General features: G+C 43.1%; 13 protein-coding genes across 21 annotated transcripts in view; 4 read left to right on the forward strand and 9 right to left on the reverse strand.

Annotated features, from left to right (window-relative positions):
* Positions 1-17056: 17056 nt before the first annotated feature.
* prr35 (proline rich 35) lies at positions 17057-19788 on the forward strand. The gene is made up of 2 exons (XM_069691240.1): positions 17057-18498; positions 18650-19788. Exons 1-2 carry the CDS (start codon positions 17096-17098, stop codon positions 19461-19463), a joined length of 2217 nt encoding a protein of 738 aa, XP_069547341.1. The 5' UTR covers positions 17057-17095; the 3' UTR covers positions 19464-19788.
* Positions 19789-26305: 6517 nt separating this feature from the next.
* LOC138616914 (protein outspread) lies at positions 26306-76113 on the reverse strand. Of its 7 annotated transcripts, XR_011310629.1 has the most exons (26): positions 75227-76113; positions 72856-72933; positions 70748-70813; positions 54341-54492; positions 52560-52644; positions 48069-48294; positions 47198-47750; positions 45876-46017; positions 45627-45743; positions 44019-44075; positions 43831-43899; positions 43639-43728; positions 41247-41356; positions 41066-41116; positions 37805-38582; positions 36682-36798; positions 32101-35826; positions 30502-30649; positions 30302-30407; positions 29946-30105; positions 29751-29858; positions 29529-29615; positions 29233-29395; positions 28571-28656; positions 28205-28321; positions 26306-27722 (listed from the first exon to the last, which is right to left on the reverse strand). XR_011310629.1 is itself a non-coding variant. In XM_069691509.1 (25 exons), the coding sequence occupies exons 1-25, from the start codon at positions 75344-75346 to the stop codon at positions 27651-27653; spliced, it is 7467 nt and encodes a 2488-aa protein (XP_069547610.1). In that variant the 5' UTR covers positions 75347-76113; the 3' UTR covers positions 26306-27650. The 7 variants fall into 7 exon arrangements, 6 of the variants coding, with proteins under 6 accessions (XP_069547610.1, XP_069547615.1, XP_069547611.1 ...); XM_069691509.1 differs by lacking the exon at positions 28205-28321; XM_069691514.1 differs by lacking the exon at positions 28205-28321 and having other exon boundaries at positions 47579-47750; positions 75227-76112.
* A 2746-nt stretch (positions 76114-78859) lies between these two features.
* On the reverse strand, positions 78860-96047 carry LOC138616916 (actin-binding LIM protein 1-like). The gene is made up of 20 exons (XM_069691515.1): positions 95973-96047; positions 91564-91707; positions 88594-88777; positions 88390-88499; positions 87402-87528; positions 87111-87204; positions 86676-86763; positions 86504-86562; positions 85231-85308; positions 84256-84429; positions 83429-83458; positions 83182-83311; positions 82941-83030; positions 81842-81889; positions 81190-81254; positions 80878-80923; positions 80759-80766; positions 80372-80446; positions 79782-79862; positions 78860-79369 (listed from the first exon to the last, which is right to left on the reverse strand). Exons 1-20 carry the CDS (start codon positions 95983-95985, stop codon positions 79256-79258), a joined length of 1758 nt encoding a protein of 585 aa, XP_069547616.1. The 5' UTR covers positions 95986-96047; the 3' UTR covers positions 78860-79255.
* A 2463-nt stretch (positions 96048-98510) lies between these two features.
* Positions 98511-103591, reverse strand: mfsd1l (major facilitator superfamily domain containing 1-like). The gene is made up of 13 exons (XM_069691516.1): positions 103443-103591; positions 102337-102437; positions 102075-102184; positions 101927-101982; positions 101687-101830; positions 101436-101594; positions 101236-101351; positions 100987-101087; positions 100706-100817; positions 100464-100601; positions 100045-100184; positions 99838-99949; positions 98511-99731 (listed from the first exon to the last, which is right to left on the reverse strand). Exons 1-13 carry the CDS (start codon positions 103462-103464, stop codon positions 99594-99596), a joined length of 1449 nt encoding a protein of 482 aa, XP_069547617.1. The 5' UTR covers positions 103465-103591; the 3' UTR covers positions 98511-99593.
* Positions 103592-104205: 614 nt separating this feature from the next.
* Positions 104206-107446, forward strand: eme2 (essential meiotic structure-specific endonuclease subunit 2). 2 transcript variants are annotated; one of them, XM_069691530.1, is made up of 8 exons: positions 104206-104728; positions 105435-105556; positions 105671-105763; positions 105884-106008; positions 106151-106229; positions 106432-106547; positions 106657-106846; positions 106915-107446. In XM_069691530.1, exons 1-8 carry the CDS (start codon positions 104281-104283, stop codon positions 107068-107070), a joined length of 1329 nt encoding a protein of 442 aa, XP_069547631.1. In that variant the 5' UTR covers positions 104206-104280; the 3' UTR covers positions 107071-107446. The 2 variants fall into 2 exon arrangements, with proteins under 2 accessions (XP_069547631.1, XP_069547632.1); XM_069691531.1 differs by having other exon boundaries at positions 106657-106783.
* A 344-nt stretch (positions 107447-107790) lies between these two features.
* Positions 107791-114779, reverse strand: spsb3b (splA/ryanodine receptor domain and SOCS box containing 3b). The gene is made up of 7 exons (XM_069691532.1): positions 113650-114779; positions 111679-111814; positions 110794-110977; positions 108964-109151; positions 108734-108836; positions 108516-108641; positions 107791-108422 (listed from the first exon to the last, which is right to left on the reverse strand). The coding sequence occupies exons 2-7, from the start codon at positions 111805-111807 to the stop codon at positions 107884-107886; spliced, it is 1269 nt and encodes a 422-aa protein (XP_069547633.1). The 5' UTR covers positions 111808-111814; positions 113650-114779; the 3' UTR covers positions 107791-107883.
* Positions 114211-119091, forward strand: nubp2 (nucleotide binding protein 2 (MinD homolog, E. coli)). Its single transcript, XM_069691535.1, has 7 exons — positions 114211-114300; positions 114771-114886; positions 115021-115219; positions 115845-115999; positions 116852-116962; positions 117140-117209; positions 117674-119091. Exons 1-7 carry the CDS (start codon positions 114285-114287, stop codon positions 117811-117813), a joined length of 807 nt encoding a protein of 268 aa, XP_069547636.1. The 5' UTR covers positions 114211-114284; the 3' UTR covers positions 117814-119091.
* atp6v0cb (ATPase H+ transporting V0 subunit cb) lies at positions 118462-126431 on the reverse strand. The gene is made up of 3 exons (XM_069691537.1): positions 126129-126431; positions 120857-121040; positions 118462-119859 (listed from the first exon to the last, which is right to left on the reverse strand). The coding sequence occupies exons 1-3, from the start codon at positions 126199-126201 to the stop codon at positions 119655-119657; spliced, it is 462 nt and encodes a 153-aa protein (XP_069547638.1). The 5' UTR covers positions 126202-126431; the 3' UTR covers positions 118462-119654.
* A 2838-nt stretch (positions 126432-129269) lies between these two features.
* Positions 129270-138249, reverse strand: tbc1d24 (TBC1 domain family, member 24). The gene is made up of 7 exons (XM_069691528.1): positions 138170-138249; positions 134879-135992; positions 133893-134051; positions 133474-133537; positions 132552-132647; positions 130714-130963; positions 129270-130492 (listed from the first exon to the last, which is right to left on the reverse strand). The coding sequence occupies exons 2-7, from the start codon at positions 135865-135867 to the stop codon at positions 130338-130340; spliced, it is 1713 nt and encodes a 570-aa protein (XP_069547629.1). The 5' UTR covers positions 135868-135992; positions 138170-138249; the 3' UTR covers positions 129270-130337.
* Positions 138250-143969: 5720 nt separating this feature from the next.
* Positions 143970-157708, forward strand: LOC138616926 (alpha-1,6-mannosylglycoprotein 6-beta-N-acetylglucosaminyltransferase B-like). Its single transcript, XM_069691527.1, has 17 exons — positions 143970-144019; positions 145522-145637; positions 148825-148954; positions 149050-149198; positions 151111-151175; positions 151433-151606; positions 151696-151863; positions 151997-152166; positions 152407-152538; positions 152856-152989; positions 154573-154715; positions 154882-155037; positions 155211-155357; positions 155473-155589; positions 155707-155781; positions 156677-156837; positions 157183-157708. The coding sequence occupies exons 1-17, from the start codon at positions 143994-143996 to the stop codon at positions 157379-157381; spliced, it is 2262 nt and encodes a 753-aa protein (XP_069547628.1). The 5' UTR covers positions 143970-143993; the 3' UTR covers positions 157382-157708.
* A 36864-nt stretch (positions 157709-194572) lies between these two features.
* ntn2 (netrin 2) lies at positions 194573-226271 on the reverse strand. Its single transcript, XM_069691529.1, has 6 exons — positions 225049-226271; positions 212705-212893; positions 205906-206055; positions 202942-202995; positions 198709-198783; positions 194573-198615 (listed from the first exon to the last, which is right to left on the reverse strand). The coding sequence occupies exons 1-6, from the start codon at positions 226097-226099 to the stop codon at positions 198242-198244; spliced, it is 1893 nt and encodes a 630-aa protein (XP_069547630.1). The 5' UTR covers positions 226100-226271; the 3' UTR covers positions 194573-198241.
* A 28473-nt stretch (positions 226272-254744) lies between these two features.
* On the reverse strand, positions 254745-257425 carry nog2 (noggin 2). Its single transcript, XM_069691517.1, has one exon. The coding sequence runs from the start codon at positions 256116-256118 to the stop codon at positions 255483-255485; it is 636 nt and encodes a 211-aa protein (XP_069547618.1). The 5' UTR covers positions 256119-257425; the 3' UTR covers positions 254745-255482.
* A 19006-nt stretch (positions 257426-276431) lies between these two features.
* Positions 276432-288358, reverse strand: part of ankfn1b (ankyrin repeat and fibronectin type III domain containing 1b) — a 116014-nt gene continuing 104087 nt past the window's right edge. For both annotated transcript variants that reach the window (XM_069691521.1, XM_069691522.1), the window contains 12 exons: positions 287823-287930; positions 285276-285375; positions 284932-285064; positions 284164-284283; positions 283804-284019; positions 282572-282738; positions 282332-282482; positions 281028-281196; positions 280726-280892; positions 280326-280533; positions 279470-280197; positions 276432-279376 (listed from right to left, as the gene is read on the reverse strand). In XM_069691521.1, coding sequence (XP_069547622.1) covers positions 279071-279376; positions 279470-280197; positions 280326-280533; positions 280726-280892; positions 281028-281196; positions 282332-282482; positions 282572-282738; positions 283804-284019; positions 284164-284283; positions 284932-285064; positions 285276-285375; positions 287823-287930 — 2573 coding nt within the window. In that variant the 3' untranslated portion in view covers positions 276432-279070. The remainder of the gene's footprint in view (positions 279377-279469; positions 280198-280325; positions 280534-280725; positions 280893-281027; positions 281197-282331; positions 282483-282571; positions 282739-283803; positions 284020-284163; positions 284284-284931; positions 285065-285275; positions 285376-287822; positions 287931-288358) is intronic.

Consider the following 288358-nt stretch of genomic DNA (forward strand, 5'->3'; position numbering starts at 1 on the left):
GATCTATTTAACCAACCACTCCATCTTTTTTTTTCTTTTACCTTTACTGAGCATGCTGTTAGGAGGCCTGTCTGATAAACATATGTTTTTTCGCCGTCTTCCTCTGTGGATCAGATGTATCACTGCGAGGACTTAATTCTCTGTTAATTTTCCTTCTCATAATGGACAAACACATTCATCAAACACACACCACATATGTGTGTACAGCATCCGCCGACAATAACTCCTCAACATAAACACACTACATGTGCACACACAAACAGAAACACCGTGTCACACACACACACACACACACACACACACACACACACACACACACACACACAAGCACTCTGCGCCACTGGGCAGGGACTAGCCTGAAAGATTGAAAGCAATTAAAACTATCATCTGCAGTGGCTCTGGGCAGGCCTGTGGCTGCGAGGGGGGAGCTGCCACTGTGCATCAGCCTCTCAGTCTCGGCAACGCACAGCGACATGAGAGGGAAGAGTCGCAGCCCTCTCTCCCAAACACACCGCCACATGTATGCTCGCGCAGGGCTTTGTCATACGACCGCCTGATCTTTCACCTGCTCCCGTGTCTCCGTGTCCTCGACCGAACACATGACGAAGCTCAGCGCTGAAGCATCAGCAGCTCTCGGTGAACTTCAGCGCATGCCGGGTGGCCGAGCTGAGCTGTTTTGTGACAGATTTACGCGCAGGTGCGCTGTGTGAGGCTTCATAACGGCCTGACCCGAAGCACGAGGTGTCTCCAGAGGTGAAGTAGCACCAACGGCAACGATACTAAAAGTTTAAGTTGTGATTCGGTGATGTGGAAAGATTTCTCAGGATGCCTTCAGTGCCCAGATTAATGCTTGTTTGCGTTTTTCATGTGCATACCGACGCAGGAAGTCAGCAGAGCCTTGGGTAGGTGCGCCGGCCAACTGAGGAAATTGTTATTGTTCCAGTAAATTCTTTTGTGTTTTGGGATGATTCATTGGTGCATATACACATACCTGCACACAGGGATCATAAGTCTGATCTCATTAAAGGGAAGTGCTGAAACTCCGAGCTGTTTGGGCCAAACTTGGAGCAGTTTACCTGCGTTCAGATCCCTGGGAATGGTGGCTGTCTGCTTCTGTCTGGCCTGGCCCTTAACAAGTCTCCTCAGGACAACCACACCACCATTATCAACCCCGGTTACTGTTTCCCTCTCTCTCCCTTTCTCTCTCACCCGTCCTTCCCCTCCGATCAGCTCGCAACCTGTCACTCTCACTTAGCGTCGACATTAGCACCGGTGGTTTCCTCATCCTGGTTCTCTTCACCCCACCCCGCCACCATCTCCCCTCGGTGCGTTTGAATACATATCTCCGATATTCAGCCCCTACTTAATTTGACAGGCCCCTGTTTTGTCAGTCTGACAGGCCCATAGCAAGACACTAATAGGCCACAGAGACCACCAGCAAAGGCACCAGCCAGGGAGGCCCCTGCGGTGCCAGTCCCCATCACCCTCTACGTCTCTCGGGGCGATGCAGGCAGGAGGGAGGGGGTCAGGGCTGCAGTGGTCAGGCAGCAGTGCTGTCACACCAGGCCACAGCAGACTGGACCAGGCCTCAGCGCTGACACCCGTCACTGCACCTCTGTAACCCCCACCACTATCACTCAACACACACACACACACACACACACACACACACACACACACACACACACACACACACACACACACACACACACACACACACACACACACACACACACACACACACACACACAGACAAGAGGGTAAAAAAGAGCAGCCAGTGGGGGTATCCAGGGATCCAATGATTGCGCCTGCCAGTCACAGCCATGGCTGCAGTCATCACAGAGATGGCTGCTAAGGGAGGGAATTAGCTCTGTTTGTTTGGTGATGGACCCACGGTGGAGCAGCTGGGGCAGAGATGTTTGTGTAGGAATATCTGTGTGTGTGTGTGTGTGTGTGTGTGTGTGTGTGTGTGTGTGTGTGTGTGTGTGTGTGTGTGTGTGTGTGTGTGTGTGTGTGTGTGTGTGTGTGTGTGTGTGTGTGTGTGTGTGTGTGTGTGTGTGTGTGTGTGTGTGTGTGTCCCTTTAGGCCACCTGTCTGACTGATTGTGACCTGCTAAACTCTGATCACAGTTAATTGGTGGTTGGTGGAGCTGAGAGGAGGGACCCTAAATCTGAGACAGTCGTTCCTCTTTTGTTTACTTCCCAGGCAGGTGAGGGAGAAGTCCAAAACACAAAGCTACGACTTGATCATGACCTCTATATTCTATATTTACTGATATGAAAGAGGCTTCCTGCTCCCTTCAGACTCATACGACTACGTTTTTAGTCACACTAGCAGCTCTGCAGTTGGGACATGCATGTCAATATGCTGGCCTGTTGGTGCATCAGTCTGTGACTCCACCACTAAAATATCATAACTATTGCATGAGCTGCCAGGAGGTTTTGAACAGACATTCATGTTTCTTCATCAATGAAGCCTTTGGTGATCCCCTGACTTTTCCTTTTGTGCCACTATCAGATCGACATTTATATCTTTTGTGAAATATTGGAACTGTTAGATGGATTGAAAGAAATTTGGATGAATAATAACAACTTTTACGACACCATCAAGCCATAGTTTCACACTGTCCAACACTTTGGTTTCCTGCATTAATATCTCTAAAACTGAATATGCCCCATCGGGTACAGCTGTAATTTGGGTGACGTCACCCGTTGGTTTGTTAACGGCCGTTATGAAACCTCGAGTTTGTATTTTGTCCGTCACCATCTTGCTAATTCGAAGCGATTTGGTGCCAGAAGCGACCATATTTGGACGAGTTGGGGAGGAGCGAGAGCTGGATCTGATCCTGTCTGATTGGACATGCGAGGACACTATGTCCCACGAGTCGTAGACTGACTGCACCACAAGCCTGTCAATCAAACAGACATGCCCCCAGAAACACAGATTTTTTTTTTAGGCTTATTTTCTAATTGAGACATGATTATTTTCAGTTGGACCGCCACAAAACTAATAAGGAGTGACTTTAGTGAACGGCATCAAAATATATTGTAAAAAAAAATAATTGATTGACTTTGTATTTCACAAGAGAAGTTGAATGTGAGTCTATGGAGGCAGAGGCTTTTTGGAGCCAACCTCTAGCGGCAGACGGTGGTGGCTTTAAGGCACTTTCACATTGGCCTCATTATTCAGACCCAGAAGCTAAGTCCATTTTTTTATATACGGTCCATGGTTCAACCCTAATAAGCAAATGTTAGCATGCGAACATAGTGAACACGGAAAAAATTATACCTGCTTAACATTTATTTTGTTTTGCACATCACAATATTCAGACAGAAACATTATTAAATTATTATTAAATTGTCTAGACAATTCTGTAGAAGAGCAGAAAAAAAGAGAAAATGTTAAACGTTTAGAAATCCATACATATCCAAAGCAAACTCCATCTGCTGATGACCATCATGTGATCACAAACTCCTGACAGCTTCTCAATGCACGAGGACAGGCCGTCTTCCCAACTGTTGTTCATTGGCTCATTCAAAGGAAAAATAAAATACATACCAATATGATTAATGAAATTTTGAGGAGTATTTAATAGACTTCGTGAATTTTTTTTTTTTTTTAATCAACTGCAGGTTCGAAAGATTGAAGAAAAAATATACTGGATGATATTGTTAATAAGTTACGATTACTCTTGATTCTCCTTGTCGTTGATTTCATGTATAAACAGGCTCTGAGATACTAGAGAGAAAAAGACATGGTGAGGACGCCAGGACAGGGACGAGAGCCAGAGACGGGGTCGGTCGGGGGGACTCCCGGGGTCTTCCGTTTAGTGAATTATTAAGGTTTACTAATACTTCATAAATCCCCTCATTGTCCTGTCCATTACGACCTGTCACATCCTCTCGCCACAGCGAGACTGACTCGCTTGCTTCATCTAAATGACAGAAGTTAAACTGTGTTCCAGAGGAGATGGGGGTGAGGGTGGGGGTGGAGGGGTGGGGATGGTGGGGTGGAGCCGGGGAAGCACGGAGGGGGCAACAGCACTCTGCAAGGAGGCCCCAGGGCTGGATGGCTTGGTGAGGGTGCGCGTCAGTTCAGATTGTGTGCTTGTGTGTGTCGCTGCTTGTGTATTTGGTGATGCTTTGTGCCTCTCTGTTCAGACTTGAGGTACAAATGTATCAAAGTTCACTGAAAGACAGTGACTGGATCAATAGAGGAAGTCAGTGCATCATTTCTCTGATCTATGCTTCATCATTAACTCTCCACGGATCTACACTACCAGCTCCCTCTCTTTCTTCCCCCTCATCCTCCTCCTCCTCTTCCTCCTCCTCCTCCTCCTCCCAAAACAGCAAACCTTGCCTCAGTGCGTGCCTGGCGGACTCTCTCCGCGGTCTCGACAGCCGAGCTGGTCGTTGCCCCGAGCGCTGAGGAGCTGTCGCCTCTCGTTAGTGTCGCTGTAGCGACCCAGAGTCCTGCCTGCTCCTTGATTAGAGAGTGAGGTGGATGGAGTGTGAGTGTGAGTGTGTGTGTGTGTGTGTGTGTGTGTGTGTGTGTGTGTGTGTGTGTGTGTGTGTGTGTGTGTGTTTAGTGCTACTCAACCCCCTCCTGCCCGCAGAGCTGCTTTTAAAGATCAGTGATTTGGTCAATTGGCCTGGCAACTTCAATCCCATGGAAGGTCAATGATGACTCAATGGACCAGTCAGTGAGGCAGGCTGTCATGTCACTATGAGTGTGTCCATGCTTGTGTGTGTGCGTGAGTGTGTGTGTGTGTGTGTGTGTGTGTGTGTGTGTGTGTGTGTGTGTGTGTGTGTGTGTGTGTGTGTGTGTGTGTGTGTGTGTGTGTGTGTGCGTGAGTGTGTGTGTGCGTGCGTGTGTGTGTATGTGTGCGTGTGCGTGTGTTTATGTGGATTGCCAGGCCACCTGACAAAATCAATGACAACAAAATGTGATCACAATGTCAAAAATTCCACAGGATCGCTCAGGCTTGTTTTAAGTCAAAATCACACTTGAATTACTGTAGCATTAGATCGGATTTATGTGTAACTTCACATGGAGATGGGTCAAAGTAGTGCATGTCTAGAAGAAAAGCTTGTGTGACCAACATTACAGCATAGTCCATATTTGTTTTTGATTCTTTTGGTCTTTCTGCTGGTTTTAGTGACGGTACTTTTCTTTCTTTTCCTTCTTTCCTTCTGCTGAGCGCACGGTTTATTCGGTATTAATGTCTTTTTCCCTGTGAAGCACCTTGAACCATATTTGAACAAAATGGTGCTGTACACCGGTCATCCTAATAGACATTTGCCATATAACTGCAACATTCGATTTGTACTGCAGGCACTTTTTACATAACATCCCCCGTCTCTCTTTCAATGCGGTTTGTTTATATTTCCACTGTGATCAACGCAAGAAATTTCCCCAAAAGACAAATAGTGGTATAATAAACTTGTCCTTTTTGCAGGTAGTGCATTCCATTACTGAACGTTGAGTGTCAGAAGTGAGAAACGAAAACAAAACAAAACAGAAGTACCTCGTCTTGTGATCTAAAACTATGATGCATGGTGGCTGACCTTGTGAAAAACTTTGGACAGCCAACTGTCTGCCTGTCTGCTGCTGCTGGATGGCCAGGTCAGTGAGTCCCCAGACCCTGAGGGAGCCATAAATATACTGTCTGATTTCACTTCCTATATGCCCTGCCCTGGGCACAGCTGTCCATCTCTGGACAATTTCTGTGCCCAAAAGGAGGACCGACTGGCTCGGCGGACCTTGTACACACGCTGCCCATCTGTTTAGTGCTGCCTTTCATTCATCCCCTGGAAAACAGAACCAGACAACTTGGTTTGGTTTGAATTATAAATGCAGACGGAGTCGTTGAGGTTTTATTTACTGAAGAGAGAGCAATGGTTCTCTTCTTAAATGAGCATTGTTTATCCTGCAAAAAGTTAAAAAAAAAAAAAAAGGCCCAATGTATGATGTCAGGCTACAACTGAGAGCTGGTGTGGTTAAAAATGTTGAGGCGATGCTGGTCTGTCAGTTCACCACTTTGGCCCATAGTGAAATATCTCAACAACGATTGAACGTATTGCTATTAATTTTGTTACGTTTGATAGATATCCCAGGTGCCCAGAGGATGAATGATGACTTCGACGATCCTTTTTCAGAAAAATATCTCAACACCAACTCAATGAATCAGCACAAATGTTTGAGCTGTCATGTATAGTTCCCAGACGATGTGCTCTCCTGCCATCAGTTCAGTGATACTCCTTAATGCCACCATTAGGTATACAGTTACAACTTGTAATCAAATTTTAACTCGCTAATTTAAAATCGTGCTAATGGCTGACACTATTATGGTGCTGCGAGCATGATATTAGGTAGGTAGGTAGTTAGTTACTTTATTAATCCCCAAGGGGAACGTTTTTCGCTACAGCAGCATTTATAGATAGATACAGGAAAGCAATAAAATAACAGTAAAAAATATTACATATAAAAATGCACAGTATATACAATAAAATAGAATAAAATAAAATAGAATAATTAAATTAAATTAAAACTAACTAAACAATAGTGCAGTTTTAAAAAAATATATATATTTAAACAAACAAGAAAAACAGATAATGGTGTTATTGTTGTGTGAATATTAGTAATATATTAGCATGCTAACATCAATATTTCAAAGCATTTTTGCGCAGCTTCACAGAGCTGCTAGCACTGCTTTAGACTCTAGTCTAGTTTAGTATAAAGACACTAGGATTGAAAAGAAACTTTTAAGACGTTTTTGTACTAATATTTACACAATTCACAGAAACAAACCAATATTGGGCTGTTTTATAGCCCAGATGCTTTGGCAGCAGTTTGGTATCAAGAGTCAAGTCCTTTTGCAAAAAAATAAATAAAAATTGTTTGGCGGATTCTGCAAAACCAAAGATTACATTCATGACCATGTTTATTTTGTGTCCAGTTCATGTAAAATCATTACTTTCTAAAATATGTTTGCATTCAGCTACGAAAATTTGGGTGGGTGTTTATCTTGAGGGGCAGAAATTTCCAAATGAAAATGATTCCTAGGACGACTTCATTGACGCATTGATTTTCAAACCCAACTGTACGTGTCACTTGGCATGATTTTCCAGTCCTTATCTCTTGGTCAAACATGCAAAAATCAACTACAAAGGAGGCACTCTACACAAAAGACATTTGTTATGAACAAAAAAAAATATCCCATACTGTCAATCAGCCTGTACTGTGCATCACAGCTCAAGACCATTGGGATGTGAGAGCAGAGAGTCGGCAAGCAGCAGTGAGAATACGTAAGAACGAAAGCCAGTGAGAGGGAAACAAGACTTCCCTCTAGCTATGGCTTCCTGACTTGTTTATTTGCTAACTGGGTGGGTGGGTGGGTGGGGGGGTTGGGAGAGAGGGTGAACATATGGTTTGCTAAAACATGGACTTGTAGTTGGGAGGCCAAGGCACCCTAAGGGATGGAGCTGACGGGCTTTGGTCCCTGTCTCCCTCAATTCCTCCCGCTTGGACAGCCAGAGCCGAGCAGCCGTCCTCCAGGAGTCAGCGGCGCAGTGCAGCCTCGCACTCTCTCTCCCTGCTGCTGCCCATCCTCAGTGAAACCCAGAGATGGTGAAGAAGGGGAGGTGAGGGGCCCCTGGCTTTGGGGCGTACATGGGAGGAGGGGGGAGGGGGGGTTTGGGCTGCAGCTGGGAAACTGACTGACACCATCCTCTTGTCCCTGGTCCCCAGAGTGTGGTGCTGCTCTGAGCCCTGTTGCTGAGGGACTAAAAGCACCGGTCCTGGCAAGAGGACATGCTGGTACTGCGGTCCCGACACATATGGACATTTGCTGTGCATTAGCGTTCACATTTTGGACACGTTCCCCGGGTAACGGATACTCTACGCTCTGGGAATTTGTCAGAACTCAAAGTGAGGATGATGAGTAAGGTCAGGAGCTTTGGTTTCGGGAGTCGAGGGGTTGTCAATGACATACCAGCTACTGCAGCTATCTTATACAGATCACTGCACTGAGATAGACAGTCTCTCTCTCCCTCTCTCTCTCTCTCTCTCTCACACACACACACACCCTCAAGGTCTATGTGTTTACAGACACAGTCCCTCACTGGGATCAAGGCGCTAATATACACACATGGTCTCACACACCCTGCATTGATGAACAAGCATATGCACACACTCACATAGACTCCCCGTGGGTCAGTGACTTAATATGCACATACTTGCACACACTCAAACACAGCGGGCGTTGTTGTTGATAGACTTCCACATGCACACGCACACACACACACACACACACACACACACACACACACACACACACACACACCCTGAAGGTCAGCGGCGTGATGGACAGCAGTACTGATGTGCTCTGACAGAATCGGCTGCTTGCTTTCATTTCCACTTGCTTTTCCCCCATCAGGTGACACCCACAGGTGCCTTGGCGAGAGAGACCCAGCCTCCCGCGGGTGTGTTCGGGGGCAGCTGGTGAAAGCCGGATGATAGAGACGAAGAGCGGGGAAAAAAAAAAAAAAAAAAAAAAAAAAAAAAAAAAAAAGCGGGCGGCTGAGGCACCAGCTGCTTCCTGTTAGTGACCCCGCCGCACGGGCATCGGTGTGAACTCCACCTCTCATCACACTCACGGATACGTGAATGATAAACAGTGGATATTAGGCATCCGCTGCATCTCATTCCAAGTGAATGCCTCCGACAGACTGACAGGAACAAGCCTCTCTCACCTACTGATTCTGCCGCAAAGCTGCATCCATCTGATGCCAAGGCCCGGAGAAGGGCAGGGATATCTGCAGAGAAAAGCCCCAAAAAGCCACGACTGAACCTTGACATCTGCACTTTTCAGATATTAACCCAGCTCACATCGACGGCTGCGTTTTCACCTTGGAAAAGGGCCAGTGCTCGTCTAGCTCTTGTCTGTATAATTGTGTGTGTTCACTTAAGTGTGAAGCTGAAAATGTCTCATTGTGCGCTCCCAGCACTGTTCCCTGACATACTGCGGGGGCACTTCACCTCTGAAAAGGACACTTGTCTGTCATCATGTCAAGAGGTTCGGGTCCGAGATCTAGTGCTGCTTGGTTAAAACACAACAATAAAATAACCGTGTAAATGAGCAATTCAACACCGCACGATTCTGGATAAAATGAGAATAAAAAAACGTTTTGGTTTAAAATTGAAATCATTAATTTTTTTCAATATAAACATTTATTGCTTTCATTACCTGATACAGAAGACAACTAAAACAATACGACCTGTGGAAGCACTTTTTTTTTGATCCAGCTGATGTCCCGAAAGAAAATGCGACAGTCAACTGTCATTTAAAAAAACGAGATTTCATAGAGGCCTGAATCGAGATTGCAATTTTTTTAAGCTAAATTGTGCAGACATATTTTCAATATGGCTGAGACTTGTAATTTTGACACTTTTTACCAAACCTCAGACTATTCTTTTGAACACAATGAAATTATGACCAGGAGAAAGAAATTAAAATTACTGTACACAAGGCCGAACTGATCGTTTATCTATTTTAAAAAGTCCAAGAATTCAAATTGGAGTTTGAGACAGTGGGATTAGCTGTTGTTCGTGAGTTCAAGTCTTTGTTGCTGAGCACCTGCTGAGGTGTCCTAAAGCAAAAACACTAAGGCTCCACTTACTTCAGGCCTGCTGGAGTGCCTGGAAGGAGAAGCAGAAATTTTACATATTGTGATAGAGCTACAGCACTCGAATGCTCCTCGGTACTCAGCTCTGCCACTTTGTCTCCGGCTGTAGTTTCCCCTCACCAAATGGCATGTGGTTCATCATCAGTACAATAATAATCTGTTTCCTGAATGTGGAAACATTCTGTGTACATTTGTACAGGTAAAAGGCGTATTTTAGAGTATGTAGCTTGTGTTTTTTTTTATAGATAGGTCTGTATTACTTTACATTTTTAAAACTTTTATTCTATTAGTATTGTATTTTCATTTTTGGACTCATCTTTTCTACCCGTGTCCTTTAAGCTGCTGTGATGACTGCATTTCCCCCCTGTGGGTTTAATAAAGTCTTATTTTATCAGCATTTGTTTTGGCCAATCCATTTGTTACACTGAAATTGATAATCTGTCTTTACGTTTACGCTTACCCAATATCTCTGAATTGTCAGCTTGGTTTCACATTTTACGCTTCAACAGTATTCAAAAAACTTTGAAACTCTGTTATACACGGAGCCGCTTCAGTGTATATAAAGTATATTATTGCAACAATGACGTTATTAGCAGATTAAAGAAAACTATTAAGATTATAATGACGATCTGAAGTCAAAATATACGGGCTGCTAAAGAAAACCAAAGGAAGTCACCAAAGGCATGAGGTTGTTTTGTCACTGTTGCTGTGTTAGTGAAGCAGGGAATGGCTGTTGGAGTTTTTCTCCTTTGAAAACGAGGGGACGAGGGGGAGGGGGGTTGGTGAATAATTGATAGTGGCTGAGAGCGATATGAGTTTAGTTAATGTGCCCAGCAGCGCAGGCTAAGAGAGGAGCTGTTAGCTATTCCACCTCAGGCCGAAAACTCAGGCAGTGGAAAAAGCTGGAGTCTCATCCTGGGTTAGCGGTCGCGTTCCATCTCCATATATTTCTTTTCAGAGCATGTAGTCCATCTCGTCGACTGGTGTGCTCTGAAGATTTCTCTTCATTTGCATGGGTTTGGCTGTGTATGCGTGTGTGTGTGTGTGTGTGTGTGTGTGTGTGTGTGTGTGTGTGTGTGTGTGTGTGTGTGTGTGTGTGTGTGTGTGTGTGTGTGTGTGTGTGTGTGTGTGTGTGTGTGTGTGTGTGTGTGTATGTATGTATGTATGTATGTGTGTATTTATGTCTGTATGTATGTAAGTGTGTGCGTGTGTGTGTGTATGTTTGGAGGGATCTGCACAGCTGGATCTCGCTGGTAGCGGTGTTGTTGCAGCCCTCAGGTTCCTTTCTCTGAGTGGTAATAGAGTGCTCCTGTCAGCCTCCCCAGATGCCGCTCCATAAGGACCCTCAACTCGCCAGGAGAGTTTTGTGTTCACACTGCGAGTCCCAGCGTCTTCACATCTCTACTCTGCTGTCTGAAGGTAAACACTGCAGTTTACAGCCAGACTTAAAGGAGCACACAAACTTTTGGGGCGAACTCCATATCAACTTATAATTGTGGGAAAAAATTGACTCAAAGAAAAAAAACAAGAAAACAAAAAAGCCGGTGAAAAGCAAAGAAAACAAGCTTGGCCAAAATATGAATTTTATCTATGTGACATTAAAAAAAACTCTGAAGTGTAACTAGGAAGTAAAAGTACTGCAGATAGATTATATAACTACAACAGACTCTAATCACATTATGGATTGATAAATTCAAAATATAACTGCACTAACAACAGCCATATGTTCCAGTCGATCATTTGCTGTAAAAGTACGATCGTTGATGAAACCACGGAGGGAGATACCTACTGTTGTTTTGTTTTTCTAATGTGAGAACATTTATTATTGTAGGATTTCTTTAGCTGAGTGATGCACTATATCACACTACATGTGGCCTCATTGACAGTGTTTGTGTACCCAAAAACACTTTATTAAACTATCAGGGGCTTCCATTCCTGTTTCCACAGACGATGAGTGTGATCTGCAGTGGAGGATAACGTGCAGGTGATGAATGTCTGAATTTAAAATGTAAAATAAAATCAACCTCGCAGATGATATTTGAATAAACCTGCCAACTAAGTGATCGAACTGGTGACGAAAGGACAATAATTCAGTACAAACACTTTGGTCTTCTTATTGTGGATAATGCTGCTAGTGACACTAAAGGTAGTGCAGTAAGACAGTAATCTATCTGGGACATCTTTGATTTTTGCATTTCTGTGACGTAGAATTTAATTTGGTTGGACAAGCTGTGAGTACTATAGAACAGTAATGGAGGTGTTTATGCCCCTACTGAGCTATTCACTATGCACTTGATGGCTCTGTGGATATTACAAGCAGTGCAATACTGCAATTATTCCTTTGAGTCAGGAGGAAAACATCAAATATTACTCATTTATTCTTGCGTAACTGTAATAACCCTGATGGCTACTCCAGAAAAATATTGTCCCCTCTGTACAGGAATGTCACATATTATGTATTCACCTTTTTTTTAGTGCTTTAATAAAGCTGAAAACAAAGTATATCACGCCTATACTCAGTAAAACCTTTAAAACCTAAACACAATTTTTATAGCTTGCCCCACTTATTGCACAAAAAAAAAAAAAAAAAAAAAAAAAATCTTTTTTTTCTTCTAAATTTATGTATTTTCTTAGTAATTTCTGGCAAATCTATAATCGATGGAACCATTCTGTACTAGACTATAAAAGAAATCTAAGAAATCATTGCGAGGGAAAGTGTTGCATCCGGTCTTTGACTATAAAGGCTGTGGCGTTGATACAGTCTCTCTGCTCCAACCACAGCAGAAGTGAGGTTCTGACAACAAAGAGGCTGAAGGACGTGGCAGCACTGAAGGAGTCGGTCCTCACTTAACACACTTATACTTAACAAGAGAAACTGACACTTCCTCCCATGTGTCTCTGTAGTTGGAGAGAAACACGCTGGAAAAAAAAACAAAAAACCTGACATCCTCTCCCATGTGCCTGCGCTTTAAGACGTGGAAGATCTTTCTCCGTTTCTCCAGCTTCCCGTCCTTCTCTACTTCCTCCTCGTGTCACAGTGCACTCCCGTCATTCCTCCTGATTTACCAGACATCCTCTTTCCCCTGCTGTCACATTTGGTACAGATGGTTAGGCTCTATGGAGTGGCCTGTCAGTCTCCATTTGGCCGCCTCTGTGTGACAGCGGGCCCGATGGCTCGTGAAGGGCCCCCGACTTCCCCAGCACACGGACACTGACATTTCTCAAAAGGGGCTGGCGTGTTGCGCGCTTCCCACCCAGCCAGAGGAGAGAAATGAAGAACCAGGAGTTGACCCAAAGCCCGCCACAGGCTAAGAGAGTCGGGGACGAAGGGAGGGGGGGGGGAACGGAAGGAGAGATTTGAGAGGTGGGAGTCAGATATAGAAGAAAAAGTGAGACACGGATAAATAAAGAGGACAGGTGAAGCGGGAGAGAACAAAGAAACGGTAAAAGCTGAAGAGAGGCGAGTCTAAACTGCGCACGTCAGTCACCGCTTGTGGATGGGATCATACAAGTCACGTCAGTAGATCATCCAGTTCCCTGTTCCCGCTGCACCAATATCCTCCCCCCTCCCCCACCCCTGCTCCAACACCTCCACACCCAATTGCCTGCATGCTGCTGGTGATGCAGGAGGAGTGAGGTGAAGTGGAAAGAACCTCCAGCTACCCCGAAAAACACACTTTTACCTCCGACTTGAACACTCTCATTTACTGTTACGCAGTCATAAAAACGCAGAGCTGAAGGTGATGGCGAAGCAAGGGGGACGATATGTATTCAAGTGTTTGAATATTTCATAGCAGCAGAAAACAGAGTTGAAAGCTCGTTCCTATAAAAAAAAAAAAAAAAGTACATGAAGTGAAAGTGGCGAGGAATATTTACGGATACGAATGCAATGATGAAGAGGTAAACTTAGAAAAAAGATTATTAAGTAAAGAGTTTATCTATCTATCTATCTATCTATCTATCTATCTATCTATCTATCTATCTATCTATCTATCTATCTATCTATCTATCTATCTATCTATCTATCTATCTATCTATCTATCTATCTATCTATCTATCTATCTATCTATCTGATCTGTGCTTGGAGAACAAGTTCAATCGATGTCAGTGATATGCTTTAATTCTAGTTAGCAGTTGAATTGAAGTTCGGTCAGACAACAGAATAAGTGACATATTCAGCTGGAAGCCTTTAAAGTCTTTTGCGTTAATAAAACAAAACGGGAGCTGCAGCTTGAGAATTCCCTCATAACGGAGGACCGAACCCGGACAAACATCTTCTCCATCCTCCACAACACGAAGCCATCTTCTCCAACCTAACCTTTGCCAATACTGGTGTAAGTTGTTATATTGCATCCTGGCTGCGAGGTAGAGACCACATTTGACAATCCAGAGAGGGGGGGGGGCGCGAGTGGGAGCAGCGGAGGGGTTGGGGGGTGAGAGGGTGGGGGTGGGGAGGGCTGGCTGCTGTATTGTAGTGCCTCAGGGCAATGCTCCCAGTCAATATATATCTCCACGCTCGCTCCTGCGCTCCCATTTGAGCGGGACGCGCTGCCCTGCCGCTGCAGAGGAGTGACAGACAGCCACACCGGGACGCTCTCGAGGTACGGATGAATACATTTCCTCTCCACTTTCAAGTAGCTCATGGCATGCGAAGCGGATTAGTTGGTGAAGATTAAGTGATATTTTAACAGGAAGTTAAGAGGAGGCCCGTTACATGGTGCTCATGCATTTATTTTGGTGCAATTTGATTTAAGGCTGAATGTTTTTTTTTTATTTTTTATTATTATTTATTTAAGCTTTAATTTCAGTTTTCATGCAATTGATTTAATTAAGTTGCTGAATATGGTTTGAAATAATCAGATTTAAATTTTTTAATATGTACATTTAAATTTAAAATTGCAAATAAACGGTCACAAACCTTATACATTTGTATTGTTATAAAATGTGGTTTTAATGCATATTGCATTTACTTTAAGACTAATCACAGCTTGTAATTATTCATCAGCATCTGCAGTGATGCTGACAAATTTTAATGGCAGTAAATAACTTTTTAAATTTATGGCTTTGGTTCAAATATTGTTGGGGTACAATATGAAATTTACAGTGGAGGGCATTTATTTCTGCATTATTACACTGAAAAGGCATCATGAAGTAACAATAACCAAGAAACTAGGATGATTTAAAGTAATTATTCTTTAATCTTCTTTTGCAGACTTTTGTCATCTCAGAGGAAGACGAACAACAAATCGCCCTGACGATCATCTTAGGTAAAGTGTTTAACTTAAAGCATGAATTTAGAAAACAATTCTACCTCGTAGCGCTGGTGTGCATTCGCCTACTGTACAAAAATCCCATCCCATAGGCTGTCCGCGGTGTGGTTGCTGTAGCATGTAACTGGTCAAAGCTTTTAGTGTGGTGAACCTACTTAATTGCAACAATAGATGTTCAAGCGGTGAGGCTTGTTTGATCATCATGCCTAAAAGCTTAAAACAAGACCGCAGGGTTTGGATATGGGGCGGCGGGGGGCCAAATTGCGCAGTTAGTGGAGAGCGGAGTGGATAGCAGTGGCCAGAAGAGGGGGGGGAAAAAAAATCTACTGTAAAAATGATTTTTATTGATTGGCTCGTAGCAGCAGCTGTTAAACTCCATTATGAGCTCAGAGCTCAGGTCAGAGCCCCGGGGCGGACAAGAGAGCCAATCAAATGGTCGGCCACTAACGGGCCCGTTCTGAGGGTCCAGTTGAGAGAGCAGTTGGCAACAGCCTGCCATCGTGTGTTAGACTCACTGTCTTTCATCATCACCACTCCTGCTGTGGCTTTATAGATGAGGTTGTCCGCTGTCTCTCAGTATCACCGGCCATCCATCACCTGTGTTTGCTTCACTGGCCTTTATTTAAAAAATAAATAAATTTAAAAAAAAACTTTGTCACACGCAGTCTGTGCAGGGCAGAAAAAAAAGTTTTTTTTTTTTTTTTACCTCAGCTTGGACCCTGAACTTCACGCAGACTTTCATCTTTGAAAGACCCGAGGAAAAAAACGGCAAAATAAAAGCCTGAAAGCAGAGTGTTTTAAATTGAGCCTCCTTACATCCGCTTTTCACTGCAGGCTTCACCCAACGGCTTGGCTCACAGTGGAAAAAGATCACAAGTTTCTGTAATTTAACAGATGAAAAAAAACAAAAAACATTTGAATGTGTTTTAGGGGAATAGAACGCAGGAATATTAATTATTCTAATGTCATGCTATTACTAAAAAGATGAAAAAGAAGTAGGAACAAAAAGAAAACATTTTCTGGGGTGAATAATTATTACAAAAACCAAAAGACAAACTGTAGATTACAGGTAAAATTGCATGAATGCAAGCTGGCAGCCACATATTTGATATGGAAGAAAAACAACATTCATTTGGATTTTAAAATAAAAAATGACGGTAGGGTTTAATGATTTTTGGTCTCATTTGCCTGTATTATACAATTTGGTAATGTATCCTTTATAATTCCTTTTATATACAAAACACTTTATTGAAACCTTAAAAACTAATAGAATAAAAACAATCCATACTATTATTGCTTATCAAGTCTGACCTAACTCTAAATGCAGAGGTAGTAAGATGAGTCAGTACAGGAGTTGAACTTGTGCAGCGTGTCCTGAACCAGATCCCGGTCCTGGCACTAATGACGCCCTATAGGCACGACGCCAGCCTCTCATTAGGAATCAGGCCTCAAACCCCCAACTTCTCTCCTGTCCTTGCCCACCTTATGCAATCCTCAGCATGGCCGGCCCGCGCCCGCAGCCCGCCTCCGAGGGTCTGGCCCTTAAACTCAAGTAGGCCTGAGAGTGACGTGAGCCGCCCCCCCTCACCCCCGCACAGGTGCAGCGTCCCCAGTGATGGCCCTGTTTGCCCCCCAGCCCTGAGCCCTGCTAGCGCCTGGTACTGCACTGGAACTAATGAGTAGTGGCAGGTACAGTGAGAACAGCGCAGCGGTGGGCCTCCCTGCAGTTAGGTTAGTGGCAACTCTCAGCTTAGGCACAAAACAAATGGGCTCTCGTAATACACATATGTGCATAATGATACAGACCACCCTTCAGTGCACACTCAACTTGATCTCTCATATTTTAGATTTCTTACAGAAATGCAAGCTGCCTCAAAATAAATGAGGAAATATAAGGAAAAGATAAAATACCCAGTCCTTCAATCTGTTGATTTGCAGCTTTATTCATGAACTATTGTTTTCTTTCACAGGTTCGGCTCCATGAAGATGCTACTGTCCATCGCACTCTACCTACAATACTGAGGAAAAGCCTGCCTCAAATGAAATGTACCCTGGCAAAAAAGGCTAAATATCCAAACGTCTAGCTTGAATTATCAGAATTTGAGTCCCAAAAGCTTTTTTAAATATAAAGACTCAATCATGTCCAAGGATGACGCTTGTAAAGTGACATCCGCCAGCAAACACAAGGAGCGCAAGCCGAAGAAGCCCCACTATATTCCACGACCATGGGGCAAACCTTACAACTACAAATGCTTCCAGTGCCCCTTCACCTGCATGGAGAAGTCCCACCTGTACAACCACATGAAGTACAGCCTGTGTAAAAACTCCTTGTCTCTGCTCATAGAGTCCGACTGGCCGTACAAAAAGGGCAACATCCTGCACCCAGAGCAGCTCCGACCCTTTCAGCAGGCACACGGCCTGCACACCGCCGGGAAAGATGAGCTAGAGCAGGTGATGCGCACTGAGGAGAGGCAGGGGCAGCGAAGGTCTGAGGAGGAGGAGGGTGAGGGCAGGGAGAGCCAGGGACCAGACGATGAAGAGGAGGGAGGACGGGGAGAGGGAGTAGAGGTCACCGGGCTGACCAAAGACAGCGCCGGAAATAAAAGCAGAGGAGATGCCGCAGAGTGCGCGACCAAGAGAACCAAACAGCCAGAGTCAGAGCTTCTGATGGCAGACATGCTCTCTCTCGAAGATCAGCTTTTACGAGCGCGGTCCGTAGAGGTCGAGGCCCAGCTGAGACACTACAAGCTATCAAAGACATGTCTAACAGCTCCTGGGCTTCTGTCAGAGCAGTGGCGGCTGCTGGCGTCCAGCCATACGAAGGCCAAAGCAGAAGGTGCTCAGCCTCGAGTGAGTAGTTCAATCCCGTGCTACCCTCCTCCGCCAAACCTGCTGGATTACCAGGATCCCACTGGACTCAACCTGTCCATGCTTGGGGTAGGTTATCCCATCAGCCCCAGCCTCTTCTCCTACATGAACTCAGCCATTCCCACCGCAGCCTCCGGCGTGGCCGCGCAAACCCACGCGCAGCTCGCACAGCTTCCCTTCCTGGCGTCGGCCGCTCAGCTGATGCACCCGGCCTCCAGCGCACACACAGACAGACCGCTCATCCCCCCTCGTCTCTACTACCCCTTCCTGTGTGAGCACACGTTCGCACCGGCCTCCAGTCAGAGCGATGCCGGCAAATCTCTCAAGACCTCCACAAGAAGTCTGGAAGCCAGTTCCTTGTCGGGCTTCCAGCCTAAAGTCAACCTGTGGAAAGTGCCTGCTCTGCGGCCAGGAAGCGACGTCTCCCCTGCTGGCTGGGCGTCCCCTCAGAGAGACTCCCCCGACCAGGGTTACAGGTCGGGGGATAAACTGCAGGCAGCAGCCAAGGAAGGCAAAACAAGCTGGGGTCTCAAGAGGAACGGACCGGCGCTGAGAAATCACGACGCACCCGCGGAGAAGAAGCCAGCCATGAGCTTTACGTTGGACCTCCTGAAGAATATTCAAACTGCATCAACTCTGAACATGGCAGCAGACAAACTTCTCTTACAGAACAGGTAAAGATTTAAATAAAACATTTTATTTCATAATAATAATTGGGGAGTAGTCGGAGAAGTAGCAGTAGGACTAACCTCAGCACTTTTGTCTGTACATTTTTTTATGAAGTAGATTACAGCTGTAGAGACACTAACCCCTTCCTGTTCTTAGTTTACAGGATGCTCAGCTTCAGACCCGGCCTGCTGATTTCTGGTTCAACGATCCTCTCACCAGTCCCAACAGTGAAACGTCCTCTCTTTTGACCGGTGGGGGGCCCGACAGCCGTGACTCAACTGCTGCCAGGGCGATCGGAGAGGGAGCTTCAGAGTCGGTAGCTGCTCTCCTCAGTGACCTTTCCAAGGCTCTGCAGGAGTACCAGGAGGCTGAACACAAAATCTCCCACCTCGAAAAGGAGGACCTTCCCGCCCAGCGACACCTCTGGGAGCACCTGAGCAAAATCCGCAGCGAGCTCTCCCACATTCACCTGGCACTGGAGCGCACGGCTCGCCAGAGCGACGGTCCCCTCGACCTGTCAGTCAAGAGGGACTCGACAGACTCAGTCGGTGACCAGAGAGAGGACGGCGGCCTTAAAGACAACACGACAGAAACGGAGGACGAGGACGAGGAGCTGGAGGAGAAAAAGGAGGAAGAGGAGGACGAGAGTGAGAGGAAGGTGATGAAGGCGTCACTGGAGAGTCGTAAGCAGTCGTTGGACATGCTGATCAAGATGAGTCAGGCAGCGGTGGTGAACACAGAGGTGCTCTCTCCCGGCGGCCTCGGCCTGAGGCCTAGTCCAGCTGAGTCCTTGTGGCCGAGCAGAACCACCAAGTGCGAGGCCGACTCCAGCGTCCTGCTCTGCCCCGATGGACGATCAGTGGTGTTCACCGACATCCCCTCCTCCGCCAAGCGCCCAAAGAGACCTCCATCCATACAGCGATTGGAAGCCCAGTGTCCTCCAAGCCCTTTGACAGCTGCTGACAACTGAACCTCAGCTCTTCTGACTGTAATATAACTGACTACAGCTACTCAGATGCAGTTGAACTTATCGTTACTGGCATGCCTTTGATTTTCACTGGCTAGAAGACGGAGACGGTCACTCTTATTCTCAGTTTACCTTCACACAAACCTCAAACATTTTGCACCTTATGAGACAAACGGAGAATGAATGAAAACGTGGAAGAGAAAGACTTTTTTTCTAATGCACTACGGACATTGATTGTTACAATAAAGTCCTCCTTAAAATAATTGAAAAATGTAACATCAGCCATTTCTTTTAGGGTAATTTGAACAATTCAGTCCATTAAAATCATGCTGAAACGATCCTCTGAATGGATTTGTAAATATTGTAATGACAATAAATGTAAGTAATGTAAAATGTTTTAAAGGGTAATGTTTTTATATGGATGATGTCATGTTGGGCTGCATCCTTTTACTTGATAAAAAAAATTTAATGTACACGATGTATTTCTTTGAGTAAAAACAGTTTCATTCTTTTTGCGAGTGGGATGATGAAAGAGAAAACTGGGGCAGAATAATGTCCAAGAAAACACAAGATTCGTCAGTTTGCTGCACGGTGATAGATCACGAGGCTAAACGCAATCGCCGCAATTTTTTTTTTTTTTTTACATTTCCAAAAACAAACAGATCCAAAGTGGCAGCAGCACCTGATCTTCTTCTGTTTTCCCCGCACGGCCGTGTGGCTGTGCTAAAGGTGAAGCAGCTCCCTAAGCTAAATCCCCGTCACTGGGGCTACCTGTGCCTCTGCTCCCCGCATCAGGGGAAACCTTCCCTCTGCAAAAGGTCAGGGCCGCGGGGCCGAGCTCCACGTACACCAAACTTAGGTCTACCTGTCTGCCCCGAGGACAGGGGCCCGGGCGAGGGGCTGCCCCACGACCCCCTAACCCCTCCGCCACCATCACGCTCAAGACAGCAGCAAAGGTCAGCTGACAGGACCTGAAGAGCCACCAGAGGCTGTTCAGCCTGAAGAGGTCAAATTGACTGTCTGATCAGTTTAACTGTAATTTATATTCATTATCGCTGGTCGAATATCTAAACCGAGCCATCACAAACAAAAAATCGGAGAGAAATTGTACAATATTCAAAACAAAACAAAACAAAAATCACACCCACGTTCAAACACGCACATTTCAATTTTAGGTGTTAAGGTTTACTTTTAAGAATCACTTAGAGAAATGCGTGTGTGAACCACAGCAAATGTTCCGTTTAATAATGAAAATAATAATAAAGCAAAGGGCAAATAGAAATCTTTGGTTTCTAGATTTTCTTACCGAAGTAAAGCTTTCATTCACGCAGATCCTGCAGTTCTTCTAAGTGAACAGATCTAAAGTTTTGCGTGTCTAATTCAGCATCATTCATGGCTTTTGGATACGAGTCTCCTGAAAATATGACATCTTAATAATGATCTTGCAGTGGAAGAATTTAGATGTTTTAATAGCAAAACGTCTCTGCCTGGATTTGGGTTCTCTGCTGCACCAGTACACATCTCTGTTCTACAGCTTCAGTGAAAACTCAGGACCCAAGCCGATAGCTCCCTCGTGTGGACAAAGACAGGCGAGTTTTGCTGATGCGGCGTGCTGATAAGATGCTCAAAAATAATAAGAGAAAGAAAGAAAGAAAAAAAAACTGAAGCCGGATGGGACGGTCGTTGCACACACTGTTAGCCACATTTTCTCAGTCATTAGAAATTAAGACAAACATCACTGTGACTTTTAAAATCTTTACCACAGATAATTGTCTGGTAAAAGATGTATTTTAAGCAGTGTGGAAACAGCTATAGACTACAGTGAGTAAACACACAGCTGTCAGCAACATCCTTCCTCACAAAGAGAATATTATAGAGGTTATCTAGACAAACATGCAAATATAGAGAACTGGTAAAAACAGGTAATACAAAAAAAAGGTAAATACTCATGTTTTATCATTTTGTAGGGTTGTACGATGCTTTATGATGCAGTCAAACGTACAAAATAGACATAAAGTGTGAGTTAAATGTTCACATTCAGATTTTATATATGATGTTATTGTACTCGGTGTTAAAGCAGGCATCTTGCACTACATTTCAGGAAAATCCCTCTCGCTAGTTCGGAGTGGTTTGGAGCCAAAAGTGACCATATTTGGACAAGCTGGTGTGTGTGTGTGTGTGTGTGTGTGTGTGTGTGTGTGTGTGTGTGTGTGTGTGTGTGGGGATCTGACTCAGTCCGATTGGAAACTCGACGATTGTACATCCCGCCCAACGATAGCCGCAACCTGACCGCACCAAGTGAGGGGCCTGTTGCATTAGATGCCTAAATGGGCCTAAATGGGCCTAAATGGGCTCCGCATCAAGAGGCTCACACCATCTGATCTGCCTCAGCTCAGAAATCACAGCACTTTTTTTTTTCTGGACACCATTCACCTCTATTTTACATACACCGCACGTCTTTCTGTTTATCTGTCCATCTTTCACGTCCTTTGTTTTGAGTATCGGGAAATGAATTAACAGGGTCTCACAGGTCAAGTCACCGGTAACAATAAGCTGCATTTCTTCCCAGGTCAACATCGACCAACCTCTGCTGTCATCGGCATCATGATGAACGTACATACCTTTGTTCCTCAGGCTTGTCTGACATTCCTGTACAACCCCTTCCACGCTGTGGACAAAACAATCCCGACTGCTCTGCCAGGATAAAAGAGAAGATAGTGAATTAGCATATTTCTGTGGATAAATTTACTGATTTTAAACCTGTTGTTTTACTTCTTTTTTTTCTTTTTTTTTTTTTTAAGTCAGACTGCTTTAGTTTACAGCAGACACAATCTTCTCCCATGAAAATCTGACAGGAGTTGTGGTAGAATTTTTTAAGACCACTGCTGAATGAATCAATCAATAGAGTGTAATAACCTGACTACCTATTATTAAAAAAAAAAAAGATTTGAATTGCAAGTAGGACGTTTCAACAGCAGTTCAGCGTCTCTCAAAAGAGAAACATTACAAACACGCAGGTTCATACACAAAACATACACATAATGTGTCAGGCTTCGGTTTTTATGATCAGCACGCAGCAGCACTACATTAGTGATGTTTCTAATGCTGGTGACAAGATTCTAAGAGGAATTAATTACTAAGTTTCATACATGTCCAAATTGTCAGCACAGAGATGTTTTAGTTGTTGTCACGCAATGCAGATTCATGTTTACTTGTTGAAATGTTCAGCTTTCACACAACAGAAGGTTACAGTTGTAGTATCGTGATGGGGTGAGGCATAATGACGATGCTGTCTAGGCACCGCAATCAAACATTTACCAATGCTCATTTATTTTAGCACTGACGTGTGAAACTTCCTCTGATTTTGTGGGGCCGCAGCGCAGCTGCAGCGCAGCTGTGAATTTGGGAATGTTCCAAAGATAACAACACGTTCTTTAGTCCTTTGATGTTGTGATGTCATAATGTTCCAGAATTCCGCAGGTGAGGCTGTGTGACGGACAGCCACGGGTCTCTCCAGACATTTCTCCCAGTAAACCGAGTATAAGACGCACGTTCTTTTTTGTTTGTTTGTTTGTTGCGACCACATGTTTAAGACCGTGGAGAAACGGAGAGCCGCACATCTGCACGCCGACCTCTGTAACATCTACGAGGGGGAGGTTAGTGTCCTCAGCAAAGACATCAAGACCATTCAGCAGGAGATCCTGGAGCTGAAACTGAACTGCGAAAGTCAGTTAACGGATGAGAGGAGAGAACAAAAGGCGATGCTCCTGGAAATGGAGGAGCTGAAGAAGGAGCTAGAGCGAGCCGAAGCCTTACAGAACCGAGGGGTGGGTGCAGAGGGAGTGGCCTGCGCACCAACCGCACTGGAGGAACTTCTTCGAGAACTTGGGGAGGTGAAAAAGAAGCACCTGGCAGAAAAGGAGGTGCTCACCGCCGAGCTCAGCGTCGCAAAACGCAACCTGGAGGATCTGAACAAAGCACGAGAGAGGGAGAAGTCACTGAGGAGCCAGGCTGAGGCTGAAAAGCAGGAGGCTGTGGAGATCGCGGCGGCTCTTTTCAAGAAACTGGAAGACCCGCCTGTCTCAGATGAGACTTCAGCTGAGAAAAAAGCAAAAGAGGATGAGCTTCGTTTTGAGATCCAGGAGCTACAGCGAATGCTGCAGGAAGAACACGATTGGAGGGACAAGGCAGAGGCTGAAGGCCTTAAGCACTTCAAAATAATAGAGGACTTCTGTGACGAGTTCAACGAAAAGATCCAGAATGAGGAGGAACTGAGAGCCAAGGCAGAGAGAAAGAAACTGGAGGCCGATAACATCAGCGAGGCCTTTTTGAAAAATCTGGAGGAGGCTCGAACCATCACAAAGAAGCTCTCGGCCAAAACCCGGAAGCTCGCTGACCAACTGGAGGCGGAGAAAAGGAAGCAGGATGGTCTGATCGGAGACATCGAGGAGCTCGCCAAGAGGCTCGATAAAGAAAAAGAGTTGAGGATCCAGGCAGAGGACTATGAAATAGAGGCCGTGGAGATGGTGGAGAATCTTGAAAGGAAAATAGAAAAAATAAAAACCAGATTTTCTGCCAGGATGAGAAGCCTAATTAGAAGCAGATTTTCTCTTCGAACCAGAAGTGAGAAGACAAGAGCCGCCCTCTGAGAACAAACCAGTCCTCTTCTTTATGGTATGTTCTGAATGTTGTATTAAAAAAGCTTTGTTAAAATGATATGTTAAAAAAAAAAAGTGTGCACAGTAGTCAAATGATTTATAGGAATGAACTAGAATTGTTGAGTCACCGCAAGTAAAGTGTTTTTAAAGAACACTGAAGTAAGAATGAAGCTTTTGCTTTTTGGACATAAAAACGGCATCACTTCACCATTTTACCCCGTTAAGATTTTGAGGGAAACGTGATCATAACTAGCAGATGAACAGCAGACGCCTCCAGCTATGCCTATTGCCAGCAACAGGTAACAACCGAGTGGCATCCAACAGCGACGTCACCCACTGACGTGTGAACACCGGTTATGAAGCCTGGAGTTACACTCGTTCAGAGCGCTTTGGAGCCAGGGGTGACCGTATTTGGACGAGCTGGGGAGGAACGAGTGGTTGATCTGACTTGATCCGGCTGGAAAGCCAACAACCTTAAATCCCGCCCAACGATGGCAGAAACCTGACTGCACCACAGACCTGTCAATCAAACAGAGGAACGCTCAAAAACACGGCTTTTTGGTGCTTATTTTCAAATTGTGGGGGTTTATTTTAAACACACACACACAGTGGAAACATGTTATCTTATTTCTGCAGTAAAACAGAAATGGATTAATGCTAATAGTACAAATTCTACTGCTCCAGCGTCCACTTCACCTGCACTGGTATATGGATATTTGGTATGAATTTAAATATCAGTAAAACCTTCCTTCTCTTAGTAGGTCTGTGGGGTTTCCAGGCTGTGAGTTTGGTTGCAGAGACCTCATAAAGCTGCACCTGCGGTAACACCTGGTTCACGAGCTGAGCCATAAATAACGTGCATGCACAAGTAACAGCAGCTCTGACAAATAATAATGTCGGTTAAATCAACCACTGGTGCGTGGCTGTAACTTCGACACGAACACGATACGTGTATCTTGTTCAATTTAAATGAGTACCTCCGCCGCAGAGACTTCCGGTCCGGCGCTGTTCAGGCGAACACCGGTTTATACACTCGGTTATATTGATGGAGGAAAGTGCGACCCAATTGACCGGTGAACTAATGATCCCTAAACTTAAATCCTAACCTTAACCTATGTGTAAAATAACAAAAACTCACGGGGATATGCGGTTCCGGCCTCGCTGCAAAAGTCTTCCCGCCACCTGCAGAGCGTTTGTGTGGGCGTGTCCGGGTCTACGGGAGAGTCCATGTTCACGCCCCACGGGAGGGTCTACTCACCTGACCAATGTAAGACACATCTAAAACACTTTAATATGTATACATTGTTTTATTAAGAGGTTGTTGTTTTTTTTGGTCTTGATTTACATGTGATTTATTCCATTAGAAGAAGGCAACGCTGCTACCCGAGGGGCCCTCCGTCTCTCCCTGTTGGTACAAATGGTTCTGACCTGGTTTGTAGTCGCCCTCTTGATTGTTCTGATTTTGATAGTTTTACATTAGTGTTTCTTCCAGTGTTTGCAGAGTTTATTGTAATTCACTTGTTGTGTTGTCGGCTGATGAGGTGACCACGTGTGTCCACCACGGTTTGATTTCTGTGGATGCTTTTTTTTATTGGGTGTTTAGTGTAGTTTTGATGAAGTTGTTATTTTTCAACAGTGGCTATTATTCATAACCCATACATCTGTCTGGGTGTTGCCTCTGACACCAGACCAGGTTAACAAAAGGTTGTGGCAGCCTGATGCTAGTTTAAAATAACTAAACTATATTACAATAAGGACACAAGAAATACAGCAGCTCATCTTGCTTTGGCTTGTGGATTTAGCATCTTCAGACGAATGAACTTTGCATTTATTACAGTTTATAACTTCCTCTTCAGTCACTGTAGATGAAACGCAACTCTTTTTAAATAAGGATGAAAGATTAAAATTGAGAAACTGATTTTAACTGACCTCAGAAAACCTTTTTCCTTTAAATCTGTAAAGAGAATAAAAGAAACTTAACACTCATGCAGAACTTCAAACTGATTTAATTTTGTGGCAAGACTTTCTCTGTGTTTTTTTTTGTTTAACTCCTTTTATTTCACTGCACTCTTGGAAAAGCACTTTAAATAAATCTCTATTTATAGATTTAGAGTCTATGGTCAACTGACTGTCACTGACTGATGGACACCACAGGTCATGTTTAGGAAAAAAATACAACTCCAAAGATTTCCAAACACTTCATTTATTTGACGTTATACATTCAAATGAAAATAAAAAATATTCATATATATATTTCATATAGAGCTAGTGAGCAAGGTACAAGTTTAAAACAAAACACAGGAGTTTTCTGTGTGGCATACATATATGTACAAGGCGTGGTTTGAATACTATACAGTGTGTATCCATAGCTGCACAGGTTTCATGGATGTTTATAATTCTTCACTCAGTTGAGGCACGACTAGATTTCAGTGAGAGGTCAGGGACTGGGCCAAGTGCTTCAAGACTGCTGCTTACAGTAAAACGTTTCAATGTCAACATCTAAACAGTAGGACTTGCAAAGCAAAGCTTATTAGTGTTAAAGAGATTCACACGAAAGCATAAAGTAGGAAAATGAGGCAACATGATCATTCGGCAATTCAAATTATACTGTACAGTCATGCAAAGTCCGGGATAGTTTTTATGAGATGATATTCTCACACCAAAGTCAAAACTGAGCAAACACAAAGTCAGGCTTTAAGAAATTATTTAAAAAAAATCCAGTATCACTAACAAGTCACTGTTGTTCACTAAATATGACACGAGTCAGGATGTTTGGTTGCACTGCAATAAACGACTTGAAGTCACTATACCAATTTGAGACAAATAAAAACAAGCTTCCTCAAGTAGTCAAGTGATAAGTGCAATCTCACCCCCTCCCCCCCCCCCCCGTTTCAACCCTTCACACACAGACACTCCATTTTTTTTTTTTAATATATATAAAACTCTCATCACATCACACAAGCATCACATTGTTTTCCACTATCAATCAAACCATAGTTATAGTACAGCAGATGCCCCAACAATCAATAGCAAACCATATTCTACACATATCCAGTAGTTATGTACAACACAACTGGTGCAACATTAAAAAGTATTAGATATAGACACTGTAACAATAATAAAATACAGCAGATACTTAATTCATATTGGGAAATATATATTATTCATACTGTGTGTATTGCTGTGTTTTGGCATTCTGGAGCATCAATATAAATGCTGTCACGTAACCCCTCTCGCAGCTTATTTGACACATCTCCAGATTATACATCTATGTCTTCTTTAAAGGGGCCTTACACTGGATTGATACTGTAAATCTTGTTTAATTAATTACAAAATAATGAAACAACAACAAACAAAAAAAACTTATCAGAGGGATGGGAGCAGTCGGTCCAGCTCTAGAAATCGCCTCGATAGACCTTTTTCCTTTTTCCATTTCCTATAAAAGTGTTTGAGCTGAAGCTGGCACAGCTGTGGCAAACTGACCAAAGGCCCGAGGCCAGGCGAGAGAACAGAAACTTAAGATTTGTGATATTCAAATCTTCCTGGAATCTTTTGCTTCAAAAAGCTTCATGCGGTCCTGCACGGTGAGTCCCTCTTTCAGGCTCTGACGAAGACGAGAAAAACAAAGTAATTTATCGTTTGTGGATGATGACACGCGTGTTGGTAGAGAGAACAGCCAACTCCAAACAGATACGTTTAACAGGAGGATGACACTGGAAACAAAGAGTCATGCCACACGAGTTCCTGCTGGTGTGCTCAACACACAAATACATTCAAACACAAAGGATCCAAAGATGTAAACAGAAATGTGGGAACATGTAAAAAAAAAATTTAAAAAAAAAAATCCTCTGATGAGAAACAACAATTATTTTTGTTGTTTAACTAGCGCTGTGGTTGCAGCAGGAGAGGAACCAGAAGTCCTTTTTCTGCTCATCCTCACACCTGTGATATTCAGCTGAGAAGTGGGCACTACAATTTAGCTTCTGGGTGTGCGTGATGGGGCAAAAAGGGAAGGGGTTCGTTGGAGAGGGGAGGTCATGCGAGGATACGTAGGGCATGCTTCGGTCTACGTCATGCTATACCTACAGCATATCTCGGGGCGGGGGCTGTTGGGAGGGGAAGGGGCGGGGCGTGTGTGTGTGGGGGGGGGTTCACCCCACGATGGGAGTGTCAGCTATCCCGTGAGACCTGTTCAGTGACAGACTGACGGACAAAACAAGACAGATGACAAACCGTAAAAACCTGACCGAGCAGAGCGAGCGACTCTGGAGCACATTTATTCTGTATGTGGCGGCGACAGTCAGCAGTGGAAACGTCTGCGCGACGGAAAAGCTTTAAACATCCCAGAGTAGACGGATGGTAGTTTTGGGAGTGGATGGATACTTCTCAGTCTGTATGTCAGAACATAAAAGCCAGTAATACAGGAAAGAAAAAAGTGAATTTGACACTCACCTTTGATCTCACTCCTCTTGATTGCTTGGAGGTTGTTTGTTTTTCCTTTTTCAAGAAATCTGGATTACTTTTTGATTTCATGATATCTAAAAACACAATGAAGACATGTCATCATTATCATGAAACTGGACAGCAACAGAGAGGTTGTTGCTCTGTGTTCACGGAAAATCAACAAAAACAAACAAACAAACAACAACAACAACAATCATAAATGAAGAAGCCTTTGGGATGAGAGGTGAAGCATCTTATAGAATCTAAAAGTCCAGTCGCCTTTGGATGAAACCTAGAACAACAAAACGGGTGCAAATTGTAGTTTTTGGATCCAATACACAAAATAAATACCGTGTACCATTTCCTGAATATAAACAATGTCAAAACAGGTCGTCACTATATGCCTCATGAATGGTCGTGCTACGAGCAAAAAGCAAAAATCTTTGGCAGTACAAATAACATGTTTTAATTTAATTCAACCAGGGATTATTATGATTAATGATAACAAATTCACATTATGAGTTCACTACGACCTCCTGTCACAGGCTTGCTTTCGGCAATCCACACAAAGGAGGTCATAGTGACCTCATATGGATCTCTGTTCCTCACAGAGCAAGAGAGACGTAATGATGAACAAAACTTATTCAGGAAATTCAGCATTTTCTACTCACCATATCCAGAAGTAACTGTTCCATCGACTGTCCTCTCTCCTAAAGCTTCAGTGGCAATGAGCAGCTTCTCCTTCAGTTTGCTGATGTCGCAGTCAGTCTTTGCTTTCACAATGCTGAGTTCAGTATAGATGTCCTTATATTTGTCTGTGGCATATTTCTTGTCCTAGTAAAATGATTGGTGAGGAATGTGAAGCAGCTGAGCTTTTTCAAACGTCATTAAAACACACGAAGGAAAGATACACAGTGCAGGAACATACCTTTATTAAACTAAATTCCTAAAGGCTGACTCTGCTTACCCTTAGAGCTGACTGCAGTTCATCTTTCAAAGAGTGGATTTCCTGTTTAAGATACTGGATCTCTGACTCCTTTATTCGGAGCAACACCTAAAAAAACATAGAGAGAAACACTTAGATTGAGGAGACATTTGTGTGTGTGTGTGTGTGTGTGTGTGTGTGTGTGTGTGTGTGTGTGTGTGTGTGTGTGTGTGTGTGTGTGTGTGTGCGAGCGCTCAAACATACCTCCAGTTCATAAACATCTTTCCCCTGTGTAAGCGGTGACAGAGCAGTTTCCCCGCTGAAACAGGAGCGCATCCGAGTGATCTCTGCAGTCAATCGGTTATTTAACTCCTGTTAAAAAGACGAAGTAGTATTTAAAAAGTGCGGACGGAAATGCTTTCGTATGTACGCCACATGTGCTGGTATGTGGGCTCTGACCTGGTTGTGAGCGTTTAGCTCCTGGTTCTCTCTCTGACACTGCCGGAGGGCCTGCCTCTCGGCCTCCAGCGCCTGAGCCAGGTGAGCATTCTCCAGACATTTCTGGGAGTACTGCTCGGACAACACCTCCAGTTCTCTGTGGATGGACTGCAGCTCCTCCCTGGACAGTCACATCATCACAATATCAGCTTGAAATCTCATTGGATAGTTTTAACATGCATTTCCATGCGTTTTTCTCAGCATAAAATCAATGATGATCACAAGATCTGCTCAGATCTTGTGAGCATCATTGATTTTTACAGAGGCTGTTTGTAAATCAAAAGGAAAAGTTTTTGTGTTCTTGTCATAGAGCGTACTCGTATTGCAAGCGAAGTTCATCGATGTCAGAGTTGAGTCCGCTCAGCTGGGAGCGCTGGGTCTTCTCCAGTTCCTCCTTGTGTGCATTTTTCATAGCTTCGATAGCTATAATAAAGATAGATCACACATTGAGTTACTGCATGTTGGTCTTCTTTAAAAAAATATATATCAATTATGGGTGGTAAGACATTTCTTTTACCAGCAATTGTGGCGGCAGTCTCCTCAGCCAATAGTCTCTCACGCTCTTCCATAAGTTTGGAAATCTCCCTCTGGTGCTGCCTCTGGAGGTCCTCTATCAACTTCTGGTGTGTTTCCTCCATGGCGGCAAAGCCACGTTCACATGTGGCCTAGAGGGAAGAAAGGGTCGTGAAAATACTTCAATATTTACCACCTATATTCTAATTTGAGACTATAAATTCAGTGCAATTTCTATTAATAGTTCACAAGGCTACAAGCAAAATAACTGACAGAAGACATGCAAGTTTTTTAAGATCTAAAGCCCAGCTATGTTAGTAAAAGAGCAAGTTAAAGCAGTGAAATTCTAGTGCAGCAAAGTTGCATTTTTTTTACTGATAGACATTTATTCTCATAAGACTTCTCGTTCTGTAACTCAATGTGGGAAATGGTGTGTTGATTCATGCCCAACTAAGAGGCAACGTTACAGACGAACTGACATATGTCAGGACTTATGGAAGGCATTACTTAAGCGGTGACGCCCTGCGACAGATTAATTCACTGTGTAAAACTGCAGAGGATGTCCCAGACTGATGCACAAGGTCAGAGTCTTTCCAGGAATTAGTAGCTAGAAATCCCAACAAGGTATTTTTATCCACTGAAACGTCTTTAGTGTTGTGAGGGAACCAAATGAACACCAGCCCGCAGTTTCAATGAATGATTATCAGTGAGTATCAGCAGAGTAATGCAATGAGAGCAGAATTTAATAGAAAAAAAACCATCAGTTTTAGAACATTTCCCAGTTGCTTTGTGCCTCTTGCATGCTGCTGTTCGTTGAAAAATGCATCTTCACAGTCTTTTGTTCGTGCGTACAAACATGACGTAAGCATACCTTCACGCTCAGACTGACATTGCTAACCTGCAGGTGTTCAGCAGGTATAACATTTACTATGAAAACCATCTAACATTTGCTATTTAGCACCATGACATACTCAACACATTTTCAGCAGTGGAGGCTGATAACAATACATTAAATTGATATTTTGACTGCAGTGGCAGCAGATTACAAGTCACCGAATGCATTACGGTGCACTTTGTGTTGAACATCATTGGCTTTAAATTCTCCGATAGTTGTTAAGACACTTCAATGAAAACCACAAAGCCTCATGTGGTGCTGGGATGGAGAAAGTCAGGGAGGAGGTGACCACAATTATTAGAATTAATCCTGGAAGTGAGGAATTTCTGATCATGTGGCATCAAATATCTAGAACCATCTTTCAGACTGGACTTAAGTTTGGCCTGGCTGACCAGCAATAGCAGCCCTACACCGACACAACTAGTGTGACTAAAAATAAATGTCAGACTGTATATTAGCACATCAAAATATTAAAAAGGACTTGGGACAGTTACAATCATGCTGCAGTTTGCATGGAGACTGATCTCTTTCCTTCAGTTTGAAAAGTTATGTCAAATCACACCATTTCCCAACTCCAAATCATCAGTGAATATTAGTAGAATGAAGAACCACAGTGAAAAAGTTATTTAACTATGTCACTATTCATCTATTGCTCTCTCCTTTTAAGAAAAGTGTAATTCACTAAGGTAAAATGAAAGAGTAAGAAACCTTAAGACTTTCAAAGTCTCTCTGGTATTTCTCTCTCAGGCTGGCCACATCTCCTTCAAGGTGCTTGTTCTCCAGTTCGTCCCTCATGCTAGTCATCCGAGTCTCCAGCTCCTGGATTCGGTCCTTCAGAACCACCATGGAGTCCACCTCGGACATGTTTTGTGCATCCTCCCCCTTCCCCTGCTCCTCTTCTTCCATCGGTGTCGCAGCCTCATCGCAGGGCGGCGAGTGTGAAACCTCTGGGCTTCTTTTGTCCGGTTGGTAACCTTTGACACGCTTAATGTTTTCCACATACTGAGCCTGTAACTTTTCAATCTCCTCTTTGTGGATGTGCTCGAGCTTGCAGATCCGCTGCTCAAACTGCTCCTCCAGTTTCCTCACGTGACTCTCGTGCCGCTCCTCCATGGTGTCCATGTCCACCAGGAGGACCTCCAGCTTCTGTTGACTGTCGGCTGCGGTCTCCATGAGGACCAGCTCTGTTGAGTCGCGGCCCAGCTCCGTTTGGCTTAGCTCTTTCTTATGCCTCTGCTTCAGCTCGTTGGTCTCCTTCTGGTAATGTTTCTCCAGGAGGGCCACCTGCTCCTGCTGCTGGGAGAGCTGGTTCACCCGCTTGCTGATCTCACTCTTCAGCGTTTGATTCTCCTGCCGCAGGTTCGCCACCGTTTGTGTGAAGCTCAGGCGCTCCTCCTGTAACGACGCTTCGTATTTCTCTTGGATCGCCGTGACGCTGCGGGCGTGCTGCTGCACAAGAGCGCCCATGGTCTGACCGGTCTGTTGACACCAGCCCAGGTCTTGTTCATGCGTCGCCCGTAACCTGCATGCAACGTACGCCACTTGAGCCTGGATGAGGGCCTCGCGCATACAAAGAGAGGTACTTGTGAAACTATGTGAAGTTTGGTGCCCTAAAACGGTGTGGATCATTTTTGAGAGTGCCGGATGGTTCTCGCCACTTTCTATCTCTTGAGCGTACTTGCGGAGGGTTGCTGCTTGTCTTTGCAGCTCATTAGCCAGGTTCTCGTGTGCATTTTGCAGCGATTCAACACCACAAGAGGGCATCTCACCAGCCAAGTGTCTGTCTACGATTTCCTCAGCCAAGTCTCGAGCTTCTTCTACTTCGATCTGCTCCATGTAGGGAGCAAGTTCAGGGGGGTGGATGTCCGCCAACCTTTGTTTGCTAAACCCAAAGTTATTTTTGACTTCTTTTATTACACTTTTCAAATCAGGTCTTTTGGAAGCTTCAATAATTGCTTTCAGAGCCATTTCCCTTTGATGTAGGTTTTTATGGGCTTCAGTCAACTCCCTTTTCAGTATGTTGAATTTCTCCTCATAGCAAAGCTTAAGGTTTTGAATAGAATAAGCCAGTTCTGCTTTAATGAAAGTGTTGAAGACAACTGTGGCATCTACATCTACATCAGCTCCCGCACTGCTCTCTTTGGATTTAGCCACATCTGTCTCGGCTTTCTCCAGCTCTTTCCAGAATGCACTCTCTAACATCAGCTTCCTGGTTAAGACGTCAGCGTAAACTACAGCCAAACAATCTTTGTCACTCCTTTTAATGTGCTCTATGTCGTCCCAGATCTCGGCAAGAGCTTGTAGGAAGCCAGACTTTGAAGTTTGTATTAACAAAGCCATCTTGTTCAAAACTACGGCCTCAAAGGACAAGGTCTTAGCAAAGAGGTGCATTGCTTCTTTGTCTGTAGTCTCGGGGGGTTGATTTTGATGGATAACTGGTGATTGCTCTTCCAACGTCTTTTGCCCTTGTTGGATGTACAGGGATGCATTGAACAAATCATTATCTATCTCAGACAATGAGTGCAGCTGTGAATCAGTGGTATCATGAGAGCCGCTGAGAATAGCCCTCACTTTCTCTTGACTATTCTCCACATACACTAAGGCCTTGGTGTAATGCTTCATGGCAGCACTACTCCCGCTTCCACCGCTAATCTCTTTCTCTGGCTTCATTTCTGACATCTTCAGGTCAATCTTGGACATTTCTTCTGGTTGTGTAGATTGTTGCACTTCTAGATTCTGTGTGAGGTTTCTTAGCTTATCTTCAGTGGCTAGCAGTTTAGTTTCTAAGACATGTATGATGGAAATAAACTTCTCTGGGTCACTAGTATGTGTGAATGCAACATCAGACGTGACGTTTCCTTCAGTTAGTTGGCTCTCTTCATTTACATCCCGTTTAACTTTTTGTCCTGTGTCTACAAAGGTACTGCTCACATGCCTGGTGTCCAGGCCCTCGAAGCTCATGTATTTTTGGCACTGAATGCTGGAAAAACGTATCCTTGGTCTCTTAGCTTGAGACTCCTTATCATCTGGGTAGTTCTTTGTCTTGGACGTATTGTCAAAAGAAAGCTGTGAGTTTGATGACAAGGAGGAGGACGTTTTAACCCTTGTCTTCTTGCCGTGTTCTGGGAGTTGCTGCCTCTCCATGCGTAGATCAGCGTAGCCCAGCTGCAGGGCGTTGAGGTGCTGCTCTAACTCTGCAATGCGATCCTCCGCCACCACAAGCTTGGCTTGCAGATCCATTTCAGCGCTACAGGGCTCAACCTTATCCATGAGGCTTTGATTCATTTGACAAAGAAGCTCCTCCTTAGCTTGCAACTTCTGCTCAGTTTCCTCCAAGCTGTTGCCAAGTGCAGTCATTTTAACAAGGGCCTCTTTTAGGTCCTCTTCCTTGCGTTCCATCAGCCTCTCATACATCTCCTTAGTCTGCCGGATCTCCTCTTCTTTTTCTCTGAGGAACTGGCTCATTTTCTGAAACTCTTGAGTAGCCCTCTCATACGAGTGCTCCAGGGTGTAGTAATCAGCTTCTTCCGTCTCCAGACGATTGCGGAGCTTGTTGACCTCACGGTCTGCTTCTGCAATCTGGTTGAGAAGTTCCTGACAGCGGCAAGTGAGATGGCCTTTCTCTTCCTCTAGCCTTCGCACACTTTCCCTCAGGGACTCCACCATGTCAGTCTTTTGGCCCAGCTGCTCTTGTAACTTCAGCATTTCCTCCTTGCTTTCTTTACTTCCCGAGGACCGCCGCCCTCTTAACAAGGCCTCCACCTGCTGCATAGCCTCCAACAGTCTGTCTTCTATTTCTTTTCGAGCAGTTTCAGCCTCAGCTAATCTCCTGCACAGATTCTGCCTTTCCCTCTCATGACTCTCTTGCATGCTGTGCTGCTCGTTCCTCAGGCGCTCCTCCTTCAGCGCCTGACCCTCTTCGGTAGCGTTTAGTCGAGCGGACACCTCTTGCAGCCTGTCCTGCAACCTCTGTATCTCTCTCAGGTGGTCTCGCTGCAGGGCTTGCTGGCGCTCCAAGTGCCTCAGGGCTTGATTTCTCTCCAAGAGGTTGGCTTCGACGTTACGTAGTCTATCTTCACTGTCCTTCAACTGGACTCGTAGGGTGGCCTCGCTGCGGCCATGTTCCACTTCTTGATCTTTTGAACGCTCCTGCTCGAGCTTGAGCTCATTCCGCATTCGGGCCACAGCCTGTTCACTCGCTAAGATTTCAGCCATTGCAGATGCAAGTTTAGTCTGCAGGGCCTGAATATCAGTCTCATGGCGGTCTACAGAGTCCTGAGCTTCAGTGTAACTTCTCTTTAATGTCCGGATCTGCTGCTGGGCAATGTCCTGCTTCCGCTTTTGGGACTCCAGTTCACCCTGTAAATCTTGATTAAGCTTGTGCAAGCGCTGCAAGGGCACTCTTTGCGGCGAGGAGGGAGGGGGTGTTGCACTCTTGAAAAAGATTGGTGAGACAGTTTCATTAATGACATGACTTAATTTCCCTACCATATACGGAGAACCACATCTCGGGGGTTACCAGGACAATAAGTTTTTGTCTTTTCTTGTTATCAATCTTTCTTTAGATAAGCTTTTTTCCCCAAACTTCCACTGTGCTTTTTCAGAGGTCACTTGGAAACTCAAAGGATTAGATGAGCCCCCCCCCCCCAAAAAAAAACAACAAACAAACAAAAAACCTGAAATGGGTTCCTAATACGGTGATTTTAAAATAAAAACAAAACGAACCTAAATGTATGATGCAAAAGTAAACCGTAAAAATTAAATAAAAGCACGAGTTAAAGCATGCTATTCTGAAACACAATGCATGATGTGCATGCAGAAATCAAGCTGGGGAAAGGACACACGCACACACACACATGAAGAGGAAGGAAAAAGCACAGCGCAAGATGATCAAGTTTCTTACCTTCAGTATATCAGATCAAATCAGTTATTTTCCCAGGAGATGTGAAACTCCGTCAAAACAAGTTAGTGAAAACTCATGCTAAGAACACCACAACCATGCGTATCAGCTTCAGAGAATAAGCACCCACACCTGTTAGTAGAATGTTTTTTAAAGTTACAGTAGCCACACATTAAGTTGATCTATCGTGTACCAAAAGACTGAATACCAAAAACACAGTACTGTTTAGATACACCACGTTTCTCCAGTACATCTATAATATCTTGCAATGCTTAATATCATTCTTGCTCAAATTTATTTGTCAAAAATTCATGTTGTAAAGCTATGTGTACATGGTGCCTATTTAAAAACAGATACTGAAGCTGCATGATAGACGGTGAGTGTGGTACCTGCAGTACGTAGCCCTCTCTGGCATTTTGTTCTCTCCCAAGCGCATCTTCCAGTTTCTCTTTTAAAAGGTTGTTCTGCTTCTGCAGTCGGTCCAGCTCCTTCTGCTTCTGTCCCAACTGAACAAAGACGGGAAGAGAAGAAATAATAAATGAATGGCACAAGATGTTCTGATACCACAAAATTGAGCCATTTCCATTTTATTTCTATTGTATGCCATGAAATGTGACAACCGCATCTCCACCATAATGCATTTCAGGAATAAAGCATAAAATTCAGCTTTTACTAAAAGGAAATTTGAAATTTTTCCTTATCCAAATAGAGGGTCTAAGGACACAAGTTGTTGTATTCTGTACAGGAGTCCTGTACATGATGCAAATTTGATGCAAATTTACGATTTGTGATATTGGACAGCATCAATATAACTGACTTGATTTAAAATGAGTTTGTCAACAAAATATCTCACATGGCTCAAAATCAAGAGTTGAAAGTTGCCCTATAGATTGAGGTGGAGTCATCTGTGAATACGAGGAGTATACTGCAAGTGAAAAAAATAGTAACGAGGCATAAAAATGCTAAAATAACCTGGGAGACTGAGGAGGAGAAGTCTTCAGCATGAGCAGAAATACCTTTGTATTATAAAGACTTCCCTTCTACAATTGCACGGCCAGAATGTTCTCCTGGATGTTTCTATGTCACTGATTGAGAGAAGAAGTATGAGTAAGTATTCACTGTAAGACCCGCTAAGAAACCCTGTTCAGTCTCTGAAGTCATTACTGGCAGATCACCAGGGAAAATACTAATTATTATCTGATGTCAAATGGCCAAAGACTTCAGGCGAATCCTTGACTGTAAAAGGATTCCAAAAATGTTAAATATGCAAAATGTTAAATATGAAAAAAATTTCTGACTTCATGTGGATCTGTTTAATAACCTTTGAACCCCTCAACTTTGGGCACAATGTGTTAAAAGATATTGCTCCAACAAAGTTATTTTTATACTGATGTAAACCTCCGTTGAGTAATTTCAAACGGACTCTGCTGAACCTGAGAAACAAAAAGAAAATCTGTAACCGTTTAAATAATTCCAGACCGAACAGCATAAGACCACACTGAGATAACGCACCTCTTTGTCCAGCAGCGCAGCAAGTTCATGTGGAGGCAACCTGTCGGAGTTACTAGAGTTTCCTAAAGTCGTGGCGATGGGCACTTGCTTCTCTTCCCTTAAAGGTATTGTCTCCACCTGATGCCATCGCTGTTCAATCTCTTCTTGGACCTCTGGGGGCCTGTTGTCCTTATCTTCATTTGCTGGACAGATGGCAATAGGGTGGTCTACCTCCATCTTTCCCTGCTCTTGGCTCTCAAGTGATGATGGCTGTACCGGTGGGGTAGTGTTTAGCGTAGAAATAATACTAACTGTAACAGTATTTGGCATGTGAGTTGCACTGGTTGCGCTGTGAGGAGGGATACCCCCCCTAACATTCTCCTTTTCTGCTTCTTCTGTTGTAGAACTTGGGTGAGTAGCTGATGCAGATGAAGTCTGGAGGGAGGAGCTGGAGACGGGAGAGGACGCTAAGGAGGAGGGGGAAGAGGAGGGAGAGCAGTAGGAGGAGGTGGTAGAGAAAGAGGAGCTGAAGTCGACTGTGTCTGCTCGTTCGTTTACAGGCTTTTCCGTCTGTTCCATTTTGAACTCCGACCAGTCATAAGTCTTTGAGCGGCCCTCTCGTCTGCGCTCACGAACTCTGCTTTTGCGTGGCTCGGAGGGAGGGGCAGAGGCATTGTGGCCAGCTGGCTGTCTGTGGACATCAGACTTGGGGACATCAGGACTGAGGCCTGGCTCAGGGGTGACCTGTGGACATGGCTCCAACATCACATGGCCTTTGATCTTCTCATCAGGGAGAGACCTGAATAAACCAAAACACAATAAATAAAAAGAAGGTATCCAGGGCGACTGAAACAAAACCTGATGAAGAACTTTTATATTTACATCAGCTCAAGCTATAATTATTTTACATAAAGCTCTGCTGGACAAAACAACGACACAACAACATCTCTGGCAGTGCAGCTTCAATCAACTGTGCATTTACAGGGTTTCTGCAGGGTCCACCAAGTTGAATCAAAGACTTTTTAAGACCTGTATAATACACGACGTAGATGCAATTCAAGCATCTGATTTACATTCATACCGGCAAAAGTTTGAAAAGTATGACGTAAAATTAGACGAAACAGTATGGCCTAGAATTATTTATTATTATTTGAAATATTTTCAGTACTCCCCAGCGGTATACTAAAATAATCTGGATTGATAGAATGAATTCATTAGGAATGACCTAGACTTGGATAAGCGGCATACAAATCCTGGATGGATTAACAAATGGAAAATGCTCAGTTCATTTAAATCCTTGCTACAACTGTCAGTGTTGTCCAGGAGTGACAGTGTTATCTTCTGTTGCATCTATCTCACTTTGAAGTCAAGGCAGTTGAATTTTTATAGCCCATTATTATAACATCTCTTTTAACAGGGGGAAAACATGGGGACAAATCCTCAGGAGGAGCAACAGAGGAGGAATCCTATTGATGCATTCAGTTTATTAGAGTGCAACATCTCCCAAGAGCCCATGATAAGGTACGGAAACAATTCATTTTTAATACTACGGCAGGCAAGAAAAAAGTTAAAAGGTTTTTCCAAGTTAAAATTAAGACTTAAAAAAAACCTATCTTTTTGAGAAAACTTCACATTTACTTTTCAACACCAGCAGATACCCTGATTTAAAGACATCATAAACATGAATGGAATGGATCCAAGTCAAAGCATTAACATGAACACATTTATAAGGCACACTGTGACAGAAAGCAGCTATGGTGTTCACATTCATGATCTTAGGTACTAAGATGCTGGCCTTTAAGCAGCTATGTTAATGCATTTTATGTAGTAGCTTAACGTGGAGAATGTGTTTGCAGTAAACTGCTCGCTGATGTGCACCGGCACTCGTAATGTTAATGGGCACAGTGACCTGACGGAATAACCTATTTTCACCATGTTGTGTGGAGGTGTCAGGATGTGAGGAAAAAAGAAACAGGAAAATGAGAAGGGACAGAGCTCAAGACTGAAAGAGAGAGAGAGATGTCTGTGAGATGTCAGAAATACCAAAAATACCACATATTCTCCCCTTACAGAGAGCTACCTAAGAGACAAACAGGAAGCGTAAAGTGTGCGACTCAGAGTGTGCATACAGTATCAAATATGATGAGCTGTCTGAATGGTAGTACTCGGCTTTGCTTTTAAAAACACAAAAATAAATGTTTAGGCAGTTAAACCTGCCGCACCAGTTTGTTACACAGAACCATCTGAGGCATCATCCTTGGACTCTGTTTGGAAAAGGGCAGGCACTTCAAGTAAATACATGGCAGGTGATTGGATGAACCACCTGTGGATCACCATCTCCCATGGGCAAACTTCAACCAATCAGAAGCCATATAAACCTTTTCCACGGCACATTCACAGTAGGGACAGCACATGTGTGTTATTGGTGGCACAGTTCCATTAAGTGTCCCAGTAAGCCACGACAGGAAACCAGCACGCACTAAAGCAGGACATCAGCTAAACAGCATGCAGCCGTCATTAATGCACTCGTGCTTTCCCTACAGTGACAAGTCAAAACATCTGCTGTGAAAAAGATCTATAACGTAGTAGAAAAGCACTGAAGAGGAAACACAACAACAAGCCACAGTCTGAAGATAGTTTGTTAGCATGGTGGTAGATGATTCTTGCCGTCTCTGCGCATAAGAGACACTCTTACGAATAAATCCCCCTGATATTTGATTAAAAAATGGAGCAAACAGTCACTTGTACCTGTTGTTACACCTGAACCACAACTGTAGCTGTTAGCTGTTTCCAATCTGACGCCGATTAGTCCGAATCACTGGGCTTCAGCAACAGACGCAAAACATGAAGCCTGATAAAATGGAGTATTGTGTGATCTCGCAAATCCAGCTGCCTCACAATGCAAATTTAAACTATCCTCAGGTGAACGGTTGTTTGGAGGCACATTTATAACCCAGTTCTTCAATCTATTCACGCAATGCTCCATAATGAATTCTCCCTTTGTGCCTCAGTTATAATCTTGTTGTTGATCTGTGACCATTTCCAATAGTTACCAAGTGGAAAGTCACATTACAATCATGTTTATCATCAGTCTGTGGTGTTGGGCAGATTATTCTAGTATGCTGATGTGGTTGCAGTGCGTGTCTCTACAGTGGCACAACCGACAGGGAGACATTACTCAGTAATCACATGACGTGGTAGGACGACAAACACATTGGGGCTGACATTGCTGAGCAATTACATCACTGTTAGAGGAGGAAGGGGGAGAGATATTTAACACACAAGCAGTCCAACCTGGGCTTCAGAACGGATAGTTTCAGAGAGATGTTTTTCCTGGAAGCAGGTTGAAAATACCAGTTGAAGGGGAAGAGAGGGAAGGAAAGAAAGGGTGAGGAGAAGACAGGAATTATAAATAAAGTGAGAAAAGCAGTTGTTGTAAGTGTTAATCCTCGTTGGGGATTACCGGGTGACGTCGGGGGCAATAGTGGGTCGCACATTCTTCATAATGGCTTGAATCCAATTGCGACGGATTCCAGATGTCATGGCTGACAGGGTGCATGCTCCCTCTTTACACTGAAAACAGACATGCATTTCATTTAGGGGGAGACAACATGTCGATGTAAATAACTTTTTGACAATGTAAAAACAATTTGCCTGTTTTTTCTACACAACCCAAGGAAGGAAGTTGACATATATAGCAGTTGAACTACTAGAAATGTTTCAGTGGAGAAAGTAATTTGTTGCTTATTGTTGTTACTATTAGAGATGACATCTATTCAAAAATTAACATTGATAAAGAATACTTGTTTCTCTGAGCCACACTGTTGTTACCACTTTCTGACCTTCACATTTTATGTATTCATTGCATGTTCCCTTCATTTCTAGTTCAAAAAGTACAAAGAGCTTGTCTTTCTTTACAGAAAAACACTCTCAGCCTCTTTCTCTACTGTAAAAGCACTTAAAACAAAACATGGAGCAGAGTTTGAATGGTTGCAGCATCACAATGACACATTGCTGAGGAAAAGTGACATTTTTTGTTGTCATTCCACCCACAATTTTAACACCATCTAGACTAATAAAACATGTGACGTGGGAGGTTTCTGTTTTATGTGCAACACATTCAAATTACAGTACACTCAAATCTGTACACCACTGACTCTCAATTTGTTCCTCTATGCAGCACCCTTTACCACAAAGTAACAGGGAAAACAAGTCCAACAGAGGTAAGAATGTTCAATATCCCATCAATGTTTATGTTAAACTATTTGTTTGATGTGTGTTGTTGAGGTTCGACACACCCAGAGCCCTTCAGGGATGCTGCTGCGTCACAAATGTGACCAGCTTGACTGTAGTTTATAAAAAAGGTGTGAAAGTGGTGCTTTCAGGGCTTAAACAAACAGCTACTTTAAATTCAGTGTGTATGTCTATCACACACTGATGAACGCCAAAGTTCGGTTAAACTGCAGGTTAACTTGAATATACAGACTAATATTAATATCTGCCAGTGGACATTCAGACTGCCACACACACCGAGTTAACATTATTCATTTTAATCAACCTAAAACTAAAATATTCTTAGTTTAACTATTTAGCTGTTATTATTGATGTTACACCTAGTAAGATTTTTTTTTTTTTTAAATAACCAACGTGCAACTTTCAATTTAGATTTTTATAAATATCATGTAATGGTTAAAGGCTTTGGTTTTAAACTTGTGGGGCAGCAGATGTAACACTTCACTGAAGATAATACCCAAATATTACATTTCTATGAGACCTGCCTTCTTAGTTCCCACTGAGCTATAGAAATCTTATAAACAGCTATATTCAACACAATGGCCCTATAACTAATTTTTACAATGTGAGCAAAAGTTTTTACATAAACTTCATATCCTGGGACGTTTAGTGGCAGTTAAGTGACCTCTACAAGACCACCGTTTTGCTTTAAAGTCTCTGATGACATACTATTGGAGTTTAAGAAACCAGGTGCTTCATGTTGGGCATCAGGATTTAAAACTGAGCAAAGTTAATGACCAAAGCCTCTTCCAGTCGACCATGATGCACAGAGAGTAGATATAAATACTGGAGTTATTAATTTCTCGACACCAAACCCATGTTGTTCTCAGCCAAAGAGACAACGATCCTCTTGACTACTCTATTTCTGACTTCCTCCAGAAAATAGCTGTGGAAGCTGCTTCAAGCAAATGTAAACAAAAGAAATGACCTTGTAGCTACCATTCTCCTCAGGATCTAGGATTAGCATAGCAAGGTTAAATTTATATGTAGCTGGAACAAATTCCCTCTGACGTAGAATAAATAATGGTTGCAATGCAAGAAACTATATACGTCTAGTAAGTATTTTGCCAACAACAAGCGCTAAAAATGTTTAATGGTCAAAGGATTATTCAAATAAAGCGGTGTTCGTTCACAGCAGCACTTGAGATAAATAAGGTCACGGATTTCTATGTATACTTTAGTAAACATGTGGGTTTTTTTATGTGTTATTTAGAAATTGTGGACAAGGACATGGCTTTTGAATGTAACATATTGTTCAGGATGAAGGCCACACGAGGTCAGAGAGACGAGCAGGCTGGTGACGGCTGCTGCAGATTTAGACCACTATGATGTCAGCCTTTGACGGAGAGATGACAAATCAGGTGACATCCTTCATGACAAACAAAGAATTGTTTCAGTGAGAAATGGCAAAACCTGATACCTAAACTTGAACCACATGGTGTCTGTTGGCTGTTTATAGACTGGCAGGAGACACCAGAGCTAAACGATGGAAACAATGAGTTTTATCTTTAGTGGAGATGAACGATGCAGGACGATCGATGACATGAAGAATCAACACTCACGAGGATTTGGAAGCCGTAATTCCTCTGGACTGCGAACTCTTTAACGTCATAACATGTGGAGAGGTCAATCTCACCATCCAGCTCTGAAGCCTAAGAAAAAGACAAGTTTAAAAAAAAAAAAAATAATTAGTGATACTTGCTTCTTAATTGCCTTTTCATTCCAAAAGATCCACTCTGCATAACAAGTCTTACCTCCTCTGCTATCGAGTCCTTATAGTACCTCAAAGTCTGGTCTGTCAGAACAAACCAGTGTTTCTTCCACTAAATAAAAAGAAAAACATCATTAATTGGATTTCAGCAGTTGTCTATAAAACTTTTTTATTGAATTGGAGAGAGAAGCAGATTGATTGACTGATTTTCTGCTATTCAAAACAAATTACCATTCCATCGTCATATAGCTTTGTCATCCATCCTTTTTTGAAGTTCAGCAGATCTGGCTGTAATTAAGAGAGATCAGAGTGATGTAATATTATGTAATGTAACTCGTATAACTCATACATAAAAAAAAAAAACCCGTTAGGCATATTCATAGAAAAAAAGGCAAAAAATAAATCATATTTTGTGGAAATATTTTGTACCAATTGACCAAATGCTGAATTAGAAAGTCATCATTAAGTGAGCATTTATCACTGATGTAATCAGACTATAACTGACATCTCACTGAACAATATTGCATTTACGTGCATTTGTTTACATTTAGGTCACCACCTCAGGCCAACAAGTATAAGCACCAATCTGCGGCTCCAGCTACAGAGACTGGCTGGCGGGAGCCGGACTTTCCCTGTGAAACACAAACTGCTGCACATCGAAACCAAGCTCCAGTCTGTTTATAGACTCTAAAGTAAACTATTCGCCCCAAAACCTGGCTTCTGCTCACTCAACAATACCTTGTTTTTGTTGAGCTTCATCAGGTGTGGTGTCACCGTCTGGCAGAGTGTCATTCTGATGGCTAACTGCCTTCACTTCATATGTTGGCAATCTGTTTCTTTCCTTCTGTCCCTCGGACACACGCCGACTGCGGGTGCTTCTGTGCTGGCTATTTATAAACGCCAGTAGCAGTGGCGGCAGTGATGTGTACATGTGTATGTGTTTGTTTGAGTGGGTGGGGGTTTTGGCAGCTGCAGCTAGGCCAGAGGGACCAGCCGCACGCTGACTTGATCGCCCCTGCAGCACTCCCCGAACAGACCACAGATCAGACTGGTAGGAGTCAGACGTCAGGGAGACACCAGCGCAACATTTAGTAACTTAAAAGCTGCATTCTTCTTATTAAAATAAACTCCAGCAAACAAATATGACTTGTTTTCAACTGTATATGTGGTCATGTGTGCAACTGAGGTGAATTATGTGTGCAAGACCACTGCATACTGTCAATCTCCTGAACACGGCACACTATAAAAATATTACATCAATGCCCATACAAATAACCGGGCTGATCATTACGTTCTCATTTAGAAGTGTAAATGTCCCTTAAAATTAGAGTACATAATTATGTTTAACTAGTCTTTTACGTTGTATATAGTTCATATTCATTCTTATACTTGTTATTGTTTCAGTTATGTTTCCATAAACATGCTTTTTTTAAATTGTAAATAACATTAACATTATCTTGTATAGTAAAAAGCAGTTACTACTCATTCAACTTATCTTTTGTTCTCTGCCAAAAATGCATTTTTAAATTGTCCATTTAAAGAAAAAGACACAAAAAAAACTTTGTAGTTTTTAGGTTGTATACAAAAAGAGAGAGAGAGAGAGAGAGAAAAAAAAAACACAACAACAAACAAACAAAACCTCTCCAGTGCAGAAAAATGAGTTTAATCTCCCCGGCAGAGCTTCTGGTTTAGCCTGATGCTCTAGTGAATACAAGTGTCACTTTTCTCAGGTGGGAAGGCATATTATTTCCTCTGCACTATCTTTATGGAACCACTAAATGATTTTGTAATCCACGGGTGACGGTCCCGTTACACTTCAGAAGTACTGTCAGCACTCACCGTCATTGAGGACTCTGTGGCTCTGCGGTCCAACGACTTGGCTCTTCTTAAATTGGAAAAACTGGAGCTGGACACATCCGGGACTGAACGGTCCTTTCCTGCATCCAGCGACATCTCCTATAAATATGAACCCAATATTAGAAATCAGAAGTAAATTCATTTGAAATCAGTTCAGTAAATTCTTAGATGGAGTATACAATGCTTTATATGGTTTAATTTGTTTTATGATTAATAAAGAGAACAGCGTACATGTTTGTTAGTCAGATAGCGTCTCTCGCTGCGGCCTTGTCTCTGGATTTGCACGGTGTTAGCGGAGGGCTCATTGGAGCTGCTGGTGTCCATACGCTCTACATGCTGGCCATCCTCGAACCGGCCAATAATTTGAGATCGCCTGAGAGACACAAAAAGAGCATTCTTCTCAATATACACAAGTCTTGCCTGACAAGGAGCATAATATCTTGATCTTTTTTTTTTTTTTTTTGAAAAAGACAAAACAACAACAAACAAAAACATAGTAAATGAAATTGGCTATTCTTAAAAAAAAAAACATTATAATGCAGCACATCATCCTCAGATGGTGGCAGAATCTGAGAGCATAAAAACAAGACCGAAGCATGATATGAAAGCATATTTGAGTCCAAATCAACATAAGAAGTTTCAGGGTGCAGAATGAAAGTTTGGACATCATTCTAGACTCAAAGTCCTTTTCATAGAGAACAATATGCAACATACAATAAAGTCACAAAGTAATATCCCCAAAGATACACCAAAGGATAAAGAGTAGTGTTATTTGATGAGATAAACTTCAGAGGAAAAGGAAAATGACTAGGATGGTAGATTAAACACATTGCAGAAGTAGCAGCAATGGCAACACACTCGGCGTTTACCTTACGGCACTGTGCTTGTTAATGTGTATGTGTTTGAGACATGAGGAGTGAATCAACTGCATCGATGACCAACCATCAGTTCGTCCGAGTATGCATAGTATTTTGTATTAAACAGTGCATGTGTGTGCTCCCAGGCAGTGCAGAGATGAAAATGATAGAAAGCGGGAATCAGCGGTGACCAGCAGGGAACAGCATTGGGACAGGGGTGGAAGGGTTGGTTGAGCATTAGCTCTGAGAAGCTCTGTTCAGAAGCCCCTGGAAAAGATTGAAACAAGAAACTAGCAAGGTAGCAAGAGCAAAAGGTAGAGTCCAGTAGAAAATAAAGTAACACATGCATTTAAATCGCCAGAATCATTAATGGGAAACCACTGGTAAGCTAGAATTAGGCAGCTGTAGCAAAAAAGATGCTCAAGAGGTAGAAGTGCCTCAAAGACAGCAGCCACAAGGTGGTGCTACAAATGCTGAATGTTTCAAGCAATGCATGAGCTTCACATATTCACTATGCATGCTATCTATAGGTTTTAATGCCAAGGGCTAACAACCAGTGGATCATTAATGATCATTGATCACGTTGCCATCATTATCAAAAGTAAATCTGCATATATCAGAAAACAGGAGCAGGAAACTTAAAATATCACTGTTCAGTCTTTTTTGCAGTGTGCTGAGCATGACACGTCTGCTCACCTGCGCTCCTCCCCAAACAGCCGAGCCACCTCCTCTCTCCCAGGACTCCGAGTCCGTGCCCTCAGCTCTTGGCGCTTTTTCTCTGAGCGGAAGGCTTCTCGGTAGCTCAGCCTGCGAGCCCGTGGCACGTCTGACAGTGCTGTGTACTCCCTGCCAGACCGGCCAACTCTGCCTCCTCCACCACTGACACAACTAGTGCCCCCTCCACCATCTCGACTGCGCCCCTCCCAGGTGGGTGTCGCCCCACTGGGTTCAGAGTCCAGCGAGCTCTGGGAGGAGCTGATGGTGGAGTAGCTTGGGGAAACAAGTGAACCTGGAGAGGGGAGAGTGTCTTGGGAGGGTTGGTGAGGGGAAGTTAGGGGTTCGGATTCAGAGTTGTACCTGGAACTGGGAGCTCCTAAAGAGGAGGATGATGCTGAAGAGGATAGGGGCAGATGCTGGGGTGGCTGGGAATGATGCGCAGATTGAGGAGAAGGGTCCGACTTGGTCTTCTCCAGGGAAAAGTAACCACTCTCCACTCGTACCTTTCGTCCAGCACTCATAGTGCCGCCATCTGAAATAAAGACACAGCACTACTGTTGTAAAACATCCTGTCTGAAGACAGAAATAATGTTGACATACATGTTAACGTACATTACATATCTGTAATAGACGACTACTACTTGTCAAATTAGTTCGAAACGTCACCACTTCTCCAGACAGTTAATAATAATGGTAAAGTGTCTGAGGTGATTCCAGATTTTATTTCAGGATGACAATGTTCACTAAAAGTGAGGCATGTCACGTGAATATATCCTCTACATTAGCTTTAACAAGCTCAAATGGTGCCTCAAGTTTCTTAGATTTCCTTATCCAACAGTAAAGTCCTCACCGTCTTGAGTAGTGATACTGGAGTCTGGTTGGCTCTGGCTCAGCTGGCTGAGACAGGAGGCACTGCGGCTGCAGGGGATGGTGGCCCTGCTCCAGCGGCTCTCCTCCTGCCACAGAGTGGCGCGGCTCATCGGGACGCGCTCAGCACTGGCAATACTGCTGGGCAGGCATGGGATGCTGCCTCCACTGCAGCTGCTGGTCACTGTTACCTTAGCAGGGCCAGGCTCCTGGGTGATGGTTCGGGTAGAGAGGCGTGGATGGGAAGAAGAAAGGACATAATGGGAGGTAAGGTCACAGAGAGACTACAAAAAGGAAAGTCAAAAGGAAAGAGATTAAAGAATAATTAAATACTACAATGTAAACGTGAGAACTCAAATATTGGATATACATCTGCTCCATTGTATGCCTACTCTCAGCTGTGGCATCAAATTATGGGGCCAATCACTATTCATAAAGATGAGATTCTTGGTTTTCAGTGGTACATGATTTCACATGTTTGTATATTTTGTTTTTGCTATTTATGTTTATGTGACAAAACAAAATAAAATTGCTTTTATCGTTGGTAAAAATGACAAATTATCGGCAGAAAATATGGGAAAAGAGAAAAGGGAAGTGTGGAAAGGAGCATGAGACCGACAGGTTCTCAAAGAACAAAGAGTTCATTCATGGCAAACACACCTGTGAAAATTTAGGGAATACAGAGAAGAAAAAAAAACACAAGGACATTGTGCAGGTGAAATATATTAGAATATTCCAGGTTAAAAATCCTATAGATCATCTTCATCTGATTAATGATTGCAAAGTACAAACAAAATTAAAGTTGTTCAATGTTGTGATGTCACCAGTGCAAATCAGAAATCCCTTCAGTGATCAGTAGCTACACAAATCATTGAGATAACAGGAGAGAGCAAGATTTCCAAAGCAAAGGAACACTCAAACAATGGCTTTTTATCCAGCCTCCTCCAATCACCACAAACATGCTGTCTGCTAAGAATCACTTTCAGTATCAGAGAGGGAAGCGAAAAGCATGCCCTTTTATTCACCCTTCACCCGGACTGATTAGGATTATAATAAACACAATTTAGAAAGGATGGAATTTCAAAGTCAGGGATTTTTTTAAAGGTGAAGCAGGAAGGAAAGGTCTCCCGAGCTGAACTCACTGGGTGTCCATTCATGTCTTCAGTGGAAAAACACTCGCTGGGAGTTACTCCACCCTGGCAATCACAAAAAGCCTTTGATGTTAATGCTTGTCATGAACTGCTGATTATAATCAATACAGAAAAAGAAAATGTGTCTCGTAATAATTATAAGAGACATCTCTGTTTTACTTAAATTTTTGTTTCTGTCTGATGTAGCCAAAAATTTATGAAGACCTAAAAAACAAAGCACAATTTCAAGATGTTAAATGTTTTATTGCTAAAGTGCTAAAACAAGAATTTAAAAATATCCAGACTACTTTCATTTATAATATGAGACACATAGATGTCACCATTTCCCCTTATGTAAACATTTTTTGCATTCAAGGTCATGTGCTTAGATTAAAGGGCACTACCTACAAGGCAAACACTAAGACCAGGTATTTACAGCCGTTTACAATACACGTCTCCAGTAAAGTATGTAAAAGTGGGAGGCGAGGCTTTCATGTGGAAATGTGGCGCTGACACAGTGAGGTGTGGAAAATGTAAGCATCAACACAAAGGTGGATATTAAACATTGACAATCAAAATCACTCTCTCTATCTCTTTCTCTCTCTCTTTCTCTCTCTGTCTCACACATGCACAATTCCTGTTCTACAGCTTCAATCACGTACTGTGAAGTAGCAGATATCACTGACCTACAGAGACAAAATACAATCATAGTTTTATGCCTTCTAAAAGTGTTAGCAGGGCTTTACGGTTACATTAATTTTGAATGGGAACAAATTAGGGGCACAATGAAGGGCCAAACAGTAATAACATTAACGCATTTTTAAACATCAACCATTAAACCTACAGTAAAGTATGTATTAGACACATGGGAAACAGACTTAACTGGAGGATTACAAGACATTTTGAAACAGAGAGATGGCCTTGGAACATAAAGAAAGAGAGCAAAGCATTGAGCTTGATTAATGCAAGCTCTTTCAAAAAACATGGGCTGACCTGCTGTTTGTCATTATAAGTGGCAAAAACGATCATCAGCACCAGCTAAAGGTGGTTAGCTGCAAACTGAATGTTTTGGAGACCGAGCTCTGCTAACTAGACTCAGTTGCACTCGTGCGCCCAAAAATGTGTCACATTTGCACTATATAGATTTCACTCGCGTATGCAAGCAAAATATTCACACTGTAGAGCCCCGGTTAGACATTAGGACCAGCACATTTAAAGAGCTGTGGTTGAGCTCGCCCACTATGGCTCCCTATACTGTCTTAAATTTATGGGAAGTAGCTCACCACTAAATTACTGTAATTACATGGGGACTTTGTCAATGAGAGGAAACTGGACACAGAAACAATCCAACAATAACCTTAATAAAGATAAATCAAATGCCAATAAAGTGAAACGGTAAAAAAAAAAGAACACAGACATAAATGACGGGGGTCACATGAGACACAGTCAAGGTCATCACTGTGTCACCGCTGCTGCTCTGTAAATGAGCCTGTTTGTGTAAGCCCAGCAAGGTCAGTCTAATTCAGGGTGCCGTTATTAAAGGAACCAGACAATGAACTACAGACAGAATTTTGAGTGTACTTACCACAAATGTGGCCTGGCCTCAAAAAGGAGGTAGTGAAGGGGAAAAACTGTATCCCATGGTGTGTGGTCTGCACAATATTATGATTATATGATATGCCTATATTTCATCTTGCCATTGAAACCATTATTATGATAATAGTCCTATACAGTCCTGTTGTTTTATGTCTACCTACCAAGGAGAAATCTTACTGCTGCAGTTGTAAGCTTGCTCTGGCATGAATACTGCATTTTATTCGCTATGGGCGTTGCGTGTCTGAAGGATGTTACATGAATGACTTAAAAGGCTCACTTTGCTCTCGGACTGCTGAAAGCAACTTTGTCTTGCTTTCTACTTGCTCAACTTTGAGTAGATATCCATAAGACCATCTGATCCACTGCCCTTATGTTTCTATATTTATTCTAGACACGTTATTTCTCTCTAAAGGGAAATTCTCTTCCTGGTTGCCTCAACAAAGCAGTAAATGTGCAATGTCAGCTAATAAGCAGTACAACCAAGATACAGCAGCCAAGTCCCAAATTTTCCCTTACGGGCTCACAGACCTAAATGTGAGTCTTTTTAAGACTGTGAGGTCGCTAATAGGTGTGAAATCAGTCAATGTTTATGGGATCCCTCCTGGACATTTGGAGGTTCTGAGTCCTCATCCCGAATTCCTGAATGTGACCGGTTTGACTGAGAGTGTCCCAGAAAAAAAAAAAAAAAAAAAAAAAAGACTTCCCTGCTTTGATCAGGCCTACAAGGTTAATAACGGAACAGGCAGGAGAAACCTGGCGGGTGAGACAGCAGCTGCTGTACATGATAATGAAACACCAGAGTGCACCAGGAAATGTATGTCAGAGGATCACGGCCACATTGCTGAGAGCTGCTGATGAATGTTGTCATAGTAGGCAGCTGCTATCATCTCCCTTGATTGTTTGCTCAGGAATATTTTGACAGCTCAGTAATGTTTGCTGCCGATTAACCACGTGATACTGTTTTTGTATCTACAAAACCAGATGGACATCTTTGGAAGCGTAATTCAAACATTAGTAACTTGTAGTAGTTCCTTCAAAACACCCATGACACTAACAAAGACCACTGCAATTATGTTGGACAACTTTGAGGCATGCAGTCTATCAGGACTGGCACATCATGAGAGTCAAAAATGCAAAACTAGACCGTATGAACTGTTGAGCTTGTTGCTGGCAGAAAAAACAACACATCTGTCTCTCTCTGAGGGGGGGAAAAAAAAAACTGCTGTAGTTTGAAAGGAATGAGAAGCCTCCATACTGCATATTTTAATGGTAGAGGTCATTCTTAAATATATCCTTTCTTTGTTTTTGAGGAGTGCAGTTGGCACATGTGGATAATTTATAATGTTCACCATATCTGAAACAGTGCTGATCTGAAATCACAGTTAGTTTTAAACTAGAAGCCCAAAATGGTTCAGAATCTTTCCTTTGGAAATACTTCAGCTATAATACAGATAATGTCAAACAAGCACAGACATTAAGAATGATATTCAGAGTTGATGCTGCAGGACTGTACTGATGTATATCATCATTGCTCATGTGTTTCCGGATTTTTTTTTTAGTTCTCATGGGTGATGTTGCATTTAAGAGCCAATCCATGCACAACAACAGAAAAAACAAATCGTAGCAAAAACATCATACTTAAAACAAACATTTACCTTCATCTAAATTTGTCCACTTACTATTTTTACCTTGTTCAGTGTGAGAGGATAGAAGCCCTTTACCATGGAAATTGTGAATGAGTGCGTTACCTGGTGAGTGGGTGGATCAACCTTGCGCTTTTTCTTCTGGTTCTGTTTGTTGGTCCTGGGGTACACAGTCAGAGCCTCCTGCCACCTGTGAATAGCAAAACAGTGTTATCTGAACACCAAATGTGGATTATAACAAACTGCACCCACGGTGGATCAATATATGACGGGGAGAAAGGTCTCTGTGGCAAAGAATAAACAGGTGTTCATAAACAGTTACAAAATGATACTTTGATAATACAGGAAATTGAACATTTTCAGCTCTCTGAAGAGCTGAAAGAAGAAAGATGAAGCTTTTAATGCAGCAAAAGGGAACCATTTCATGGTCTAATCCCTTTAGTGGCAACACAAACCATCTTAGAGCCTTTTATTTTCCTGTGGTAATTTATGTTTGCTTTATTTATCTTGTCAAGATTAATGCTTAATAACATTTAACTAAAAAGGTAATTCCATGTGGATCATTAGCAGCTCTATTTTAGTGGGTTTATTGAACCATTGCGCTTACATGTAAAAAGCAAAAATATTTGATTTACTTCAGCAGCAGATATACAGTAATACTACACCATTCCAAGGGTATATATATAAATCATTTGGATGAATTCTAAACCCGAAGCAATCTGCAGAAGTTTGAGTAAATTGCTCATTCTTGGGTCTTGACTAAAGCTAGACTAAATGCTCTTGTGGTTTTTGTTAACAAATGGCTTCAACAAATGTTTATTTGTTCAGTGTTCTGGATTTAGACTAAGACAAAACTAACATCTCCAGAGTTTTGCCATTTTCAGAAAACAACATAAGTTGGATCCCATTCATAATGAGAGAGCTGTCACTTCTCACAGCTCCACACACATAGATTACATTGAATACTTAAAAACTTCAAATTAAACCCCGTTACATAATCAATCAAGTCGGTGACTAGAGTGCAGAACATTCATGCAGTATCGTGATATTTTTCTCATCCACCCACTTTCTAAAGAGTGAAAGCCTTTGACTGTCACACTGAAGGCTGTCATAGATGCAAACCTGTGACGCGGTTGTAACTGAGTGCCCACGTACGACCATTTTCGTACTGTAATAATGAGTCAAAAGACATTTAAAAAGGAGCTTGACATAACCAGGAAAAAAAAACATACACACACACATTCTTTCTCTTACTAATGATAACCTTGCGAGGGCTAATGTGGTGTACTGGCCTAGAACCAACACATGGAAGCCAGATGATAGGAGAGTGGGAGGTGTACAGTGATAGAGCAGGTAGCATAACGAGGAGTGGGTGTTGTGAGTCACACTTCCCCAAGAATAGCCATAATATGTGTGCTACAGTCAGGGAGGGAGAGTGCAGTGCAGAAGCACGCTTTAAATGTGCAGCAGCGGAGGAGAGGCACAAGAGACGATTATATCATGAAGATTAAAGTTTGCAAATTGTGATCTGTGTCCTGGTGTATAGGTGTTTGTGAATACAAGGAGAGGGCTAGAGAAGCAGGGAGAGAAACCAGTTCAAGAATGTGCACTGTCACTGCAGTCTGAATTGCAATCACAGCCCAAAGGAGACAGTAGGGGGCAGAACAGTTTTGGCTGCCACAGCAGTTGCGAACAACTATTCCCCGTCATCTCTGTCATCCTCATCCACTCAGCCCCAAAAAACGGAGACACAAAAAACATACTGCACAACTGAAGGGTTATTATTACAATTATTATTTGTACAGACTAAATGAGAGGATATCTATTTGAAAGTCCTATGATAACAGACCATTACGGTTGCTATGGTAGCAGGTCCCCCGTCTTACCCGTTGATGATTTCTTTACACTCCGCCCGTATGAAGTGCTCTTTCTCCGGTGTCAGGATGCACAAGGAGTTCTTCTGACCCGTCCTGGACTCGCCATCGACGACATCAGAGCACTGGTTCATATTGATCGTACCCTGGGGTAGTGTGCTGGGCTGCAGGATCACAACAGAGGCACAAAGAGAAAGTGTTAAGTGGGAAAGAGAACAGACGTGTCCACAAGACCCTCCACATGGCCTGCCTTTTCACACAATCCACCCCAGCATCCTTTTTCATGCCAAGCTTAGCACAACACAAACGATATAACACCGTGCAAAACTAAATGTTCCTGTTAGGGCTCGCTTTGATATTTTTGTGACTTGAGATCTGTGTTGCAGTAATTAAATAACTATATTGCATATGCAGCTTTTTGATTCAATAGCAGTAGTGTCTCTCTTGCAATAATAACTTTAGATGGGAAATTAGGAAATATGATATTCTATTTGGTGAATTGTTGACACTCAATCCAGACCAAGTTCCAAATCAACACAATAATAACAATGCACTTTTAGTAGCAGTGAAAGAAAAGGATTTTCTTTCACTTTTTAAAGCGAAGTTAACAAAGGGTGGAATCTAGGACAAGAATATTTGAAGAAAAATCTAACACTGCAGAGCGAATTTCGAATAGGAGTTTTGCTTGAAATTCCCTTCCCTAATTTCTACAACTAGAAAGAGAATGAAAGTCTGTTCCATTTATAAACCGTGCAAGTTCATGGGTTCACGGCGCGGTTTTCAGTTTAATCTGTCTGATGCCGAGCTGTGAAGTGCAAACTCAGCCACGCATGCTCACATGGATGCCATCTGTCAACCATAAATAAAGTCACCACAGCACTTCTAGAATAATACAGCTTTGTGTACAATGACTTCAGGTTTTACATGCAGGTTTATGTAAGTACACAATGGCTTTGTGTGCAGGTACGGCTCATTTACAATGAATGGAGACATTGGAACTCTACTTGGAACAGATAAGATAATCTAGTTATAGTCCACTGCACAGCTCTGAGTATACCTGCTGTACTTGTCAAACAGTTGTGGCAAACATATGCATACTAAGTGCATTAGTTAAGAAAACACTCGCAGATTTAGAAAGAACCTAGAGAAGGCAAATAATTGCACATAAATTATGAGAAATATTACAAGTTCAAAAAACGGACTTTGATTTAGTCTGACCCCCAAATGACTTGCACAAGCCTTGAGAGAAGCCTTGATAATCTTATGTTGACTGAGGGATTTATATTTGTTCAATGAAGTAAATGAGCACTGCGTAACTAAGCACACTGCGAATGGCCAGCTGTTTGAACAGCTTTCGGGTCCTATCTTCATTGCACTAAGCATACAGACGGAATGATAGACACCAAAATACCACAGCAGTTCTAAGCTTTAAGCACCAGGCCACAGACGATAAATTACAGCCCTGAGTAACTCGGCATATATTAGGAGATGGCGCTGGAAACGAAATTAAAAGGTTAGCTAGTGACCAAATAAATCTGACTCGAGGACCCAATTTGTGCGGCATAACTATAGCCTGTCAGCAACAGAGCAATTTAGGCCTATGGAGGGCCTCTAATGTGGACAGAGAAGTCAATAGTTAACAGTTTGTGGGAATCCCACCCTGAGGGCAGAGCAGAGCCCCCGTTTACTTCGTCACTGTTAAGTGTCACTTTCAGTCTTATCCCCTTTGTCTACATCGTAACAGATAGCTGAGTCCAAATTTGGCACAGCAGATTGGAACAAGAAGGATCGTAGGTTAGTCCAACTAGACTATGAGAAAGAGAAAAATGGGAGACCTCAACATCTAGGCAGCATGGTATGACAGGTAGTATGACCTTTACAACTTCTCTTGCATTGTGGTAAAATAAGTGTGCCACGGAGGTAATCACTCTGTTACCATTGTTTTGGTTCAACTTCTTATGCCCGTGACTTTAAAACGGCCCGTCACCGAAGGGCTCTTGACACTAAGGTGAGAGGCCAGGGCAACAGCCGGGCTTGACACACAGACGGACAAATAGACCTGGGGACAGCTGGGCAAGGACCTGGGCCTGCTTCAGACTGGCGTCAGCTTGACCTGAGAGCCCTGTCACTCTCAGACACAGAGACAGCAAGAAGGTTTGAAGACAGAGAAGGGAGATTAAGTCTTGAGCTGGTGGTCAAGGAGAACAGCAGTGCAGCAGGCAAAAAAAAAAGTGGGTTTAGTGCACTGTGACTGTGAACTGCTCTGCCATCTGTCTGTGTAAACAAATCAGAAGTACACCACACACATGGGCTTGTCCTTGAGTTGGAGTCAGAAGAGGATAAACAGCAAAATATTTCAAATTCTGAGAACCGTTGTACAAGCAGCTTAAGGCCCCGGATATATAATCACTGCATGGATTCTCTCAGCCTCAGTAAATAGATTAGAGACTGACAACAGCTTTTATTAAAAAAAACTATTTTCATAAAGCTGCTCACCTCTGACAGGGATTTGACTGCTTCTATGTAGTAGGTGGTGGCAGGGTGGGAGTACAGTAAATGTGTTGCACTAGAGCTGTGTGGCAAACACACTCCTCTCACATGTGTGAACCCTTCCAGCTCCAGCAGTCAGCTGAGCACCAATACACGCCCCTACTTTGGGCCAGCCACCGCAGCTCTAGCCCCCAGACCCAGGCCCCCCGAACCCACACCTCTCTGTCACCTAGCCTAGACCCAGTCCACTCTCCCCGGGCCACGGCGCTCCACAATGGGCCCTTTGTGTTTCAGCACCAGTTCACACAATGTGGGATTGTCAGCCGCCACAATCCACAGAGCCACTCCTCCTGTTAACCCTAGGCAAGGAAATAAGCGCGAGACAAGAGGCCCAAACAAGTGTCCTTTTGTGATCAGAGCAGGGAAATTATGAAGCCAGCATAAACTTATTCTTGTTTCTGAAGTTGCTCAGACAATAGCATGAATATTATCTCGATGGGAGTCATTGTGTGGAGTCTCAAGGGGAGACAGGGACAAATTAGAGAAAGATTTGGTTTCTCTAGTCCAGTCTGTGATATTTGAATGAGCAGCCACATGTGCCGTCATTAGAGCTTTCAGAATAATCTTGACAGGAACGCTGTCCTACTGTGACAAATAGCATATTGTTAAATCCAGTACATAATGGACTACTGATTAATTGTGAGCATTCAGTATTTAACCGAACATCGATGTCCCAATTTTACCATTTTGTTTTACCAACCGGTGGTACAATTCCTGTCCAATTGTAAAACCTTCGAAAATTTTGAAAACAGTTATAATAGCTGTAATAAATTGCTTGCCATGCAAACGGACTCACTTTAGGTAATATTTCCAGTTCACAGGACAAACATGAGGTGCAACCGATTAAGACCAGTAAACAAGATCACAACTAGGATGCTTTTTAATCCGAGATTCTATGAAAGTTTTCCACTGCATTTGTTTAGGACCATCTCTCCTCTCCTTAGTATACACCATGCATATGTCAGTCCAGATGTGTAGCATTACAACAATGTTCATTAGGAACCAAGTCTCTGTTTAGAAAATGATAATTAGTGAGCTCCATACATGCATGAATGTCTTTGTGCCCTTGGCTTCCTTCACTCTTGGCCATACCCCAGCTTAGCAAAACATCCCAGTCTCCCTTATGACACAGTGGAAGAAATATTTGCTTCTTTTGGCAGCTGGCTGATGGTCTACTTTCATTTTTGGTTGCAAAGCAAATTCCCTTCCTCTGCCATCAACATTTTTGGGTTTGACAGACTCATTTCTGGTCATGGAAAGCAAAAGTTCAGTTAAAGTGACTCACTTCAGAGTGTGAGGGAATGAAGCTGCATTTTACTATCTGAATGAGTCACAAATTGCAATAGAGTTTTCAATACATTCACTTAATTTTGCAATAATTTCCTATCAGTGTGACTACACCTAAAACCAAGTTAGTTATGAACACCTGGATGTTGATTGGAAACATCTGGTATCTGGTATCGGGTGCCAGTTTGTCTACCAACCTGTGTGGGGACAAATTCAACTGCTATGACTTCACTCGTTAAGTTAGATTACTCTTCTTTAGACATGTACCAGCAGGATTCTCAAGTACTGTTTCCAAGTTCTTCTTTCTGCATCCAAAGCCATTTGACTTTGATCATTAAAGACTCTGGAGCCAAAAGGAAAGCTGATGAACTGGCACTGCTTCATCCTGACTCACGAACATAGGCTGGAATCAGGTCTCTTCAGGGTCCATCCTCTGTTCATTACCAACAGCGGCAATTATGCGATAAATCTTTCCATAGCAACTGAGGATAACAGAGGTAAACACACATTTTTGATACCAGTAAGCATGCCAACAACCAGCTGCAGGGAAATATCCTCAGGTGCCAGATGGATGGAGTCACCTTTAGTCTTGCTCCAGAGGTCTATCAAACCACTGTCTCTCTCCTTCCCAAGTCCATGATAATCACACAAACACAGTTATACATAGCAATCAGGGCAGGAACTAGAGCTGACAGATTGGTCGTGGACAAGATTACAATCATCACTGTCCCACAGTCCTCACGGTCCTGTAATTTTACCCCAGTATCAAGAACACTTTAAGTCAGTACAATAACACAGCCTCAGCTGTAATGCCATCCCCGACCCGTCTTTACTTTAGATAAACATATAGCTCTATAATAATCAGGCCTAGCCATATGGTGGATATTTGACATCTTCCTGAGCAGGGCCAAGTACAGTCCTCCAGGCATTCTCAGATACACCTCACTCCGCTGGTATGTGTTCAGGAGTTTCAGATGGTTACAAAGCAACGGTGCTGCAGGAACACTGTACAACTAAACAGAACTAGAACAAAAATTCAAACACGACACATTTCACTTATTTGTACCAGGTATATCAGAGGGTTTGTGGGTGGTAGCAGCACTTGTCTTCTTACAGAGAATGGTGAGAGGATGTGGGTGGTTTAATGCTGCGTTAGGCGGCCTGCAGCCGGCAAATGAAGAGGAGGAGGAGGGCGAGTTGGATGATGAAGACAATTTTTCTCTGCCTGTACAGTAGGGTTCTTTTCAAATGAAGGCTAGGATTGTGCTTGGTCAATCAGATGCAACTGTACTAGAGATATGTGAACCAGATCTTTGTGGCACTACACGGTAGAATAATTACTACTGTGTGGCTACTAAAACAATTTATCTATGGTGCAGCATTGTTATTCAGCAGTGGTGCTGATGACTATAGCGGTAATGTAATGTCTGTAATAATAATGACTGCGTTATAAAATACAAGAAAGGGCAGACAGAGTGTGAGAAATCTGTCAGTCTGTGTCTAGGTGGTGACAGAGTAGATGGGCTGGCTGCAGAAACAGGTGCTGGAGTCGAGTTGTGTCATGTTGCCTTGGCTGTTCAGACTCAGACTGTCTGAGAGGACTTCTTGTGAGTGCATGTGTGGTTTTCCCAGACAGGTAACTTTGTCCTTTCTTTGCTATTCAACTCCCTCTGATATTTGTCAGAGCTGCTTCTTCCCACTCTGCACCGTGCCAAAAAGCATGGACATCTTCAGTTCAATCAATGTGTTCATATTCATAATCTTTCTTCTGCTTGTTGTTTTCCTGTTCTTTTCTGTGATTAATTAGACCTCTGTTAGGTCTACTTGTCTGTTTTTCACTTGAGTTTATACCCTCCACTCCATTGTACAGGCAGTGCTATCTAATTACTGCATGCGCTCAGTCAGTGTATTTGTTGCTTTCTGCTATGTAACCAACAAAAAGCAAATAAAAAACAATGCGAAGACAGTAGGATAAAAACGAGCTGATAAAAGTGATGGGACAAACTAAATATGCAGGCATTTTAGTTTTGTCACATGCCCTTATTAGCTACCCAAAACCTTTGCTGGCTTAGCCTTAAATGCAGAAACGATATCACACCGATGCCACAGTTGGATCTTAAAATCAAACAAACTCATTTACACCAAGCGCCAATACAAGCTCACTGCAACTGGTATTCTTCCAAGTCCAATAATGACTGCTGGAAGCTCTGTGCAGCGGACTGGTTGAAATTTGCAACACTACTATCAACCGTTGTTGGTTGATGTGCTCACTCACTGACTTCTAGTGCAATAAACTCTAAAGCTGCAGCTCTTTGATCAGCTCTCGGCTCTATTGCAAGAAGAAAAAAACTCTCTCTCTCTCACGCACTCTCTCACACACCCCCACACACACACAAAGTTGCTATTTGATAACAAGGTGCCCTAAAACAGCAGTGTCTGAATTGCTGCAGCATCCCATAAGGTGCTCTGACACAGCACTTTGAAGTAGGCCAAGGAGAACAGGCACCCATTCTATGTTTCGTCTAAAAATATTCTAATCAGACAAGAGGTACATAAATATCATTCAATCCAGCAACACAATTAACAAGAAACCAGCTTCCGCATCTCAGTCTAGGTGAAGAAATTACATAAGACATGCAGGGAGGCTTCAAATAACTCTCTGATAATGACTGCAAATCTGCCAAAGCCTCACTAAGTCAACGCAAATTAGCCCATCAGACTGAAGGGAAGGGATAGGAAAATGTTCATTTGGGAATTCAGCTAATACCTCAATTTTGGAGCAAGCTGTTTTTCCACAGGGCTGAAGAGCAGCTGAAGAGCAGACCCAGGCCTGCTGGTTAGCAGTTAACCTGTCAGTCAAAACAGTGCTGACAGCACGTAACTTCAGAGGCAAAGAAAAGACTCATCAGTGCCAAAACAATTCTCAAGCCACTCAGCTGATACCTAAAAAAAAAACACTTTTTTATACAAAGGCCTTCTCAGAATAGATTGAACTTCTTAAATGCACAATGCAAATAATCAAGAAAGCCTTTACCTAAATAGAACACAGTATTTGATTAACTAAATTAAGGTCAAACCAAACTGTCCAATACCAAGTTCATTAGTGTAGAAATGTAGAATGGAGACCATCAGAAGCAAATGAAAGGTTTTACAGTGTTTTCTATTTAAGGTAACACTAAGGTGAAGCCTACACTTCTTTTTTTCACAGCAACTAAGCCATTGTAGCTTAGATTATAAGGTTTGTTTTACAAATATTTGTTTGATTTTTAATTTGATCACATACAGTGCATTTTTAAATACATATTGTAATGATGATATTTTGAAATTAAATGAAAATGCATAGTTTTTGATGCACTGCCCACCACCCGCACCCTACCACAGCACCAAACCCCTGCAGAAACCTAAGAAAACCCCTGGTTAAGATCAAATATTAGGATATTTCAGATAATCTCCTCGTCCAACATGTGTTTAGCTGAGAATAATATGTTGCTCTGTAAAGAAGAAAACGCTCAAAGTTTACAGAGACAACTGGGTTGTACTTCACGTACTTCTGACTCTTCAGTTGATACACAGATAAGGTGACGTATCTTTAGGTTTCATGATTTTTGTATTTATTTGTTTATTTCACTGGAGAACATTGCTTTTTATCCAATTTAATTTGATGTCAGTTTTTTTTTTTTTTTTTTTCATTTAGTGGTTAAAATGTCAAAAGATTGCAGTTTATTTAGGTAAATGGAGATTCTTTTTTCTTTGCTTTCTCTTTAAAGCTGAGAGAAAGCACAGAGAGCACTAAGCTGATTAGGCTGCTGTGGCTGGAGGTAGGCCAGTCCATGGCTGCTGGAAAAGGGAATTTTGGGCCAGGTCCTGAGCAAGATAGAGTGGGTTATTAAGGAGAGAGTGGCTCACCCAACAACAATTAGCCACAGGCCAAAATACTTAAGTTGTGGTAATGTAGATTTTACAAGAACGGCCCACTCATGAAACGAGGCCCAAAATATTAGTAAAGATTCCACTGGGAGATATTTCCACTTAAATATCAAACATTTCTAGCTGCAAACGTCTAACATCACATATATTCAATGTCCTAAACTTGCTCTTATACTTATGGAGTTGTCACCAGACCCAGGTCCAAGGCTGCACTTTCTTTCTAAAAATATCTTGGCTGCAGAGCCCCGACCTGAACAGGTGGTTGGATTGGCAGTTCACCAAGCTGAGGTCAAAGGTCAAAGGTCATCCAATACAACTGCACCTGTTGCAACGCCGGAAGACATTGGACAGCAGCTGTGGCGTCACTAGGAGGCAGATTGTTAGACAGCCAGTCTCAGGGCAGGTTACTATCTATCGGACTTCATCCAACCGAGATGTCACACTGCGGTGATGTAACTAATCAATTCTGCCATCCATCTCCATGCAGGATTGCTTAAAAGCCGGATTTAGTATAGTCCAGTTGAACTGTGTTTTAGGAAAGAATTGTGTATCTATATCTAAAAACAAATTATATACAGTAAATATACAGGCAGACAGTGGTAGTCCGTCACAATAGCTGTACACATGCAGACACCTTCCCACCTACCCCACTGTTTTATTAGTGCCTGTCTCAGAGCTGGCCAACCCCTCACCCTGATACTTTAAATGAAACCTTTTGTCAATGCCCTGGTCTAGTGTTTAGAACAAACTGAGCGAGCAGTCCGTCAGGCCCTGTTTGGCTTTATAGACAAGGGAGGGTTTGAGGGGGGGAAAGAAGTTACACAATACTGGTGGTTGCTCCCTCCAACATAAATGATTTATTTGCCAGACAGCGCTGGAATGGAGGACCGAGATACAAGAGAGTGGCAGTATACGTGAGAGGGAAAAGGATGGGAAAGTGAACGGGACTGAGTAATGGAAAAGTAAAAGTAAGGACCTTGCAAGTGAGAGTGGACACTAGTTTAGCCAAAGCCTCCTGGAGCAAACCTTTCTCTGGCTAATGAATGGCTGGAAATGATTAAAAAGAACACAAGAACGAAGTAGGGTACAAAGAGAAGGATGGCAACAAAAAAAAAAAAAAAAAAAAAAAAGTTCTGAAAAACAGCCTTTTAAGTACTTCTCACCATGGCACAACAGTGGACCACCATCAAGAATTTAGCTCAACCCCACATTGCAATCATATTCACCAAGAGAAATTAGAAAGAGATTTCTAGCTCAACATCAACTGGAATCCCACATCAATAGAAAGCCGATGCTTTACCCTTTTGCTAGGAGCAAAATGGTATTGTTTTACTCAAGGTGCTGAGAGACCAAGTGCCCTGCGTTAAATGATCCTGTCCACACGCTCATGCAGCAGTGACCACGAATATAATTATAGACCTTAAGGTTGAATAGAGGAACCGTTTCTCCTTGCTTACCGTCTACATTAGTTCAAGCACACTGTGAAATAAAACCTTTTAACTAATGGCTGTAAAGAGTGGGGAAGTTGTTAAATGAAGACAATGACTTGCTTATTAGTTTGAGATTGTTTCCAAAGTGCCTTGGGTTTTGGTCCAACCTACAATATTTTGCCAATTCATATGTAGAGTTAACCCAGTGACAACTCTTCTGCTGATCCAATTAAAGAGGGCGATCAAAGCTCATTCGTCTGTGTTTGAGTGTGCATGGTGGAGAACAATGCTGTTTTACTGACTCTAATTTGTCTCCAATAAAAGTAATTTGAAATCTATTATCTTTAGACTCAATAAGCCCTTTGGCTATGGACCACACATTCACAATAAATGCGGAATTTGGGATGAGGGAGGGGAAAGTCTGTGAAAATCTAACCTTGTCGATCACATTTTACCTCAGAGTTTGAAACAAGAAAACCACAAATATATTTTGTTTTAAATCGGCTGAAGACATTGTTTCTTCATCATTTTCCATGAGTTTCTGTATATTAATCAAATCAGGTTTAAGATAAAGAAAATAAGAGTGCCCAATACGGGTGGCATGTAGAAAGTGACTCACTCGGGCTAACCTCAGGAGTTTAATGTTCAGAGGACAGACTTGATCCTGAGCCAACCATTTACTGGACTTCTGACTAAAGAAATGGAAATGTCCAAACAGTGAACAAGTGGGGGAGATAAGATTTTTTTTCTTATCTTGGTCACGTCCGGGACTAAGATTAAAAAAAATTACGAAAGCAGAGGCAAAAACTGAAGCGCAGAGCTAAGAAGACACTTGAGAGTCAGTCAGAGACAGATTGGTAATTTATGAAGTACAAACACAACACAGCTTATCTTCTACGAGATCCTGCTCTGTGTTCAGTTTAGTCAACACTCTTTGTAGTAGTAAGCTTACGTCAATGTCAGTAAAGTTTAGTACACTAAAAAGTAGACGCGTGTAAAGAGTCACCTGGCAGACGGTGACGCAGTCACTTCACAGCTGCCGGAGACTTAAATCCAGTTTATTGTGTTGTGTGCTGTCAGCTCAATCGTCTTTCATGGACTCAAACTGAAACTCCTTTGCTTTGATCTCACAGGGAGAGGCTGCAATGCATGCTTGGTTAGGGAAGATAAGGCCATTGACATTTAAAAAGAACAACTAAATATAGTCCTGTCTTACGTTGCAAGGAAAGAAATGATAAATCACATGGTTTGCTGATAACACTTCTAAATACACTTTTACATCACAGTGAGTGTTTTCCTGACAAAACTTTTACCACGAAAGCAGTGGGTGTGGTAGTTTAATTTTAATACATGTTACCATGACGTGAGCTGTTCACATGTGTGCATGAGGGGGGCCTGCATATCACCGGACAGGGGCTCAACCCGCTCCACCAATCGGAAACTTTGGAGTATTTTTTCCTCCCAGTTTAGAATACCTAGTTCTGTGTGCACCGCAGTCCCTTGACAGCCTGGTGAGGTTGGACAGTGGCACCCTGGCCGACTGCAGCAGGGCACCACATCTGGTATGCTGTCATTGTTTGTCACTGCACTTTTGACTCCTACACCTACACAGTGGTTTCATCCACTCACTGACGATCATTGTGAGGAGCCTCAGTCGGACAAAATTAAACATGGCACTGACATTGTCTTCAGTGCAAAGGGAATTGAGAAAACTGAAAAACAGTGATAAAAATGCACATAAAAGCAAAAACCAGAGGATGTGTTTTTATGACTGTATTGTACTGGGTAACAGCTTTGGGACGTGGGGTTGCTATTAAGTTGAATGGCAGTTACGGCATTGTAGACCCTGATTATTACAAGCTGTATGAATAGCTGTTCCCATGGTTTTGTGGCTCTGTGTGATGGGTACAGTGACCCCGCTGTAATCCATTACTGTTTACATTCCAGCAGATCAGTTCCTACTGGAACCATGGGGAAGGAAGGGCAGGGGTTAAAGAAGACTCTCACACACCGTATCTCTGCAAAACCAACAAACACCTCACCCAGGACCCGCACTTAGTAAACGATCCACAATGATGCCGTAGGGAAGGCTGGTTGTATCCACAAGAGCTGTAACCAAGTCCTCATTCCATCGTGCACTGTAACGCAAACTCGTAAGTGTGAGTGGAAGGCTGGAGCACCCATGCAAGTTTTCCTGATTTGATGGGTTGGGGTGGTCAGCATCCACTTACTCCCCGTACAGAGTGCCTGGAGGCAACAACACAGCTCAGAGGTCCTGCCCACTCATCCATCCCCTGGAAAGCTCCCCTCATTCCCAAACCAACACGAGACAAAAGCTCTCCAAAATTGGTTAAAAATAGCCCTCAATTTCATGTTTCGCGGGGCTGGAGAAGGTAGAGCTTTTATGCATGTTTCAGCGTGTCAAAAGGTCTTGCTAGATTGAGGGAAAACACAGGCTGAAGTTGTATATGCTCATGTCTGAGAGATTCAGGAGAAAGGCAGCAGGATTGTGTGTCTCAAGTTTAAAGAATGCACAAATGTGTGGGAAATGGAAGGAAGTTTGTCAAAACGTTCAGAGTTCTTGGACAGTGCTTTGAGGCAGAGGGCCACTATTTGAATTCCAGTAAACACAGGAAATTAATTGATCTAAGATGAAATGAGAATGACTTCAACAGCTGAAATGTCGTGAGAACATCATGTTCTTGTTGGAACAACAAGGGATATGGCTGAGATGCAGGCAGTCACCGGCACTCAACACAGTCTAAAGGCAAATGCAATCCAAATGTCCCTGAATGGGCCTTTTGTGTACTGCAACTCAATAGGTAGCCGCATTTCCTTTGCAGGTATACTGTGCTTGTTCAGTCGGGGATTCGGATGCATGAACTGACCAGCATGAAAACGCAGAAGGCCTCCAAATAAACAATAGACATTGCACCTTTAACAGTAATAAAAGCTCATCAATGCGGAAGCCTTGTGATTCAGAGTGAGCTCATAAACTACAACAGATACAGAGACATTGCAGAGAAGAAAATTCAGATCACATGATGAGGTGTGGGTGTCAGTAAGAGGGAATTACTATCAGGTCAGAGCACGGTCAGTGGAAGCAGGGTGTTATGTGGTATATTTAAGACTGCATTGTGAAGCAGTTATTAGAGTGTGGATGTTGCTCTTTTTTAACTAACGCTAAATGTCAAAGTGGCTTTTCAGAGAGTTTTTCCTCACCTACATACCTGCCCTCACCACAGGGTGATAATGGATTATTTTTGGGTCTATGAGTCTCTCTCACACCAGCTAATTACAGTTATGGGATTTTGTCTTTTTCTTGGCCTCAAAATCATTATTATTGAGATTTTCTGCTGCATTTAACAGCAGAAATATGATCAAATATGAGTGCCACTGCTGATTTTTTTAAATTTATATTATATTATTTAGCACTTGAGATGCTTCATATCCTGGTCAATTCACACAACTGTGAGAAAAGCATATGAATGAGAAACTTTGCACCGAGTGTCACACAGTAACGTAACCGCGAACGCACTGTTGATGGGAAGATGCAAGGAAACACAACTGCAGTGAAGTTGGAAAGATATTGGCAGATTTGAACTTTGAAACATCTTTTCAAACTAAGAATATTAGTATAACCAACAGGAGACCATTGCTGCGTGAAGTGATTCAAGTTAATTCAAGAAACCAGGCCGGTTAGGAATGAATTACAGCTCGCTAGCCAATAGCCAACACCAAGTGGGTGTAAACAGTCTCCCGGTGGTTGATACGGGTCAAACAAGAAACGGCTCATTTGTTAGTCAAATATGAGTGACATTGATGGTTGTTAATGTATATTTTTTGTTCAGTAGATTTCAGTCATTTTTAGAAAGATTATACTTTTATAATCTCCTCATATGCTCGTTACTGTGCACAAATGTACTATATAGTATGTGCTTAGGCCTCTAGGAGCTCATCTGATGCTGGCAGATGTGCACAAAACGTGGTTTTTTTTTGTGGGCATGACCTTTTTAAAATGTAAAAAAAATTTTTTTTTTAAAAAAAAAATTGCACATGACATTAGTAGTATTATTATTATTATGACCACATTCTCGCAACAGTGTTAAGGTAACCGAGTTCTGCGCACAATGATCAGTTTAAAACTTCTCAAAACTTGCAACACCTGTTCCTGACCAGGCCTGTGCAGTCAAGCACCCTCTTTTACACACACACACACACACACACACACACACACACACACACACACACACACACACACACACACACACACACACACACACACACACACACACACACACACACACAGCTCAGCATAAGCTGTGACTTTGTCCAGTCGTGCCTTGCTGCATTTGTTTTGATGCTGTGTGTGACGTTTCTGTCTCCAGCTGCTGTAGAGAGGCTTGTTCACCATGTGACTGAGCCCAGAGACGAACCTCGGCCCACACAGTCGTGCTCTGCTTCCAGAAGGTTCTGTCCTGCATCGCTACAGTCGGGACAGAGACAGCGAGAGCTCTCCACAAAACGGAGAATCTGCCCCATGCTACACGTACCATGGTCAACTGTTGCTGGACAAAGGGACGAAACATGTTGCCGTGGCAACACTGCCCTGCCAAAACTGTGTTCCGTTGCTCTGTGAAAACTGAGCTTGTACATTCACCAAATGTTACAGACTGAACTGAAAGTGGACTTAGTGAGTAATTCTTATCTTATCTCCATATTTACAAATGACAAATGAGGCCGTCCTAACAGTAAATTTCAGCGAACTAACTTAGCCACAATGCATTTTCCCTTTTTGGAGGCCTATGCCAAGAACAATCCACTAAAGCTGCACTAACACATTAGCCTTGCATGGCAGCACATGTTCTATGCAGGCCCACATTTTCAGCTATTCAGCCTCTCAATCCTTCCAATCAGTAGCAGAACACGTTTCTCTTCATCTTGCTCTTACTGCTAACAGTTTCTTCTTTTTATCACTTGTCTCCTGCACATAACAGCTCTTCAAAGCTACCGCTGCTCTTAGCATAAAGCCATCGCAGTGGTGTCTCATGTTGGGTGTTCACTGTAGGTGGGCAACCCCAAATCAGGGACCCCAAGTGCCGTGATCTCTCCTAGGTTTTTTGCGAACCCATTCCTTTCCCCCCCAAAGCCATGCCACATCCTGCAGGTTGGAACCACAGACCATCTGGGTTTGGTTAGGCCAAGACAGAACAGCCATAAAACCAGGCTGAGAGGAAAACAGAGGGGCAACCTCCTCATCTACAACCCCAACTCGTGCTCTCAGATGGGGGTTCTGATGTGGTCTGGAGGAACATTATACTGGCGAACGTTGGCAACCTTTAGATTTGACCCCATGTCACTCACAGTACAGCTTGAAGCTGATCATAATGCTGTTTGTGGTTACTTTAGTGTCCTGCACCGAACATTTCAATTGTTTGTAACGTGCATAATCATGAATGTGAAGCAGCCCAACGTCAATGCCAGATAGGTATGCCAATTAGCCAAGTTTGTGCAGCTCTTTATTCGACAGAAAACAATTATTCTAATGCGCCTGGTGTGACAAGTGAGACTCTATATTTAGTGTCACTTGATATTTCCAGCTCCAGACCCTCGCTACCCCGTCTTCTTTTGATCCTTCACTCAGAACGGAGATGAAAAGATGAAGGGTGACATCCAGAGAGAACGCTGAATGGAAAGAGCACATCCGCCTCTTGCCTTTGTCTCTTCCTGTAAACACATCATCCGTCTTTCTTCCGGTGTCGTCGTCATCATCATCATGTCTCATCAATGCAGTTTATTGGCTCCATTTATGAAACATTAACACCAGTCGAGTATTTCTTGCCTTGTTTAGCACAATTACACCGCTGATGAATTGCTTCTGTGGCACATTATGCAAAAAGTAGTCGTTTAATATAGCAGACTTCTATCGCGAGAATGCGATGACTGTGAAAAGCACAGAAAAGGAAAAAAGATCCACACTGCATCCCAGCTCCTGCTGCTTCTATTACATAAAACCTCTCAGTATGTCTGTAGCCTGCTGGAGAATTCCTCGTACAACGCAAAAGGGTCAAAACCAATAAAGCAAGTGCTGTTTCAACTACTTCTGCTTTCACCTCATTTCAAAGCACATCCCACGTTCCGGGAAAATAAGCTGTTGAGCACTTTTTTGGATCAATCAATATTCACCGGCCCACATGCTCCGCTGCCTATAAAACTAACAAACTGTACAGCACTGAAACAAGTGGCCTCCAAAAGCATGAACGCAACAAAGACACAAAGTCAGTCTACATATTCTTTTTATGACTATTATACAGATACTATTATAGAGATATTCAAAAACGGACACCAATCCCTCGGAAGCTTCCTAACGTCCTAGTATTAAGTGGCTTTTCCAGTTTTTCTTCAGCGCAGGAAGTTGCCACGGGGCTCTTGCACAATTCATGTGCAGTGTATTAGCCACTAAAAACAAACACACACAGCTCGGCACATGACTTTTAGTATCAACACCATGTGGTGTCACTTCATTCCTTTTGACACTACCGTCCTAGTTAGCTTAGTGTTTAGCACGTTCACTAAATACTCTGTTGTATGCAAGAACGCAGTGGTGTTAACAGTGTGGTGACGGCCTGGTCAGTTGGTAGGGAGCCTGTTATACTCTCCATGAAGGCCTCAGACAGAAATAACACAATAACTGCATCTATAATGATGGCTACTGTAAATGATCAAACAGTAATCAGGGCCTTTTTTTTTTTTTTTTTTTTGAGACAGGTGATAAAAGATATCGATAATCTTTTGAAATTCTATATCTTTCTGAGACACTTGCCTGTTTTGTGATCAGTTCCTTGTGGTTGGTGCTGTTTGCTGGTAATGCAAACTCGACACTTCCAGAAGATTAAGAGAATAAATTCACTTCCCTTTCATTGATATATATTATCAGTTTGATTAACAGGACAACACAGAGAAATCGCAGCATAAAATAACACATCTTAAATTCAGAGAAACGCATGTAATGCTTATGTGTCAATAGACAGTGCATGATGCTGAATTTGCAATGCAAGCCATTATAATACATATATGGTATGTTGTTTTGTTTGTTTGAATGGACCACGCCTTCAGAAAATAATGGATAAAGGCCATATTTCAAATGTAGCCTTTATTATATTTAGGTATTTTTACTCGGAGCCGACAAGAATCAGCAGCTGACGGGAAAAAAGCTTCAACTCACCATTTCGTCCAAAGCGTAGCGAAGTAAGCCATGCTCGTAGAGGATAAAGAAGCGTCTTTGCCATTTCTGTAAAAGAAAAAACAAAATTCTTGGATCACTGACATCGTAACATAGCAGATATCAACCTCAAATACGCAACCCAGAAAACCACATCATCATTATATAAATGATGAAGCAACATGAGAAAATGTGTAAATATTTATCATGTTTGATAGCAGTCATCACACAGCCAGCTGTAGCCATGCCATTTTAACAAGACTGTTTGATGTGTGGAAAGATTTTTTTCATTTATAAAGCCAGAGATTTTTTTTTTTTTTATTGGATCTGTAAATAAATCTATTGTTGTTCCTTAAATTTGGTATACACCTCGGGGTGTAAAGACTTGGCCAATACACTAAACACTTACAAGAAAAACACACACCAGGAAACGAGTCTTTGGGAAACAGCCAGCGTGCAGTGGCAACCACGTTCTTTGGCACACTTTGTGCACAAACCACATCACAGAGCTTTCAAGCTCGCACAAGCTGGACAACATTTGATCAACATGCATCAGCTGCTTCGGATCACCCCGTTTTCAGATTGCCGTGTGAGGCAAGAGGGCCGTAAACAGAACACCGATCAGAAAACCCGGGTTTTCATGTCCCAGCTGAATGCAGGTTGAATCAACCGGGTCAACACTTTCACAGGAGCTCACAAGATCCCACTCCAGATAACATTAACCGTGACCAGATCTCTCCAACAGGATATGCATGATAAAGGCACGCATCTGTGGGCCAACTGTATCAGGTCCTTCTGCACGAAGTAAATGGAAGCCAGCCTATTGACAACACTGAGGCCTATCGTATTTCTGAAACTACAAGTTCAAAATGGACACACAGCAGGTCACTTTATCTTTCGGCTAGAATGGTAATTCTGTAGATTTTTGCGCAAACAATATGGTGACCGTTTCCGTTGATCTGCATCCTTATTGGTTCGATCAGCTCTCCAACCGGCCACCCCGTTTATCTTAATGCGCCGTTTTGTCTCAGTGTTAAATTTCCTGGGCTCCTATTCCAGCAAAGCCCAATCCATGAAATATTGAGAGCTGCTCTGTTCTAGGGGACACTGGAAGGTCTCAGTAAAAGTGCTGAGAGGCTTCACTGGTGAAAAGGACACTGCAGATACATCCACAAATTTGAAAGAAATGAGACATAAGTGTTATAAAAACCGCTATAACAAATCAATTATAGCATCCCAACCTCAGTATCACAAAATAGAGCCACGGACGCACAACTCTTTAAATTAAAGTGGTCCTAGAACATGACTCATCATACACATCAGCACTTTTTCTTTGTTATTTGTTAGTCAGTCTTCACCTGACCAATCTGCTCACCTCAGCACTACGTACAAGCCATCAATTATACCCCCAGAGTGAGAAGCTGACTGTAAGAATAGGCAGGACGTATCAGTGATGATGTCGAAGCAGCAGCAGACTGCTGATGGTAGATCCAGAGGTGCTTTTCCCAAAACCCATATGGAAGCCATCAGCGTGGCTGTGAGAACTGGGACCTTCCTTCTCCTCCCCCACAGTTTCCCAAGTGCTTTTTTGGGATGCGCCACCACAATATAATCTGAGAGCTGATAAAGGAAGGCTCCCATTACATGATGCTCGGGCAGTGTGATTCATGAACTAAAGTCAATATTGGGCTCATTAATGCCTGACAATGACGCTTCTTCTGATAGCAGGCCAAGCCTCCCACAGGAATCTGCTGATTCCAAGAAGCAGCTACTGGAGCCACAACAATAAAACCTCTTGTTTGTCAAATGGGTGCCAGAATGGATAACACAATTAAAAGGAAGGGCTAGTGCATTGCCTTTTTCTTTTTTTTTTCCCACATATCTAAATGTGCCCATCTTGTATTCAAAACACAAAACCCCTCAGAGCTGCTCTTCAAATCAGCAGAAGTTAAAGACAATGGGTCACATGCAGCTGTTCCCTTTAAAGAATACCACTTCAGTTTCAGGGATGTTGTGAAGCGCTGCCAAGAGCTCATTTATTAAACAACATGCTGTTCTAAACACATTTAATTTCAAGTCCAACAAAGGTAAACACTTATGAAACCACTTACCCGAGATCTGTGTAGGGGATTGTCAAAATTGGTTCCCTCGGGTGCCAGTAGCAGCCATCCTCCATATATAGGTTTTGCCTGGTGAGGAGAAAACACAATTACAGTGTTGAAAGCAAACATTAAAACAGAAACATTCCCACATTGATCAACTGCTCACTGATGTGCATTTTAATTCACTGCAGATGTCATTGCAGGCTACTAGTTTAGGCTACAAATTGTGACGCCAATTTCAGGCAGTTTTACAAAGACGCGCGCGCGCGCACACACACATTTTAGTTAAACTCAAGGAAGGTGTGTAATAGTGACTAGTTGCCTTGTGTTGATTGTAGGCTACATTCTCTAGCTGGCTTTATTCCAGAGCACCATGCTGCTCTGGGGAAAAAAAAAAAAAGAAAAAGGAAAGGCTAACACACATGATTTTCTCTCTGATCCTCTAAGTCGGTGGACTGGTGGGTGGAGGGGGAAGCAAGGGGCAGAAGTTAGCAAGAACAACAGTGGATGAGAAGCCGAAGAGAGGCGGCTCAGATCTTGGAAGCTTTTTGCGGCTGCAGATTTGCAATTCAAACTTGCACCGAGAAATGCAAGTTGGCCTGGCAGCCTTTCTTAAATTGTTCTGGTACCTACTTGAGCCGTAGCCACACTAGAAGTCAGCACGTGTTTGCTGAGCCAAAAAAACAAAAACAAAAAAAAACCTGCATAAACACTGCAGGGTTGGGCGTACAAGGAGAACAATTTTTCCTTGATGTTTACACTCAAATCTTACCTACACCTAAAGAGCTTAGCAAATTTAAGCACCTTACGTAATGCAATTGCACTCCCCGGTGTATGGAACAGTAGCTCACTCATAAAGTCGAAAATCTCTGACATTTGTAGCCGCCTGGCACCTTCATGTCTCTCTATCGGGTTTTGATTACAGTCATAACTTTATCCTATGTAAAGCCAAGCAAATCCACCATAAAATCCTCTTTCGCTTTGATTGCATGAGGCACCGCACATTTCTCAGCTGAGTGATTTTGTAAACAAAATGACATAACAGGAAATTTCAATCATAAGTCCCAACTATAACCTTGGGACAGTCAAGAGTTGGAACAGACTTGCAAAAGAGAAAAACCCAGACAGTTAAGGAAATAATAAAAAAAAAAAAAAAGAAGCCTGACAGAAGAAGGCAAATTGATAATGCGAGCGAAGGGAAGGGTTGAGAAAGAATGAGATACTGAGCCGCTCGCTCTGTCTGTGCCTGTGGAACAAAAGAGTCTGAAAGAAACCCCGAGACTCAACGCAGTTAAGAGAAATGTCCCCTCTCTCCCCTCACATGACCTGACAGCAGCCCGAGTGGCGAGTCCCCCCCCTCCGAGACAGAGAAATAAGCGAGCTGAATCTGGGTCATTTTTTTACCCTTCGATGGTTCGGTGGTTAAACGGAGTGATTTGATTCTGCTCGTGTGCGTTCCTTTGGCGATGGCCTCCAAACCTCTTATTACCTCCCATCATAAAAGACTACGTACCACTGACTTGGAAGAGGCAAAAAGAAATGACAGAATGAGTTTTCTTCTGGCTGGAAACATGCACTGAATGAGACTTTGTCGTTGGAGGTCTTCACCAACGACATGAGGTGTCTCGGGTGTTACGTCTCGGACGACCAAATTACTTCTTTCACGAATGCGGTTATTAAAAAAAAAAAAGGTCGGTAGCCGGTGGGTCAGCTGGTTAATTGAGGACGACGTCCATCCCATTAGTGCAACGTCAGCTAAATGAAAGCATCGGTGTCATGTAAACTGTCAACCCGGATGCAGGTTGACTCTTAACCCGTCCCATTAACCAGCTTACCAAAAAGAAACGATCACTGTGTGGGTCAACGGAGCTCGGGGGTGCCACCATTCACAACCTGCATCCACGAGCTGGACGCAGTCCACTAAAATCAAGCTGTTCATTTCACACAATAATATGATCCTCTGTCTTAACAACCTCGGCACCATAAGCAGTGAACTTTACTGTTTGTTGATTTGGGCACAAGAGCCGGTGTGGTGAACAATAAAGGTGAAATGGATAAAAGGAAAGTTTATAGCAACTGTTTTTTTTGTTTTTTTAACAGCTCAACAATATGATTCAACAACAGCAGCTGATAGTAGGCTGCAAGGCATAGAGCCGGTAGAGAGAGGCCTGTATCGGCATGAATTAAGGTCAATATACGCCCTCGGGCTGGAAACTAATTATGCCCAATTAACGTGACCTTTGCACTTCACGGTCTATTGGCACGTGACAAACCGTTTGAAATGAGCACGTCACAGGGAGAGACAACAACAACAACAGGCTGTAATATATAGACAACATCAAAAAAAAAAAAAAGCATCATAAACATTTTTTTTGTTCACCTGATTCAAGTCTTCGTCGTTCAGCAAATGTGACTCTCTGGGCTTAAAGCAGTTCTGGCATTTACTTTTGTTGAAAATGTTGGCTTGAAATTTCCGACAGGGATTGTCTTTGAATGACATGGTTCACGGGAAAAGGCGAGACTTGACACACAACAACAAAAAAATACAAAAAAAATACAAAAAAACACTTCTCTTAGCCTGACGGGTCCGAGTCAACTCGGGTGGTGTATATTTTTCTAGGACAACCCCATCCGAAGTCCATTCAAGAGGTTACGAGCGTATCGTTCACCTGTCCCAAGTTTACCTGAGGCGGTGAGTAAAAACCTCTCGTTAAGTGATATCTATGACGGTCATCGTGCGCGCCGGGGGGGGGGGGGGGGGGGAAGGTCGCCTCCTGCAGCCAAACGTGGACCCGCTCAACTTTTAGTTCACGCGCTGAACTCAGAAGTTGTCAAATAAGTCGTCGAAAGCGCGCACGCACACACACACACACACACACGGAGATGTACGCGGGTTTTCGTCTTTTAGCTCCGTCCTCCGGCGAGGTGTCGACGTCTCACAGGTGACATTCTGCGGGCCTCGAGCTCACGTCAAGGGTCCCGTCCAGCCTCCATCGGGGCGGAGCGGACGGCTGCACCGGGGGACGGAGTCCACTTTGGCCCCCTTCTCCCTGACTCTCTATCTAACAAGTGACACCGCGGTCATTACCGTTAAATCTATCTCACCGCCTTCTAACGTCTTCCCTTTCAAAGGCCGGACAGCGTTATCCAACTTTGAGAAACGCCATGTACGTGGCTTGTCACGCCGTCGGGTCCACAGCGTCGGGTCCCGGTTGGCACTGATACGCAGTCTGCGGTTGGTGTTTTCGTGAAAATCCTCGTTTGGGCCGGACATCCAGTCGGTGGAGAGACGGGGCGGTGCTTAGGGAGAGAGTGGCGTGTGACTGACAGCGACCTCGGCCAATCGCGTATATCGACACGCCCACAATCCAGGCAGCGTCTCTAACTGTCCAATAGAAACCTGCCAAAAGCTCTACCGTTTTCTCTCAAGCTAGGTGGCCTTTAAAGAGCCCATGATAACAAAAACTAACTCTCATGCAAAACTCAGATGTTATTATATTTGGCCTGAGTTAATATGTTTAATTTCAAGCTGTAAAAATAGAATACGGGCTTTATTAATATAATTATTATTATTATTATTATTAGTAGTAGTAGTAGTAGTAGTAATAGCAGTAGTAGTTGTGCATATTTTGAATTACTTTTTACCAGCATGGTGGTAAAAACATGAAAACTGTCAAGTACTGCCTCAGATTAATGAGTAAATAAAACAGATTTATTACAAATATAAGGCTCACATTGATTAATTTACAAACTAGTTGACACTTTGATTTGACTTTTCATTGTGTGTGTATCCAAAAAGTCTGAAACTGTACTACACAGAAACGTTCCCTTATGAAATAAAGTGACAAACAGGTGAGGGCAGTCTGATGAAAGGACATTTAATCTTTTACCAGAAATGTTAAGGATGTGTTACACCTAATATGACACTTTAACATCCTAATCCTGGGAACAGCACTTTAATAGGATTAATAAAGTCAATGTATTTGATGTATGTTGATTTGATATGTCTACATCATCCATTTGCATTGTTATTTGGGCTGATTTATTTGGCTTCAAAGAAAGGGAGCATAATGGAGGATATTTTCACAATACTCCATGGTATTTTGAAAGATGCAAGTGAAGAAAAAATATGTCACAGATGTACTGCTCAAATAGAACTTCAACAAAGTGTGGCAGATGTTAATTTTAAACCTAGACAGTAACCCTGAAGAGGTGTTCAGGTTCCAGAGCACCATCTGTTGGTCTTAAATTTCAACACATACAAATACTGTAAGTCGGAGCGATATTAAATAATAAGGTATGAGGGATAGGTAGCAAGTGAAGTAAGGCAATTTTACTCCTTTTCAAAATTGCAGCCGGATTTATGAAGGCATTATGATGTAATGTTGAACAGTGATAAAGATATTGTCAAATTTTGTTTTCAAAACAAAAGTCACTCATTAGAAAATTAATAATTATTACATCAATTTTGTAACAATAGACTTATTCTAGGATGCTATTATGACCATAGACATTATTAAGATGTTATCTAAGGTCATGTAGTGAGTGGAAGGGGAAACAATGATGGACTTCGCTTGTCTCTTGTTTTCCTCCTTATTTTAAACTGGGCCAGGTTTTTCCTGATTACAACAAGCAGACAGGAAAGTCAGGTAGTCATCAACATTTGCATATTAAAGGAAATGCACAGTGTACAAACAGAGTAGTAACCGTGAAGGTATCACTGCAGAGCAGATGAAACCAGAGCAAGAATGTCTGTCATCATCAGCAAGTTCTTTGAAGTGCACTTGAAAGCGAAATATTTCATGTTTTTCAGATTACAAGTTGATGCTCCAGATGGGGAGAAAACCTGAAATTAATGCAGAAAAATGTGTGCTTCATTTATCCCATTTATAAAAATCCATGGGTTTACTCGAATTGTAAGAAGTGCAAGATTTTATTCAGGGAGCTTGATGTTAAAGCACATACAGTGATCTGGGTGAACCATAACACAAAAATATGTGTTAAATTATATTAATTATTCTTTCAGCAATGCAATAAAGCACATTTCAATGAAGGAAAAGATATACACTTCATAACTATTTCTTTAGTTTTATGCTTTAACATGTTGTTTAACCTGGAGACAACAAAGTAAGTATCAATAGAGTGACAAAAATATATCATGATATTATAGTAACATTGACAGTCCAGTACAATGATGAATGATTTAATATTCTATCTCAGAATTACACGTTGATGAAAAGGTTTTGCATCAAGTATGATGTAATGATCTACAAAGGCTGACATGAACATTGTTGACTTCACCATCAATACTCAAACAGAATTTCAAACTGTGTCAGTAAATTCGGTATTCATCAGAAGATTAAGCAGCTAAACACACTGATGACATCATTGATTTAGTTATGTTTGTGTAGGTATTTTAGGTGCCCATCCTTAACCCCAAAATGTAGCTTTCATTGAACATAAACCAAAGTTTTATACAGTCATTCCTAACTGAAGCACAGTATGAGCATTTCTGTATTGTGGCGCCCTCATCAGTCGAGTAAGCACATAGCAGCAGTATATTATTTTTAGGTGTGCAGTTAAGATCACCAAGCTAAAGTTAAATTAATCTAGGTTAGGTTCGAGAAAGATTGTCTTCATTGCTTCAAAAGTCAACATGTTTATTGTTCGTTGTCTGTCTATGCTGTTCTTTTCTCTCTCCGTTCTCCTCTCACCTCTGGCAGATGGCCGCCCACCTATGAGTCTGGTTCTTTTGGAAGTTTCTTCCTGTTAAAAGGAAGTTTTTCCTTCCAGCTGTCATTCTTTTGGGAAATCATTTGGATTCTCTCTTTAATGTTGTGAGGTTCTTTTGTAAGGACTTCTTTTGTACAATGTAAAGTGCCCTGAGAGGACTTGTGTTGTGAATTGGCGCTATATAAATAAAACTGAATTGAATTGACTTAAAAATGAACAGTTAACTATCTTGAAACTGGATGCAAAGCCTTGAAGAACACATTGCTTCTTTCCCCCCCCCCCCTTTTTCCATACCTTCCATGAAGCTACACAAACGCCACACTACCTGATGCATTTACAATCACTGGGCATAATTTGTATTCAGCTGAATTGTCCAATATGAACATAACTCCTGGGGATACAGGGCTGGCTTAGGAAATACAAATAATATCTATCTATAACCAAAGCAAAGATTAGTTATCATGTTCTCAGGTATTACAATGTCACCAATATTCATCACAATAACGGCCTACAGAGACTAACCCAGTACGTGTCCGTGACAAGTGAGGATCTGTCCTGTTTGGAGTCAAAAGAGTTCTAATTTTGTGCCAAATGCAAAGAAATAAACATAAAGGTTCATTAGAACTTGACATATACTGCATAATAAGAAAGAGCTGAATCATACACCAGGCAGGATTTAGAAGAGATTTGCCACCCTTTTCATGTCGTTACGTTTCCAGAGGGGAAGTCTGTCAAAGTCTTTAATCTGCATGCCAAAGATCTCGAAGAATGAATCTGGGGATAGGTGACGCTGCAAAAGGAAAGCAAGAATAGAAGAATAACGTTATGGTGAAAAAGCTGCAGAGTTAGTCTTACTATTTGTTACTCAAAAATTAAATTCACACTGTAGATATAACTGAAACAAAATATGTTCTCATTGTGTTTTTAGGGAAACCTCCCAGCAGCGACACATTTGCTAATGCCAAGGAATTAAATATTATGCTGCTCAAAGTACGTTTTTCTTATGCATCTCATATTTGACACAACTTGTTGCCCCTTTTCACTTTTAGCAAAATTTATTGCAAGCACAACAAATTATCATTTTTCTCTACGTCATTGGTCTGTATACAACAAGACATAAATATTCCAAAACAGTAAGTTTCCATCTAAAAAAAGAAAACCGTGTAATATTGTACAAATGCGCTTCTCACTCTTTACTGTACCTCAAGTCTTGTTCTGTCAATGTCCTTGGGAAGCTTCACCTGTACTGTGTTGGAAACTGTGAGCACTTCATATGGGTAGACCTTGACAAAACAAAGACCAGTTGAGAATGATTTTATAAGTTGACTATCACATGTGCTACAGCTAAAACACAATCTCTGCTGTGAGATCATTGAGATTACAGTTGGAGAGCTAGCACCATGCAGCATGCAAGTACACTGTGTATCGATTGTAAAACCACTGAACACTCATCATGGATAGTTGGAGTGTATATTGCTTCTGTTTGCCTTTGTTCAAAAGACTCTCATATACTGTGAAAGATTATGATGAAAATGTCCTTAAATCTTCAGCACTCAGCACTATCCTACAGCTATTAGACATGTATTTGCAGTCTATCCTGAGCTGCACTGGACTGACCCCTGAAGAATTATTATACGTGTCCCTCTTGTTCTTACATGCTATATTTTACATGATAGCTTACATGTGCAGGCCATAATAAGTCTTTGCAGTGAAGATGCTTCTCTTGAGAACAGTTTTGCAGAAAATTAAAGGGATGTAAAAGCATTAATATAAAAGCACTAATAATACTTGCTTTTGCTTCCAACAAATTAGGCATAGATGCTCCTCTGTCCAGTCGTGTTAGTGGATGTAGGTCATCATGGAAGAACTACAGAACAAGGCAAACACATGCAGAAGGGGAAGACATCATGGCAGGATTAATCGCTTGCAGATTACAGCAAGTAAAGTGTATTTATAACATGTACATTTATGTAATGTACACAGTATTTTAACCAAAAGAGATGTATCAGAATAAAGCTGTGAATTGAAACCGAGTCGATTGTATACTTCTCTAAATATTAAGATGCAAACAGAGACGTTGGGTTAGTCTTTTGGAAATGCAAAAAAAAACAAAAGGGAAAAGGAAGCATGACGAGGAACTCAAGTCTCAGTAAAACTGCAGACAGTTGCCATCACGTACCTTGCAATCTGAAAGGCAAGGGAGAGAAAAAGCACAGAATTAACATCTAAAAGTACCATCCAATGAGTTAAAATAGTAATAATAATTTTAAAAAAAAATAGAGGTGTCTGCATACTCACCTCTGAAGCTGCTGCCGTTGCAGTAGGAGAAATCAGCTGATCTGGGCTTAATGAGAAGAAAACACAAAATCGTTTTGACATCCATACTTGAAGCTGCTCATTAAGCATACTGGACAAACCACAGTTTCTTTACTGTATTTATAACTACCCAATAAAACTCGTAAAGAAATAAAAAGTACATGACCTTTTTTTTTTAGTTAAACTTAAAAACAATTGCGTCAAAACGTGCAAAAAATTCATTAATTCATCAATGGAACATCACTTACTAGTCTTACATAAGAGAGAATGAGGTAATAGTAACGTTGCTCTTACCAGATTAAGGCCACCACGACCGTATCCAGGCAGAGAGGACATTTGGGAGCTGGAGGTATTTGGATCTACGTGAAAGTGAAACGGCAGATAGGTAAGATTATCATGAGACGACTTACAGTCAGATTCAGTCTAAAATAGATTAGACTTAGTGAGAAGAATTTACCTCGCCGACGTCTTCTCTTAGACTTTTACTAATTGTTCTGACTTCTCAGTACTCCTCTATTTCTATTTGGACATTCTATCCATCCATAAAAAAAACTTTTTTTTTAATATTTACATTTATAAATAACAGTCAGTATTTAGATTAGACTATTGATTACCTTCAGAAATGTTAACCATATTGTTTACCATGAATTAAAATGCAATATCATTCAATTAATTATCAATCAATTAACACTTCATCTGTATAGATAAAGGAATATTTTCTTCAGTTTAAACTAATTGCATTACATTTAGGATTATATTTTAATGTGGTGACAAGAACCCACTAAAACTGCACAAGTAAATAAAGTCCAAACACAGACAATGAATCATTTGTGTTTACTTTAAATTGTAAGACCATAGAAATACATTTATTACAACAACTAAAATTCCTTTTCAGTGCATCAAGCATGATTTATATTAAGCTTGGACAGTTGACTGAGTACTGTACCTTGCTGTTTATAAATTGGAGGCCTCCTGTACAAGTTGAAGCCTTCATCTGCTGATAGAAGAGAATACACGATTACAAGAAAAAAATAGAAATACAATTAAAGTAATACTGTCGAGTCTCTTTGGCAGCTAGTTGTCACATCATTCCTATTTCTTTTGTAGTGTTTTCTCAAGGGGCAAAGTAACACTACGGTTTTTACTTGAACCCTGCGCTTAACAAAAAAAAAAAAATGCAAAACTTGAGGGGTGGAGTACAAGACAACATCACTGACTTTTCACTTTTGTTTTTGTTTGGTTTTAAAGGCTTTGAATTCCTTGATTTGTTCTGAAAAAAGGCAAACTGTTGTAGCATTTCAGACACAACACATTTCTAGTTACAAAAAATAGCAAGAGCAATAAGCATTTTTGAAATGCAGTTTGATTTAATGTTAAGGTTTAATGTTTCAAACTGACAAACTATTAAAGACTTTGACTAAAATAAAGTTGCACTCCGCTCCTACTTCTGTATACATAAATAAAGGCTGTGTGGGTGCTTATTGTTTTTTCAGTGATCTTCAGTTTCCAACGAAAACACATGCCAGTGATTACTGTTCAAAGCTCGTCATAGCTTAGCCACAAAAACAGTCACAGCGCTGCTATAAATAGGCATGGCTGTAGAGGAATGTGTGAGCGAAGTTGGGAGGAGGCACTGGAATATTTATTTATCTAATCAATCAAAACCAGTTTCATGAAGAATAAAATCAAATGTGGAAACTGTGCTGTGTCTTACGGTGAACCAGTCTGTGTGGGTAACTGTGGCTCTCTGTGAAATTTGACCACTAGATGGCTCAGTGTTTCCAAGAAAACAGTGAAACATCTCTGCGCCATCTCTTCTCTATTTGTATTAAAAATTCCAAATCTAACTGACCTTAAACCAATTTGATGTTAGCAATTTTGTTATAGACATAATCCATTCATCACAGTCCCTTTAGAGCAAAAAAGAAGGTTAGGTTTATTATCAACATACTATCATACAGTTTAACCTAATAGGAGATACTAAGTGCAGTGTAGGAGGGGAGAAGGGTTGCAGAAAAGAGTGACAGGGAAGCAGGAGGTCTTACCTTTGGTTTGAGAGAGAAAGTAGGGACATAAAGGAGAAGTGGGGCAGGTGTCATTTTTCCCAGAGGATATAGCGGGAGAAAGCATCAATCCTGGTTATTGTGGAAGGAGGAGGAAGAGGAGGAGAAGCGGTTGTGGAGGTGCAGGGGAGATCAGGGAAGGTGGTAAAACAAAGAAAAGTGAGCAGAGGATATCTCTAATATGTGCTTTGAGGATTTGGACCGTTGTGCGTGCTCTTGTCACCTGGTCGGTGGAAGTGTTGCGGTGACCTGGGCAGTGTTGGAATGTAACTATGACGATGGTACGGTGAATGAACTCCAAAAGTTCCGTGGTTTGTAGATTTTGGTACGGATGTTCTCATTTCAAAACTCTCCTGGAAAGAAGAAAGACACAAAAGCAGAGTATAAAGTATAACAAGTCTTAACGGTGGTTTAATAGTATGAGAAGATGTCACTGTATTTCTATGGGTCTATGGGTAAAAACTATTTACCTCTGTGGTTTCAGACACGTTTCCTGGTGACTGAATCAGACAGACAGAACAAGAGAAATCAATGAACTGAATCATACACCCAATAGAAGGTAACACAATATATTGTGACTTCAGGTGAAAACCTCGTTTCGCTATCATCTCTTTTCGTAAGTACACGTTCTCTATAGTCTCTTCACTCAAAGAACCATGATTTCAATGTAACCACACAATCTCGAAAGTCTTCAACTTCAACTCATCCTAACAACTGGGCATCTTTTCGTTTTTCATAGGACAAAGAAGTGAATCATAAATGATTGAGCCATATCTGAAAAATTACAAAACCGGGAGTTGTGAGGTTTTCACATGAAGACACATAAGAGAGTTGGGAAACAAAAAGATTTGACTCTGAAGCTACTTTTAACAAGTTGTTTTAAGTTAGTTTCAGGTGGAGAGGGACTCATCATGGCTCAATGATACAGCAAATAGAAACTGTTCATTTGACTCCATATTAAACATAATAAAACCTTCTCTGATTTCATTGTAAGATGCTCTCTGAAGCATCAGACAAAATTCTTAATAATGTAAAATTAATTTACAGTGTTAGGTATCCTGTATACTTTATGTTATTTAGAGTAATTCAAGTATTTTGTTAATGTAGAAAGTCAAGCTAGACACACTATTGCTCCAAAACACACTTCAAAACATATTTTCTCTATTTTCATTCTGGGCCAAACACAATTAGATATGAGGACAACAAAACAAGACTTTACTTGGTTTAATTCCTAAATCAAACCAAGAAAAACATAAACATGTCACTGGATATAACCTGAAATGTTGTATGAAGTTACCTCTGCGGGGCTCTGCCTGTCCTGCCTGTGGCCTTTTTTGTCCAGAGAAGAGGAGTTGTTGCCATTCACAGACTTATAGGATATCATATCCGGGTGCTCTATATCATATATAGCCTTGACTCTGGGAATTGCTGCTAAGTCTCGGTAATCAATGATCTCATTATCTACTTTTGCCTGGGACCAAGACAGGGAGGAGAGGGGGAAGGATGGAAGAGGGTACAAAGGAGGGGAGGCAGAAGGAGTAGACAGTTTGGGTTACGTCAGGTGAAAGGTCAAAGGTCTCTCATTACATCACATCAGTCGAGAATACAACTTTAATCCCACAATACCATGGAGGTCTGACTTCGGCACATGAGGTGAATAGATTCTTTTAGACCAATATTAACTAAGAAAAAATATTTCTCACACTTTCAAGTATGAAAATTGTTTTTGGCTCATATTCTGAGGTGTTTTGATGGGAGTAAAGTTTATTCCATTTCATAAACCAACATGGTAATAATGGATAATAAGAGGCTGAGTGGAGGAAACACTGAAAGCACCATTTTTTTGTAATCAAACTCAATCTGAATGCATTCAGACTAATTGAGCAAATAAAGTCCTGTTCAATATGTGGTTGATATTATCTGTATATTATGAAATGAATTGAGAAATTTCAATAGGCTCTTCCTCTTTCAACCACAATTGAAATCTATTTTTTTTTCACAAACAACATGAAGCTAGTTCCGATCAGTCAAGGTAAAATTTTAAAAAAAAATTAAAAAAAAAGGTTTCCAGTATTATGAAACTGATTTTAACCTTCTGCTATTTTCCTAATTGTTTGTCCTCATTCACTGGCAATAAGAAATATCTTGGAAGAGAGACACCTTGTCCATGCGACTCCCCTGTATAAATAAAGGGATAAATGAAGCATAAATCAACCCACGGTGAATTGTGCACCAGGGAAGATGCCGAGCAGATGCAGGCACCAGAACTTACACAGATAGTTCGACCGGGGCTCCCTGGTGTGCACGAGCCTGGCCTCGAACAGGAGCTTTCAGATGACGATGTCGCGGGCTGGGATAAAAAAATTTAAAAAAAGACGAATAAAGATTAGTATGGCAAACGCATAAACTTAGAAACAGCACTTTTTGCTGCATATACAGTCGGCCTATTCTCTCACATCCCTTTGCATGCACACGCAACTAGTTGCTCAGATCTAGACCACTTAGCAAAGTATTGGTCAGTACAGATCTGCTACAAGTATGTGTGTATTGTTCTGTAGTGTAATCAGGTCTATATCAGTCGAGCAGATAACTACACTGATCAGCCGTACGATTACACCTGCGGACAGGTGAAGCATAAAGAACAAGACGACAGCCCATAAAAAAATAAATCCTCCCTGCATGAGGATTATATAACATTCAGTTGTTTTTCAATCTGATTGAGAGACTGCATAATATTTTGTCCTTTATTTAGGGTTGACAAAATATTAGGAACACCTCTCAGTATAACGCAGTACAATTCAACAGCACCACAAATTACAGCCTCCAGACTGACCGTTAAAATAGATCAGCACCTCTCTCAGTAACATAGAAGAACAATTGAAGATTATGAAAGGGAGGATACTTTATGCTTCACCTGCCAGTGGTTGACTGATTGGTGTATAACAGTTACTGATAGTGAAAAGGCACACTGGTGTAAACTGTGGAGGCACTAGTAGTCAGCAAGGCCTGAAATCAACACAGTCAAGCATGCAGCAGCATCATAGTTCATCTGCTTGCACTAAACTATGAAAATAAGAACCTCTTAATCATTTTTGAATGCAAAAACTTCTAAGAGGGAATATCATTCCATCATTTGAAAGGAATTGCTGCTACTTTGAATTAGCAAATCTGATTGGGCAGCCAGGTGAGCAAAGTGTTTCTTATACCGCATGTAAACAAGCAAGTGTGGTTAAGTCTCAACTTTAACATCACAGCCTGCTCACTCCATTGGTGCAAAAAGCAGAGCTGCTCACATTATTAACCTTAAGTTCACGTCGGGGGAAAAAGAATTCAAGACAGGGAGTTTTTGGTCTGTTGACCTGGTGAAGAAGGACAAGGTGTAAAAGAAATGACATTGTACAGCTAAAAGTTGTCATCGTGTCTGGAAACAACTTCAGATTATATTTGTAACAGAAGTCACATCAGCTACAAATAAGCAGTGTATTTTTTTTAAGTTGTTAAACTGCACGTCATACATAGAAATAGAGCTGAATGGGAACCCCTACCCTGTAACCATCCTCAGTTCTGCTGTTGTCTCTGCAGTCTGGGTGCCAAACTGTTGATCCTGTGAAAGCAGAGACAATTATCTCCTGCAACTGTTATGGGAAAAAAATATTACATCTTAAATGCACCGTTTAATAGGTGAATGGGAAATAGTGGTTGTAATCCAAAACTGACCGTGCAGATACATTTCTTGTCCTTCTGTGAACATTTTGTCGCATCGGCTGCATCTTGCACACCGCGGGTGATAATGCTTGTCCCCGGCCTAGAACAGAGAAGGAGAAAGGAGGCAAGACTGGCACACAGACTGCTCACATACAAGAATCACATAAAAAGTGCAGGTGCAGAAATCCCATTACAGTTTGTGGGATTAGGCTTTTTTAGCAACAGCTTAGTTGATTTGATTTGTTTTGCTTGAAAATGTCCAAAACAGCCCCAAAAAGAAATAAAGCAATTTAAAATCTAAGTGACAAAAAAAAAAAAAAAAAAAAAAAAAGCTTGTAGTTTTACTGACATAGACTTAACAACATGTTTCCTCCATAAACAGAAAGATTGTGCTGCATTCAGGTAAAAAAGAAAAAAAAGACTGTGTTTAGAGCAAGGCTGTCTTACCTCGAGAACTTTTCCTGTTATGAACTTCTGACATACTTCACATTGCACCCCAAACCGAATCTGGTAGTCTCTCTCACAGTAAGGATCACCATCTCTGAAAGATACACTTCATATGAAACATCCCTTGTTCTAATCTATGTATTAGTGATGCCGCACTTTCTAGTTATTCTTTTTTTTTTTTTTAATTACACCAAAAATTCTACTAATTTTTTTTTTTTTTTTTCCATTTACTGGTTTAAAGGAAGCAGAAGAGAGAGGATCATGAAACATGAATGAGAGATTTGCATTTACTTGCTGATATACTCTCCACTCAGCACCTTCCCACAGCCTTTACACTTGAAGCAGCCGAGGTGCCACTGGCCACCGAGGGCTAACAGAGCCTGGCCATTCTTGATGTCTCTCCCACAGCCAGTGCAATCTGCAAACACACACACATACAGTACATGTTCATTTCTGCACGTATACACTCGACAAAATCCAACTGACATCCCAGAGTTATGCAAGTGGCTGTGCCTTTCTTCAACAAGCGACTTTCTCAACAGTCCTGCAGAAAAAGCTTCTTAATCCAGAGGATTTGTGAGTCAGAATCCTCTATTGAACCCCGCTCGATCTTTAATCATTAGGTGGATAAGGTCAAGTTGACGTAAAGAGAGACGAGTTCTACTGTTTCTCTCGGTCCACACGAAGTCAAACAGGACTGGCAGGGTCCCAAGAGGATGACTGGATTTATAAGGTGAAGCCAACTCTCAGTGTTGTGAAAAAAAAAATCCAGTCCACCACAGGGAGGTTAGACTGGAATTAAATAGGTTCAGGCTGCATTCCTGACCAGAGTGACAATATCCAGACACGAACAAGACTTTACACGAAATCTCCTATTTAAAAGTTGAAGAGATGCTGCGGGGTCATGATGTGTTCATGTTTTTTCCCCGAGTTGCATGCAGATTGCTCGTGGATGATCTCAAAAGGTTTGTTATCCAATAAGGGAGGGAGGAAACAGAAATATATTGGGGTGGGTCCCTTGCAGAAAAGATTTGATCTCCCTGGATGCTGACAGATGTGACTTTGAGTGACTCCTGAGCAAAGAAAAAACAAATAAACAGGCAGATGGCACAGCAGCCACAGCTGGCGAGTGTTCAGTGTATAATCTACTGTCTGATTAGGCCTGCAGGGCACCAAAGTCTTTGATCCGTTTCATTTATAAAAAAAAAAAAAAAAGGAAAAAAAAGAAGAAAAAACAACCTTTGGATCAAATGCTTAGAGAAGCAAATGAAACACTCACTGCTGGAACGGCTGAAGTCGTTCGGAGTAGGAGACACGGGTTCGATGCAGCGCTGACAGAGGCAGTCTTTCCCGGTGAAGGTGACACAATCCCCAGCAGGAAAGGGCCGTCTGAGAGACAAAGACAGAAGTATACACCTCGCAATTCTTTTCATTTAAAGTGTGTTTGCATGACAACAACTCCTACAACGTTTTTCACAATTACTTGCAGATGGTGCACGCGAAGCAGGCGGGGTGGTAGGTCTTCCCCAACACTGTGATCACCTCCCCCTCCACAAACTCTGCACAGTTGTTGCAGCGTGTGCCGTGAAGTCGCTGGAAGTCCAGCGGGCACAGGTAGTCCCTGTTCTTCATGAAGAAGCCACTCTGAGCCAAGTCACAGCCACACGCTGCACGAAGACGCACAGTCAGGGAGGCGGGGAGGACGAGAGGACAAAGTTAGATAATAAATGAGGGCATTAAAAGCAGGGTTAATCAAGAGTGTGTCATCTTAAATCAACTTTGTAGTAATGGACTGTGATAAGGATATGTGGAAGGACATGAACCCACTCTGCAGTTCTATGTAGCTCTGCAAAGGCTTTCAACTTCTTCACCACACCGTTTGATTTTTCTGCACACAACTCCACCCATCAGCTTTAGCTTCCAGTCAGCAGCAGGCAGCTTTTATCCAAACACCTCCGACAGATCCACTGCACACTATACGCATCCAGCACCAAATGGCAGACCGACAAAGTTCACAACTTGCTGGTGAAGAGCTGCAGATTTTTTTGTTTAATGAGCAGATGGTGGTATATGTTTTCCGTAACTTTACGAGGTGATAATACGCATGTTGCGTTTGCAGTTCGTTTCTTGCCAGGTAGCCAAAACAAACATGTGGCAAGAAACACTTCCATATTGAATTCTTTGTGCAAAAGAAGAGAACGCAGTGCTGATTTTCGGCCTTGTTAAACTGCACTGATCTCATCTCCATTTTACACAAAATGCAGAAGTTAGTTACTGACTAAAACCTTTGAATCTAAAACGGCAAATCACTGCAAAATGACATCTTTGTAACTTTCCTGTTTTCCTTTCATGTGTATTGGTTTGCTTGGTTGCATTTTGTCTGACTTTTCATTTAGTGTCTGTCGGTCTGTTTTTCTTCTTTTTTTTTTAATGTTGTAAAGGTGTTTTTAAGTTCTGATAATGATACACCTGCTTTTTTAAACCGAGATTTTTTTTTTTTTTTTTGGGGGGGTTTTTTGGGACCATAGTAAGTTTGAAGTGTCACCTTTTGTCAGGCTGTTGTGACAGTAGTTGACAGCAACCATGCAATCCATCAAAGAGATGAGATAAATGTTATTCAGGCTGTCTGACCCTCTGATTGTGCCAGGTTTTCTGAAGTGTTTATGTGTGGTTGAATTTGAGTGTACTTGTGCATCTCTCTGCTTTGTGTGTGTTTGTGTGCTGATCAGTTACAGTGACGGGATGTAGTATTTTCTCTCGGCTTGTTTGGAGTCATTTGATATGACCAAACCCACGCTGTCACCTCCGAGTCTGTCACAACCGAATGCCAAGGACAGATTTACTGTATCCTGCTCTATATCTGTCCCACTGTGACTCACTAACAATGTTAATACTATTTTTTTTAAGTTTGAGTAAAGCATGCATAAACATGTTTCTGTCATCTCAAAGTGCTGGGATTCTTTAATATAACTTACAAACACGTCCAAAAAAACCCCGTAAAGACTGATGATCATAAACGCAAGATAGATGCTCTCGCAGCATTAAGAGCATTTCTGATTATCAAATTCATTCCCAAGCCTCTCTACCCTGAAAGTCTCTTTGTGTTCTCTCTGCTGTAAACATCACCACAATGAGATGAAAGGGCGACAACAGGAGAAGCTTGTCAGGGCCGATTAGTGGGGACAAAAGCTTGCTGAGGATCTGTTTTCCACGAAGCAGAGGGAATCCAGTGAATGACCGTCTGACAGCCTGCAGGAGGCTCTCACAACAGCCCATTGTAGGTGGAGAATGTTTCGTAATGAACCGAATATGATGGCATCCACGAAATTGTCAACATATTCTGATCAATTTAAAGGGAGCCTGCTGATGTTAAGGTATTTTAATGGAACCTAAAAGGTCAAATGTTACTCGAGTTACTGCTTGCTTGTAAAATTCATGTCCATGCATGTTATAATTTCTACTTTAGTTGATTTATTGCAGTTTGATTATGTTCCAGATTCAGTCCGGTGTTGTTACTAAAAAAAAAAAAAAAAAAAAACTCCAGCGAGCCCAGAAGTCTTCAGTTTCTTAAAAAAATATTTATTCTCACATTAAGACAAAGTGAGACAAAAATACAGAGATTAGCAGAGTTCAAAGTAATGTGAGATTTACTGCATATCAAGCGACAACACAGAAAATCTGTGAGCTGGTTTCCATGGGAAACACTTCTGACAAAATCACTTGCATACCATATTTAACCTCGGCTCCTGTACTGTGAGGCTTCAGATCCACTCTATTTTTATTGAATTATTTTCTGAGGATTTCCACCATTGTTTCACTCTGTGTTCCAGACACAACATTGCACCTCAGCACATTCTTCTCGACACCAGTATTTTTGGGACTTTCCACAGAGCAGAGATTGAAAGACACTTTTAATTCCTCCTAATTCAAATACAAGCACTTTACTCTTTCTATATTCCCAGTGTGAACAGGTAAAATCAAAGTGAGTATTTTTAATCTACCATTATTTCCAGAACTCAGAGAAGTGAGATTTTTTTTTTAAATGGTTTATTGTCCATTATAAATTTATTCAAACCTTGATTAAACTATTCAAATAAATACTGTTATAGGATTATATACCACACGTGTACTTCTTAAGAAACAATATTAATCAGTGAAAGATGATATTTTCTCGGTTCACTGATGGATTCGCTTAAGTTTTGATCTTCCCCTGATTTAAACACTGAATCACCGGCGTGTAATCCTCAGGAAACATGTGAACCTGCTGAGTGACTCTTTGCCAGGTGAAACAAAGCCAACCTGAAGACAGGCATGGACTGAAATGGCTGCAGGGAACATTGTGTTACAAGGTGATGTCTTTGCTGTATTATTAGGCCTCTGATGGTACTCATGTTACACAGCAGCCTGTTTTTAAGAAGTGTTCTGCTCCCATCAATACACTGGTGGCTCTCACCTTTGCACGTGAAGCACTTTATGTGGAAGTAGCTGCTCTGGACTCGCAGCACCTCTCCTTTGCATGACTGTTGACATCTGAAGCAGTGGATGACCTGCTTACTCACTGCAGGACCCGGGTGGCAGCTGTCCTGGGTGTGTAGCACTACAGGGGCAGAAGACAGGAAGTAATCGGTAAAATCTTGTTTTATCGTTATCATCCGTTTGTTATCAGCGTGTAGTACAAAAACATCAATGCGATAGAGGCAGTTTAGGCTGCTTATTATTCAAATTACTATTCCTTTTTGTCTCCAGCAGGCAAATCTCAGGACTATGGTAAAGAAGGAACTTTCTGTCATGGTTTAGAAGTAACTTCTCCTCCATCACATTTGTTTCCCATATAAAAATGTCTGCTAATTTTCAGCCTTTGTCCTGCAAGAAAACTTCCATATATTTTATATAGCAAGACAGTCAGTAAATGCTAAATTCAGCATGCTAAGATACTCACAGTGGCAATGCTGGCATGCCCATGTTAGTCAAAAGTTTACAGTGTTTAACAAGTGTTTAAGCAGCATTTGTTAAATAGCATTTATCTCAAAGTTTACACTGTTGTTGTTGTCCAAATGTTAGTTTGGCAGGTATTGGACAAACTGAAATTTGGACCGAATCATGTCTCTAGACTCAGTCTAGAGTCTAGAGGGAAATTGTTACAGGTTGACCAGAGTCATTAGGATTCATCCTCTGAGGATGATGAATGTCTGCACAAAGGTTTATGGCAGTCTGACCAATAGTAGTCGGGATAGTTCCGTCTTTAGACCAAAATCCAAAGAGCCATGCAGCTAGTGTGGCTAAAAACAAAACAACTTTTTATCAGATCATATCACTGCATGACATACTCAACTAGTAATTGTACATTCAGCATCACTGTTAATCCAGGATAAGTTGTATTTCTACATTTTATGATCAATAAAGATGGAATAGCGCAGTCTTTTGAGAGTAATCTTTCTCCACCCATATAAAAGTTTTATCCTTTGTTTTCCTCAACAGTTCATAACAACATTAGTCCTTCAGAACTGTCTTTTCACCTTTTACATAACTGAGCAAAATGAACAGACATGCTTTGTTTAGACAGAAACACACACATACAGCACAGTGCATGCACTTGGAGCGGAGGCTGTAGTGAATAGCACCTCACAAAAGAGCAGACAGGACCTCACCAACAACCTAATATTTCATATTAGAAAGTATTTTATACATGAGCCCTTGTGTGCCAAACCAAGTATCATATTATAGCCTGTGGTTTAAAAAATCTCCACCCCATTCTTTCTCTTTCGTGTTTAAAAGACAGCAGCAGTGGATGCCTTCACAATCTAATCGCAGCTCACTTGAAAGGTCCTCCAAGTGATTAGCAGAGGAGAGAGAGAGAGAGAGGAAGGAATGTGGCACATTGAGAGGGCTCTGTCCTCCAGAGTGTGGACATCCAGCACACAAGCAGATAAAAGGACACATGAACAGTCAGCCACAGAAACGTCTACAAATCCTCCATCAAAACACACACAAATCCTTCAAGATCCAGAATTCACAAACATGGATCATGTGTTTCTGAAACTTATTCAAACACAAAGATTTCAGGCTCACAGCTTGAAGGAGAAATTTTTTTTGGACCACTAAACTCAGCCGTGTAAATACTACAAAAATTTAGTCGAGCACCATTGGTATGTGGCCCCATGCTTGCCCCACAACAGGAGAGATTTGTTACCATGGCAACAAGCATGTCGTGCAAACTAGATTACGCGACCATGTCTCCCAAAAAGTTACTGTAAAGGTTACTGTACAGTTTAAAAAGACAGTTACGTGTTCATTACGCTCTTCTATAGGCCAGTTGCTGCAGTGCGAACCGTGTTTGTTTTTTAACTGTTGTTTCACTTCATGTAACGAACACTAATCTACCGTCTAACAACGTATAATTACCAATGAGTCCAATAAACATTGGGAAAAAAACAAAACTTCAGCTGACCTGATTTTTGCAAAAGATTTACACCAAAATCCAAAACAGCCTTGAAAACGTGCACATGAGGAATATAAAGGGAAAGAAAGGTATCGTTTTAGCGCAGGCACATTTTGTATTCGGACTTTCTGCAACACAATATCATAAATTCATGTGAATTTTTGTGTTAGCGCTGCCAAACGTAGCACAATCCAAGTGGGAATGTGGCCCATCAATTGGGCCATGGCAATGCAACAATCACTCAAACTCCAGCCAAACTGGCCTTTGTCCTGCAAGGCTTCAGATGTTTGTTAATGACAGAGATGTGCTGCCAACATAAACTCAATCCATTACTCATGAGGAAATGTATGAAATTACTGCTTAGGAAAGTTTGAAAGCTTTGTTTGTTGTAAATTAAGTGATGAAGGAGGACAGATCATACTCTTCTTCACTGTGCGAATGGTAAAACTGACGCGTCCAAACGGCTGCCAGTCTTTCTTGATCTCTCCCAGAATGTGAAGCTGATACGGTGTTGAGTATTAGCAAATGGTACATTTAGAAAGACAGCAAATGGAGGGAAACCTGAGACGGACGGCTCATCGCACAGCCCGCTATCTTCAGCTATGAAAACCCGTATCAGTGTGTGCGTGTGTTTGTGTGTGATGTGTCTGCACAAGTCGTGAGGTAGTGTCTATTTTAGGTTGGGTTTTTTTCGGTCGATGTTTAAATGTCCTTTCTTTTCTTTTATGTTTGTAAAAAATAATACAGTACAAGATATGCTAATTATTCTGGATTTTTAACAAAACAATGAGACAAAACTGAACCTACTTTCAAGGCGGATGGGGAATGGAAAAAAGTCAGAAACAGGTTAAAACTTCAGTAGCATTTGTAAGATTAACTTCATTGTCAGACCAGTGCATTTCGGCTTGTGGTTTTTATCAGGCTGATCCTGATGTCTTGTATTAAAGTTATTGTTATAACACAAATGTTGCTGGAGTTTTGACCTCTACGTGGATGTGGTCCTGCTGATATATATGTGCTAATGATCCATGTTAGCGGTAACTTGTGTTTCCATTACATGTCGACTAGTTCTGTGGATGGTAAGTAATGCAAGTTGCTTTAAATCCATAAATACAATGATAAGAAATAAACCTTTTTAGATTTAGAGGTGTTGGCAGAATCAAATATTTTCTATGAGCACATATTTTTTGTGAAAAATCACATTTTTCTATACAGGGAGGTTAACATGTACCTGCATATCAGGAATATAAATAACTGTAATAAAATACGGGTGAGGTTATTTTCACGAACTAAAAATGATCGTGGCTTCACAATTTACTTTTGAAAGCTCTGGATTTTTAATTTGTGGAACATCTGCGGAACAACTCCCAGGCTGACGAAGGCACGTCTCCAGGTTGTGATTCAGAATTAAATTAATGAATTTTTTTTTTTTTTTTTAAAAAGCTCAGCAAATAACATGAGAGTAAAAGCTCAAATGAATTACTTCAAGTGAACTTTAGCAGCGTAATATCAGGAGTACATCAGAGTACAGAATCAGAACAAGAAGTGGTTAGAGATTTTTTTTTATCTCGACAGTCACTTGTTTAGTAAAATGACTGAAAAACATTTATCCTCCGTGTGATGTTACTTATCACTGCTGTGTAAGAGAAAATGGCTTCAGTCTCACAGACTAAAGAGTCAAAACTGCATTTTAGTCACAAAAGAACATCTGTCTGTTCTCTGCTGCTGCAAAACAGGATAATGAAGAGAAAACGTGCTTAATTCAGAAGTATTTCTAAAATCACATGCTGGTCCTCCCCGAGCAGAATGCAGTTCTCTACGATTAGCTCAGACAGCTGTGCTTGCACTTTTCTCCACTTGGCAGCCATTTTTTTTTTTAATCTCCAAACTTAGTTTGTAGAGCTGAAAAAGAACTGAAGATCTTAAGTAGACAAAATCATAAAAGTATAGGTTTAAATAATGTGATTTTGTTTTCAGAATTCACAAACCTGAGCTGTTACATTGCACATCCCAGACAAGTAATACAATGTACAGTTTAGATAACATACTGTACATGATAACTACTGAGACCACTAAAACTTCATTTACAAGAGGATAGATCAAAGTCATAAGTGATACTTCTTATGAATTTTAAACCAATCAGACGGCACCTCTGCTGTGTCATCACATAGAAAGCAAAATCAAAAACAGGCACAAAACTTAAAAGTAATTAACGTGTTAAATTATAAATCCAGCATGAAAAATGTCTTTAACAAATTATAACTGCTGTGGCTAAAAGAGGAACAGTGACTGAAGCTTTTTTTGACAGGTGCCAAAAAAAAAAAAAAAATCACATGCATAAACAGAAACACGCGCACGGGGAGGCGTGCTTCCTTTCTTTCTCGTCCGCACACACTTCACATACGCTCTGAAAACATGTCTACCTTTCTCTTTCATGACAGCTGATCTCTGCTCCTCTGTGGTCGAGCTCACCGGGGCCGATCAGAGTGAGGAGAGGAGCTAACCGGACTGCTGGTCCAAGAGAAAAGGGGGTGGTCCGAAAACACAGAGGGCAGGAGTGTGTGTGTGTGTGTGTGTGTGTGTGTGTGTGTGTGTGTGTGTGTGTGTGTGTGTGTGTGTGTGTGTGTGTGTGTGTGTGTGTGTGTTCTGACAAAGGACAGCAGGAGTGCTATTAAATACTCTTGTGCTTCTAATCCATGACCTCATCCACACAGAGAGGGAGAGTTTTTTTCACTGATTGTATTTCTTTGTCTAAAATGTAACTCCTAACTAACCACAAACCTAACTAAAGGAGAAGGGAAGTGGTCTCTCATATCTGTCACATACCTTCTGAACTTTAATTTGAACAAACACAAACCATGTTTTGAAGAGAAGTAGATTTATAAAGTACAGACATCAGTCTATAGGGGTATCTTATCGTCATGGTGACAGATGAGTTGTGGATTACTCACAAGCGGAGGCACAAATATAGCCCATATTACATTCTGATTGATCATAAATCGTATTATTATTGACTTTAAAATAAATTAATGTCCAGAGTTCACTCGAACTTAGCTGGGATATGCTCCAGCAACCTTGTGACCCCGATCAGGATGAAGCCGGTATAGACGATGGTTGGATGGATTAACGAATGTTGTGTCTAACAGCACAGTCACATGACTTGCTTACATTTTTTTTCATGTTCTTTGTCTAAAAAGCTTGATTACTTGCACCTGCAGGACATTGTTTTGAACAAAAATAAAACATTTAGCACCCTCAACTTTCCCAAATCTTTTACTCAAAGATATTGAAATACAAAATACAATATTTTGTAGGTTGACTCCTGAAATAATAAGATAGAAGACATTTTTTTTGTGATATCTTTAGAAATATAAGTTATAAGTTATATTGTAGTGACAAGTCATTAATAGAACAACTTATTTACCCCCAGAAGCAGCCCCATAATGAAGTAAACGGTTCATTACCTGACATCTCTGCAGGGATACTGGCCAACTTTTCACACAGGATGTAGTCATTGGGGTTGAGGAACGGCAGCTGATCCATCATGGACTGTTTTGGAATAAGGTAGAGGACCTCTGCCAGTTCCCCGTCCTCGATTATCGACATGCGCCGGACCGAATTCTTCCTCTTCACCCGGTCCAAAACCACCATTTCATTGCTGGAGCCGCAGATCTTGCCCAGGCTGCTCAGGTTGAGGATGCTTGACATGCTCATGCCGTCGAGACTTTCAGCCAAACAGTTGAGGCTGCAGACCGACCCCAAGTTAGAAACCATAAAGTAAACCTGGAGATGTCTAAGCCCCTCTGAATGTCAGGAATGAAGTTGCTCTCTGTGACTGACTCTGTATGCGTATGTCTGTCAGGCAGTGAAAGACTAACTCCTACCACACGCCCCTTAAGAAGATTAAGCGAGGTATATTTGTAGGGTTTAACTTCATGGTAAACAGAGGACCTGAGCTCCAGGAAGTCTCTATCATGTAACCTTCTTCCCTCCTTTGCAGTGACTTTGACAAGCGTTTCATCAGCGGCGATACACCCACGTCAAGAGAGCCAGTGAGCACGTACCGTGCAGGTGTCCTGTATCATCCAGCTTCATATGGAGTTAAAATCTCTAAAGATTCAACATGTCTGCCATGTTTGTAAAAGGTCAGGCATTGTTTGTTAGATTATAATTGACCATAAGAACAGCTGCAACATAAAATAATGAATCCTCAAAAACCTTATAACCGTTGGCCTGCAAAAGACAAACAAACACATAAATACTGGGTGTTCACCAGCATGCAGTCTTTTCAATACTTTAGCGCCCCACATTTAACCTGGCTCAGCGTCAGGGACAAAAGGTTGCCACTCTGAACCTGGATTTCATTATTATCTTGAGTACGAGTGAAGTATTTCAGGACTGCTGCATTACTCAAGAGAAGACAAGTTTGTCCAGACCAATTTAGAAACTCCCTATTTACGTTTTACTGAATATCAATGCTACAAACTGTTGGAAGTGTTTACATTTCCCATTAAAATACACCCGTCTTTTCTAATAGATCACAAAGTTAGCTACCTGCAAAATGCTACCTGTTCTTACCAGGAGGACGCAAGAGATTTGCAGTGAAGGTAAACTCACCGAGCGCACATGTTTTTCCCTGTATTGCCGTTTGATATAACGCAGTTCAAATCACTAAAGAGCGGAGTTTTTTTGAAAGCAGTATGCAGCATGTGCTTTTTCCTCATTTTATTTGGTAGCAGTCGATATCTGTTCATGTCAAATAAAACCCTGTAGAAATCAAATAAACTGTACTGATAACATGACACAAATAGCAACAAAAGGTTAACAAGTGGCAGAAAACACACCGACTACTCTTTAGTGGCTGACGAGTCACCCGTGTTAAACCATCCACATCATTAAGTAGGAACAGTGCTCGGAGGCTGGAGGAACATCAGTGTTTGTCTGAAAGAAGTGCGCTGCTGTTTATCTGTAGCTATTTTAATGCAGGCTGCATTGTTGCATTCATTGACAGTGTGATGGACGTGATATGAAATACTGTTATCGTGACTGCTTCCCACAAATATCCACACTGGCTTACAAAAGAAGAGTCCAGTGTGTAAGTGTTTAGTTATTAGGAATTGAATATATTAAAGGCCGACTGTGGAAAAAGAATCTGAGGAGCTTCAGTGAAAACCCTTCTTTAGTCTTTCTACTCTCATGATTAAATTGTAGTCTGTCCATTGTTAAGAAATGAGAAAAGAGCTCCACCTACTGGCTGTTGTGTTCTTTACATGTGCTGAGTGGAAGAAAATTAGAGTTATTAGGTGGTCTGACTCTATGTTTACAGTTCAAGTACGGTAATTTAACATAAAAAAAAAAACCTTTTTCTAAGTAATTTCCCCGTTTCTTGTGACAAATGTGATTTCTAAAGTATTTCTACATCTGCTCTTTTGTGGCTGAAAAATTACGCTGCATTAGAGGAAGAGAATCAAAACATTAAAGTTGTAAAAGGACTTTCAGTAAAGGTCCAGAAGATTTACAAACTGTGTCATTAAGAACATCATTAAAAGAAACAGACTTTGCAATTTTCGACATCATTAAAATGATTTCATAACCTCAGTAACATGAACAGTCATGAATGGCAGTAGAGTTAATAGCTAAGGGTCAAACTAAAAAAAAAACATGTTTAAGGTCAAGTAAAAAACAATAATGCATAAAAACGGTTGCAGGAATAGTTAAAAAATTTTTGCTCACATTTAACTTTTTCCCTTGTTACCCCGCATTATAACAAAACACCTGCAATAATTATGCACATTGTATAGTGAATATTTAGGATAACATATACTGAATGTACAATTTGAGTGTAAATACTATTTAACTGGAAGTTACTGTCATTACAGCTGCAGGGGCTATTGGCACAGTAGCTTAATAAATCACAGTAAAAGGAAATATTGTAGTTTCAATACGGTGTGCAAAAAAAAAAAAAATATGAAATTATCCATATGAAATTACAACACAATAAAATGTGCACCTGCGTATAAAATATACTAAAGAGAGTGAAAACCTCATGAGTTGATAGAACCAGACCGGACAGCGCCGTCATCACCCTCATTTTCATCTTCCTCTCCGTGGGTGAGCGGCTGTCGGTCTGAGTCTGGCTCTGCCTGCCTTGACCTCTTGGTTGTCTTGTTCAGGGTCCCGCCCTGCACAAAAACATATCTAAACTGAGCACACCGTTTGCTTTGTACAAAGAGCTGGAAAAAGTGACAAACAGAGGATACGCGTGTTCAGTGAGAATTCACATCTGACCTGTCTGTGATCAACGATGTTGAGCATCACTGAAGTCACAATGCAGCCGATGGTGTTGGCCAGCATGAAAATCATCATCTGCTGCCAACGCCACAGCGGAATCTTAGTTTCACTGGACAAGAAATGGAGAAACTGTAGTCGCAAGTACAAACAGAGCAAGGACCCTTAATGCACTGGAGTGAGATGCTAATCTGACGTGTTTCATACCTCGACTTGGTGCCCAAAATCTGTCCGACAACAAGATTGGACACCCCAATACCAACCATCTGTACGGAGGTGGCGAGGCCCATAGCCGTTCCCAGAGTGGCCTGAGGTACTACGAGGGGAATAGACGGCCACATGCTGGCCTGGAAAACAACACGCACAGCAAACAGTTTGACACGGGACACACACTGGCAAATGAAATCAAAAATCACACTAAAGTTCACATTTTCTGTTCTTGTTAAGTTTATTTACATCATTCAGATGCTTATGTAGAAGAATTTTAAATAATAATAGAAACAATACAGTATAATTAATAATAAAAATGTACCAAGATCAACACTGAAGGAGCTTTTATGGTAAAAAGAAAACCAAATGTTTTTTTTTTTTTTACATAAAAATCAATCGGTTTGAGCCAAACTTACGGCAGCAAAGGAGTAGGTGACTCCCAGCCATATGGTGGAGACCAGAGGAGGGACAAAGGTGAAGGCCAGCAGTCCAAACACGGGCAGCGTGAGGACGGCGCAGGCCAATGCAAAAATTCCCCGCAGGCCTACATAATCCTGAAACACACAGGTGAGAGTGTCACGTGTCAAACCATCTTAATTGTAAATTGTTTGTCCAAATGAAACAGACCTTTGAGCAGATTAGAAACGGGGGCACTTACTATGAGAATGCCCACACTGGCCGAGAGGACCAGCGAGCTGTCGTAAACCGCCCCGGCGATGTATGCCGCCTCCTTCTGGCTGTAGCCGCTGTACTTATCCTGAATGAACTTGCTGGAGAGGAAAACACAGCGTATGAATGTACGTTAAAATAGAGCTGGTTGAGTATCAATAAGAGTCTAAATTAATTAAAAGGAACACAGGTTTCCATTTTATTTTCTAGATGTACACCACCTTTATTATCCTATTTCAAATGCATGCACGTGCCATGTGTTGACTCTACCTGGCGTCGGCGATGAAGGGGAAGATGCCGTTGTAGAAGAACATGATGGTGAAAACCAACAGCCAGTATCTTAGCGACAGCAGCTTCACATCCTGAATCCTCTACACACCCACACAGAAACAAACAACACAGTCCACACCGTCACCACACAGCATACCGTGTGCACACTACTTCAAAATGAAATGGAGAAACGATCAGATAGTTGATAATGATGACGGGATTGGATTATTAGTAAAACACTGTTCATACCACTTTGCGGGACTCTTCTTGGATGGTTCCATCGAGACCCAGCTGCCTCATCCCAATCTTGTCCAAAGCACTTACTATGATGGCAGAAATGAAGCCCAGCACACACAACAGTGCTCCTAGAAAACAAAGAATAACATGCAGAGTAACACGAGAACACTCTTGCTGTAACACTGTCACACCGCGAACACCTCTTGACCTACCACCCCACAGAGTCCACTGCATGCCGTATTTTTCTTCAAACTTCTGGGTGAGGAAGAAGTTGAGGACCGATCCCAGGCGAGAGAAGGCCAGCGTCAGACCGAAGGCCAACGCCAGCTCCTTCCCTTTGAACCAGAAGGCCGTGATGCGGTTCTGAACAACTAATAAGGAAAAGGATGAGAGAGTGATTCGGTAACATTCCTTAAGAGTTGACATCGTAAAGAGTTTATACCGATAGAAAAGGTGGTCTTACTGGTCAGAGATCCGTTGCCTGATCCAAACAGCAGCCGGCCTGTCAGCATTAGTGGCAGCAGATAGGGAGTTCCTTTGAAGTGGGAGCCCAGTGCGAACAGGGACGAGCCCAAAACACACAGAAAAGAGAACAGGAACACCCCGACTGCGAAACAGAAGTCGATGTACCATCAGCTGTTTTGTCTGTTGTTTCCCCAAGACAGATTTGAAGATGCTGCAGATTCACTGCGTGTAGACTTACAGCGGTTTCCTAATTTGTCAATGAGGAATCCAGCCATGATCACCACGACTGCATTTCTGTTGATGGAGAGAGAGAAGCACAAACTGCAGCTCTATTCTGATACGCCATTAATGAGCATACGGTACAGTCAATGTGGGAATGTGCTTACGTCCAAGCATAGATGGCATAGAGCAGATTGTACTGCTGGGGGCTCATCCCCAGTCCCTCCACACAGTCCACCGTCCCATTGATCACGGTTGCATTGGGACATGTCAGGTTCTGTCACATGAGGACAAACCAATGTTTAAAGCGCTTATCTATCTGGTCACAAACGTAGGACAGACTTTGACACCAAACTACACGGGTCATGTCGGTTGATGTGGATACTGATAGCATCTCTAAGCTGGTCTGCTCTGCCACCTCTTACTCACCCCTTGGAACTGATCCTGTAAAACACTGGGGATGTCAAAGCAGAAGTAGGAGCCGAACGTCAGCAGACAGTTAAAGAACAGCACCACGAAGCGGTAATATGCTGTAACAACGACAAAACAATGGTCTCAGTGACAGAGAACTAAAATACCACAATAAAGCAATTAAAGCACAATGGTAGGAATAGGAATAACCAGAGTAGGAATAACCAGAGGCCCTATGAGTTATTTATTGAGATTTCATTTTCTGATATATTGAGTATTGTCAGAGACTGTGATTTATTTCCATTTTGTAAACTGCACAGTATGTTCCCACTGAACTTTTTGTTGTTGTTGTTAACATCCATTTAAATCGAATAAAATAAAGTCTTCATCTCACTTCCATCATAATTATTGCAGTGAAATATGACCGTCAAACAAACAGACTGACAAACACGGTTATAAAATGTTGTCCTAAATGTTGCATGCACCCGACAAATAAAACAAAATGTTGATATTTGGCGTCTGTGTTTCTGTACAATATTGCCATGAAACGATCACCCTTGGTTGGTTTATTTTCTCACTGAAGACTCAACTGAATACAACATACACGTCTCTCTGGTTAATGCTTCTTTTGTACTTTTGAGAGATAAATTCTGTAAAAAAAACAACAACAAAAAAACTGGAAAGATTCACTGAAAACATGATAATATTCGGAGTAATAATTCAGATTCACATTTTCTCATAACATTAAAAAAAAAAAAAAAGGAAAAAGAAATCAACAATTTTGGAGTGGAAGGATGTTTTAAGAAAAAAAAAATAAACCTTCAATGGGAAAACATACACATACTCAGTTTGTACTAGTTTAGTGGTCGTGAATGTAGTGAAATCAAATACACAAGAGGCTGTTTCTTCGTAATAAATCCGACAAAGAAACCATGAGACAGCTTTTCCACTTGAATCACATGAGCTCTGTTAACAACACCTCAAGCTTAAAACGCTGAGTAGGTCTTTCAGTGCTCCACTTTTTCAGGGAAGTGTTTGTCTGAAGTGTGCTGCGAGGCAGAGGTCCGCTAATCGCTGAGCAGACCGGAGTCATTTTTGAGAAACAACGCTGGAGTCAAACGTACCTTTCTCCGCCGGCTGCTCCATAGCGAGGAAAAGTGTGTTAGCTTTTAAATAAAACGTCCAATTCACATGTTTGTGTTGTTGTTTACATGAACGGGCCGGTGTAGCGAGACTGGCGGCGGTAAGTTGAGGAGGTCCGCCGCTGCTCCTGTGCTGTGAGGTCCACAAACCGCAGCTCTTAAAGGCACATGGATGGGGCTGTTGTCATAGATACAAGCACGTAATGACGTTGCGGGTTGTTTAGAGATCGACGTAGACCGGAACCGCAATATTTTTTTTTTCCTTCCTCGAAACTTTATCAACAAACAGCACTGTTTCGTTACATTAATACATTAAAAAAAATTGTTATACAATATTAGATCAATAAACATAAAACGAAAACTAAAATCATTTCGATAATGCACGTTTTATTTATATTATTATGTTTTTCAAGTAGCTTACCTAACTTTTTTGTTTTTACATCATTTTAGAAATCGGGATTTAAAAAAAAAAAATCTGAAATAAATGGACCTTTCAATGACTCAACATATTTAAAAACGTCATTAAATTATTAAATGTTTAATGTTTGAGGTCGTTTTGATCGAAATACACATTAAACAGCAACATTAAAAAAAAAATGGTGGGCAGTGCGCTATTCAAACATGAAATACAAAATACAAAAAGTAAAAAAAACAAAAAAAAATGGGTTTACTTTGTGAAAGGTTCCTGCAAAGTAATATGGGGATGCATGTAGCGCGTTTTGGACAGTTTGTCCCTCAGCGGCCACCATGGCGGCGATTAAAAACAAATCCGCAGGCATGTCGGTGTATTCAGAGTTGGATTGTGTCTTAAACATGTGAAATGTCCGTCTTGCGTAGAGCAAAAACGTGGGAAATATCTGAATCTGAGGACAGCGATGCTGAAAGTAAACCCGAATTAAACAGTCAAACTGTAACGACCAGCCCCGAACTGAAAGGGGAGCAGAGCTCAGAGGACCAGAGCAAAACTGTCCCGGCGTCGGAAACACAAAGGGGGTCCGGTCCAACGTGGGACCTGGCTCCTCCGACACGAGATGCAACAACCTGCACGCCGGGTCCTGCAAGAAAACGTCGCACCAAGGAGGAGATGGAGGCGGACAGACGGAAAGCACAGGAGAGGAAGGAGGCGAGGGAGAGACAGAGAGCGCTCAGAGCCCAGGAGAAGGAGGAGAGGAGGCGGGAGCAGCAGAGGAGGAGAGAAGCGTCTGAGAACCTGAAAAGGTTCAGGCCAGACAACTGCCTGAAGTCTCTGACCGTCTGCGTGGATCCAGGTAGGAGGTTCACGGTGCTGCCTTCAGGGGTGTCGGACATTCGGACTCCATCAACTGTGGAGACGATAGAAGGGATTTTTTTTTTTTTTTTTTTTTTTTAAATGTAAATTTTGAGGCAACAAAATACACTTTGCAATACTACAATAAAATAACAAATGAGCTATTGAATAAGTTTTAAATAATAAACTGCATATTTTAATTTTAATTCGAGGAAAACTAACACACTTGGTGTATTTCCGTTTGTTTGATCTGTTAACATTTTGTGGTGCCATAAGTTGTTGATAAATTTTAAAAAAAAATTAAAAAAAACTCCCAATCCCTGAAAGTGCTGAAAATTTACTTTTAGCTCTCAGATCTCAGCACTGTTGAAAGGAAATATATCTATAGATATATATATATTAAAAATTAAAAATATCTATATATATATTGGGCACAAAGATGAAGTGTCTCTGTTACAGCAGCTGAACTACTTTGGAAACTTTTGCTCCTCTTATCAAAAGCACGAGTGCATGAGAAACGTCAAAGTAAAGGCGTCATCTGACCCAGTTATGAGTCCCACAACGAGCATAATACCCTGAAACACTGCATCAGTGTGCACAATTTTGTTTATCTTAGTGCCTGTGTGTGTGTGTGTGTGTGTGTGTGTGTGTGTGTGTGTGTGTGTGTGTGTGTGTGTGTGTGTGTGTGTGTGTGTGTTTTTCTTCAGCTCTGCTGCAGCAGGATGACTCCGACATCCTGCTGGACACCCTGGCCTCCTTTAAGTGGAGGTTCAGCATCGAGAGTCAGCAGCTCGCTCAGAGCATCACCTGGACCAGAGAGTTGCCTCAGGTAACTTCTCAAATACACACCAGGCTGCTCTAAATGCATGTAATCTTCACATTACAATTTATCTGCTTCATTTTCTCATTTTCCAGTGAATTGTTACTGTTTTGTCTTAAACAGGAAGAAAACGGCGAAGTGTCTGTGGCGGAGGAGCAGGTGCTTCTGGTCCTGGGTCTGACCGACCTCATGGACATGATCATCTCTGTGAAAAAAGTACGCAACTTTTTAATCTGTAATACCAACATGATAGACTGTTTGGAGACTGTTGTGATTCTGGCTTCAGGAAGGCCGCCTGGTAACATGTCTTTTAATAACACCGACGTTGCACTGCAGATGCTGGACAGCGAAGGGGAGGAGACGGGGACAGGGCCTTTCCTGAGTCCTCTTTTGGAGTGTCTTAACAGTGATGCCAAGATGGTGGTCACTATGTTAGTGACCGACTGTGAGCCAGATTACAGGTCAGTAAATCTGTCTGTCTGTGTTTTATGATGGCCACTGAGATACTTACTCTTTTATTTACTAACTTTATTAACCTAAATTCATTCAACTCTGTAGAGATAAAACACTCAGACCTGACTTTTTAATTTGCTTTATCAACAGGACAAATACTTGTGGTGTTAATTTACTAGATGAGATGCTACAATCCAAATTGGGGATGAAGAATGTTGATATTGAGGAGGTCAGTTTCATTTGAATCTTTCTCCTCCATCAATGTTGTACGATAACTTTCTAGACAATTTACCACCGAGTTGTATGTTTCAGAGGGTTGATAGTTAACAGATACATTTTTCTTAAACACCGTACGTACTTGACATGTCACTGTTCCTGTACACTTTATATGAGCCAACCTTCATGTTTGAATCACTCAACTGTCTTTCCAGGTTCTTGTGTACCTCCAGCTCTGTAAAAATATCTCTGTGGTCTTCCTGGATGGCTGGCAGGACGTCACTGACCATGTGTGTGCCGTCACCAAGGCTTTGTCAAAACGCCCCTTCAAGTATGCACCACACCAGTCCAACTAGTCTATGAATCCAGTATTCTGTACTATCTTTCTAACTTGAAACCAAAGTGCTAGTACCTAACTGTCCCCTCCTTCGTCCTCGCAGACTCCTGACAGAGCGGACAGAGCTGCCCTTCTGCGTGGACGGATCGTGGGCCAGCGGGTTTCGGGTCGAGAAGGATGGCTCAGGGCTGATTGAGGTCTGGAGCAAGCAGATCCAACAGCTGAACAGAGTGAGCCCTGCTGTTGCCTCCGCTGTGACCGCAACCTACCCATCTCCTCAGCTGCTGCTGCAGGTACATCTGAGCTCGCCTCGGTATGAGGGCTTCACATAAATAACTTAAAATCCCTTGTTGTTTTTCAGGCTTACCACAGCTTGGGGTCGGAGGAGGAGAGGAAGGGGCTGCTGGCTGGCCTCGTGGTGAAGAGCGGAGGCAAAGAGAGACGCATCGGACCAGAGATATCAGCCAGAGTCTACTGCTGCTTCACGGCCCAAAACCCCCAGCTGGTCCTCGACTAATTTGATGGACGGATGCCAACGAGGATGAATCTGGTTTCTAATGACAGGCAATTACCACCTGGCTGCTGATATGTTGATGTTGATGTTTACAAGCTAAATATATTCCTTAAATATCATGTTCTCTTTCCAGTAAAGCACTACTTATTTACATTTATCTGAACTTCAACAGGTTTTAGGAATAAAATATGTTAATAGAATATAAGATCATTATTTAAATTTAATTTTTTTGTACAAAAATGAGATTTATTGTTGCATTATTGTTTGTTTATGTATGAACTGATGTATGAAAATGAGCTGCAACAGAACGTCTCATGTTTTGTTTTATTTTATTAAATTGCCAGAGTAAGAAAGGTCATAAACAAAAGTATAAAAAATACTGCTGAGTAGCGAATCCTCTTGTGAGCAACAACACAATCACTGTTGATATTCAAGCCAAATGCTGATTTGCAAAAACACATTTACAAAAAGTCTGTTTCACAGTATCAAAAATCTCCTCCCCTCCTACAGTCTATCCCTGAGAATAACAAGTGTGACACTTTCACAAGTTTTCCTTTTTCTTTCGTCAGAGTCTACTGGAAAGACAGTGACTGGCGTATTTAAAAAAAATATGTGACTGTGATTAGCCAATTCATAAAAATTGCATTCAAAGTCACACTACACGCTCCTTTCTCCCCATTCATTGACAAAGTTGTTTGGACAACAAACAAACTGCTAGATTAAAAAAAAAAAATTGTTTTGCTAGGAGATGAGATTGCACGGCAATGGTAGGACAGCTGTGTGCCAAACACTTCAAACATTTGAACTACCGAGTCATCATGTCCAGCGGCATCTTTTGCACTGATAATCCTCTGGCTCGGAGCAGCAACTGTCGTAGTTGCTGCTGGGAGGAGTCGGAGGGCGATGGCAGGCGCCGGGATGAGTCTGAGACGACGTCTGGCAGGCGCAGAGGTACGGGACCGTGTCAGGGAAGGGGCTGGTGCAGGGGCTCGGCAAGGAGCAGGCACTCAGGGTAGAGATGGGGCTCGGGACTGGGCTGGGGCTCGAAGGCAGGCTCATGTCCTCGTGGAGATCCTCAGGCGTGTAGCTCTGCTGCTCTGAGGCTTCGGGGCTGCTGCTGAGGGTGAAGAGCCAACCCAGCTGTGAGCGGAGGAGGAGGTGCAGGCCGGGGGGCAGCTCCAGGGTATCAAGTACATCTGGGCAGGAGGGCAACATTTGGCGCAGCCGGGCACAGCAGAGGTATTGCAGGGATGTGGGTGTGTAGCAGGCACGGATCATCTTCATACTGCTCTTGGCTGCTGTGGAGCACACCATGGGGTAGAACTTCTTGTTCTGCAGCCTGGTGGCAGCAACGCCTGTTAGCAGGAGGAAAACATTACGAGGATAAGCAGGCAGCCATAGCTGAAATGTCGAATTGTATGCAGCTTCGACGGCGTGAAAACACACACCTATGCAGTGCCGGTTCTTGTAGTAGGTCAGGGTACCATGCCACGTATCCAGGTGCACTCCTATGATGGAGCCCTGACCAAACCGAGAAGAGAATTTCTCTTTGTCCCCTTTGTGCTGGAGCAGACCTTTAAAACACACAGATACAGATTTAGATTTTTTTTTTTTTTCTTGAATTCCGATTGTCAAGGTCAAAAAGTGTCCAGGTACACCGACTAACCTGTGTACGAGAGCCCCCAACTGTCTTCATCGTGGCCCAGCAGGCTGCCAAAGCTGTATTTGAACTTCTCCAGGTTCACCTCTGACGTTCCAATTCCCACCATCTACACCAAAAAAAAAAAAAAACAACCAAACAGGTGAACAAAACCACAGGAAAAGAGATCAATAATGGTTATAGTTCTTCACTCAAAAATACACATTTGTCATTCTGAACAGAGAAGTGTTACGCACCATGTCGGTTCCGTACACAGGAGAAGTCATCTTCAGTTCCCAGTAGTGTTGGCCGTCTGCGAGCTCTTTGGTGCCGCGGATGGCAGCGGTGCCGCAGCTGTAGTCTGAGTGGAAACTCACCTTCCTGTTGTCACAGCTGAGGAAGGCTCCAGAGGACTTAAAGTGGTCGTCCCACACCCAGTCAAAACCTGACAACACACCATACAGCAACAGCGTTACAACCTTCATAGTTGTAGTCTTAAAATATGTAATTACCTCATTTAAAAAAATTTAAAAAAAATCTCCCCCCTCGATCGGTCCATCACTGTGGTCCTAACTGAATTAACTTAACAACTACTAAAGGGATTGCCATGGAATTTACTAGATTCATCGTGTCATCATGTCACGCAGAAGATGAATCCTACCGACTTTGGTGATTCCCAGGACGTCTCATTCATTGCAACCATAAGGTTGATGCTTGTAATTTTGAGTGAAATGTCACAACAACTGTGGTACCTCATCGGGTGAATTGGAGTGACGTCGGTGATCTCCTGACTTTTCGTGCATTTCCATCATCAGGTCCTAGTATGTTGTACAATTTGGGTTTCTGACCAAGTACCATTTAAACTAAAGCCATCAACCTCATCTGTGTTTTTTTGTTCGGTATTAATTAACACGTGTTCAATGTTGTATATGGTAAAAAAAATGTACTTTGAGCAGTATGTTAGCATTTAGCTCGATTCACCTCAGCGTGCAGCCTCACTGATAATGCAGCATGGCCGCAGACGCTCTTCGTCACTTGGTTCTTGTTATCCAGTTCCTGTGGTCTGTTACCAAGATACTTCATTTGACTTTATTAAACGTGGACAGAAACAGTGGAACTTGTCCTGGACTCGAGGAAACTATAAAGGGTCGGTATCAACAACGCCACACACAATCTGACTGGACAAGTCTTTGGGGCAAACTAAAATTAACGCCTAGCGGTTGTATGCCTTCGCTAACCACTCAAATGGTAGTTTACATATGTATCTGTCCGAACCCATACAGATATTGAACTCACAGAGACGACCTTTGAGTCTGAACAGTTCATTCCTGAGCCAAAGTGAACATTTGTGACAAATTGGGGGACATTTCCTCAAGGCATTCCTAAAAAAAAAAAAAATAGCATTTACAGGCATGGGTTAACGTGAGATGACAGTGACCATGAACTTTGACCTTTGACCACCAAACTCAAATTAGTTCATCCTTGCGGGCAAGTTAACGATTGTGCAGCATTTGAAGAAATTCCATCCAGGCGTGACTGAGGTATCATGTCGAATTGGGGTCACAGTGACCTTAACCTTTGACTTTTGCCCCCCAAAATCGAATATGTACCATCCTGGGTATCAATTGAAAGTTTTTGCCAAGTTTGAACCCGGAGGATGGACAGACACACGTTAAACATAACTCCTCCGTCTATGGCTATCGCCAGCATGGAGGCATAAGAAAGATGTTTAAATTTCCAATCAGTTTTTGAGCCATAAAAATAAAACTAATGGGGGAACAAGGCTTGATAACTGATGTCTGCTGCAGAATTTAGCTCAGCTTGATGTGACAGAAATCACGTCTTTACATGTACAAGTTAGAAAATCTGTGTATATTTCCGTCACCTGGTGGACTAACATATTGCCGATATTGCTCAAAATGCAGCTCTGGGCTCACAAAGCCAACTATACAACAGTCTGTGCAACGTAGTTTTATAATACTGTCAATTCTTAGTCTTTGCAGCTTCAACACTAAACTTGTACCTAATTATAGAGGGCCGTGCTGTATTCATATGGTGTACTACTTTATTCATTAGCTGCGGCTCACCCTGATCCTCTTCTCCACAGAGGCAGTCGCTGAGGGCATTGAAACCCGGGGTGATGTCTTCCTGTCGGTCGCACAGGCAGAAGGACTCCCCTATCACTGGCACCGTGCTGGGCAAGGCCACCACCTCGGCGACGGTCTGGGAACTGTCCAGGTAATCCACCTCGGACTCCTTGTCCAGGCTGATCTGGTTCACACGAACAATACAAACGGCATCGTGTAAGTGCACAGACGCGGCCACGGTCCAGGGGTGTTGCCGTGGTCGCAGGGAGACAAATTAGCTCCGGTGGAGGAGCGTGAGGATGCCTTTGTTTGTCTTTGATGGCGGCAACAAATTGCAACCAAAAAGAGAGCAAACAGGTTGCCAAGTCTGGCCAGAAAGATGACGGTTTTGAAATGTTGTGCTCGATAATCTAAAGAGCCAAATGAGAACCCAAATGTCATGTTTCGGAGACTCAACAAGAGAGCCTTTTCACTACAAGGTTCGTGTTTCTTATTGGTGAGAGAAGTCATGTACGCTAGGAAGTAAAATTAGAAGCCTTCCAAAAATACTGGACCTCTTGTACTCGCCTTGGGAGATCTGACCATGTCTTACACACGGCCATTTCAGACAGGGGACAGTCCCAGTGGAAAACTACTAGTACTCAGGTAGAAATATTATCTCTCATGTGGCCATGGGTTCTCCTTCACTTGTCTAACCTGTTCTGATGACAAAGACATTGCATATAATCATTTCTTATCGTCCAACATCACAAACAATGCTTGTAGCTGTATCTTTCTAAAGTTGTACGAAATATTAGCTTTTAAATCCTCATGTTTCTTCACCTGGCTGTGAATATTTAACCTATTTTCACCTTTTGTTCCACCTTTCAAATACTAACATCTCACCTGAGTCACTGTCTGGTCTTCACACTCCCCTCTGTCCGGCTTCTGGATCACTGCCACAGCATCTGTCTCTTGCCGTGTGTCACTCCAGGCCAAATGTCGAGCGCGGCCATTTCTGCCTCTTCTCAGCATGGCAGCTCTGTGAACAGCCGAGCCAACACTTGATCACCAGCTGGTATATGTATAAGAGGCCATGGGCTTTTATTTTCTTTTTTTTTTTTTTTTTTTTAATTCATGTCAAGTAAGGTGAGTATTGAACTCCTGGTTCACATCTTATTTTTCCTTTGTGCTATTTATTAAAGTCTGATAAAAAAAAAAAAATGTTGACATAATCTGCTGACAGATTTTCCAAACCTGGCAGGTTATATTCAAAGAAGACAGACAAAATCACTTTAAAGTGCAGACTGAAAAGGGTTCCCTGGGAACTAACAGCATGCTGATTCAGCTGAATATGAGTTTAACCGAGTTTAAAATCCTAAAACGGAGATAAAAGTTAGTTGTACACATTATTTCATGTTTGAGTAATGCACATTTACACTCTGACAGATAAATGTTATAGCTGCAGTGTGCTTTGAAAACATGTGAAGTACCTCACACTACCATCGTGTTTCTCAAATGTCTCACAAACCTGTTGGACAGCTGGAATTAGGTAAGCAAACATTGCCTGCAGGCATTTTTATCATGTCGACAGCCTCACTGACGTTTACTTCCCTTACTAGCTTCTACGCACGGTGTCAGGCAGTAAAATATCCTTGAGAGGAAACATTTCTAGTCGCCTACGGATGGATCTTGGTTCGCTGGCTTGCCTATTTCTATCTGCCCCATATGCCAAAGTTGGCGGCAGGAAGTGTTTCCATGCCCTTGCTTAACCTTTAAACCCAAACCCTCTGCTCTGCCACTGTGACAGCATGTGTGTTAGCGTGCTTCATCAGCAGATAGACACAGATAATGTCCCCTGACATCATGACGACAATGTGCACCAGGACTCACAGATCTAAACAGGTTATATGCTATTCTAATATCATATGACATGAAATGTGTGACTTAGTTCTGGTAATTTCAAATTAAAAGTATTGAAGTGAAACAGAAGAACAAACAACAACATAGTACATGTTTAGACAAAAGATGGTATTATTGGAAACTCTACGACCTCTTCTAGGCTTTATTACCTGGAAACCAGTTCGCTATAGATTTATTGACCAAAACTAAAGCTTAATAATATGTTTGCTTTTTTAAAAATCTGATCTTTGTTGACCTGTTTACCAGTTTCACAGTCAGTAATTGTTCAAATCAATTGCTCAGTGGGCCTGTTTTGCCGTCCTTGTTTTACTGTATATTATTAAGTATCGCTGTTTTATTATGTGCTGTAATAATACAAAGTTAAAACCGGAGGCAGAGTCTGTGTTTCTTTAACTCACTGTAACTCGACCTTATAGCATGTGTTGTTTAATGCAGGTACTGAACACAGCAGCTGGTTAGTGCTTTGCAAGCAGGTGTACGAGATGACTGCCATTTAATTTAGATTAGTTAGTCTCATTTTAATTGGGCCTTACCCTACATGCTGTAACTGCATCATCTGGAGAACAGACGACAGCTCCTTTGTCAGTCAGAGTGCTGACGGGTATGATGTGAATGACATGAATGCAGCTCCTACTGGACTGTGAGACGTCAATGTGACTTCTCTAATATGAGTTAATTTTCATGGAGTAAAATCAAATCATTGTTTGTGCCCTGTGTAATTATTTTTAAAGTCATGCCAGAATCTCATCCTCTATTCACTCTGTCACTGAAGTAACTCTATTTATTGATCCCACTGTAAATTATTCTGGATAATATAATGAACTGAATGCTTAAATCTCTCAACAAGTATTGTTTGTATACTGAGCAAATGTCCCACTACAGCTTAGCTGCTTTATCCAAGACACTATCACACACAGTGCAACAAAACAATATTAACAGCAGTTCTGCTCTTACCTTACTGTAGTCTTCTATACACTGTCTTGCAGTGGCTTATTTGAATGCCTGTGTGCCTCTATTTCCGACCGTCCGACAGGTGCAGCTTGCATTCTGTCCCACTTCTCAGCAAGATTGAGGTAAACATCACTTCTCCACGCCTTTTCTTTCTGCTTATTGGATAGGACCAATGTGTGGGTGGGGTTTATGTTGATGCACTCCGTTACCTTTACAATGCTTTGGGATAATACCTGTGGCCTATTTATGTCCAAATGGTGCACACGCATCAAGTGAGGTTTGCTGATTTGATAGCTCAGTTGCTTTCAGATTAATAGTTACTTTTCCTACAGTTTTAAAATATTAAGTTTTTGAGACAATTGGGCAAATAATATAATCCAAGGAACTGTTTTCCTTTCGCTCGGACTCTAGTCATCATTATCAGGCTATCAAACCCAAAGAAACATTTCCCCCTGCATATATTTGACAGTTTGTGGTGCACCTGAATGCACCATAACGCGTCCCGGCAGCCGATTGGTCGTGTCGTAAAAGAGGCGGGACTTAGACGCGACGTTTGTTTTCTGATTGAACAGGAGGTGCGTGACGACAGCGGTAGTTGTTCCGAAGCTGTGCGCACGTTTGAGCCCTAAATTACAGATATGGAACAAAATAACGGTAGGGTGAAGTTACCGGGGAACACGTGTTGTACGGACGCTTTCATGGCTTCGTCGTTACTCGTTTATTCGTACATTAAGCTGTCTTATCTTCATGCTGAGAGTCGTCAGCTAACTGGCTAGCAGAAGCTAACCGGTGTATTCAATTGAGTCACCGGCGAAAACTTCTAATATCGAACCAAAACGTTTTCATATTCACAGAGAAATGACTTGTTTGTAAGAAAAGGGTTTTTCACATAGTCCCTCTTTGTTCACCATGCTGCACCCTAACCCGCCGTTGAACTCGTGATCTGAGCTGATGTGACGTCACCAACTGCGTCATTTCTCCACGAAGTTTTATTTGTTTACTTTTTCTAAATTACAATCTCCAAACCCTCTGCTCTCGTTACAAACCGTGTCTCATTTACTTGCATTTAAATTTCATACGTGGTGACGTGACCCCCCTTTGTTTCGTTTCTTCCTCATATTGAGGTGGCAGCTTGGCCCAGGTCCGGCACGTCGTGCTGGTTCTGTCAGGGAAGGGAGGAGTGGGAAAGAGCACCGTCACCACGGAGTTGGCCCTGGCTCTCAGACATGCCGGAAAGAAGGTGAGCAACTGCAGGTTCACTGGTACTCGCTGCATTTACCAGTTTTGTCTCTCCAGTCTGCACGCAAGACCTGACCGCGTTCACGCAAATGTCGAGAAAATGACCGATTCCATGAAATTCATGTGTTCATTAAGGTCGGCATCCTGGACGTCGACCTTTGCGGGCCCAGTATTCCCCGCATGCTGAGCGTGGGCCGGCCCGACGTGCACCAGTGTGACTCGGGTTGGGTGCCGGTCTACACCGATGCCCAGAAGACCCTGGCCCTCATGTCCATTGGCTTCCTGCTGGAGGACCCAGATGAAGCGGTGGTGTGGAGGGGGCCCAAGAAAGCAGGTATGCTGTCCTCCCGGCTGTCTGCTACCTGGTCTGTCACGGGGGGGTTTAATTGGCTTAACGTGTGGACACGGCGGTTCTCTGGAGGTTCTGTGCCAGCATTACCAATGAGCTAAAAAAAAAATTAAAAAAAATATTACGAGCACTACTGCCCGATAAGCTGTCGATTCTTCGTGTGCTGCCAAAAACAGCCATGAATACGTGGACTCTGCAGTAGCTCTGGCGGTGCCCCGGGGTATCCGGCACCGAGGCCTCAGCGGCAAAGCCTTTAAATCCTACGAGTTATGAGATGGAGCTGTAGCAGATCAGACCCTGTTTTGGGTTCAAGATTTGTCCTGGTTTGAACTACTGTGCTCGCAACTGCAGATCAGAAGCGCTCCCCCAAGCCCGGCTGTTTCAGAGACGCCGTTTGTTTGGTGTCTTAATATATCCCGGACCTGAACGTGAGCCACTGTTGCGAGATGATCAACATGGCTGACTTCGTCCCGAGAGTGGTCATAATTATAAAATATCCAAAACAAACATTGCGATGCATGTCTCGTCTCAACACAAACCCTCGCAAACCAGTACTCACGTTTTTCTCCTGCCCGACGTCCTCTCCCCGTTTGAACGTCCGGTCGGGCAGCTTTGATCGCCCAGTTTGTGTCAGATGTGGCGTGGGGGGAGCTGGATGTGCTGCTGGTGGACACGCCACCGGGGACGTCTGATGAGCATTTGGCCGTGCTGGAAAACCTCAAAAAACACAGAGTGGATGGAGCTGTTCTGGTCACCACACCTCAGGTACACTTTCATACTCACAGATCCAACCTTAGGTGGAGCAGGAAGTGAAGCAAACGGTGCTAGAATTCCCTTTTCACCCGCCTCAGCATGTCGTCCCCGAACGGTCCACGGTAGTTGTTAACCACGTCCCGCTAAAGCACTTCATCGCATCCACCTTGTCTTCTTTACAGCGGCTTCCCATTGAGTTGAGGATTCAGTTTAAGATGTCTCGTCTTAACTTATAGAGCGCTTCGCCTGTGTGACCTGCTCCGTCCTTATATCAACTACAGGTCACGTCGGGTCTTCTGACCAGGGTTTACTGCTTGTCCCTCGCTCTCGACTAAAAACAAAAGGTGATCGTGCCTTTAAAGTTGTGGCGCTGAAACTTCCCACAGATGTTTAATCTGCAACGTGCTGACCCTTTTAAAACAAGATCTTTTATTGCTTCGGTGTCATCGTTTGGGGGGAGGAGGGGGGTTGGACAGTTTTCTTCTGTTCTTATAACATTTTTGTAATTGTATTTATTTTTTTTACTGTTTTTATTAAAAAAAATTAAAAAAAAAAAAATTGTAATTATTATTAGTTTTCCTGTTATAAAAAAAAAACGAGTACTGATTTTTATACTGTTTTCACAATTTTGTTTTACTGTTTTTATTTAAAAGTTTTTATTACCATTTTGTATTGTTTTACGTTTCTTTCTTTTTTTTTTAATTCTTTGAAAACTTCTTTACTTAGTAAACTTAACGGACGGACTTCCACTGACAGGATCATATGTTTAGCGTTCGCTTGTTCCCTTTTAAACCAATATGTTGTAAAGTGAAAGAGGACACATTTCCATCGACTTAGATCTTGGGGTCTTTGTTTTGGCTGCAGGCGGTATCTACAGGAGACGTGAGACGAGAGATCACCTTCTGTAAGAAGACCGGTGTGCGGATCCTGGGCATTATCGAGAACATGAGCGGCTTTGTTTGTCCACACTGCTCCGTGAGTAAACCGTCTTTCACTTGTGTCAAACATCTTAATAAAATTCTGGTTGCAGTAATGTGTGACGGACAAAATCAGCCGTCAGTCAAAATCAACCGCCGAAGTGTTGGTTTTAAATTTAAATTATATATACATATACATATATGAATGTTTTAATAAATACTCCACTTTTTCCAGGAATGCAGCAACATTTTCTCAAAGGGAGGCGGAGAAGAGCTGGCCAAACTAACTGGATCAGCGTTCCTCGGTGAGATCAACGACAGTGAATTATTTGTCACGTTCGCTTGCAGCCACACGGTGTCAACAACACGCTGCGATGAGGCACGTCGCTCGCGAGCCACCATTCATGAATTTGGAGGCGATTTAATCTCCGCCACGCTGCCAAAATGGTCGATCCTGTTCTCGGTGCGGCATCGAGGTTTTTTTTTTTTTTAATTTATCTTTTTAAAACGACTGTTTGAAAAGATTTGATTTCTAGAAATCACTGATCGTAGGTGAAACGAGTAGCTCATTTAACGGATCCCCTCGGCGGCTAACCGCTTCGCGGGCAGATCAATCTCTTGTCTGCCGGGTCAGTTGGCCTTCTACGCCCGCTTCATTGACGCCGCCGACCGGGAGTGCTGCGTTCAGGTACGCGTTCGGGGCGATGCGCATTACGCGCGCCGCTGTTCGTCGGTTCAGATCGGATCAGTTCTCGTCTTTTCGTTTCAGGTTCGGTGCCCTTGGATCCTCTTCTCGGCACCAGCATAGAGGAGGGCAAAGACTTCATCCAGTCATTTCCCGACAGCGCCACCTTCAGCGCCATCAGCAGTATTTCTCAGACGCTGCTCAACAGCCTCCAAACAGCTTGAGCCATCGGTCGGTTTTGCCGGGAAAAGCACGTCCTCACGACGCGGAGTTATTCGTCATTTTATACACATGGGAATTTCTGTGTTGTATTTTTTTTTTTTTGGTCCTGTATAGTTAAAACATAAAATTATTTACTGATAAAGTTGTCCCGGCTTTTATTTAAAAGCGGTATCCGCCCCGGAGTTACAACACGGGCTTCGGTTGCTGCGTGGACCTGTCGACTCGCCGCGGACTGAAACGGGAAGAGATCGTTTCTGTAAAACGGAGACTCGGCTGAACTTTTCTTATTTCTTCGTGGTTTTGTAATCAATTCAGTCGTGGGACTTGGATGTCAGTCAAATATGAAGACACATTTTGCGTGTTTGGAAGCCAGTCGAATCGAAGTTGGTATCTTCTTTAATTCAGTTGTGAAAACATTCACGTCGACACATCAGGATAACTTCAATACAGGATTGTAGATTGGGCGCTTCAGTTCAAATGCATCATCAGCAGTTCCATTTTCAGAAAACAAACTCCAGATCAAATAGGACCCGTCCTCGCAAGACACTTGGCCAAACTTGCCTACTAATCAACCCCTCACGCTACAAACGACACCTTCCGATAGTTCTTCTTGCGTCATTTAAACCTGAATCATTTTTTTTTTGGCGGCGGGGGGGGGGGGGGGGAAGAACACGTGACATAAAACTCGTTTTTGATCTGGATTTAATCTTCTGAAACTAGCCTGCTCCCCCGGTTCATTTTCCAACAGCAACAAAACATTGAAACCCATGCAGGATTTTTTTTTTTTTTTTTTTTTTAATGGCTGGAATGTGGAAGAGATGACGTACGGCCACAGATGGAGGGAGAGGGGTGCGCGCTGTAGGAGGAGGGAGGAGGAGGAGGAGGAGGGGGGGGGGCGATGAAGAAGACGGAGGAGGAGCAGATGAAATGTGGAAATTACACTTGTGAGACCCGACACGGGGCACACACACCTTTAATGCAAACAGCAGTACTACAGGAAAAACACTGAAGTTTGAGAATGTTTGCGTAATGATTAGAATACAGCTACACACAGAACTCCCACTCCACCAGCAACATACTAAAGGCAATCTGAATTATTAAACCAAGAATTACATCCAGAGGAATTCCAACCACTTATCACGATTAACCCACAGTGCATTAAATCTATCTATATATATTTATATATATATATAACCTCAGGAATTAAGAGACTTTTGCTGCATTAAACAGTTCAATGAACAATTTCTTATAAATAAAAATCAGTGGGGAAAAAAAAGAAATCTTTAGTCCATACACATTTCTCTTTACAAATAGATCCTCAAGATTAATGCAGAAATTGTGTCAACTCCCAGGTCGACGTGGGAGGAGGAAAAGCTGTGCGGCCCTTTGGTCAGTTCTCTTAAGACCAGAGGACGAGCTGCTTCAGCTGGCCTCAAAGCCTGAAATAAGTGGAGGTGGAAAAAAAAAAAAAAAAAGGAATCTTCATCATACAATTGTTTTTTTGTTGTTTTTTTAAACACGCACACGCGCACACACAAGACAGACAAATCACTACATTGCGCATTTACAAGTTGACTATCAAATTTTGACGACTGTACACATTGTTTGAGATAAGACCATATTTATGGAGACATTTTTAAATTCGGTTCCCCCCCCTCCTCCTCCTCCTACCTTCACATCTTTCATCTCGCGTGGCAGAATTTTTTTTATTATTTTTTTTATTTTTTTCCTCTCCCCGTTTTACACTTTTTCTCCAGCAGCAACATAAAAGGACCGATCTTGTAGTGGAGATGTTTGAGCCGGGGGGGGGGGGGGAGAAGAGAGGGCGGCGGCGGGGCGAGGTTTATTTCGTGGAGAGAATGAGGGCGACGATGAGCCCGTAGAGACCTAAGACCTCGGCGAAAATCAAGATGAGGATCATGCCCACGAAAAGCCTCGGCTGCTGAGCTGTTCCCCTCACGCCCGCGTCGCCGACGATGCCGATCGCGAAGCCTGCCGCCAGCCCGCTGAGGCCCACGCTCAACCCAGCTCCCAGGTGGAGGAAACTCCTACAACGGACACACACCGGTGTTAGTCAGCGCAAAGATGTTGACCACCGAGTCATTTGGAGAGGGGGTGGGAGGGGGTAGGACGGGGTGGGAGGGGGTAGACGGGGCAACTTCAGTGGTTTACAACATTTGAAAGTCTGAACAGCCGTGATATTTGTGCAACTGTGATCAGGCCTCAAGATACATTAACACATTATGTGCCGATAACGAGCTGGGATGGTCCCTCTCCTCTTTAGCCCGGAGGACCCGGCGGTGTCCGTGATTTCCAAAAAGAATTTCACATTTTGCGTTTGTCAGACCACAGAGGACAGTTCTCCCCACTTCGACCTCAGAGTCCATCTTAAATGAGCTCGAGCTCGGAGAAGGCGCCAGCGCTTTTTTTTTTTTTAAATTATTTTTAAGATCAAGTTTAGAAAAAAAAAGTTTCCTCCTCTTCACAACTTTTCCAGACTTTTGTCGACCCCGTTCCAACTTTTTTTTTTTTTCTTCTTCTTTTTTCTAAGATGTGTTGCCGGCATCAAATTTAAAATGAGCTTGAATTTTTCCACAAAAAAACCAAAACATTTCTCGTCGTCTTTGGTCTTATTTCAATTAAATACGAGTTTATATGATTTGTAAATCATCGCATTCTGTTTTTATTTACATTTTATACAGCGTCCCAACTTTTTTTGGGGGGTGGGGGGGGGGGAGAGACAGGGTTGTACAGAGTGAGCTTCCACACGACGCGGCTGTACGGAGAACCTGCTGATGAGCGGCGGACCATTCGATTTTTCCAAAACAGAATCCGCCTGCAGCCGTTTTGATTTAACCAAAACGATGCTCGTCTTACCGTTCTCGACCTGCAGCACATCGATCCAACGAACCCTCTCAAAACGGACTCGACAACAGAGTCTCATCGGAGATACGCTCGTCGTGTTTACGTGCCGCGAAAAAAGGAAAAAGGAAAGGATACGCAAATATGTGGAAATCTTGACGGACGGCGGTCGGTTGGACTCACTTGTACAGGGTGATCCTCTCGGAGATGTTGTTGGCAATCAGCACCGCTACTACCAGGCCGTAGATGGCTATGATACCCGCCATGACCACGGGGATGATTGACTTCATGATGAGCTCCGGCCTCATCACGGACATGGCAGCGATACCTGTACCGCTCTTAGCTGTGCCGTAGGCTGCTCCCAAGGCTGGAAGGAAAGAGGAGACCCGTTACCAGTTAAATAAACAAGATGGCTAACTGGAGGACGCGTTTTACAACGGGCTCGCGGACTGATGGCAGAAACCAGAAGGGACAGCTGAATAACGAAGCAGAAGTGAAATAAGAGCTGGAGCAGCAGCACAATAACTCTTACGGTTTCGGTTCCCTTTGAAAATCCCAACATGGCTTCACTTGGGGACTTCTCAGCGTTATAAAGGAAATGACGGGTCACGCCGTTTATGTTTCTCGCGGATGCTGAGCGACCAAATTTTTTTTCACAGATTTCATTTCCATCCCGAACTGATTTAGACGTTGTACTTTCAGAATCACACAGCCGCAGGGCTGCAGATCAGCCTCCGAATGGGAAGAAGAAAAACAAAACAAAAAAATCATCATTAGGCTTCAGCGCACAGGGAACTGAATACCAGAGACGGTCTCCAGAGACGGAACCAGTGCAGAACAGGTGCCGGGAGCAGATAAGCAGGTCTCGCTCCTGCCACATCTGCTGTGTGCTATCACCCCCCCCCCCCCCCGCCTCCATACTGCTCTCTGGCTAGCATCACTCTAATGTAACGGGGGACGGAGGAGAGCAAAAAGCTTCATCAGCAAGTTGAGCTCCGTCGGCCCGTGACGGAGGAGAAAGCAGAGCGCCCTCGTACGTCACGCACGTCCACGTCGGGAGCAGAGTGAGACGGGAAATCAATACTCGCTCCCCTCCGAGATTGGAAACCACAATATGAACCAGATATAGAACAGCAACCATCCATTAAGAGGTGGTTATTGTTCTGCTCGACAGCCAAGACGTGGACACTTTGCAGGTGTGACGAGCAAGTCCTTTACAATATCTAAGGCCAGCTAGAAGCCGGCGGTGTGTCATGAATCTGAGGCAGGCTGGTTTGACAACATTTTCCCACTTCAGAGGTAGGTAGGTGTGTGTGTGTGTGTGTGTGTGTGTGTGTGTGTGTGTGTGCGCGCGCGTATTCCCTCACCCACAGCAGGTCGACACGGCGCTGACTACAGGGTAACATCTAATATATTTTATGTTATGCTTGCCATCTACAGCCAATCATTTTGGCAATACTAAGCAGCATTAAACACATGTTTACATGTGATTTATTCTCAGGCAGTTGAGAGATATTTCCCATTTTCACAGATTTATAGACTGATGCTAAATTTGTCTTCATATCTGCATAAATGGATTTCTAAATGGCCACTTAAACAAGTAAATCTTAAGTAACTGAATAGGACATATCAACAAACCAATTATATCCATACTAATGATATTATGATGCCCGTGCCATATTATCGGCGTATAAACAAGGGCCTGGCAATGTAATTTTTTGGCTCTTCGTGGCCAACATACTGATGACGATTAGAACTGAAAACCCTCTTAAGAAATTGTGTCGGGAGGCAGCCTTGTGCATACAGCCCGAGGTGGCCTGCACCATGTTGTCTCGTTTTAAGCGAGCCTGGAAACAGTTCTGGTTAACCCAGAGACTGGCTGTGAGGCTTTCTGGCGAATGGATCTAGGAGGCAGACAGGAGGAAGAGGCAGGCCAATCTTGAGAAAGCGCACATGGCAGCCAGCCATGTTCCCAACTGCTTATATTGATTCATCACCAGACTGCTATCAATACAGGTTAAATCACCCGGGGCCTATCTGCAGAGACGTGTCTGAGGACGACTGGGAACCGTTTTCGCAAGCAGAGTCAAAAGCAGAAGAAACATCGTCTCAATTTTCATTTTGACTCTCCAGAATTGCCAAACATTTCGCTGCTCGACGACATTCGTTAAATCCAACACAAACCGGACCGACTGCAGCGGTTCCACAAGAACTAACCAAGACCAAAGAGCCAATTCATTGGCCTCACTGAGGTGTGACAGGTGACGATGGAGAGAAACACAGGAATCCTTAAAACACCGCCATTCTGTCCTGATGATGACAGGTTTGATGTGTGCCAGGGTGGTTTCCACAGTGGTGTGGAAGCACAACCTCTGGGTTTTTAATCCTAATCCCCTCAGCTTAGGTAAAGAGCTTTTACCCCTCTTCTTTTTTTTTTTTTTCCTTTGCTGCAGAATATTTAATATATGGGATGCCCTTGTGACGTCTTGTGATGTCAGAGCAGGAGGTGCCTCCGGCGAGGGTTGATCTTGCATGCAAAATGCCCACGCAACAGAGAGCAGATTGGTCTGCTGTGAGCAGCGGGCAACCGGGAACGCACTGGTTCTAAAAAGGAGCAAATGGAAATATCAGGATCATATTAAACAGATTACAATATCAGGGGAAAAAAACAACCCGATTACCAGTCCTACAAAACTGCATGCTGGTGGTACAATGTGTAACAGTATGAAGCTGCTTGCATAAATTATGAAACTCGCTGACTGACGTATTGCATCAGAGGCTGAGGGATGTCTAGAGTGCATAGTATGCTGCCGTCAACTCTACACCCAAAAATGAGAGAAAGACAATGTGAATTAAAGGTCAAGTAACTAAAAGCACCAAATAATAGTGACTAAGCAGAAATAAAAATATTACATTTATGACAAATTGTTTAAAGACTTTTTAATTAAGAAAACGGATGTCTGCAATTGCACGGGAAATTGGAAAAGACACTCATTCGCCGGCAAAAGATGCCGTTTCAAGCAGCACCACTATGAGTAAATTCATCCGTCATTCAGGACATTAATCTACATTAGAGTAGAACCGCTCCGCTAGGGAGAAAAGTGTAAAACGTATACGTTAACGTAATAAGGCGTGGAAGGGAAAACGGAGCAGGAGAGCTATCATGGGAGAAGTGGCACTGGTCCCATGGGTAATGACACCTTGCGAGCGTCCCCTGTTCTGAGCCAGGCATCAAACGGCCGTCCTCTCAACAATCTGCAGACTACTACTACAATGCAACATCACCTGACACCAGAGACGTCACAGCAACTCCCGCACGATTCCAGAAAACTCCCAATTACTGTAAATTAAAGATGCCCCCCCCCACCTCTCTGGATCAGAGCTATTTTGAGCCATCCACTTCTTTTAATGAACCTTGTGATGTGACGTTTCATATTCTGCTGCCTGGAAGTTTGATCAAGCCTCAAAAATATGACAATGACAACAACCTGTGTTCTAGCTTGAGCCGACTACCGTGACTGACGTTGGAGAAGCTCAAGCTACAATTCCCTGTCGATGACTCCACAACACTGCAAGATCCTTCAAGCCGAGGCCCGGATCATCAAGTGTCCCTGTTCATCCCACCACTACCAACATCCCTACTTTGTGCCAGCATGATCCCCTCCCTACTAGCTAATTCCCCAGCTGTCACTCCTTCACCACCACAGACTAGTACTACAGCTCGCCTCATGGGCCGCCAACGCCACCCTTTCCTATCACTACACATTACACTTGATGTACCGCAAGAGGAGGGCTGTCTTCAGCGTCCAGACGCTTCTCATCTCCAGCTGGGACTAAACAACGTTAACAACACTTGTCAAAATGTAGCTATATCATGGGATGTTTATACAACATGAATTGCACTGCCTTACCGTGGTGCCTAGGTTATTACTTAATACAGCAGTTACTAGTTCCTATTTCGCGCAGAAATTCCCGGATTACTTAAAACTCTCGATGTGAAAATTACTCTAAAGAGTTGAAAAGGTCTGAAAAAGCCAATTCTACAAAACTGAAGATCTTTATACTACAGCAACGGACCTGCGATGCCTCCTTAAAAAAAAAACCCTAGGTGTCACCCATCATAGTAAATAAACCAGTTCTGCCAAAGGCCTCCAGCTGCAGTGGGTCAAGCCCTCTGTAACATGGTCAATTAGTTGCTTGTTGATTTCCAATTTCCCACAGGTCATCCGGGTCAAATGCAGGCATTTTCAGTGATAGGACGAACCACTGGCATATGATGTAGCCCCTGCCTTGGATTAAAGGAAGTCAAACAGCAAACTCAGAAAGAATCCATAAAACAAGTATGACCTTTTCAAAAGTTCCCTCTCTGTGCTACTTTCCATTTTCTAGCCATAAATCCTGACAACAGCAGAGTTAAACCAGATGTGTTTTTGCAAAAAAAATTGGATGTATTCTTTTAACAGATTCAGAGCCAACTTGTCAACTTCATAAATGAACATTTCACAGGATCAGCAGTAGCAAGACGGCATTTCCAAGTCAGAAGCCTCATCATGTGATAATCATGTGACCTCGTGTCATTACTCTGAGCAATAAGGAAGTTAACCAGCTGATCATGGTTCCAATTAATAATTTACAGTAAAAGAAAGAGCAATTTTCGACCAGAAATAACTTGCATTAAATTAACGTCACCGCCAATTTGGCAGATGCCAAAGCTTATTTAAAACAAATGTCCAATTTAAATATTTAACTTAACGTCCTCGGTTAAAGCTCTCCGCTCACAAGCGTTTCACAATTCAATTCATCGTCTATTATTGAACACTCACCACCAGACCTTTCAGGTATTAATTACTCTTGTATTTTGTAATAAAGTTGTCAATTAATCTAACCTGACTCCTGCTGAAATGCAGCAAGCTAACGAGTAGCTGGTGTACGGGATAAATCTAAATATAATCTGCTAGATTTAAAACCTACTGCACACAATTACGGATCGTTTGCAATAAAATATGACATTACTCTGCTCCCGTCTTGTCCTTTCGCTTATGATTTAAAAAAAAAAAAAAAAAAAAAAACATTTCAACGAGGCTAACGTGAAAGCTAACTTATGTAGTCGTCATCAGCTAGTCGGCTAGTCTTCGCCCGTCTTGACTTTGAAGCAGAAAAAAGGGGCTCGAACCGATAATTGTATTAACCAACAAAACAGCAACTAAACTAAGAATAATCCAAATCTGTCTGCTCCAGACGAGTTTAAAATAAAATGACAGCTCCGAGATTAGCATTGCGGACGTTAACGCTAGCGAGGCTAAAGCGGCACGGTTGACAAACTACAAAAGCAGATTTAACGTTTTGTGCGGGAAAAAAAACCAAACAAAAAAAACCACACAAACAACAACAACAAAAAAAAAAACCACATTTAGAAACAAATACACGGTTAAAACGTGACGGGTGTAATAATTACCGCTGAACACCATCGCCGCAGATGCTCCCATCACTGCGAAGAACGGGGAGTACTCGGGGCTTTCGGCCGACATGCTTTCTCACACAATAACGTAAAAAAAAAAAAATATATAAGAGATATATATATATATACTAAATATACAAAATTAATTATCACCGGTGAGTCCCTCCTCCCCCCCAAAAAAAACCCAACAAATCGCACGAAACCCGACGAAGGCCAACCGAGTATCACCAGGAACCGTCTGACCGCCGAACAGCAGAGTAACCGGAGCAGTCACGACTCTTCTGATAAATACCCGGCGCAGCGGCACAAAATGGCGAAGCGGAAAATATCACCTGACTGGTCGTACGGGTAAAACCTATCACCGGCTTGGGTGTGTGGAGAGGAGAGAGGGGGCGGGGGGGGGGGCAATAAAACAAATTCGTTTATTATGTACCGTCGGCCACAGATCATTTACGAAACAAGACGTGTGTATTTCAAATAATAAACGAATCCATTCTGTTTAAATTGAGAGCTTGAATTTTTTTTTTTAAATTAAAAAAAAAAAAAATTCATCCTTTCTTTTGAAGGTCACCCCTATCAGGCATCGCATTTGGTGTGCTCCGCTGCAGGCTTTCCCTTTGATTCATCCTTCAGAAGCAGCAGGATGAAATGATGGGGATGAGCAAGAAGGTGTGGAGATAGTGCTAATTTAGAAAAAAAAAGGTTTTTTTTTTAATTATTATTTATTTTGTTATCAAGGAAGAGAGTCAAGAGAATAGACATTTTCTCTGTAATGTCTAAAAACATCATTATATAAAAATGTATTTGTTGTGAAGCCCGCCCACAGTTGATTTAAGTCACCTCTCCAAATTCTGTCATTTCTATTGGTGCGTATGTTAAAAACTCATTCTTGCACCTTGCACCGTGCAGCAGAAGGAGGTTTACAGTCAGCTGTGATATGCAGCAATGTGGCACGTGAGAGAGAGAATTTGAGGCTGAGTGTGTTCGTGTGGGGGGAGGGAACTGAGAATCCCCACATCACTGTTATAGCTCCCAGCAAGTGTGGGCCCACAGATCCAGAGATCCACCAGAGATCCACCAAGAGGAGGGGGTGGTGAGGAGAGTCGAGACCCTATGGGAGAGCTGCAGGATGTCTGTGTGACTCAGAGAGAGCTTGTGCAGTCCCCCCACCAGACTCCTCCCATTCCTCCATCCATCCCTCCATCCTGCTCCCTCTGCATTGCCTGGACCCCCCCCCCCCCAGTGTCACAGCGAAGCCCCATCACTAGTGATGCAATTTCTCCACGAGCATCACAGGCCTCCTTCCCTTTCAAACACTTCACTTGGCCAACGTCTCAATCCGGCTGCCGAGGCTGCATTATGAAACAAGAGCAGATCATTTTGAGACAGGGATTATACTGATAACAAAAAGGTCACAATGAATGAGATGTTTTTCTCTTTTTCTGGTGACTGATTGAACACTTAACTGATTCAGGACAGACTGATGGGATTATAGTGTTGCTATCAGTGATAAATACTCACCGACAATCAGACCACGTGACAGCACGCAGGAATGTGATAGTTTATGTACCTACACATGGTTGTTTCCTGTTGGGAGAATTCACGTGTCCTTGAGTTGCATTAATCAATGTGTTGTAAGGAGAGAAGAAGAATACTCCATTTTCATGGATGTTTAAGGAAAAGAAAGAAGGAAACTGTGAGCAATTCTACATGAAGCATTTACTACCAACTGGTCCTTCATCTCTCAGCGGTTTAGTACTCTATATATCCGACCAGAGTACACTCCCACACTGATCCTATCTGTGTAAGATTTGTCCAGTATCTAAATACAGGAAGTCACTCAGCTAAGCTACACTCAGACTTGGCAGTTTTCCCATGTGTGACCAAAAACATAACAGATTGTCTTTCATTCTCACAAGGAACAAATTTCCTGAATAACGTAAGTGGGGTTTTTTTTAGTTTTTTTTTTTTAGTATTAGCAGAGTCTTAGCAGAGTCCCCTCTCCCTCACAATAACCACATTTCAAATACCCAGTCCGTGAATCAAAACACTTGTCGGGACCTCCTCAGTCTGCCCGTTAATCCTCTGTCCACAGCCCCCCTGTTAACTGAGGGGCGGTCAAGGAAAGACCCATCTGAGTGTAGTGTTAAACACTTAAGCATCTTACTCCTCGAAGCTGGGAAGGATGGTTTTCAGGAGATGTGCCAGACCAACACCCAAAGGAGAAGCTAAATATAGAAGTGCATGTGCGATTAGCAGAGTGTGAATCCTGAATGAACAGCACAGCCTTGGTAAGACAAGAGTCAATGCTACTTACTGTAAAGAAGGAATTACTCGACCACTTTGCCATTTAAGATGCTACATTTTCCCCAGATGCATTAGATGGAGGCACATCCACTGCAAATTAATTGGCAATACATTTGTATGGAGCTGCAATGTACCGACATCAATTGCTTTCATATTGACATACCGTATCAAATAAAGTGTCTGAAAATCCAAGCATCAGTGTGTAGTTGTTAGTCACTGACTCTGTATAGTGTTATGAATACAGTGACTGTGAGGTTGGTCCAGTTTCTCCATTGGGTTTCATTGAATTCTGCAACACAACCGATTGTAAAGGCTTTTATGGATATACTGTATCTCTAAGTATATCTGACTCATCTGTGCTTAATGTTTTCCAGTCATGCAGTTCATTGTCAGCTTCCACAAAGAGACAGCCACACAAAAATAGACAGTGTGCATGAAGAAGCGTCTGTGAGTAATTGAATAGTCGGTCTTAACCCAGGCCCATAGTATAGATATGCAATATGCAAAAATGTCATGTATCTAAACAAGTGTTAAACTGTAATCAGGATTTTATTCCTTCCATTTGTGGTTTCAATGGTGTTCTATGGGAGCTTTTCTTTTAAGAACAGAAACATACAATTTGAGTCATAAACGACATGGCTTTTTCTGTAGCAAAACCTGAGATGGGGAACAGGGAGGTAAATTCAGGGTCAGCTGACTTTGAAAGGCATCTGGCACGTGTCTGTGACGCTCAAGAAATGCAAGCTTCTCTTTACAGGAAGAAACATGTGATCGAATTGGAAGAAAAGGAAGCAACAAGACAACAAAAGGACGGAGACAGAGTCACTGAACTGGAAGCTTAATGCTGTATTTTCACATGTATTTGCAGGTACTCGACTTACACTTCACAGGAGCACATATTTGAACATAGTTACAATTAGTATGCGTAACCCCAACACTTTGCCAACACGACACCATTATGGACTTGTTTTGTTAGTATCTTCATACTGCAAAGGACGGAGGTAGCGGGTCAAATGCCAGAGAGGAGGACAGGGATGAACAAACTGCATTTATCTCAATTACTTGTAAACCAAAAACAGCTTCACCTTTTAAAAAGATTTGTACTGTTATTCACATGAATATTCACACACGCACACACACACACACGATACAAAAGAGAAACAGTCACAGATTCATAAAGAAAGCTTTGAAATATGGTGCAAAATGGCAACACTCAAAAGTCACTACAGACATTCACAAACATTTACCCCATTAATTCATGTATCAGATCAGCAACCTACAGTATGTACAGTAAATCAAACAGTGCAGGAAATGGAGATAGGACGTGACCAAAAAGTTCAAACATTTGCCAGGAAATGAAGACTTGACTTCACACATGTTGTTGTAAACCTCAGTTTAACAACACGACCTGGTAAATCATATTTTTTTAAGGACTGCAGATCGAGCTGTACATTGAATTTGGCAGATCGATTCGAACCACAGAAGAAAAAATACTGAATTCACACTCAGAAATTCTAATGTTTTCGCTCAGCAGGAAAATAAACACAATTGATCCTGAACTTTTCCACTTCAACATAATTAGTACACCATAATACAAATATATCAATACAAAAATAAACAGAAAAAAAAATTATAAAATTTTTATTCATATGTTGAAAACTGGATAAACTGCATAAATAAATAAAAAGTAGTAAATCATAATGGAATTTGTAGGACGGATAAAGATCTGTTTGCATATGCGTTTTCCACTTAAAACACTTCGCGGGACATCTTAAGACTCAACTTCACACGACTTTCAGTTTTAAGTGTTAAGCTCTGCGCGGGTAATGCGCGTGTATGTCTGTATGATGTATGGATGTGCATGGAAATATGTGTAGTGTAGTGTGTGTGTGTACTGCATTATGAGGCCATGGTGTCCTGGAAGCCCCATGATTCCAACAGCGAGACCTGGAAGGTCTCCGCACACAGGGGCGGGTTGTCAAAGGTGGCGCACGGATTAGTGCGCCCATGGTTCAGCTCGGAGTCGATGTAGAGAGCGTTGCCGTCACCTCCGCCTGATCACACACAAGATGACAGAGTTTGGAGGAGTTGCTAAAGAGAAGCTAACACTAAAATCCCATGTTTGAGGTTTTAAATGGACATTCAATACTTTTCCCCATCAACTACACTGTACGTGTCCCTTAAAAATCATCTATATTTCACCAGTTACCGATGGCAACCTGTGGACCAGAAATGCATCACGCGCAACAACAGCGTCCGGTGATAATCCACTCACCCACTATGATGGAGTCAAAGTTTCCAGCCATGAACATGGAAGTATTCTTGGAGTTGAGTTTGAAGTGGCGGGTGGAGAGGAACGGCGACAGATCTCCAGCAGGTTTCTCCGGCTGCTGTAAGCTGTTGTTTTCGTCTGCATTTTGGCCCTCGGAGGACGCCGTGTCCTCCAGACCCTCGGTCTTGATGGCGGAAGCTAACTCGGGGTGGCGGATCACCACCCACTCATAGCGCTCCATCTCTGGCTTCAGCTGACGAGGAATACAAAAGGAGGGACCGCTACTACGAAGGCATTCCTCATCATTTATACACCAGGGCACCACGCATTCAATTAAGCAGAATGTAGTCCCATAGAACAATTATCCTCTAAACCTTTTCACATGTATACAATGTCCTGATTCGTAACGTGAATAGTCAGCGATACATCAAGTGATCCTTCTGCTTGAGACCCGAAACTTTTGTTTCACACACACATATTTTGTTCTTCAGGCTCTGTCTGTGCTGCTGCGCACTCTATTCAAATTGATGGTTTTGTTTGGATGTTTTTGCAAACTGCAGCCTGGTCTTCTTGCTTTAGAGGCTTTTTCAGAGCTTTGTATCTTGTGGTGAATCCTCTGAGGTTCTGCTCATTATATCTCTCTACAAGCTGACAAGGAAAAATGTGTACCCACATCCGCAAGAGCAGTCTTGCCAAAAAGGGGATTTCCTTCACTATGCATATCATTTTTGGATCCTCTACGATACTTCCTCTTTCTTGTTACTGCATTTTAAGAATTGATTTCTATTGATTTTGGCAGACTGACTACTACCCGTCTCTCTTACAGATTTGAGCTGTTTTTTCAAGTCACGTTATGATCCTCTGCCCTCGCAGGTTCACTATTTTCCTCCTCACGTCAAATCTAAACAGCCACTCTCAACTCTGAGCCAAGTGTGAGCTCTTTTGTGCATGAACTAACACTTAAGTGTAAGAAGTAAGTGAGAAGTGTCTGATTACTTTCAAACATGTCCAATTTGAGCACTATGCATTAAAAGGGATCTATTTCCTATGTATATCAAAAATGTGATTTTGATTTAAACCTACACAAATGTTGCATCCATTAGTTTATTTCAAATTATTAGTGTGACGCACAAAGCCTAAACCGAAACCAAAACACTGTGTAACTGCCCAAATACTTTCGGTCTGTACTGTATGCCCGTTAATTCCTTCGTCTCCCTCGACAAACGCTCGACAGCACATCTGACAGACATCGGTCCCTGCTGACTGTCTCTTATGTGTGTCAGGTGTGGTGTCGGGTGAGGGCCTGGTCAGATACTACTGGGTCGGGTTACGGGAGTTTCCGATCTGTGTGTGCTTAAGTATTATTGCGGGAGATGATTGTGTTTTCTGGTGTCTCGGCTAAGACAGCCCACAGCTGTGCGTCAAAGCAGATAGCTAGGTAAATAATTTATCCAGAAGGCATTAGAGACTCGCTCTTCTTTTCCATTTCTGGCTCAGGTGTTATTGAAATAAAAAAGCTAATGCTGCACTATCGCCGCCAGAATATCATGATGTGTGGTTGTATTTGCAGAGGAAGACATGGCAATGTCTAGTTAATTGTGACCTAATAGACACGCTTTCCAGGTGGGAGCCTGACAGGCCAATAGGAACCAGTGACACTGAAATCACGAACCAGTGAAACCAGAGTGGATGGTACCCTCTGGTGGCGATAAAGCAGTACTGCTCAAAACAAAAATATTTCTTCAAATGAGCTAAAGAATTACTCAAATCCACCTAAATGAACAACAAAGAACAGACTTCTTGCTGAAAAGAAAACAGTTAAGTCAAGAACATGAACTCACCCTGAAGACAAAACACTCCCCTGTACCAAAGAAGCTCAGTTTGTTGCCTCCTCTCTTCCGTTCCTCCCAGTCTGTGGACAGGAACGCTCCACACACCTGGAGGAAAACAAAACAGGAACTGGCATGACTTGGATTTATCGGTTTGATTGACTCAACTGCATTTACTTTCTTCTCAGTGGATGACCACCATCTGTAAGCTGCCAGTGCTTATGTTAGGACCGCTTTATAACACCATAATCCAATCATACAATAACTGTGACACGAATTCACAAAGCACGGGACAAAAATAAAACCAGAGTCTGTTTTTGAAATGCAGAAAGCTACAGGGAGCCTTAAAAAAAAAAAAAAAAGACACTGACTGGAGGCCATGTGTACGACAGTAAAGCAGTGCAAGTAGTAACTGGCAATTGTGTTTTTGGACTTCATTCGTCAGAAATCCAAAACGGTGTCGTCCGTCAGTCAGTTGGCTGTTGAAGAGTGAGACTGTTGTGTTTGCTCTGCCTACCCTCTCTGGAGCAACGACCACTGCTGCGTGATGGTAAAGGCGTCATTAACCGCACGCTGCTTGTGAATTTTCCAGGGAATATTGAAACGGACACCCAGCAAGGGCTTTCATCGAGTGTTACCTTAAGACAGTTATGTAAATGTCTGTTATGTGAATATACTAATATAACAATAGTATATTACTGATTGGAATATCAAAGTAATTCTGTCCTAACCAGGCTGAGGACAAACAAAACTTACAACTCATAATATATAACATTATATTAACATATATAACATCTGAAAATCCCATAACTATCAGGAGGAACAACCGTTCGAAGCTGTATTGATCTTCACAAAAACGTCTGATACTATATTCATCTGATATTGTCTTGAACAAAATCCTCTTCAAAGGGGTGTCACAGGAGAGTTTGCTTACGTCGCCATCTGTGGTCCGGATGAGGAGCAGAGTGGGTTCGTAGCCTTCACACTGTGAGTAGAATCTGGAGGGAAATGTAAATGTTTATATTATACGATCATATGATTATATGTATTTAAGCAAAGTGAAGCACTGGTGAAATATAAAACTAAACCTTCAGCTTCTTAATTACTTTCTTAACAGCGCATCACTTTGATTCCACAAATAAAATAGAACCAACAAAAGTTATTTACATATTACTTTACATTATTAATATTCGTTTCATAATTTGCTTCTGGCATTTTTTGGGCTTACAGTTTTGCTTTTAAGTTTACATATGTATATTTCCTGTCCGACTTTTGGCCATAAATCCCATTCCAAGATTAAACTAACTAAAAAGGAGGATTTTAGTGGATTTCGGTGAGCACCGCAAAGTGTACCTGTTCAGGCTGTACCCGTGGGTGGAGGTGGTGAAGAGGAGCTGCGGTTGGCACAGGGCGAAGCGCTCGGGGATCCACGACCAGATGTCTCGCATCTCCTTGGCACTGACGATCTCGGAGGAGAACATGTCAGGGTTAAGAGCCAGCTGCACGTTTTGCCTGCAGAGGCGCCCAGAAAGTTGGACACCGGAAGAGGTGGAGAGAAGAGGAGATGACACAGCTGGTGATGCACAAACCTTTGAAAATCTTTAGAAGTAATTAAAAGTAGATGTATTTGAGGAAATTTGAGGTGTATTGATTGGAGAGTCTGGTGGCACTGATCCAATCTTTTGATCTATTATCCTACGCTATGAACATCTGCAGCTGTAACATGCCATCTATTCTGAGAGTAAAAGAGCAGCATTTGAATAAAATAAAACACAACGTGGAAGTGAAATGTAGCACAGAGAAGAGAACCCACCTATAACTGTAAAAGAACCAATGAAGTGAACACAGGAGTGGAGTGCAGATGAGACAGAGGATGGTGAATGGAAAAGGGCGGCACAGACCAAACAAAAAGGAAAGAAGAACAGACAGTGAGAAAAGGATGCAAACATAACGGAAACCTTTCCCCGGAGCGTGCAAGGTCACAAAGTGTAAGAAAACAGGATGTTGTTGCCAGAGAAACAAAATATCTGGGCTACACTTGAGCTAAATTGTATTTGTATTGTAATTGTATTTTATTAAGTCTAAACTGGTTCTGTACTTTTTTTCTTTTTAACAATGCCTGACCCTCATTCCCTGCATACCACTGTGATTTAATCTGAAGTCCTGGAACTGCTGCTTTAGTTTATTTGCATTAAAGAATGTCCATTCTAACTGGGGCAGTAGATTTTCTCATTATAAATCCTTAGGGGTATCGTTATGATGCCCCTGTAACACCAAGTTATACGATTATTGTGAATTAAAAATATTGTGATTATTAAAAATGATACTATTGACTTTACCGCTTCTGTTTGACAGTGATTCCTTTCTGCTGAAGGGACTTTTCATTGGTGAGCTGCAGCAGGGTGATGTCCTTACGGCTAAACAGACGGAGGGAGAAGGCCTTTTCTAGCAACTTGTCAGGTGTGACGGTGGAAGCTATGTCCTTGACAAATGCCTGAATATCTGCCCTGATTTTGCTCGAATCCTCCTGCTGCTGGCCCCCCTTCCCCTTCTGAACTCCTGCTTTATGCTTGCGGTAGAACCTGAGCAAGGCTATCGCCACACGGTAGAGAATCTTGTAGCCCTCTACTAGGTAGACATCTAGGACCCTGACCATATGGCTAAAGGGCAGGTCGCCGAGCACCCAGCGTTGCCAGTCTGCGTAGACTTCCAGCACATCCTGGGCTGTGGCCACGATCAGTTGGTGAGCTGCTGTACAGTACTTGTTTGCCAGGTCACCGAAAGTCATGCAGCTGGACTCGTAGGCCAGGAAAGTCTGGTCCAGCAATCGTTTCCCCGGCTCGTTGCAGGCCAGTATGCGGCTGACATGCTCAAAACATTGAGCTTCGTCTACGCTGAAGTGCAGGAGCAGCGATGTAACGGCTGGAAGCGCTGGGCAGTGAGAGATGTCTGGAAACTGTCCTGCCAGGCAGCTGATAATCCGATGGGCTGAGGCGACTGCCTCTGTCTTCAGGCAGTACCGTGGCACAGGATTCCCGTCCACAAACTCTGGCAGCGGGTAGTGGGAGGAGGGCTTCTTCGTGGCTGCAGTTCCCATAATATCACGATACACTTCCGCATCCGGGGTAACGGTACGACAGGGAATGGCTTTGATGAGCTGCTGGTAGACCTGCGCACGTAGTTTGTGATTCTTGGCCCAGTAACCCTGTCGGGCCATCTGTTTGAACTCTTTCAGGTCTTTACAGTCCACCTTGGTCGGCCCGCTGCTCTTTGCCAGATCGCCCATCTGGTTGCAGTCCACGAAGCTGCCATAGTCATCCTCAGCCATGGTGCTGGAAAGTTGCTGGTCGGCCCGAGTAGGAAGAGAGGCGGTTCGCTCCGAGGTATCGCTAACCTTCTGTCCTCCACGCAGCAGATAACAAGTGTGTTTTTATTAACTGCCCATGATGGTCACTGGAAAACACAAGGCAGAAAAAGAAGAGATGAATGTGTATCCTCAGAAAAACAGATAAATAACTGCATCATCAGGCACTTTGTCAGCAGCACCACCACAGAACAATCAACCTCCATGCTGAGCAGTATCAAAATAAGAAAAGCTAAACGTGCTCCAAAACCTCCTCGACAGATCCAGTCTGTGGCGAACAGTTCAAACATAACTACTTACCACCAAGACTAAGCCTATCAATACGTTCAGGACAATACGTGGACTCTGGTCTGTTTCCATAAAATGTGATTTGATGCATTACAAAATGGACACACTAAACGGCAATGTAAAAAAAAAACAAAAAAAAAACATTAGTTAATTTCATGAATCTGATTTCTTGTTCTGATTAAGATCTTCAGATGGAAAAAAGCATGTCCATCATGCATTTCAAAAATCTGTGGTGAATTGAAAACAAAATTGAATTGAAATGAATGCAGTGAAAGGCCATCTTAGTGATATAATAGCTACCAAACAGCCTCATATGACCTTTGATACACACATTTATGTTCGGCAGATTTAATTGGCGACCAGCATCTCTGCTGGTGAGGGTAATAAAAACATTTTTTAAATTCTACGTTCAGTAGCAGTGTACCGACAGATTGTTTATCTTGCCGTCATTCGGTCATGACTCACCAGAGACATAAAAACCATCTGCAAAATATATTATACGGAGAAGAACTGAAGCACAATCATCAGATCATGTTCCACTGCTTCTCCACAAGGCACGGAGACATGCGTGTCCAAAGATCACTTGCAATATACTTAAATAGGCAGTCATGAGATCATTTCACATGGCTTTCAAACCGGTCACATGGAGGTGCATACCAATACGTTACTACATGTACAACTGGACGCATTACCACTTGTGCCCCGACATCCAAATAACTTGGCATTTTTGCTAAATTAACTTTTTGCTCAGCTGCCATTTGGTTCAACTGGCCAGTCCTCAAACCTCGGTGCTGATCAAATTAAATGGGTGGGTTATCCTCGGCTGCAGATAAACATTATTTTCATTATTGTATTAATCTGTTGATTATTTCCTTGACTGATTGATTAGCTGTTTGGTTAAGAGAAGAAAATATAAATCATTGTTTTCCAAAACCAAAGGTGTCTTTTTTTTTTGGTGTGTGGGGGGGGGGGATTTTAACATTGTTTTTTAAAAACCAAAACAATGAACCCATTATCAAAATAGTTGTCTGTATGATAGAATTTTCTGTTGATCAACTAAGGCAGACAACAAATTTTCTCCAAAACAACTAAGATTAAACAATATCCAAAACCAATATGCAGATGATAAACGACAGTGCGGTAGAAGCTGCATTACGTTGTGTGTATTTTTTTTTAATTTTATTTTTTTGCACCGATTGAGCTCCAACGAGGTCCAATCTGTCCATGTTAATGCGTGCATCTGAAAAATGAACATTCATTATTTACATACCTCCGACGCTGCGCATTTCTTTACTGTAAAATGACTATTGCAAAACCAAGCGTTAACATTTAAAAAAAAAAAAAAAAAAGAAAAAAGGACTGAACGGAACAGGAAGTCAACTCCTGGCCTTTCACACTTAAAACTGTGCCTCAACAAAACGAGACAGCGCCGGCTGAGGCAGCACAGGTGAAGGTAACCGACGCGTTTTGAGGTCACCGGGTATTTAACATCACCGACGCTACAAATCTCATGCACACTTTTTTTTTTTTTTTTTTTTCCATTCACACCGGCCAAAAGTTAGCATCGCCTAGCGTCCAGCTAGCCGCCAGCTGCTCCCCCCCGACCCCACGTCGGTGCATTTCAGACGCTAACGAAACCTTCAGCGGACACACGGAGCTCCTTCACCCGACAACATAGCACGGAGGAACAGACGCCCCCACCCCAAAAAACAAAACAAAACAAAACAAGCCGGTAAAAATGTGGGCTAACGCCGCTGGCGTGGATGTTACGGACCACAAATTGAATTGGTCTCGTCTTGGGAGTTTGTTGATGTGGAAAGCTTTCAGCGCGAGTATTTCTTGTTTTGTTTTGTTGTTGTTGGAAAAAAACAACAACGATTCTTTACCACAAAGCCGACGAAAGGAGTAAAAGGGTTACCTCAAACTGCACGAGATTAAAAGCTGACAAACAAACAAATAATCAGACGGTTGTCCCCACCTGGATGTTGAGATGTCTTGAGACGGGAGGCAGCGAGCGTATTAAGTTCCCTCGCGCATGCGTAGTGCCTCCCATCTCGGTCACGGTGAGCGTACCGCTGCTGGAGGAGGAGGGGGTGGTGAGGGGGGGGGTGGGGGGGGGGGGGTTTCAGGTGGGTTGGTTAAATATAGACTTTTTACAACCACTTTTCTGTTTGCTCTGGTTGCTTCACAAGGGTGGAGACGATTTTGTTTCGTTAATTTCAGGATTTTTAAGACGATAAATGGAAGAAAACCAACTACAGAATAGGCAAATATCAGTTGTTTGGAGATTTACATACCAATATTAACAACCTAGGCTTTGTCACATACAACTAGCTGTAATTCCAATAAAATATTGACTGAGGTATTTTATGAATATCAAAAGATATTACGATCGAGTGTGATGTCTTGTTGCGCAAAAGCAGAGGAATTCATAGCACATATTAGCCTGTCACCTTCTGTGGCCTACTTCTGGAAGCCAAGTAACACTGTCGTGACCATGGAGAAGTCGCCTGGCAGATCCCGCAGTCTGATTTGTCCAGTTTACTTACAGACTCGCTCTGTGGAATGAGTGAAGGCACTGGGACTTGACAGGAAGTACCCTTGCAAGGGCAACAAACCCTGTCTTTGTCCAGCACTCAAAGCAACCACCAAAACACAGCCGCCCACCACATGACAGTTGTTACTGATAATGAAATTGTGGAACCATCTTTGCCTTCCACAACAGCTTGGGGTAAAATGTTGTTTGGCTCTGTCTTGTCCCTCTTACATACGGCAGATGTTTTTTTTCATTTCCTGACCTTCTTTGTAGTGAAGAAAGAATGCATCTGAAAGTCTGAAGTCTAGCTCTTGCTTCTTTTTTTTAAATTTTTTTTATTCCTTTCAGCCATTAACCCTAAGTAGAATAAATGATGATTGTAGGTGATATTTCAGCCTCAGCTGAGCTTTAGCAGCATGGTGCTTGTTTCCCACCCAGAATACTACAAGAGAAATCCATCCCAGGACCCATTACATTGCACAGTATTAGACCCCTCCATGACATTGATTGTATTTTGTGTCTTTTGAAGGTGCACAGGTTCCTCTAAGCCAAAGCGATGTCCATAATAGCTGGGCCCTGCTCTGTTTGACGTGGAAGCGCACTGAAAAGAAGAGAGCAGCTATGTCACATGAAGTATGGCAGAGCGATAATCTGCAGGAGCCCTGTGCGTTTATGACGATTTCATGTTTCATTTGGATGCACAATCTGAAACATTTGTCTTAAACCGCTTGTAGGCCGTGTGTTCATGTGCATGTGTTAGTTATAGGTTTTATTTGTGTGTGCGTGTGTGTGTTTGAGCGCGATTGCAAAAGAAATGAGAAAAGAGGGGACCGAGTATCAAGGATTATCAGTGTGCGTTTGCGTGTGTGTGGGTGGGTGTGGGTGTGAGTGAGTGAGTGAGAGAAAGCGAGAGAGAGAGAGAGACAGAGACAGAGAGAGAGACAGATGGGTATAAGCCAGTAAGCCTTTAGGTCCTAGCTTATGGAGGTTTATGCTCATCAAATCCTTCCGTTCACACACACTTCGTGACATCACAACAACACCACCACCTTTTCCAGTTCACACCCACTCCACCTCACTTGTGCACACATATGGGCACACTAGTGCACACAGGTACAGAGGCAAACGTGGGCAGGTTAAGTGACTTTTGCCTACCAGCAGCTGTCCTTGAGCAAGGCAATCAAACGGTTTCAGCTGCACAAAAACTGAATGGATGCTGAATTTGTTCATCCATCAGTCATTGAAGCCAGCGACAGCTCTTCAAATGTAAGGACTTGCTTCTTTTTGTTAGATTTTTTTTTATTAGGAAATTTAAATCCAAATAAGCCAAAAATATAAAGCAAAACAATGATTGGAATGGCATATGTCAGAATAATTATAAAGAATAATAAATAATTATCTTATCTTTTCTAATATGGTTCATTTATTTACTTTTCATTTAAGATATTTAAAAGATAAACAACAATTAAAATTTAAACTGCAAGCAGTGATATACGGGCCCTCGGATGCTGCACATCGGGGATCCAGCTGGTCGGGACCGCCGGCTCCCTGACGTGCAACATGCGAGGGTCCGCATATTCCCCCTTGCAGTTTACATTTTTTTCTCGATCTCGTTCCTTATTTTTCTTTAAAAAAAATAGGCTTTTTTTGACAGCTTTAACATCTTCAAAAACTCATGAAAGTTGGTGCCTGACGCAAGTTTCGTGAGGTTTGGAGCATCGTTTGACCTTAAACATCAGCTTTCTGTGTCACGGCGAAACATCAAACTTAGCCGCATGGCCCTGGACATACTATATACAAAAATGACTTTCGGGTTATTTTTTATCACTTTTTGGACAACATGCTATAGCATGACTTTTTTTTTTTTTTAATTTTTTGGACAACATGCAGAATGACTTTTTCTGAACTGACATGCATGCCTCAAGTGGGAATCAAACCCAGTTACTTCTCACTGTGAGGCAACTGCTCTAACCACTGCACCACTGTGTCATACTTACAGCATGTCTTCCGAAATATGAAAAAAAAAAGTCATATTATAGCATGTCGTCCAAAATATGATACAAAAGTCATACTATAGCATTAAAATATATTAATGGGATTTTGGGGGATAAAGTCTGTGGTAGTTCGGACAGAAATCCAAGAAGGCACACTTTTAGAGACTTTTATTTTTGTTAGAGTTTTTGTTTTGTATTAGGATTTGGTTTTGTATTATTGTTGACCTTTGGTTTGGTATTAGTATGACTGCATTTACAACAAAAATCGGAAACCGGCAAACCCGCAATCGTGTGGCTTACCCTTAGAGGGATTCGCCTTCTGAGAAACATGTGGCTTACCCTTAGGGGGTAACACCCTCTGTGAACCATGTGGCTTACTCGAACTGTGTGGATTACCTTGAGCGGGGCTCCGACCCATGTCCTCATGAGGTCCTTCCCAGCTCTGAAGCTCCGTCGTAGACCATTGGACTATCTTTAGCGCTGAAGAAAGAGTCACGGCGGAGAAAGTGTTTCACGGAGTTCACTCAGCGCTTTCCAGTGACTCAACCGACAGTCTGGTTAACTCAACAGGTAAAAGATTCTATTTCACCAAGGTTGCTATTAATGGTTCAGATTCCACCTTGGCCTGTTGGTGGTGATTGAACTTTTAGTGAAGTTGAAACGTTTGGAAAAAGTTTTGCATACACTACACATTACAGGAAGATATTTAATATTCACTAAAATGCAGCAATTTTGGCCGCATTTGAATGAATATTTGTGGATGGTGGAGTTACAGGTTGTAGTGAGCCAAAGATTTGTCACAATGCTGTCTAACTCCTGGGAAGTGGTTAGCACTGTTGCCTCTCAGCAGGAAGATTAGGTGTTTTGGGTCACTCTTTGGCCGCAACGCCACGGGCACACCGATTGACGAAAGCAAATTCTTATGATAACTTTTAATTTCAAACATGTTAAGAGTGCACAGAATAAATTTGAAGTCGATCTGACAAAATTTGTAGGGGGAGTTCATTAAAGTACAACATGTGTGAATTGCCAAAAATGGCAACTAAATTCAAAATGGCAGACTTTCTGTTGAGTTGACGTAATGGTGCAATGGAATTTTTTATATGTCTAGGTGTGATACACATGTCCACCAAATTTCGTGCATGTAGGTAAATGTAGCCCCAGGGGCATCTGTTTAGGGGGCGCTAGTGAGCCATTTGGCCACGCCCCCGCGCCACTCACGAACTTTTTCGCCGGGAGAGTGTACCAACTTTCATGAGTTTTTGAGTATGACAAAGCCGGCAAAAATGCAGTTGAATAGTTGAATAATAATAATAATCGCTTGAATAACAATAGGGCTTTCGCACCATCGGTGCTCGGGCCCTAATAATCGTTAGTTGGAGCTCCATTCATAGGTCTCTCTCCACAAATGACAGATGTGTCTTATTGCAGTGAGGTGAGCTGACTTCCTATTGTGTGCCTCTGACTTGGCATCCTCACTGGAAAATCTCCACCTGTTTATCTCAGCTGACATGAAGTACAGTTTACTGCAACTGTGTGTAATTACTATCACTCCAAGTCAGCTGATTGAGAAAGAAAATCCTTTTCCAAGTGACATATGTGCTCCATCTGCCTCTGTCCCAGTGTGACATTGTTGATTAGTTGAGTGATGTGGAAACGTTTAGCACGATGTACGGTTCTACAATCTGCAGTCGTCCTAATTTGCTGCTGCATCTTTGTTCTCATGATCACAGTTTTTCAAAGGGAACTTTTAAACAGATCACAATACCACTGTGGAGCTCATGCGCTTCAAATTACCAACTAATGTCTGTCTTGACAGCAGCTACATTTACTTACATGTGACACACATTAGAGCGTGTCGAGCCAAGAGAAACACGATATATGGACTATTGGGGAAGCTCTCTTACATTCCAGTACAGGATGTGGACTACAAGACACTCGACAAAAAAATACTTAGGCTTGATGAGACATACTTGTCCTTCAAAAATGGGGACCTTCAAATAACTTGGTGTAGTTTATTTTTTGATACATTTCCATTCTAGCATTTACAATCAAAGTGACACCTTTTAAAGAGATATACAAGAAATACATGAATATCTGTTCAATTAAATTGTTTGACAATTGTAGTTGATTCCCAACCCAGTAAGTCACATTTAAAACTTTTTCTCAAATAGGTATTTACACACTTTCCTCTGTGTATTGTCTTTATTTAGTTTATTGTTATCAATAATATATTTTACTGTCATTATGTGTCCTCCATCTTGTGTCAGTACTATTCCATTCAATGCCAAACGTTTGCTCCATTTGAGCCATTTAAATGAGCTCTGTGCTTCAGTATCAATTCATGAGCAAGGCTTGAGTCTAGCCTATGAGACTGAAAGAAACTGTCACCCAATAGCGTCGGCTCCATTGTATATGTGAAAGGCCTAAGTAGCACTCTGGGTATTGTTTTTTCTCTAAAGGGGAGTCAGGTTACCTTGGCAACCGCAGGATGCCTACCCATAGGCCCAGAGAAAGAGAAAAGGCAGGGCCAGAAAAGGAGGGAAAGAGAGCGAAAAGAGATAAAAAAAAAAAAAAAAAAAAAAAAAAAAAAAAGGAGGCAAGATCCTTCCTAGCCTCATCTTTATTTCCCTTTTTTTTTTTCAAGTTTGTGTGTTTTGCAAATAGGCCCGATGGTTGCCAGTGGGTTGGGATGAAGACCCAAGGAGGTGAGGATGTGTGTGTGTGTGTGTGTGTGTGTGTGCTTGTTTTGTGTGCCGACATCTCTGTATCTGTCTCACACTGACACACAACGCGTCGGTGATGGCAGTTTTGTTATCTTTGTGTTTAGCATTTCTATCAGTCTAATGAACTTGTTCACACACACACACACACACACACACACACACACACACACACACACACACACACACACACACACACACACACACACACACACACACACACACACACACACACACACACACACACAGAAAGACCACGGGCTGAAAAGGCTTTCATGGCCAGTCATGCCGGCAACAGCATTACTTTGACATCTATTAATGCCTGTAAACTTTATTGATGCAATTCATTTAGAAAGTGTGACCATTCATTTCCAATTTGAAAAGAAATCCCAATGGTCCTTTGGCGCTTAAACCCAAATAAGGGAATGGGAAATGTAATGGTAAGAATAGTAAAAGATAGTTTTTCTCTAATATATACCTGTAGCATGTTGCATTTACTGGTACTTATTGTCTTGACAGTGAGATCCTACACCCTGTAAACAGAGGGCCATGCGTGTTGCACTCCGGCATCGCAGGTAAGCCTTTAGATCAGTGAATAATCAGCAGTCAGGAAGTAGTAAAAATGTAAATATAACCTCACTTCATCCAAACATGTCACTGCAGTGTTCACTTATTTTAGCTTTACTTACTTGAGCTGCATGAAACTCTGACTCTTCTGACAGTTTACTCTTGACAAAGCTCAGCATAGTTAACTTAAAGAGTCTCCCTTTCACATGCGCTGGATCTCCCCAACATATGACATCACTAGGAGGAGAAGTCAGGCCAAATGTAACATAGCAATCTGTTTTAACATGATTTCCTCTGTGCAGCTACTTTTTCATACCATATATTCTCTCAACCTGCGATGAGTGCTCGGACAACTTTGATGGAATGCAGACTAATACAGCTGAATGGAAAATAATTTTATCTGCAGCTTTATTGCCATGAGGAGACCCTCCAAGGTGTTTGTGCACGTACTTGGTGGCTGGGCTGTGTTTCTTTGGTTCAGGGTTGGTGGGTTCTCCGGCCTGATGAAAGTGAGAGAAGTGACGGCTCTCTCTGCCCCAGTTAAACTGAAGCTGGGAGCTCATGTGAGCAGCGAGCAGACGCATGCTATGATGGCACATCACGCTTCGAATACTTGTTTTGACACACCGGGGTCTCCTCATGGAACAATTTAGCTCTCCACATTCTCTACATGTATTTAGTGAAAGGCAAAGTCAGACTGTCAGTTTTTATTGCATCAAGGCTACTATTAAAATCACGACTATGAAGCTAAAAGGAGATTTAACCGGTTGGGAACGGTACAAATTATTGAAGTGACCTTTTATGTCGTGTCCAGTGAATATACGAAGAAAATATAACTCGCATATGTGGAGCTGTTTACTGTGTTGAAAAACTGCTGTATCACAGCATGAAACTGGGCTGGATCATTCATGTTCAGACACTTTCTTTGTGTACCACACTGATCTCCAACCAGGGAAGTTTCCGCTAGCTCCTTTTCCAGATGTAGTGGAAAGACTGTAGCTCAACTCATTGTGGAAAATAGATATTATGATTTGGAAGAAAATATACTCATATGTTCCCATGGCCTGTAGTCCCTGTGAGTCCAAACAGTTGCTTAGGGATACATTTTTAAACAGTTGGCTAAAAGTAATAATCAGTACAGTTTAAATAGCTAAAAACTGATAAGTAATGCATGAACACAGTTGAAATAGTTTACTAAAAATGGTTAAATAACTGATAAACTGTTTTAAAAAAAAAAAAGCTTTAAGTGTTGGAAAAGTGGTTGAAACTGTTAGCTCAGAATAACTCCTCTGCAAAGTATGCTGTAGGCCTCTCAAAGATAAGACACAAGGATAATGCTAAATAACATCCAGTTTGAAATAAACACATTTGACAGGTGATGTCACTTGGTACTCGAGTTCATCTGGCAGGGCTGTGAGGGAGCAAAAAGTTTGGCAGCCACTGATGTAGTATACTGTTCTGTTTCCTGTACCATATGAAGAGTTTTTTTTCTGTGTTGTGTGCCCTCTAGTGGTTGCCTGGTGCTCTGTCTGTGCCTGTCTGTGGTCACCCTGCTACTGCAGGGCCTCTGGGCGCCCATTGAGATGACCAGGGACGAGCCTGCTGGGAGATCACCTGAGGAGAAGGGTAAGACACACAAGCAGTCACACAGTTCAGAAGTGAAGCTTTATTCTCACACAATTACCAGTAGATTTTGCAACACAAAAAGAAACAGAAATGTCCCCTGTGTCCGGGGATTAAGACCTATTCTGACTGTCTTCCCAGTCTTAGATGAAGATTTATACACAGTTCGCGGTGGGTCTTCCCATGTATCTGACTGTTGTGGGTTTGTTGCCAGGATATACTCGAGCTTATTTGTCTAGCTAAACTGTTTCTCTAAAGGAGGGTATTTAAGAGGGATTGGAAAAGGTTGTTTGGGCAAAAGCTTTCTTTCTGGTTTATACGGAAGAGACAAATGTTAACAACAATCTCCTTTGGAGTGTGTTTTTTCTGTAAAATGAGCAGTGTTTTTTTTTTTTTTTTTTTTATGCACCAGATGAATAAATTTGCATATTTTGGCTTTGTGCCTGTCCCATTTGGAAATAAACTCCGCAGGTTTCAGTCAGTGTTCAGGAAGTCTCTGATTAACATTCATTAGTCTATTTGTTGCTTTTGTTAAGAGGTGTGATTCAAAAATTTATTTTTCAATTGGCGCCCTAATGATAAAATACTAATATGTTGTTTGTTGATGCTTTGATGTTTCTTAATTAAATTCATCCAGAAATGATTTGGAATTGGCTGATGCCATATATAGAAACCCATTTACTCGTGATAGAGTAAACTCATAGTGTTTGTCAAAGATGTGACCAAAAGTTTGTGAAAGAACAATGAATCACTTTGACAATGTAATCACAGAAGATGATGTTTTATCTAAACATCCCGGTCGTTTTCTTCTCATATTCTTGGAAAATTGTTTTTAGCAGACAGTCTAACCCACTGGTGCATGTCAGTCTCAGTCAAACTCAGCCACATTTGCTTTGTGCTTTGAGGGACCCACCGCAACTTGTGTACAAATAGCCACCCAGCTATGGTTGTGTTGGGAAACACTGTTATACCACACGGGGGAAGCTATTGGTAAGCAGTTAATCCAGCACAAATTCATCACAAAATGCTGGGTTTTGTAAAAAGTAATTTGTAATCTTAGAATCAGCTTTTTTACCCGAAGCAGGCAGTGACACGAGATGATTTAAACTGTTTCTGGTGGGGAAAAAAGAAGATTAGATACAAAGGTACTGTAAAGTTTTACCCACATGACTGGAGTTCTTATTTTTGAGAAACTGCTTAAACACACTAAAACCCATCTCCTTTAATTGCCAGATGTATCTACAAGTATAAAAGTGAGGAGGCTAAGCTTGCCCTTCCAGTAAAAAGACGTTTTCCACATGGAACACGTGATTACATGTATGATACATGTTTACCACATGTCGCAATGTATGATAACAAGGAGAAAATATATGGAAAACCTTTCGGATTGGAATCTGCATGGACTTTATACATTACACCACGAAAATGTTCCATAACCACATATTTCACATGTGCACAATCACTTGTGTATTTGGTCATATGTGATCACAAGAGTTTTTGCACAGTGGTTTTCTGTAAGGTTGCTGTAACATTGTGGAAATTTATAATATTATTATTTCATTAAACTGTTATAAGGAACTATATACTGCATATGTTTTGTGAACTTCTAATCTCCATGTGACTGTTTTGATCCTAAAAGCTGCAGAAGCAGCTCATATTTAGTATAAGTAAATGGTGTACACGCGTACACACATTCATGATTTTTAGAAGCTGCACATACACAACTTTACAAGCTCTGGGATGATATACAGTATTTATAAAGTTATCTCACCTAACTTGTTCCAGGATCCCACCTCTTCCCTGCCATTCATCTTTCACTACCTCTGAGCCCAAAGGGCTCCTGGTCATGTACTGTAGTTAGTGATATGCTGACAGTCAGCTGAGCAAATACAGATGAAATTACATCACTTTCTTGAGATATTTTACTGTGTATTACAGGTGAAAGCTCCATCTTCAGGGAGATATTTCTTCTGATGGTGTCCAATATAATGCTCAATATTCCTCATTCACCGCCTGCACAACTCTGTCAACAGACAACCGTGTTTCAAACACATGTTTCAGTCAAGAAATCCTCAATCTGCCCTCTCAAATAAACGCTTTGAGCCTCACCAGCAGACTTCAAAAACAGGCATTCACTGCTTCTACAGTTAGATAGCTGACTAACTGAGGTTCTTACCATGACCTCTTGTGCTTCAGGTCAGTCAGACACTCCATACTCGATTTATCAGAGCAAACACAAGAGGTACAGGTTATATGGTTTAACATTATTTGTTGTAGCAAACAATAATAATATATAGTCAGTGTCAGGGTAGGTTTTGAACAGAGAGTATTGTGACTGTCACATTCCTCATAATCTTTAATATTGGTTGAAGCAATTGTTTCAAACATTGTAATAAATTGTTTTTTTTTAATATAAATAAAAGGATCCAATTTCTGTTACAAAAGATTTTATTTTATTTATTATCTTTTTTGTTTGTTTTGTTTTTACCATTTCAAGCTGGAAAAGCTGCCGTTTGCTCACAGTTCATATTACATGGACCCATTTTGTATCATTCTACATCATTTTTAACACGACAAAGTGAAAGGGAGCCACCGGGTTACTGGATGCACCACGACAGACTAAAGTCAATGTAAATGTGCTGTCTGTGAACAGCTTCACCTCTTTTTGGAGTTGAAATGTGAACTTAAAGTGACTTTTCTTCAGCATACGAGGTGAGCATTTTAAACTTAGAGAAACCTCTAAACATGAAGGTGGAAACATTCAAAAACACATACAGTGTGTGTGTGTGTGTGTGTGTGTGTGTGTGTGTGTGTGCGGGCGGGCCCCCCTCATTTATCAATACGCAGCACAGTAACACTACTGATATTTCAGAGCCATGGTCGGGGGCATAGATGCTAACTTCCACAAATCTCAGTCAGATAAAGGATCATCTGTCCCAGTAGCAGGTTAACAAGGAGGAAGGCATCCCTCTTCATCCCCAGTCGCCTACTGCCTGTATGGAGTGTGAAAAATACATATGACCATACTTGTAGCACATCCCGTTAGCGCTACATGTCCCTGCTACTTGATGATCAGAACAAGATTTCTTACTTCTGGGCCCGCTTTGCTACAAGAACACAGTATGGACACTATTATGATTTTTAACATACTGTACACGACACACCATACTGCATATTCTTTATTTCACAGGTCAGCGTGATCTTGGCTTTCGTAGGCTGGCTCTTCGCTTGGAGGCTTTGAGTACTCAAGTGCAGAGACTGAGTAAAGAGAGAGATGTCACCCAGCTGACCAGAAATGATCTCAGTCTGCTGCTACAGAGGTACTCAGTAATATTATCGTAGACGGACCTCAGTATATTTAGATACAGATATGACTTGTGTTAGCATTCCTGTGTGTTTCTGTGTGTTTTTCCAGCTTTAGACAGGACCAGCAAGGCTTGGCCCGCTTGGTAGAGAGGGAGCTGAAGAGAGTGTCCGAGAGACTCGATCAGCTCGGCCGTCATCACCACCAGCACCAGCAGGCTCAGACACCGACACAACATGATGATCACGGACCACACACAGGTGAGGTCCACACTTTTATCAGCTGTAATTTACAGATAAGGCATGTGTTTTAGGGTACGAGATACAAGTCTTGCAGAGTTTTGCCTCTGTGCCAGGCAACTGTAGCCGGATGTCTTATGTTCACTTCGTCCCAAGAATGTTTGAAGGTCAACTTCACTGTGACATCACAATGTTCTACAAAACACTTTTCCGGCCATTATTCAACACCGTACCTCAGGAACAGAAGGGGAGATTGGGACGATATTTCACATTTATGTTGGTCACTGAATTGGTGATACTAATATATGGTGTTCACCTTAAAACTTTGGTGACTGTATAGATCGTCTCTGCTGTTGGGTTGAAGATGTGAGGGAAGCAGCCATGTTTTATAATGTGTAGCTTCTTTGAAGCATCATTCATACAGTATTTCAGACATTGTCTACTGTCAATCAGCTTTATTAGCAAGCATTTGAACACATATAAGGATTCCTTAAAAGTCTCCACAACATATATCATAGGAGTCTGGACACATATGGATGTAAACTGCAGCTTGACCTGTTGGCGGAGGCGTACCACCGTGAGCAGGTCATTGTTGTTTAGCTTTAATTTTACAATGTCTTGGACTAAAATAAACTAATTGTTCAAGTTAAACAGATATTCTCAGGTTTGTTGCAGTTATAATGTGCTTCTATATTCTGGCTAAACCAAATAAATACACTCTCTCCTCCCTGCAAGTTGCCAGCTTCAATAATTGGCCGGTTGCAAACTTCTCTGCGGTTGCCTACAGTGGTAGTGAGCCAAATGCATGGTTCATAGCCTTAGTAAAGGTTAACCACACAGTGAAATTAACAAGCTGTGATAATAGAGGGTGTGAAGGAGGGGGGTTAAAGTGCAGTGGGTGCAGGTGGTTATGGGGGATGGAGTCCTTGAATAGAAGTTTAACAAGTCCCACGGAGCCAGCGCCAATCAACTTGCCGTGGGGAGGAAAGAAGTTTACGTCTACGCTACGACCCTCCTGTGAGGTGTCAGGTGAGAGTCGGGTTACGCACACTGGCTGGCATGTGAACGGTTGTTCGTGTGTATGTGTGTGTGGTGGGGATGAGTAGGTGTACACTCACTCCACTATTAGAAAAAGGGAATTCATAAAGTTTGGGCCACACAGACACGATCGCATCCATATGTGAGCGTGGCCTCACTTCTGGACATGCATACACATACACTATGTACACACATGCCACCCGCATGCACACAAACACAGACTTCCCCATCACCAGCCTGTTGGCCCCTCACCCTCTTCCTCTCACATTACCTCACACCCATAAAATACGACTGAATTACCCAGGAGTCCTTTCACCAACTTGTCTACTCATACTCTTGTTTTTGTAGAAGGGGAAACTTTTTTTCTTTTGGCCATGCCCCTATAGCGTATCCCTGTTTTTAGGCTTTCACACCTCTCCTCAGCCTACAGCTTTTCTTATCTTTTTTTTCTCTCCCTTTCCCTTTTTACTAGGTTGTTTTACACAGTTAAGGACTGTGTATTTTGGCAAGGTCTCGCATTGTAAATGGGAATGTTTGGTAGGAGGCAGGTGGGTCAGGTGTGTGTGCGCGTGTGTGCGTTCATTCCAGTTGATTGACATTGGCTGGAGATGGTGGGGGGGCTTACGGGAAAGGGCCTCTGAGAACACACTGCCTCTACTCTCATGCCTCATGCAGGCATGGCAGCGCTATACATCGTGCTGATGGCTGCTGTTCATTGTGCACATTTCAGTTGAGAGGTTGTATATCAAAATTATTGTCCACTGTTCTTCATTAGCAACATTGAGGCACCTCTACAATGTAGTTTTTGTTTCTGAAGCCGGGGTTGTAGAATAATGATGCATTAAAAATGGGCACACACAAAAAAAAACTGTGACGGCTAATGTCTCACGCACAGGGCCCAAAGAGAAGTGTGAGGTGCCAATGGATCCTGCATATCCTGTGTGTGCTGAGAAAGTGGAGGTGAGAAAGTGAAAATGTATATGGTAGCATAAAATCATGGCTCTGTATGTGTTTAATTGAAGTGCTTACCATGACTTCAAGTTTAATATTCAGTTTCAAAACATAGAGGTTTGAACTATAAGAGAAAAATACCATTGGGGATCATTGGGAGTATAGTATAGCATGTTCTTTATATTGGATAATCTGCATGATGAATCAGTTTGCATAACCAAAGTGTGCTTATCATTGCTTTAATATAACATCTGTCTCTGTGTTAGTTCCTGCTGGCCCATTGGCAGTCAGACCCTTGTTATGCTTTTTATGGAGTGGATGGTACCACTTGCTCCATATTGACGTACCTCAGTGAAATAGAAGACTTTTGTCCTCCTCGTCTTGGAAGAAACCACTCTGCACTGCCATGGCATCAGAAGGCTCGTTCTTATACGGAGAAGGTATAATCTTAGTCTACAGCACTGTGTGTCGCTGCAGAATGAGTCAGCACAATTTATGATTTTTTACTTTGCATTGTGATTACGCACAGGCTGGGATACGTGCAACTCTCAGCCCGTTGTATGAGGTCATCAGCAACGTCAGCAGCCCGGCAATGAAGTTCATCTGGTCCAGAGTGGAGAGAATGTCTGAGCGGTGGATCCAGGCTGGTCTGAGGATGAAGCAGAGCGGCAACACGACTGTCTCTTCCCAGATGAGGGTAGTTATGACATCATATTTTTGTCACCTTGTGTTATAATCTACAGAATCTTAAATCTACTATACCTACTGTGTTTGCCTGGCTGCATATTAAGGAAGATGGATTTTGGACGTTTAAACTTCCCATCCATTAGGTGCTGCTTTACCCTGGTGCCCTGGCAGGGAATGTCGGCCAGCGTTTTGAAGCCATGGTGGAGCGAGGCGGTCCTCTAGGAGAGCTGGTCCAGTGGGCTGACTTGGGTGCTTGTCTGACAATCCTGGGCCACAACCTGATCTTCAGCACCTCACAGCAACGACTCCACAGGTTACTACTGTCCTAAACCACAAGTTACTTTCACCTGAATTAAACATCATGTTCATTTGAACAGTATTTTAGTAGTTAGGTGGAATGAGTATGACGTATGTTGAATCCAACGTCAACATGTTGGCATCTTGTAATTATCAACCCAGTTGGTCTGGGATCACTTAATACTGTAGGGATGAGAGAGGCAAACGACATCAATTATTTCTCGAACCTGATGTGTGTTTGTTGTGACCCTTCCAGTCTGATAGGTGCTGCACCAGGCCGAGGCAGCTGTCCAATCCAAAGGCCCCTCACCTTTGACCTCATCTACACCGACTACCACGGCCTCGCTCACCTCCAAGGAGCCATGGGACTGGCTTTCCTGCATTACCGGTATGACCACAATTTTCTAAATCCATAATCATGCCCAGTTGGATGTATATTTCATGTACTTTGTGATTAAAGTCCTGATGCAATAAAAAGTAAATGGACTTAGTAACTTTGATGTCCTTGATTATCAGAAATATAACAGCAACTAATATTAGCAATAATCACTTATATTAACAGAATTGTATCACACAGGTGTGTCTCTTTTACAGAGCTCGCATTAGATACTAATGTTGTTATTTAATGTGAAGTATTACATTATATTATATGTGTCAGTGTCAAATGAGTTTTGTGTCAAATTATTTAAAAATAAATCCCTCTAGGTGCCACTTCAGAATCCTGGACTCATTCGGCACCGAACCAGCCTTTAACCTGGCGAGTTATGCACGTAGCCACGGATATAAAACACTGTGGGGGAGCTGGGGTCTCCAACCTCTGCAGTACATGACAATGTTCCGTAAGTCTGTGCGTATGTATTTGTTATTGTGTTTCTGTGCATGTGTCTATAAGGTTGGACACAGTACACTGATTAAAAAATGAACTCTCTCTCTCTCTCTATATATATATATCTTTCACATACACCCCTCTCAGTGTTCTCACAGTGAGAGGATTAATAGCTGAGGTTAAATAAACTTGATGCCCAGACAGAGCTTTCTTTCCAACACCTCTCCATGTCATCTTTCCCACCCTGCCGGGAGATGGAGACGAGCTGGAAGCTCTGGGCCGGGAGCCACTCTTCATCCCTCAGCTGGGAACACTGTTTATTTGTCCTGCTGAGGGAGAGGAGGGAGAGAGATGGTTGTTAGTTGAGGATGTGAGAAGGACAAAAAAAAAAGAAGAAAGAAAACAAAACAGAGGAAGGACACAGGAAGAGGAAAGAAATAAAAGAAGCTTGAGAAAAGAGTTGAGTGTTAATGCTTCTGTTTTGCAGAAGGCACAGAGAAAGAGAAGCGACTGAAGGCTTGCACCAAACAGACAAACAGTCAAAGTTTCTCTCCAAACCCTGACATGCTGCATGATCATATCGCTGCTAATCTGATAGGTGTGTGTGTGTGTGTGTGTGTGTGTGTGTGTGTGTGTGTGTGTGTGTGTGTGTGTGTGTGTGTGTGTGTGTGTGTGTGTGTGTGTGTGTGTGTGTGTGTGTGTGTGTGTGTGTGTGTGTGTGTGTGTGTGTGTGTGTGTGTGTGTGTGTGTGTGTGTGTGTGTGTGAGAAGCGGTGAATCTAGACAGGCGCCGGAGAGAAGCAGAGCCCAAAAGGAGCCAGCAGGAAATTCTGTGTAGGGGGTGAATGAGGGGAGACTTGGCAACCACACACACACACACAAACACACACACACACACACACACACACACACACACACACACACACACACACACACACACACACACACACACACACACACACACACACACACACACACACACACACACACACACACACATAGAAATGTTACAAATCGATGCTTAGACACACACCTTTGCCGGCACATTCCTTGCAAAGTAAATACTCATCTCTCACACCTTCCACAGAGTGTCAGAGGGCAGCAGGGTGGCAGCTGCCTATCCAAACACCCAACCCTCATATGTGAAGAGTTCTCATTTCCTTCAGCCCATGATTTATGCTGCGCAGTATGTTTTTCCTCTCTCGCAGAATTTTAATATAAACTGTGATTCACCTGCAGCCTTACTATCAGTGAGTAGTAGTGGCCAAAAGTAATTTGTTTTTCACACTTAATGTAGTATTTGTATCATCTTCAATGAAGACGTGTTCACTGACTTTGATCACATTTTAGTCAAAGAAGCACAGAACGAGGCACCCAATTTTATCATCCACAAAAGAAGTTTAATATCACTCAAAAACATGAGTAGAGACGTGACAAATGTGCCAGATTAGTTTCATGACTCTGAGTGACGCTGAAGCTCCCAGCCCTTGTCCGGATTCCTTTTTTTTTTTTTTTTTTTTTTGTAAGTTTGCTTGTTAAAAATGTCATGGAATATTTTTACAGGTCATTTAACTTCTCTATGTTCTGTTGTCTCTAGCTCACACTCCTGATAACTCCTTTCTGGGCTTCGTGAGTGAAGAGACAGCGAGGAGGGAGGTGAGGGAGGATAAGCTCGAGCCGGAAAACTACAGGAAAGACAGAATAGCCGTTGTCTATGGCAAACAGGACTACATGTGGCAGGTATAATGAGTAAAAGAGTATATTATGTAGAAAGACTGTGAGCATATCATAAAGCAGCTACGGCAAGACTTTACATTACAGTGAAGTTTTTGAACATGCAGGTCTTCTCTGAAGTCTTTACTCAGATTCCTGTTTGTGTGTGTCTTTGTGTGTATCTCTATATCAGGGTAAATCTCAATATGTGGAGGTGATCAGTGAGGAACTGGAAACTCATGCCACAGTCTACCAACCTCCAGGACACTCCTCAAATTTGCCCAGGTCCATCAGAAACCACGGACTGCTGACTCAGGAAAACTTCTTACGACTTCTCCGCAGGGCAAAGGTCAGATAAGAGCCTATCACAAAGTAACACAAGAAAGCCTACTGTATCTAAATCAAGTTATGATTAAGATTGTGAGTTCTGAATAATGATAACTGTCTTTCTGGTTCATAGTTTATGAAGTACCCTCTTTAAGGAAATAGTCTTCCCTCTGCTGCTTCCGTTTTCCCCGGCAGGTGTTCGTAGGTCTTGGGTTCCCCTATGAGGGTCCCGCTCCTATTGAAGCAATAGCTCTGGGCTGTGTCTTCCTTCAGCCACGTTTTGACCCTCCACACTCATCAGACAACAATAAATTCTACAAGGGCAAGCCCACCACAAGACAGGTAGGTAACTCCCATATCAATTATATACTGTGAGATATTGTTGAATTTGTGTTCTAAATTACTGCTATGTTTTTGTGAAGATCTAAAAACGTCTCCTATAACTTTTGGATCTTAGATCTCTTCCCAGCACCCTTATGCTGAAGAATTCATTGGTAAACCCTATGTGTGGACTGTGGATGTGACCAACAGGACTGATATACGGCAGGCAGTCAAAGCTATTTTGAGCACTGAGGTAGTTTCCACTGAACAAACAGAATTACAGTTCAACTGTATGCAGACACACACCTTATTTTCCCCAAATTCCAGTTACAGTAGCACTGAATAAAAGTGTTTGTGTATGTTTTTGCAGGTGAAGTCTTTCACTCCTCAAGAGTTCACTTGTGTGGGAATGCTGGAGCGGGTTCATGGTTACATCACTCACCAGGTACATGTAGGGGGAGCTGTTATAATATATTTGGGTGCTACCCCACCAAATTAGAGATAGACCTATTTAATACCGTCTGTTATGATGTGAGAGAAAATACATCTTAAAATAGGGTGGGTGCCCTTCAAACCTTTTGATTTTAAGTCAAACACATTTAAAGGATTATAAATACATTATTCTGATATTGGCATTTTATAAACATGTTATCCACCTCTTGAACTACATCTAGTCTTTAATCACGAATCCTCCTTCTATGATTCAAGAGTGGTTTGTGTCTTTATGTCCTACCTTTCCGCCGATCCTGGGCCATGGGTTCTACAGCACCCCCTGGTGGATGATAGTGGACCTGCATGTCCACAACTAGAAATTAAAACGGATAATAACGAATTAAAAAAAGTTGTATTTATTTCTGTTGGCTATGTTCATAGCCATCACAGTGATGTAATTATTCAGATGTTATGAATTCAGCATGCGGTAAAAAGTAAATCTTAGCTTTTCAAAAAAAAATAATAATTCGGGTGGAAATGACGTTTATGGTCAGACAGAGCGGTTCAAGGCCACGTGACGTGACCCCACACACGCATAACAGTGGCACTGACACGGAGAGAGGCAGAGACACACACACACACACACACACACACACACACACACACACACACACACACACACACACACACACACACACACACACACACACACACACACACACACACACACACACACACACACACACACACGGCAATCAAGACAGACTACCAACTACTATTTCTGCTGATCAAATTGTTTCAAAGGCTTTCTACACATTGTGTTTCAGACAGAAGAGGAAACCACTCAGTTCTTGCTCGGTTAAAAATCAAATCACTTTCCACTTTCTTTTTCTTTGTTAACGCTCAAGAACTTCTGCAGTCGCTCTGTCCCTACTTGGCCGCCTGAAAGCGCTCTCAGGATGCACCTTGGTCCGCTGGGTCAGTCCTGTGTAAGTGTGTGCCGACGCTCCTCCCTGTTGTGCGAGCCTGCTCTCTTCCACCACCTCAACACGCCTGCCGCATTTACCAGGTGAGAAATTGGAACCATTAAACCATGCCAACTCTAAATGCACTTTTTTTTTTCAATATACACATTCACATCTGGAATCAGAGCAAGCATACAGCATGATGAACGTACAGCCGTGTACTGTCTGAGACCTTGTGCTTCTAGTTAAATGCAAATGGTTCATGATATGTAGCTTTTCAGAAGCTGGAAACCAGTAACCACTGGTGTTTTAGGTGCACAGTATTAATACACATTCAGAATTTCCATTAAAAACAGAGCAACATCAGAACAATATTGTGGTAGAGATGTCCAGTGTATTGATTGATGCTCTGTATACAAATAAACTAATCGCTATCTTCCATTTCGCAGGCTCAGACTGAGTTGCTCCAGCATGGTGCAGGAAGTCAACCACATGTTTCCTTCCTACAGCCCTTGGGGTCGTCACTGCGGCCTCCAGCAGGAGCCTCTGCTGTTCAGTTGTGCCGGCTCTGACCCTTCATACCGCAGACTGTGTCCCTGCAGGGCTCACCTACCCAGACAGGTAGCTCTGTGCCCCGACTGCGTCTAAGAAACACTCTGAAAGAACTCGGGGAAATAGCAGTGAGAGAGGAGGAAGAGACTGCACCAAAGAGAGCTCGGCAAGGCAAACTGTACAGGTAAAGATTCTCAGCACAAGGGAGCCACCTGTCATACCAAAGCTATTAAAAGCTTTGTAGTCTTTGTTTGTGGATTTCATAAAGGCGGGACTATTTTATTTATATTCAAACATTAAAAAGTAGTTTAAAAGCATTTCAGTCTGCACCCCCAATGTTTAGTTAGTTAGTTAGTTATCAGACTTTGCCCAGGACAGTTGTCTGGATGATTTAATTTTTTTTTTTTTTTAAATTTATGTCAGTTTTTACTCAGGAAGCAACCATGAATGATTGTGATTGCATTAGTACTTGAAATTTTGAAGGTTGATGAATTCAACGGCTGTTGTGTCATGGAACCAAATAAAATCTCTCTTGTTTCTTTAGCTTTACCTTAATAGCTTTAACCAGTGATTCAGAAACTGCGGTACACAAGAGCCTTCCTGGAAGCAGTGGTGTCGTCCACGTGATCCGCAGGTATACGTCGTGTACCAACTAAGAAAAACAAAGATACGTAATGTAGTTTTGTGACACTCAAGTAATTTTGTTTTGCGAATACCAGCCGGGTTGCCAACTTGCACGCTTTTGGCGTGGCGCCCCTGTATCAGTCTGTGGCCGCGTTCACATAGTCAGTTTTTCTGAGGCAGGTTCGGGACAGAGTGAAACGAGCCGGAAGTATTACGTGGCCGGCGTGATAAGAGCTGTTCGAAAGCTTTTCATGATTGATGGTAGAGTAGTAGTAGACATGTGGATCTCTCCAACATCACAAAACATCTGTCCAGTATGTTGAGTTTTACCTCATTCACTTTGCTCTACAATTTCACACCTATTAAAAACTAAAATGTGCATAAAAAGTTTGACAAAACGCTAAGAGCAGCTGAAGAAAGTTTGTTGCTTCCAGCTGTTTCTAGGAGTCTTTCCTTTTGAGTTTATTAAACACCTGCAGCTTCATACAGCAGCAGAATATGAGCGACTGTAAAGTTAGAGCATTGCGTCTGTATATGTATGCAACAGCAGAAACTTCATTAGTTATTAATAAATAAAATGACTATTAAAGATTTCAATTTGAATTAAAAACCTACTATCTAACCATCCGGTGTTATAAATTGATCTTTTAAAACAGCAGCTTTATGTTATTTAGCCTTTCTGGGGCTATTGCACGGTAAAATCAGGGAATTTTATTTTGTGGAAGAAAAACTGTTTGGTGTCTGCAGTGGAAAGTTGTATTTGGGAAATTTGTTTCAATATGTCGTGGCACATGGTCTGAAAAAGTTGGGAACTTCTGCCATCAGCAAATAGTCCTCAAATATAGGCAAGATGCACTTCAGGGAAATATTTATTTAAATTAAGTGTCACCAGTGAGTCGAACGCAGTTTTGTTTACAGCGTTAAGCTTCATTTCTCAACACACGCAGTTCAGCACACTGCAGTATTTATGCTAAATAAGTATCTAATTATTCATTTGGTGACAGAAATGTATCATACTGGTCAGTGTTGCATGGGATTGCTTCTCATGTTGCACCTCTGCTTTGCTGGCTGCAAATATGAGCCCGGGTCTCAAAGGAGAGAGGGTGACAGCTTTAGTGATGAGGCTCATTATCCGAGTGAATCACGGATGACCTCTCAATGCGTTCAGGAGGTCACAGCCATATGACCACGATTATACTGTCACATAAACCATTGGTTCCCCGACCGTCTCCAACCCCCTCAGCTCTATTTAAATCCATGCCCCCCCACCAGTGGCGGCAGGACCTCATTGTTTGTCTTTCAAACGCACATTTGGCGTCATTTTAGATTCTGGAAAAAAGTCACCGAAGACAGGATTTATTGTGTTTTCTTGAGCTATTTTACACCTTAAGATGATTTTGATCATAACAGATGACTCAATTTGTCCGGAGTTTCTGTGTTTGCTGCAGTACTATTCCCTGATCGCCTCAGGATCTACAATTCGTAGAGCCTCCAGAGGGTATGTCGCAACCTAGGTTGATACGAGCAACAGTGGGAACTTTACATACCGTGTATACAGTGATTTGACGGGGTTTTGCATTTGAGCATTTCCATTTTGGAAACCTCCAAGAGTCACACAGGCTTATCTCATCATCGCCTCCTGCATGACAACATGCGAACGAAACGAATGATGGCAACTAAAGGCCAAACTCCAGCACACGATCAGTGGCGTCAGTGACGGGGTGCTGCACTCACACGGCACAGCTGTTCGCAAAGATGGCTCCAACAATGAACCTGACCGACGTGAGGTTTTTCTTGGAATCGGCGCACCGACGAATGTTAACTAGCAGAAAAAAAAAAAAAAGAGAGACCTTTTCTGCCTCGCTAGGCTCCACGTGAGCAGAACACGTTGTCACTCCGGGATCAGACCGCTCAGGGCTGTGACAACAAGACCGGCTGACTCTGTGATTGACTAGTAAAATGGATGCGAAATGGTCCATGAAAACGACACCTTGGTGGATTTTGGTGAATTCGTTTGGCTCTGTCAAAAGGGACTTTTCTTAATTAGCTGGATGTTGATGGTGGAAATTAACTTGTGTTTATGTCGAGAGGCTGTTTGGAATAAAGACTCAGAGGGACGTCTCTGAAACCAATTTTGGGGAAATTATGTGTCATTTCTGGATGAGTCACCTTAATTCCTATCAGTTACATGTGTTGTGGCATATTAAAAACGGTCACACTTCCCAGGGGGCTGATAGCAGAGGGTTCAAACTAAGGGTTCAAAAACAGGTCTGAATATATGTGGAGCAAAAGTGGACAAAGGTTTTAGTGTTCCACGCGACTGCCTGCTGACCTCATGCTGAATGGGGCTGCAAATGAGTGCAGGAATGACAAGGTCCATATGTTGGTCAGAAAGCCATTTGATGGTGATAGCCATGTGATATGCTTCAATACGACTGTGATTTGGATGATCATGCTAATTTTAGTCATTAAGGTCTGTGGTTATTGCTGCAAATTGGTTTTATGCCTCAAGTTCAGCTTCGAAGCTAAAAATAAGTATGTTCGTTATTTGCTTTAATTCAACTCGCCACAAATCATGTTTAGTGTTGTTTGGACTTGACTGTGTTTGTTACAGTGAGTTTCTCTGCAGATCAGAATCTGTGAAAGTCTTGTAATCTCAGTTAAATGAAAGCCATGACGGACACATACAAGGCTCTGTGATTCTGTGATGTGGCAGTGTTTGCTTTGAGCTAAATGCTAACATTAGTGTTAGCACAGTTCAGCAAAAGTCAGTGAATGTGTCTGTGCTGCAGGAATTTAGTCATAAACCATAATTTGACTGTACGATGATATTTGCACTTAAGAAAATTGAGTGGGTCTCCAAAACGAGTGCAACATTATTGTAGCTATGTGTTGGATTAACATATTTAAAAACAATTTTAAAGCATGTATTTTTTTTAGAGAAGATGTAGCTTGTATATTTTGTATTACAGTCACAGACTCCGTTTATAAAACTAGGTCACTTTTATGACTCAGGAATTTTTTTCCAACTTTGAGCCCAGGATTTATTAAGTTTTGGAAATTTAAAAGATGAGAATTTCAATATTTCTAGCTATTTCTGTAAAGTGCAGCATGCTTATTATCATATGACTCTTTCTTTATTAGGTAGTAATTTCAAAGCAAAATCAACAGTTTGTTTGAAAATTTTGCCAATTACCACAACAGTACTGCGACAAAAACAAAACAAAAGTAAATAGCGTCGGCGTTTTTTTGAAAAAAGCGGCTGCAAAATCAAGCATTTGTGATCAATATAATCACGAAAAAAAGAAAAAAAATCTTGAGGGATTGACAGATATCAACCTCGTGGTATTACCACAGGAAAAGTAAGAGGATCAGGTCAAGTCAAGTATGCGCCTCCAAAGGGTTGTACCAACTGTACAGCATATGAAACATTAAGATAGATTCACGATATAGATAATGACGGGTGTAAGGATCACAAAGCAGGCATTGACATTAATTGTCTTGGAACCACATTTCACTTGTTTCCCCATCCAATAGTTGTTGAGATATTTCAGTCCGGTGTAATGAAGCAACGAACAGACTGACGCCGCTATACGTAACGCCATGCCACAAGCACAGATAAAAGCCCCATCAAACGGGGTCCTTGGTTTGTTGGAGCGGTCTCACAAGTGCTTCACCTCCCATTGGAGTCTGTACTTGCACGTGCCCGCTGCATGCCACCGCCACACACTGAAATAAGGATTAGACGGTTAGAAAATAAGAGATGATTGATGGGGGAGAAAAAAAATTAAACCCCAGAGAGGAAACATGAACCTGTGTCAGGGTCAGCCAGACATCATGGAATGTTCATGCACCAGTAGAGCTTCAATAATGTTTATCTGAGTGCTTTTTAATTTTACATGAGACAGAAACTCTTTTGGTCACATAGGGACTCTTTCTGCTGTACCTTTTAACTGTGGAATGTGGTGGCAAGTCAAACTTCACTGCCAAGAAAAACGAGAGATCTTATAGAAGAAAGCAAAACAGGAGAATTTTACTGCAATTTCAACTTTCAACCTTTGTCATGTCCGTTTTACATGAAAGACATGTTTATCTAGAGAAACCTGTCAAGAATTGAGATAAGTTACCTTTTCCAGATTTTATTGGTACATATACTTATTTACTCATAACTTAGGAATGGAAAAGCATAAAAATTAGGACTAAGTTCACACAGTCCAAAATGAATGCACTGTATCGCGGGTCGGTATCAATTCAAGCTGCATAATCAGGAAGTTATAACAGCCATAACTCCTACATGTTTCTTTCTTCCTGAGAGTTACTGGAAAATGTTGTAACTTCTAAGATTTATCGCTGTATTATATTTGCATGATTGTGTACTATCAATCACACTGTTTACACTCGGTCCTCAAGTGTTTTACAATGTTCTCATGAAGTCCAGTGAAACACAGATTCTGAGTCAATGTCCCTCTTTTTTTTTTTTTCCCATTTTAGTCCACTGGCCACTTTTCTTCACATCTCTTACTTTCATCTCTTCTTCCTTACTGCATCTTCGTCTGTATAATATTTAGGTGTATTTAGGACCGCGCACTAAACTTCAATACTTTTAAAGCACCAATTGAATTGCTTCGATACTGTCTAGTGCTAAAATGCCTTGTCATTCGATACCAACATTTTTATACCTAGGCTACATCCACGCTAACATGTTTTTGTTTTATAATGCGTATCTCTTTGCTGTGTTTAGGCAGGAGTAAATCTCATCAGCATCATTTAGCCAATACAGCATTTCTCATACATAATTGCTGGTTGGGCACCATGCACAGGTAGATAAAATATCTTTGTTTCAACTTAAGTAAATATTACAATGTCTTATGTCACCCTTTTGAAATAAACTTTTGCCACACACCTGTCGTGAATTCAGTGCACAGCAGTAATTTGGGACTGGAGGCCTGTCTACATGCAGCTACCCTGGTTAGCATCTACCCACAGCAAGTGAGGTGTTTAGGGAACATGGGTAAATTGTTACACTCTCCCCCTCTAAACTGCATAAGAAATGAAAGATTTGTGCAGTAATGTATAATTCTCTTTCTTAAAATGGATTTTATAAAATTTATATATTTAAAAAAAAAAAAAAAAAAAAAAATAAAGTGTATAGTTCAGGAACTTGTATTAGATTTTTTTTTGATTTTTTTTTTTTTTAACCTTTTTTTTTTTTTTTAAACCTTTTTTTTTTTTTTTTTACCGCTACCAAAATGCTTGAACAACACCCACCCCTAATTATTGTCCCATGTGATAATGGATTTTGACATGATCCCGGCTTCTCAATTGAAATAAGTCTAATAAGGTAAAATATGTGTTTCCATAGCAATAACAAAGCATTGGCAAGTTGTACCTCTTTCGTATTCCTAAAGTGTTGATGATAAAGAGAAGAGATATTTTTGGAATCAACAGTTCCTTATGCCAGTGTCGATTGTGAGAACATTGGCTGCAAACAGAATAGTTCAGTTCGCTGCTATGTAAACTATATTTAGATCACTCTTAGTTTGATCATACAGATTTCTTGACCTTTTGTACGTACTTCTAAAATGACCATATGCAACCGAAATCTCTTTCAGTAAATCATTCAATGACTCGCCTACCTACCAGTCTTTAGGAACCTCTGCATTTCCAGCTTGGTTTATTTGCAGTAGCGGAATCTGTCCTAAAGGGGGCAGTGTGGTCAAGCACGTCACAACATTGTGTTACATCACAGCATACGGTCACAAACCTCAGCAACCTGCTTACAGAATGAGTGACAGAGATGACAACATGGATAAATAAACAGCAAGAGAAAAGTTTTGTGTTTTTTTTTTTGCATGGCAAACACCAGAGAGCCACAGAAAGATACGGATACCGTAGATGTGCGAGGACAAATGGAGACAGTTACAGTCTTCTCTACAGGAAGCTCTCCATTTATTCCACCCAACACACTTGCAAAAGGAGGGGGGATGGAAGACAGAGCGGCTTAACTACCATAAGAAAGCAGCTGCTTTTATTGAAACCTGTTATTGGCGTGCCAAGATTACACTGAACAACAACAACCCTCCTCCCTGGAAGCCAATAAAATGCCGACAACAAACACTTGGCTTGCCTACAGCGCTGTTAGAAGCCACAAAGGTTGGCCTTAATGATACTTGGTAACTATTACAGACTATTAAACAAAACGAATAAAAGAGGAAAAGAGCCAGAGAGGGAGAGAGAAAGAGGGGGGGAGAGGAGCGGAGAGGGATTCGTGGAGAAGTTGTTTCCAGACATAATGTAGGTAGCTGACTCATTGTTGGGCAACCTCAAAGAGATGTACCCCTCTCTCTCTCTCTCTCTGTGTGTGTGTGTGTGTGTGTGTGTATGTGTGTGTGTGTGTGTGTGTGTGTGTTGGCTTAGCTGCTGAATGAAAAGACACTCGTGTATGTGCATATATAGATAGCAGAAAGTATTTCGCCTGATGTGCTTTTACATCCATCAGTAAACACCCGTTACAGGCCAGAGAGCTCTTGTATATGCTTGAATAGTTGGCACAGGCCTTGCGCAGATTTATTTTTTTCCTTCTCCCCTCAAACATCTCACGTCAGTATTAAAGCGATCTCATCACACCTGCCTGAGTAAGTCTGAGGCCGATATGATCCGGTCCACCTCTCCAGCTTCCTTGTGTGTGCGCGCGCGCGCGTGTGTGTGTGTGTGTGTCTCTCTCTCTCTCTCTCTCTCTCTCTCTCTCTCTCTCTCTCCCCCCCAAAAAAAGCTGCTTATCTCATTGTCTTTATGTATGTATTCATTTGAAAGCACTTCATGACCTCTACGGGAGAGGAGAGGTCATCCGCATGGACAGAAATCTGCAGCCACAAGACAAAATATGAGATCTGATGTTATTTCTCGAGGTGCAAGAAAAACTGCTGCAAATTATACAATAAAAAACAAAAGCTCACATAATCTTGCAGTTTACCTTCGACGATCCTTATTTTTATTTATTTTTTTACATTTTGCAGGGAAAGCTCAAAGAAGAACGGAAATCTTCTCATTTTGTGCTTCGCCAGTGTTCCTTAAACTCTCCAGACCTCGAACTCCCAATCTCTTCAGTCCACCTTTTGAGAAAGTTGTGAAGAAACGCAGAGCTTCAAGCTAACGACTGCAGCCCTAAGAAAAGCCCGTGTCATCTTTCATCCTACACCTCTGAATTGCCTTCATTTTCTGCAGGGCCTATAAATTGGCTCTTATTGTCCCATAAATGGCTCCTTTTGGGGTGGGATTTATAGTGAGGGGTGGCAATCGGGTTGAGCATAGAGGAGGGGGTGGGAGGGTAAAAAAAAATCCACCTTTTGATGTCCCCCCCCCTCTATCCTAAAAGGCATAGCAGACGTGCCTGCCCATATGCTGCACGGGGGCTTTGCCGCACACTGCTAGCGTGCGACTCTCTCACACACGGGCCCATTAAAAGATATTAAAGTGCATTTCTGCTTTCATTCAGAGTCATGAGATGCAACAGCCGAGCAGGGTGGTTCACGTTAAGCTCTGCCACTTCCTCAGCTGTAATTAAAGCTGCCCACGCAGGGGGTCTCTAAAAGTCTTGTTTTGCTCCACCCCTGATCCTGACCTTTTTAAAAGGAGAGGGTGAGGCTTTTTTTTTTTTTCCTTGAACCAAGTTGGAATAATAAAGCCTGCTTATCTTTTGGTCGTGATTTGATTTTTAAGTTGTTTTAATAGGGAACGTCAACCAAGCATTTGACAGGTTGTGACCACCAAACAAACCCTGTTGGAGGAAATCTGTGAGAACGCATGCAGCTACTAAAATACGTCATCCAGTATAGGGAATATATAAATATATATTTATATATATACACGGATACATTAGCACTCCATTACAGACCTTGAAAACCTTCGTCGCGTCTTGTTAAAATGTCGATCCACCTCAAGCTGTTAGAACCAATATTCTTGTTTTGATTTCTTGGTTGGTTTGCACTTATGATCGGTTAGGGTGGTGGCCATCAGTGTTAGGGCTGCATGATTCCAGATTCTGGCATCATGATTTTGTTAGAAATGAGATCGCCATTCTTTCTCACAGTTTTCTTTTTTAGAAAAGTTGCACTCATTTACCTGATACAGAAGGAAACCTAACTAAAAACGATGCTGCCTGATTCAGTAGCAGCACATTGACTTTGGACAACAGAAAGGGAACGCTCTTGTTTTTACCTTAAATGCAGCAGCTCCACCAATCTGACACTGAACATAAAAACAATCCACTTTAGTCTCCTGGCTTCTTTTACCAACACAATCTTTGAACAATCATTTCTCTGTCCTTGTTACTGGATTTATTTTTCTAACTGCTGGTTTCTGCTGCTCTGTCACTTGGTTTAACGCCACGCAAGTACGAGCGCTTGTTTTGATTCAGCTGATCCGAATCCTTGTCGTATAGAAATGAGATCGCAAAGAGGCATGACTCAAGATTGTATTTTTAATACGGTTAATTATACAGCCCTAATCCGTATTACATGATATAATACTGCAATATAATGCTGCTGCACACTTACCTGATACGTTTGGCAGGAGGCGCAGCCGACAAGACTACTGCAGCCAACCACAAACCTGCTGCAGGTTTGACTTTGTAATCTCAATAACAAATTGAAGCTTTCCATCGCTGCACATTGTGCCTTTGCATAGATCCTTTAAGTCTCTACTGGCGCTCTGCTGGAGGGATTGGACACCTCATTGTCATCATTACAAGCAGGGAGTATCTGATAGTTATTCTCTGTGTACACTGAGATCGATGGTAAAGAAGAGCAGCTGGGAGTGCAACTGACTTCATCAGGTCTTGAGCTGAGAAGGGGAACTCAACAGTGATGTCTGGTGGGCAGGTGTGGAATGACATGGGAGGCTTGTCTTCAGGGAAGACACCGCTGCGATCAGATGAAGTTGCCGTTGCTATGACGAGCACTAGATTGCCCTGACATTGGTCAATGCCGAAATAAGGGCTGGCTTACTGCTCCTGTTTGTTATTGTTTGCATCCCTCTGAATACTGGACACAGTAGGCTTTCATTGGTCGTCTCATTCACAGCCACATCTCGTCTTTTTAAAAAAAAATTTAAAATTTTTATCCACCTCGCCGTTCCTTTTGTGCCTCTTGTGCACTTCTTTCCCTCCTTCAGAGGCAGATGAGCCAGGTGATAGTGACACAGCCTGCTGTATGCCAGTTACCACGGCGATGACAGCTGCCAGCCCAGGTGCACAGGCAGCTGGGAAGGCTTGGAATGTGTGTGTGTGTGTGTGTGTGTGTGTGTGTGTGTGTGTGTGTGTGTGTGTGTGTGTGTGTGTGTGTGTGTGTGTGTGTGTGTGTGTCTGTGTGTGTGAGTGAGAGACACTGGTATCTGTGTGTATTCATGCTTTTTTATGTCAGACAGAGGAGAAAAGGGACCTGAGCGCCAGTCAGAGCCCAGGTGTGTCAGCGATGGAGGGAGCGTGGGAGACGGCTGAAAAAGAAGAGCGGCGGTGACGGTGGTGGAGGAGCAAACTGACCTTTGACCCCTCGCATCGTCTCGGCTGTTCCCAAGACCCAGCGACTGGGATTTGTTTCGACGGTCGCTCATTGTCTAGACGTTTGTCCGTCACTCAGCGCTCATGAACGCGTCTGAGCGAGCATAAGTGAGTCAAGACATGAAATCATAGCAGGAAACATGCAGCGAGTTAGTTAGAGCTCGGATGACATCAGCCTGTTAAATTGTAGCCTGTCAAATAAAACAAGGTTACGAGATGAACTAGAAAGATAATGAGTGAAATCCCGACAATTCCCACACTGTTGGAAGATTTTTTTTTTTTTCTCTGCCATTTCCTTGATGGTTGGAGCCCTATTGAGTCATCACAGCGAAGCACATTCCTCCTGCGCTGCACCTGTGAGACAAGTACAGATGCTACAACTCCACCTTCAAACAGCCTCTTTCTTTTTCCTCTCTTTTGCGCCCTCTGTCTCTTCTGGGAACATTCCAGCCTCACTCCGCTCCCGCACCTTCTCCTCCTCACCACCCCCCGCCCCCTCCTCCTCCCGCCCCCCCGCCCTCCTCTCCTAACCCTCTTCTCTGAGAGCGGGAGGCCACGGTGCCATCACTCACCACTTGGTGATTACCGGCACAAAGGGGGCCTTGGTGGCCACGGCTGCAGCCGCTCGACGCGCACCGCCACTGGGGGGAGAGAGCGGCGGAAAGTCCCCCACCTTGACCGATTCCCTCCAGTCCTCCGTCGTCCCCACCTCCCCGGATGATGAAAACTCTGTCAGTGTGGATTAGGAAAGAACGGTGTGTGTCAATGGAGGCAGTAACAGTGATAAAAGCCGTGCCGCCGCACCTCTGTATGTCCATCCCTCTTTCAACTTACTATTCGTCACTTAATACCAATTTTAGGATTCCGAACCTTTTCATCCCGTTGTCACTTTGCCAAACTGTTAAGAGTTTTAATGGACTCCCATTTAGCCTTGCTAGTGCATTTTGATGATCAAAGGCAAGCTTTTTATGATATACCCGAGTAGGTCTTTGAATTTCTCAGACAGTAATGTTAATTTTCAAAGGTATTGCACACATTCAGCTGGTAGTAAAACAGCGTTCCCAGGGTGAAAATAAAACATAATCGTACTGATGCACAGTGTGTGGTCTGAACTGTGAGTCACATAGTCATTCAAAAATATCCATCCCTGTTACATTTACTGATCAAATTTTGGGACGTAGAACATAAAGTTACAGAGCCACTTTGAGCAGCGGTTGATGCCGTCGAAGGAAGAGAGCCTGGCGTTACGAGGTCAGAGCACTGAAGGATTCTGGGATAGGACGGGGGCATGAAGGTGGCGGTGGGGTTTATTCTCAGGCTGGCACAGCAACGGTCTCGCTTCATGGTGAGAGAAAATGGGCGCCGAGGCAGGGGTGGGAGGGTGCAGGCTCTGAAATTGATTTCATGCCGGAGTCAGACACAGCCCCAAGGAAGGAATAATATGTGTGGGTGTGTGTGTGTGTTTGTCTGTGAGTGTGTGTGTGAGGACGAGAGGGAGAGCAAGAGAGTCCAGGGTGAATTCTGAGGGACACACAATGGCAGAAGGAGAGACGGAGAAAGAGAGGGGCGACCTACATCAAAGAGACTGGATCTGCATGAGAAAAAGCATGTTGCTATTTTGTTGTGGACATCAGCAGTGAGCAACACCACAAAAAGTGGGTGTTTGTTGTTTACCGATTTCTTTCAGTTCTATAAATTACCAAACGGCGTCCACTGAGCAACGTTTTCAGCCTTTGTGTTCATTCATCGCGTAGCATCAAACAGATCTAAAGTGGGCCTGCTTCACAAAAGCAGTTTGTGAGTAGCACTTAGACACATCAGAACGGTGCATGTTTTACAAATGATTGTCAATCACAAATGGCCGATACATTTGGGAGTCCTATAGTCCCCTTCCACGCTCACAAGCATAGCGCTTCTGTCAAAATGAATACGAGAGGAAACTAGTTGCAGCTCAAGTTGCCGAATAGTACACCAGAAATCATATTTATATTTCCAATCAACACCGCCAACTGTTGCCAAATTTGACCTATAATAAGACCGATCTAAAAAAAAAATTTAAAAAAAAAAAAATCTTCATTACCCTACCCCCCCCCCCAAAAAAAATCATTTATTGCAACCAGTGGACAAACCCAGACGGGTCAGCGACAACCTCGCACAAGTACAGCCAGAGCACATTACCATTAAATTGATGGCAGACTAGCAGTGATCTCCGCACACTGTGATGTAGTGAGACCTTGAGAAATGCATTAGAAAATTGGGAATATGTGCCATTTAACAGTCAGTTTAAATTCAGGCTGCTTCCCCTTCCTTCTGCCTTTCCCACACAAACATTCATGTGCACGATTACTCAGTCGGACTCCGTCTCTTTTAAGTATCCTCACACATGCATAAGTATGCATGCCGGTGCACAGACACGCTCACAAAGTGCATACCTTTGAATTGGTCTGCTCAACAGACCACAGACCTGCACTGATGCCTTTATTCGTACTCATTACATCTATCACGCCCTCAACTGCTCTTTTTTTTTTTTCTCCTCCACTCACTTTCCTCTGCCCTTTTTACTTTTAGTCCATCTTTCCCTTGAATCTCTCGTTCCTTCCCTCCTCTCAGTCTCTCTCCATTCTCTCTCTCTCCTCCATCCTTTTCCCCCCTTCTTGGCATCAGCGGCAGCATCTCTTTTAAGGCACATGTCAAGGGAACTGTCTGCTGCTTTCAAAGGCCTTTGTGTCCAGCCTTTCTTCCCCTTAATTTGGTTTCCCCAAAACACTTTCCCATAGCATGGCTGTCTCGCCCCCTTTTCTCCCAGCTACCCCTCTCCTCTCACCTCACCCTCCCTCTCACTCTTTCAGCTGTCCTAAATACATTTTACTGAAGATGATGTGTATAAATCAGACAATCTGAGACTTTTCTCTTATCTGACAAACTATTAATGTACATGTTAACATATATAAAATTATCAGGATATAAATTAAGGTAAATGTATTCAATTGCATAATTGAATTCAAAACCAGTCAGTTCTTTGGAAGAACTATTTGACCAGTAAACTTTAAAGGGGAAAATAGTAAGATACAGAACATATGATCAGATTTATATAAAAAAAAAATGTACGCATGAAAATCCAAAGCATGGTCGATGCACTTCATAGTACCAGGCCCTCCAGTGTGTCCTGGGCATCCGGTTTCCCTGCTGCCCTCTTCCCATGACTTCTCCTGACCGCATAGGTTTCTCCTGGGAGCTTCTCGCCATGGCAACGCTTACCAAAGTATTGTTCCGTTAGCGGACCGAGTAAGAGGAAAGATGGCCTTGAAACAAAAGAGTGAACTTATTTATTTAGTTTTGTGAGACAGATGCAGGCGGAGATGATACGTTAAAAGTTTTGTGAGCAGCTCAAAGTTGTCAGGAGAAATAAATTCTGGAAAGAAGCGTGCGGTGCCCCCGTTGGGTGCAAGTGACGGCATTCGTTCCTTGCATGTGTGCGCAACATTGCCGCGTCCTCACCTCAGGCAGACACATGTGGTTTTAATCCATCGTATACGGACCGACTCCTACACTCGATCTGCATCTCTTCCTCCCCCTAAAACTGTCTCTTCATCCATCCCAATCCGTCTCGTCTTTGCTCCCATTCCTGCTTCTTTGACAGCAGTCTTCCTTTCAATACATACTGTATTTCCTTTTCATATTTCTCACATCCCTTGCCAACATCTTTTCTACATTGTTCACCTCTTTGCCGTCCTTCCGTTTTGTCTTCTGAACATATCAGCCATCTCTGTACTTGTCATCCAGTCTCCTCTGAAATCTTTGAAATATTTTCCTACAGGAACGTTACAACTGTGTCACTGCAGGATGTACGACTTACCTCTCAGATCCCACCGCTTTGAGAGACTCATGCCAAAAACATCTCTTTCCTCTCCAGAGATGTGTGATTGTGTGTGTCAGTGTTTATAGATGTTTCCTAAACCAGGAATCTTTACTTTGAGGAGTGCGTGCCTGTGTGTCTGTGTGTGTGTGTGGGCGAGTGGGTGAGAAACTTCCTTTCCAAGAGCCAGTTTTATAAGCATAATTGTGTCCCCAAGTGTGGAGGACACATGGCCTCTTGGTGCCGAGAGTTTTGAAAAGATAAAAGGCTGAAAAGGAGACATCTTTATTGACCGATCCACCTCATGGTTTGTCCCCCACTTGAGTGCTAAACTGGATGTTTCAATGGCTCTCCAGGAAAACAAAAAACAATCCTAAAGTTTGTCTTTTTTTTTTTAGAGCAGCTTCAGTTTTGACAGCGAAAGAAGGGCCATTGCAAGTCTGGACACTGTCTTGTCCGCCTGGATGTCTCTCTCAAAGCTACGGTGTGGGGGGCCACGGTTGAGCTGGACTCCCCTGTATCGCAGAATCAACAATGGGATTGCATTACAGACTATAGTAACTTTGTGAAAGCAACGTGACATGAGAAGCTTTTCTAAAAAGGTTTGGCCAATTTTTGTGGCCTTTTTAGATGGATGATGGTTATTGAGAGTGATACGACCAGGGTCAGATCAAGTCCTCCTCCGCACAACAAAACATGTAGGAGGCGTGCTACAATGGAGCGATCATGATGGAGGACATTTGCTTCTAATTGACCTCCACCCTCTGGACAGGGCCCCCCAGTCAGGCGTGGCCCGTTGCCCCGAGTAACCCCACGCAGCATCTCCTCATCCCAGAGTGGCGAATAGGAGCCCTCTCGCTCTCCCACCTTCCACTGACACACACAGCCTTGTACCTTTGGCCTGACAAGCAAGGGGAGTGGTTGTATTTGCCGTCTGAACTCAACCAACCATCAAACCGCTCACAGCTGGGACCCAGAATCATGACCTTGGACTAGAACTAGGAGGAGACTTCCTCAGATTTGCTTCCTCTAGAGTACCATCAGAGACGTCCGCAGTGGTGGCGATAAATGTGATGTGGAACTTTACAGTAGATGTGCTGAAAGTCTTCCCTTTTTCATTATAATATGCAAGTAACACCGAGCCCCTTCAAATGGGATTCTAAAAGAGACATAAATACTTAAAGCGATTGTCCTATTTTCCACAATCAGTTAACCTGATGTCAAACAACTCAATGAAAGTGGCCATTTATTTGGTTTCCAAATGAGACAGACCACCACGTCAGAGAGATTGATTACCGCTGCCATGCATGCATGCATGAAATCATCAGACATATTTGCAGTTGCACCTAAATTATTCCAAGAACTGCATTTGGGAGGGTAGCCCTTCCCTGATGGCTCAAAAACAAGTCTGCACACATAACAACAAAGGCAGCCGCGCGCACACACACACACACACACACACACACACACACACACACACACACACACACACACACACACACACACACACACACACACACACACACACACACACACACACACACACACACACACCCCTTTCTTCCTCCCGACTGTTTGTGTTAGTGCAGCCTCCAAGAGAAATGTGTGTGTGTGATAGGGGGGTAGGAAACAGAATAAAAAAGGAGAGGAGTTGCTGATCTGACAGCGTTTTGATGGCCACAGGCTGGAAACAATTTTGAGGAGGGGGAGCTATGAATTTAATACAAATTCCTTCCAGCGCAGCCATGTGTCCCGGTCGACCTGAGCTGCCCCTGCGCACCTCCCTAGAAACTCACACCCTCCGACCCCTCCGCCCCTCCTCACCCACCTCTCCAGCATGGTTAGCTGTCACTCACATCCGCCTGTCACATTCCCCTCACGCTTGATGTGTCCGTGTTTGTGTGCATAAGAAATGTGATGTTTGAAGAGAGAAAGTATTCAGGGAGTCAATCATCTCACCGCTAAGAATGACAGTCGATGGCCCCGGTGGAGGAATCGGGTTTCACAGTACCTGACGCTGTTTTGTCTCAGCAGACTTCACCGTGTAGGTCCAAGACTGAGATCCTGTGGCGGCTCACCTCCTGTCATTGGGTGCTGGGTCTGATCAAATAATATACCGACTTTAAACAGCGGTCTGCAGGTCTGAGTTGCTACGTGGAGCAATAATAAGGCATTGTTCAGAGGGAATTATGTTAGGTGTAGTTGGTATTACGAAAGATGGCCTCATGTTGTTTCAACCTGTCTGCCATTAGTGCATCATTTGTTCTCCTTTTGATCAAATAAGTCATTTGTGGAGGGGATTAGACAAAGATTAGACTTGGCAATCATTGTTCTGGAGCAGAGCAGTCCGCTCTGACTTCATCATCCACTCTTCTTGTAAAGGGATACCCTACACTTTTCTGCACCATTGGCAAGCATGATTGACCACAATTAGGCCAATTACAGCCAATTTTAATGACTGGGACAAATTGATGACAGGGTTTATAGGAGCAGCTGTCCTCATTTTCACCGTATAACTCTCATCGGCCTGAACATCACTGACTGAACCGGAGAGGCACCTTGAAAGGTGGGGGAAGTCCGGCGGTGGAATGTACCGTACGTATGTGGAAGCGTGGCGATGGCTGGAGCACTTCTTCTGTGTTAACGCAAGGGTTAGTGTGTGTGTGTGTGTGTGTGTGTGTGTGTGTGTGTGTGTGTGTGTGTGTGTGTGTGTGTGTGTGTGTGTGTGTCTCGGGTTTGAGTCTTGTCCAGGACTGATCTGTAGTCACTGCTGCGCTAGAGCTGCAGGTGTCCCTGTGCCCCGTCGATTGCGAGACGCCTCTTTTTCCCAGGAAAATGCTTTCAACCAGAGTTGGGTTACCACAAAGCAGCACAGACATCTGAGAGACGCCAGGAATGTCCCTCGCCATCAAAGGGCAGCATTTGGCCATTTTTATATCTGCAATTAAAAATGGAACAACGAGACGGGAGAGCGAAGGCGAGTGTGAGAGACCGAGAGAGTGAGAGCGGGCTGGAGTAGAGGGAAGATGGTAGAAAGGGAATTTCAGCACCTGCTCTGGCTACATGTGCTACCAAAGAAAAAGGCTAATGGAGTATTCTACCCCTCCCCCTGTATTATTTTAAATAAACCCTTTAGTAAAAAAGGGAATGACCGCTCCCGACCTCATGTTTGCATCTGATTGTAATTTTTAGGTGAAGCACGTTTCCAGGTTCAGAGACAGAAAAGGTACCAGAGACATATGACGGTAAACCAACCTTCTGTATATAATCCATCTTGGTGGCTTTATGTATAAAAGTGGGTCAAAAATTGCGAGATTGATCCTGTTGCGCGCCAAGTTATGTCGCTTGGTCAACATCACAACCTCAGTTACATGCCTTTTGGTATGTACACATTTGCGATGTCACCATGGATCTAAAACTTGAGCAGAGGCCCCACGTCGAAGTTTGTGATAAATGTTTGCTCAGCAACTCTGAAGGGTGGACCAATTTGCGACCAGTGGCGGTGGCTAAGTGCACCAACGTTGAAGTAATTGCTACAATGCTGGTGGTAGTAGAGTTTCGGTGCATAACATATGGTATTTGGTGGTCAATGCCGACTACTTGAAGACTTTCTCCGTTAGTTCCAAAATCTGTCAATTAGGATGCAGCAACTGGGAATAATCTTCAGTGGAGTGCGACTTGACCCATATATTCACAAAAGGAATTTGGGTCTCACCTTTAGTGCCAACAACTCTGTTACTGTTCATGTTTCTACATGTAGACGATAATCCTTCCTGAGGATAACTGGTGTTCATTGGATATTAAAGACTTTTGTAACTCTTGTAACTGAAGCTCAACTATAATGGTTTTCTGTGTTTCACATGTTTGTCTTGAAATATATATTTTTTTTTCATTTTTATGGGCCAGGAAAACAGTCCAAGCAGCACAACCCAGAATGAGGTACACAGCACCCACCTTAGGGTTTTTAAGGCTTGTAAAAAAAGGGCGTTCATTGCATTTTTTTTTTTTCTCGAAGCCACCTGTGCGCTCTGGCTTCGTTTTGATCCTTTAATTTTGGAAATGAGCGGCTGTACACATTGACCAAAACAGAACACAGATTTAACAAAATATTCTCTTGGATTTCTCCCAATTATCCACTTTAATGAAGATTTCAAATTTGGATCCATGAAAAATATTTTTTCGCAGTTGGCAGCAGGCTAGTGGTGGAATTTAGTTGTTCCTCTCAGTTGGGCATGACTTTGTTTGGCAAAGCTACAATTCACTTAATGGACTTTCCTTTTTGCATACCCTATGTCTAAATCCTTTTGCATGCTTCCTTCATTCCTCCCTCCCACTTTGGCTTCCCCTCTCTGTGACTTGGGGAGCTTTTAGTCGGCACATTGCGTGCGACAGTGTTGCTACAGGCTGTGGAGCCACAGTCCAGGAGCAATAACATAGCTGGTGCATTGTGGAGGTGAGTAGCTGTGTACGTACTGTGTTAACGCGACAGTGGATGCACCTGTATGCCGGAGTGTTGTTAAATCTGTCAGTCTGTATATATTTGTGAGCTTAAAAGACTTGCGCATCTGGTAAATGCCACTATAGGTCCAGCAACCTGCACCTTTGCCTGTGACGTAGACTTCCATCGCCAGCTCTAACAGGCAGCTGTGCTCTGGCGCCCCATAAACAGAATTCCTGTTTGATTTTACAGTTCTTTCCTTTTCCTTGTTCGCTTGGATTAGGAGGGGTAGCTTAGCTTAAAGGGTTTGAGCTAGTAAGCGTCCAGAGAAATCCCCGAGAATTGATGACTGCCACTTTGCCAATAGAAGGGGATTGAACAATTGCCAAAGGGTTCCAGTAACATGTGAGATACACAATCCAAAAAAAACTAGCAGCAGTTTGGAGCTGTCAGAAAAATTGTTGAGAAAACATTCATATCACAATAGCAGGTGGTTGTAATATGTTAACTTTAGAATCCCCTTAGTACTTGAGGTAAATACTAATACTTGCTGTTATATTTTTCACTTATAAATGACTCCACATGAACTTAAAAGTCCACTTGGTGAACATTGAATTCTGGGGAAAGACACTGATTGGCTGGTGCCCTGCTGCGATGCTACAGAGGTGGCTTTTTATTGGAGGGTTTTTTTGGGGGGAAGCAGGAGGTCCCTTCGGATGCAATAAAGCTTGCTCATATAAAGGGGTAATCCCCAGATAATTACAGGTGGGGTGCTCTGTACATAGACTCAGAAGGGGAGGCACCTCTACCCAAGGTCAACCCCACCACCCCTCAACCCACACAACCAAACTTCCCTACCTCCAAGCTCAGATGATAAAACACTAATAGTCTCAGGCTTAATACACACTGTTGCCAGCAGTTTATTTCCTTACCATGGCGTTAGAAACTGAGCCTAAACGGGTCGATTTAAGGTGTTTTCACTATCTGTTCCTGATTAAATATCATTTAACAAACAAACTATTGGATAAAACTCATCTTTTTTTAATTTATTTCGCAGAGCTTGGGTTTATGAAACGGCTTCAGTGTATTGAACATTGACTCAGAGCTTGTGGTTTGACCAAGAAATTGTTGATAAAGTTTCCACAACCAGTGGTTTAACCTCTTCAACTAATGGTAGTGTTTCTCCTGCGTTCTCCGTCCTCACATGTTGACGTGGTTATGGCTGGAACTAAAATACATCTTCCATAAAAATACATTCATCTGATAACTAGAGGAAAACATTTCACATTACTTAATATATTAACACAGAATATGGCTTGTTTCACCAAGAGGATAAAAAAAAAAAATACAAAAAGGCCTATTTAATTGTGTCTTAAGTTTCTTGAGCAGATCGCTAGAGGAAAAAAAATAACGAGATTATAGAGAGATGAAAAACAGACTGACTTTTCTGTTTGAGTCTGCAGATCTCCGTGTTTGTGTCTGGAGAGACTAGTGCGTCTCCAACATTGGCTGCATTATATTGGGACAAATATTGAGTACTCTCTGCCAGTGACTGTGCTCCATGCTTTGTCTGGCTTTTTCCGTGTCTCTATTTCTACATTCCCCAAAGTGAAACTTAATGATTGGTTAGTGGGTTCAAATAAAAACTGCAGTCTACCCCCCCATAATTTCCCTTTCTTGGTAAATTATAAAACAATTAATGCTGCATCATTGTTCACGTTAGCATTCATTGGATGGGCAGAGGATATTTGTTAAAGGCCTCCTGGAGAACAACGATCATTGATCTAGAGCAGATTCAACATTTTAAATATTATGATTTTGCTACACTGGTAATTTGTGTGTGTGCGTGTGTGTTTGTGTGTTTGTACCTCCTTCAGAACTTGTTTATTAATGAGTCATTACACATCCCAAATGAGACCTTAAATGAGGTTGCTTACATTTTATTTATTTTTCTGTATAGGTGTTAGTCTTTACTCTGTATACGGGCTATCACTGGGACGGGGTGTTCAACTTAAATACTTTATTGGCACAGACTGAATTGATTCAATACTATTAAAAATGCCTCGTCATTTGCTAATTTCGATATCAAGGTTACAATCATACTAACGTTTGTGCTTTAAAATGCATTATTTTTTCTCTGTTACTGGGTAGTCAATCTCATCAGCATCAGTGAGGACAGCATTTCCCATATATACATAGGCTCCACTTGGGTGGCCCATCCATGTGAATAACAGCATTTGGTTTCAAATTAAGTAAATCTTGAATTTAGGACACCTTAATTCACTCTTTTCAAACTATTTTTTGGACCCCTTACCTGTCTTAGTTGTGTGTGCTGCAATAACTTGAGGTTTCTCTGTGCGCAGTCTGCTAGCTAGCATTTACTGACAGCATGTTTGGCATTTAGGGAACATCAGTAAAGTTTAGCATCTGGCAATAGCTTCCATGCGAGGCATTAATCTGACATCTGGTTGTTTTAGCCAAAGAAAACTACCAGTGTTACACAAAATTTGTACTGCAATGTGTAAATAAGTATCTTTTTCCTGAAACGGATTTTGTAAAATTGGTGTAAAAAAAAAAAAGGAACCAATATCAATATAGCCAATATAGGGTATAGATACTGGTATGAACGGTACCCAGCCTAGATGTCACTAGACCAGCTGCCTGCTGAGTTTACGGGATCTTCCCAACCGCATACTGTATAGCAGGGCGTAAAGCAACCTCAGCTTTGGCCTACCCTCACAAAATGCAATCTCAAACTTGTTAGAAAAAACAAAGTTAACATGTTTTACAGTTCATATTCATTAGGAGCGCACGAGTTTGTATGATAAGGTGATTGAATTATACCTTCTTTTTCAGTGTATGGATGTGTGGCATATTGAGAACATGTAAAACAGTGGCAGCGTGATGGATGACAAAAACAGGCTTTTCTTTCTGCGTCTAGAAGCTGATTTACAGACAACAGCAGTGTGGGTTTGTGACAACAACTGCGACCATTCCTCAGAGGACCTCCACTCCAGTACACAAACACATAATACTAGACAAATATGTGGCTGCACTGCTCCCCGAAGTATGCAAGCTATGCTGAATACTACATTTCATGTGGCAGTTGCTGTTCCTGCTGCCAGGTGGAATGTCTCACGGAGCTATCAGACAACACCCGATACATATTTCCAAACAGGTTTTGCTTATAATCTGATAAAGAAGTCTTGGACATGTATCTTTTGGCAAGTTCAGATGGATATCAGGGTGTTGAGTGTAAACAGAGCGACTGAGTGTTCAATTGACTGCACATTAACTGCTGCGCTGAAGCACTTTCAGAAAGCCAAACAAAACTAAATTACTCTTGTCAGTTTTGAAACAACAGTAAACAATATCATGTGAGATGTGATATTTAGCAAACAGCATGCTTCATATGCACAAAAAAAAGAAAGACATTGGTAGGTGGAGGAGGGTGGTTATAGGAGCACGGTGTTCCCTAAAAACACTGGAGGCCAAGTGAAATTGAGCCTAATTCCCTGGAATGCCGCTTCCGTCTGGACATGTCGATAAAAAATAAAGCTTATTGTGATAGTGGGGGTTCAGCCCCCAGGTAGAGTAATGAAAAGAAAACTGGCAGGGCTCCCAATGAGAAAAGCTCACCTTCCACCCTGATATCCAGATCCCACAGAGAGAGAGAGAGAGAGAGAGAGAGAGAGAGAGACAGAGTTTCAAAATGATTGTCGTAACAAATTGTGTTTTTCTGCACGTTTATGTGAGTGCAGGTTGTTCAGAATGTTAAGCCGTTCACAAACATGCACTTTACCCAGTGTCACTGGCCACAGAGGGAAAGTAAATGAGGGGGTCTGGAGCCACAACAGGTATTTAAGTGAGTGCGCAGGTGTGTGCGGTGGTAAAAGGTGACAAGAGCTACTGAAGTGGACGTACAACTGAAAGTGACCAATCATGTCCCTCAGGAGCAGCACACACTGTATCAAAACGAGGCAGAAAGGAGAAAACTAACCGTGAAGTAGAAGTTGAGTGGCGACGGCCGGCAGGTGTTCAGTTAGCTGTAAAAGTGAGGGATGCGTAACAGGCAGCTAACAGCCACAAAGCCGGCGAGGCGAGGCGAGCGGACAGCTGCACGGGTCGCTCAGGCTGGAGGCTTTACGAGCCGGCTCAGGTGTGCATCTCTGAAGGCTATTTACAAGCTTGAGGATGCATTTAATGAGTCTGGGTCTAACATATGCACGCGCACGCCAACACATATGCACACAAACATGTGAAGCAATGAGATTATTGAAGTCCCAGCTAATCGCATAAATCATTTATTCGTCTGTCATCACGGCCACATTTACTCACTTGCTGAATAAAAACTTGCAGCGTTACACTTGAACTCATTTCCCCCCCCTCACAATCACAAGAAATCCTGAACCCTCCAATGCACTTGTGACTCAACATTAGAATTAAACAGTCGGCCAAAATCAGTTTTCTATTGCAGCTTTTTTCTGATTCTTCACAAAAAGGTTACTTGAAGTACAGTGAAACAATGATATGAAGTTAAATAGTTGGTTTGCTATTAAGCTGTTTCCACTTTCCGGCTGCAGCTTCACAGACATGATTTTGTATCAATCATCTAACACTCGAAACAATGCTGCTTCACGATACGCTTCCACAAACACGTGGTGTTAAGCTCAGACTTTGATACATCCCTGTACTTTAAATTGAAACACGGCACCTTGAAATAATCCGACAGGTTCTCATACTTTTGCCACTCGGATGTGCAACGTTGGATCCTTTTCCTCAATAATTAAATGACCTACAAATATAATATTTTTTTGTTTAATTTGTTCAATTGGTTTCTCTTCATCTAATTTTAGGACTTGTGAAAATCTGCCGAAATATCGAAAATTCGGGACAAATTCGTAAGAACCACTGTACCCCTTAAATTATTGATCTATCCCATTGAATTATATCCACAATTTGTACAGTTTGAAGCACCGCAGGTGCCAACATGTTCTACCCGAGTGTGACTGATCCAATTAACAGCATGCGTCGGTCACCGACACACAGGAGATATGAAGAGATGAAGAGAGGGACAGACCGTCGGGAAAATTCTGCCTTTCACCTGGTCAATTATACTCATGATATAATTAGAGCCTACATTGGGTTTGTGCTATAATTAACTAGTGAACATGTGATCACAGATCTTTTTCCCCGTCTATCTTTACTTTGAACCGTTTCAGGCACGCCTGAAAAATAGGCTTCCAGTCTATTCTCCAGATGACTGCGTGTCTCACGCAGACAGTGTGGTTGTTCTAATCTGTTAACATGGAAACCAAAATGAAAACATTCCACACATCCAGTGTGTCCCTGGCCTAATGCGTTGGGTTTTTACTGCATGCTGGCTGAAGGACTGACTGACTCTCTGCATGCTGCATGCCCATGCCTTCTGCTTGGGCTGCAGCAACATCATCTAACATTACGGTGACATTGCCACAACATTAAAGTAGCATTTCAACAGTCAGTGTATGATGCTGAGCAGACAGGCAGGATTTATAGGAATGCAGGGTTTCTGTATGTTTGTACTGCTGCAGCTGGGCTGGGCCACAGGTATGCATGGGACTGCGAGATGGAGTACTCAGAATGGGCGGAGGTCCGTGCCATCTGCAGCCCGCTTGTGCGCTCCACTGTGGGAGAAAAGCTGAGGGATAGAGTCAGCAGCTAGCACCGAGGTAAAAGATGTAAAGACAAATAGACAGAAGGAGACGGTGAGTGGAATCTATGTGGTAGACCGAGGCTGAGGTGAGGAGGCTGCTGTCAGAGACGTAGGTCAGCTTTAAACCCTCACCCTGGCATCTTTACTATTGGGGAATGAGACAAATTCAGAGATATATCAATCCAGTCTCACACGAAAATGTGCCATAACTACGTTGGTCCAGTAGTTTTACAAAAAGGGCTCACAAAATGAGAGACGGCTTCGTTTTTCTTGGCCTATTCTTTTTCTTTTGGTCTGTGTCACCCGACTGTCCAAAAACGTTTGCTGGTGTCTCACAAAGTGCTTCAGGTTTAGGCAGCAAAACTATGTGGTCAGGTTTAGGAAGAGATCATGATTTAGGTTAAAATAATGCACATTTACATTTGTAACTTTAAATATATTCATGCTGATTTTAGATTTTTGTGAATCTGAACACCAGTCTCCTGGAAAGTCCTGTGTGAGACACATCAAACCACCTCTCTACACAGACACTTACTTTTGTTTACTCCATCACATGACTTATGATTATGAAACTAATCTGTTTTGTGCTGTGAAACTTAGCTATTACACATTTTGATGTATGACTGGGATGGATTTTTACAATCAAATTTTTAGGTGAAGAAGTGAAATTTATTTCTAAACTTAATATAAACATTCTTAGACCAGACTAATAATGGATGGCTTGATTGGTACCAAAAGGGGACTTTTGTGTCCACAGCTATGATGAAGTACTGCCAACCAGTATGAACAATACCAATAGTTAAACCTCACTGGTCACATCGTCTCACGAGGGATAAAAACTTGACTTTGAATTGCATTAAATGGTAGTCTGCATATCACTTTCTAAGAAAACAGTCTTTTTAATTCATGTTGATTCATGTATTAACTAAATCTTCACTTTGTCACTTCACCTAAAGCAGCTCTCTTCTCACTGCAGACTGTCACAGCGTTCATCAGCCACCATCTTTCACCTCTCAGGTATAAAAGTGAGTGCACATGTGTAACTTTCCATCTTTTGTGGGGGCGGGGCGGATGAGGTGGGGGTATCCATATGGCCCCTTAATTAAAACCAGATGTTGGCAGTTAAAAAAAGAACAAGTAAAATGAAAGCATGCACTGCACTGAGAAATATATAGACAGTCACCTGGATAACGACATGCGATTAGACAAATAATCTTTTGTTTTTAGTGAAGCACAAGTTCACACCAGTAAAGACACTACAGTGCTGAACAGATTCAAGCTTGACGACCTTGACTGGTCCACAACGGCACAAACAGTTACAAGAGGAAAGTTAATGCCACTTAAACTTTTGTTAAATTCTCAGCCACAAATTGTTCTGCTACTAAATTCTTTTTTCAACCGAACCTTATGAAAATGCCGAGAAGCCTGTATCAGAAATAATTTTTCAGATGACACGTCAGTCACGAACCTGCTTTATATTTACTAACGACAAATAACTATTCAGGCCCATATATATCTGAAGTAAAATATTAATGGCCACAAGTCAGCATTAATTTACTCCAAAGCACTTGAGTTGATCAAACTCCACAGTAGGCTGCGCTAACCACCGCTGAAAAGTCATAACCACAGTGGTTATTGTAGGGCTGGTGTTAGCCATATTGTAGCTCAACACCTTCTAATGACTGGTTGCCCATTGCAGCCCACTTTAGATGTGTAATGTGATACCGCTGTTCGCACCACAAACCAACAGGTCTTCAGGGACTTTTCAAAAGGTGTTTTGTAATTGATTCCCACTGAATGTTGGCCTTAACTGACAGACTAAGTAGCTAGATTTGTTGAAAGATAAATAAGGAAGGGAAGAGGAGTTCTGGTTGAAGAGTAGAACAGGCGAGAGGTGCCAGAAACCTGTGGTGTTTCTGCCATAAAACAAGCAGTTTTTGTCTAATGAAAGCAATTTTGGCTGATGCCGTCTGCCCTTAACTGCTATGATTACATGTTTATGTGAAGGTCAAGAAGAAAATACACAAAATCCTTCCCTATTTCTTTTTTCTTCATTTCTATTATCTCTACTTTTAAATCCTTTTTCATTTTATAATAAGACAAAGACTCAGCAGTCTTTTGCATTCCAGTGAGCTTACGAAGCCCTTTCACCTGGTTGTTATTATGCATGCTTTTTGTGTGGCACGGCTGCCCCCTTACCAGGGGGCCCGATAGCTTGGACCCTGAAGATAACTGTCATTTGTAGTGTTTTTTTTTGCACTGCAGCAGAGGGGATATAGTTGGATTCAGGACTTAAGTGTTTCTTCATGATGCTATGTTCAGGTCGGCCGTGGTTTTGATTATGTGCAAAGCTGCTTCATCTCTCTGCGAAATGGTCCGCTTTTGTCAGAGGGCTATATAAACACCCAAGCCTTCGGATATGAACATGAGTGTTGACTTTTCAAAGCACGGGCATTAGAGGAAATATAGATGGCACCCAAAGGTCAGGTGAGAGTGCATGTCGGTTCAGCGTAATTTATCAAGCAACAAAAGAAGCTTCTTTGTTTTGGGAAATATGCAGAAGACTTCCGTGCTACAACCAAGCTGCAGCCAACAATGGCATCACCCATTGGTTTGTGAACGGCCATTATGAGGCCTCGAGTTTGGATTTGGTATGTCGCTATCTTACTAGTTCGGAGCAGTTTAGAGCCAGAAGTGACCAGATTTGGGCGAGCTGGGGAGGAGCAGGTGGAGGATCTGACTCAATCTGATTGGAAACCCATGGAAATTATGCCCAGCGAAAACCTGACTGCACCACAGGCCTTCAATCAAACATACATACCCTCAAAAACATGTTTTGTTCTGCAGAATTTCTAATTATCGACAGAAGTAATTTCAGATGAGCCCCCTAAAACCTCATTGGAGTTCAGCGAATGACACCAAAATGACTCTTGTAAAAAATGTATTGACTTTGTACTTCATGAGTGAGGTTGAATGGGAGTCTATGGAGCAAAAGCCTTTTTGGAGCCAAACCCTGGCAGCCCTCTGTGGTATTGCAGTTAAAGGCACTTCCGCATTGGCCTAATTTTACAAACCCAAAAGCCACGTCCACTTTCATATACAGTCTGTGGCTATAACCTCTAACATTGTCTCCTTCAGCACCCTTGAAATTCCTGAACAACACTAAGTAGCACGCCTGGCTCTATCACAGTGGGGTTTCCCCTGCCCCCGCCCCTATCTCTGGTTTCTGGGATACCTAGGACAGGTGCACATTCAGCTGGAGCATTGCTCAAGGATCCTCTCTATTGCTCCTTACTGACAGTCCCATATCTCAGTATATCATTGACCTTGTATTGTGTGGGAAGGTTTGCACACCTGCATTTCATCTGTTTCAAGTAGCAAGTGTTGGTCCGGCTCATTCTTTGTCCAGGAACTTCAAAGCAAACATGTGCATTTTATCTTTGATTTTGTGAGGCCAAATATGATAGATTTCACATTCCAAGCAAAACATCCCAAGACAAATTCATCAGCAGCATCATTACAAAACGATCAAATCCTTTACACGGTGAAAACCATGAAGTGAACATAATGAACCATGCCAAACTCAGTGTTAAAAGTTATTTTAACAAGTTCACTGAACATTATGATGGAAATAATTTGTGTAATGCTTTGCAGTCAAGCTTCCCCGAATGCAAGGCTTGAAGTTTCCCGTATTTAAAAGAGGAAACGTTGTAGGTCTGGTTATGCAGCCAGCAGTTCTGAGTCTCCGGTGCTTTTACGGACTGTTTTTCCAGTCTCTCGTCTTTGCAAGATTAAGTACCTTTTCTTAACGATTTACCAACATGCCGCACCACTCGAAAGCCCATCAACATTTTGCCAAGCATGACTCTTTAATTATGCCCTGACACGATGAAAAGGAAACAGGAATGGGTTATGCCAAGACAGTTCTTGACTGTGTCTGGATACTCGTCTACCATGTCGTGTGCTTTTGAGCATTTGGCAGTGTCAGTGAGCATTGGTAATGCTGGCATGATGCTGCGACGGCTTTCTTATTTTGTGGCCTGGTCCTACCACACGGCTTGTGTTGCCCTGGCCGTAGATTAGCTTCAGCCACTACCGCTCAAGAAACAGGAGTAGAGGACAGGAAGTGTGGTTTCCGTTGGTTTTGCAGCACCATGTCAGGCCTCGGGTTGTGTATGGCCGCGCTAGCCACTGAACTGTTACATACACACACAGGAATTTGCTTTTATTAAAAGTGAATGCAGCGTAAAGTGTTCGTTGTATGACTGTTCCTGTGTTTTGCAACAGTTTATGTCACTGTTTGCTTTTTTTGCGGTCCAGAACACTACATATAGTTTAACAGTCAACTCATTTTGTATTTTAAATTGTTACAACCAGACAGTATTGCTCAAATGAAGCCTCCATGCCATGAAAACCAGTTCTACCATCACACTAGCGAGGTGTTTTATTGGCCTGTGGGTGCGGCTGCCGAGTGGCATCTTTCATCAGTGTGTGCCCACACTACGCCAATGGGAGTTTATTTGGTTTGATACGTGGTGTGCTGCCCATATTTTCACAGGTGCCTGTGTTGTTGAACCAAGAGCCCGATTCCTGCTTTCCCTGGCAAACACAAGGCCCTGGCTGTCCAGAACGTCCTCTGGTAAATGGAGGGGGGGATGTTGACCTTCTTTTCCTTTAGGACTCAATCCCTTTAAAAATGTCCTCTCTCAAAATTTCACCAGCGTATCTCCTTTAATTGATTATTTAAAGGTGAGTTCATATATCTGTAAATGATTTGTGTTAAGAGAAAGATTTTTTGGAACAGATTGATGACAACTATGATTCTGCCCTGGGAAGAGTACTCGGTTTGTAAAACATAGCAGCACATTTTGACACTGGTTTTTAATAGTTACCAAGTCTGTAAATGACATTACTTTATTGGGCCAGTGAGGGAATTAATGTCAAGGTTGTTGAAAAGCAACAGAAAAAGCCCCACGGATCAAGTCCTTTGCTCTCTTGACTATTTTTCATCTTACATCAACATATTTAAGTTCAAATATCCATGGCAGATTTGCACCGGGTAGGTGAGTAATGGTCCAAGAGTTGTCATTAGCTTTGATGGGTCTGAGGGTAGAAAGTCGTCCGGGCAGAACCACGTCCTGGTGAGCAGCAGAGGCCAAGTCACACCAGGTGCTCTACCGAGGGCTTCGGCATTGTGGGGGGAGCTGAGAGCAGGTTGCTGCCTGCGGTGAGCTTCCTTTCGTTGAGTCTGGTGATAGTGGGGGTGAGTCGGACACATGCCTGTTGAAGTAAATGCTTTTTACTCTCAAGATTTTTTTTAAAATTTTATTGGAATGACGGCCCGTCAGTCAGTTTGCCACTTTGGTCTGAAATATTTCAACAACCACTGGATTGATTGCCATGAAATTTCCTACAGATGTCCAGAATGAATCATCATGACTTTTCATATAGTAACCAGCAGGGCAAAGTTGTTCAGTTATCCAGTTAAAAATCTCAACACGTAATGGATTAATAGGCTAAAAAAATTATTTACGTTCATAGTTCTCACATGATATACCCTAATGACTCTTGGTGATCCTCTGACTTTTCCTCTGGCACAGTGTGATATTCATTTGTAGTTTTGAGAGAAACGTCGCAGCAGTCATTGGTTGAATCACCATAAGATTTGGTAGACACGCTCATGTTGCTCTCAGGATAAATTGTAAATAACTTTGATCGTCAGGTCAAATTTGACACACTTCGTTTTATGACCAACTACTTGCCAAACAAATTCCCATTAGCTTCAGTTGTTTTTTGCATAACATTAACATGATAATATTGTCAAAACTGTCAGCACCACCTCACTTAAGTGAAAATCTTGCCAGCAGCAGGGCACTACACTTAGAGAGTTAAACCGTGTTTACAAAAAAAAAAGAAAAATCCATATGAGGGTAATTTGTTACTATACAGGTCTGGGAATTCAGAAACACGAGTCAGTTAATTAGGCTTTTGTCTGTTCAAGGAGTGGTCAACAGTTCACCCTCAAAGGTCACATGCAGTGATCAAATGTCATAGTTCAACAAATTTGAACATCCAGCACCACATAGCCTGCACAATAGTGAGTCACAACAAAAGCTGTTGTTTCTGTTATAATGTGAAAATGCCTTCAGCCCTATTCATTCTTCACACAGCTACTTCCTTTAGGGTAAGAAAATGACTGCCTTTGAGTAGAGACTGTCCAAAAGTATCAATTGTTACACGTATTAGTGGAATTTGTCCTTCTCCATTCCAGCACTGCACCCACAAATCATATTGTGGGTGGGCAGCGAATTTTCTCAGGTGGGTCTACCTTGAACCCACCCATTATTTTTACGAACATTGGCAGCTGTTACCGTAATGTTACTGGTTTATATCACTGGTACAGGAACGGGCAAGAAACTGAGAGTAAAATCCCAACACCTGGTGGAAGGCATGTCAACAGCCTGGCACCACACACAGATGGCAGACCAACCACAGCAGCATTAAAAGTTAAACCATATGCACAGATACACAGGCCTAGCATACAGTATGTTGTCCTTGAAGATTATTGGTAACCTGAGTGGGAGGGATGGGCATTGATTATAAATTTTTTTTTAAATAACTCAAATTTATTCAGACCGGCCACAAAAAACAAACAAACCAAAACAAATACACAAAACCAGCCCCCCCTATCCTGAAGAGTCACAAAAATCCCCGTTAGCTGTCTTCCCAAACGTTTTACATTCTGTCACCTGCTCCCTGCAACCAATCAGGGAGCGTCTGGAGTTAATGCCACTTTGCCCCAGGAGAAATCAAGCTGTACTTGTTTAGAGTTACGTTGTACACAATTGGACTTCTACAGAAACAATAATTAAATTCCGTCTCGGGAGGAATCAAAACACACATTGTCAGTAAAATTGATGAATAAACATTCCCTCTTTTGACATTACATCAGTAATTAAAGACATCTTAAAGGGGAAATATGAAAGGAAACTCTTCTCGCGCCGGTTCTTCATGTGTCCCGCTGTCACAAACATGCATTCCCACGATTCCCACTGGCATTGAATGGCCTCCAGGTTTGGGAATAGGAAGAGGATTTGAAAACTTCTAAGAACAAAAAGACGACGTCTATCTCACTTGGTGGTGGCGTTGGACTGTAGACACTGGAGCATGACAGGAAGGGTCCTGGTGGACTGTGAAGCCAGATGCCATCTGTCTAGACCATCACTGTCTTAGCTATCTCTAGAGAGAAAGTCCCCTGTCAACATGAAACCACACAAGTCAGTTTCTTACACATTTTATGAGCAATCCTAACAGCTGCCCATTTTCCCATCTCATTCCCATCTTGTCATGTGGTGTTCTTCATGCCATTCCCTGATCACTTTCCTCTCCTTTCCTTTACCAACCTTTTTTTTTTTTTTCTGTAACCCTGCATGCACTCTCTTGTTTTGACCCCTCCCCCCACGCTGTCTCTCTGTCTGTCCTCACAGATAAGTAGGCATCCCTCACCTTTCACATACCATCACATGGTAGCAATCAGTGTGGGCTTTGGCAGACAAATTAGGGCAGTTAATGTAGACCGGAGATCAGAGCAGAGGTGGGGAAGCTGGTGCTAAATGCCAACAGATGGGGCTTGAAGTGGACCGGCCCAGCCTAACGCAGTGTGTTACAGTATAGCCTGAGGTGTAGAGCTGAAACAGGGCCCGAGCCTAGAGGAAAGAGCATGCATACAAATCTAGCTCTTTATGAGGGACAAATGAAGACTTGGGAGCATAAAAAGCTGTAAAGAGGAACATTTTACAATCTTTAAGCAAAATTTGCTCAGGAAATGAGACAAATCAGATTTTTTAGTGGAAAAACTATAAAACCTGGGACTTATTTGAAATTCAATTCTGTCCTGAAACTACTTTTATTTTTGTAAAATGCTCAAAGACATATTGTCAAGACTATTCTTTCAGAGGACTCGGCAGTAATGTTTATCCTTTCCCATTTATAAAGGATTTGTTTATATGTATTCCAAAAACTGAGTCATATTTATTTTAAATGCAGCTTGCCCCCTAGTTCACCACAGAATTATGCATTTTTCATCAAATGTCTGGCTGAGGGGACTTATGCAACTCAAAGCCAATTCAGCATGGATACTCCTCAAATGGCACATTTTCACCAAACGGTCTGTCATCACTTCTAAAATGTGAATGAATAATGCTCTATGCATTAGTTTAGAGTAGTTTTCTTATAAAATGTGGGACTCATCATACACTGCTCTGTGAGTAATTTTCTGTTTTGCAGTTAATTTAGTTTAAGTATATGTCCTTCACTGACCTGGATCTAACCAGCGAGCTCAGACAAATCTGTTATTTGTCTTCTCCTGTTATCTTGTCCAACTAAACTGTATTTTAAGAAGCGTGTGAGGAGAATAAGCTTTTTGATGTTGCTATCTCCTCAGACGTTGTTTAAAACAAGCCCAAGATGCTCTCTGATTTCTGTATCCAGTCTTTATCCCAAACAAAACTGCCTGCTCCAGAGCCTGATCCTGAAGAATCCCCCCACAGTCAGTTGGAGCATCGCTAGCCAAGCACAACACTGAAGCACAGAGTTTTTTTGTTGTTGTTTTTTTTAAACTGTGATTAAATCTGCTTGTGCTCAAGTTGAAGTGAGTTTAATAAATACTGAGACCTGAAGCTAAGATTGTAATTCTTAAGGAAACATGATTAAAATATGCTGCAGTAAGTAGGACTAGGTGTCACACTTTGATACTTTTACTTATTTACTTCTATCGAAAAATGCCTATTTCGATACCTAGGCTTCCTGAACTACATTTTAATTTTAAAACGAAGAACTGAAGCTACATTATTACAGCTGTAAAACTCATCAGTGTCAGTGAGCCACAGCGTTTACCGTCTGTAGCCTTTTTCTGGGCGGCCCGTCCATGTAGATAAAATCACTCTGTTTCAGCTTAGGTAAGTAAATCTTACATTAGGACCAAGTGGCAACCACCCTTTGGTTTCTGAACTGCCGTTATAAAGCCTCGAGGTCAGATTTTGGCCATCACCATCTTGCTAGTTCGAAGCGGTTTGGAGCCAGAAGTGACCATATTCATATATATAGGGTTTCAGGGAACACTGGTAAACTGTAGCATCTAGCTATAACTTGCATGTCACGTGAGCCGTTAAGGGGAGATCTGTTATTTGTAGCTACAGAAAACAACTTGGATTACCCTCTCCCCCTCTAAACTGCATGATAACTAAAGATTTGAACCGTAATATGTAATTTCTCTTAAAATGGATTTTATGAGATTGCTATCGAAAAAAGTATCATTCAGGAACGGGTATCGAAGTCATGGTATCAGTACTGGTATCAAAAATGTTTGAATGTTTCCCAAGCCAAGTAATAAGTGAGACAACTCACAGTGGGCTAATGCAAAATTTAGCTGTGTAATTTTTATTCGTCCATCTGCACACAATCTGCTTTTTGTGATCACCTTAATACATGAGCAACACACACACACACACACACACACACACACACACACACACACACACACACACACACACACACACACACACACACACACACACACACACATTCTTCTTATGTTACAGGCTTTGAAGAGGCAGACTCATCCCCATTTTCAACAGTACCCAATCAAACACAAAGCTGAGGGGCGGATTAGGAGCTGGCTTGTGCTGCACAATGCTCCTATCAGGGACCACACTGGTTTTAAATTACCCCCTATTCCTCACTCATTTTCAATCACTCAGTAGCCCAATAAAGTTTGTTTCTCCAATAAAAAAGACAAAAAAGAGAACTTTGGATTCCAGTTTTATGCAACAGCAGTCCCTTATATTCCTTGACACTGTCTGTTAGTGTGTGTATAATTGTCAGCGGGTATTATAGATGTGAGTAGCCTATGTGTGGGCTAGATTGGACAGGTAGAAAGTGAGAAGAAGACATTTCCTTTGGAAGGATGAAACATGCATTTCAAAGTAAATGGAAAAATGGAAAAGATGGAGAGATGAAGAGACTGACGGATGACAGATGTGCGAGTGGAGGTGTGGTCATTGTCATGCATGTTGTCAGTTCCAGAGGGAGTGGTGTCTCTTCAGATGACAGCTGGTTTCACTCAGGAAAAAAAGACATGCTGCAGAGAGAGGGAGAAAGAGATCAGACCTTCACCACTGAATATTTATGATCTTGGTCCACACAGATTTCTCGCCACATTTTTGGCGGTTTTGAGGGGGGTTAGTACTTGGTGACCCACACACACTTACAGACTCACAGACAAGCAGGCTCGAGTGTTCACAGATACACATACACTTTCTGTGTCTGAAGGGAAAGAGATGGAGGGGGGGAGAAATTAAAAAAAAAAAAAAAAAAAAAAAAAGGGAAATAAGTCACAGAGATCATTAGAATGGAAAGTCGTATACTGTATGTGGTGAGAAGTAAAAGAAGTACATTAGGGGGGAGAGAAGATTTAGGAAACAGACCTACACACACATAGAGGGACCCCATGCTGGAAAATGCCGTTGTTGAGCTTTGAAGCGCAGTGGTAATGAGGCTCCATTTAAAGCCAATGAAGCCGCTTTGGCAGCTTATGAAAGCACGATTAGTAAGCCCCCCTCGTCTGCCGCTGGGTGTGTGTGTGTGTGTGTGTGTGTGTGTGTGTGTGTGTGTGTGTGTGTGTGTGTGTGTGTGTGTGTGTGTGTGTGTGTGTGTGTGTGTGTGTGTGTGTGTGTGTGTGTGTGTGTGTGTGGCACTCGGATAGGGAGAGGGAAGAATGGACAGTATTTGGCCTGATCTGTGCTGCTCTTTTTCTCTAAGCGGCACCTCTCTCCCAAACCCAGGAGCTCAGTTTACTCTGCGAACATTTAGGTGGTTTCCTAAATTAGTTTGAACTTTACACTGTTTTGGGGAAGAGACCATTTTAAACGTAACTTACTCTTTATTTTTTTCATTATAGTAATTACTGACAATAAACCTGAGAGCCCTTTAACTTTTTATACAACGGGTCCCCATTATAAATTGCGATCAAAAAGTTCCAGCACATATAACAACAAAAACCATACCGTAGTCCCCTTGTGGAGTGATACAAACCTCCCAGCACTCCTGCCACGCTTGGAACACTCCCTGAATGTTCCGTTCTGTAAGCGCGTCAAGCACCACCTGCGATTCACGCTGGATCTCCTGGATCAGTGTCAAAACGGCGACCCTTCAGCTTGAACTTCATTTTGGGGAACAGAAAGAAGTCGCAGGGAGCCAAATCCGGCGAGTAGGGGAGGTGGGGAGTGAGGACTGTGTTGTTGCGGCGAGAAACTTGCATGTTTCTCGGAGAAAAAAAAAAAAATGACACGGCTAAATTTTGCATTAGCCCTCTCCGTGTTGAGTGTGCGCCATGTCATGTCGGAAAACCCAAGTGCCATCATGGCACAGTTCAGGTCGTTTACACCGAATGTTTTCCCTCACAGCTTCAAAACATCACAGCAGAACTCTGTGTTGAAAGTCTGACAAATTCACTGTGCACAACCCTGGAAAGAAAGAAAGAAAGAAAGAAAGAAAGAAAGAAAGAAAGAAAGAAAGAAAACTGCTAACATGCTCTTGGTTGTGACCTCTGTTGCTGATTTTTTTTTAGTTTGACAGCAAATTTGATGAGCGCCTTCTGCTCAAGTTTCAGGTCCATTGTGAAATCACAAATGCACACGGGCCAGTGGTCACAAAAACATTCGTAACTCAGGTGCTGATGTTGATCAAGTGATGTAACTTAAAATACTCACAAAAGTTATTGCTTCCTCCCACTCCATGCACATTTCTATCCTGTGCTACAGTCGTGCGCTTTATGAACTGTTTCCTAAATGTTTGATCGCACCCTGTATGAACACATTTATCAACGTGGACAAGGAAGAAAACAATGTTTGTTGCATTGATGCAGGTAAATCCATCGGTTAAAGACCATTTAAAAAATGTATTGTTGGTTTTGGTAAAACCTACTTTACGTGGAGACAATCAAAACAGTAGGTAAGCTGCCATACATAGTGTGGAAGAGGCCTGTTACGGGATAAAAAAAAAAAAAAGTGAACTCTTGGCTTGAGAGACTTAAAGGATTCACTCTTTGTATTTCTATCAGGGTTCAAAGTCAGAGGCTCGGCTACTGTATGCTGAGGCAGTGACTGTCACAGAGAAAGAGAGAGAAAACTTAAAGTGTTTGCTTCAGATTTCATCAGTCAGCAGCGCCAAACAAATCATTTGCCACTTGACCTCAAGGGTAGCAAGGGTAAGAGAGAGGTGCAGGTAATTCAAATAGAAGATTCCAATCAATTTTTTTTCTAGTGAAGTAACATAACTGTCCTGAGGTTAACTCTGTTTCTATAGCTGAATCTCTCAGGACCATAAATCTGGATTTTCAGGGGCCGTTTGGATCGAGGCAGTTTAAACTGTTTCAGTGTAATGGGAACTAGGACAAAAAAGGTACGCTGATAGGAGGCCAGGATGTCCAGCATGGATGTGCTTGATGCAGAGATGAGTGTGTGTGTGTGTGTGTGTGTGTGTGTGTGTGTGTGTGTGTGTGTGTGTGTGTGTGTAGAGAGTCTCAGCAGCCGCTATGCTCCGAGCCTTGATGGCCATGCCTGGGGAGAGTGATGATAAATGGTTGCTTTCCTGTAATTTTCCTTCAGGAGAATGGATGGAGCTGGCCTGTTTGGTTAGAGGGTGGGGAGATGAGGAAAGAGGAGATTGTAGGTGAGAGGGGGGTGAGGAGGAAAAAAGAGAACGAGAGGAAGGAGTTTCCTGCTTTGGGCCTGACTTGGGAGTTGGGTTTCCTCCAAGGTGAGCTGCACATTAAAGTGTGTGTGTGCTGTGCGAGTATGTGCGTGTGCCTCATTGTTTATTTACAGAGCTTTAACTCTTGCTGTGTTCTTAGAGGAGGGGAGCCGCTCTACCTAATACGCTCCCCTTCAAACCCCGATCTAGCCCCTGTGAGTGGAAACATACCAAAGCAGTGCCCACTCTATGTGAGCATACTTTCCAATGGGAAACATATCAATTTTATATCATTTCTGCAGTTCGAGCTAATGGCTGCTATTAAAGAGACAGATGATCAATACAAGACACAGTTCATTAACTAATAATTTATTTTTTTACCATTTAGATGAAAAAGTCAGTGGTTCGTTGCCTCAGGGGAAAATGTACAAGGAAGACTTTGATATAATAGAAGTGAAAAGCAGGGTTGGACTGAGGGACAAATCCCTTTGTTTCCAAAGAAAGGTAGGTGGACCGATTTTGAGTGAGTGAGACATTATTCCCCGGACATTAATGTAACAGAACATGGTGGGCTGTTGTGTCAGTTTCCTTCTTTACCTCTATGGGAAAAGCAGAGTGTCCAATCAGTCACATTTTAACTCGATTCACCTCAAAGTCATTTACAATTGGCCGGTTGTTGTCTGGAAACAACATAAAACCAAAAAAAAAAAAAGGAAATACATTCTGTGTAATATCTGAACCACATCTTCTGGTCGTGATCACAAAAGCATATGTTCCTGGTTTCTACATCCATATAACATCCATAATCATCTGGTTTGTACATCCATACAAGTGAGTCATCCCAGGCCGCTTTACAAAAGACAACATAAATGGCAGAGGCAGTTCAGTACATATTTACAACATTTAAAATGCATCAAGACTTATTAAACAAGCCAAACATGTGGATGAAAATGAAAAAAGTAGGAAATCCACCAGGAAAATGTGTCTGATAATTTTTCCTCATAGAATAAAACTGAGAAACTTTGTCCTTCCTAAAAAGTCTACCCTTCACATAAGAGCTCTCTCACTTCTCTGCCTGTTCAGTTCATGTGCATATCACTTGTGTGCTCGGGGAGGATAATTAAACACACAAACTCATACACCTGTGAATGCTATAAATTCGGAGAATGGAGGGGGGAAACAAGTAAAGTAAAAAGGTTATGCAGCCTCAGTTCCACTGCCAAGCTGCTGGGCTTGTTAATGTAAAACAACAGGACGGCTCTCCCTATGATGCTCACTAAATAGCTTTCACAAGAGCTACACTTCCACCTCCCTCCCCTAAACAAAATCTGGCTGGTTCTACCCTCTTTTTTTCCAACATTCAGGGTGGGCACTTAAAAAGAAAAGCCAATAGGAAGTTTTTTTTTTTTTTTTTTTTTTTGCAATTCTACTTGAGGACACTGAAGTTCTTCTGTGAGTGTGTTGGGCGCCAGATAGGTCTCACGTAATTTGACCGTTCATCATCATGTGTCAGGCCATACTCGCATACCAGGGTGAGGAGACTGGTGCTACTGTAACACCACCTGTCTGACGGGCCACTGCAGACTGCCAACACACAAATTTGTTCAGTTTGGTTCTGCATTTTTGTGAAATTCCCTCGGTGGGAATCTTGCTATCATAACCTTCATTGCTTGTTTTGTTCTTCTTTGCTTTCTTTTTTCTTTTTACGTCACACACCAGAAATCCTGGCGGGTGATAACTCCTTTTGGTTACGAGTTGTTTTTGGACTGGATTATAAAAAAAAAAAAAAAATGTCGCGATGAGAACAGACAAGATTAGAGTGAATAACATCTAATGGCGTTCAGAGTCTATAATGGCATCAACTATCGTGCCGTCCACATTCTTAATTCTGATAACATTATGTCATAAACACTTACGATCAGGCCATACGCGTGTGTGACTATGTCCTGTTCCACTTACATTCTCAGAAGACGTGAAAATAAGAACTACAGTGCAGTACTATACACCACAGAGGAGTCTGGCAGCCCTCCCTGTCTGTGCCGTCACTTATCTAAGACACCAAATACACGACATGCAAAATGGGTTAAAAAGCCAGTTTGGGGAGGGCGGTGGCTGACACGGAGACGAGAGCAGGGGAGAGACACTTTTGGAGGAATGACAAACCAAACATACCGCCGCAGCCAAACGAGCGTAACCACGAGCTAGCATGAGATGCCTGTAGACCCACTCACTGCCATGCTAGCTTGATGTGCCCTTCAAAACGGCGTGTTTATCTTGTACTCTATTTAAATAAATTGTAACGTCCTTTACAAAATGAAATAACAGCAAAAGGCAGATAAAAAGCTTCAGAGAAACCAGACGGGTCTCTGTGTGGTTTTCGTTGGTCCTGCTTTTCATAGTCTCTTAATTGAATTTAAAAACTGACTATGCTTATTTGGCAAAGGATGACAGGGTTATGCATTAGGGTGGGCAAGTGGTGGAAGATGACTTAGGAAGTTTTCCTTTGGATCTTGATGCTCATATTGGTTTCGTTCTCTCTGCTCACTGTAAGGTTTTGATGGACCAGCAAAAAACCACAAACATGCAAACATAACAAAGGACATGAGGAATGAAATATGATCCTCTCATGTCATAATACAATCAGCGAGCGCTAAAAACTTTCCAGCCTCATTCATTTTGTCAAAATATACTAGAGAAAAACACAGTTGTGTTGTTTATCCGACTTTTTCTTTTTACTGCATGACAAGGAACTCTCGTTTCAATCTCTTAATTTGGCAAACAAAAAGCCTGCCAGTCTTCAGACACATCAGAAAATGTTCAGACATTTAAAGACGAGGAAATTGCATTGACCACACAGCAACATCTGAAAGACCAGTACCCGGCGGAAGAGATTATCTGTAAAGCAAAAAGTCTCCTTGGAAATATTGGTATTGTTCTGAAATTCCAGCCATTTGTCCACACCGCTTCAGCTTTCCTCTATAAAAAGTGACAAGTAATGAGTTATGTTGGTGATGCATGACTTTCAGAGGGACTAATGGTGGAGAGGCACAGCCCCGGAGGCCTCGAACGTGACTCACACATGCCAATAGGGTTTGTTCTGCTTTCAATGAAACATAAGGATATATCTCAAATAAGGATGTGGATGGATGAGACAACAAGTCGCCACACGAGGAATACAAACTCTATTATGAGCAGTGGCATCACATACGTGTAGATATAAGAGCCTTACATGGGTAGTTTGTTCTGTGAGGGCTGTCTGGTGGCAGCAGCAGTGGTGGTGAGACTGAGGTTTGCTGTGGAAAATGTCCCTTCAAAAGGGAGCCCTTGGTTCCTCACAGGACAGGAGGTTTTTATTTAGTCATAGTCCAAAGAAGTTACTGCAAAGGCCTGGAACAAGTAGGCCCATTTTATACGAACATTTTTAACAGCAAATGTTGAAAGGTTGTTCGGTGGTCCAGCTTGTGCTGATCAAAGTTGAGTTTTGTTTCAAGAATGAAACTTGAGGTGGCCAAGCTGAAGGTATACAGCTTGTCTTGTTGCTGAAATCAGTCAGTTTCTGAAGTGAGAAACACTGGAATACAATTCTCAGAGAAGTGTGAGGTGTGAGCACTGGTAGTCTTGTATGGGAGTACTGAAACAAAGTGGCAGGAGACAGTCAGTCTTGACAGAAGGAGGCTGGAGGTCATGGGGTTGTAGTTGGGGGGACGAGTTGACATTTCCGCTGTCGTCGTCGAGTGAGGGAAGGGCGCCTGCTTTTGTCTACACTTCAAACCCTTTTTAATGGTCCCTTTTTAAGGCAAACCAATTGGACTAAAAAAGACAAGTGGCATCACAAAGACAAAACTTGAAAAATAAAAAGGAAAATAATTATACAATATACACAAAACGTGGTCCTTACAACAGGTAGGGTACATGCAGTCTTTGTAATGTGCAGTGTTCCCATGATGGAGGAGGAGAAAGGGGGTGGGGAAGTCAACAGTCAGGGTTCATGGAGGTGCGCGATGGAGGAAGAGGTAGGGATGGATGCTGCTTCCCTATCATGCTTTGCTGCACTTCCCCTTCTTCTCTTTGCGTTGGAACTTCCTCAGACGTCTTGTCCAAACGTCCCTCCACTGGATCACCAGGCTGTTCTTATCAGCCACCAAGCCCAAGCGCTCCGCCCCTGGACTGGTGGCTCCACCTCCGGGCCCGACCCCCGGACCCGTTCCGCCTTCGCTGCCGCCCATCACCAAGAACCGTTTACTCATCTGGATCTTGGGACATTTGCAGGCGAGGTCCTTCATGTGTACCCACAGGATGTTGTCGCCTCGCTTTAAGGGTTCGCCGCGGCTCTTGTACACAGACATCACGCTAATCGAGAACTTGGCCCAGTCCCCTACCGTCTCCATGTCCAGCACGTTCACTTGGACCGCTGAGAACACATTCACAAGAAATACACTCAGGTTGACACGCCAATACCGTACATTTATTAATTATGGTGGGATAATAAATTCCAGTCTTTTACCATAATCTTTCTTGCAATATTTCTTCATGTTGATCTTCAAGTTGCCCTTCACTGGTTTACAATAGGATTCACAATCTGAAAAAACGAGGACAACCAAAATTTACTCCAAAAATGCCGGTTGTGACTTAATACTTCCTGAAACTTACAAGCTGTAAAGCATGATTGGCGTGACAAAACAGCATAAACTGTTATGTACTGTGAAACCACCAATAAATACACTCAACAGCATCAGGATAAATCACTATGTGCTTGTTTCTGTGCGCGTAGGCAGGCCAGGATTTTTAAATATGAACACATGAATATGTATTCACAATTTATCTACTTATTAAATGTGTGTGTAAATCTTGTATTGTTTTATAAAGCTGTGGTGAGTGTGCTCACACTTGCCGCCACAGCTATATATATATATTCACTGACAGGGCTAAAGGCTTCAAGGAAAACTGGAGCAGGTTGGATGATGTTGAGCTTGGTTTTGTTTTTTGTGCGCCAAAATATAACTTCTGACTAATCACACATCAAACCCTTCCAACAGCCAGTGCTGGGAGGCGAGTGAAACATACCAGAGGAGTAAAAGTCTTCGGTTTGACATATTTTCTGGGGTCTTGAGAAAAGACAGAGCGCGGTGGAAGCAGGTCATGGTTGGATGAATGCGAACAGGCCTTGGCTGCCAGCGTGATGACTTAGACCACACATCGGACAGATGACCTCGATTGACCATTCGTAGGTGATGAGGTGTTACATTTAAGATTGTGACAATGAAAATGGATTTCTTGGCTGATTGACCGTTCTCAGATCTCGGACATGCCGGGGTTTGGTTTAGTCGTCATGTATCCACAAGCATCTTTTTCAGTCCAACTTTTTCTCATTCAGATTTGGGCCAAGGAGTGGGTCTGCGGTGTTGGAAAAAATTCTGGCCTGAATTCCACCATTTTCATTTGAAGCAACCACCTCCTCTCTTTTTTCTATGACCCAAGCTTACTCGCACAGCAAAAAAAAAAGACAATTAAGATTATTGAATTCATTTTTAATTAGATGTTGAAAAATTACTGTGTACAACACTTTCCATGGACCAAGAAGGTTGGAGATAAGTTAATTCAGATATAAGGCCCTTCAAAGGCTTGGGAGCACATGCATGTAATTATTTCCTCTGGTTTGTTTTCTTGCGATCCTGAAATATTTATTTTGTCATCTCAACATTAAAAGCTTTGCGATCGTGCGATACGTTTTCCATGAGCTGCGAGTACGGGGAACAAAGAAGATAAGCCAAATTAAATGTACTTTCAAAAGCAGATGAAAGCACTCATGTTCAAAAACAATGACAAGAATCCTTGTATATTGCTTTTAATCGTGCTCATGGTAACTACTGCTACTGGAGCTGCGACAAGAATGAAATAGACTGTTGATCATTAGCAAGGCTCTACTGTACTTGACTGGATGCCACTGGATTCTGTGAACCGTAGAATTTTTGGATCCATTTATTTCAATTACAAAACTATGAGAAGGACACAAAGCTGAGAAAAAAAAAAAAAGGAAAATAATGGACTGAAATTGCAAGGAATGCCATGAAGGTCGTTTTCCGACATGGTTTTAGTGAGGGAACGTGAAAAGCTGACCACTTGGAATGTCAGGGCATGAAATTGAAAAACCACATGCTGGTAACTGGACTGATATCTGCGGTCAGGCCTCTCTGTACCTTCAAAAGGAAAACCATTCAGTCACGTTGCTTTCCAAAGCAAACCAAATAAAATTGCTGGATATGAAATGGCCTAATTAGAAAAGAAAAAAAAAGTAGTGTGAGAGAGAAATTACACTTTCGGGGATGTTTGAGTGCAAGGGTGTTGCGTTGTTCGTTTTTTGGGGAAGGACCGTGGAGGAGGAAGAAACAGGGAACCAAGGAGCCCATAAAAATGTCCTGGAGGCTTGGCTGTATATCAGAGCGCTGGATATTTTATTAGCTAGAGAGAGGACAGAAAAGGAAAGAAAGGGAGAAAGAAAGAGCAGACGGCAGCTTCCAATAACTCCGAGACGGGTGATGTTTAAAAAAAAAAAACGATGAGGGGAGGTGTAGGTGTAGACGGGTGCAGAGGTGTGCGTGTCGATGGATTTGTGTTTAATGTGTATGCGAGTGTACTGTACATTATTCACAGACTTTGAATAAATGATGTTAAATATCATAGCTTGCTAAAAGTCTTTTTCATAATAAGAGAGCGTATGGTTTTCATGGGCAGATCATTATCATGGAAGTGTGCACGCAACTGTGACAGGCATGCATTTGTACGAGATGTGCATGGATTTCATTAGATCGCTACCATTGTGTGTGTGTGTGTGTGTGTGTGTGTGTGTGTGTGTGTGTGTGTGTGTGTGTGTGTGTGTGTGTGTGTGTGTGTGTGTGTGTGTGTGTACGGTATACAGTACACAGAAATGCTGGCTGCAGGGACAGTGAGTGTTTTCCCATGAAGAGTCGCTTACTGCTGGCTGTTCACCTGGAAAAACTCTCGGTGAATCGTCCAATGACCCGGAAGACCAGACCAATGAAAACATGCACAATTGGCTCCAGGGCTCTCGATGCCCTCTTTCCCTTGAGCCCTTTTCACTGTGCCATGACAAGGACAAATTGCATTCACCGCCCCTTACACAAAAAGATTTTGGGGCTTTGGGTTTCTGATGGCAAAGCTTGTTCTATGGTAGTTTAGGAAGGAGAAAGATGGGGGAAATGCTCTGGTGTGTTTGGTAGAAGCTGAGGTGAATTGGCCATCAATGACTCTTGTGTTCTTAGACCCCGTAACATTTTCCCAGGGAAGTAGTAAACAAGGAAGGGCTGGACTGTGCTTTTTTTTTAAATTATGTCAAAAAGACTTGGTCCAATGGAAGTTGTAAAGAAAAATATTTTCAATATCTATTTATGTTTAAAGAGTTTACATTTTGAGGAATATGCTGTTTTACTTTGTTGCTGGTAGCTGGTAGGAAAGGGGCATTTCAAGCAAAAATACCATTCAATATTTACTAGAAACTATGCGACTATTATTCGTAGACCCACCCCACCGCTACACACACACACACACACACACACACACACACACACACACACACACACACACACACACACACACACACACACACACACACACACACACACACACACACAGAGTCAGAGAAAATCTCAATCAAAACGTAAACCCGGTCTCAACAAATGCCATCAAACTTCAAAAACGCTTGCCTTTGACAAAGCTGATAGGAAGCGTGTCTTTGAGATGAAGGCCATTGTATTGGGTATTTGGATGATAAGATCAATGCTACTGTCAGGTCTGTGAGTGATATCAATCTTCTTGTTAAACTCTATTTCTATCTCTTTAATATAATGCATGTTTTCATTTTAAACCATTAGATTCAATTGGAGATTCCTCTGTAGTTGCAGCATGCAGTGTTCATTGACTGTGACCAAGTTTGACCTTAAACTTGAGCCAAGGTATTAGCCATTACAAATATCTTGAGCTCTATAAGTTAAACCTTCAAACTGTACAGTATTTAATCATTGTAATATAAGAAGTCATAAGTCAAAAAAGCGAGGTTTCTGAAAATATAACTTTTTTTTAGAAGAGAAAAGCTCATAAAAACGCATAAAAAATGATTATACTTTAGAAAAAGCACAGGAAAGTATTGTTGGCAAAGTGGGGGGCACAGTCTGCAGCTTGAGTGATGATGTATGTTATAAACTTACTAATGAATCAACATTTCCAATTCAACACCACCCTTCAAAATTAAATAGTCGCAGAATGAAAAATAAGGACTGGGTAAATGACCGCAGCCTAAATTGAAAAGTTAGAGGGAGTGACTGAAATTTCCCCCTCGTCACTTGCCAATACTCTTTTCACGCCTCAGAACTCTCCCTTCCACTATATCTCCCAGCTAAGCTGTAACTAATCACCTCTGCTCCCTATCTGCTGGCGTTGGCTTTAAGCTGCAGCTACACTTTAAGCACAGCGAGGCTCCACTAACTTGAGGCTAGCGGTCGGGGAAACGGTGCCAAGGACACAGGTTTTTAAGACAATGGAAAAATTCTGTCGTCCCCAGTGCGCTCGTTCTTTTCGCAGAACTTCAAAAGAGCAGACCCACCCACCATTAATATTTATTCCACACCTTAAAACTCATGTCCAGAAATATTAATAAATATGTTTTTGTTCCTCTCGTAAAGCAGTGGTGCTTATGGGCGAGGTGTGGAGAGTGTATACTAACCTGCTGGTTCCTCTGTGCTGCTCACCACAGCTGTGGGGCTGACCACAGGGATTTCTGAAACACAGACAAGAAATACAAAGTTATTTCACTGGTTAAATGTAAATCAACTCCTCTCAAGCGTATCCGTAGTGATTTGGCCGTCGGCCTGCTAAGAGAACGTGTGGTCAAAGAAAGAATGTCCGAATTTATTAAAAGTGATTTCAAAGAGTGACTGTATGAGGTGCGATCAAAATGTTCTGAAACTGTTCCTGTTGTGCAACAAATGGAGCGCAACACTGTAATGTGCATGGAGCAGGGGGGAGTGATAACTTTTGTGGGTAAATATTCCAGGTTACGTTGCTTGATCAACATCAGCCCCTCAGTCACATGGGTTTTTGTGACCACTGATACGTTTGCATTTGCAATTTTAACATGGACCAGCGCACATACATTTTTGTATCACGGGACTTCAGCAAAGGGGATGCTTGAAATGCTTCTAAAAGTCTTCGGCAATGAAGTAGTGAGCTGGTTGACATGACGATGCGCCTGCTCAGAGTACATTGGAAACGCGTTGGAAGCGGCAAATTCTTCGTATTCCTCGAAATGAAGTTCAAGCCGAAGGGTTGCTGTTATCCAGGGCAAACTCCAGATGGTGTTAACGCGATTACAGAATGGGAATTCAAGGGAGCGTTCAAAGTACGGCAGGAGTATCGCTGGGTAAGGGGATTACTTTGAAAGGGATGACAGCCAGATTTGAATCGGGTACGGTTTTTGGTTGTTGTAGGAGTCTTTTACCTTTTGGTCGCATCTCATATTAATATACCCACAGTGAACTAAATGTTCATTTTGAAAAGAAGTAGAAAGTGTCCTCGCTCGTCAAGTTCAATAAGAGAAAACACCAGGGTTGTCTTACACTGGGTTTGGATTGTGACTTACCGAACGGCAACTATGAGCATGAAAACACATGGGGTTTTGCAGACATGCTAGATAAACACTGACAGACTGACAGGGACACTTATTGGTGGTGAAAGCGAAGACAGGCTCAAATAAACCATGCATGCCTTGGACTAAGGCGGTGGTTTCTCTGTTATTTTAAAGAGATACACTTAACAACCCTGATTGTATATATGGAAGAAATAAAGGTCTTTCAGAGGACCAGAATTAAGTTTGGAGTTAACCTCAGTAGATACATCACAAATTTGCCCAGTAATCCAGTTTGGAGAAGTCCGTGCATTCAAAGTCGGCATACTTGACACATCTGACAAAAGACGTTGATTCTTTACGGCACACTGATTAAAAAAAGAAAGGTGGCTGCACTAGATTAGTCTCGTCCTCCCCGAACAGATGCTGGGTTAACACTGCTGTGTAATCTCCATGTATAGACAGATGGACAGATGGCAAAGGGGCAATTTTGGTTGGATCATCTTGAGACAGATGTAGGCCTCCTTGGCTGTGCCCGCTGGCGACACTAAAAAGTGCCTCGTGGAATTCCTCCAGGACTTCTCCTTTAATCATATGCAACTTTCCAATACAAATGCTAATGCTAACAACAGGCCCTCTGCTTTTACCGTAAACAGAATTACTGGAACACCGGCTTAGCATCCACCCAGAGGATCTGCTTTTGATTGGATTTGGAGGTTGAGGGTTTGAACCAAGTTAGTGGGAGTGTGTTGGCGGGAGGTTTGGGGGGGGGGGGGGGGGGAGGGATCTTGGAAAGCTGTTTTGAGGCAAAAGCAGCAGTTGTCTCTCTGAAATTATGGACACCCCGCCAACAAAAACAAACAAGGGCACGGAGCTTTGTGAAGGCAGGCGCAGCTGCTAGAAGCCACTGTGAGTCCGTGTGCCCTCACGGCCACATCTAGTGAAGATAGACAGATGATGAAAGGATCATTCAGATGTGGGTTGCTGCCATCATACTAATTGGCTGCTTAATGGGCTTGTCTTCTGTCTTGGGGTACAGGAGCCTCAAGAGGAGGGATTGAAGCCCACCATGAGGCAATACTGGCACACGCAGTTGTCATTAACACAATTTGTAATGGATCCAAATGTGTGCACTGCTTAAACATGCGCACACCCACAACTCTTCTTGTTCTCACTGGATGGTTCAGTGGAGCTCAAAGGAGTGTGGTCTGCCGTCCATGACCACAGTTGTCGTCTCCTTCTCGCCCATCCGCCATCTGCTCCGGAGCTGCATGTGAGAGAAACAACATGGCACCATGTGGCACAGCGTGGCAGAGCTCGGTGCGGCGCTGGGTGGCAAGGCACACTTTACTTTGGTGGAGCCTATCTTGTTACTGTGTGCAATGTGGCACACAGTGTGGTGGAGAGTTGCCCTCCATTACACGTGCCTGCATGTGCCGGGGCCACTGGCAAATTTCATGACCCTCACAGAAGCACACACATGCTCGTCACAGGAAATTAAAAGCCTGATGTAGTCGACGCGCAAACCACAGCAACTGCAGTACACACACACATATAGTACATCATTGAAAGAAAGGGGAATAACCAAGCACTCCACTAACGGGCACCAAAAATCAACTCTATACTTCAGCTTCTTTATTCCTTGCACATACTGCAGATCATTTTTCAGTTCAGCCTGACTTCACAACTGAGCTCTTGTTTGGCACGTTTTGGGCTGTTCGCTATGAAATTGTCACTGCCTTTTCAGTGGCCATGCTAACCCACAGAACACATGTAGCGTATATATGCGCTGCAGATATTGGGTTGGGTGTATCTTTCGGAGCCAGAATGACTTTAGGCTACAGGGAAGTGTGCTTTCAATTATGATCTGTAATCTCCATGGTTTGGGTCTTTGCGGCTTTTTTTGTGATGTATTTTCGTCACATTATGTTCTTCACGATGGAGCTCGTCAGTTTTTAGCAGTTTTATCCAGTGAGTCACTGGAGAGCTGATTGAATTACCGAGGCGAAGACAGTAAGTTATCAGTGTCGTATGTAGTAACTGGTAGCTGTGCGAGTCACTCACTGATGCAGGGGGCCACGGGGGAGCGGCTCTGCTGGTAGCCCTTGGCGCAGCGGTTGCAGGTGATGCCGGTGACGCCGTCCTTGCAGGGACACTGGCCCGTGGTCTGGTTGCACGTCTTGCCTGCTGCGCCCACAGGGTGGCAGTCACATGCTGGGACAGGTGTAAAAGGGAGAGCGAGGGTGGTGACGTGGGAGAGATGGGACAGAGATGAAATATTAGATGCCAATTCTTCAAACTTCTAGCCAAAATGTCGCACAACACATAGCCTACTCCTTGGATATGGCGGTGTCTCTGCAGGCCACTGGGTTAAATCTTGTAATCTCTTTCTGCCAGCAGGCAGCAGATATGAATTAGGACTGAATGTTTGGCTCGGCACATCAAGGTGCTTTCGTGCTTGAGAGAACAGGTAAAACAACAATGTATTGCATCACTGTTACAGAGAATCCAGCGACGTGCCCTCCTCTTCTCCCCTCTGTACTCGTTTCCTCTCCTGTAAATGCTGTTAGCAGTCTGGTGACACACGCTCTGCCGTTTCATCACTTCCCGACAGTTCAGTCGATGCCCGGCAAATGCCAACAGCAACAAGCAGTGCTCCGGTCACCTCACTTTGGTAAGACTTTATTGAGTTTTGCTGGTTCAAGGTGATTTATTCAACCCACTCTAACCAACACGAGGATTTGTTTTAGGTACACTGTTAAATACACGATAATTGGTCCAAAGCCCTTAGACAAAAGGTGTACAAGAACGTAGAAAAGGATGAGAGGCAGAGGGGGGAAGCAGCATATCAGATAAGTAAAGGAGAGGATGTGAGGTAAACAGCGAATGAGCGCTTCAGTATACCTCGAATGTGCTCAACAGCACAAACAACAGTGAATCGAACCAAACTGTGTTCACTCTGACACTTCTAAAAAAACAGACATTTGTTCTTTAGGTCATAAACGCATACTTATCATTTCACTGCAATCCAGAGACACAAACACATCAGTGACATAGAAAAACAAATTAAGACTTTTACATCCTCTTGAGTGGCCGACTGGTGTGTGACTGACTGGTTTACACTTATCTGCCCAGAATGAAACTGTTCTATATACTTGACATGCTACATGACATGCAAGGAGAATTTTCTGCCTTTTCCTTCTTATTTTCAATGTATTTCCTTGGAAACTAACACTCGGGCTCATGCCCTGTTACCAACGCAAACTTGCAAGTGACTCCACTGTAATTCAATAGTTGTAATTGTCCCAAGTTTATCAGGAAAAGACGAGAACGGCCAAAATAGCAGTTTGGGGAAAAACCCTGTAACCCAACAGTGTTCTCCACGGCTTGCCAGAGAAAGGCAGCTGCTAACATGCCACGGTTTCTCCCCGCCACCTGATGGAACTGTGAATGTGTTTATTTGCGCCTGACATTTTTGAGCTGCTTACAACAAAGGAGAGGACCCTACCACCTGTTAACGGGTCAGAGGGAGGGTTTTAAATGGCTGAAACTGACCCAAGAGCGATTTGTGTACGTCTGGCAGCGGGGTGGGGGGAGAGATTAACTGCGGCTCAGATCTTGAGAAACGTGTTTGCCTTTTCCGGCGAGGCCGACCAGTCTACAGGTGTCCAAGTGGCTGCGTTTTGTTTGAAGCCGCGCACGGAGACGTAAATCTGATGCTCCGGCATCTGTGCAAAACCCCAAACGTTTGAGTCACGCATACTCTGCCGGGAAACTTGGTCAAATTTAGTGACTTACATAAAGGGAATCTGCATATGGCAGGGTGGGACGCGGAGCTGAATTGGGTGCCAGAGGTCAAGTCAGCAAGGGTATCCGGCTTGTCTGTTGCTCTGTGGCAACCAAACCCCCACTGTTATTCATCAGTCACAGTCCAAACTACCGTTTCTACAGTGCCTGTGAAACATTTGGGAATCTCTGGCATTCTTGAATTTTGTGTCCTTATATGAAACCCAGCTGATGATTTGTACTAACACTGATCTTTAGAAGGTGGCCTAGTTTACAAAGATCAGCTATTTTAAGCTAATGAAACTGAAATGAACTGAAAAGTAATCATAAGCTGATTTGATTCGAGGTTTATTCTGCCTGTGAGACGATGTGCCTAAAGCACACGTGGGACAAACCCCTGTTATCTGATCTGTCGGATACGAGTCTATTATGCCTGTCGAAACATGTGGCAGAGCCAAGAAGACTGACAAGCCATTGTTTCCCCCGCCGATCACTTAACAGCACAGGCTATCAACCTGGTCAGTCTAAACAAGAGGTGAGTAACGTTAGACATTCTCACTTCCCTTCTAAACAGCCACGAGCTGTTAAGACTTCAGAGTTTACTGTCTGTGTCCACATTGTTCAGTAAACAGATCTGAACGGGCTGTGAAAGGCAGAATGGGGATGTAGGGATGGGGGTGGGTCGCTGGTGTCAATCTACACCCCCAGCTCTCCTCCTCAATCTGTTTTTTTTTCTGAAGTTTTATGTGCAGGGGCTAGGGCCAGTTAAGAGGCCATAAAAACGTCTTCAGATGTTGATGACTTTTCAAGCCTGTGGTACTGCAGACGTGACAGGCACTGCGCTGGGATTTGTAGTCCTTTGACAGGCGTTTGCTCAGTTTAACTGATTAGCGTGTGTGTGTGTGTGTGCGCATATATGGACTTAAGAGTGCTGCTGAGTGCTGCTCTTTGTCTGCCATTAATGGCAGCCCCACATTTGGAGAAAATGGTTTTATTTGCACTCCATTTTTTATTTTTAACAATCATGGCTTCTTCTGATTAATTCATTGGGAAAATAAATAATGGTGTTAAATTGTTGAATTTAAAGAAATATTAGCATTATATTAGCATTTAAGGTAATTGCACTTTATTGAAGAGCTGATGAGTCAGGAGTGAACATTTCAGTTTAAAAGCTTGATTCTGAGGCTTTACCCAGCGATCTTGGCGGTCGCAATAATAAACGCAAATTCAAGCAATCTCTGCAATATTTGCAGAAACTTGAAATTTTGCATAATTCCCACGACTATTCGACAAAAAATGTCCCCAACAGAGGCTCTGCTGAAAGTATTGGGACATAAAGTAGTCTTTCCAAACAAAACTCGCTTTTATTTCACAATAATAGCTCCTCATTTACAATCAGGAAGGCTCTGCTCCCCCTCCTCTCTCCATCAAAACGTTGTGCTAGCTTACCAGAAAAATTGGAAAAACAACTGAAAAGATTGGAAGTAACGGGGTCTATGAGAAATGCGGTCTTGTCATTGGAATGAGGAATAGTGTATGTTAAATTTGTTTTATACACACTTCAAGTTGTAAGAGACTGCGCTTGGTTTTTGTGCAGTCGTCCCATGTGTTAAATTACTATTGATTAAACAGCATTTAAAGCTCTTATTTTGACAGCAGATATAGCACTTGTATTATATATTACAGACGGTCTGTTTTGGAAAGCCACTTCACTTTTATGAATTTTTTTTATAACTTTAGTTAAAAAAAAAATAGATAAAAAAGATAACTCAAATATTTTCTGTAATGAGCAAACTTGCTTGTTATCAAAAGAAGTGATTGCATAGTACTCCTTATCAGGTAGTAGTAAATCAAATAAAAATTCCCCTCGATTTGCAATTTTTGCTAATTCTCCCAATTTTACCACAAAAAAACTCACTTAAAAATCCACAAATTACATTGACATTTTTAAGAAAAGCAGCCGCAAAACCAAACATTTTTGATCGCAACAATCACAAAACAACTCTGCAAAATCCTTGAGGGATTGTTTACCCTGCTCGTGTTTACAGGCTCGGACAAAATTTACCTTAAATTATTTTGCTACTGCTTCAAGATTTAATAATTATTTGCGACATGCAGTGGTTTACTGGTCAACATTGCTTGATGAGGATTATGTCCTCATTTTGTAGGGTTTTTTGTCTTCCTTCTGTACAGCTCGGATTCACAAAAAGTCCCCATATACTGAAGACCTCATATACTGCAGCGAGACCATGTGGCGATTGTAAGGTGTCTTTAATTGTGCTGACTGTTTTAACGCTTGTGACACCGTAAAGAGCTCGCGGAGATGCTGCTGCCAGGGTATCTCGAGCTGGAGAGCCCTTCAAATTCACTTTGAATAGAGATATCAGTATCACACAAGGACGCCCGTGTGTGTGTGTTTATAGTTCTCCATGCACGCCTCAGACTGTGTACAGACACATTGGACATGATTGGAAACAGACACGGCCCATTCATCCTCTCAGGGTCTGCACGGCCCCCTTCCCCCCCGCTCCCCTTAGAAAACACCTGTATTTTATTGTAGTAACTCCATTTCAGACCTGACACTCACCCCTTCAGCCATACCACAGCTCCGACCTCTATCATGACCCGCACACATGTAGATAGCTACAACATGGAGGAGAGCAAAGGAGGAAAAATAAAAAATAAAATCTGGGATGCCACGGTGTGAGAATGAGAGAAACTCAAAGCTTTTAAAAGTTTGTAGTGAGTTATGGTGAGAGAAGTCAGAAGTTGAAAGCTATTGGAGATTGGTGCTTATAAACCATCTGGTGAGATAGAGATGAAAAAAAAAAGAGAGCAACGGCTGAAGTAAAGGAAAATGACAGCTCCTAGAAGGCTGTGGAATTGCTCTGATCAACCATGGAGCTCAGCAGAGACTTTTTGGACGTTAACTTCAACTTTCTGTCACATCTGGAGCCGTTGTGAAGGAGGGGGGGAGGAGGTGTAAACTGTTTATCACCTGATCGCTGGGCTTTGATAGGGACAAATTGCATGTGTGTGAGAGCGTCACACTTGCAGGTACAGCAGGAAATGGAAGATGAGGGAACTATTTGCAGAGAAGGACGCACATCCCCGAACTGATCTCCTGTCAGGATTGCAGCAGATCTCTTTCTGTTATTGTTTCGGTGCAGCAACAGGTCAAATGACTTAAGTTTGGAGGTATGTGACCAAGTCACTGTGAAGTTTATGCCATTACATGATGAATGGCTCAACATCTCGGCGCAGCTAACATGGGCAACTGTGGCCTGATATCGTGCCATTTCTAACCTCCTGGTGTTGGGTTACGGCCGCAGAAGGAAAACTGAGCAGAAGCCAGTGGGAGATTTGCGCCGTGAAATTTCAACCAAAAGATCTTCACGGCTATGAGCACTGGCAGCTCACACTAATACCGTTTTTTATGTTCTGGAAGTTATTCTTTACCTTCATCAGGATCCACAGGGTAAAAAAAAAAAACACCTCCTCTCTGCTATTTATTTGAATATATTCCTGAGCAACAGGAACAGGGAACTAGTGTTATTTTTGTAGCACCTCCAGCATAATATCAGACTGAAAAATACTCACTGCAAATGTGAAAAAATAAAATAAATTTTTCCATGAGAAATGCCTCAGTCAAATGATAATATTATGTGGTGTGTGGGGTACGGAGGAACATTTGTGGGACGGCCAGAAAAGCTTCGGGCATGGTATCAATTCATTTCTCTCTGCTATAGTATATGGCAAATAAGACATGCTGATATTTTTTTTATTGAAAGTTACTATGACTGCATGTGTTTCCAATCATAACTCCCTTTACACTTTCTCAGAAATGACATGATTACATAAGAATTAGCAGGGTTAGAAAATCTCAATCAGCTTTTGTTTGAACATTTTGTAAACATTCAGTGCTGTATGTCGCCATAAAAACAGTCAAACTCAGGTTAAAGTAATTATATCTGAGTTTTTTTTGTGATATTGTTGCAATAAAAAATTATTCATTTTGCAGCGCCTTTTCCCAAAATTTGCGATGCAATGTGTAAAGTTACGTGAATTTCTTTGCTAAATTTCAGGAATTGGCAAAGATTGCAAGTCAAGGACCAAAAAAGTGGGATTTTCTTTAACTACTACGTCATATGTATTCACTTCCTATGATAATAAGCAGACTGCACGTCACTAATTTTGCTCGAGATATTTTAGTTCTCATGTTAAAAACCAGGAGGTCAAAGTTACAAAAACATTCCTGAGTCCTAAAAGTTTCACAAATTTACAAACCAAACAGCCCATGATTGTAATATACAATACATAGGCAACATCGTATGTAAAAGTTGCTTTTAAATCAAATTAATTCAACACATTCTGTATGCCCAAAATCAAAGTGCAAAATACTGCTGGAAGGGTATATAAAACTCCTTTAATATAAATCTATACGAGTAGAGAAGTGTGACTATTGGTAGCCTAATTCTCATGATAAGACCACAGTACCTATAAGCCCCGTCACTTCCCCATCATGTCCAGCTGCTCTTTCTAGTCATCAAGCATGTGGTTTGTTTTGATAAGAGGAGAGGTTGAAGATCTGGGGACTTATTTATGTTTACTGAAGCAAGTTTTGTTTGGAAAGGTTTACTTTGTGCCATAATGCCTTTAGCAGAGCTTCTATTGAGTTCATCTAACTCGGAGAAATTGCGAGAATTTTGCACGATTTCAAAACCCTGCAAATATTACGGACAATGGTTGAATTTGAATTAATTACTGCGAATGCAAGATCGTGATTTCCTGAAGGGACCGTCTTATGAATGACAGAAAACAAAGTGATCTTTGTTCATGAATACTTGTGGTTGGTGATGCTTTTCCCATAAAAACACTTTGTCTGCTGTCAGAAATATGAAACGTAAACAAAGAACGGGGGCGTTCCGACTGTATGAGCAGCAATCACCCTCATAGTCTTACAGCAGAAGCAGCACAGCAATGTGAATGTATAACACACTGGGGGAAAAGCATCATAAATCCCACTTAGAAAAAAACTACTATTGATCAAACCCTCCACTTGTTGGTGGGCTCTTACCTTTGCAGGCCCGTCTGTGAGTGATTGGTCTGGCCATGTCTCTGTAAAAGCCCTCCTTGCAGTAGTGGCAGTGGCGTCCTGCAGTATTGTGACGGCAGTTCATGCAGACCCCTCCGCTTTTCCTGCCTGACAGCTTGTACAACTCCATGTTGAATCGACAGCGGCGGGCGTGGAGGTTGCAGTTACACGCTGTGGGGGGAAGAGGAAAGTTAGTTGTGTTATTGCATCAGTGAAGGGGAGTAGGATAAATGTCACAGTTTACAATATCTCCCCAGTATTTATCCAAGAGTCCAAATGTAAGTTAGCCAGGATGAAATGCTCACATGGAGTAGGTATTGCAGTAAAACATATGCTTACAACGATGTACATCACGAGAGCTGGGAGAGATTTTTTCCAGTGAAGCAGTATAACAGCGAGTGGTTTATAATCTGCACTGCGGCTGTGAGCTTGGCTGCTATTCCAGAACTCATCAATCAAAAGTGATATTTGCAGAGCTCATTTTCTCCATTTCATAATTAATGAATTCAGCTTCTCTCAGACCATTAGTTATTAATCACTGGAAAGAGAGACATTAATTTCATGAATCACTGATGAGTAAAGGCTTCTGAGATCTATTAAAAGCAAGACCGATCAGATAAAGGAGTGGGCTCGAGCGAGCTGTCGTCTAAATGAGGCGAGCAGAATATATGGGACACGTGAAGCGAGCTTATAGCCCAGTTCCACTTGAAATCCAACTGGTTCCTTGATGTCTTCTCGGCCCACAAGTCTTTTCCATTGATTCCCCCGCATCGGATCACATTCACCAGCTCTGACATTATTGATAAACTATGTTCACTCTCTACATGTGGGGTTTTGCATTTGAGAAGCCGAATGAGAAACCTGCCCCTCTTGTTTGTGTAGGAGAGTCTTGATCCAGAGCCTGTACTGGTTAAATCAGAGTCAGACCTGGGACCTGAAGACTTGGCCGGGGCTTCAAAGTCAACTGTTCCAGAGCTTAGTTCCAGTTCAGAGTTATCCGCAAATAAATTAGAACGAAGTAAACAACGGCAGAGCTACTTTGACCGAAAATGTCAACAGTTGTGGCAAAGGAGGATTATTAAGAAGATGATATTGATTAACTGCAGTCAGATGGGAGAAAATAGATTTCACCAACAGTGAATGTTTACAAAAGAATGAGACACAACAATGGGGAATAAGTAAAGACAGACAGGCAGAGGGACTGGGACGCTTTTATGCGTGTGGCTTTCTGTGAAGTGCGAATTACTTATAGAAACATATCTGAAACTGACTGCATTGATTTAAATATTTTAATAATTGAGCAAATGTTTTGTATTTTCTGCTTAATTTCCCTTCATTCAGTGTCCGTCAGATAAAAAGTGTGTAACATGCAACCATAGTCAAACTTATTTTGTGTTTTGCTCCATGACTTTATAACATGAATAGTCTGACATTTTGGGAAATAGGTCTATTAGTTTTATTGGTGAGAGTCAGATGAGAAGATTTATACCACCCTCATGCCTGAAAGCTAAAAATGAAGCTGCAGCCAGCAGCCTATTATGCAGGAAACTGGGAAACACTTAGCCTGGCTCTGTCCAACGGTAACAAAATCCACCCACCAGCACTCACTAATTAACATGTTATATCTTGTTTGTCTGCTGGACAACTCCTTGTCCAGGTGCTGTCAGTTCTTGTAGACTTGTCATCACAGTAAAGTTACATGGCACATGAATCAGGTACCCAACTCTTCTGTAACAGCAGCAACAACATTTACACTTTTTGCTTTTGTACGGATTAAACAAGCTGTTTTCAGTGTTCACGCTACCTTCACTTTATAGACACAAACATAATATATATGATATGAAAATTGAATAAAAAAAGTCAATATTACTACTCCTTCAACAGCAATACTGCTCCTTTAACCTTGGGAATATTGATTTTTTTTTTTAATAATTTTTTAAAAAAATGTATTTATTATATATTTAGAACATTCACATATTTTTAATCCAGTAACTTCACTTTAATGAGCTACATTTACTTCAGGCTAATTGAGAAATCCGTTGCTGTAGAGCAAGGTAACAAAAGTTTTAAGACGTGCTCTGCTGTAGCAGTGGTCAGTTTAATAATCGGATACATGTGCTTTTTGCAGTCTCTACTCTGATGGCTTTGTCACTGAGTCACACAAATGTTAAGTATTATGCAAGCAGTGAGCAGAATGCATCTCCGTCCACACTCAAAGGGAAGCCTGGCACCTGGTTGGGAAAGAGGCCCAGTTTTCCCGAGCTGCAGACCCTGGAAGAAAAAAAAAAAAAGGGGGGGGGGGAAGCACATTCCCAGACTATTTCCCAATTCCATCTGGTTATTATGTGGCCCGATTTGTATGGAATTCTGCAGTTAATGAAATAGTATTTTAGGTATAAATTCATATCAATGCAGCACTGGTTGTGTAGAGACACTGATGGATTTCTTTGCTGCATGTTTGTGGACTGGAGAGGCCAAGAGGAGAATTGACCATTGACCCTTGAGCAGTGCTAAAATGCCATGGAAATGTGGGATCCTGAGTGAAGCGAGTTTAAAGTCTCTTATTTTCAGTGTGGTCTTAGCGGTAGAGGGATGGTTAACACCAACTTTATCTGGGAGAAACAATATACAACAAATCGGTGACACTTTCACGATGTGACTGGTTCTTTTTCGGTGTGTGTGTCCGTGCACATGTGAACAACTAAACAGCCTGTCCAACTCCTTCTAAGAGAAACCTGACAAAGAACACGCCAGCTTCAGTGAGTGGCTGGGCTTGCAGTAGTGTGTGTGTGTGTGTGTGTGTGTGTGTGTGTGTGTGTGTGTGTGTGTGTGTGTGTGTGTGTGTGTGTGTGTGTGTGTGTGTGTGTGTGTGTGTGTGTGTGTGTGTGTGTGTGTGTGTGTGTGGGGGGGTGAGCTGTGATTGTGATCAAGCATCTCAAACACACACACAGCTGTGAGCACTTGTGTCCATTAACACCTTGTAGCAGAACATGAAAGCGGTGCATCGCGTTTTCTCCCCCCAGCTGAAGTACCGACGGCCCGCTCATGGCATCCTCTCGATTTACTGCCGTGCAACAAGATCGGCCAACAAAGTCCCGAGTCAAGGAGGATATGTTCAAGTGTGGAGAATGTAAAGAAAGCTCCAGAATCGAACCTTTAAATGATTTAGCATGTGTAGCTGTGATGGCTGGAAATGGCTTTAACAACAGCCAGACGTTTCGTGACAAAGAATTAGAGAATTAGCGTCTGGCAGAAATAGTAGCATCTGACAGGGATAGAGAAAATGTGAGAGCTGAGGTGAAAGCTTAGCAAAAATAAATCAGCAAATAGGTGTTTGTAAGTTACCTGTGTGTGTGTGTGTGTGTGTGTGTGTGTGTGTGTGTGTGTGTGTGTGTGTGTGTGTGTGTGTGTGTGTGTGTGTGTGTGTGTGTGTGTGTGTCCGTGTCGATGTGCACACCCCGCGAGCAGTGAACTCCAGCTCAGAGCTACAGCAGCACAAGGATCCTGGAATGTTTATAGGTTTGTTTTGAAGTGCTTGCGCGCACATACACATGCTGCCACCCCACCAACCTGCCACCCCCCCCCCCACTGCACCCCACCACCCAAATTAGGCTCAGCGGGGATAACTGAACACTGTTGAAGGCCATTTTTCAATTCATTAACACATCAAAGCCTCACTAGTACTCTGCAAAAACACTCATTAGTTCTTATCTGTTGGAGGGGAAGAGAAACAGACATTTGGAGAGGAGTTCTGTGGGTGGTGGAAAGTGAGCAAAGGATCTGTGATCCTCGAGTGAACGCGGTTCCTTAATGGGTCAGTGTCCAATTCGAGGATGCGCAAAGCTGGTTCCTCATGTTGCCGTGGAAATCGGACAACAAACACAAGCTACAGGCTTGGCAAACGGAGGGATGCCGAGACAAAAATAAAAGAGGGGATGGGGGGAGAGGAGGAAGAACCCCCTCGGAAAATATTAGAGTAGTGGATTGTTTCACCCCGTCGTCATGAAACTGAACGGTGCCAAATTCAAATTTTGGTGGTAAGACGGTTAGAGTAAATGTCTTTGCAGTTTGCACACGTCTAATCAGTGTGGGATCTTGGTGGAGCTTACTTTTCGAAGTACAGGAAGTATTTTAAGCAAGGCAAATTGTGAGAAGAACTCCACACTGTTTTATTTCAGCTATCATAACAGGTGCCTCAAAAAGTAAATGTGCCCTGAACAAGCTCACGGGCTGATCTGTCAAGTGTGCCTTGACAAATTGGTCCTTAAAGACTGTGCTCAACAAATAAAATGCGAGCATGTTTATGGACGGCACCGCCTCTCTTTTCCTCTCCATATGTCAGGGATAAATCTAACCTCATTTTTCCTTCAGCTCGAACAAAGCCAAGCCGGTGAGCACAGCCAATTGATTTTGGATGCCTGTGCAAAAAACCCAAATCCCATGGCTAAAATTGGTCCTTGAAAATTGGAGGGCTCACACCACCACCTTTCCCCTCTTGGCCCAGACTGCAGTCCAGATCTGCTGCGCTAACTCCCACCCCTCCCCCACATCCCCCACCTCCTTTTTGGGTGCTCTCTCCGCCTGGCCAAACAGGCTCTGCTATATGGGCTCCTGCCATCGTGTGTGTGTGTGTGTGTGTGTGTGTGTGTGTGTGTGTGTGTGTGTGTGTGTGTGTGTGTGTGTGTGTGTGTGTGTGTGTGTGTGTGTGTGTGTGTGTCCACACTGTACACTGCCTTGGCTATAATGAGGAGCTAATTAACCGGGTGCTCCCCTCGGTGCCCTGAGCAGGTGGCTGGAGCAGCCAGGTGGAACCCAGCCCAAACACACACACACACACATATTTGTGCACCCACACCCACCAGAGACAGTTTCAAGAGGTCGCAACCGCTCACAAAAACGATATGAACCAAGTGACTAAAGGTAGAAAAAGGGTGAAACAGAAGTGAGTCTTAAACAGACGTAAACTCCGCTGGCTCTGTAGACTCTAATGAGCTGTGGACAACAAGCTGAGACAAAGATTTAAGAACGAGCTAACAGGAAACTACAATTCTGTAGCCCTGCTGTGTGCATTACATGGACTGTGGAGTACGCAAGAGCTGCTGCTGTTGCTTCTTTGTATCGAAGCCACTTTAGCTCCACTTGCTCCTTCCTCTTCTGCCACAGACGTATCTTTCACTTGGAGCTTTGACACCACGTCCCAGCCCTCCCCTCCCTCTGATGGTTTCTGCGGTTAGCCTCACGCCGTGGGCTTAAGAGCAGGCTCTTGGGAGCCCTTTTGAACTCAGAGTCCCCTTAATTCCTCTCCCACCCCTCCCATAAGCCTCCTCTCCCTCCCTCTCTCCTCTTACTTTCATAAGACCCCATCCCAAATCCTGGTCGCCTCTCCCTCTTTTTCCTTGTTTCCTTCCTCAGTTCTCCTTCTCGTCCATACTTTACTCCAGCTCCCCTTTCTCTTCCTGGATGGCATCAGGCAGGGAAAGATTTTAACAAGATTAGGCTGGAGGATTGCCAGGTTGGGGGGCCTGGTGTCAGTGGAGAGTTGAGTCCTTAGCTCTGTTCTCTCTCACTGGTCCACTTCACTTACCCACATCTAAACATTGTTATCTCGGTCTTGCCTTTGCATTCACTTTCTGTCTGTCTCACTTGCTATTTTTTTCCCCCCCACAGGCAATATCCTGCCATCAGGGGGAAAAAGCAGCAGACGGTGTGCAACCAAATTATCATGGAGAATCAATAAAAATCGAGGTAAGCTGAAACAATTTTACCTTCGCCTGGACTCTTGGCACTCGCAGCCATGAGGACCACTCAGAGCAATGTAGGAGATGCATCGGCTGGTTTAGAAATAGAAAGTGACAGATGGAACCTACTGTGTAAATTCACCGCTTTGGCCAGAGAGGACAGTAGAAAGGACCACGGCTCCAACCCCAATAATACCTGAACCTGTCACTGTCACCGTTTTGGAGCAGTAAAGGTGATGGTAAGCCTGTGGACTGAGAAGCAGAGCTGGGTCCTAGAGCTGGTCTATAAGGATATCCTAAATAAGTGAACACTTCAGGGAAGCATCTGAAATTCCACCAAGCGAATCAATTCTAATCGACTTATCGTATCGTATCCAATCCACTAGACTTTTGTTTATACTACTCACACCAGTAACAGGTAATAAACAACTTGTACCTTATATACATGAATTTACGCAGAAACACATACAGAGTATCCACAACGACAGCAACTGACTGATCAGTTAGACAGCTTGTGTCCGTCACAGTCAGGCAAAACCACTGTCAAAGGGAGCCAAACGATTGTCATGGTTAACAAACAGACATATATTTTCTCTTAATAGCCTCTGAATCTTGCTGCCACCAGCAATGCCGGCCAGCAGCCAAAAAAACACATATTTTCTCAGGCGATAGAGCACAGAGGCTTGCAACAGCATAAACCATAAACACAAAGAATTCAATAACAGGAGAACAAAAAAAAAAAGGCTGATCTCAGCAAAAAAAATAAAAAAAAAATACATGAAATAAGAGAGAGCAGACAGGAAAGTGTCCAGGCAAAGAGTTAATCTTTGACAAGAGTCAGTTAGACAGGGACAGAGAGGAGGAGAGCGCCGGCGGTGACGGGCACCTCAGGAGGTGATTGCTACCATCTGTGGGAGAGAGTCGATGTGGGCCTGGGAGAGCAGGGTGGGCACACACTGCAGCTCCGCCAGTTTGCTTTGGCACTGGGATGAAACGCTATATCGCACTACTAGATTACATGTGGCTCTCACACATGCACAAAGTCAAGGAGATGTGCACACGCGCGCGCGCACACACACACACACACACACACACACACACACACACACACACACACACACACACACACACACACACACACACACACACACACACACACACACACACACACACACACACACACACTTGGCCTCAGGCAGCCGCAGAGCATTTCCCAAGGATCCTGCGTTTTTAACCCAGCTGACATAAACGCTGTCATTTGACACTTTGCTGTCCTGAACATTTGTTTCACCATGTTCCCTTTTTGCCAAAAAGCCTTTATGGGTGGCTTCGTAGAATGAGAAATGCATCAGTCCCTTGTGGGTTGGCCGAGGACCAAAGTTGCAATACTGACAGAGAGAATAAAAGCAAAGAGCAAAGCTAGAGTACAAACCAGTCAAACTGACCAAACCCTGCTGTCCTGTTACCTCAAATCCTTAACACACACACACACACACACACACACACACACACACACACACACACACACACACACACACACACACACACACAACCACCAAACAAGGCTCATACATCTTATGTTTGTTGGCCTCCCCATACTATAACTCTCGTGTCTCACGCCAGCCCAGAGGCATGATTGTGGAACAACATACTGCGGCTGTGTAATTATTTGAAAACACAGGAGGTTTTTCTTTTTTAAATCACTTTCTTTTTCTCAGCAGCCCCCTTCATTTCACACACACACACACACACACACACACACACACACACACACACACACACACACACACACACACACACACACACACACACACACACACACACACACACACACACACACACATTTGAGAATCACACTAATTGAAGTGTAATTTCCCTGTTGGCCTTAAGGGACAGGCAGCGGAGGGGGAAGGTGTAGGAAGGTCTTTAGAGTCACTAAGTGAAAGTAGGAACATGGCACTTATATGCGGTAATATCAAGGCAGCTCTGGCTCTTTAATCCCTACCTGTCTCACTGAGCTTCATATCATGATGCCCTCTAGGGACAGATAACAAAATTTCAACCGACCAATTTTACGATGCTGAAATCTCTCAGCTCTGTGGAAACCTCTCGTGAGGTTTAACTTTGTTTTACTTAAGACCAAACAAACTCATGTTGCAAGAACAAAAGCATATAAAATCCTGCTCCTCTCCATGCTCTGATTGAGAAACTATAAAAATCTTGTGTTGTTCATGTTACCCAAAATCATGCAACCTCCCAAAATGTGCCGTGGTTTCATGTGTGGCGTGTTTAAGAATGAGGTCATTTCTCAATCACCAGGCCTAAAAAGTGTCTCGACGAATCGGCTCTTCGACTGGAACATGGGCCTGACCTCTGCTTGCCCTTGCAAGGAGATGTGGAGGGGGGAGAAGAAATGCTGTGAAAGGATGGAGGCCTATTTTGAAATTCTAATCAGCATCGAATAGCCATCTGCCCCTTGTCAGAGAGGGAAATGAAAAGAGAGATTTTGTGCTTCTGTGGTCTTCAGAGTTTCCAGCATTGTACAGATCGGAGAGCTAAATGTGAGCCATGGTCCTGAGCATGTGTTCCTGGCTGGCCTCTTCCTCTGACACATATCCTCTACTGCTGGATCACACTGCTCTCCCTAAGAAACCCATCTGTCAATGTCCTACTAGGTCCAGCTAATAGTTTCCAAAAACCAGAGGCCGAGTCCACCAGAAGTCAAAAGGTTCGAGCGGGGTTATGACGAGGCTTTAAAATCTGTCCGCTGTAAAATTCACATGTTAATACAACTGCTGTCTCATTAGTGTGGCAGACATGATCTAATAGCATCTGTTACATAACAGGTCATAACTTTTTCAGAGGTAATAACTAATTTGTGGGATTTCCTTCAGGTGATGACATGGTCTGATGTATAACGATGGTCTCCAGGGGATAGTTAATTGGCTGATTGATTTAATTTAAAAGGAAACTCCCCTTCTTGTGCAAAAACAGAATACCATATCACTCATTTCCTCAGTGGACTCAATATGTCAAATTTCCTATTCAAAATATTCAACACCCCACCCAAACGCTGCAGCGGAGCAGGAACTCCAAGGTCCGCTACTAACCGCAGCTCACCTGCATCTCTGGCCAATCAGTTGAAATGGCAACTCAAACAGTCTTCACATGACCTCTGCGTTTAATGCTATGAATGCATACCAGTGTGTTTGGCGCAACACTGGGAGCAGACCTGGCTTTCGGCTGGTCCATTAGGGATGGATGGTGTCTGGCCCTGGGTTCGTAGCGTCTCAGAGCAGCACTCTGAACTTCCTGCAGCTTGAGTACAAATGAGAGAGAGGAAGGGCTGGAGAATAGAACAGCTTGGTGCCGCAGCCAAACAGGGCCAAGATGGCTGCAGACCCAGCCAAGAGTAGAGAGCTACTACAACACTATAAATTATCATCTACTCGGGATGTCACATTGTCGTTGACTCCACAAGAGGCCTCTTCATCTTATACGGGGACTTTGGCAGACTCTATTATGGCATGATATAGTGTCTCACATTTTTAAGTCAACATAAAGTATTTACATAACGGCATCGTCCATGCCAGCAGAAAAGCCAATACTCCATCACAAGCAGTAACCAAATAGCTCTTATCCATCTGTTTCCTCATTCTGTTCTGTGGCTCAAACCCCCGGCAGATAAATCACAGCTTTTTCCATCATGTCTCCCTCAATACAAACAGACACACTTCTTTACGAGGCTGCCCTCTCTGACTACTACAGCAGGGATTTGTAAACCGATGTCTCGAGGCAGGATTCATAGAGACGGAGGCGGCAGATGGGTGTGCATGGCTTGTGTCTGGAGACAGTACAAGAGTGCAGACGGTAATCTTGGTGCAGGGCATGTCAAACATTTGGCAATACCCAAGAACAATCAATCGGGCCTATTAGAGACAGTGTTCTTGTTGTGCAGGGTACATATAGAAGTGAAGACTGCGAACAGTGAGAGCAAAATCTTTAAAACCTGCGTAGCAAAAGTGCCTTAAGTGGTGAAATCGATTACGAGGTACATCGTTTCTCAAGCACTGACAGAGTCATAGGCAGGGTGTGAAACAACCATTAATGTGACTCTACATCTGCTCACTCTGAATTCCTCATTTGCCACAAACCAACTCCCAGACAACTTAACTCTGTCACCACTGCACAAAAGGATCATGACCTCTCAAACCTCCAACCTAAACACCTCATGATGGCTCTCGTGACACCTAAGGGACTCCTTGGCTCTAAAAGTTGCCACTCATACACACTTTCCCGGTCTACATACTTAGACCTTGCCTCTACAGTGGCAAGCCTCAGGGCTCGCTCCGCGGCCCCCATTTGTGCACCGTGTCAGAAAGAAAAGCAAGCTGAGAAATAAACAAGGACCAAGTGCATTTTAAAAATGGGCTTTAATATATACCGGAGAGGCTTTTTTTAATACTCTCCTGCTACTTTAAGGATATTCTGGAAGCAGCTCTACCGGAATAAGCTGTAAAGAGGCTTTTGGAACATGAAATTTGCGACAACTGGGACTGACTTTTTGGCTTGTTCGGATGTGTGATCAGGTATAGCGTGCAACTAGCAACGGGCTTTAACTGCCCTGTATCAACACAGGGATTAGGTCATCAGAGTTGGCCAGTACAACCGGGCTATTTAGTCAAGAAATTCTGGATAGGAGTGACATATCAATCCCACAGAGAGGAGATCTACGGGAAGCGGGTGTAACACCTCAGAAACAGCTACAGGACATTTGAAAAGAGGGCGTGTGCAAAAGTATGAGGGAGAAAACACTGAGGGATTGACAGGATATTGTTATGGAAGGGATTTTGTGTGTGTGTGTGTGTGTGTGTGTGTGTGTGTGTGTGTGTGTGTGTGTGTGTGTGTGTGTGTGTGTGTGTGTGTGTGTGTGTGTGTGTGTGTGTTTTTTTGCCTGTATCTGTGAGCTGAGTAAGTTAGGGTGTCAAGGAGGGACGAGAAGCCAAAGTCAGGAAGAGTTGACATGGGAGGTTTCAGAGTACAGAGTGAGGAAAGGATGGATTTGTTGGCCGCTCTAATGCTAAAATGGCCTTTCCCCTCTGGCTCTGTCACTCTCTGTCCCCTTTAAACAGATCTGGCACTGTTCAATGTTAAATATGATCTCAGGCCAGCTCACTGGGCAATTACAACATGTTAGAAAAATATACTCTGTTTTTCAATGTTCTCCTCCTGTTTTTTTCTCCCTGGCTGTGATTTTATTTCATTATGGGGAAAGGTTAAAATGAGGACAGTGGTTTGTAATATGGTTTTATTTTCCTACGCTAACAAATTTTTATGACAAGCAAAATTGACCTGAATTAAGTTCCGCCTATGTCTATTTATACTAACAGAAAAATGCTGTAAAATTTGCCACCAAAGAAACATCCACATATTAGAGAATATACCCTGGGAAAAACACGACTAACATGGCATGAAACTAAAACCTTTGTACAGCCGTAAAATGTATATATGTACTAAATATTACATCAAAAACCTGTTATCGCAGAAAAACGTAATCCAATACAAAGATAATCCATTTACGTTAACAAAAATTGCAATAATTTTTCTTGGCAAACTGTCAGAGAACGTTTGGATGACTTTTACTGAGCACGTCTTGAGGTAACGGCAAACACTGCCAAATAACATTCTTGGATGACTTGGGTGTAACGGTGTGCCAAAGTGTCAAGCTGTTGTCATCCAATGTTTAAACTTGCTGGTGCAAAAAGAGTTTTTTCTCAGACAAGTCCAGAAAACATGATTTTGTTGGGAGCAGTAGCCCTGTTTCCCTGCGGAGGGACGGTAAATTCAAGCGGCTGATGAGAAATGAAGGGAACGTATGGGCTTGTGTTTTCAGACGTGTTGCCAAAGTTGCCAGCTAAACCGCTGCGAGCTACCACAACTTTTCACCTGTACAAACACAAACCCATCCGGCATGTTCTGGCAACACTGTTAATTACCCTTATGACAGACAAGCACTGGTCTTCCTAGTTAAATCCTTCCTTTTCTACCTCCAACCCTTTTTTTCCCCCTCTGTGCATGTGTACAAATTCAGTTTGTTGGCCTGACTTTACATGGCTGTCTTCATATCCTGAAAATGGGTGATGAAAAGGTCAGGCCATGAAAATGTCCAACAAATGAATAACCACTTTGTATTTTTAACCATTTCCAAATCGTTAGACACCCTACCACATGGGCTACAACGCCCATAACAGCAATTATGTTCCTGGTTTGACTCCCTATTGCGATAGTTTATATGAATATATATATATTGCGATCATTTTTATTATAAATACCATCAATGATATGATGTTATTTTGTCATTACATTCTTATATGTTCCAAACTGCTTTGAAAGCACCAACCTAAAGTGACAACCAAAATCACTAAGAGCAAAAGTATTAGTTCGCCTCTCAGACAAAGTATTCGCCAAAATCTATATTCCTAGAAATAGTCCCTGTGTATTTGTCCGCAGGCTGCAATGCTGAAAGTACTGCAAAGTAAAACATGTTTAAAAGCACATGAAGGATGAAAGATAGCGGAAAGGACTTACGCAGACATTCATTGGCCTCGCGAGCATTGGCCCTCTGCCACGGTCGGTCATAGTGAAAGGGCTTGCAGCGGTCACATTCAGGTCCTTCGGTGTTGTGCTTACAGTCACACACCAGTTTGCCTTCCTTGTCTTTCAGACAGCGTGATGCATGACCGTTGCATTTACACCTCCCGCCCACCTGGAAGTCTCCCACTGCATAGAAATAAGTTGGCAGCGTTGATGTCACTGCCATGGGGTCATCGTCCCTCCCTCCACTGTTGCTTCCAGCCCCCAGTCCCAGCTCCCGCGGTATCTGGGGCCGGCTGAAGACCACACGGATATCGGTGACAGTGACCCAGTCCTGTAGGACTGGGCTGTTGTCAAAGTCTTTACCAGAGGGCCGTCCATCCAGAGTGCTGAAAGCAATGAGTCCTCCAGAAAGCGGGTAGAGGTCAGTGTGGCCATCTGTGCAAAGAGCCTCCTGCTCGTTCTGCTTGGTGATGGTTGCCTTGTTGGGCCGATTGTACATACGCCGGCACTGTGAGGAGTAGAACTGGTAGGGCATCCAGGTTTTGCCGTAGTCCATGCTCTTGTATATGGCCAGGGACTCGGGTCGTGGCGAACAGAACTGCAGGCTGACGTATGTGATCTCAAACTTTTTACCCAGTGACAGAGTGAGAGTCACGTTGTGCGGAGAGGTGTTCAGATTCTCCGACTGCCAGCAGGTGAGATTGTGGGCTGAGTTGAGGTCAGTGAGGTAGGAAGCAGGGTGGGCACGGCGAGGGTCAGCTGCATCACAGATTTGGCACGTGCGCACAGAAGGCCTCTCATCGCCCCGCTCCACCACACTGCAGGACCGGGACGGAGGCCGGCCGCAGACGCTGGACACCATCACCTCCTTGCCGAAGGCAGCATTGATGAACTCGGGGATGCAGCGGCGGGCGGCACCTGTGTCTTCATAGCAAGGGTCTGGAGGGGTCTGCTGCCCTGCGAAGGGATTGGTGGCACTGTGGGTGGAGGCTGAGCATGCCAGGAGACACAGGCCCAGCAGGCACCTCCAAGGTTCCCTCATCCTGCTCAAAGGGCCTGTGTTCGAATGTGTGTCTGCGCTTATGCAAGGATGAGGCTTCGTGTCCGTGTGTGTACCCAAGAGTCTGTGTACGGAAATTGAATGTGTATGTGTAGTTGCACAGATGTGTCTGCGTGTGCGACTTTTTCCCTGTGTGTGTGTGTGTATAGTTGTGAGTCAGGGGAAGGAGAGTGTCTGAGCTCAGTGACCCTTCACGTCAGGCTGACCAGAGTCTTTCCTGTAAGAGAGAGAAATAAACAGAAGGGTCAATGTCATAGACATATTTTTACCATAACAGGATATAAAGTGGAAAGTGACACTGATCTACTGCATAAAAACAGGGTTGTGTTTCTTCAAAACCAAATTATATTTGCCCTTATAAAGAAAATGACATCAGATCTTTTGTACTGGACGCTTACAAGTGAATGTTTTCATTGACTAAAAGCCTGTCAGAGACTCGGACAGTTGGATGGGGGGCCCAGGAGAGAGGATGTGTCCATTTAAAGAGAGACATTAGTGGCTGCAAGTGACTGCATCCTGAATTTCAATGCCTGCCGCTCATTCAGTAGTTCTATTCAGGTCAAAACTGACCAAGCCTTCTGGTCATGCTTGAGCAGCATGGCAGTAGTCACCCCATAATCCCTGCGGGTGCCGCAAAGCAGTGGACCGCGTGTGACCCTGGTCAAACGTCTGCTGGAAGAGCTGGTCCTCAAAAAACAGAAACTACTTTCTATACGAGGACATGGCTGTCGTTTACTGAATTTTAGAGGAATTTTATAGGGAATCAACCGTCACAAAACTATTGTCACACAGTGCTGACCCTCGAGAAGGCAGCATTATGTTCATTCACTGAGCCAGAAAATTCCCCAAAACTGATAGGTATTTGAAGATTATACTGCACATTAGAAGAACTGAGGCCATGAGATTCCATTCAGGCCTTTCTATAAATCTCTGGGTCAAGATAGGTACCTGGATGGCATCATTCATATGCTCACAGCAAGACGAGAGGCCTCTCGGTCCCAAAGAGAGAGAGATTGAGGGACACGGGGAGAAAAAGCCTCGGAGCAAAGAAAGAGATGTATATGGCCTCAGGCTTTTCCTTCCCTAATCCCCCTCCCCTTTTTTTTTTTTTTTACTTCCCTGGGTGTCAAATCTAGAAAGCCCCATTTCAAAACAGACAGCTGAGGGGTTGAGAAGGCACCCCAACCCTCTTTGCGAGGTATTTATTAAATGACAATGAATCACACCCACCTCCCCTTACCCTCACACTCCCTCCTCCTATACTACAGCATCCCTCTTCATCTTGGTAGAACAAAAGGCCGCCTCTGTATCCACTTCAGTCAAGTGGGGAAGGCAGACAAACGGATTTAAGGCGAGTCGAAAAAACTAAAACTTTTGTTCCTTTCTTGTGGTAAGGGTCCAAAGCTAGCAACCCTCCAAAAAAGAAAGAAAAAAGAGCCAAGTGGCCAGCTAAATAGGACCAGTCTTCTGTGCTCAAGTGTTTAAACCCAGCCATTTGGCCGATTCTCATGAAGCACAGACTGGATGATAAAGGGAAATAGTGTGAAGGAATTAACTATCCTTCACAGAAAGACAACGTGGAAGAAAATCTCAAGTACAACTGCTTCCAATATCAGTCGTAGACATTAAGTAACAATACATAATTTAAATACACGTACAAAACATTTGCTGTTTCAATATCCCGCTGGATTGCAGGAAATGGGCTCGTAAATTATTGTAGTGGAAGGCCTTGCCAGGACAGATAAGGACATTGATCAATGACATGTGCCTGAGGACGAGGAGGTTAAAGTGGGCATGCAGGCGGGAGTTCATCAGCCAAAGCACTCCATCAAAAGACTGGCCATGGTAAAGCTGGCAGGCCTGACACCCAGTGGGGAGGGCATGGAGAGACGGCTGATAGAATTAGCAACTCATTAGCATCCGGCTTCCATCAGCAGCATGTTCATCTGAGAAAACAGACTGTGGGGAGGCTCAGCGAGAGAAGAAAAAGGAGGCTAGAAAAGGAGCAGGAACAAGAGGAGTAGAAATTATGACAGGTGAAGGAAGAAAGAAAACTAGAGAAAGAGGGAATTAGTCCGATTTGATGGGCATGTCGTTGAGGCAGTTAGAAGAAGTTGGAAAAAGTTTTACAGACAGTCAGGAGAAGAGCTGACAGACACAAGAGACTTAAAAAATAAAGAGGACGAACAGGCACAAGAAGAGAAGCGTTTTGGTAGATAAGACAGAAAAGAGGGACACACGAGGGGGAGAGACACAGTGAGGGGCACGACAGTGATAAAGCAGAAATGACTGGAGGGAGGGCGAGCAAGGACAGAGATGAATGGGAGCAGTAGGAGAGAGAGGGAAAGTGACAGAGATGGAGGGAGGGAGTTGAGGGAAAGACATAAAAAATGAGGGAGAAACAGAGTGGAGACAGATTAAGGTGGTGGACTTCATTGGCCTGTGTCTGGACTTGGGATGACTAAATATGGAGCGGTCCATGTGCTGCCGGGCCTGCTGGGAGACTCTTCCAGGGTCTGGTGCTGTCAGGCGCGTCTGGCAGATGAGTGTGTAGGTTAAACAGAGAGAGAACAGTGACATGGCTGTTTAATTCCACTCATGCCGCCCTCTAAAAGAGATGCTAACCCTACAGCGAGCCAACTACACTATACTGACTTCAGACTTCTTCCATATCACTCTAAAATCTGCAAAATGTGAGCCAGTTCCACAAAATCTTCCCATAAGCTCTGCCAGGATGTCAGCTCAGAGGTGTAGCTGGTTGACCCCTCAAATACAAAGAATCTGTTTCAGCACAAAAAAAAATCTGTTTTCAGCATTGACAGCGTGTTTAACAAGCCACAAGTTCCCCTCAGTGGTGGAAAAATTGTCTTTCATTAAATGTGGTTCAAGTAGCAACAGCTGCAAGAATGTCTGTCTCTGACGAAGACAAAGGCTAAAGCTTTTCACAGAGCAATTTGATTTATGTTGTTGGTGTAAACATCATTTTATTCTTCCGGAAAACAATATTTTGACATTATGGGAATTTCACATGCCAAGAGTTAAATGAGAAGATCAATACCACTCTCATGTCTGTCAAGTAAATATGAAGCCACCATCAGCAGCTGATTAGCATAGCTAATTTAACAGCGTCAAAATCCACCTCCCAAAAACCTCTAAGACCTTTTCCACACTAATGCAGATATACTTTCACCCTTTCGGTGTGAAAAACAATTCACAAAATGTCCGTTTTACAAAATAAATATTTTCTGAAAAACACAAAAATGACAAACGCTCAAACAAGCATGCCAGACCAGTAGGTGGCAATAAAGTCAACATCAACAAGACGTCAAGTACCAGAGAAAAACTTTGAGAACACACTGAACATTGATAAATGCTAATGAAAATTAAACGTAAAGATGTCCGCTGGTGTTGTTGTTTCAAGCGCAAAGCAACAATGGGCATGCCCAAATTGAGGTGTGATGTCATTGTCAATCGAGTTTTAAAAAATATCATATTACCATTTAAGTGACCTAAAGCGCTGTTTGTGTGTTAATGAGGCCAAAACATAGAGGAAAATGTTCAATTGCAAAATCTAGCCTACACATTAGTGTGTATGAGGCCCTCATGATAAAGATCGAAGCTCACTAAATAAAACCAGAGCTGAAGCATAAAAATGTCACATTGTTGTAACAGGTAGGAGGATTTCTGTTATCGTTGGACAGACTCAGCCTAGCCTCTTTCCTCCGTTTCCAGTGTCTAAACTAAATTAACTGTCTGTTGGCAGTAGCTTCATAGTTACAGTGCAGACAAGAGTTCTATATTCCCCAAGCTATTCCTCTAATAAATTTAGAGTTAATCCACATATAAAAAGATGTGTCAATCAATCTAGAAGGAATATTGGCTTCCAATCTATGTTTTTATTTCGGCTGTTGGCTACCCTTCTGTTTACATTTTGATCCCAGACTGTGGCTTTTAAGTTGGCTCAGGACCAGCTCACAAACCTACCACCATCTGGTAAGTTAGAAAACAAACTGCTTCTGTGGCGGTGAAGCCATTTCAAGTGAATGGCTGCTTGGAGTGCAGCGACAAATACAAACTGCGTAGCCAATTTGTCACTACAACATTCCTCTGCAGATTAATGGCAAGGAAAATGTACTCAAATGCTACAATCCCCAGTGGCTAAGCTACTGCAGTGTTAAATAATTTGCTCATTAGTAATATGGGCACAGAATGAATGAATGAATGAAAAAATGATATAGGGCTTTCCAAGAGGAAGCCCCCCGGTATAAGAAGTTGTGCTTCACCACAAATGCTACTCAGGCCATTTGGCAGCTAGAACAGACTCAGTGGTTTTAATCAACCAGTGACAGCCCAATTAGAGGAGGTAGATGATGGGGGGGGGGATTAGATTATTATTTTTTTTTTTTAAAAGGAGGTGGGTGAGCAATAGAGGGAGCAAGACAGTGAGAGAAAGAGAGGAACAGGAAGATGACAGGGTGGTCTGCTGGTTTCAGCGGAGACATTCCAGGGAACGTTTTTTCAGCTTCTCCTTGTCACCGGGAGATCATCCCATGTTGAGTTGTCTCTCTTTCAAGCGTGGGCTCCTCTGTCAGAGTTCACAGATTAGGAAAACAGAAGTCGCTGAGAGGCTTTATTTGGCTTGGGTGTAGAGGAGGGCGTCAGGGGAGGTGAGGTGAGAGGAGAGGAGAGGAGAGGAGAGGAGAGGAGAGGAGAGGGAGGAGAGGAGAGGAGAGGAGAGGAGAGGAGAGGAGAGGAGAGGGACAGGGACGGACAGGGACAGCTGAGCCACTTTGTATCCCAAGTTGGAGCCCTTCACGCTGCTCCAGAGGGCTGGCGTGGTGGCCACACTCAGACAGGGACTGAAGGGAGGTCTTTGGGGGTTGCCTGCCTCAAATGACAGCAAGCTGGGGTCCACGCTGGTGCCCCTGCTATCCCTCCAGCCTGCTGTACAGTAATCCCTAGTGGGGTTATTACTGGCTGCGCAGAGCCATGGAGGGTTTTTTAATAAGCGAACAAAAGAGCCACCTCCACTCTTTTTATCATTATGGAAAGATATGAATATAAAAGCAGTGAAGAAGGAAGCAACAAGGTCAGGACTGCACATGGTGTGATGGTGGTTTCAGCTATTCCTAGTACCGTTCAGGGCTCACATCTAGCTCTGAATCTGTGTATTCTTTTAATTTACAAATTTATTTTTAAGATATCAAAAGTGTTAAAAAAAAAAAAAAAAAAAAAAAAGTTTCCATTAGCAAGTTGACAGGTGTACGTCTTTCACCTTCTGTCCCAAATGAATACAGTTAACTTATGGGTCATTTGCAATTATATAAAACAGAGAAGAAAAAAAAAGCAATTTACTATAGTTGAGAATTATTTGAGATGTTTTTGCTTAATAATTGATCTAAACATCAATTTTTCTGTGGATCAAAAAACACATGAACAAACTACTTGGTTTAGCACTAATCATCCTTTTTTTTTTAACCTATACACACACACACACACACACACACACACACACACACACACACACACACACACACACACACACTCGATAGGTAAATAAGCCTGTCCAGATGAATCAACATGACTGACAGGCCTCAAGTAACGGGGGTCAAATATTAGCAGCCTAAATTCTCCTTGAAGATGTCTGCCTCTGCAGTGGTGACGAGGATCCTACTGTGTATCTATATTTGTGTGCGTGCGTGTATGCGTGCACACACGTGTGTGTGTGTGTGTGTGTGTGTGTGTGCGTGCGTGCATGTGACAGAGAGTGGGTGGGTGGTGGACGTGGGGGTGAAGGATACGCTCAGTTCCTCACTGGCATTCATTAGGGACTGAGGAGGAGGAGGGGAGGAGGAACGGGGAGGGCCGAGGGCAGGAGGGGGTCAACTCTCACAGCTGAGGGCGTCATTAGTGGGGAGATCACTGACAAATTTTTAAAGCCCGCTCATGCCTGCTCTGAGGTTCCGTGTGTCTCTGGAAGGTTTACTGTGAAAAATATCTGCTGGCTTTTTTTTTTTTTTTTTTACTTTAGTCTTATTCCAACCTTCAAAACTGATCACTATCACCTCCCTGTTACATTTAGAGAAAACTGCTCTACCTAAACGAGAGGCTATCTGCGACTGGGATTACAATTAGATAATACATCTCGGGTTTGAAAAGGCCCAAGAGGATTTAGACAAAGCAGGGGGATCCAAAGAGTGTCTTAAAACATATAAATAAAATCTTCTTTACCTTTCCATCTGACAGAGAGAGACGTTGCAGGGAGAAACACTGAACGCCCAGCAGAGGAATGCAGCAGCTTCTGTGGTCCAGCCCACACGGCTGCTCTTTAAATCAACAGAACCTGATCCAGAACCGACCAGGAGGAGAGAAGACAGACAGCGCAAGGTGGAATATGAGGTCAGGCTGGTTCACACACAAAAACACACACACACACACACACTGACAGGAAGTTGTGCTAAGCTACCGCTCTCTGTATTTATGCACATGTACAGTTTAGTCCAAAAGTAGGTGGAAAAATGCTGATCGGTGAAGTTGTGGTGTGTTTTTCTGTTAATGGAGTGCTCGGTGAGGTCAGTGTTTTTGGTGAGAAAATGTGAGGCGGACAGAAGGGAACGGACATGAGCAGGCAGAAAGTTTAAGGCATCGGTGACTCACTAGACTCTGGGTGAAGCAGGGTTAATTTGTGAGAGCTGAATCGGACAAAAAAAAAAAAAAAAAAAAATACAGACGAGGTGAATAAAGAAGACCTTTGATATCAAGGTTTTCTTTTTTCCCGCTAACTGTATTCTCACACACATCTGTCTCCACACATCCAACTGCTGTGTTTTCTGCTACAGTAAGAGACTGTATGCTGCACTTTTATATTTGACTGTAGCACTGAAAATACTTCCGCTTAGAAAAGTGAAGAGGAAAATGGAGAGAAAGGGAAGTCGTAGTAATGCTCAAGTAAACAAAAAGCAATACAGTTCAACTATAAGGCGAATGAATTAAATTTTAAAGACCTGATATCAACCCATAACTTTATATTTAGTTTTTATCAGTTTACATGTATTTTAACAATTTATTATATATAAAATCCACAAGTACTTCTTTGATAAAAAAAAACAAACAAACAAAACAAACTAAAAACATCTTGAATTCTATGAACAAAATAACAAAACTTTAACTTAAACATAAATGACACTATAAAGGAAGCAGCTGGGTTTGCAACTGCATATTACTCCCAGAGGAAATCACAAACTAGAACCAAAACCTGAAGACAATAAGCACCTAAGGATCCATTTCATTTGAGTAACATAATTATGGATCTGAAGACTAATAGATTATAGAACAACCATGAAGCTCCCACCAACTTTAGTCCTGAATAACTACAATTTGTTGTACAAATGAAAACTATGGGAACTTATGTAAAAAGGAAGAAAGAGCTGTACTTCATCTTGGATTTTTAACTGACAGGACAATGGAGTTGGGGGTGAAGGGACCAGAGTCCAAAAAATTTATAGCCGCCTGTGTCAAGCTGTGATTTTTTTTTTAAGTACAAGAAATATTTCCCCTACATGTGCTGTCAAGATGCGCCTGAGAAAGGGATGACACCCACGGTCCGGCGATGGTGGGCAGATTCCCTCTCAGAGTTTGTCAGTGGATGAAAGCCGTCATGCAGCGGGGTTCCAGAGATAATAGAGACATGCAGGAGATGCTGAGAGGTTCCACCCCCTTAAGTGAACACTTTTCAGTGCAAGTGGGCGGACTGAGTGCTCCGTGGTTGAACAGTTCCCATGGACAGGAGCACAACCTCGACCGCAGCTCGAGAGGCAGGTGAGGTGTTCCTGGATTTGAGAGGAAGTAGCTCGTTTAGAAGGATGGAAGGATTTAAAGAGAAGAGAGGTGAACACTCCTTTGAAGGTTGGCTGCGGTAGGCAGAGCTGCGGTTTTCCCAAAAAGCCCCCCAAACAGGAAAACAGTCTCTCTCTCTCTTTTTTTTTTCCATTGCACAAGAGCAACCTCTACCCCGAGAGCACGGACCCGCTTTGAACTCACAGGGGGGAAAGAAAACACAAATCATTTTATTAAGTGCTTGGAATACTCGCATGGTTGCGTACGTTGCACTTAAACACACACGTTGTTGACGGACAAACATGCTCTTGAGTGTCCGTATTAATATAGAAGACGCGTTGTAAAGGCCGCCAAAGCTTGTGACTCAGCAGACTGCCTTCTTTGCTACTCTCCTCCCCATCTCCACCTTTGCTCATTCTCCCTTAGGAGCAATCTTCCTGAACATTGGGGGTTATTTGCCTAAAGGTCAGAGGTCAGAGTCTAAAGGCCCTCGGTGTCTGTCTTCTGGTTCGGCTATCGTTAACATGCTAATACGCTCGCCGAGAGCTCGTCCGGGTTTATGGAAGAAGCCTGCTATTTTAACAGTGTGTTGCTTTGCCCTTTCTTCTCAAACACTTTGTAGCTGTCAATGAGATGAGCAAAGCTGCAGCACACTGGAAGGATCCATTCTCAGTGTGTGAACAGTTACACACAGACAGAGTGTAGTTCTGTTGGAAAACTCATCTGTCACCCCATCACACCTGACACCTCCGACTTTTCCCTCAGTAACTGCCTGTAGTTAAGTCAGATAAGCGTACTGATAGGTACTAAGTGGGCACAGACACACACACACACACACACACACACACATATCACTCTGCATCTGGACGAAATGTGTGGCGAGCAAACGCAGTGCCTGGTAGGGTGCAGGAAGTGGCAGGATAAACCATGTGAATCTTTGCCCCTGGATCCTCCCACCGCTGCGAGAGGCGTCTTAGGTGTCACTCTGACAAATGATGGGTATTTTAACAGGAAAGGTGAGCGCACACGCACACAGCCACTTAAGTCGGCAGTAAGACGGCGTTTTCGCCTTCATTCTCGCCTCCAAAGTGGAGTCGATGGATGTGGGAGTGAGTGTGTAATGTGGGTACTCTCTCGCACCACATTCATCTCAAGGTCTAAATAGAAATGCAAGGTCAGGCGTGGAAATGATCCAGGAAGGAAAGAACATACAATTTCTACATGTGAATTTCCACATGGCATCAAATCAAACATCTCTGACTCTTGCATTTGCTCTGGAGTTAGTGTCTGATATGGGAGCTGTGTTATGAAAGTTCTGATCTCCATCAATAGTTTCACCAGCACAGTTGAGCGGCGCTAATTCTTTAAACCGACTTGTGTCATCTGTTCAAAACGACAAATGCTTGACTTGAGGAGGGGATGATGTTACACCCAGCAAAAACAGAAAAGCAGCGACTGACAGAAAGAGAGATCTAGCATTACTTCGCCCCTGTCAAAATGCTGAAGCCACAGAAGAAAAATATATTGGAAGTGTTGACTTTACTCGCTCAGGTGGAGGGAGCCAAGAGTCCCGAGGAATCCTGCTTTTCAAGGCAGCAGAAGAAAACGATCTGCTTATGTTCCTGCAGCTTTCTCCTTCTCCGTCCAGCCGCCTTTCTGTGGGGTTCATAAATACCACACGCAAGTGCCTGCGCGCACGCAAACACTTCCAGGAGTGACTGAAATCTGCACTATGTTGCTTTGGATTAGCCTCTACATCATGTGCCTCCAGCTGCTCCTGGCTCTACCTCCCTCACTCTGCTCCTGATGGAAGCAGGGTGTGATGCAATTAAATAATGATGATTAATTTGCAAAAACAGGGAGGCAGTGGCCACCCTCTTGATGAACGGCTCGCTGCTCCACCAGACACGTTCAACTCCTCTGGTTGAAACTCTGCAATCCACATTCTCTCTGACCTCGGTGAGGATTCAGAGGCCTTCTTCGTGGACTGATTCCAGTCATTTGCGGTGAGTGAGAGAAGTAGGTCAAGTGGCTGACACTCTTTCAGTGTGCAATAGGGGCATACTTTAGGTCTATTGAAGCAGTTAAGATAAGCAATCAGTGTGGGACTCTCTCTTTCGCTGGCAGACTTGTAGCAGCTTGAGAGCAGAGAAGAGTGTAGAGAGGGTGAGGCTCATCATTAGAGTCAAGGCCATGGTTTCCTGTCACACCTTTCCCACTATGGACTTCAATGCCAAATCAAGTTTATCATCCCTTAAAGGCTCCACGTGTCAGAAAGTAGATAGAAAGAATTCAGTGATCTTTTTAATAATGAAGAGTTGTACATATTATGGACAGATTGTTTTGTCTCATTAAGAGCAAACAACAATATGTCATCCAATTTTTTTTTAATTTTTTTTCAAAAATGTTCTTAAATATGCACGTGGTTGTGTCAGAGACAAGAAAAATACTGCGAGTGACACTGGGAGGCTGAGTTAATGCAGTGCCAGCAGGACAAGAACCGAGCAGCTGATCCACGCCGCTATTAAATCTCACGGTCTCCGCACTTCTAGCACCTCGCATTAAATCCACGGCACGGGCTGTTTTTGGCCGTTTTTCGCTGCGACTCGCAGAGGGTGTGAAGCCAGAAGGGTAACACCTGTCTGTCCTGTCCGCCACTCTAATCCAGCGCGCCTCGGTGATTCAGCAACCCAAACACCTACTTACAGTCACACGACCTCAGTCTGTAATAAGGTAATGACAGTCATTGCTTTCATTTGAAACAAATGGCAGGTAATGGACAGCCCGTCACAGCAAGCGCCGTGACTCACTCACTTCTCTAAGAAAATAAGTGGTGCGTAAAATTGAAATCTGCTCTCCGCAAAAAAAAAACAAAAAAAAACAAAAAAAAAAACACGGACAGTTTATGTATGATAAACAGGCACGGTGACCCGCAAATTATAAACTTACCCCAATGTCAAGTCGTCAGTGTCGCTGACTTTGTATGATAAGAGACGTCCCCTGAGAGAGATCCACACCAATTAGCCTGGAGGTTCTCTTCAGAAACTGTCCTCTCCAAACGCAAAAGTGTCTGTCTTTCACACATTCGCCTTCTTAAGATATAAAAGGACGAGAGGAACGCGACGTGGTCGTAAATGAGAGGATACCGAGAGGAGGTGGACCACTGGACCCATCCGCGCCCGAAGCTCAAACCAACTGAAAACTGTCCAGTACATCCATATGTAAAGCGAGCCCGGGGTAGGCTACTCCCCATTAAAATCAAACCCAGATTTTCCCAAACCATGTGTGCGCAGGCAGCGAGAGCGAGCGCGAGAGAGAGAGAGAGAGAGAGAGCGAGAGAGAGCGAGAGAAAGCGAGAGAGAGAGAGAGCGAGAGAACAATATATTCAAAAAGCCCCACTGTGTTTGGTTAAATAACGTTTCATTACACCTATAATTTGGTCATGCGTATAATTTAGTTGTGTCGCCTAAATTACGCGCAAACAAAAATAAACTGTTTCCCAAAGAAACACTTCTTTCAAGATTTTCTCCTCAAAACAACACAACTGGTTTCATTTTTACAACAAAATACCTCCGCTGCTTTACGGACTGATTGTTACTCTGCTGCCTGCTCTAAATGCTCAACGGCTCGCTGTGTTCACAGGCAGCCATATGGAGGTCGTAATGAGCACACAACGTTGAACCTGTTGAAACAGAGTAAGCTTAGCGGGGCTCCGGGGCCCGCAGAAACAAGAGGCAGATGCAGAATGTTATAACTTATTAATTCCAATAACAGTCCAACACATGTTGGATTTATTAGCGTACACGCTCATGCGTCAAGGCTCCGACAATGTTGACGTTTGGATGGGTTTATTAATACGTGAAACTCAAAGCAGCATCAGAATATGATATTGGCTCGCGGTGGCATCTTGAGGATGGTGTATTGTGTATGTGTGTGTGTGTGTGTGCGTGTAAAGAGAGCTTCGTTTTGGCTGAGGAAATGTAGCCCCGCGCCCTCAGCCATGACAGCACCACATTAACTCATTAGGTGCGTTCATACTATGACTTTATACCCCAGTTTTAGTGCCCTGGTTAAAGAGCATGTGGTTTGTCATGATGAGTGTTTGCAATTTTATACAGGCCGTCAGAGGAGTGTGTGCGTAAAAACGCACTAGATTGGTCACTGGATTACGGGGACTTTAGAATTCAAACAACTACTTTTGATGTAGCCTAGATGAATTAACTATATTAATATTGACATATTTTTTTTTTACATTTTTACAAACAAAAAAAAAACAGTCATAAATGGTGACTTTTGTTAAAGGCATTAATGTGTTTATTGAGTTGCCTGTCACGAATTTCAAATGGTCTCAACCGTACACATCTGACCACGACAATGCAGTTTATAAATGCGTGCAGAATAACATATGTTACATCTGTAAAAACCAGCCCAGCAGAACTGCGAGGACGTCCACAATCCACTACATAATTCCCGTTAATTTATAGGCGACGGCTCGCGTGTTGCTTTGCGTGTTATTGCAGGTGCAGGCTGCCCACCGACGGGTCATTATTCGAGCATCGCGGCCGATCAAATCCCGGGCACCTCCTGGCTCCGCTGTAAGCTGATCAACATTCCTCCTGTAGGCTATTTACTGTACCATCCTCTGGGGGGAACAGCCCGGGCTCGACTCGGCCCGGGGCCTGGCCCGGAACCCTGCTGCGCTTTAGTGTCTTTATTTCAATCAGTATTCTCAAACAAAGACAGTTTAAAAATGTATTAGAACCCGCGGATAATTAAAAATAATAAGCATTAACCCCAATCCTGTGCGTGCGTGCGTGACGCCCACTGAACACACCTGGAGCCAATATACTAATTAACGATGTCAATGAACACAATGGAGCAGAAGAAAAATGAAAACGACACTGCCAGTTAATGGATTTAAACACAGAAGGGAAAACTGGGGCCAGCTTCATCAAAAAGAGAGGCAAAAAACTAATTAGATTTAATTAATGGACGAACAAGCGCAAGGTTATAGAGTCGATGTGCACAGAATATTAAGACTTGTCGTGCTTTTAGGCACACGTTGTGTCCTTCCACCCAATTAATTTATTATTTTTGGTGTTAGACCAATTAGGTCAGTTAACCATCTCAAATAGTTTTTAATACTCTCATTTTCTGATATTCTAACACAAATCAGACCTTAAAGGACTGTTTCATCGGCTTTGCAGGAGTATGAATAAATTGTGTGATGAATCTACTTTGTTCTCATATCTGTAATTTTATTTGTTCGTGTTCAGTTGCCTTTATGTTTGTTCTTTGCAACCAACTTCGAGATTCCTCAGTGGGAATGACGTTGTAGGCACAATTTAATCATTTGTTTCCAATTAAAATGCTTGCGTTTAGACGGAGACCTTTGAGAAAGTAGGCCAGTAAATAGAGAAATTGAAACACACACACACACAGCAGGCCTTCATACATTTGGTCCAACAAACATCTTTGGAAGTGAGCAAAACACGTAAGCTTTAGTTCGTTAACAGGACAACAAACTAAAAGATTCTGCTGCCAGTTATAATACTACATGCTCATTGACAGCCTGTACTTCACGTCCATGCATTTTCCCAGATAGGGCCAATTTTGACACATTTCTGTGAAATAAAAGGAGCGCCACCAACCAGCCACTAATCTCGGTAGATTATCTCTCCAGTTACAAGTGGGAGACATTGGACTGCGTTAAAGACAGAATGAAAGAAAACAAGACTAACAACAGGCAACACACTCACTTGCTGTCAGATGGGATTCAAGCGGGGAGCTCTCCTCGGTCCTTTTAGAGTTGTTGCACTTGGATCAGTCCGCTGATTGTGTCTGCGGAACAAGCCTCAGTGGTCTGTCTGTTCAAAGCCCGGGGCTCTCAGCGCGAGGTTCCCTGCGGCGGACACCCCGGAGAAAATGTCAGCCTCCGGCTTTTTCCTCGCTTCATTTTTTGGCACCCCTGCTGTTGGGCGCAAGGAGGGATGCTTACCTTGTTCAGAGGGAACCCCCCCACCACCACCACTACTACCACCTGGGTTTCAGTGGGGACGGGCCGCCCTCTTGTGGCGAAACACTTGTAACACTCAGTCAGACGTTTGACCTGAGGTCCACCTGCACAGATTTAACATCATTTTAGCTTCCAACCATTGTTGTTCTTGCCCTCTTAGTATTACAAGTCCTCATAATAAGAGACCTCATAATAAGACATTAATAAGAAACATTATTTAGAAACCACCTCTAAGTAATGATAGAGCCATTTGGACTTGTCATTGGAAGAAAAATGCAGGCGTTACTAATAAGGTTCATGATGTTTCATTTAGTTGTCCCAGTAAGTGTTGCGAGTGAGCCAACACACAGTAGAGGTACCGGCACTAAAACACCTCAAAGGAATGCAGTCGTCATTAATGTTATTAGTTACACCTGCATTTGATGAGTCCATTTTTTTTTTTCAGTCAGAAAGGTCTGTAGCTTTTAGCTGAAATTAAATAGAATACAATGACTTCATGTGAATGAGTGAGGTCCTCTGAGCACACATATTATTTTGCATGTTAAGATTAACTGGGGAAGAGATCGCATCAATTTTTAATATTAAGGTTTTTTTCTTTTATTCAGTGTCTCTGTTCAGAGCGTTAAAAAAAAAAAAAAAAAAAAAAGTATTACAGATTTCCCCACTGAGTTATGAGCTTGTTTTAATACATGAATATGTAAACCCTGTTTTCATGGCCAAATTGTTAGCCGAAATGGAAACAATCTCAAGTGTGATGATAAATGATTTTGTAAATGTTTTCCTAAAGATTTCTCCTTGCACTTTAGGAACCTGACCAACACAAAGCTCTGTGGGTGTTTTAACAATGTTTGTCTTCACACCAAGTGTTTCTGATGGACTGGTGGTTCCAGCAGCGCTCAGCTGGGATATTTTTTTTGAAGTATAAAACCCCTTCGAGCTATCTCTGACTCCTTCAACATGTGTGAAATCTTCTGACTCTCAGCAGACATAACAGGAAGTGTTGGTTAACATCACCGCCATACTGTCTACATAACCTCACACATCTTATTTAATAAGATCAATTAGATTATCTATATGGAAATAAATTGACTAGAACCATGAACCTATCATATTATCATCAGGACTTCAAACAAACTAACAATGTTGTCAACAATGTGGACCAGTTAGGACATAGCATTCAAAATATGATTATTTAATGAATGTTAATGTTCTCAACAACTCTATCTGAAGAGGTATATTTTTTGTACCTTTATTATACAAGTGTGTGATTTATATTGTAAAAGGATGTTTTTTGTTTAACTGAACAATTTATTTTGAAGCCGTTTCAAAGACAACCATCATCATAATTAAACTATATTAACAGGGTGGGATCACCAACTAGGCAAAGTAGGAAACTGCCAAGGGGCCCCAAACCCCAAAAACCACAAGTTCCGTCATCTCCACTTTCAGTATTCTGATTACATATGCTCAACAAAAGAAGTTATTTGCATCCTGCAATATTAGCTAAATGCTGGCCCATATGTGGGGAGGCCCTTTGTTGATAGTGTTCTTTTTTGTAGTTTATTCAAATGATCACAGACCAAATCATTCAGTATTATTTCAGCACAGGAGGTCTGCTTGCATTATATGGGAACTTAGAAGGAGGAAGGGGGTGGGGTTGTCAAAAGCATATTTTTTCTCAAGGGCCCCTAAAACCTGGCCATTCATTGACACAATTTTCTCATAAGGTACCCACTAAAAATATTTTATTTAATAGATCCATTCATCTCTAAATAATTGATAAGGTCAGGTATAAGCCACTGATGAATGTTGTCAAACAATACATTAATACTCATCAGTTACTTATTCTCTAATAAACCAAGGCAAAAATCAGTCATCTGCAATATCACATGCAGCAATATGGATTATAATCCAGACACTTTGTATTTTCCCCAATGTTGCCAGCCCACATGTCATTCATTCATTTTATTAATTTCCTCGATTACTTTGTGAAACTCAAGTCAATTATTTAACAACTAATAGAACCATTTGTAGCCACTTATAGCCCTTTTATAAAAGACATACATAAAGTTGTAGCATTATGGTATAAAGTGAGTAAATAGGTGATTACAAATTCTAAATATCTACAAAAAGTAAATGCGTTTTTTGTTGTTGTATGTGTTAGGGTGGATGCTGACATCTATATACACATTTGATACACATGATAATGGTGTTATTTGCATGATTTTATTTTTCACATTCAACTCGGTTTATGAACAAGTGATTGTAGTTAATTCTCCAAGCAGAAAGCTGCCTCTCACACATCTATACACCTGACACTTCTCCCCCCGCTGTAATGGTGCTGTTGGTGGGAAGATACCTCCACCTTCTGTGTCGCTATACAGTAATGTGAACACGCTCCCTATTAACACGCCTTTACAGTCAGTGGTGGAGAAGTGGGCCAAACACAGGGGCACGTTGGAACCCAACCGACTGTTAATTAGTTGCTGCTGGTAGGAACCCCGTAGAGGATGGGTGGGTGGGGTTGGAGGAAGGTTATGGCAGGTTTTTTTTTTTTTTTTTTTTTTTGGGGGGGGGGAGGAGGTCAAGATAGAGAGAGCACTGAGGGCACTTTAAAAGACACTGAGGTTTCATGTAAAAATAAACAGCTTGAGCCCCTCTCAGCACACCCCCGATAATAACGACAGGCGCTCGGGGAACCCCGCCTGTTTACTTTCCCTCTGCCAACTCATCTTAAGTCGAGACGGCATCTTGGCATTATTGTATACATCCTCCTGGACACTCACTCGCTCAGAGCTCAGCTGCCACTCCACTTCAAACACCAAAGGCCTGAGTGGGAAACGGAAGGGATATTAATGGGTATAATACCAGCGCGCGCGCGTGTGTGTGTGTGTGTGTGTGTGTGTGTGTGTGTGTGTGTGTGTGTGTGTGTGTGTGTGTGTGTGTGTGTGTGTGTGTGTGTGTGTGTGTGTGTGTGTGTGTGTGTGTGTGTGTGTGTAGGCCCTCTCTGTCTCTCCTTGTGTCACACTCATTGCTTGGGGTGTGCGGTATCAACATGTCAACATTAAGGAAAGAGAGCTATCAATAGCTCTTCTACCAGTATTATTGTCCCATCCATCATTTTGACATCACCCCACTGAAGGTGGTCTCCTCCCAGCTCACACTGATGACTCAACCACAGAGAGTTTTTAAATGAGGATACCTTGAGGCCGCAGCTCGGAATCTGCAGTAACCCAATCTGCACTCCTGAGCACTCGGAGGATGTGTGCTGGCCTCTTTGTGTGTGTGTGTGTGTGTGTGTGTGTGTGTGTGTGTGTGTGTGTGTGTGTGTGTGTGTGTGTGTGTGTGTGTGTGTGTGTGTGTGCGTGTGTGTGTGTGTGTGTGTGTGTGTGTGTGTGTGTGTGCGTGTGTGTGTGTTGGCTTGATGTGGGATTATTTTTGGGTTAGCTGCTTACATTTGACAGCAGTGACTGTCGAGGATGACGATGGGAAATTGGTGTTCCCACTTGGTGTGTAGTGCACGTGTGATTAACCCACAGAGAAAAGGAATAGCTTGGAAGTATGCGTGTGTTTTTACATACATGTATGCATGTCTGTGCATTGAGGAGGGGAGGGGGGGGGGGCGTTCAGGTGCCTCTCTGGTGGTATTTAGACCCTTCATTTGTGTGGAATCCAGCATCATTATCCCAAAGTGTTGCCAGCTGGAAGCGCTTGGGAGTTCCCATTTGAACTCGATGTGTGTTCCGAAGACGTAGAGAGACCGAGAGAGTCAAAACTCTCTAATGAAAGCTCACGTTCTGGTTCTCATTCCGCCCCGATATTCATGAGCAGCAGAATCTGGCACTGTCTTGCTGATTAGCTAATAAATTGTACGGCCACAACAATGCCACCCAAGGCTACAGAGCTGCTTTCTGAATTAGTCGTAATCCAGTGTGCTTGAAGTGGATGATGGTGGAGGTTCAAGTCGAGCACACTGATAATGAATAATGGCCAAATAAATCTGCAATCAGTTGAAGCAAAACTTCAAATGTTTCGGTATTTATCTTCTTGTCTGTCCAAGATCATCAACATCAAAATTGGAACTAGTTTTAATTGGTAGGGAATTGTTGGGTTGATGCACGTGGGCAGCTAATAAGGCACTGGGATTCCAACTTAATTGATCAACTGTATGTTAGTTTATGTGCTGTACTGTCACAATTAACCCCTCGATCACCAGAGTACCAAAGCTCTCATCTTTGCCCTGTATCTGATAGAGTAATTTTTTTTTTTAGCCGTGCTGGTAGCATAGCTCTTAGAATGACAGTGATGATCCATCAGCCAGTGCCCCTTTAAATGTTCCCTTATTGTCCAAAATATCTCGACTTAAATTGGATTGATTGGTACATTGGTCAATTTGGTTCAGATATCTGTGATGGGCCATGCATCCTAAATATATTCAATGACTTTTCCTCAAGTGCTATGAGGTTCTTTGTTTTTAGCAAAATGTCTCAACAACTACTTTATGGATTGTCCAAAAAATATGGTGGTTGGTACTTCAATTTTGCCCTTGGGACAAATTTTTCCCAAACTTTGGTTTCTCTCAAAATGCCTACAAAACTATCCCTCTGTTGTACCTTGTGCTGGTTAGCAAATGTTAGCATGTTGAACTACTGTAAGATGGTAACAATGCTAAACATGACACCCTCTTAACGTCAGCATGGGCCTGGTGATGGACTGGAGACCTGTCCAGTGTGTACCATGCCATGGGATAGGCACCACCCGCCATGACCATATATGGCATAAAGTGGGAATAGATGACAGCTGGAAAATCAGCATGTTCACTTTGTAATTTTAAAAATGCTAACATGCAAATGTGTGTGTGTGTGTGTGTGTGTGTGTGTGTGTGTGTGTGTGTGTGTGTGTGTGTGTGTGTGTGTGTGTGTGTGTGTGTGTGTGTGTGTGTGTGTGTGTGTGTGTACATGTGCTGCTCACATTACTGTAGACTATGATGTAAGGAGAGTTTATACATAGATGTTTTTCCAGATTATTTGTACATGTGTAGAGTAAGAGTGGGTTATTCTGATTCTTATAAAGTCCCAGTGATAATTATGTCCAAGTTAACACCCCTTAAAAACTGCTTCATTCCAAGACAACGATGTGAACATGATGGTAATACAGATCCAGAACTTGTAAAACCTCAAAAAGGTCAGCTTCTTAACTGCTTATCACTGATTTTTACAAGCATAGTGTACATTACACACACTTTACTGCGCGAGATAGCACAACATTTTCACCACTAGATGACGGTGTTGGTCTAGTTTGTTCCCCCACCTGCTGTGCTTGTTAAGCAGGTCAGAGTAGATGACCACTCACCAAGGTCACGTCCAGTCAAAGAAGAATGGTCAAATATTGTCACCAGGCTTTTACAGACAATTTGCCAGACTGATCTCAGGTGACCAGTTGTGGTTGGAATAAAAATCTGTTTGTGTTTCAGGGCCACTCTTGTAAACATGTCATCAATTTCGCACTCTCCAGGTGGAACTCCTTGAAGTTTGACACAAACAGTTTTATTTTGTACATGTCAAGAAATATAAAAAGGGATGGTTAACTTTGTCCTTCGAAAGATTTTAAAGCGTGTCTGTTTTTCTAAAACCGGCTTCAGCAGGTATATTGATAGTTTCTAAATCAATAACCTTAAATATCGAATTCAGTCAGTGTGGCGTTGATGTTTTCTGTAAGGCTTAAGTCTCAAGTATCTATGGGTAAAGAGTATTCTTTGTCAGGCTCAGTGGTCAGCTTTCCGTAGTCATTTCCGTTCACAAAAGGGGTATTTACCTTCAATATGGTTTGTATAAGCTGTAAGGAGGCTCAGGGTGGGTCAGTAATTACAATGCAATTTAAAACCGGGCCTCCCATTACTAAAACGATGTTTCTTCTCACCAGTCAAATAATATTAAAGGGTCATGATGGGTGATATGGCTCAACTTTTAAAATCTCATCGAGGAAAAGACAAACTGAGTTTAATATTTAGTCGGTGGTTTTGCTGTTTGTTTTTTTAAAGGGACTAAAGCAATATTTTTATTTTGTTTCTCTTAAGTGATACATCAAGTTTTGGGGAACACTATGGGAAAATCATTTGACAATTGTCCAGCCAATTACCAGAGTATTACATTGTCTTGTTCATTGTGGTCCCTTTCAGTGTAACATGAACCATTCCTAAATGAGACTAAATGCTCTCTGATTCAAACAAGTGCATAGCCATGTTCCCATGGGGTCAACCCTTGTGCACTTTGAGCTGAAAAGCATCCTATTTGGCTCTCCCTTTACAATCAGATCCTATTGAAAAGTGCATGCAGGCAGGCATGCAACAACACACACACACACACACACACACACACACACACACACACACACACACACACACACACACACACACACACACACACACACACACACACACACACACACACACACACACACACACACACACACACACACACACACACACACACACACACACACACTCACACAGCGACGCACAGACACACACAGGAACCTGCCCTCTTTGAGTCTAAACCACTATAGCTGTATATGTCCATTCCCTAATTGGTGGTTCTTCTTTCAAAGGAGTGATTATGTGTGTATGTGTTTAGAGCCGTCCTCTCTTTGCAAGGCGTCTCGATTCAGTCCATCTCCAACGCCAGAGGGGACAAAAGAGGCACCCGTTCCTCCGCTCGGGGCAAGGGGCCGTTGACACCAATAAATCCCCCCTTCCACTTCCTCCCCGGTGTGTTGGGGTTATGTCAGGAATGTCCTGGGTCCTATTGTCCCCTGGTGCTCTGTTTTTGGTAACCCATCACCAGGCATTCTCTGCTGCTCAGAGCGCCTCCTCCCTCCCCCTTACACACCAACACACACACATGCACATCCACACCCTGTGGGCTGTGTGTCCCTTGGTCCCTAACTCTGAATAGACCACCTCGGCTGAATACGACAGACAGACAGGCGTCAGTACATCAGGTTCAGCAGTCCAAGTCTTGCATGGCGGCCCGGTGGGGAAAATACAGCCAGTTATTTTCACCTGTTTAGTTCCCTCGCGCTCTTTGTCTAATGGGAGAAAGAAAATAAAACAATGGCCTGCAGTGTTTTAGACTCCCCTCCTAATGCCTTTTCTGTCCTCTCAGTGGGATGGAGTACTCTAACTCCTTCACCCCTTTTATGGTGATTGTTAAAGGACACATTAATTTGATACTTAGACCTTTATATGCCACCAATCGAACATGCTTGTGGTGCTCCAGGAGTTATTTTGTCATGCTTTCTATTGTGCCCAACATGTTGGCTTCTACGTGTCTCAATATGCTTGTCAACAGAGTTTAGGACTGCAGTTTGATGAATCAGGGGTCTTTTGCAATTGCTGAGACACAAAAACTGGCACAATTATTGAAACCACTAACTCCTTTTACCTTTCTGATGACGTGGTGTGCAAGTCTTAATCACACTTTTTGTAAATAACTAGACCCGCTTTTCATTCAATTCATTCATCATTCAAAGCTAAATGCCTGAGTTTGTCGTTTGCTAAACACAGCTATTGAAATAGTACACTCATTTATCAATTACCTGCAGTCAGAATTCCCATGTGAAAGCATTGGCACCAATTTGATCACTTACAAATCAGAGTTTGAACAATGGAAATAGGATTCAGGTTAGATCTTTGGTTTGCACAACAATGGAAGCCAAATTTGGAGAGAGCGTGAGGAAGATGTGTTTGAGTAAGAGGAGGATGAGATCAAGGAAGGAGGAAGAGGGCACAGAGGATGAGGAGGGGTGAGAGGACAAGTCAGACAGTGAGAAAAGTGTTGCAGATAAAATCAGGGCCACTTGGTCAACCATGAGATCAACCAGTTTATACTGTACTTTTATCTTACTGTTTCAGAGTCATGGAGCTTAATAGTGCAGCAGAACAGCATGTTTATTTACTGTATGAGTATTGATGATTGATAAGTTTTTATCAGATTGCATTTGTGTTAAAAGTCTATAAAAATAAAAGCACTGGTGACCCTAGCTTCATAAATTTTTCAGCAATAATGAATGAACTGTAATTGACCACCGTCGTTGATCACAGGGTGCAAAGTGGGAGTAGATATTCTGATTTGGCTGATTGCAGAGTGGATGCAGGTGGAATGATTGGGGAACTGGGAGCAGGTGAGATGGGCGTGGCCTGCAGGAGACTGAGGAGAGAGAAAGACTGGAGACCTCTGGTGGATGGAGGGAGTGATACAGGAGAAAGTGTATTTGATTACAGTTTGGCTGTTTTAAATAAGTTTGATGTATTTGTAAAAAAAAATCCACACCTGCATGCACATCCAACCTCCCCACTTATGTTGCCAACCATCTCCTGGTATCACCTTCAACAACCGTGAATGTATTGATCAACCATTAGGTCACTTTTGCAAATATGAGCAGGAAGGGAATTATCTGCTGTCACGAATCCTACTCGGGCTGTATTTTCTGTATCATTTGCTTAATCACCAGATAGGTTAACCAAAAGCCTGTCTGAATAAAAACGTATTCACCTGTCTCTTAAAAATGTCACAGGAGTCAAGAATCGCCATGTCAAATTAGGTGTGACAGTTTCAGAAGCTCAGTCACTTTGTGTTTTAAGCTCTGAGAGCTAGCACCAGTATTTCAAAATGAATGAGGAACTTAATTGAAAACCAGTGAAGTGAGGATAGAGTTTTAATCGAAGACGCCGTATACACATTTGTAAATCTTTTTAGTTGCCCCATATTGCACACAGCCATTCAGCTGTGTGTCCATTCATTGCACATTGCACTTTATGCATTCATTCATTCATTCTTTCATAATACTCTCCTGTCTGGGCTTATTTTTAGCTTCATCTCCATTCATTTCCAGTCACAGAGGAGGGAACATCACATTCAGATGTTGCTGCTTCCTCGTGTCACCTGGCTGAATTAAAGCTCACGCTGCTGCCAAAACCCCAAATACCAGAGGTTTGATTAGTTGTTTGGTGGGGGTTGATGTATGTCTTCTGTGTGTGTGTTTGGGAGTTAGGAGGCAGAAGGTGGGTTGTACACATGTTACGAAGTGAGGCGCCATTGCGGCCTAAAAAACTATTAGGCTCTGTAAATACACACTGTGGCGAAAGTAAACATTCTCAGCATGCCATCTAGGCGCACAGAGGGGTACTGGGAGACAGCCGCCGGACAGGCTGTGAGGGAGGTGTGTGTGTGTGTGTGTGTGTGTGTGTGTGTGTGTGTGTGTGTGTGTGTGTGTGTGTGTGTGTGTGTGTGTGTGTGTGTGTTGTGTGTGTGCGCGCGTGAGAGAGACTGTGTACATGTGTGTGTGTGTGTGTGTTGTGTGTGTGCGCGCGTGAGAGAGACTGTGTACATGTGTGCATGTAGGGAGTACAGCAGTGAGCTGAGAGGAGATGGATATGGAAAATATAGATTTTAATTAGGGGAAAATTCAAGTGTGTATATATATATATATATATATAAATATATATATATTGGGCTGGTGCAATCACGATCAAGCTGAGTAGTCAAGTAAACATTTAAAGATAGTTTACCTGCATTATGATGGCCAGAGACAAATTATGTATCAGGACCATGAAGTGTTTGTGTGTTCTGGTGATGAGAGCTCTCCAATGAAGATGTCTATCCTGCATGTTTGTGCAACAGAGAGTGAAAAGACTGTGTTTCTGCTGTGAGTTTGTTCCTCGTTATACTCAGTGGCTTCCATGTTGTCTTCACCTGAGTGTTGAGAGGAAAAAAAAAAAACATGATCCAAAAAGTCAAATTAGACTGTTGTTAAAGGGATCAAAACATGATAGCAAAGGGGGCTATTTTCTGAGTTTGAGACTCATGCTGGCAATAGGAGAAAGCACAAGTAACCATGGAAACAGAGCTCAGAATATGGACTATTCCCAGCCCTGAGAGTGCCACGCCACCCACAGCTCTATTTTTAGGCCTTACTTTGGGCTTACAATATCTGTTACATCTAACAAGAAGTTGAACTGAGTAATCAGCAAGCATGACTACAGAAATGTGACTCTGACACTATGCGTCTGATTAAAATGGTAGCAGCATAAGAGCAGCGTCTGTAGTACAACCAGGATCTTAGTACAGTACGTGCTTTGGAATGCTGTGTGTGCTTGACTGGAGCTCCTGGGACACAAACTGCATAAAACAGACAGAATTTAGCTGATTATTACTTTACAAGTCAGTCCAAGGTATTAAAATGGGAGATGAATCAAATAAATTAGGTTTAATAGGATTACGTACAAATGGAGAACCGTGTGCATTTTAAACATAATAGAAGATGTTTGGATATTGACGGTCTTCTGTCTTTACTTTAAGTTGGAGAGTTGCTCTTCACACTCTTCTGACTTGCAGCATACTGAGCTTACCTGCCAGACCTTTCCACAATTCCCTAAAAGTAAGTGCCAACCAGTGTTGAGGAAAAACTAAGATTTAAGTGCAGGGAAAGTTGAATGTACTCGTGACTCTTTGTGGCATTGCACAGATTTCCTACCTGCTTAATTATCATAAGCACCACCTGTTGGCAATGAGCGGAGTTTGATTACAATCACCTGTCACTTGACTACGATCACCTGTTGTTTGTCGGCAAAAACGGCCACTGTGTTGATGTAATGGCATGTTATGAATCCCGCGCCCGCTGTGGCTGACTCCAGGTCGGGTTTGTTGGCTCTTGCGGTGATGAATGGTTGACATCAGACGAGCGGCTGATCTTGTCGTGCGTTCAGGCAGCTGGGAATTGGGAAAGTTCCCATTTGAGAATGACCCATACCCTAGTCGAGAGCGTTCACATGAGGACAACAAAATGTGCTTAATATTCCTGCTGGTGAGTACAGAATACACCCCATAACACAGGAAGGAAATGGGAGTTCAGGAGGTTAATATTATTTGTACACTACATTCTTACACGCTGTGATGTTCTGCCATTTTTTAAAATTTAACACAGCTACTAAACTAGTTGGGCTAGGCTAACCATATCTGGCTATTTCACCTTACATTTGAAGCAAGTGTATTTCTTACTTTAACCACAAACGCTGCTACGTCAAGGGACGTTGAACTTGTATGTTTCAGAGCTCTTCAAAACCTCCCACTTTCCTTGGAGGGATATTTCTATTTTGGCAGGTGTTTTCTTCCCCTCTAATGTCGGAACTTTCCTGCTTCCCAGTTGCTCATGAACGCACCATTGGTGCAGTCTCATTGCAATGGAAGTGTGCTCAGAACAGCATATGTGTGTTCCTCGAAGACTTTACACCGTAAACACTAACAGACAAAATCTGCATTTCTAACATACAGGGAGAGGGTTGTATTTTACCGATCCGGGCTGTTTGATGGTTTAAAAAGTGACCAATCAGCTGAAGATCTTGAAGAAGACTGCGGGGGACCAAAACACACAACCGTACACCATCACTGCATTTACAGCGATTCCCTTTCATGCACACACTCTACACACTTAGACGCATCTATTACTTCTTATACAACATGAACAAATGCTTCATGCCACACACACACACACACACACACACACACACACACACGCGCGCGCGCGCCTCCAGACACCACAAGCTGGGGTTGGTGGTGTGATGGAATGCTGGGTATCATCTGCAATGACTCTGTTTTAAAGTGTGTGTGTGTGTGTGTGTGTGTGTGTGTGTGTGTGTGCGTGTGTGTGCGTGCGTGCGCGTGCCCTCCCTCCCTCCCCTCAGTGCTCGATCTAATACCCTGTCATCATCAATAACCTCACCAGTGCTGACTCACTGGCTTTTACAACTATGGGGTTTGGGCCTTACTCACAGCCACAGACCCTTGTCTCCATCTCTGTCTGTCAGTCCACTGCACACACGCCAGAGCTGTGTGCGTGTGCGTGTGCCTGTGCGTCTGCCTGCCTGCGGTTGATTTGTATGCACGCATGCAATCAGCATACAGGCTTATTCTTCGTCAAAGATGTGTCCACTATAGGTACGGATGTGGCTTTGACATGTCTGTTAGAGTGAAAGTCACTGCAGACCCTTTACCACCCACCCACAGATGCACCCCTGTCGGCCCACAACCCATCACAATAATTGACTATCATCCGGAGACAGAGACTCATCATCTTCACCGCTAAGCATGTCACCCCCTCCTCCCACCTACTTTCCCATCATCCCCATCCTAATTGTCTCCAGGCCTTTATCTAGTTCTCCTTTCAGCCAACAAAATATGTGCTTTATCTTACACTCACATGAGGCTGGAGATACAGTATATGTGAAGCATGCTAATGCACCGAGCAGCACTTTATTATTGTGGGGGTGTTGTAGCTCACTTTGTAAGAGGTCTTCGCTGATGGATGTGGAGACAGGCTGTCACACAGTAATGATGCTGAGCGCCTGACAGGGTAAAGGCCACCAGTGTCTTTGACATTTTTATGGGCAGCATAAGACATGTGACGCTCCGTTGATGGGGAGGCCTTCCCTCATTTTTCCCAGCATAACATGTCAATCAAATGTCCGTCCGCGGCTGTAGGGGTTGTAAATATAAAACTTGGAGCTGAAGTTTTCTGAATTGTTGATAAATGAGGGGGCAGATTTCATCACTGGTGTGAAGTTATGTAGTCAACATGGCAGTTTTTTGCATGAAGTGGAGACAGCCACGACAGGACAGTTACTCATTTGAGGACTGGCATTTATCCCTGGTTGTAAGAAAAATAAAAACCCACACGCTCCATATTTAACCTCCAAACCCGTATTAGATGCTTCTATATTAACTCTGTATTCAAAAGGTTTCTATTTGTAGAATGGGATTAATTTAGTGGGTGTGCAGCGGATTTGAAACTGCAGATGGACTTTGAGCAAACAGCCAGGGTTAGAAGAAATGTGAGCTTATCTTATTGGACAACAGTTGCAGGACAGTGATGATTTATAAAATCAAAGGTCCAGAATATAATTTGATATGTCCTGATCGTGTGTATCTCACTTTTATTTAATTCAAACACAAAAGTATAAACATTAAGCCCCCAAAGTTTGTTTATTAAAGTGTGGCCCTGTCAGGAGATAATCATGGCAATTAAGTTAATAAGGCCGTCAAATGTGGTTATTTCTAGTGAATTGGAGACTTTTCTGACATTTCAATATTCATAATTTTGCTAAGGACCCCCTTGAATCCCCTCAAGGACCACCTGGAGGTACCCGGACCCCACTTTGAGAACCAGCGATCTGACTGGCTGGCAAGGTCTGTGTCTAAAAGGTGCGCACCTAACTGGCTGGAGCCAGGGCGGCGTATTGCCTTTCACACGCTTCTAAAATACTCTCCGGGCAGAGCCTGAAAGGGTTACTGTTTCCCAAAGTGCCTCATTCTGCGCAGTCGAGAGGGGGCGGCTGAGTGGCGCCGTCGAGTCAGAGACGCAGTTTCTAAAAACCCCGAGACATCATCAAGAAAGAAGCTGACAGTAAGGAAAGCAGCCCCCCTCCTGCTCCTTCTCTTCCTCCTCCGCTGGCACGCTGCCGTTCTTCTCCTCTGCTTACCAAATCCCCTCAGCGGTTCTGTCACAATAACCGGGCGGCAAGTGTCAAATCCAACTCCAGCCCGCAAAAACACAAATCACTTGAAGGCACACAAGATGCGCTCACTGGAAACACTGCACGAGCTGCTTTTAGCTCTCAGACATTCAGTCATAGCTCTGTTTAAGTCGTTGATTGCATTTAAAGAATAATATAAACACTATTAAAAAGGACTCCCGCTTTGATTTCACAGGACTTTTAATTTCCCTGCGCGTCTCCAGCGCGTTTAATTGGCCATATCTCTTTAACTTGCAGACAGCATACCCCCGCTCTCCAATTAATAGTCTGCTAACGTCAAAAACAGTTGACCATTGTTTTATGGGCTTTGTGTTTTTTCTCTCTCTCACTCTGTCTCCCTCTGTCTCTCTCTCTCTCTCTCTCTCTCTCTCTCTCTCTCTCTCTCTCTCTCTCCAGGGCGGTCAGACTTGAATAGGCGCCGGTCTGCTCCAGTCCACCTCTACACAAATACCTCAGTGGAACTTGTGTGGAGCTTCCAGAGTAGAGAGCACAGACCCCTAGACGCGCCAGGCTCGCGCGTACATACGCTCGCCATTTCATCGTCTGAAACTGTTTGAAATGCCTGAATCATATTTTACCCATTATGTTAACACCTCTGGAGCCCCGCAGCGAGCATGTGCGTAAACACTGGAGATGAATGTGCGTGGCCTCTTTCGCTCTCTCTGTCTCTCTGTCTCCCCTCTCTCTCTCCGGCTAAGACAAATGAATGCCAGTTCTGTGGAGGCGCTTGAGGTATGTGTTGCGCATTACGCAGCGTAGTAAATCAGCCCTTTCTAAAATCACTGTGACGGCGTGGAGCGTCAGGCAGTCCACACAGAGCCACTGAAAGTTGGACTTAGTGCAGTTAGTAACTCCACTCCACTTCGGAGTCCCAGCGTCCACGCTGCAAAAAACGAGTCAGCCATCGTCTTAACTTATTTTTCATATAACGTGGCTCCGTTTCACGTGTTTCCAATTTTAGAATAGTGATTTGAAAAGTGTTTCTGGATGAAATGAGATTACTTTGAGACGTCTCTAGAGAAAATCCCTTTAAATTAAATACACTCAGAAACCAGTGAAATGCACTCAGCTCTTCCCTTTGCGAGGAAAGATTTTATGAGACAACATGTTCAGATGATATTTTTTACAGTGTACACGCCCCCCTGGATATAGACACTCGTTGTAAGCAACATGGCTTGACACTAATACATGTTGAAAAGATAGACTTTATTGCTAAAACGTGTAACCATAACATGTACACTGATATGTTTTTTATTCATTTATTTATTTTTTTGTCATTTTTAGAAATATTCAAGTAGACATCTCCCATATTTTTTTCTGGTATACTCTGCTATTCTCTTTCCTTATGCTCTATACTCACAAATCGTTAAAATAATAAATAAAACGTACAGATTTGTTTATTCCTACAATACTATGTATTCCAAAAAAAGCTGAGTTCACGCCTTTATATATATCTTTAACCTCAACTTCTTTTTTTACAATTTAATTATTATTGATATTAATATTATACAAAAACTCTAGGCAGCATTGCAGTGAAATAACAGTCAGCATCAATGTTCAGTTGAAAAAAAAAAAAAAAAAAAAAAAAAAAAAGAGTTCACCTCTTGGAGAAGTGTAGCATATGCGTTCCATCTTCAATGTCTCATAAAAAATATCAAAAAAAAGCTCTTCCATCTGAAGTGCTCCTGTTCCCCCCAAAAAAACCAACGTTTCAGGGTTGAGAATAAAATATGGTCCTGGTTCAATTAGAAAAAATAGCTGCATTTTTCTTAAATATGTACAATGTTGGTATTTCACTTAAAATGCTATATAAAAAAATAGATTTGCTATGGTGCCCACCTCTGTAGAGAGTTAACAGTGCAATAGAAACCGTATTTCCAGTCCACCCCCCCCCCCGTCGACCACCACTACTTCCTTAGAGAAGATCAGCACGAGCACTTGCACTCTGAGATGATTGGGTATTGCACCTGTATCCACGTACAGTATTTCTGTCTTAGAAAGCCTTGACAATACCACCGGAGGAAAATCTTGTTGATTGACTTGACGGGTTTGCAAGACATCCCCTCGGGGAAGGAGCACGAGCGCTCAGAGAAACAGTTCCCCTCCTTGATGTAACGTGGCCAGAACCTCACGCCCAAATCCTTCCAGGTGTACACCACGGGGCAGTGCGTATAGGTCCACAGCCACTGCAGAAATTTCCTACGGGCTTTCTTGCCCACTTTTACCCGCTTTCCATAGGGGGTCTCTGTGAGGTCCAGCTTTTTAATCTCGTTGGGCATGGGCCCCTGCGGCTTCACCTGGTTGTCTGGCGCGGAAAGGTTCACCAGCATGGGCGAGCTGATGGACATGAAGTTGGGGTCAAAGTTACTGCCGAGCTTTTTCCTCAGAGTCCTCTCGGCCAAGTCCTGCTCCCGGGGGTCGTACTCCGGGTCGGGGTCCTCCTTCAGGTCAGGCACGGGGAGGTGATCACTGGGCGATGGACGGAGGCGTAGGTAATGCTGGGAAACTCCAAGGTGAACGCACAGCAGCACGTAAACGAGAAGCGTTTGTGAGAGGCCCATTATTCCTCCTGTTCTGCGCACCGGCTCTTCTCACGTGAATAATATTCAGTTCTTTTCCCGGTTGCTGTGTTCTCTGCAGTGACCTGCCCGGGGCTTCATAAATAGTAGAAGTTCAGTCACCAGCAAGGCGATACTTTTAATAGACCACGGCGGGTTTGAATGACATGGAGCGGAGTGCTTTGCTTTTTAGGGCTCCTTCAACTTTGCAATTTGCCCGCCGATGCAACTCTGCGGCGCGAAGCGGTGCCCCTGCTTTACAGAAAGCGTTAAGTCTAAACAACAACAACAACAAAAATAAAGCGCAAAACAAAATGGGGAAAAACTCTAGCCTATTCTCTCTCTCTCTCTCTCTCTCTCCTGCCTCACCCCGCTCCTTGGATTCACTTTGGGTTTCTTTCGGTTGTCATGGTTACCCCGGGGACTCGAAGCCACGACGAACTGTCTACACTGGATGACAGCGGCCGAGGCGAGAGCTGCATGGAATGAAGTGTTTTCTAAAGAGACAGAATAGATCCGGAGCGTCCCGAGAGAGAAGGGCGCACAAAAGAGTACTTCACCAAGTTTTAAATGTCACGCGCCCGGCAATGAGGGCTGCCTTGGCCAATGTTATTTTTACGCACGGCTTTTATAAACGTGGTTTCTCTTAACGTCGCCTGACGCTCTCAGATTTGACAAGGTCCCCAGGGCGCACAGTCCGTGGACTGTGGAAAAAACAGTGTGCAAGGCAGTCCTCTTGTATTCCAGCCGTCGATATGTGCACTTTTCCTGAAAATGTCCAAAAAAACTTAAGAGGAGCCTTGGGATAAAATCTCAGTTTATGAAATAACAGCCATTTATCTTTCCAGAGGATGTTCCAAAAGCACAGAGCAGTTTTATTTTACATAAAAGTCTCAGGTTGTAATATCCCCACTGAACTCTTGGCTGTGCATGTAATAAGAAGAAAAAAAAAAAAAAAAAAAAAACGGTGAAAAGAGGCTTTACGGCAATTTGCAGTGTCAGTGCATATCAAATGCAAACTGCAGAAAGCCAGTAAACGCTGTGAGTTCAGAGTTCCTCGCAGTGTGGCATCGCTGAATCCTCTCAGAAAAGCTCCAGATCGCAGAGTCGCTGCATGACGAGACAGTCCATAATCTGGAGCGTTTTTGCCCGGTCGGTGCAAGCGGTCAATTCCTGAGGGAGCGTCTCTCCTCCTTTGATAACTGCTACAGAAGCTCCTACTGAGTCGCTCCTACTTCAGGAGTCTGAGAGACTTGGCGCTGGAGCATTTCTTTGCTTAGGCACACTGTGTGTGAGTGTGTCTGTAGCGAGTGGTGCTCAGTCCCAAGTTAAATATCCCCCTCCGACGGTACAAAGTGTCAGAGGGGCCTGCCCACCCCGGCCACTTTCACTATGATTGACAGCCCCCCCCCACCCACCCGGGCTACCCCCTCCCCTCACAACGTGGAAAATATCAGCCACAATGACAAGGATCAACTGGGTCCTAAAGCCGTATTTTATGCCGTATTAGAAAGTAATATTCCACGACATGAGTAGCGCTGTGCATAGAAGCGAATTTCTTTCTCCCACAGACTTTAATTGTGATGGCAAATGCTCTCTTTTGCGACTTTCATCCGCAGCGCGTCTGGGATGCACTAATAGGTTCAATGCGCTGTCAATATTCCGCCGAAGCGTTTTAAGAGTTTCCTTGGCTTGAACTTTCCCATGAAATTGATGGGAAACGTTTGGTAGCTCGTCTGCGGAAAAGGGGCATCACATTCCACCTTTGTTCATCGGGATTTGGGTCTACACAGGAATTGGCCCGTTGAACTCAGGGGTCACAAAATAGGCGCATAATTAAGGGCTATAAATGGTCATGGATAACTAAGCGGTACCTTTCCCATGCTAAGCAGTCATTATGAGAAAATCAGCAGCCATGCTGAACTTTTTCCTTTTGCTTGAACCATGTTGATCCTCCTATAGTGAAACTTGAAAATCATCCAGACAAGTTAAATTCAAGAGTATCATATTGAAGTATTTAAACATTTTGTTCAGCCTGCACCAACTTGAGTTGATATTAAAATACTGTCTTTTTACTTCAAGCAGATGGTGGTGAAGGTGACCTGCAGTTTGACCAACTCTTACAGTTTTTCAAAAAACCTAAAAGAAAAATCAAAACTAGTTACAGGCTACTCGTTATATAATTCAAATCAGCACAAAAAGGTAGTTTAACTTCGCCTAAATGAGTTTTACCTTGACTCTTGGTGGCTGTATTTATCCTGTGCAGTTTGAATAGGCTGTCATTGTGCTTGTCTTTTGTAGCGGTCACTAGAGGGCGTAGATCCAGCACGGTGTGGACGTAAAGCCAGCGGCTCCCCAGACTCCCTCCCTCATTGTTTGACTACTCATGTTTGAGTGCATGAGGAAGGAATGTTCACTCATAGTTACTGCTCACGAGCTTTGTGATCAAACAGCTAAAAGACAGTGTCGGAGGGGGGGGGGTATGATGCCAAAAATAAAGTAATTAACCTGAATTATCCTCAATATGAGTGTACCATGAAAACTAACTTCTATTGAAGGATAGAATAACTTTTATCAGAAGAAATGCTCTATTTTCTCACAATTAAGAGAATTCGCTCTCAAACTTAACTCCATTAACCACGTGGAAAGAGCTGACAGCCGTCTTCTGCCTCCTGAATCCCTGACGACCCCTCCAACATGCATGCAGACGCAAAGTCATAATGTGGTTAATGATTAGGATGCCAGTGTAGACAGGACTCAGTGGGCAGCGGGGACAGTAAGGCTGAGCTGGCTACTGTAGAACTGGCCGTTTCCATTGTCCTCGTCCGCAGGTCTTTGGGGTGGTGGACTGAGAGAGAAACCCCATGCAGGGAGAAGCACTTCCCTTCCTCCTATAGTCTCAAGCACTAATACTCGAGCAGCCCAGCAATCAGTCCACCCCCATCATCTCCTGGCTAATTATTGGAGATAAAGACAAGGAGAGGAGAGAGGAGGGGACCGGTGAACACAGTGGGGAAGGGTGGTGGTGGTGGTGGTGATGTTGTGTAAGTAGGGGGACAAGGCAGAGAAGGTGGTGATGAAGATGGTGGTGGTTTCAGCAAAAAGAAGAGGGAGGAGAGGAGGGGGATTGGCGGCCGTGGTGGTGCCGGATGGCAGTTTGCTGTGGAATGGCTAATTAAATAACGACATTAAAGGACCCCGGCTCGCTTTAACGAAGCCAGTCAACCTCTGACTAGTGGGGCTGGGGTGCTGGGCCGGGGGTGGGACGCACCACGGAGGAGAGAGGTGGGACTGGTGCTGAAAATTGGGCTTGTATAACAAGGGGACTTAGCTCTTTGGTTTTGCAGTGATTGTTCACGCTCCCTTAGGTCTCAATAGGGCGCATGTGAGGGTGCGCTGGAGGGGGGGCGTGGAGGGCAGCCCTTAGGCACAGATAGGACCCCCTTCTCCTCCTCTGCTATGAATGCTATACACACATACACACCCACACGTAACACATGCAAACACATACACACACTGACACCCCCACAGCTCTATACAAATGCCTCTACCCAAGGTCCAGACAGGAGCTTATCCAGTGCGGGGGCACAGCAAGGGGCAAGCCTGGCCAGACTGGCTGACTGTGCCCACTGGGGACTGGTAGAATGGCACAGAGGGGTGGATGGAGACGGACAGTTTGGGGAGGAGAGGGAAGACTAAACAGGAGAGACTCAGGAACTAAGACAAAAAAGAAAAACAACCTCTACCAATTGGAGCCGGACCAACTAAACTCAGCATTGTTTTTGAACTTCATATCTTACACCGTTAAGGTCAGAAGATAAGGAAAGTTGAAGAATTTGGCACGGTGCGTTTGCTACTCGGAAATAGCTTAGTACCGCTCTGAAATCCCCGAGCCGTCCTCCCTTCAACCTGGAGCACGTCTCATAATTAGTTTTGTGTTGTGGCGTCTCCAGCAGAACCGACTCTGTTGGATCTTTGGCAGGCTGACAAATGTGAGGACCAACCGGAGCCTGAACAGTTTTGTTTTGTGAGCTATATTTTTAACTCCGTATTTCCAGTAATCCTGAGATTGGAACCACAGCATATTTGTTTCTATTATAAAATCCAGCACGATAGCCAAGTCTAGATATTTTTGTTGTAATAGCTGCATGAACACGAACAACTTAATATATCTTTTGGATTGGTAAGACGGCTATCTCTTGCCTCGTGTGGACATACAATACATCCCATGCCTGGAACAATTCAAAACAAAAAATGCTCACAATTCAAATAAATAGTTTTCCCCAATTGCTTGTCAATATTGCATTCCCTTTATTCCCTGCTGCCTTGCCATCTTCTCCAGTCTTACTCCCCTCTTCACTCTCCCCCATATTTGACTCTGTCTCCGAGCCTTAACCCAAAGCAGATGGCTCGGGAAGCATGTCAAAAATCTGTCTCCCGTTAACACTACTTTTGAAGCCCCCCCTTCTACATTTTTTTTCCTCTCCCCTAAAATTCATCATAAAGTTATTTTTGCAAAATACCCAGTAAACAGCATCAAAGTGATATCCCCCCCACCCCCCCTTCCTCGAAGAGAAGGAAAGAAAGCAGCACCGAGCATATAGCTTGTCCTAGTTATTGAGGGAGCGGCGTACCACGCTGTTGTTCAATCTGAAGTCAATCTGAGCAGGGCCCCGCACCCTTTGTTTTTATTACGGCATTCCAGTCGTGATGGAGAAAATGCTGCTCGATGCGTGATCAAAAGCTGTGATTAATAGTGATCGGATCGGAGACAGCTCATTGGCTTTGTGCGGTGATGGTGGCACCCACTTTGAACTCGAGCAAAGCCAGAAAACATAACTGTGGCGCACACACCCTGAAAATAAATGTTTTGCTTTCGATTTTCTACGTGTCCAGTCACTCGTTACAGTTCAATACTTGAGTTTACCTGTTATGAAGACCTTGTGTAGCGAAGCACCTGCAGTGACTAGTGGCTGAAAGATTCTTAATATTTTCTACTTGACTAGAAGTACTCTTACCTGACTCAGAATAATTATGGTTAGAAACAAATTGGGTCATATTTTTGTAGGTTAGATGACTATTTGTATAGTAACAGAATACTGTTCCTGTACTCACAAATGTTTCCTGAGATCTTGGACTGCAGTGACATTCCTTAAAAGAAGCAGTGAGTTTATTCTGAAAATAATAAACGGCCCATAACCAAACTGTCTTTTTTGGTTCAACTTCGGCCCGCCTCAGACTGAACCTTAGACTCAGTCCTGTTGTTTAAAATGTAACCTGCATGGTGGGTCAGTGGTCAGAACTGTTGCTTCTCATCCAGAAGATCCTGAGTTCAACCCTCCCCCCCCCCTCCCCAGCCATTCCAGCTCTTTTCTCTGTGGAGTTTTGTCCTCCCAGTGTTTGCGTGGGTTTCTGCCAGGTGCTCTTGGTTCCTCCAAACTATCAAAGACATGTAGTGTCAGTAACCCTGACCACGGCACTGGCAAAAGAATTGGAGTTGTTAGTAATGTGTGCCTGCCAACTCCTCCTAGTTTGTGCAGACCAACAATTTTCCCAAGGGGATCAATACTGGGTCCAAAAGAAGAAAAAACAAAGTGCTTTATATAGTCGGATTAAACTGTTGGCTTGTTTTCAAGCTGTAGGTTTGTTTGACCACTTGTTTGTTTGGACTCATCTGACCTACCAGATCCCAACAATGACTTGGCTCAATGTATTATTATTATTATTATTATTATTATTGACAGAAATGACAGCCAAAACAATAAGATAAAGATGAAGTAGCTGTTGATGGTTTGGTTTGGACCAACGTGGTTGTCCAACAGACCAACTGACTCAGACCGAGCAACACCTTCATGTCTAGATTCATGCTGCTGCTAGGATGGCTGGCAAGCTGTAATAATCAAGAAATAGGTTTTAAATATGATCAATGAAACGTTTACTGTCACTCATTCAACTTTGAAAGACATTCTCTTGAACTGGTACTGAAGTACTTTGCAAAGTGGCGACATTTGAGCAGTGTAAAAGGTATGAATGTGGTGTGTGTCTGTGTTTGCTTGTACTTTGGGTTAGTGGGGTTACTTGGATCTAGGGATTGTTAGTTTCCGTAAGCCATTCCCCCTCTTTCCTCATGAATCACTATTCTTTTGTAATGATGCCTGGCAACTTCTAATTGGGGAGGTTGGGGTAACCTTGCGAAATTCCAGGGTGATTACCTTTATTCACATCTTTATAAAGATAAAATAAAAAGAGGATCTCAACAGCTCAAAGCATCCCATGGGCTTCTTCTTTATTTCTTCTTGTTTTTTCTTTTTTTTTAATGCGTTACATCCTCTTTTGGAAGACCAAAAGAGTGCCCCATCCTCTTTCTACATATCCTCCTTGTGCCCCCCCCCCTCCTTCCCACCACCTCTCCAGCCCCACACCCCATCTTCCCTCCTTGGCCCCCCCAGAATGGTGGAATTAAATTGATCACCACCTTCCGGAAAACAACAGGAAAAAACAGTGCATTCCAAACGCCAGGAGGGCGTTCCCCCTGGTCTTCCCTATGGCAGGATGACATCATTGGCCTGCTGCCCAATTCCCACCATTCACAATAGGGTCACTGTTGCCTTCTCCACAGTGGCACAACAGCCAAGAGAGGAAGAGAGGCAGATAGAGCAAGACAGAGAGAGAAATGCAGAGAGGGAGGGGGAAAGAAAAAGGCATACAAGTAATGTTAAGACCTAAAGGCCTGAGCTTTACACACTAAAACACAAACGTCTTCAGACAGCCATGCTGACCAGAGCTTCACATTCCCCTGGACAGACTTGGCTGGTTGATGATGGCAAGTGGTGTTTGAACGGATGCCATGGCAAATATATGAAAGCTGTGATAATGGAACATACAGTATCACAGCTTGTTTGGACAGTTAAGTCATGTGTTTCCACTATTCGCGACTCCTAAAGATTTAATCTGTCACTGTAATCTACTTTCTCATCAGTGAAATCATCGTTGGCATGCTGCATAAATCACACTCCGCATGCTTGTTGTTATGAAATAACTTACTGTGCTCTTGGTTTACACAGAAAGAGAAATGGAAAAGTAACTACAATGGAATAAAGACTTCAGACTAAAACAATTTGGTTGCTTAAAACTCCAGATCAAATTTTGAAACACAATTGTGTCAAGACAATGTCATTACCCCTTTTTATCACTAACTAAAAAGTAATTTGATGTAAAATGTGACCACATGTCTTTCAGAAGCTCTGTCCAACTTAGGTAAACCCCGACCACAAGTAACTGGCAACTGGTTCGTTCTCCCAACCACTAAGCCATTGTGTTGCCGCAGGCCATCTTGTCGAAATGAAGCAGTTTGCCCACAGCCACTGACCACAACAGATGTTCCCTTGCCCGACGCTCTCCTCAGCATGTGTGTTCTGTTGAGTCTAGAGCCAAGATAATTTCATAGACTGGCACTGTGTAACAAAAACAAAGGGAGGGAAATTCTACGATGGCATCTTCATTGGTCTGTGACAGGATTCAGAGTGAGGTGGCCCTGTTTAAGAGATACGTCAGTATTTGAGTTAAAAACCCTAAAAAAAAAAGTAATTAAAACTATCAACAGAATGAGATAAATGAACAGTTTTGATGCAATGTCTGGTGCTGTGTTCCAAATGACATACTTCCAGTAATACACGAGCAAAATAGTGCTCTTCCATGTCAGGACTCTTACTTGTGTAGAGCAGGAATGTTTGACAGGGTAGTGCTGTTTCAATCCACACACTGCCATTCTGCACTGACTGGAAATGTGACTACATCACCGGCCAAAGTATTTGCAGCTTTAATTATTTTACTCAGAAATGAACATGTTTTCATGCCCTCTGTTTAACACACTCAATAAACACACTGATTCCACTGTCCAGCAGCAATAGTGAAAAAGAAACACTTTGGTCTGGTGTTCAGGAACAGCTGCATCTTCAGAGCAAAGCCTCAATTTGAGAATCCTTCACGCCGGTGGCCCCCGCCCCTTCCTCTATGGAGCCAAGATGGCGACTGCCACAGGTCTCCAGCTATATTATCTCATCATCTAGCTATCTACCAGACCGAGTCAATTTAATGTAGCAAACAAACCGGGCATACTGACCTCATTTGGACACTTCAAAACAAATGTATACTGCAGCTAATGACCACACAAACTGTATGAAAAACATTTCAAATGCCATTGACTGTCTCATGGTGTCTTGCTACTGTGGTGTCGCTAAAAATGGAGATAAGCAAGTTATATCAAACTTTACCTGAGGTCTATAAGACGGTGCTGTCTTTTGGCAGTTTGGTCAAATTTGGAGTATTCTTGCCCTTTTATTAGTCAGTGGTTGGCTGTTTCTTATTTTATAACTTATGATTGTAAAGTTAGAATGTATGGACCCAAGACTGGATCGACTAAAAAAACAACAACTGTCGATCGGTTCACTATACTGCAATCACTTGGCTTTACTGTTATGAGATGGGGCAATGTTGAAAGGTTGTAAAATTCTCTCTATATTTTTGAGGATGTGTTTCTAACCGTTCACAATCTTGAACGGTTATAATTGTGGCAATTAGGAAATCAGGTGATTCTTTCACCGGGTATGCAGAACTTGTGGGTAATATGCTGCCTCCTATTTGTTTTGGAGTATGAATTCAACAGTGCTTGGCCAATGCACACACACACACACACACACACACACACACACACACACACACACACACACACACACACACACACACACACACACACACATATAGCACCTTTAGGCCTGGCAGCTTGTTAAACCGCATTAAAAACGGACTTGTCATGGATGGAACGCAGTCAAATAATCGCCGCAGGTTGCACAGGCATGATGGACCGCATCGATGTCACAACCCGAACTGAGTCACCCCCCCACCAGTCCGACATGTCGACAAATGGCAGCGCCAGCCCCCCCCCCCCCCGTTGCCCTTTGGCCCTCTGGCATGTTTGTGGAACACGCAGCAGGGTAAGAGGGTGACGGCCTGCCGAGATGCCAGGAGGACTGGGAAGGCTTTGGGAAATGTCTCGCCGGTGTGTGAGCGCGCACTGCCGCCCGGGGGGTGCCTGCCTGCTTGGGAACCGGACGGAAAGGGACGGGGTTTGACAACAGCCCGAGTGTGCGCTCAGAGAGATAGTTTGTCCAAGGGATGTACCAGATGTTGACTCACACTGGTTTGCTAATCGGGAGCCACAAGCCTCTGGAGCCATGTGTAAACAGGAGCGTCTGCCTTTCTCTTGTCACCCCAGGGAAATGGAACTGGGCTTGAGGTGGGGGCGGGAGGGGGGTACACATGAAGACTGAAGGAGAGCAATGAAGCGATGAGAAATGAAATGGTGTTGCGGTTAAGGGACAGCCAAACAATAAAGCTCCCTTAAACCTCAAGCTCAAACTGCTTGTATCTCAATCAAGAATTCAGGTGTTTTTGTTTTTTTTTGTTTGTTTTTTTTTTAACTAGGAACTCAGTGAGAAAAGGGAACACCCTTTCCCACCCACCTGTCACTGTAAATAAGAATCCCTTCTTAATTGACCGCCTGCTGAAATAAAGTTAGTGAGGGAGCAGCTACAGACAGCGCAATTAAAATGACTGACAGAGTTCTACAAGGCTGAACAACAGAACTACGTAATGAAGTCTAGACAGTCATGTCAAATTTAGGCTGAAAATCTCATGTTTACAATGACAGGTCACCGGCACAGAAATAGGTGCAAAATGAGTCGATTTTAAAATAGTCTAAATACTGAAAACATTCAATTACATTTTCCTCTTTCAAGTCTGTTGCAGTTTTGCATTCGGATGATCAAAATAATTCACGCGCTCTGGCAGACCGTTTTCTGACTTCGGTGTGAACCTTAAACTGCTGGCACAGATACTGTAAGAAACGAAGCAGGAAGCAGACAACAGATAGCACTCTCCATACGTGGAGCTGCAGACAGAGGCTGTTAAATGCATTTACACTCCAATAACTTTCACAAGTCAGAGGGACCATGGCGGGAGGGAGAGCGAGAGAGAGTGAGAGGAAGAGAGACGGCAAACTGCCTCGCCAAGAAGATCAACAAGGAGCTATTGATACCAGAGATCTGTGCTGGTGTCAGTCTGAGAGCCAAACAGGATCACAATTGTGGTTTGTGCCAATAACCTTGTTGACCTTACTTAACATTGGATTTGGCTAGTTGAGAAGTGAGACAACAAGTGACCATTCACAAAGAACATTTTGGAAATCCACATTTGTGCAAGCGCGGTCCTGACTCTAACTATTGACATATACCATATGACCAAAAGTATGAAGACACCCTGTTAATCACCATATCTCTTCGATCCTTTGGGGAAACCTGAATACTGAAGCATACAGTGATTGCCTTGTTGTTCAGCATCAGTGCCCAACCTCTTTAAAGCTCTCGAGGCTGAATTAGCTCAGTATACAAGACATAATAAGACTTTAGCAGAAGATATTTGTGTAGAGGTCAGAGTGGGATGGACAGCATTGTGTTCTACTCGCGTGTTAAAACGTGATTTGTATTCCATCACAGATCTGCATAACGTTTGACTTTTTTTTATTAAAAAAAAAAAGAAGAAGATCGTTCCTCAACCTTAACCAAGTGTTGGTCCAAGTCGCCTGACCTTAACCATACCATGGTGGTTTAGCGCAGACATTATACAAAGCAAGAATTTTAAAAACATTGGCAGAGACTGTAAAAAGAAACAGAACCCAGTGCTTTGGTGGCGTCGGGCCGAATGGGAGCAAATCTCTTCCAAAATCTCGTGGACAGTTGAAGCTAGCTTGTAAGATGACAATTAGTCTCGTGAGGATTCATGTCATGGACAACTTTCTATCGCAGTTGTGCTGTTTTGCACATCGTTTCTGTCATATTGGCGATGTGCAATTGATGCATCACAAGTTTCCGTGCGGTGTTACTTTGCTTGAACTGCTTGTAGACTTAATTCTGAGCCTGCTTCGGTGTGATAGAGGATGTCATTGTGGACATAAAACTGTAATGAGACAGAGAGTGCGAGACAGAATCCAGGAGCCGGGCACCTTTCGCCGTCTGTCTGTTAACAGTGTGTGTGCATGCATGAGTGTGTGCGTGTGTGTGTGTGTGTGTGTGTGGTGTAATTACAGCCAGGTCCCCGGCATGAAGCCCAGTAGAAGTATCGTCAGTCTGTCTGTGGCATGTGGTGGTGGTGCTGACCTCCTCCTCTCCTCTCCTCTCCTCTCCTCTCCTCTCCTCTCCTCTCCTCTCCTCTCCTCTCCTCTCCTCTCCTCTCCTCTCCTCTCCTCTCTACCTCACACAGGTGCTAACAGGACAACCGGCTGTCCGGTGAAGCCATACTTATCCATGTATCAACAGTTGATCATATGTGTGTGTGTGTGTGTGTGTGTGTGTGTTGATCATTTCAATATTCATTAGCCGTTAAGGCTAATGTCTTGGAGCTGTGTTAGAGAGACGAAGAATCCAGTGATACAGTTTGCTCCAGATGCTTTTTAAAAAATTTTTTTTTTACCCGTCCCGCTGTTTGTCTAATATTTTGGTCTTCGATCCAACCGTCCGGCTCTCACATCTTCACGGGCCGCGGGGTACACAGACAAACACGCATTTACATACGCATACGTGAGGTTAATCTATAAGGAATTGCAGGGCTCAAGGCCTCGAAGATGAAGCTCGCGACGGACGCGTGTCCGGCACGAAGCCCTGCCGTTTATGTATTTGAGTGTTTTCTTTTTTTTTTCACACGTGTCGAGCACGTCGCCGGCGCTCAAAGAGTCGTCGCTGCGCGTTCGCGCGTGTACTTGTTTGCGTACACGGTTGTTGCGTTTCAGTGCGCGCAATCGGCGGGTCTGGAATGCGTCAAGGCGTCGCGAATCCTAATGATCGACGTCGTGAGCCTGTGCTGCACGTGCCGCGGGCTCGGGGAACATTTACCCGGAGCGGCCTCGACCGCCTCTGTTGTGGTGAGACGCGGGTTTCTTTCATGTCAGGCAGACGTTGCGCCGGAGGACCGAGCGGCGTCAGAGCGCTGGCGACATTTCGCGGGAAGTCACTTGATTTCTTCGCTTCGTCGGCTCCTAACCCGGGGAACGACGGGGGAGGGGGGGAGTTAGGGACAAACATGTAACGCTGAGTCCTGTGATCGGGCGAGAGGCAACAGAGTCGTGTTGTCATCGGCGAGGCCTTTCCATCGGTGGAGAGCCTGGAGGCGTGAAGGCCGATGCCGGGATCGCTCTGCTTCTGCTTGATGGGTGTGGAGCAAATGTCCTGCCAAGTTTTGCAGAAGCGACGGGACAGTATTGTTGGTGATAGCTTGCCAGCGAGCGAGCGGGCGCCCGAGGGTACAGTTGTACTGTTGAGTCCATCGCCCTCAGACGTTCAGCTTACTTTCATTTTTTTTTTTTAACTTGTGCCGTTGTCTGGTTAGCGGGGGGGGGGGAGTCGTGTTGACATCTGCAGCCGGTGCGCTGCCTCCAGGAAACCCATCTCGTCCCCTCGACTTGTCAGCGTTGCCACAGCAACTGTAGTTTTCTAACCCTGAACCCAGCTAATGTTAGTTACGTTCGTTGTTGTATTCACTCTTAACGGAAACTTTTTTTTTTTTTTTCTTTTCTTTTAATGACAACAAAATTTCAAATGCGACGCGAGGTAACGTTCCTACAAACCGACGGGGCCTCCCTTCGGCCACCGCAGCCGATGGCATTTTGTATTGTAATGTTCGTTTTGTCGAAGCCGTGAGGAGGAGACGGCCGCTTCCGCTCAGAATCAGGCTCGCTAACCCCGTCATTGGTGTCGCTGCTTTGCCGATGTGTGTCTATGAATTTGAGGAGGGACGGGACGGGACGGGGGCTTCCGAAGCAGCACTAAACGGAGGTTTGTGTATGTTTGGCCGTTGAGCTCAAACATACACAATCTCAGGAATCACAGACTCCACCTTTAAATAGATAGTTTACCTTTGCTGAGCGGGTCAACTTTACCTGTAATCTTTGATTCTAACTGTGAACGCGACATAGCTCAGGTAAACCAGAGCGTGTGTGTGTGTGCGCCTGCGTGCGTGACTATAACCCATCTACACACACACACACACACACACACACACACACACACACACACACACACACACACACACACACACACACACACACACACACACACACACACACACACAGCATCCAGGGGGATTTATTTGACCCCTTATTGCCAGCGGTGAGCCTGTGGTGGAGATGAAAGCATGCCTTCCCAGTGTGGCCCCAGTTTCTATAGCTATGGACACAGACTCACACTGGTCGGGGACAATAGAGGGGCCCTGCCACTCGCCCCTGCCAGAGCCCTCTCCTCTCCCCACCTCATCCGTCACCGCAATCATATTTTCAAAACAATAACACAGCCGGGGGGGTGGGGAGGTGTGTGTGTGTGTGTGTGCGTGCGTGCATGCATAGATGGGGTCGAACATGATTGAAGTGTGTGTGTGTTTGATCTGTTGGTATGCGAGTGTGCGTGTGCGTGCGCATGTGTGCCGTTATTTTTAGGCACGCGTTGTTTCAGCCGAGTGTGAACATGCTCATTTGACTTGTGTCAGTCTGTGGGTCCATACACGCAGTTTAGAAGCAACTGCTTGCATGCATGCTTTTGTGTGTAAAGATGCAAGTGTGTGTGTGTGTGTGTGAGAGTGAGTGCTGTGAGCCGGGCCTTTGATGGCGTGGCCGGAGCGTGCCTAATGTGACCGCTTGCTGGGGTGGGGTGGAATCAGGGGGGTCGGTGGCAGCGTTGAGCCTCCTGCCCTCGTACTGTCTACCCTGCCGTGGCCCAAGGCTCCCCCTGCAAACTTGAAAGGACCAAAGGAATCCCCCCTAAACCCTCTGACGCCCCCCCACCCCCACCCCACGTTTTCAGAAAGCATGACATCATCCTTTGCACAGAGGGGTCTGGAGCTGGGGTTAATATGGGTGTGTGTGTGTGTGTGTGTGTGTGTGTGTGTAGGTTACAAGTCCATCAGTTCCACTTTTCAGCTGAAAAGCGAGGTTTGTCCTTTCTCCTATTTCTTCGTGTTTTTGGGGGATAGCAGCCTGACTTCTATTTTACATTACCCAACATTTCCTTCTGTTATTTTGAGGTACCGGACTACTCATGTACACACACACACACACACACACACACACACACACACACACACACACACACACACACACACACACACACACACACACACACACACACCAAACTGAGATGGTGTTTTTCATCTTCCCTCCTTTGTTTGTGGTCCTTCTTTTTATGTCATTGACCAATGGTCGTAAATGTCAGGGGAAATTAAATAAATTGCTTTCAGGGTGCAGGATACAGAAACTGAGAACAAAATACTTATCTCTGTCTACTTTTTAGGATGTTTTTTTTTTTTTTTTTTTTTTGTGTCATCAGTGCTGGCTGTCTTTATACCAACCCTCTGGCTACTCCGCATGCAAGCAGCCCTCATTGAAGACCCATGCTGCTTCCCCCCCCCCCAGGGTGAGGGACGTTTGGAGCACTTTCAAAACAAGTCAGAGAAGTTCATAACTGTGCGGATGATGACAAATGGTTGGCTGCGTAAGCATGACCTCCAGAGAGGGAAGTTTTACGTCGAGACGTGACCCTTTTCCATCCGATGTGGCCCCGTTTTTGATTGACAGGAGGCACCAAATGCACCTAAGTGCGTGCATCAGCTGGAGCGCCATTTTTAAAAAAAAATTTTTTTTTATGCAAGTTAGAAGATAACGATCAGATCTGCTGGATGTGTGTAAATGCGCACACTTATTAAATGTATATTTTGGTAAACCTCAGAAATCACCTTTCAGGCCGGGTAGAATTAAAACACACCTGATGACAAAAAGTTGAAATTAAAACACAACCAAGTGATATAATTAGATCCCACCCTTCTGCTAAAGCAAGAAATTAAACTGAAGCACAGAATGAGGGCCAGATGGATGAAGACATTTCAGAACAGAAGATATTTTCTTGTACTGCCTTAATTAGTAGGTGAGAACACACACCTTTGTGACAGCGAGGGCTGTGGAGAGCAAAGGCACAGTCAAAGCCACCAGCAAGGCTAATGTCATGGCCACTGACTTATAACTGCCTCTCCCAACGCACGCACACACACGCGCACACACACACACACACGCACACACACACACACAATTAAAACTCTCTGATATTCTCCCTCTCTCTGCCTGTGTCACACACTCTTACAAGTGTTGCTCAGAGGTGAGGGCCCGTCGCCCTCGCCTGTTTAATGGGCCGTCCGTTTGCCAACTGTTCCTTTGAGGGGGCCAGTGCGTCGGGCGTCGGAGCTGGGATTTGGGAGGGAGGGCCGGTGCCGCTGGATCAGACAGATGGAGGGGGGTCCGGCTCCATTCATTTAGCTCTATGAGAACAACAGAGCCCCACTTCAAACAACAAGAACGCAACCTGCTGGCCCCATCGTCTGCGAACAAATACGCAGGCACACACATGCTGCAGCACATGTGCTTTTATTACAACTTTCTTTGCATGTATTTGATCTGATGTGTCTTAAATCTATAATCTACCTAAAGAACCAGAACTCAGCACCCGAAGATAAAGTTGTCACCATCCGCTGTTCACACTGCAGTTCATCCGCCACCCTAACACACACACACACACACACACACACACACACACACACACACACACACACACACACACACACACACACACACACACATATGCACTAACGCGATACACACATATGCACGGAGGGGGGGGGCATAAAAACACAGGCTCTGCAGGGCTCACCCCCATCCATAGCCCTTCTTTCCCTGGGACTCCCTCCTCTGCTACCACCCAGCACCCCCCCCCCCTTCTGAATTCACTGGCACTTCCAGAAAGCTCCGAGGCGCCAGCGGAGCGGGGCTCATCTCTTGGGAACAATAAAGCCAGATCTTCATAAAAACTTCAAAAAGGCCTCGCCAAGTGTTTTATAGGTGCTTTAAAGGTTTATGGGCCCTGGGGAGGGAGGGAGAAAGAGAGAGAGAGAGAGAGAGAAATGAATGATGCAGTAGTGGTAGGCTTCACTTTTCCCACCCACTGCACACACACACAGATACAAAAACACACACACACACACACACACGTATATACACACATATGCTGCTGCTAATCCGCCAGTAAGTGCCAAGCTCAGATCGGCTGGTGGTAGGCAGGGTGGGGCAGGGGGGCGGCGGTGGATGTGAGGGGCTGGGGGGTGTGGGGTTTGGGGGTGGGGGTGGGGGGGTGAAACAGGTGATCAGTTGGTGTAGAAATGAAGAGGAAAGAAGGATGTCACCGTGGCGTCGGTGCAGCTCACACTTTAAATAACGGACACACAGTTTTGATTTATATCCATTTGGGAGGATGGGAGAGAAATGTTTCGTACGCAACCAAACAGGTGGAACACGTGAGGGTGGATCACAAACATCAGAGACGGCGCCTGTTGCGCGCCAACGGTGCACGAACGGTGTGCAGCACTCGTACCTGCATGAAGCAGTGGCAAGATGCAAGCTTCGTGATTACGTTTTCCAAGTTTTGTTGATCGATCAACATCAGCACCTGAGTGACACAAGTCTTTTTTTTTGTTTTGTTTTTTGACCATTGGTCCGGGTCCATGTTTGATCCCTCCACGAGCCTGAAACTTGAGCTGAAAGCCCTCATCAAAGTTGGTGTCAAATTTTCGGGGAGCAGAAAGAAGTCATAGGGAGCCAAATCCGGCAACCGGGTTTGGTAGGGAGCAATGATTGTGTTGTGGAGGGTGAGAGACCTGGCGCGTTTTTTTAACGATGCCATGTTGGAATATCCAAGTGCCTCTGCGCCCCTGTTAAAAGTCCTTTTTGGGTTTTGGACAGTTTTGAAGTTCTGCGCCCCCCCCCTCCCCGAAACACAAATGTCACTCAAAGCACCACTACAGGCTTTATTGCTTCATCATCACCGTTTAAGCATTTACAGGTTCCAGAGTTCGACACAAAAATTTGGCACGCACTCTCTGCTCGTGTCTGTGGAGAAACCCCCAATGTGGGCGCAACGGTGGTCACAAAAAGGTAGAACTCTGGTGCTGAGCTCGGTCAAGCGAGAAGACCTTGAGTACTTACTCATGAAGGTCAAAACGTCACCATGCTCCATGCGCGTAACGGTGCTGCGCATTGTTGTCTTGCAACAGGAGTAATCTCTGAACTTTTTGATCCACTCTCGTACGCTTTAGGCGCGCGTGTGTGTGTGTGTGTGTGTGTGTGTGTGTGTGTGTGTGTGTATATGTTATCTGGCCAAGGTGTAGACTGACCGTTTGGCCCCTAATCCTCAAAGACCTCAGGAAGGGTCAAGAGGTATGTATGTGTGTGTGTGTGTGGGGGGGGACTCTTGAGTCGGAGCAGATTAGGGCCTGAAATCTGCTCACTTTCAAGCTGCATCGGTTGCCGTTTTTCAGGTGGACCAGTTTAGCTGCACGCAAACCGGAGCAGGGGATCACGCGCAATTAGCGGTTAGGACTCTTTCAGTTCCTGTACGGGAGGCTCAACAGCCTCAGAATCGTACTTCTCTGCCGGTGGGAGCGCTGATTGAAATCACCTATCAAATGATTCACCTGATATCAAACTTCGCTTCGCTGCTGTTTGGATGCAGATGTTTTTGATGAGTCACAAGTTGCTGGGCCCGAGCTAAGCACGTCCATGTTGAATCTCTTTTATGAGCATGAATAGCCACTATTCAAGGCGTTTTTGGAATGTTTTCTTTATAGGCATTCAGATATATGCCAGGGGTTATATTTAGCTCGGGTCCTCCTGGAGTCAGAAGGTTTAAAATTAGGAGGTGTCAGAATTCCAGTACAATTCTTAAGTTACTGTCAATAAACGGTAAAGGGCTGCTCTTAAAGACGTAGTGTGTTGGCAGGGATGCATTATGGCATGATTTGTGTGTGATAAGCTGCTTGGGAAAGTCTGTGGATTCATCCTGATATAGTACAAAAGTGTAAATCTTCCACGTGCTATACATGTGCGTTTGCACATCTATATATCACGATTCCTGAGAGCGTGCTGTGTGTGTGTGTGTGTGTGTGCACCAGTGTAAGTTTGCGTGGGTGTGTTTGTGCGTCCATCTCCACATTAGTGTTTGTAGGATCTGTTGACAGGGAAGCATGCAGCATTTTATTTGCTCAAGGGCTGAAAAAACACATGGCGCTAGCGAGGGTGCCCTGTGATATGAGCCTGTTGAAAGCAAGCTGGCCAGCCAGAATTCAACCCCGGGATCATGATTCAACTAAACATATTAACACACTGTACATAAACAGAACTGCGCAGCATAAAGATGTATTAATGCACAAGCAAAACTGCAGCTGCTGCCGTACACTGACGTGCTGTTTTCAGTTTGTGTTTAAAAGGTGCAATATGTGCAAATTAAGTGCTGTCTTGTAATACCACGTTTTACGTGAGGAGGCGATAGTGAGTTACTGTAGCAGCCAGGCAGTCTGCCTTCAGTCCGACTCAAGAGTTTCAGTCGTTTAAAGTTGGACAGTAAAGACCCAGTAGTGCATCGACAAAAGAAAATCTTTATCACTTCAGCCCAGTTCACATAATAAGTGTACTGGAGCGCGCCACAACGATGCTCAGTTACTTTCTTCTCAAAGTGAGGAACCTGGATGGTCACAGTTCTCTTGATCCAGTGGAAATTCATTTACATTTCTAAAGTGCTCGAAAGCAAATGTCATGCAAGAGAGTCGAAAAAAACAACAACTAGTGGATTGGTCAAAGTTGTCATATTAACATTTAGGGGGTATTGATTGATCTACGACGTCAACTCGAAGACAGGTTGTGAAGCTACCGTCCGCCTTATTAAAGTTACTGCATTATGTGTGCATACTAAATACTTCCTGTATTCTTTCAAATTAAAAGTCTTCTAGCCAAACGCTAGAGGACAAAAACCCCTTCATTTCTTTACTAGGCTTTTATTGCGAAACATTCCGCGGGAACTCGCAACTGATTTAATCCAGAACAATATTGAAAATAGCAGGATTTCATAACTGACTTTATTAAATTACAGTGATGGAAATATACATTATTGACTAAACCTGCCGCTGAAGGAACAGTAGTCATACAGCTCCAGAAACGGAAACAACTCGACCATACTGCTTGTGCGTCTGCTTGTCTCAGCTCCGCAAACATGCATATCTCCTTTTTACAGGACTGCATTGAGAACGTGAAGCTTGAGGTAACGCAGCATCGCCCTGACACTGCTGAACGGGACGTCATTATGTCAAGTGTTTTCCTAATGCTAAGCCTGAACCCCGGTTCAAACCCGCTCCGAAACTGACGGTGGAACCAGTTCCTCAACGTACGAAATAGTGACATCATTGTTCATCCCCGGCGAGTGCACCGTGTAGGCCTCGCGAGGTGCCGGCCTGCCACTTACAATCTTGAGATTCAGCCTGCAGCTGCCCACCATTCGCTTTCCATCAACTGGGTGGCGAACAGTGATGAGGTCATTGCAATATAGGATCTGCAGGGACGACAAGAGCCCTCTATTTGTCATTCATATCAGATGAATGAATGGCTTTTGGGAATATATCACACATGAGGGTGAAACTCCAAACTAAAAGAATAAGCCCCAAAGAAAATCTGATCCGCACACACTTGAAATAGAAGCTTGTTATGGCTTTTACGGCTGATGAGGTGCGCCAAAAAAATATCGTTGATCCTGACGGGATTTTCAGCTCTCGGCGTAGGAAAGAGCGCTCTGCTGAATTTGTAAAGCGGACAATCTGTGAAACAAGAAGTGTAAAAAGGTAATAAGATGTTGTTATTGCTCAGTGGGACACACGTGAAGGTTAGAAACTTCCTGCGCTGGTGCACGGCCGTCCGTTAAAAGAGGAGAAACCCACAAAAACAACCGAGGCCTTCGTTTTGTAATATTCATTTATTGTTCAATAAAAATAGATTTTAAAAAAGTGACGTGATGTCTCCTTCATGACTTTGCTTGATGGATCTGCCAACAGCTCCTTGTAAACACGGGCCTTTATTTATTTATTTTTTTTGGACTGGAGAAGGGAATTTAAACCCCCTTTTTCCCCATTCGGCACAATCTTGAGACGACAGCTTGTAAACTTCTCTGATCTTTGACCTCTGTAATGAAGACAGCCCCCCCCCCCCCTCCCCCTTTCCCTTTCTTTCACATTTCGGGCAGATACAGTGCATTCATCCCCTGGTTCCTGTTGTCTATGCACACAGTTCAGTTTCTGGCTGTGATTTGTTTAGTTTTTTTTGCAGACGGCCCTCGTTAAACCCCCCCCCAAAAAAAACAGCTTTAAACAATGTGAATAAAGAAGACATCTAAGCGCTAACACAAGAATTCAAGCCATCAGTAAGACCAATTACAACTTATTATTAACATCGGTTTGTCTTACTTTATACAGTAGTTGCACGTAAACACATCTTGGTAGGGAAAGTTAAACTCTGTAAACACTTTGAGCTCCGCCTGGGACGGGTTCAACGGCGTCCTGTGAACCTGGAATGCTACGATAACTGAGGCCAGGTCCACCGGCGTCCCCCATCACGATGTCTCCTTTGGACCTTTCCGGTGCTACATTTGAAAACGCTGCAGGTCTTTGTAGTGGTGCGATGCTGCGAAACCTGCTTGACATTTCAGAGCAGGACGGAAGAAATAAATAAAACACGACGGCCTGAAGTTTCGGTTAACGTGAGATGTTCAGTTGTAAACAATTCGGTTTCAAATGTAGTGGTTTTGATATCGGCCGAGAAGAAAAGTTTAGATTGCTAAGAGGCCTCATTTACCGTGCGGGGAGACCGAAGGTGGTTCATCTGAAAAATACTAGAGCCCGACCGACACTGGACTTTTGAGGCCAACATTAGGAAGGAAAAAAATTCTGATATCAATATATTGACTAAAAGATATGTAGTGATATTGTACAGTTTAAGGATAAACAGTGAACCTCATGTAATAATTATAAATAACTGTATATAACATACACTGATACTGTTATTTCTGTGATGGTATATATCACAATTTTGGTAAATCGATCGGGCTCTGATAAATTCAGCTCCTTTAATTGTAAAGAGACTCAACAGAGATCTAATTTGTGTCACAGGAGACGCCGGACGCTCCTCTGTGACCTGCAAGGTAAAGGTCACTTGGCCAACTTTGGCAGCCCAGCGAGCACTGTTGCCGTCGGCACATTTTAACACGGCGGTCTTTCCTACGCGGATTGACTCACTTTAGGAGCCAGCCTCAAGTGGCCATTTGCCGAACTGCAGTTTTTGACATTTCCGCTTTGCCTTCATTGTTCAGTCTCAGAAGCTGCTGCTTGGTTGTCGTCCAGCGCGCGGGAGACGCCTCCGAATGCTTCGCACAAAAGATAAATACAACTATAATGCAGAAATTAGAAAGTGTTTTGTATTGAAGGAGTCCTGAGATGTGGTTTCCAAAATCTGAGTAGAAATTGTGTGACGCTAGACTAACAAGCTTTTGGTCACGCTGTTGCTGATGTGTGTCGAGAACAGTTGTGTTACGCGCTCCTCTTCTGCCTGCCGATGCCTCCGGCCGTCTCTGCCAGCAAAATGAGCTTCACCTTGCAGGTTGCGACTGTTTGTAAAGAGTCTCTCGTGTGTCATTAGAACTAAAATAGAACTACACTCAACTTTCACGTAGACCTTATTTTGAAGCCGTTTTGGGGGATGTACAGTACAGGTGTGTAACTTTGCTTCGAAACGTTGGACATCTCAACAACTTTGAGTCATCCCTTTCACACTGGAATCCCTTTTGGGAGACCCTGCTCTAGACTGAAGGGCACCTTTTTCTGATGCCTCTGGGAATACCACTGAACCAAACACAACAAAACACCGAACTGGTTAACGTTTTAGCACGGCATGACTACAGTACTTCAAATGTACTCGGCGCAACTCCGGAAGGCTTACATGCTTTTCCCCATCGAAAGTAAAAAGTATTGCTTGTTTTTTTTCTCTGTTTTGAAAACCCAAATTGGCTGGTTTTATTTAGTGTTTCTTCGCAAGATGAAATGATGGTATCAGCTACGCTATGACTGAGTCTAATGTTACAGAGAAGTTGTTGCTGCAAAAGGGGGAAAAAAGAGCACCAGAGAGTTAGTGCCAGGTTCTACGAGATGCAGCCTCCACCCTCCTCCTCCTCCTCCTCCTCTTTCACTCTCTATCATGCTCCCTGTTCCTTGCTTGGCTGCCTGCTACCAGATGGTACAGTGGCCAAGAGCAGTTGAGTGACAGGCTGACGGGCCAAATCGTCGGGCCGAATGCGTCCCCGAGCAGAGACGGCAGCCACCTCTGTACTTGTGCCTTCTGGGCCAGATCCAGATCCCACATCCTGGGAACACGGGGCCGGACGGCTGCAGCCGACAGCTCTTTGGGAACGACACAATGGGAGAGTTCATAGGAGAAGCTGCGTCCGTGTGTGGCTGGTGGAGGCGACGATGCTGCTGCCCATGTCGCTTTGGCAACGTGCACGGCCCGATGTACTGGCGTCCATCACGACAGGAGTCAAAGTGACGCTCCATTAATCTCGCCCAGCATCGCAATCTTTTGCCCAATGATCTCTGACAGCGCACAGAGCTGTTTTCTCTTTGTTCCACTCGGTTATTGTTTGTTTGGTGTCCATTGGAGGGTCTAAAAAAAAAAAACGCTCCTAAAAAAAAAAAAAAAGGTCATATGTACAGGAGAACAGATTTCACGGAAACAGATTCTTAGAGTAGCATTTTAGATAACAAGGACACAGCAGAGAGTGTGACCACATGTTACAACTGCAGTCGAGGACGCATCCTCACAGTGAGAGAGAAGAGAGTTCAGGAGGCTACAGACAACTTGACAGTTCCTCGCTTTCAATACACATTCAGCCAAAGAGAGTCTGGACCCTTAAACGTTTCCGTTGCCCCTCCCACTCCTGGAAGGATCACACTGTGGTGGCCCGGCTGTGTTTGAGCGCTAGTGGTGAATACTCCTTAATGCGAACACACAGTTTGCCTTTCAGCCAGGGGTTCTGCAGCTCCAGGGGACAGAAGTCGTCCTGGAGCCACTTTTCTCTGTTGTCAACGACAAGCACGAGGCCAAAGTGCTTCAACTGTTCGGGGCTGTAGTAAACACACTGCTGCTGCTCCTCGCCGCCGCCGCTGCCCAGCAGGCGCCGAGACACCACGTTCATCTCCTGCACCACAAGCTGCACCATCTCCCGCGCTGACGTGCCTGAAGTTACACAAAGCTGAAACGCAGGGGGGGAAGCAGTCTTTAAGCTTTTGCCAGCATGAACACAAACAGAGCAACAGTTTAAAATCGGGTCAAAACATATCGGTACCTTAACGCTGGTCTCCTTCGGCAGGCCTGTGCGATACTGCGGGTAAACTCTGAGAGTGGCGTGGCAGCCTTTTCTGAGAGCAGCGGGTGACGATGAGGACAGTCTCTGGGTGCCGCTGTCCTGTGATAACGTACGTGCGGGTGGAAGTTGAGGTTGGCAGCGTTCACTGGAACAGCAGCGGTCCATTGATGAGGGCCGGTGCCATCTTCTCTGTGGTGAGGTGGAGGGCGAGGGGCAGGTGGTGTGGTAGGAGTAAGGCTGCTGGTGGGCTGACGTGGTGGAGGGGAACTCCAGACTGCTGGTTCTCACACAGAAGGCCTGCCTCTTCTCTGTGATGTGCAGCAGCTCGATCTGCCTGCTGGGCAGGATGAAGTCGCTGTCGAACAGCTCCGGCGCCCCCCTTCGCTTTTCTCCTCCACACCGAACTCCTCCTCCGCACCGCTCCCCTTCCCTGCTGTGATGCGGCTCTGAGGCCTGGAGGACGTCCGGCGTGGAGTCTCGTAGAGCTCCGCCTCCGCGTCCGACCCCGCCGAGACACATCAGTCCTCCCGAGCCGCTCCCGTCGCTGCGCAGCAAACTGCAGGGCTCCAGGGGGGCTGAGGATGAGAGGGGGGAGGGGGGCAACAGGTCCAGCTCCCGGGGGCTCTGGGCACGACTCGAGTCATAGTCACTGTCGGTGGTGAGGAAGACTTCAGAGGAGCCTTCCTCATCTGATAAGCCAGCAAAATCTAAAGGATGTAAGAAAAAAAGGGCTTGCTGAGAGGCAGTTTGATTAAAAATGGAATATTTATCAGAATTTGTGGATTCATTTCAAACATTCCTGTCATAAAACCACAGGATGAGACATGTTTCTGACCTGAGTGCTTGCGGCAGGGCTCAGGTGAAGGCATGGGAGAGGGCATGAAGTCCAGCTGAGAGGACGTAGACGGAGGCTTTTCGGGCAACACTTCCTTGGATAAGTCAATTATCCAACTGATGGAGATGCCTCCTGTCGGCTGCTTGTAACGGGCATACTGCAAGGCATCCATAATCCACCTCGCATCCCGCCACACCTCCTCCATTTGCTGTGGTAGTCATCGAGATCATAAAAGTTAACCTCAGAAATGTATGACTGGGTTGGTTTCCATCTGTGCATCATTCACCATAGGATGGTACCGCTTGATGCTGCAGCAGTGAGGAAGATAAAACGACATGTCCGGGCTCTACTGCCCTTCATTTGTCCTTACGGGCTGACTGAATGCTAGCTATGGTCATACCTGTATGTGTTCTTGGACCTGCTGGTGTTTCTTCTTGGCAGCGAGGAGCTCAGCTTCAGAGAAGGCCTCCCGTAGTGCCTGCTGGGACATGAGGGACTCCAGCTCCAGCAGAGCCGACACCCTGCAGTACTGGCCGATGAAACCGGGGCAATAGGCGTTAAAGTGGACTGTGGAGGAAAGGAAAAGAAATGCAAAATGCCAGTAAATGCAGAGACACATAGAGGAACGGCAGATGGTGTCCAATATTTTGTTTTACGGTCAGCAGTGTGATTATGAACCTGCCTACAGTTTGATAGACTGACCCAGTTCGAAGATCTGCAGGGGCAGAGTGAGGAAGCCGGAGCGGGGGGAGTACGGGTTATTCTGACCAGGAGCTGTGCACACTTCGTCTGACGGCGGCAGGAGGAGCAGGAAAGACACTTTATCCCCAAACTCCAACACTTCCTGGCTGTAGATACGGAAGTCCTGAACCTAGACACACAGAGACAGGTGATCTCGGTGGGAACCACAAGTACTAACCTAGACTTTACAGTAGAGTCAGTATACTGATCACGTCCATTGAAATATTTGATATGTATGCAATATTTTGCATGCAGTGTGCAACACTGTAATAATCAAGATCGTTAGCAGGAAAAGCTCTTAATCTTTTCAAATCGATTTAATTTAAGGACATTTTTATTCGGTAGTAAGTTTTAAAAAGTGAGCAACTGGTTGCACTCAAACCGTGACTGTCACCTGTAATCTTATCATGAGAATTAGGCTCCCAAAGTTGAGTTTTATATATCCTTTTAGTTCAGAGAGAGTGTTTGTTTTTGCACATTTAAAAAGCATTTAAAGCACTTATTTTTACAGAAGATGTTGCCTATGTATTCAATATTGCAGTCACAGACTGTCTGTCCATGTTTGTTTTTTAAACAACTTTAAGCCCATGTTTCTTTCAATTCAGTCCAGTTATGATGAAAAATTAGATTATTACCATAGAATGTAATTAGACATGACTCTTTCTTCATTAGGTAGTAAATGATTTTAAATTTTTGCTAATTCCCGCAATTTTACTGCAAAAAAATCACATAAAACTGCAAATTGTCACGCAATTTTGGAAAGAAAAAGCTGCTGCACAATTGTTTTATCTTAACAATCACAAAAAAAAACCTCTCTGGAAAGCAAAACACGTAAAAGGTTCAGTTCTATATTCGGATACAAGTTTAATCTATCAATACATATATCAATATACTCTATATTATGTTAACGGACACGTAACGTTTTACAGTACATAGATGCAGTAAAGTTCTTTATAGTGTCCCTTCGTTGAAACAGTGGGTGGTAAAAGTCAAATGGACAATGACTGTTATTGGGCTGGAATTCAAACCACGTTTTTTCCAGATAAATCATGTAAAATTAGTGGTTTAACCAGAAATGGCTCAGTATCCACTGGATTAATTTTAATAGCTCTGTGCTGTTGCTACTGTCTTGACCGTATGCTTCCACTGGCCCCATCAGACATACTCCTCAAAACCGGCATCTCTTCACTCTAGAAACCTGCCCTGCTCCCTGCTGCAGGTTGAGGTCACGCACAGCTTCAGTTTGACCCCGGCCTTGCTCTGACCTGATTGCCAGCGATGTTGATGTGTGCCATCAGGTCCTTGATGGCACTGCGCAGGTCCTGCAGGAAGCGATGGGGGGCACTCTGTGCGTCGTGGTCCATTTCCAACGACTCCTCCAGAGAGCTGAGGGCCTGCAGCCACTGCCACTCCTCTCTGAAAGCTCACAAAAAAAAACAATGCCGTTTTCATTGTTTTGCCAACTGGCAACACTGCAGCCACATTAAGTGACACAGGATCCTCACCTGGACACATTGCTGTTGTCCCGGATTTTGGTGTGACAGAGGACGTTGGGGAGTTTCTGGGGTACGAGCGCTCTGATCTGCTCCACCGATGTGCACAGCTTCAGGTAGCCCAGGTACAAGCCTGGAGACAAAAGCTTCCTGCTACGCCTGTGATATGCCAGCTTCTCCTGTGAACAGCAGGTGGACAACGACGACGTAAGAGGTTGTGTTGTCTGGAGCTGCTTTTCTGAGGATTCTAGTTTTGCCTCCATATTCAGTTGAACAGTGTTGTTTTGCTGTTGAGTCAGTCCTTGAAGCTTTTCAGTTCCGACACGTTTTAAGTGGAAGCCAGCGCTGCGAAATATCCCATCAGCACATTTTTATGTATTTCATCATACAATTTGTTCAGAACTGCCCACAAAATAAATACTTCACTGAACTGTGGTTTTGCCAAAGGGAGTCGCCACCATTGTTTTGGAACCACAAGGCAAAACCAATATACACTGGAGACAAAACAGCATTGCAACAATGGTATCAGGTTTACTGGACTATATAGACAAAATCAACTTGTGGTCGAGTTCCAGATTGTGTTTTTTCTGAACAAAACAGCCGCATAGCATCACACTAAATAACAACAGTCAAATGATTAGATGATCATTACATCCAACATGCTTTAATCCAAATTGCCTTAATAAACCTCTCTAAAAGTAAAGTGACTTTGAGATGATTAACGTTCGTGTTGGGTTGGCAGGGAGCCAAGATTTGACCTGAAATTTGGCATTTTAATTAATTCGATGTGTGTCCTAACAAAGAAGGTGATAAATGGACAAGCGGAGTCACGATGATTCATGTTCGTCTAAATAAAAAGTGTCGGCACAAGCAGGAACTGTAATTGGAAGCACATTTCAATTTACGGTCCTATTGTTTCGGCCGCAGAACCTCCTGTTTGTCATGTCAGCTTTGGTTTTCTGTGAATGAGAGTTTTAAAAACAAAACAGCAATTCCAGTATTTACATGCTCAGGGGCATCTTGTTTTTGACAAAGTCCCCTTACACTACACTTTAATCTTGCCAAATCTCTGGACAACAAACAATGCGAAGAATGAGACTGATTAACCACCAACCCCTGCTGACAAACCCCAGGACCACTCCTAGCTGCTGTGGAAGCACCCTGTCTCCGAAACATGAGCAGAAATAATCGGTTTTCCAAAACTGAACTTCCAACGACGGCGCGTCTCTTCCTGCAGGACTTACAGAGAGTGTGATGAGGAGAATGTCCAAGGCAGTGGGCTCCTCAGGGGACGAGATGGACTTGCGTTGGAGCTGCAGTTTACAAAGCTGTGTCCAGCGTACCCCATCCAGGTTGGGGCAGGTGTTCATATCCTTCAGCAGCACCAGCAGGGCGTTGCCATGCTTGTCTTTGATTGGCTCATAATACACCTGACCAAGGTCCTGGGTTCCCAGCATTCCCTGATAAAAAGCCATCAGATATTAATTGCCACTGCTGTCCAGCAGCAGGACAGAAACATAGAATGATGACATTGACTAGAATTTTTCAGACTGAAGTCACAAGGTCATAGCCACTACAATTTCAGTTCAAAGCCATTGCACAACCTGTAGATGGGAGACGGCCTGCAGCATCTTGAGGCGTGTCTGCAGAGTACAAGAACAGGATGACTGGGACGGGCTGAGGCACTGCTGCAGCCAGGAAATGTCCTCCCAAAGATAGGATACCTGGGGTAGGGTTAAGATTCATGTATCAGAAAGCTGGACAGGTAATATCTGCTGGTTTTTCAAATTCATCTCGTAGCATGTGCTCATTAACCCTGATACCCTGATACCCTGATCTGGTATTACCAGACCCAACTTCACTGTCTGAATAGGTAGGTTCTGGCAACGTTTCATTGGTGATTGTTTCTAGTCTTTGCATCCTAAGGGCCGTACACCTCGGGTTCATTTTGAAACTATCAGAGCAGCATTTAACCAATCAGCATTGACCACCATATGACATATTTTTGCGTCAAAACTCACCAAGCTTCAATTCCTTGATATTTGCTCTGGTTGCTACAATGATTTGTATTGGTTCATCTAGCTGTACAACAATTGTTGGAACTACGATTCGAAACTAACACTTGACTTCTGTATCATCCCACTTAGCCACACCCACTGGTCACTGATTGGTCTGCCCTTCAGACAGGTTGAGCAAACCTTCATGAAAACAGGGTTTTCCAGACTACAATCACAGACTGAGGCTGTGAGTGATAGGCTAATCTAATAATGCATTTTGTAAATTAGCAAAAGATCAATCTTATTTAAGGAATAATCCAAAACATCTTGTTATACAGTATTTATTTCTCTCATCTTCCTGTTGGTTCTGTCTACCTTGGTAAACCAGAGAAAGTCCTGCATGAGTGAGCTGGAGTAGGAATCTTCAATCTCCACGATAGGAATCTGGTCCTCTGGAGTCACCAATATGTTGTCATCTCTGTAGAGTATGGATGTCAGATAGAGACCCCTGGAAAGGACCACAGAAGAAGTGTGTGTTACAGTAGAAAAAAAAAATGTGTTCACTAGTCATCGGTATGTCTTTGATATTTACTGTAAACATAAATCCAGACTTATAAACATAAATTGACCATTTACTCATGCTAACTACTAATATTTATATTAAATTCCGACACATGAAGCTCTCCCGTTTCACTCTTCACAAATGAATGTTCATGTACCTTTTTAGGGTTTTGACGAATTTGCTGGTGGGTTGGAAGAGGTGGCGCAGGCTTTTGGATACCGAGTGCTTCCTTGCTTGTGTTGGAGCTTTGCACGGTTCTGTGACACAGACGGTGAAAAAACATTTTGTTAATTTCATAGCAACAAGCTGAGTCAGATTACTTGACATTATATCATGATGCCCTCGGTGCTTAAAGTTCGGGTGCTTAAAATAATTTATTAGCTTGTTGTACATTGTGCCATGACTGTGATTAGTTGCCCAATTTTCTTGCTAAACCAATGAACACTTCAGTCCTGACCAACCCTAGACATGTCTCTTCCAGTGGCAGGCCATTACCTAACTGACAACAACCCTGACACGTCCAACAACATGGTCGGAGTGGAATGATTTTTGACATTGGTGCGGTACCATTTGACAGTCATGCTGGCTGCCAAGGGCAGACTATGGGCCTACAGGGAGCCACTCGCTCTCAGCTCCCAGAAGAGCACTAACTGTGTGTAGACGTGTGTGTGTGTGTGTGTGTGTGTGTGTGTGTGTGTGTGTGTGTTTACCTGCGCATACTATAGCTGCTGGAGCGTGGCATGCCTTGAGCTACAGCCATATGCATGGAGCCAAGGAGCTATAGTAATTTGTGTGTGTATGTCTGTATGTGTCTTAACCCTTTGCCACTCACTGACAGGGAGGTCAGTTAAGTCTGTGGGGACATGTTTATTTTTAGTGGGCCAGGAGGGGGTTGGAGGCAAGAGAGAGAGAGGTGTATGTGTATATATATATATATATATATATATATATATATATATATATATATATATATATGTATGTATGCATGCGTATGTGTGCGTGTGTGTGTGTTTGTGTGGGTGCTTGTTGGTGAGATAACGCACCTCCCAACTCATTAGAAAACCCTGAGTCCCAAAACCCTTGGCAGATCCCCTCCCCTCCCAGGTGATCTTACTCCAGCCCCAGGCCACTTAAAGTCAATAAATCCCCTCATTCAGGACCCGAAAATAACTAATTTTCTCTTCAGGTGGACGAGTCGAGGTGGAGCAACAAGAAAAAACAGCACCCTTCGACCCCTCTCACCTCCCCGAACATTTCTCTCCACTTGCGACTGTTCAGCTCCAGTCCTCCTGGCCTTAGTCCCTGTTTGACACTGAGTAAGACAGACAAGTAGGGCCGACTGCTGGGGTGCTTGTGTTAGTCAAGGCCTCTTTCACAGTTTAATTAATAGTGTTTGGACAAGAGGGAGAAGGTGGTGTGGGCTATAAGCCGGGCGGTGATGGGGGTTGCGTACACGGATGTGTGGGAGAGAGTCGGAGTTGAACGCGAAAGCATGTACTTGAATATTTGTGTCTGTTCGTGTACATGTCCATCTATGTGTGAGCCTGTCTATCTTTACACGTGTGTGTGTGTGTGTGTGGACAGTAGACAGGACGACTGGCGGGCTGCGGGGGGTGAAGGGTGGGGGGCGGGGTGTTAGGGAAGGGGAGGCGGGGGGCAGTAGTCAGTGTTAATTTATGCCCTCTCCAGACTCCAGCCCAGGACTTGTCTCTTACAGGAATAACAAACATGACCTCGGGACACGCCACCTTGACTACCGTGCCTGAACTCTCAAGCTCAATCAGTCGCCGTCTGAAGAACCAAGAGCCACTCAATACTGACTATTATATTGCATCTCGCCCTAATGCAAATACGGTCTGGCACAGTGGACAATAGTAAGTGGGCGAGTGTATGGGGCATGGGGGTGCGAGAGAAAAAAGAGACAACTTGCTCAATGCTAAATGCAGTTTGCCATCACGTAAAAGAGTCAGTGTGGACAGGTTTTGACACTTATGGGAGCAGCTTACAGCCAGCAGTGTTTGAGGATATAAACAGCTTGAGTGTGAGAGAAGTTGATCTGCATTTTGTCACACAGAGAGAGAGGTATTCAGCAGAGGAAGGGCTGAGTCATGGAAAGACTCATAAGGGGGTGGCGGTGGTGGTGGTGGGGGGGTCTGCTGAGACAGAGGGGAGGGTATTATTTTTGAGGTGCCATACCATCTTAGTGTGTATGGCCCCTGAAGTACTTGTCGTGCCTAAGATTGTAAGGTGTCTGTCAAGGTGAGATGAAACACAGCAATTGGCGAGACGTGTTACACCTGCGAATCGAACCGTCTGTCCGGTTTGTTTACGCCGAGAACATTTCTGAAACTAGACGGAGGCTGAAACTGCAGTTCTGTTTATTTAAAATGTGATGGGCGTAGTGAAAACTACGAGCTCAGGTTAATGTCAGAGGGTCACACTACTGCACTTCAAATGATACTAAAAACTGATCTTAAGGGTACCGTCAAGTATATTTGTAGTCATCGAGCTGTTATTTTAAAAACACCTGGTAACGTGTGCTTCTTTGTGGCTCAATGAGGACAGCGAGTCACTATAACTACCAGGTTTAGGGGGTTTGAATTTCACTTGAGGGTCAGCCATGCAAATAGTTAAAGCTCTCGTGTTTCTGTTCCGGTCTTTTAGGTAAACATGCCCATCAAATCGATCAAGAAGTTGTTGATACCATGGCAGATGCAGTGGCGGTGAGCTTCTTTTATCTGCCCGAGTAGCTGGTCGAGTGCCTCCTTCTGGCCTCTTTGACGTGGAGCGCGGCCATCAATGTCCCTCCAACCTGCAGCCAGATATAAAACAGATAATATCAGAAAAATTATATTCTGTATTTATCAAAAATATCGTTCTTTTCAGCTGAACAATATATTATTGATACAGAAGTGAAGATGAGTAAATGGAGGTACCGGTTGGTCCAACCCACTGGTCCAGACTGAAATATTTTAGCAGCTGTTAGATGGATTGTCATGGAGATTTGTAAGATATTTTTGATAACCAAAATATCAATGTCAAATTTTCTCCCAACGCATCTTACAGTAGCCAGAACATGTTTAGACACTTTTACTTGGGTACGTAGAGCTGAGCTGAATCACCTACTGTGTTTGGCCATACTAGATATATATTTAGGTTCAGTATATCAGATGTTAAATGTAGTCTTCTTACTATTTTTCACGAAACTGCTCATACTGGCAATTTGAACACAACTGGAAC

Source organism: Brachyistius frenatus, unplaced genomic scaffold, assembly GCF_029030835.1.
Source record: "Brachyistius frenatus isolate BFR_SWC_R1_liver_20210118 unplaced genomic scaffold, ASM2903083v1 Contig_11, whole genome shotgun sequence".
NCBI classification, from domain to species: Eukaryota; Metazoa; Chordata; class Actinopteri; family Embiotocidae; genus Brachyistius; species Brachyistius frenatus.

What these genes read in the sequence shown, in the direction of transcription:
- prr35 (XM_069691240.1), top strand. Translation starts at nt 17,096, where the DNA reads ATGTCCAAGGATGACGCTTGTAAAGTGACATCCGCCAGCAAACACAAG. An exon ending in AAACTTCTCTTACAGAACAG is followed by an intron (nt 18,499 to 18,649) that starts GTAAAGATTTAA and finishes TCCTGTTCTTAG; the next exon opens with TTTACAGGATGCTCAGCTTC.
- LOC138616914 (XM_069691509.1), bottom strand. Translation starts at nt 75,346, where the DNA reads ATGTCATTCAAAGACAATCCCTGTCGGAAATTTCAAGCCAACATTTTC. An exon ending in AGCTATATGACGATGGAATG is followed by an intron (nt 43,900 to 44,018) that starts GTAATTTGTTTT and finishes CTTTTTATTTAG; the next exon opens with TGGAAGAAACACTGGTTTGT. An exon ending in CAAGAGGAGTGAGATCAAAG is followed by an intron (nt 27,723 to 28,570) that starts GTGAGTGTCAAA and finishes CGTCTTCGTCAG; the next exon opens with AGCCTGAAAGAGGGACTCAC.
- LOC138616916 (XM_069691515.1), bottom strand. An exon ending in CGACTTCAGCCGTTCCAGCA is followed by an intron (nt 87,529 to 88,389) that starts GTGAGTGTTTCA and finishes GTGTGTTTGCAG; the next exon opens with ATTGCACTGGCTGTGGGAGA. An exon ending in ACGTGTCTGAAACCACAGAG is followed by an intron (nt 83,312 to 83,428) that starts GTAAATAGTTTT and finishes TCTTCTTTCCAG; the next exon opens with GAGAGTTTTGAAATGAGAAC.
- mfsd1l (XM_069691516.1), bottom strand. Translation starts at nt 103,464, where the DNA reads ATGGAGCAGCCGGCGGAGAAAG. An exon ending in GGAGCAGCCGGCGGAGAAAG is followed by an intron (nt 102,438 to 103,442) that starts GTACGTTTGACT and finishes TCGTTGTTACAG; the next exon opens with CATATTACCGCTTCGTGGTG. An exon ending in ATTTTGGGCACCAAGTCGAG is followed by an intron (nt 99,950 to 100,044) that starts GTATGAAACACG and finishes TTTCTTGTCCAG; the next exon opens with TGAAACTAAGATTCCGCTGT.
- eme2 (XM_069691530.1), top strand. Translation starts at nt 104,281, where the DNA reads ATGTCCGTCTTGCGTAGAGCAAAAACGTGGGAAATATCTGAATCTGAG. An exon ending in TGATCATCTCTGTGAAAAAA is followed by an intron (nt 105,764 to 105,883) that starts GTACGCAACTTT and finishes GTTGCACTGCAG; the next exon opens with ATGCTGGACAGCGAAGGGGA. An exon ending in CTCCTCAGCTGCTGCTGCAG is followed by an intron (nt 106,847 to 106,914) that starts GTACATCTGAGC and finishes GTTGTTTTTCAG; the next exon opens with GCTTACCACAGCTTGGGGTC.
- spsb3b (XM_069691532.1), bottom strand. Translation starts at nt 111,807, where the DNA reads ATGCTGAGAAGAGGCAGAAATGGCCGCGCTCGACATTTGGCCTGGAGT. An exon ending in AAGACCAGACAGTGACTCAG is followed by an intron (nt 110,978 to 111,678) that starts GTGAGATGTTAG and finishes CGTGTGAACCAG; the next exon opens with ATCAGCCTGGACAAGGAGTC. An exon ending in CTGTGTACGGAACCGACATG is followed by an intron (nt 108,837 to 108,963) that starts GTGCGTAACACT and finishes TTTTTGGTGTAG; the next exon opens with ATGGTGGGAATTGGAACGTC.
- nubp2 (XM_069691535.1), top strand. An exon ending in TCAGACATGCCGGAAAGAAG is followed by an intron (nt 114,887 to 115,020) that starts GTGAGCAACTGC and finishes GTGTTCATTAAG; the next exon opens with GTCGGCATCCTGGACGTCGA. An exon ending in TTGTTTGTCCACACTGCTCC is followed by an intron (nt 116,963 to 117,139) that starts GTGAGTAAACCG and finishes CACTTTTTCCAG; the next exon opens with GAATGCAGCAACATTTTCTC.
- atp6v0cb (XM_069691537.1), bottom strand. Translation starts at nt 126,201, where the DNA reads ATGTCGGCCGAAAGCCCCGAGTACTCCCCGTTCTTCGCAGTGATGGGA. An exon ending in TGCGGCGATGGTGTTCAGCG is followed by an intron (nt 121,041 to 126,128) that starts GTAATTATTACA and finishes CTTTCCTTCCAG; the next exon opens with CCTTGGGAGCAGCCTACGGC. An exon ending in GAGAGGATCACCCTGTACAA is followed by an intron (nt 119,860 to 120,856) that starts GTGAGTCCAACC and finishes TGTCCGTTGTAG; the next exon opens with GAGTTTCCTCCACCTGGGAG.
- tbc1d24 (XM_069691528.1), bottom strand. Translation starts at nt 135,867, where the DNA reads ATGGCTGAGGATGACTATGGCAGCTTCGTGGACTGCAACCAGATGGGC. An exon ending in ATCACTGTCAAACAGAAGCG is followed by an intron (nt 134,052 to 134,878) that starts GTAAAGTCAATA and finishes GCGCCTCTGCAG; the next exon opens with GCAAAACGTGCAGCTGGCTC. An exon ending in CACGGGTACAGCCTGAACAG is followed by an intron (nt 133,538 to 133,892) that starts GTACACTTTGCG and finishes ATTTCCCTCCAG; the next exon opens with ATTCTACTCACAGTGTGAAG.
- LOC138616926 (XM_069691527.1), top strand. Translation starts at nt 143,994, where the DNA reads ATGCGTGTTGCACTCCGGCATCGCAG. An exon ending in AAGCTATTTTGAGCACTGAG is followed by an intron (nt 155,590 to 155,706) that starts GTAGTTTCCACT and finishes ATGTTTTTGCAG; the next exon opens with GTGAAGTCTTTCACTCCTCA. An exon ending in ATGGTTACATCACTCACCAG is followed by an intron (nt 155,782 to 156,676) that starts GTACATGTAGGG and finishes TTAACGCTCAAG; the next exon opens with AACTTCTGCAGTCGCTCTGT.
- ntn2 (XM_069691529.1), bottom strand. Translation starts at nt 226,099, where the DNA reads ATGAGGGAACCTTGGAGGTGCCTGCTGGGCCTGTGTCTCCTGGCATGC. An exon ending in CGAGGCCAATGAATGTCTGC is followed by an intron (nt 212,894 to 225,048) that starts GTAAGTCCTTTC and finishes TTCCCCCCACAG; the next exon opens with CGTGTAACTGCAACCTCCAC. An exon ending in CAGCACAGAGGAACCAGCAG is followed by an intron (nt 198,784 to 202,941) that starts GTTAGTATACAC and finishes TCGTTTTTTCAG; the next exon opens with ATTGTGAATCCTATTGTAAA.
- nog2 (XM_069691517.1), bottom strand. Translation starts at nt 256,118, where the DNA reads ATGGGCCTCTCACAAACGCTTCTCGTTTACGTGCTGCTGTGCGTTCAC.